The following is a 281,857-nucleotide window of genomic DNA, read 5'->3' on the forward strand; positions in this document are numbered from 1 at the left end:
CTAGAATCAGCAGTTTAGTTGCCTGCCCGCTCCACTCCCCATGAGCTAGAAATCTCTGGAGGGCAGGAGCCACGGGACCCATGTTGTGGATTATTTGTATGTCTGCTACCTATCCTGGGACCTGGCATGTAACAGCCCATGGTGAGCAAGTGTCCAATAAATTGAAGGGAGTAGTGGGAAATGGAGCTGGAAAAGTGGGCTGAGGTCAGCTTGAAATGATCTCTGCCAGACCAAGGTCTTCCCATGCTGTGAGATGGGTGACGGACACTCCTGGATTTAGTTTTTGCACTTTCTTTTGGTTTAGTTTGTTTGTTTCAGAGGAAGGATGGTGGCGTTTGTGTGTTTAATGAATAGAAGGGGATATAGTGGAAACAAGAGGGAATTCAACGCAATTAAGAGGCCACTGTAATAGTTCAGATTGAAAAATAGAGAAGGGAAGAGACTGAAGACACACTTCCATATCCAAATCAACAGGACTTATCAACCCCTTCTCCTGCTCCCAAAAGCGATCCCTTCCTGGGCTCTGTTCCCCGGACAGTACCTGGAGCTTGAGTAGAACAGTGCGATCACTTTGGATCTCCTGCGGGCTGCTGGCTTGAGTCTGCCTCCCAGCCAAGTGGACAGGAGTCCTGGCTCACGAGTCACAGGCTGGGTCCCCATCCTGGCTCTGTGGCTGATTAATTGTGTGATTTTGCCCAAGGGACTCACTCTCCTGAACTCCACTCTTCCAGTCTGTTATGTGCTGGAAATGACAATATTCAGTTCACTAGCTAGACATCATTTATTCAGCCAAACAAATAGTTACTATAAACCTTTGCATGAGGATTGTAAATAAAATGGTGCAGCCACTTTGGAAAGACAATTTGGCCATTCCTCAAATAGTTACAGCGTCACCACTCTGACCCAGCAATTCCACTCCTAGGTACGCACCCAAGAGAACTGAAACATGTGTCCACATAAAAACTTGGACACAAATGTTCATAGCATTGTTATTCATAAGAGCCAAAAAGTGCAAACAACCCGATTGTCTGTTAACAAATGGATCAACAAAATGTGATAACCTGACATACATACAAATGTATTATTATTTGGTCATAAAAAGGAGGGAAGTACTGGTACATGCTACAACATGGGTAGACCTTGAAAACATAAAGAAGCCAGACACAGAAGTCCACATACGATAGGACTGCACTTACAGAATAGGCAGAGACAAGAGACAGCAGTGGATTGGGGGGGGGGTGCCAAAAACTGGGGAAGGGAGAAATGGGAAGTGATTGCTAATGAGTACGGGGTTTCTTCTTGGGGTGATGAAATGTTGTGCAACTAGGTAATGATGATGGTTATACAACTTTGTGAATATACTAGAATCCACGGACTTGTACACTGTGAAAGAGTGAATTTTATGATATGTGAATGATATCTCAGTTTTTGAAAAAATTTAAAAACACCTTCATCTGCATCGGGCACTAAGGATTGGATGATGAATAAGACACAGACTCTATCCTCGGAGAACATAAAGTCTGGAGGGAGAGAGGCAGAGATGAATCAAATTATCACGTAGTAAGTGTCATTGCATCTAAAGGAAGTGCCACAGAAGAGAGAGGTATTGTGTTATAATGATCACTGGGGAGGGGGGTTTGATCTAGACAGGTGGTCAAGGAGGAGTCCTTAAAGCTGCTGTTCGTGTCAAGAGCTGAAGATAGCTTTCCATATCTGAATCGGTAGAATTCACCCACCTGCAAGAGGAGGACACGCTACATGCAGACGTCCTACTGTTAGATAGTTGGATAAGTTGGGGCACCGGGAAGAGATGGAGGATGGTCTGGAAGATGGCATTATGCCCGCCTCCAGCATAAGGGGACTTTACTTCTTCTAAATGCATGCCAGCAAGAAACCAGTTGCAACCTAACAGCCGCAAGTCTGCGGTAGCAGAAAGGACTTAAGCAGACATGTCTCAATGCTCATTGTAATGTAATTAACATTGTGGTTTAGGCCCCCCTCCATGGGGACTTCTGTGTGCACCATGGGTAAGGACATGTGCAAAGGGGGTCAAACATGACCAAGCACTCCAGGGGCAGGAGCTGTCAATCAATCAAGAGACCACCTCTGAGCGAGGGGATAAGACAAAAACTGCTGCTTTTCCTCCCTTGGGTCAGCCCCCCCCCACCTCCTGTTCTTGGGGTGTACTTTGCCTTTTCTAAATAAATCTTTTAAAATCTTTCGCTACACAATGCACCATCTCCTGACTGTAAACTTATCTTCCGGCTATGACAAGAACTGGGGTCTTTACGTTTTGGGGTGACACTACAGCAGGAGGATGCCTGCACCATTCAGGTGGACGAGCACATAGAACCAGGGGGACTGTGGCGTGAGGTTGCAGCTGGCAAAGCAGATGCTGGCCAATTGCTCTGGATCTTTAAGAAAATAAGAAGTGCTCAGTAAGGACAGGGAATCCCCTTCCTGCTCTGTAACTTGCTCTTTCTCCCTTGCTGCCTGTGTCGGTAAAAGTCTCACCTTCTACACAGTTGCTTGAGGCAAAACTGAAATTATCCAGGCTCCGCCTCCAGCCTGAATATCCACATCTGACCCAGCAGAGAGCTGTGGGTCCTACCTTTAAAGGCTTTCCTCTCTGTCCACTGCTGTCTCCCAAGCCTAGGTCTCTTCAGCTCCAACCTGGACTCCTGAGACCCTCTCGGCCTTCCTGATTCCACTCGGGCACCTAAGCCCACCTTCCAGACAGAATGAGCCATGGGAAACACAGCTTTGATCAGGCCACTCCCCTTGGGAATTTCCTGTGACAGCTGGGCAAAGGTACAACCCCTAATGCCCATCGGAGTCCCTCTGGGCTTCCCCCACCACTATCCCCGCCTCCCTCTGGCCTATTCTCTCTGTGCTTCCACCATGGTGACCTGTTCTCACCCATTAATGCCTATGTTCTCCCACTTGGGCCTGGAACATTCCCTGCCCTGGCCTATCTTACTAATCCGTCAGATTTTGATTTACCAGTCACTTTCTAGGGGAAGGCTCCTTGCCTGACTCTTTGCTGTAGGACTTACAGCACATGTGAATTACCCTTTGACAAAGCTCATCACAACATGTCTGTTTCCTCCGATGGACTGTGTGGGCCAGAGGGCAGGGACTGTGCTCATCTTCCTCACCGCGGTCCCCCCACCGCTTAACACAGGCGCCAACACCCACCACGTCCCCTGCCTGGCAATTCCTACCCATTTTTAAATCTCACTCACCTAGGGGACAGCCTTCTCTGAGCACTTGGACCTGGGGACACATTCTCTCCTTGTATAGAACCCCACAGCCCTCCGGACATCTCTTGCAGGACTACCACAACTGTAAAAGTGCCTGATTTTAGTATGTCTCCCTTCTTTGACTTTCTGACTTGTTTCTCTTAACCTCAGCATTTTTTTTCTTTTTTTGTTTTGTTTTGTTTTTTGGAGGGGAGGTAATTAGGTTTATTTATTTATTCATGTTTAAGGAGGGTACTGGGGATTGAACCCAGGACCTCCATGCACTCTAGCACTTGAGCTATACCCTCCCCCAATCTCAGCATTTAAAACAATGCTTTTCACAAGACTCCTCTCAGGTCAGCCCACAAGAATTCTTATGAAAATCCCTGAAGTTGAGTGCAGACTTCTCTGTGCATGTACGATTTTTCTGAAGAGTCAGTCTGCGGCTTTTGTTGGTGTTTCAAAGGGGTCCGAGACCTGAAATGTTAAGAACCTTTTCCCAGAACCTGAAGTAGTCTTTCCTTTAAAACAGCACTGCCAACCCAGGTGTGTATGCAAAACCATTACCTTAGAATTTAAGTTCCAAGAGAGCAAGGATTTTCATTAGTGTGCCCCAGATGCCTGGAATGCTGCCTGGCCCTTTCTAGGGGTAGGTGCAGAATGACCAAACACAGTCTCTGACAATTGTAAGAGTCATGAGGACTGTCTGTATAGTGGTTATCTATTGCTGCTCAACAAAGTACCCTAAAACGTAAGGGCTGAAGACAGCATTTATTATCTCAGTTTCTCTAGGCTGGGAGTCAGGATGCAGTTTACTTTGGTCATCTGCTTCAGGGTCTCTCACAAGACTACAAGGTGTTGGCCAGGGGGCTGCAGTCATCTGAAAGCTCCACTGGAGAAGGATCTGCTTCCCAGCTCACTCATGCGGTCACCAAGAGGATTCAGTTCCCTGACTGTGGGCTGGAAGCTACACTCAGTTCCCCACCACGTGGCCTCTTCATAGGGCGGCTCACAACATGGAAGCCTGCATCGTCAGAGTTTGCAAGCAAGAGGAGAGGGGAAGAAAGAGAGAGAGAACACACTAACACGATGTCCATTACAATCTTTCGTACTTGACCTTGGAAGTGGCATCCCGTCATTTTTGCCGTGCTCCACTTGTTGAAGCAAGTCTCTCTCTAGATGGAGCGCACACTTAGGGGAAGGAGATTACACTAGGAATGAATAGGGATGGACAGCAGCAGGCAGGGTCCTTAGGGGCCATCTTAGAGGCTGCCCACTCCAGGACATTGACAACAGGTTTTCTCATACAGCATCCAGCTCATCTGAAAACCCAGAGCAGAATGCGTGGACCAAACCTGTAGCTCAGTGGTAGAGCGCATGCTTAGCAAATGCCTGAGGTCCTGGGTTCAATCCCCAGTACCTCCATAAATGAATAAATAAACCTAATGACCCCCTACCCCCCAAACAAAAGCAAAAACAAATGCCTACAGGTCAAGACGATGCCCTGGGAGGAAACCGTGGTGGGAGGTTTGGCGCACAGCTGAGCCTCTGCCCACTGTCCAGCAGAGTGCTGCCACGCGGGAATGTAGATTGACTTGTCGGGTCTTCTAACTTTTCAGAAGAAGCCAGATTTCTACGAGGCATTTCCTGGTTTTTCAAACTGTGATAATCTAGCTAGCACACATTTGAGGATTAAGTTTTTGACTCTTCTCTTTGGAAGGAAAGGCCTAACCTATTCCACTACCCTTTTACATGTTGTGCTCTCTCTCCTGTTCCCACCCTCCCGCTCCCCCCACCGCCCCTCCTGGTTCACTGAGGGCAGGGACCTAGCTAACTCACCCCGCACACTTTCTCTAACTGTCTGCATGTAGCAGGCCAGTAATATGTTGATGTCAGATTTCACTGACTTTGCTCCTATATATCTCATTAGGGAGCATTCCCCACCTCCAATCCTAGGGGAGTGGGTAAAAGTGGGCTCTGGTGTCAGAATAAGTTGGAATCCTAGCTCTGCCACTTGCTTGTTGTAAGATTATCAGCAAGTTACTAACTTTCCAGAGCCTCAGCTTCTTCGTCTATAAAATGAGAGTAATCCTACCTGCCTCAGAGTTGTTATAAGATTTAACTGAAACAAAATACTTATTAGTGCAATATAGCAACTCAATGGCTATTCTTACTCACATCATCCCCCTTGTTTCCTCACTGGCTCCCTGGTGTGTCTCCCCTGAATCCATTAAATCATCATTTACCACTGTGCACCTTGCTGGCAGCTAGAGGGAGCCCTGAAGATGCAGATCTGTCATTTTCACTGCCAGGGTTGACACCCTTCAGCAGTTTGCTGATGCCCTTAGGAGAAAATTCAAAACTTTTTAACGCAGTCCGTCAGGTTCATGGCAGCTGCACCTGCCCAGCCCTCGAGTCTCATTTCTCACCACGACCTTCCCTCGGCTCCAGGCACACTGAAGATTTGTTTCTTGAATGCTCCACACTTTCTGCTGCTTCAAATATTTTGCGAGTGCTCTCTCCAGCTGGAACCTCTTCTCTCCACTCCTGCCACCCCTTCTAGACATTCCGTCAATGCGCTATCAGAGAACTTTCGATGTTCCTTGCGAAACCTGAGGGCAGGTACAATATCTATTTTCCTCATCACTCTCCTCTTCTAGCATAACGGCCACAAATAGGCAAAGAATACCCATTTGTAAAACCGCTCACAGCAGTGCTGATCCCGTGAGCAGACAGCGCCATCTGTTGACCCAAAATGGCACTTCAACACCTAGAAAGGAGCAGGCTCTCTGGCCACTCCTCAGGCAACGGTTTTGAAGTTTTCTTGGGGTCTACCTGGTGTCTCCTTACATCAGTTAGCAATTTTTTTTTAAAGAGCTAACATTATTAAGTATTTAACATGGATGAGCTAGGCAGTTTCCTAAGTGTCTTAGTTATTAATACATGTAATTTTCACAACCACTCAATGAAGTAGGTACATTTATTACCACTTTGTAGATGGGGTAACTGAGACACAGAGTAGTTGAACGCCTCACTCAGGATCACACAGCAAGAAAATTTGACCCCAGGTAGTCTGACTTGAACCAGTACTTCTAAGCCTGAAAATCAATGTGTCTACTGTCTCCTGTATTTGTGAAGGCACTGCTACTGTGGTGGCACTGGTGTCACACAAAATTCTACCGAGAGTGACCCACACATTTCAATAGCTGCGAAGTTCTCCAAGAGCACCCCTCAGGATGGGAATTAGATGCAACCTCTCCTCCGTGAACAGCATGTGCAGCAGTCAGTCCTGGCCTCCATTCCTGCGACCTCCAGCAGGCAAGCACCTCTCTGAGCCCATATCCTAACGGGATCTTTAGCCAGCTGGGTGCATCAGATCAGAAACCCTATGAAGAGTGAGGCACACAGTCCCCGAACCAGGTGAACTCTGAATGGCAGTGGTTATCACCTAGTCCCATCCCTGGATCACACACATCACATGTGAAGCTGGGTCACTTCGTACGGTTTGACATTGCTATTTAGAACCAAGTGGTTGTGGCATTATTCTAAATGACTTACTCACACTAACTCATTTGATCTTCTCAACTGCCCTATGATTTCTCCTGATTTTACAGGTGAGGAATCCATGCACTGAAGTGTCTAACGTGTCCTGTCCTGGGTCCCACAGCAAGTGGCGGACCTGAGGTGTAACTTAGGCCATTGTACCAGTCTAAGCTTTTAAACACTACCTCAAGACTCCCTCTGCTGGAAGAGGCTGTGTCTACTCCCGAGTGCCAGGCATGCTGCTTTGTACACTGTAGGTGTCAACAAGCTGGTTTTAATATATATATGTATATACACACACACAGAGTCACATTCTCGTGTGACAGCTACCCCTTCTCCGACCTGAAAAGAGCTCTGTCATACTCCAGGCTCCCAGAGACTCTCCAGAAAGAGCCTAGGCCCGGCAGTCTTCACAGTAATGACACCCAGTGGGGGCAATTTTATTAGACAAGTGGGAGGGGACAGGGTGCGCCTCGGGGGGTGCCCTGTCTGGGGCCTCACGCAGGCCCAGAGCCCTGCTGCACCCTCTTCATCAGCTCTTCATCCTGCATGGACAGCTCTGTCAACTTTTTGCCCATTCGCTCATGAATGTCCAGGTACTTAGAGACACAGCGGTCCAAGCACACAGACTCGCCCTTGGACAGTTCTGCTTCCTTGTAGTGGGGAGGCACACACTTCCGGTGGCAGGCACTGGTCATTCTAGGAAGAAGGAAGGGCAAGGTTGGGTCAGCAGCATCCTGTGGCCGAGGAACTCTTAACCATTCCCGCCCTGCTATAATGATTTCACTTTTCAAGAAGGCTGTGTAAATCCTCAGTTTGCACCTCCACCGTCTTGGAAAGTCCTTGAGAGTAAGAACCTTGTCTAAGCCCATGTTTATGACTAATCAAACAGGAACCATTAGTTGAATGCTGGCTATGTTCCAGACATCACGGATTCTATCATGCAGTCATTATGATAACCCCTATGAGGTTTAGCATTATTCCCTCTTTTACAGATAAGGACATTAAGGCACAGACACCCTCAGGATCACATAAAGCTGGGCTATGAACCTGGCTAGTCTGACTTCACAGCCGACATTTAAAAACTATTCTAATACATGGCCTCCAAGATAAGCCAACTGATCAAGGGAGGATACCACAGAGCTTAAGCCAATAAAAATAGCAAATATTTGCTGGCTGTTTATTCCTAGATGCTGGGCTTGATGCTAAGAGCTTGTCATATATTTTTACCTTTAATATTTATAATGGCTCAATGAGGAAGGTACTATTATCAACTCCATTTTATAGATGAGGAACATACCAGTCAAACAGTCCAAGTAACTCGCCCAAGGCCATAGTAGTGGTGATTGGTACAGCTACGAATTGTTCCTAAATTTGTCCAATGGTTATGGGCACTAGTTAGGAATTAGACCGAGGTACTGGTCCCGACATTGTTACTGACCAGCTGTGGACTCTGAGTAAGTTATTTAACTGCTAGAAGCCTTAATGTCCTCACCTTAACATGGGACAAATTAAATTAACCCAGTGGAGATTAAAAAAAAAAAAGAATGCATGTAGTGATCAACATGTGTCTGAGATAGACTAAGAGCTTACGAAATGTTAACTACTATGTGTGCTATGTGCTATTTGTCAAGAGACAAATGCTCAACTATTCCTGGAAACTAACTAGAGCCACCAGAGCGTGGACTAGACCTTCTCTTCCAGCTGGGCTCTTTCATCACCAATTCCATCCCAATCTAAATGCCCAATTCCTTTTAGTGACTCCTTACTGCATCTGCATTAGCTCTTAATAATGGGGGAGAGGGGCAAGGGTGAGGTGGGTGCGGGAAGGGTAAGCATAGACGTCAGGTTCCTCTAGATTGAGGAAAAAAATTTTCCAAAGTCATCCACCTGGGTACAAGGTAGTGCAGGGTCAGCTCTTACCTGTTGTACATATCAGCCATCATCTCTACCTCCAGCTCTGCCGCCAGCTGCTGGGCCCTGAGTGGGTCCATCTCAGCCCTGCACCGTGTAAGAGATCTCCTTCTGCCTCCTAATCCTGGGGGCAGATATCACGGTCAGCACCCACTTCTCCCGTTCACTTTTCCATCCCAGGGGCGGAAGGATGCAAAGGAATCAGAGGGCAGCAGATCAGCAGGTGCTACTGACCTCAATGAGTTCAACCGCCCCATTTCACAGCTCTGGAAACCGAGGCCCCGAAAGGGGATATTGCCTAGCCCAAGGTCACAGAGCATATCATTGGCGGGGCTGGAAATCCTGGAAATCAAGCCCCAGAACCCTGACGCCCAATCCCTAGAAGTCACCTCTATCCAGGAGAAGATGGGGAGACCGGACGTTAACACTCTAAACCGCCGGTATGAGCCTGCTGGGCCCTAAGAATGCGATCATACGCGGAATTAAGGCGCCCGGCCCCCCACCCAGGACTACACCTGAAATGGCAGCTCCATCATCAGGGTCACCTTGAGGTCAGAGGTCACTCACCACGGCCTCGGGCCTGTCACAATGCCCCCGCTGTCCCCAGCTTCAGGCAAACATTACAAACTTACCGGGTACCCAGGTAGGATAAGGCGGAAGCACGTGGGTCACTTCCGGGAGGGAAGTCCCGCCTCTTCTCTGACCCGTACTCGCTTCCGGAATGAAGCACCAACGAGGCGGCGCTGGGAACTCCGCTACCATAGAGAGGGAGCTGCCGGCCCTGGCTGAAGGCTAAGGCGTTTCTCAAGTGCTAGAGAGGATGCCAAAGTATCATAGAGTCTTGGGCGAGGCGCAGAGCGCCTGCAGCCTGGTTCGCCTCCAAATCCCCAGGGGTGTCACGGAGCGGTTTGACTTTTTTGGTTCTGTAGGAGGGGCAGGACCTCGGAGCTCCGTGAGGCTCGCTCCCGCCCCGGACAGCTGAGGCTTGAGCTCGAACCAGGCGCGGAGAATGAAGAACGCCCCCAAACAGCAGTTCTCACTCAGTCTGTGCTGCACTTAAGATCACTTAAGACGCTTAAAAAAAAATTTTGATGCCCAGGCCTCACTTCATACCAATTAAATCAGAATTCCTGGGAGTATGACCCAGGCATCAGTAAATTTGAAAATTCCCCGGGTGATTCCTATGTGCAGCCAAGTTTGAGAACCAGCGCTCCGAGGGCCTCTGTGTGAATACAGCTGTGTGTCGGTCACTAAGCTTTCTCTGAGGTTTCATAAACAAGGGAGGCACGTTTCCTGCCTGCAGAAAGATGCGTCAAGTGTACAGTAGGTTTCATTCAACTTCTGTTAGATGCCCTGGGCCACAAGGAGAGGCATAGGAACAGTTGTGGCTGCCACCAGAGCTAACCTAGCACGTTTCGGTGAGAGAGGAGAGAGTGCTTGTGAACTCATCTTTCAAGACAGTGTATTCCTCTGTCTCCCCACCTGCCACCAATGAAAAGAACCCACCTCAACTACTGGATTTTTCAAGGGATTTCCCAGTAAATGAAATTTAGAAGATGCAAATTAATCAAGCAAGGGTACGCTGCCCATTGGAGAAGGTGGGCTGGATGCTTTATATGGTTGGTCACCGTATACTTCCCTACGAAAATCCCGATTTTAAACACTGGGCCTCATTACTGCTCTAAGGACTCAAATATTTTGTCAAACCCTGGCCCAGATATTTTTAAATTGAGGTATGACATTCAGACAATAAAGTAAAATACACAATATTAAGCTTAGCTTTTAAATAAATATTTTATGACCATCACTCAGATTAAGATACAAAATACTTCCAGCACCCTAAAAAGGTATCTCATGTCCCTTCCCAGTTAATACCCCTTCTCCTGCAGTTAACCACTATTCTTGACTTCCGTCAGCACCAGTTAGTTCTGCCTACTCTTGAACTTGAGCTAAATGTAATTACACAGTATTTTCTGTTTTGTGAATGACTTTGTGTGTGTTCTTTAGCTCAATGCAGTGTCTTTAAGATTTAGTCCATATTGTCATGCATTTCTGTTATTCCTTCTTTTTTATTGCTGTCTAGTGCTTTTATAAATAAGCCAGAAGTCATTTATCTGTTCTCCTGTTGATGGACTTTTGGGTTGTTTCTAGGTTTGGGCTATTATAATAATGCTGCTATGAATATTATTGTACGTATGTTTTTGCTTTTGAAAATATAGTCAGCATATTGTGGAATATTACGAAATTGCATGAAAGAAGGAGATGGGTTCTTAACAAGAGGAATTGGCTTCCTAGATGGGATTTTTATTCGGTATTTTGGAAGGTTACATACTGTGTGTCTCCATTTAAATAATGTTCTCAAAATGACAAAATTATAGAGATGGGAAAAGGGATTAATGGTTGCCTAGGGTCAGAGTTGGTGGGGGGAGGTAGGGAGGTGTGCCTAAGGGAGTAGCACAAGGGAGATCTTTGTGTTGATGAAATGGTTCTGTGTCCTGATTGTGCATGGAGGTGTTTATACAAATCTGAGCTGTCATAGAACTATTCACACCATTGTACCAATGCCAACTTCCTGGCTTTGGTATTGCATATAGTTATGTTAGATTTAGCTTTCGGTGGATAAATCTTAAATAAAACTTAACCTTCAGTACCCTCTCTGTACTATTTATGTAACTTCCTGTAAACTTATCATTATTTCAAAATTAAAAGTTTAATCAAATCATTACCGAAAAAAACCCCACAAAAAACCCAAACAAAAAAGATAATGTACTTAAAGCACCTAGTCCATGGCAGATGTGCAATAAAAAGAAATCATTGTTCTCTTTTTTTTAGACTTTTATTTATTTGGGGAAATTTCAAACATACAGAAAAGTGGAGAGCACGGTATATTGAACGTCCACATACTACTAAACACCCATCACCAGGATTTAACAACTGTCAGCATTTAGCCATATTTTCTTCATCTAATTGTATCTCTAACAGATAAAACCTTTTTTCAACGATGCCACTTTTGTGCCATCAAAATTATAGACGTCTTAACACTAGGGACAGCGGGCAACCAACAGTATTGCACTGTTCAACCACTGGTACCCAAACCTGGTCTTCGATCATCCCAGGCATAAGCCCCCAAGTTCTCATTCCATATTTCTGTTAACTAATTAAATTATTTATTCGATATCTATTTATCAAGCATTCAGCATGACCCAGGCAATTTGCTAGGCCTAGGCGTACAGCACAAGCATGAGAAAGTCCCTGCCCTCATGGAGCTTAGTGTCTAGAGAGAAAGTCAGATAATGAGGAAGTAAATAAGGTAATTCTGGATTCCAATGCATATTATGTAAGAAGAAAATGCAATAGGCTGAAGCAGTGGAGAGGAACTGAAGGTCCTAGGAGACCTCTCCAAGGAAATGAAATTTGAGCTGAGAGCAGAAGAATGAGAAAGAAGCATCTTGCAAGGAGCAGAAGCAAAGAATGACAGTCCTGAGTATGAAAAAGAATCGATTTACTGAAGGAACAGGAAGGAGGCCAGCGTGACTGAGGTGGTGGTGGGGGAGGAGTCACATGCTTTGTAAGCGATGAGGTACCCCCCTGCACACATTCTGCAAAAGCAGTGCCTTTCTTAGATCACAGGGTACCTAAGAGAAGGTAAAGATGTTTTGCTTTTCTAAGCAAAATCTCAATTCAGTACAAAAATGTGTTCATAGCCTACCATGGACCAGTCCCTTCTGCTCAAAATAGAGCTCAATTTTGCACTTTCTAGACTCTAAGCCCAGGGATCCAGCAGCTTGGGCCATCACTCTTCTCCCCTCTGCCCCTCCCGCTCCAAATCTCTGCCCTCCGGGAGCCCTGAGACACACCCCCACCTCGGCAGCTGTCCCGTTCACCCCTTCCTTAGCCCACCCTTCTGCAGCTGTGTTAGTCTGAGGAAGAATAAAACGGGCTATTTAGAGGAAGATGGTGTGTGGAGGGGTCGGGGGCGTGCAGAGGAGTCCTAGCCTGGGCTCTGGATGGACAGGGGAGACCAGACAGCTGGTGACCATGCTCCACATGGGCCTGCGGATGGTTCTCCGGGTGGCCAGGGCCAGGCGAGTACATCGGAAAGGAAGATGAGCACAGGGTGGATACTGCCAGGGTCAGGGGGGAGGGACTGGCTGTGATTGAAAGGTGCCACCTGTCAGGGCTCCACAGGAAATCTGAGCCTTCCAGTCCAGGGGAAAGTGTTGTACCAACAGGGCAGTAAACAATGCTCGTCTGCAGCCCAAGGCTCTTCAAGTGGGGGTGGGGTAGGGTAGAAGGTGGGGGAAGGTGAAGGTGGGGGCGGGGACTGAAGAGCTGGGGGCTAGAAGCCACTGGGGCTTAAAGACAGCCTGGGAGTGAGGCCACTCAGCCAGAGGAAGGAGACAGCTCCCAAGCCCCCAGGCAGAGACTCTACAGGTAGGAGAAGCCTCGGGCCCCTTTCTAAGCGCCCCTCTCCGTCTTCCAACCCCTCTCCCATCTTCCAAGGGCTGGAGCCTCTAAGCTGGGCCCCACAGTTGGAGAAATCCAGGCTCTTTTCTAACTCTCGCCACCACTATGTCAACTTTTTTTGAAGCTAGAGGTTGGGGACTCAGCCCTGGGGTGCTGGAAATCTTGAGATCATCCATGGAGTAGCCTGCAGGTGGCCAGCCATGAGGCCCTGACAGTGGTAGAGAGGGCCTCGTGCAGTTGGGGTGGGAGGCAGGGTCTCCAAGCAGCGGAGAGTGGTGTCTCCAAGGGAGGGTTCCTGGCTGGGGTGGGGGATGGCGGAAGCCTCAGGACCTTCAGAAGACAGATGGGGTGGCAGAGGGTTGTGGAGGTATGAGCAGAACCACCAAGTGTCGTCTATTCTATGTGGAGCTTGGAGCTCAAGCTCCTGGGTACTTTTCCTTCTGGTCTGCCAAGAAAAACAGGAAGAGGGAGAGGGGAGCTCTCTGAGGTGGACACAAAACAGGGATGGAACGGAGGCTTCCTGGGGAAGGGGCGGGCCTACTGTGCACTTAGAAGAGAGAGCCACGCTCCTCAGCCATGTCCAGTGCCCTCCCCACCTGTGGGCTGCCCCTCCCCCTGGCCTGGAGCCTTTGAAGGGACACTGGCTGAGGGGCTGGTGGGGGCAACGTCTCTGGCACTGGCCCTGGACCAGTTATCAGGAGACCTGGCTTCTAAGTACGGTTTGGCCATTTCATTGTCCTGTGATTTTAAGTCAAAGGACTTCAACTCCTGGAGCCTCAAATTCCTAATCTGTAAAATGGGGGCAATAAGACTTCTTCTGAAGGGTTAGAACAAGGAACTAGGGGAGGAAAGTAGGGCACTGCGGTGCAGGCTGTAAAGGGCTACTACAGCGCTGTTCGTGCCGGCGTGGCTGGTGTTATCCTGGTGTCTCAGCGTCCTGAGCTTCTTCACTCCTCATCTATTTATGACGAGCCTGGAGGGTGGAAAGCTGAGGTGAGGAACGCAGGACGGCTGAGGTGTCCCTGTGCGTCTGTCTGCCTTTCCCCTCCACCCTGAGAGTGTAGCATGTGGCTGAACACTCAGCTATGTCTCAGCCAATGACTTCCATGCCTTGAGGCATAAAAAGGGCTTGTTATGGGTGGGAAGGCTACAGCTCAATTGGTAGACTGCATGTTTAGCATGTATGAGGTCCTGGGTTCAATCCCCAGTACCTCCGTTAAGTAAATAAATAAATCTAATTACCCCTCCCCCAAAAAATGTAAAAAATTAAGAAATAAAAATAAAAAATTAAAAGGGCTGGTTATCATCTTTCTGGTGTTCAGTTCTCTTTGCCTCATCTTACCAACTAAATGCCCTCCTGGCTAGGTCAGGACCTTAATCTGGCACAGGGCTGGACAGAGGCCAACATCCACCGGACCAGCTGATGTACACTGAGCAAGCCCTCTGTGCCAGGCACATCTCAAAGTACTTCCTATGCATTGGCTTCCTTAACCCTCTACCATCCTTATGAGGTGAGACCTATTTTTATCTCCATAAATCAAAACACAGAGAGGGTAAGCAGCTCGCTCAAGGTCACAGTGGGAGTAATGAACAGTGGGAGCTGGGAGCCCCTCGTGGGAAGCTGCAGAATCAAGGATTTTCACCGCTGCTCCAGACCACCTGCCAAACTGGAGCGCAGGGCAGGAACGGGTTGTGCGGCTCACGTAGACCAGCATTTGCCACACTTCCTGCTGCTAAAGGTGGCATTGCTCAAGAGGGTGGTATGTGCATCTCAGGGAAAAGAAAACAAAGCAAGAAAAAAAATCCATGACCAAATAGGTTTGGAGGAAAGTGAGATAAATAAAGCTGACAGAAGTTAAGGTTTATGTCCTGTGGGGTGTCTGGAATCGATTTAAGCGCTAATGATGGTATACGTCTCTAAAAGGGTTAACAGTAGGCTGTTTCTGGAACCTCAGCCAGAGAATACTTCTCCCCTGACCCCCACCCCCAGCCCATGTTAGTATCTTAGGAGACCCTTGTTTTCTACTGAACACAGTTTGAAAACCTGATGGAGATCAATTCTGTCACTGCATTGGAAACTGAGGCTCTCTCCAGAGAGGCAGAGAGACATGCTCAGGTCTCAGAGTGGGTGACAGGAGATGGGGGTCAAGGCCGGCGCCTGGCTCCCTGTTGATGTGTATTCTATCTCCCAGGCTCATTTGTTTCCAACTTCAATTCATTGCTGGAGCTGCTGAACCATGAAGGGGTTCTGGCGGGAGGGGTGAAATGGGAGGGCAGCGTGAGCATCTTTGAAAATCCCAGCCTGCTTCCTAGGAAATGGTGGGGGACCGAATCCAGGGACCCCAGCAGTCCAGTCTGGGGGCAGTAAGACCTGAATGGGTGGCAGGAACAGGGCCCTGTCCCTCGTACACCTGTGTTCCCTCCTCTGTCCCAGTTACCCAGGTGCTCTGGGTACTGTACCCAGAACGATGGCACTGCAGAGAGCAGGAGGTATTTTTAGCCAGTGACAGGAGTGTCTACTTCTTTTACTGCCTGAGTCATACCCTGAACACTATTTGGGGATTATTTTCTCTGTAAACAGGACCCCCCACACACACCCAAGAAGGGCAGAAGGATGAAGGAGCTGGCCCTGTCCCCCTACCCACCTGTTTTTATAGGTCATGCAGTATAATCGTCCCTCAGTGCCTGTCAGGGAATAATTCTGGGATCCCTTGCAGATTCCAAAACCTGCGGATTCTCAGATCCCTTATATAAATTGGGGTAATATTTGCATATAACCTACACAATCTTCCTTTACACTTTAAATCATTTCTAGATTACTTCTAACACCCAATAAAATGAAAATGCTATGTAAACAGTTGTTAGTAACAATGTAAGCGCTATGTAAACAGTTGAAGTGGCAGCCAATTCAAGTTTTGCTTTTTCAAACTTTCTGGAATTTTTTTTCCCAAATATTTTCCATCTGTGGTTGAATCCACAGCTGCAGAAGCCGCGGATACAGAGAGCTAACTGTATATACAGTACTTGAATAGGAAACCTCACGTTAAAGTGTTGTAGTCTCTCTCTCCTCCCCACCCCCACCCCCCGCAGTTGGAGGGTCAGATTTCCCTGCAGAGGTTAGTTAAGGAGAGGATGTTTCTGTTCTTGACCAAAAGAAACTCTTCCAGGCCCAGGTCCAGCTCTTCAGAGAACCACACACAGGCTGGCGGAACTGGCAGAGACCCAGAGACCAAGCTGGCCTGGGGTTTCCCAAATTCCAGGCATTTTTATACCACCTCCGTGATTTAGGTATTTTGTATCCTGCTTTCCTGAATGTCTGCCTTTGAATGAACTTATTTTAAATTCAATAAATGTATTTTTAAAAGAAACTTTATATCACTATTGGACATGGAAACTCACTATCACTGGCCAGAAATAGAAAGTAACTATAAAAATAAATACAATGAAATCAAAACAGTATTATTAAATTCTATCTAGAGAATTTGGACTTGTAGCCTGAGGTTAATTATCTCCATTAAAAAGGGGAGAGAGGAGCAACTGCTCCACAGGAGTCCAGGATGCTAGTATCAAGTTGTAAACACCTCACAGGCTTCGTCAAAAAGAGGCAAAATCACTGAAGAGGCATTATGTGATCCAGTGTTTTTTAAAGCCCAAGTCACAACCTGCTGAGGGCTGTTAGGTGAACATCATTCAACATCAAGTAAATGTGGCTGGTCCAACACCCTACTTTGGAGGAAGCAACGCTGTACCCCTTCATTTCGCCAGAGGGAAAGTGGAGGCTTGTGTGACATGTCCGAGCAGTGGGAGACCCAGGACTGAACTGCAGGCCCCCAGACTTCAGGGCCTTCACCTGCTGCAGGGAGGGGCATGACCAGGACTGCTTGTCTTCTCTTTCCAGAGATGGAGCAGAAGGAAGGGAAGCCTGAGGATGGTACCGCAGTTGCCCCGGAGATGGTGGGAGGTGGAGCTTCTGCAGAGAAAGAGGCCACAAGCCCAGATGAGAAGATCATCAAAGAGGGGCCTCCAGATGGGGCAGGAAAGCAGGCACCAGCCGAGGACAGTACTTCAGCTGAATTCCATGGGGAAGCAAATGGGTTGGATGAGGTCAAGGTTGAATCCAAAGAAGAGGTTGAACTTCAAAAGGAGGATGATGGGAAGAAAGAGACCACCGTGGCTCCTCAGGAGATGACTGACAAGAAAGGAGAGACCAACTTGGAATTCAAGGAGGCTGAGGGCAAAGAGGAGGCCATGTTGGCCTCTGAGAAGCAGAAGGCTGATGAGAAAGAGACCAAGCCTGAATCTAGGGAGAAAGGCGATATGAATGATGAAGCCAAGGCTGAGCCAAAGCAGGCTGCTGGGGAGCAGGAGGCCAAGGCCAGAGGCAGGGAGGTCGAAGGGAAGGAGGAGGCCAAAGCTGGAGGCAAGGATGCTGAAGGGAAAGAGGAGGCCAAGGCTGAAGCCCAGGAGAAAGCCAGTGCTCCAGAGGCCAAGTCAGACTCTCAGAAGAAGGCTGCAGTGGAAGATGAGGCCACAGCTGAACTGCAGGAGGTTGATGTGAAGGAGGAGATGGTGAGTGAGAAAGAAGAGGGAGGAGGCCCCCACAACATTCAGGAGTCCCCTGCCCCCCAGGGGTAAGCCCTGTCCCTGCTTTATGCCCTTGAGAAAGTCCAGTCTTCCTCCCACTGACGCCAAGAGCCTGGGGTGGGGGATGCAGCACTGTGGCCCTAGGCTGCCTTCCAGATCTTTCTGAAGCCCTCACAAAACCTTGCACAGGTGCTTGTGTGACTGCGAGTCCACACAGAGTATGTTTGTTCCAGGAGCCAGGTGGTCCCGATGAAGAGCAGGACCAGGGCATGGAGGGAGAGTCGGAGGAAGGGGCAGAAGTGCTTCCCAGCTCCCCCGACGAATGGCCTGAGAGCCCCACGGAGGAGGGCAGCGGCCTCAGCCCAGGTGAGTGACAGCCCAGGGGCCCACGGATGCTGCAGGGGCCACCAGAGAAGGCGTGCGGGGAGCGCGGTGTGGGTCGCCCCAGCTCCCCTCCCTCCTGTTCCTTTCCCATAGAAGGGCTGAGTCCAGACGCTGCAGCTTCCGGGGAGACCAGTCCTTCAGCCAGGTAATGTCAAACCACAGCTCCCCAGATCAAATGCCCCCTACTGCCTGCTCCCTTCAAAGTCTACCACCCCCTGGGCCTGGGTCTCCCCAGCCTCTGCTCTGGAGATGTGCCAGGAATCATGGTTTTCAGCCCCCTACCCCAGCGCAGGGCCCAGAAAGCCGAAGGAGCCAGAGTGTGGGAGCAAAGAGGAGGGGGGCACAGCTGGCCCGCCCCCTACCCACCACCTAAGCCTCCTCCTCAGGTCCCCTGCCGGCTCCTCATGGGTGCTCTCAGCTCGCTTCCGTCGTGGCAGCATCACCCATATGGGCCTGAGCAGAAAGCCTGAGTGTGGATGATGACTCTGCCACTTAGCCACCGTGTGACCTGGGCTGCATCCCTTCACCCCCATCCCCTGTGAAGTGGCCACAGCCACTGCACCACCTCATGGGATTCTCTTGCGGCTCAAGTGCTGTACGTGTATAAAGCAGGCGGCCCAGTGCCTGGTGCCTGGTGGGGGCTGGACAAAATAAGAGCCTTTCCTTTGCACAGCTTGAGTTTTTAGAAGAGTCTTCCTTTACATGGAAATTCACCTCCATGTCAGCTTCTTAGGCAAAGGTAGCTGGTGAACGTTCCCTGAGCACTCAGGCAGTCCCGTGGCCAGCACAGCTGGGGGCTCTCACGTCCCCTTCTCACACAGGCCTTACAACGGCCTTGTCAGGTAGCTATTCTTGTCCCCATTTTACAGATGAGGAAGCCGAGGCTCAGAGGAGTGACATGACAGTCCCAAGATTACCCAGCAAACAAGAGGCAAAGGCAGGATCCAAACTTAGGTCAGACCACAGCAGTGCCTAGTTCTGCCCACACACCCCACCAGACCACATGCTCCCCAGAGTTAGACTGAGCCTCACTGCTTCTTCCGAAGCCCGCCCCATGCTGGGCACAGAGGAAATGTGGGCGAGAGTGGGGGCCACAGCATCGTCTGCCTCTTGAGACTATAGGAAACCCCCCCACCTCAGCCAGCCCCCTGCCTCCTCCCTGTACCCCGGAGGGGCTGGTCCCAACCGCTCTCACACATCTCTGAACCTTCCCACACAGTGAATCTTCGCCCAGCGATGTGCCCCAGAGTCCCGTGGAGCCCCCTCCCTCCCAGGAGAAGAAGAAAGAGAAGGCAGCAGAGCGCAGGGTGTCAGCCCCTACCCGGCCCCGGATGCCCCGTGCGCAGAACCGCAAAGCCATCGTGGACAAGTTTGGGGGGTAGGATGCGGGCGAGGAGCTGGCTGGGCTGGGTTGTTTGGAGGGTAGGGGTGGGGGAGGCCTGAAAGGCAGTAGGAACAGACCCAGCCCGGGTAGGAGGACTGACATCTGGGGCTGGGTCTCCTCCCTGATGGGATCCTCTCACCTCTCGGCCTGGCTGTCTCCATCCCTCATGCACAGGGCAGCCTCGGGCCCCACGGCCCTGTTCCGGAACACCAAGGCCGCCGGGGCCGCCATCGGTGGTGTTAAGAACATGCTTCTGGAGTGGTGCCGGGCCATGACGAGGAAGTATGAGGTGCACAAGGGAGCAGGGGACCCATCCCTGGGGCAGCAGTGCGGGGCTGTCTGAGTGGTGCAAAGCCCAGAGGGAGGGAGGCCCAGAGGGGGCCAAGTCCAGGCCTTCTGGCCAGGCTCACAAAGGCTTCTGGGCCCCACTCACCTGCAGCACGTGGACATCCAGAACTTCTCGTCCAGTTGGAGCAGTGGCATGGCCTTCTGTGCCCTCATCCACAAGTTCTTCCCTGACGCTTTTGACTATGCTGAGCTGGACCCCGCAAACCGCCGGCACAACTTCACCCTGGCCTTCTCCACAGCAGAGTGAGCCACGCCGGGGGTGAAGGTGGGGGGCGGTGGGTGCAGAGGTAGTGGGAGCTCGAGGGATGCTGACGGCAAGTGTCGGATTCACGGGGATCAGGTATGGGGTGCTCAGGTAGAGGCTCTGGCCACACACTCGTGCATCCAACAAATGTGTTTTCATTGCCAGGAACTGTTCTGGGACATAGATAGCAGTGGGTGAAACTGGCAAAACCCCTGCTTGCCTGTGACTCACATTCTAAACGGAGAGACAGATTGTAAACACACGTACACGTGAAATATTATGTCGAGGGAGAAGTGCCATAAAGAAGATGCAGGCAGGGTAAGGGGTAAGGGGGGGCAGGCCCACTGTCTCAGACAGGGTGCTTGCAGTGACTTGAGGTCAGATTCTGACTCTGCCATTGTTCACGGTGTGACCCTCGACAGGTTACTTGACCTTTCTGAGCCTCCATGTTCTGATCTTCAAAATGGGCATAAAGTGGGGAGGGTGTAGCTCAGTGGTAGAGCACATGTTTAGCATGCACAAGGTCCTGGGTTCAATCCTGGGTGCCTCCATTAAATAAAAAATTTCATAATTAAACCTAATTACTCCCCAAAAGAAATCTCAAACAAACAAATGAAATGGGCATGACATTTCCTCTTTGGCAGGGTTACGGTGAGAATTAAGTAAATAATTACGTAAAGTCCTTCTAACAGTGCCTAGCTATGTCAACACTTCAAAAAAGTCTTAGCTGCTGTTTATCTATTATAATGAATGATACCACAGTTGTTAGGATAATTGTTACTCACTGCGGGACCTCGAGGGGGATTTCTTCCTGAGGCTCACACAGCTGGGTGCTGAGGGGTGGGGTGGGATGGGGAAAGGGATGGACTGGACAGGCAGGAGGGATGTGAGGAACAGTGTGGTCCAAGGGGGAACCTGAGAGGCAAAGACATGGCTGCTGGGTGGTGGGGGAGGGGGAGGCACTCCTACCACAGCCAGCCTCAGCCAAAGGCCTCCAACTCTATCTACTGGTAAGACCTGAACCCACCCTCACGGGCCCCTTAGGGCTCCCAAGGAGCTCAGGCCTGGGAGACCCATCCTTTCTAGCCTGGGAGTAGCTTCTGAGCCTCCTGGTAGAGACGGACTATGCAGATGCTGTGGCCAATGAGGGCATCTCTGAGGCCCCAGAATGGATGGCTGAGTGCATTTCTAAAGCCCCAGAACAGGAAAGAAGTCGCTGGAGATGTTAGCAGCACCTTGGTCTGGGAGGCTGAGCTCTCTGGTCTAGTCCTGGCCTGGCCACCATCCTGCAGGGAAGCCTGGGGCTGCAATCTTCCCCTGTCTGGGCCTGCGTGTCCCCACTGGCAAAACAAAAAATTTTTTTCCAAAATATTAAGTGAATGCCCAGCACATTAAACAGATTTAAGGGAGAACTTTTTAGGTTGGGAGGGGTTTCTGGAGCACACCAGCTCAGAGCCCAGACTCCCTTGCCAAGATGGTCCCTGAAGTATGTCTACAGGGCCCTAGGGCATCAAGGATGCCATTTGGAAACCACCAGATGGTCCAGAAGATCCCTTCCAGTTTCACATTATCCTGCCAAGGGATGGGGTGCGTGCCCTGCAGTGGGGGTGCTGGCGGGTCCAGAACACCATTAACAGTGATGACAAGTCACGTGAATTGGGAGTGATTAGGTACCAGGTGTTCTAAGTACTTTCCTTGGATCATCTCATTGACTCTCACGACAATCCTAGCCTGGATATAAGTAGAGAGGTTTTGTGAGGTTTGAACCAGATGGCCGTGGCAGAACTGGGATTTGAAAGTGAAATTCCTAGTCAGGCTGAGAGCTCTAAGGGCATCAGAAGGGCACGTGGCTCGGCCCTGACAAAGTGTCCCTGGCCTGTGGGCACACGGGTCATTGTCCTCCTACAGCTGCCTTGCCTTGGTTCCAAGCCAGCAGAGCCACAGGAAGGCAGAGGGAATAATCGGGTGATGACGATGGGCCGACAAGAGGCATCAAGCAGACGTGAAAAGGGCAGGATGTGTCGGGGCTGCGTGGGGATGGAGGAGCTGAGTGTGAAATCTGCCTCCTTCCTAGCTCTCTGACCCTCAGCAGGGGACTGAACATCCCTTAGGGTTTGGTGTGACGATTCAGAGTGCAAAGGAAGGGGGGGGGGCCCTGCTGCAGCCATCACACTTCACTGGCTCCCTTCTAGGGCTCTCCTCTGGTTCCCATGGAACAGCCAGCACTGGGGGCCCAGGGGGCTCCACCAGCTTTGCTGCTGGAGGAGCCCAGCCCCCACCCAGGAGCCGAAAGCACTGTGTTGGTTGCAGGGAGCTCATCCCATTCTTCGAAATCCTCCAGTCTGTGCTCCTCCCCCGGCTCCCAGGCCAGTTGGGCTTGGGTTTCGGCCCAGCTGTCTCAGCTTCAACAGAGGATTTCCACTAGGACCCTGGTTTCTCCTACTGCTACACCCGTGCGGTTTAGCAAGCGGGACAGCTGAGACCAGAGGCATGAGGCAGGACTGGCGTTGAGTCCCAGCTGTGTCGCTCACTTTGACCTTGGGCAGGTCACTAAAATGCTCGAGCTCCTCCTCTGCCTGTTGAGGATAAAGGGGTGGAGTCAATGAGACCATTCAAGGGCAAGCACTTGATAAAGCACCTGGCATATAGCGGCTCTCTGCTCTTCACCCCACCCCCCACCCCATCCTGCCCCTCAGGAAGCTGGCTGACTGCGCCCAGCTGCTAGAGGTCGATGACATGGTGCGGCTGGCAGTGCCTGACTCCAAGTGTGTCTACACCTACATCCAGGAGCTGTACCGCAGCCTCGTGCAGAAGGGGCTGGTGAAGACCAAGAAGAAATGAGGGGCTGGCCGACCATGTGGGCAGAGGTGGGTAGGGTGCCCAGCTGCCCAGCTGCGGCCCCGAGGCTCACCTCTGCTTCATGAAGGCAGCAGTGCTGGGGCTCGGGAAGGGGCAGGTGGCACCAGTCTTAACTACATTAAAAGTACTTTTGTAAAATCCTATCCAGCCTGTCAGTGCTCCCTCCCTACCCCTCCCAGGAACCTCTCTCACTCTGGGAAAATAAGCCCCTGCTGCCAGGGTTCCCTGACATGACTTTCTCAAAAACCATGAAAGTCACCACTAACCAGCTGTGTGTCCTTGGGCCAGTGAGTTAAGCTCTCTGAGTCTCCATTTACCATCTGAACAGGAATAACAGGAGTTCAAACTCATAGGCGCTGTGAGGGTTAAACGAAATAATGAAGAGGAAAAGCCTTGTTGGGGCCTGTCACCAAAGTTCTGTAAGTGACGGCCCAAGGTAACCACACATCTCACACTTCCAGTCACGCGTGGGACTTTCTCACACTTCTCTCAGATGAGGGAATTCCAGGGCAGGGGCTAGAGTCGAAATTCTCTAGAGATCTCATCCAAACTAGGCTGGTGGGGGCCTGGGGTGATTCCCTTGACTCAAAGATGCCCCACATTTCTGATTCTTAAAAGCCAGTGGTTTTCTAGGAGCTGAGAAATGCTGCACCCAGAAAGTTCTTTCTTTGGGTTCAGTTAATCCCTCCAACTCTGGCTGAAGTTTTGGCTTGTTTTTGTTTTTCCACTGCTCCTTCAAGATGAACCCCGGGGCTGAGTACAACGTCCTGCTAACAAACCTGTCTGGCTTCATCAGGCATTTGGAGCATGTGTGCTGATGAAAAACAGCTCATGACAAACACAAAATCCAAAACCGGCCAGCTTGGCACTGCAGCTGGAGGTATGGACTCTGCCCTGATGGGTAGAGAGGACCTGGCAACCCACTGAAGCACTCTGTGCCTTGGTTGCCCCATCTATAAAATGGGGGCGTAACCCTTGTGGGCATGTTGACCACCCCTCTGGCCAAGGATGGTCCAGTCCCTCGTGGTCAGCTTTCCCCACGCCCAGTGAGCCATCAGTTCATGGGAAGCAGGGTCACAGCTTTTACTAGATGGCGGTTAAATCCCCAGACTCTTCTCCCGATGAACCACCCCATCCCCTCAACGAACAATCTGGACTCCACAGTTCACCTGTGACTTTAATGGCTGGGCAAGCACGTGGTCTCCGTGGCTCCCCCTGGACTGGAAGCTGGAAAGGGCGTGGGAATAGCACGCCTGTGGCCAGTGGGTCCACACACCACATACCACCCCCAGTCCCCTGCTCCCCGCCACACACACACACACACACACAAGTGAATGACTAACAACCAAAAGGAAAACACGGAAGAAATGAGCAGGAACGGACCACAAAGGGACTCTGGCCCCCAGTCCGTGAGGTGTGTCCATCCATCACACAGACAGGATCCAGTGCAGAGACGGGTCAGAGCCAGAGTTAGGAAGGCCGGTCCACTCCAAACTGGAGGGTGAACTCTTCAGCCTTCCTGTTGAACAGCTCCGGGTCCTGTGCCAGCAGGTCAGCAAGCTCCAACCGAACAGGCTGCTCCGGCTGTGGTTTGTTCACCAACACATTGAGGGCCTCCAAGACTGGGGAGAGAGGTTCGGATCAGGACATCAGGATGGAAAGAGAAAATCATGCGAAGGAGGTGATGGCTGCCCACACCCAGATGGCCCCAAAACGCCATATTCACTCCTTGGGGGGACCTTCCCCAAGGAGGTTCCATGTCTCAGGACGACTTTACAACCAAATCAGATGCCCCTCATGGACTTTGCTGATGATACCCAAAGCCCCGGCTGGTTGCATCTGTGGATTTCAAACTTTGCTCCGTGGTGTCACAGAAATTTCCCATCATGGGGGTCAGTGAGATCAGAGGTGTTTCTGGGTTCAATTCCCTTTCAACAAGGACCACTCTGCTTTTCTCTGTTTTGTCATTAGGATTCCAAATAAACTTTTTTTCCTTGTGGGGGAGGTAATTAGGTTTATTTATTTTTAGGGGAGGCCCCAGGGAATTGAACCCAGGTCCTTGTGCATGCTAAGCATGCACGCTACCATTTGAGCTACACCTTCCCCTGAGGATTCCTAATAAACTTTTGAGGCTGAAGACTGGAAACCACTACTGCGCTGTGGCTCTTAATCTTTCATGGATGCCTTTGGGAACCTGGTGAAGACAGTGGCCCATCATCCCCGAGGCACAAGCACACACGCACATGCACAGACACGCAGTTCTGCCTTCAGAGCATTCTGCAGATCCTGGAGCTCTTCCAAGGACCACTCCTCCCCTTCCCCCCAGGATAGGAACTCCCGAGCTGGTCCAGAGGCAGGATTGATGGTACCTTGATTATGTCTACATGCTCTGGAGCCAGTGTCCAACATGGTAGCCGCTAGCCATGTGTGGTTATCTCCACTTACGTCAACTGAAATTCACTGCCATTAGGAATTCAACTCACAGTCACATCAGCCACATTTTCAGTGCTCAAAAGCCACACATGGCTAGTGACTACGGCCTTGGAAAGGGCAGTGAGAAAATGATTCCCTCACTGTTCTGCCAGGCAGCACTATTCCAGAGTCAGCCAAGCAGACTTCGAACCCCAGCTCTGCTGCCTGCCAGCTCGGGCACGTGCTTTGCCTCTCACACGCCTCAGTGTCCTCATCCATCAAATGGGGCTAATGAGAGCGCTATTTCAGGGGGCTGTGGGGTGGGGCATTAAATGAGGTTAGTATGTTAAAAATGGCTGGTGTCCTTGGGTTCAGTGTAGTTCACAGAAAGTTCAAGTTCTCAGTGGCGCAGGGATGTATCTGACACCAGGTCCCCAGTGACCGCCCGACTCCATTTTTGTATGCCTGAATGTTGTTGGCTCCATGGATAGATATGGATAGATACCGAAAATATAAAATGGAGTAAAAAAGTGAATTAAAAAAATAGCATGTGACACTCTTAGCACAGTGCCAAAAGTGCTTAATTATGTGATGTGTGTTATCTGGCATCACTGGCATTATTAGGCCAGTCCCCTCAACTGCCATGTAGGGCCCTGAGCCCTGGAAAGAGACAGAGACTTCACTGAGGTCCACAGACGGAGCAGCTGGCTTTCTATCTCAAGCCCTTCCCTCTGCAGCCCTGCCGCTCCTCTCTCCCCTGACCCAGAGTGACGCTGCTCTGTCACGCCTGCCCAGGTATGAGCATAGAGGCAGGAGGAGGTCCGCCAGCCCAGGATCTCTCTGACAACAGGCTCAGCCAAGACCCACAATTTTTACCTCCTCTCTTTTGGGCTTTTCTAACTTGAAATCGGTCCCATAACCCCGCTCCGGGGTGAGTTCCTCCCTCTAGGCAGGACCTGGCCTCACCTTGGCAGGTCTTGGTATAAGGCTTCCAGTACTCGTTGCTAATGATGGGCAGGCACACCCGGCCGTCGCTGTCCACGCTGGGGTGGTAGATCCTGGTTGTGAACGTCACCGTCGGGGGCTTGAATGGATACTCCTCGGGGAAGCAGATGCGCAGGTGGAAGGCCTTGAGGTTGTAGGGAGGCGTCTCCTGTGCAAGAGAAGGGCGCAAGCTCTGCTTCGAGGCACGGCTGCTCTGAATGCTCATTTTCCTCCCAGGGCCTCGGTCTGGTTTCCCCCCTCCCCGCCCCCACCCCAGGGCCCAGGCACCCTCTGCTCCACTCCCAGGAAGAAACATGAAAGAGGCCACCCATGGCATGTGCGTTCGTTTGGCAACGGAGCCGTGGATAAGAGGAATAGTGAAGTCTTAAAAGGACACCAGCCTGGGAGTCACAGAAGCTGGGCCCTTGCTTTTGCTGTGCGACCGTGGGGTTTGCCGCCTCCCATCCCAGAGCCCCAGTTCCCTCCTTTGAAAAATGGGTCAAGTTGACTAGATGAGCCCTAAGGACCATCTCAGCTGCTCCTTTTTATTATATTGATAATTAACATTTTTCTCTCCTACTTTATCGAAGAACAACTGACATACATCACTAAGTTTAAGGTGTACACCATGATGGTTTGATTTACATATATTGTGAAATGATGACCACAGTAGGTTCAGCTAAGCTCCATCTTCTCCCATAGGTACAATAAAAAGAAAAGAAAAAAAGGGGAAAAAAATTTCTCCTTGTGATGAGAACTCTTCGCATTTACTCTCTTAACAATTTTCCAGTACATCACACAGCAGTGCTAGCTACAGTCGTCATGCTGTTCTTAACCTCCCCAGTACTTACTTATCTTACAACTGCAAGTTTGTACCTTTTAACCGCTTTCATCCCTAATTCCCCCTCCCTACACCCTAGGCCTCTGGTAACCACAGATCTGATCTCTTACTCTATGAGTTTTCTTTTGTTTTTAGATTCCACATATAAGTGAGATCATACAGTAGCTATCTTTCTCTGTTATTTCACTTAGCATAAAGTCTTCGAGGTCCATCCATATTGTTGCAAATGGTCATCGCAGCTTTAATGTCTTTCTGAGAATTATGGAAGAAAAGGACAGACGTTTCTCTTTGGGAGCTGTTAGCAAGTACAGGAGAATTGTTATCATTGGGGGCTTGGAAAGGGAGAAAATGAGGAAATCATAAGGAGTCTGAAATGACACAAATGAACTTATTTATAAAACAGAGACAGATTCACAGACACAGAAAACAAACTTATGGTTACCAGGGGGAAAGGTGGGGGGGTAGAGGGGTAAACAGGGGGTTCAGGGTTTGCAGATACTAACTACTATATATAAAATGAATAAACAGCAAGGTCCCACTGTAGAGCACAGGGAACTATATTCAATACCTTGCAATAGCCCATAATGAAAAAGAATATGGAAAGGAACATATGTATGTATAACTGAATCACTATGCTGCACACCAGAAATTAACACAACATTGTAAACTGACTATACTTGAATTAAAAAAAAAAAGTCAGGGGTTTGGAAATATAAAATAGTGCAGCCACTGTGCAAAACCATATGGCGGTCCCTCAAAAAGGTAAACAGAATTACCATGTGATCCAGCAATTCCACTTCTGAGAATCTATTCAGAACTGAAAGCAGGGACCATGTTCATAGAAGTGTGGTTCACAACCCAAACCTCCATCGACAAATGAGCAGATAAACCAAACATGGCGTATCCATCCAATGGGATATCACCGAACCTTGAAAAGGAAGGACACCGTGATACATGCCACAACGCGAATCAACTCTGAAGTCATTATGCTAAGGAAAATAAGCTTGACAAAAAAAAAATTGTATGATTCCACTCATGTGAGGTACCTAGAATAGTCAAACTCATAGGCATAAAATAGAAAATTAATTACCAGATGGTGGAGGGGAGGAGGAATAGGGAGTTAGTGTTTAATGGACACAGTTTCAGTTCTGGAAGATGAAGAAGTTCTGGAGATAGATGGTGATGATGGCTGCACAAGAATGAGAATGTCCTTCGTGTCACTGAACTCAAAATGTAAGTGGTTCCGATGGCACATACTGTTATGTGGAGATTACCGTGTTGAAACCAAAAAACAAACAAACAAAAACTCGGAGCAGGAGTGACCAAGGGTTGCCAAGAGCCAGCAGAAGATGCTCTAAACCTCCGGCAACCTAAAGACTTTCCTGGCCACCTACTCTGTGCATTAGCCCAGGCAGCACAGTGTGGAATTATGTGGACTTTGGAGCCACCCAACCTGTGTGTGAATCTTGGCTCTGCCACTCATTAGCTGTTTGACCTCAGGCAAGTAACTTAACCTCTCTGTGCTTTTCCATAGGGAAATAATAATAGACTTCTTTATAGGGCTTGGGCAAGGATTAAATGAGCACCTCCATTTTCAGACGAGGAAACCAGTTCAGCGTATGTAAGTAACTCGCCCAGGGCCACAGTGACAGTGCCAAGATGTCAGTACACAGTACACACGAGCAGTACTTTCCAGCCCTTGTGGGGAAGAACCTTGGAACTTGGGAAACCCCAGCACAGAGCACAGGGACCCTCAGGCTGGTTCCAGAGCTCCAAATCCCTTCAGAACCTTCGTTACAGAGAGGACAGGACAGAGGAGTCTGAATGATGTATGATGTAAGCGCAGAGTCAAGGTGTTGAGAGAGCTGCCCGCTCTTAGCAGAAGGCCGAAAAGAAACCACAGGGTGTGTGTGAGATGGGGCAACTGCTGGGCAGATAAAGAAAATGTCTTGGCTTTTACGTACTCGATAACAAGAAGAAGCTGGGACCCAGGACGTAGACACAACGCCAAGGGGGAGGCCTCAGAAAAGGTCAGGAGAGTGTCTGTGTATCCTTCTGCAGGGGTTGCAGGCGGGGCTGCTGGGGTCTTAGAGGAAGGAGGCGGCAGAGCCCTGGGGCTCAGAGCCCTGGGAACCCACCCCAGCTCCGCCTTGAGCTTGCATTGCGGCTTTGAGCAGTTCTGGGACTGTTTCCTCATGTGTAAAACGAGGAAGTTGGACCAGACAGAGGGCTTCGCTAAGAAAATCCTACTTCCTCTGAAGTTCTGGGTTCAATAACGTATTTTGCTATTCTTCCAGCCCAGAGCAGGTGAGGTGGATTGTTTCAACCCAGCTGCCCAAGGGACACAACAGAGGTTCAAATGTTGGCCTGAGTCAAGTCTTTCTCCATTGTTCTGGACGACAGCTCAGTGGAAAGAGAAGACGGCACAGCCCAGGCCACCACACTGTCAGTAAGAAGTCCAGATCCTAAAGAATCCAATGAATGGTTCCCATTAAATTCCAAAGAGCTAATAAAAAGCTCAACTGTTTTCATTTTTATTTCTAAGTACCCAAAGGTCTATAGATGAATTTTTCAAAGAAAATATCTGGGGGAAAAAAAAAAAGAAAAAATCTGTGGGAGGGGAGGGTGTAGCTCAGCGGTAGAGCGCATGCTTCACGTGCATGAGGTCATGGGTTCATTCCCCAGTACCTCCATTAAATAATAAACAAACAAACAAACCTAATTACCTCCCCCCAGAACAAAACAGGACAAAAACAAAACCAAAATTTTTTAAAGAAAATATCTGTGGTCACTAATAATTAGATGACAAAATGGACATCCTGCACTTTGATAGGTCCTCTGTTTATATTACCTTCAAAGAGAGATTCTATCAAGATGATCTCTAATAATAGAGAAAAATTAGAACAGTAGAGATGAGTTATCTGCGTTGTCATATGTAACAACAAATTTCTGAAATATGAATTTTAAAAGAAAATAAAAGTCATTTTAGGTCTAAGGGAGCAAATTCTAACAACTGTGGAAAACAGGAACTTTATCCCTACCCCTGACAAAGGTCCAAGAGATCTTTTTCTTTTTCTTTCTTTCTTTCTTTTTTTAATTTTGATGCCCTTTGTCTGCTGAAGCCTCCATGGTGGGCTTGGTAGCTACTGGTTTGAGGAAGGGGTCTCCTACGAAGTCCAAAAGCTTTTTCGCCTCTTCATCAGTCGGCCTTGACCTCAGAAGCAATCAATTCAGAAAGAGATCCCTTCTGCCAAAGATAATGTCCACTGAAAACAAAGATTCTAATGCAGGGAAATTTGTGTACGGTCCTAACCCTCCTGCCCAGGCCCCTGGCCTCAGTGGTCCCAGCCCAAGGCCACAATCCCGGGGCTACTCACAGGCAGGAGGAGCGCGTGCCACACGAGCACATTGGCATCATCGCTAAACAGGTTCCGCAGGTACCTGGGAAGCTTCTTCTGCAGGTCCTCCAGCTCCTGCAGGGGTGCAGTGAGTGGGCAGGTGGCCTGGTCTCCCCACTTCAACCCCCTCCCCCGCCCCACAGCAAGCTGTCCCAAGTCCCAAACAGGCCACCCTAGAGGACAGAGGCTGGCAGAGTCAGAGCCCCCAAGCCCTGAGCACTTGGGGTGTGTCAGATATGGAGCTCAGGGCTTTAAGTGAATCCCCTGGTTGCAGCCTCACCGCAGCTCTGTGGGTACCGGGGGAGGGAAGATGCACATGGCTGCTTCCAGTTGTGACAACTTAGGAGTAAACTCTCTTAGGAGCCTTTTCTCCTGAAACCAAGGTACTTAATGCCTGTCCTCTTGTCCTCTTCCTAGAGTCACGAGGTCCTCCCTCCCTTCCATAGCACCCACTGAGTGTCCCGCAGGAACAGGTGCCTTTACAGTGCGCAGGACAGAGCAGGCAGCCAAAGACAACAACCTGGCCCAGTCAAACTCCTCCAGACCAGGCCTGGGGAAGGGAAAAGACTCCGCGGACCAGAGCAGGGGAGAACTCTACACACCAAGCACAGAAACAAGGGGACAAGCAGTGACTCACCTTCCCAGATATGTGGCCCAGTCACCTGGACATCACTGAGTTCTCCCAACAGCCCCTCTCCTGAGCATCCTCTATCGACACTGGACTAAGACAAGGCCCAGCCCTCAAGAACTTCATTGGAGTAATGAGAGAAACACGAATGTGATTATGTAAAGAATGTGTGAAAAAAAAATAAAATAAAAAAAAAAAAAAAAAAAAAAAAAAAAAAAAAAGAATGTGTGGACACAAAATAAGGAAGGGGAGGAGAGGGGAGCAGGATAGCTTCGCAGAGGGTGACTCTGTGAGCTAGGTCATGCAGGATGAATAGGAGTCCGCCACGCAGAGAAGGGGAAAGGTACGAAGGCAGAGTGCCCAGTTAGAGCAAATGTGTACAGCGTGTCCCGTGCAAAGTTCACAGTTATTACAGGAAAAGGGTTCCACGGTCAAGTACATTGGGGAACACTAGGCTAAACAAATGTCTTTCCCCCAGGACTCCCCACAGCCTTTAAAATGCTATTATGTATCATGATTCTTCAAAATGTGAGCCCAAGCACTCAGTACTTCTCAAATGTATTAGACCAAGGAACCCCTCTCTCCATTTTGGGGTCCATCCCAAAGTGGGACAATAGACAATTTTTAAAATATATGTATATATATTTTTAACAGAGGTACTGGTGATTGAAACCAGGACCTTGTGCATGCTAAGCATGCATTCTACCACTGAGCTATACCATCCCCCAAATAAATGTTTTTAATTGAAGTATAGTTATGGTGCAATATTATATGTTACAGGTGTACGATATTACAGTGGTTCACAACTTTTAAAGATTATACTCCATTTATATACTTATAATAAAACACTGGCCATATTCCATGTGTTGTACAATACATCCTTATAGCTTATTTTATACCTAATAGTTTGTACCTCTTACTCCCCTACCCCTATATTGCCCCTTCCTCTTTCCCTCTCCTCACTGCAATAAACCTTTTTAAGAAACAACAATAGATAAAAAGACATTCAAGGGCAAGTCTCACTCTCCTGGAACACTAAATGGGTGTAAACTAGTGGTTCTCAACGGGGGGGGGGCTACTTTACCCCCCACTCCCGGACATTTGACAATGTCTAGAACCATTTTTGGCTGTTACAAATGGAGGAATGCTACTACATCTAGGGGACAGAGGCCAGGGATGCTGACAAACATCCTACAAAACATCCTACAAAAAAGTATCTGACCCAAGATGCCAACAGCGACAAGGTTGCAAAACCCTGGTATAAACAAAGGCAGATAGAACGGTGCCCAGAGCCAGTCCACAGCTGGGGAAGGGTCCTTTAACACTGGGCACCAGCTAAACTTTCTCTGCCCCCCAATATATAAACACACCCTGGCCCCTGTTTCTTATCTTTCAGCCCATACCCCATCTCTGTTCACACCAAGAAACCATTTCTTGCACCTTCCGCCCAGAACCTACAACCCCTCATTTAGCTTTTACGGTAGACTGGAGCATCTTCTACTGTAAGTCCCAATTCCAGTATCATCTGTGACTCTTTAGCAAGGATGAAACCACAGGTTGGACAGAGAAGCTCTGGAATGAACATTTTCCCAACTTTATATTGTAACTAGGGGGAGGGTATAGCTAAGTGGTAGGGTGCATGCTTAGCATGCAAAGTTACTGGGTTCAAGCCCCAGTACCTCCATTAAAAAAAAGTAAATAAATAAATAATTACCTCCCCCTTCAAAAAACAAAATAAAATAAAGTAAAATCTATTAAATTAAAAATATACACATACACTATAACTGGAAGCACTTGGGCTTTATCTCTTATATAGGAGTTCTGTCAAGATTTTCCCAAAGCCTGGGGCTGCTGAAACCCAAGCAAGGACACCCAGCTCTTTCCAGAGGCCTGTTAGTAAATCATCTGACTCAGAGGAACAGAAAATGAAAGTAGAGAAGCCACTAAAAGGGCCTGTGGGTTGGAGCCCCACCAACCTGGGCTCAAAGCCCAGCCCCACCACTCCCTACCTGACTCAGGACAACTGAGTTATTCTCTTGAAGCCTCAGCTTTCTCATCTGTAAAATGGGGGTATATGACTTATCTCACAGGGTTGCTTTCAGAATGGGATAACTCATGTAAACTGCCGGGAATTTAATGGTGCCACTGCAGGAAATGCTGGCTCCTAGCTCTTTCCCACTTGGCTGGAGAGACACTGTCCCATTTTGCTGCCAAGCTCCAGATTTCAGTCTTTCTGGGCTGAGCCTGCTCTGTGTGCCCCGGTCTGCGATCGTCTTCTCAGAGACTGACGGTAGTGCGCCAACCCTGCTCCCTTGAAGCCTGCCTCCTACTATGCACATACGAAGGGCACTTCTGAGAGACTCAGAGCTTGAAGGGTATCACACACGCTTTACCAGGATTGCTTTACCTTCCCCATTCATCTCCAATCCCGGCCACATCACAGTCCTCCAAACACCCTGGGTTTTCGCACCTCCTGGGGGAAATCGTCCCCTCCCCATCCTTCCCGACTTCACTTCAATTGTGCCCCTGGTTGGAATGAAAGATCAAAGAGGGCAGGATTTTTGTGCACCTCTGCCTCCCTACCTCCTAGAACAGGAGCCAGAACATAGGAGGCAATCAACGACGTTCGTAGAACAAATGCATGCACGCCACCTACTCCAGCACATCTTCTAGGTTCGCCCGGGGAATCTTTTCTTTCCGAGCACATCCTGAGAACTTAGCTCCCGACTCCTACTCAGCATCCCATACCTCTCGGGACTCTAATCTCTAATGTGGGTACCAAATTATGGGGCCGGCCATCGGCTATTCCAAGGCAAGGACCTTGTCCTGGTGTTTAAAACACACCTGCCACTCCCCCCAGCAGAGCGCCTGGCCCCAAGGAGACGGCAAGGAACCCTTCCTGCACCTGAGACGCACGTAATTGTTACCACAAGTTTCTGGTAGGAGAAATGAAACTGAAACCAGCGGGGCAGAGGAGGCGGGGGAGGTGGCTCTTCCCCATCTCCAGCACAGCTCAGGGAGCCAGCGACACCCCCGCTCGATATGCCCTCAGCCCCCCAAACTCCAGCTCTGGCCCTTCTCGCAGACCCACTCTTCCTCTGGGAGGGGGCGAGGATGGCAGGGATTCAGCCAGTCCTTGTAGCCAGACAAACAAATGCGCTCGGAGAGCTGGGGGACGGAGGGTGGGAGGAGAGAAGAGGAAGGCGCGAGGAAGCCTTGAGAAAGGGGTCATCCTACACGCGGTTACCTTCGCCACCCGCTTGTTCGCCGTCATCTCGGGACCGAGGGCTGGGCTCCGGCGGACTCCAGCCGGACTGTGCATCCGCCGGCGGACTCTGCGCACCCCGCCCCGGGAACCCCACCAACGGGAGCCCCGCCCACGCGCTGCTCCACCCGCGGGGACCCGGGGCGGGTCGACCTGCTCCCCACCACCTCCGCTGAGACTGGGAGGCCACCGAAGGGAGGACCCGCCCGGATCCCGGCGCGGTGGGCTCGGATCCCAGGAACTGAGCTCTTTTGTCGTGAGACGGGGCGGGCATGGGAGAGCGCGGCGTTGCCGGACCCCTGCGTCCCGCTGGGGGGCGCCGTGCACCAGGCAGCGAGCGCTCGGGGGCGCGGGGCCGGGGTCCGCCCATCCGGGTTCTAGCTGTAGCTCCGCCGCCGGAGGCCGAGCCCGCGGCTCCACCACCTCCGTCAGCCCCGTCGCCGCCGCCCCGAACACACACTCGCCCTAAGTAAATCCAGGATGCTCTCTGCGAACGCGGCTCCGCCACAGGTCGCTCGGTGGCCTCCACCGTCACACCGCCGCCCTAAGCCCCTCTAGCGAATTCCCAGAGCCCCCAGGGCAGGTCATTTCCCCGCTCTGGGCCCAGCGCCCCATCTCTAAAAATGAGTGGGAGACTATATCCCCTCCAAAGACCCCCTCCCCTGGCAACTTGGGATCCTTTGTGCTGTCCAGCATCCGGGGGTGGAACTGCAAAGACGCTTCTCCCGGGTGATGGCCTGGTGCGGAGTACCGCAAGGGGGCGCGGTTGGACCCATTCTCTCTTGCTTCGGGGGTTTGGTAGACCGTTCCGCCCGTTATTACACTTAATATTAGTAAGTGCCTACTATATAGAGATTTGGAGACTGCTGGGTGGTGGGAGACCCAGAATGGACTTCAAGAGCCTCCCTTATTTTACCATCGGTCCATTACAAACTGCGGGCCTCCTGTGTGCCCCGACACACAGCCAGGAACCTCCACCCTTCTGTGCAAGGGATGAGACCCCCTCCCCTGGTATAAAGCTGGGGCCACCGTGCAATAGCAGCCCCTGAGCACGGAGCAGCATCTGGGGTAGAATCTCCTAGTAATAATGAGACTCCATGGGAGGACTGAGCGCATCTTCCACACTGTCATCCCTTTCAGTCCAGAGGAGGAAGGAAATCAGGAAGTATTTTGAGCACATAGTTTGAGTTCTGACCTCACTACCTCACGTAGTTTTTGGTTTTTGATTTTTTTTTTAATCCAAATGCTTGGACCCAAAAGACTTCTCTGCTCAGATGTGGGATGTATTTGCAGAATGATTAACTGTTTGATTCAATTCAGTAAACTTTAACTGGGTATATTCTGTATGTCAGAAATGAATAGGACATGGACCACAATCCCTTCACATAGGTGGAGATTAGGGAACTAAACCGGCCTCTGGCCATTCATCTCCGTTAACAACCATTTACTCCCAAGTGCCAGGCAGGCACTGACTTTAGGGAACGCCACAACAAGAAAGTTGGGTCCCCCTGCTTGAGGAGCTCTCCCACTATTGGGACGGAGAAAAAGACTGCAGCCCCTGCATTTTTAATGCAAAGTGGTAAGCAATAGGCTAGGTGAAAGAGTCAAAAGGTACCAATTTACACTAAGTCCTGGGGGTGTAATGTACAGCCTGATGACTATAGTTAATAACACTGTAGTTTGTATTTGAAAGTTGCTTAGAGAGTAGATCTTAAAAGTTCTCATCACAAGAAAAAAAATTATAAACATGTGCGGTGATGGATGTTAACTAGGCTGATTGTGAAGATCATTTCACAGTATATACAAACAGCAAATCATTATGCTGTACACCTAAAACTAATATAATGTTATATGTCAGTTATATGTCAATAAAATTTTTTTTAATAAAAAGAAAATATACCAGCCCAAGCTGACTAGTAGAACCTGGCACATTCAGTGCATAGTATTTATTACTGGCATCATTGTCATTAGCGCTACCTCTCTTGTCCAGAGAATCCCAAGGAGCAAGTGAACAAGTGGCTGAGCAGGCTGAGGAAGTAGGTTCCTCGTCTCACCAGGCCATTTGCCTGCTCTTGGGGCAAGAATCCCCCCAGCTCCTCTCCTGGGGCTCCTTGTCTCCAGGGCTGCCTCTGCTCCACGCCCTCCACCTCACCCACCAGGGCAGGGCTCAACTTCATGGGGTGCAGCCCTTGAAGAAATGGTTGCACATGCCTGGGTGTGTGCCTGTGATTCGCCCAGAAGAAGGAGGTGTGTGAGGTGGACAGGAAGAGGGAGTCCTTCCCTCAGTCAAAAGAATCAGGAAACTCTCTTCTGCCTTTGGCTCCCTGAGAACGTCTGCAGACTGTGCAGAGACAGGGAGGGCTAGAGTGATTCTGCAATTAACCTTCCCTGCCCCAGACAGGAACAAGCCCAGGGAGAGGGCCTGGAGGACAACTGCTCCTTTCTAACCCAATCCTCCCCTCAGAGATGCTCTGAAGGGTACTGGTGCCTTCTGAATAACTCGAACCTCTAGCCCAGAGCTCTGCATTATAAACAGGTAAAGAACTTTGGTACCTACAAGGTGCCCTTCTTGTATTCAATCTCATTTTTCCCCCACAATAACCGGACAATAAGCCAAACCTAGAGATCTTTTTTTTTTTTTTGGTATATCTCATTTTTATTAAAAGAATTTTATTGAGATATAACTGACATATAACATTATATTAGTTTTAGGTGTACAACATGATGATTCACTGTTTGTATATACTGTGAAATGATCTTCACAGTCAGCCTTTGAGATCATCTAGGGTTTTCTAGCCACTCTACTCTGCAACATCCCACAGTGTGGGTGAGAAAACAGGGGCCCAGACAGGGGAAACGGCTTACCAGGGTCACAGATCAGAACCTAGATATCCCTATGCCTGGTCTAGTGGGTGCTTGCAGGCTTCCTCCAATTGTCTCAGCCTCAGCCTCAGCCTCAGTCCATGATTCTTTCTGAACTGAGCCTTTTGATAGGAGCAAAGAGGTCACACTTTCTGTTGGTTTGCCATTAGAGACAGCTGACAAAGCATTCCCTGATCCAGAACCAGACTATGGTGAATTCCATACTTACAGCTGCCTGACTCTGGTCAATGCAATTTACAGCCTCCCTACCTTGGTTTTCCCAAGGTGGGGAGGGTTTTCTTCAGATTAGCAAGTGGAGGTGGCAAATGGGTGGCTCAGAAATAGGATCAATTTTGCAGGTATGGTTTGTGTGGCTTGTGCCTGTTTTTAACTATGATGCAACATTTTGAAAGTGAGATATAAGCACCAAACTGGGAAATTTACTTTCAACTTATTCCAAACAAAGTGTTAATTCTCCTAATATATAAAGAGCACCTACACATAAATAAAAATATAAACTACTCTAGCAGAAAACAGATGAAAGTTATGATAAGGTAATCCAATGAAAATCATGGAGAAATTATTCTTAAACATGTGAAAAGACCAGCCACTATGCTCATAGTAGGATAAATACATATGAAAACAATACCAAGGTACCATTTTTCACCTATGAGATTGATGAAAAATAAAAGAGCTAGATAATACACATCTTTGAGATAGCCTGGAAAAACAGGTACTCTTATGTATTGCTAGCTGAAATGGAAATGTGTGCAATCTCTATGATGAGAAAATTGTTAGTATCTATCAAAATCATAAGTATGTATTTCTTTGATCAATCCACTCTGCTTCTCGGATTTTTGCCTGTAGATACATTTATCAATGTGTGAAATAATATAAATATAGGTTTTATTTATTAGAGCAAAACTATGTCTGTTGCGAGGGGTCTGATCAAGTAAATTATTGTACATGCATACAAAGAAATATTAGGCAGCTGTAAGCAGAATGAGGAAGCTGTTTGTGTATTGATGGAGAAGACTTTTAAAGATACACTTTAAGGGAAAAAAGCCAAATACAGTACAGAGTGAAAAGTGTATTATAATCCGTATAAGTAAAGGAGAAATATTTGCCTCTGCATGCCTGCAGCATCTCAGGAAGGACACAAGGTTCCGTAACGGTGTCTGGGGAGGGTAACTAGGAGGCTGGGTATGGGGGGGAGGACCTCTTTTCACTAGAAACCCTACTTCCTTTTACATTTTTGTTTGTTTTGGTTTTTTGGCTGGGAGGTAGAAGTAATTAGGTTCATTTATTTTAATGAAGGTCCTGGGGATTGAACCCAGGACCTCGTGCATGCTAGGCATGCGCTCTACCACTGAGCTATATCCTCCCCCATATTTATGAACAATGTGAATGCACTATCTTTTCGAAAACGAACAACATTGAAATTAAAAAATATTCTCTCTTTAAAATTGAAGTCTTTTAAAAAATTATTTATTTAAAAAATGTTTATTAAAACATAGTTTACAATGTTGTGGCAATTTCTGGTGCACAGCATGTTTCAGTCATACATAGACATACATATATTCCTTTTCGTATTCTTTTTCATTATAGTCTACTACAAGATACTGAATATAGTTCCCAGTGCTATACAGCAGAAATTTGTTGTTTATCTAAAACCAAAATTGTTTTACATTAAAATTTTTATTTCTGGCTCCTCTTGAAAAATGAGGCTCTTGGCAATACTTAGGCTCCCACCTGCTCATGGCAATGACTGGCTGGAGCTGAGTGGGGACTACCTCTTTAAAGCAGGAAAGCGTGCCCCTATTCACCGCAGTCCTCACCACTCCCTGTTTCTCCCCACCTGGCTAACACCGTCTGCTTTTTTAGCTGCCTGGCCCCATAAGGGACCCCTGCCCTGGAATCTCTTTACACTTGCTACCTTCCTATCCCGCACACCCTCTCCTTCCCTTTCTTTCCCAGGGTCAGGGTTTTTCATGCCTGTGATGCTGTGGTCTTTGCAGATGCAGACTTGTACCTGTCTGGGAGGTGTGACAGTGCCTGCTCCCTGCTCAAGACCCTTCCAGGCATTTCTCAGGGGAGAACTGTTATTTTCCACCCTTGGAAGAGCCAGGACCTTCCTTCTTGACAGCTCTGCTATTGACGGGGGTCTCAGAGACCATCTGAAAAAAGAGTCAGGAAATATATTAAGACACACACACACACACACACACAAAATTTTCAGACACCGTATACAGTATGGCATCTTAGCTGTGTGTTTAAAGACTACAGTGTATACATTTATGTTTGCATGTTAGAGCCTCACCTGGAAGGATATTTAAGAACTTGATAAAGAAGTTATCAGTTCAGGAGGAAAAAAAATGTCTACATATAGCACACCCTTTTCAGACTGTATGCCTTTTATTGTGTTTTGAAATTCTGTAATTTATAGTAACAGATGCAAAATAATTCTTAGGGACATGCAAATATTTTCTGTCCAAATCAAAAGGTTTAACTGACTTTCCTCCCCCCACCCCATGAAAAAACCAGTTGTGCCTTTATTTACATATTCATTTCAATGCTCTTGATGTATAAATGTGTCTGTTTTCAGATTCTCTTTGATTCTAACATCTGCCTATTTTTCTTGCTGATTAATGAGTAGAGTGAAATATTTAACCTGTGTCCATTTTATATCCAAATGATAGTCATGATTTTACCTTTTTCTGGAAATTATCTTTAAACAGTTGTAGACTAAACTGCAAGGATGCTTAAGAAACTAATGGATGGTTTATCAGTTTATGAAGGGAAACTGAGTGTCTTAGGGTAGAGTGGGGAGACTTACTTTCAACTATCTTTGTATTTTTTTTTAATTTCCTTAAAAAAAATTTCCTACTATGTCGATAACTATACATTCAAAACTGTAAATAAATGCAATATTTTTTAAGAAAATTAATTGAAAAGAGAGAAACAAAAATAGAAAGTATAACCTAAGGTTAAGTATATGGGATTCAAGGTCAGTGAGATCTGGATTTAAAGCTCTGACATTTTCTAAATGACTGCAGGTAAGTTACTTAACCTCTCTAAGCTTTAGTTTATCTATAAAATGGAGGTATTAATACCGTGTTCCCAGTGTCTCTGTGAATTAAGTGAGATTTGAATATGAAAAATTTCAGCCGAGGCCTGACATATGGTAAGCACTCCTAACAAACCCGGCCCACAATAATCTAAGGGTCAACATTATCACCATCATCACCATCATCATCAAATCCAGTGTCTCCCAAGCACAAGGTGAACCCACTGAAGGGATGTCAAGCAATTTTAGGTGGTACTAAATAACAATGTCACAGATTGAGAAAGCTTTTATTTATTTTTTTTTAATTTCTTTTGATCCTTCTTGATTTCTTGAGGACAAAATATCATTTTGGTGCTAATCCGTGTTTAATACTTAATACATGCTAATTTCCATGTTTAACAAAGAATGAGGAGATACAGAGACTTCAGCAGGCAGAAGCTACTGGAATTTAGGAACATAATTTCATTTTCATTGCATTTTTTTTAATAGGTGCATTCATTCCAGGGCCACACTCTGATCTTCATGGGCCCTAGGCATTTTTGCCTTGGTGGGTCCCTTGCTGCATTAAAAAAAAAATTAAAAATTACATTTTAAAACTTCATTGAATAGCAAGGTCTCACTGAATAGCACAGGGAACTATACTCAATATCTTGTAACCTGTAATGAAAAAGAACATGAAAAAGAATATATGTATGTGTGTGTATAACTGAGTCACCATTCTGTACACTAAAGACTCAAAAAAAAAAAGACTTCATTGAAATAAATAAGAATATAATCCAGGCTGGATTTTTGTTACTGTATTTATTTTTTTCTTCTGATTTTAAAAGAAATTAAAATGAAAGCATTTTCACTGGCCCCTAAAAGTATTCTGGGCTCAGGGCCCTGTGTCTGGTTGGCCCTGATTCATTCTATTTATAATGATGGCTATCGATTTCCCATTTACAGAGGCGATGTCAAATTTCCTTTTTATGTAAGTGTATTCAAGTAAACAAAATGAGTCCATTAAAAAATGTTGTCTTAGTCAGCTTGGGCTGCCATAAAAAGATACCATAGACGAGGAGGCTTAAACTGTAGAAATTTATTTTCTCACAGTTCTGGAGGCTGGAAGTTCACGATCAGAGTGATGGCATAGAAGAGCACTCAGGGAGGTCCCTCTTCTGGACCCGCAGGTGACCTCTTCTCTCTGCGTCCTCAGGTGGAGGGGGCCTTTGTGTGTGTGTCTCTCTTTCTCTTCTTAGAAGGCCCCCATCGTATTGAATTAGGGCCCCACCCTTATGACCTCACTGAACTGTATTTTTTATTTTTTTAATTGAGTATAGTCAATTTATAATGTTGTGTTAGTTTCTGGTATACAGCATAGTGATTCACTTGTACATAAAATATATTCCTTTTCATATTCTTTTTCATTATAGGCTATTACATGATATTGAATATAGTTCCCTGTGCTCTACAGTAGGACCTTGTTGTTTGTCTATTTTATATATAGCAGTGCCTGAGAACCCAGAACTCCCATTTTGTCCTTCCATCCCCTTTCCCCCTGATAACCATAAGTTTGTTTTCTATGTCTGTAAGTCCGTTTCTGTTTTATAAATAAGTTCATTTGTATCATTTTTTTAGGTTCCACATGTAAGTGATATCACATGGTATTTTTCATTGTCTGACTTACTTCATTTAGTATGGCAATCTCTAGCTCCATCCATATTGCTGCAAATAGAATTATTTCATTCTTTTTCATGGCTGAGTAGTATTCCATTGCATGTATATTTTATATATATATATGTACATATATAAAATATACATATGCCACCTCTTCTTTATCCAACAATCTGTCACTCATTAAACTTTAATTACCTCCTAAAGACTTACCTGCAGATACAATCACATTGGGGGTTACGGCTTCAAAATATGAATTTGGGGGGGAGGGGTGGGCATAATTCAGTCCGCAACAAATATGTAAGTATATGATATTACAGTGGTGAGAGAATATAGCAAAAATAAAAGTCCACTGTTTTACAGATGGGACTGAGGTCTGGGAATATAGAGCCTCATGGAGTTAGGACTGGAATTCCTAAGCTTTCTCGAAACGTCAGGACAATTGTGACAAGTCACCTCCCCGGAATAGGATGATCCCTTCCCCACCTGCCTGGAAGGTGCACACAGGGATGCGACACTTACCCTGGAGCCAAGCCCTGGGGCCTGGGGAGTCTGCTGCCCAGAGGACCCTGTGAGGAAATTACTTCAGAAATGGGTTTTATTTCCATCAGAACATTGCTTTAAAAACCATTCAGAAAGGCCAACAAAGGATAAAGCCCCTTTAAATCCAGGCGGCAGCACCTTGTTAAAAAAAATAATAATAATAAAGAAATGAGGGAGCTTTGAAGAAGAGGAAATTAGCATTCTGACTAGGGGGCCTCTTCAAAGGCCTGAGGCCTGACTCCTGTCACCCAGGTAACCACATCCTGATCAGAGGACACACCTGAGGTGGAAAGAAGGGCCCTGGCTACCCCACTCCCCCCTCTCCCCAGGGTTTTGTTCTCTCCTACTTTTCCATTTTAGCCTAAAGGAGAAGAGGCTGAGGAGAAATTCCAGAGGCTAGCAGGAGAGCCAGAATCCACCAGTGGGTCAGCTTTCCGGGTCAGCTATCCGGATGGCAAATTAGAACAGTGGTGGGACATGAAAGCGTAGTCTTTGAAAATTTGGGCAGGAGACCAGCCCTTTGAGCTGGGAACTGTTGCCACTAGTCTGAGCTGCCCCGGGGCCTGAAGCATGGCCCAGAAAGGCCCTAGGGAGCTTCCGACTAAATGAAAAGGTTCAGCCGTGTTTGATCCCCAGTGACTCCTAAATTGAGCAAATAAATGCAGGGATGAGGTTAAGCAATGATAGAAAAGACTTGGGTTGGGTGGAAAACATCAATCTAGCCCTATTTGTCATATTTTATAATTTTTACCAAAAGATCATTTTCTTGGAGCACACATGTAAATGGAGGTAATGAATGTCAATGTTTAAATTTCTAACTATTTAATAAAGTAGGAAAATGAGAGGAACTCAGGGCTAGCAGTCAGTGTCACATTGGGGTGGGGGTGGGGTACAGATCATGCCTTAGCCTTGAACTGTTAATGTGCTCCTGAGGCAGCTGTTTCTCTGAAATCTGGGGAAGGGCTTGCTCTAAACCCTCTCTGCCGCTCCACCCCCACCTCTGTGTAATACCTTTGTGTCTCTCCTCTCTTAGCCTTATCAGTCCTTTAGAGGCAATAACAATGGACATCACCAGCCTCCTGGTAGCAGCTGCTTCAAGTGACTGTAGGGATGGGTGGTGGGAGGAAATCACCGCTAGAAGGCACAGCAGGACCATTGCATCTGTGTCCTTGATGGTCAGTATCAAAGGACCTTGCTCATCCGATCAGTCAACAAATGTCTATTGAGTTTCTCCCACAAGCCCAGTAATGGGCTGAAAGGACATTGCATGGACCAGAAATGGAATCTGAGCCTCTCACAAGGCAGGCAAGAATTCTGATTCTGAACCATGAGGATGGTCCACATCAGCCCCTAGCCACAGCAGGAGTGAGCAGTTGACACTTGGGTGCAGTTGGTGTGCTTCTTTTAACACTCACCCTTCCCTGTTTATGGGTAGCCTTCTTCCTTTGACTTACTCAGATGAAGGATGGAGAGGGACCACAAAGTTGGAATTGTCAGGGACTAACAGTGGGAATCCCCTCTAACTGGCTCTGCTCCACAAGGTCACTCAGGTACCCAGGCTGACAGACACTCCAAAGACATCTTGGACATCAAAATCCAGCCAGCAGATCGGGGAGAAAAGAGAGTTTCAGGGGTGGGGCATTTTTCAAGGCCAGGCCTAGAAATGTCTCATGTCACTGCCCCCAGTATTTCCTTAGCTAGGTCTCAGCCATGTAGCTCACACAGATGCAAGGGAAGCAGAGAAATGCTGTCAAGCTGTACAGCCAGGAGAAAAAGGAAATAACTCTCATGAACAGCCAGTTGCTTTCTGCCACAAGGCATCTCACTAAAGAAAAAAATGCTAATGGACAATGAGCATAAAAAGTGCTCAGTCTCATTAGCGATCAAGGAAATAGAAATTAAGACCATAATGAGATATTACTGACTGACTACAAGTTTAAATTACAGCAACACCAGGTGTTACTGAGAATTTCATGGCTTAGTTGCTTTTTGTTTTAAACACCTCTCATTCATTTCACTGGCTAGGAGGGGTTCCTGCCCGATAGGGCGATGGCCAAACATGTTACAACCCTTGACACTTGGACGGGTGAGATCAACAGCAGCTTACTGGTCACATACACTTACATCCCAAGGGGGAGGACACCTTATACCGTACAGGGCCACACAGAGATTGCACTTAGGAGCAGAGCAAACAACCAGGGGCCGTGGGAAGCAGGCTTCATCATATCAAGAGGAAGATGTGATTGATTTGTTTGAGCAATTCTACAGGCTGGCAGGAAACATCCAAACATCCATTATATATGTGTATATGAATATATATATATATATATAGAGAGAGAGAGAGAGAGAAAGATTTATTTTAAGGAATTGACTCAATTGTGGAGGCTCGTTGAGTCCAAAATCTAATGGATAGGCTGGCAGGCTGGAGACTCAGGGAAGAATTGCAGTTAGAGTCCACAGGCCATCTGCTGGCAGAATTTCTTCTTGTTCAGGGTGGTCAGTCTTTGTTCAGTTAAGGCCTTCAACTGATTGGAGGAGGCCCATCCACGTTACACAGGATGATCTGCTTTACTCAAAGTCCACTGATTTACATATTAATCTTTTCTGTAAAAAACACTCTCAACAGAAACATCCAAACATCGAGAATAATGTTTGACCAAATACCTGGGCATTATGGCCCAGACAATTTGATACATAAAATTAACCATCACAAGGTTTTATACCACAGTTCTCTCAACTGCTGTGGGGAGATTTAATTGGTAAAAACCACTTTGGAAATGATAGAAGAATTGAAGATGCTCACATCTTTTAACTTGGCAGTGACACTCCTAGGTATGCATGTACCCTAGAGAAAAAGGCTAAATGCACAGGTGTGTTCACAGCAGCATTGTACACAAGAGCCTGAAACTGGAAACAAGTGTCCGTCAATAGTAGAATAGATAAAACTGTGGTATGTTAACATAATGGAATCCTACAGAGCCATGAAAATGAACAAACCACAGCTACCTGCAATGATATGGACAAATCTTAAAAGTAGAATGTTGAGGGAGAGAAGTCAGATGCTTAAGAATACACACTGTACGGTTTCATTGATATAAACTTCCCAAATGGGCAAAACTAACGATATTGCCTAGGAGTGATAACACAGGTGGCAAACGAGTACAGAAAAGTAAGGAAGCGATTACTATAACATTCAGACTGTGGTTTCCTGTAGGGAAATGGAGTTGTGATTGAGATGAGGACAGGGTGGGGGTGGTTAGCTCAGTGGTAGAGCACATGCTTAGCACGCATGAGGTCATGAGGTCATGAGGTCCTGGGTTCAATCCCCAGTGCCTCCATTAAGGAGAAAAAAAGAGAGAGGGGAACAGAGGACCCTTCTGGCGTGATAATAATATTCTATTTCTTGTGGAAAGGTAATAGCTCAGCGGTAGAGTGCATGCTTAGCATGCACGAGGTACTGGGTTCAATCCTCAATATCTTTATTTTAAAAACATTCTATTTTTTGAACTGGGCAGTGGTTCCATGGATGTGAACTTTATAATATTTTGTTAAGATGTATGTTTATTTTATGTAATTTTTTTCTGAATTACTCTCTATAGTTTTTTTGTTTGTTTGTTTTTTGGGTTTTTTTTGTAATGCTACAAACACAAAGAGGCTGGGCAGCCATTGCATTCCTTTTGCATTATGTTTCTCACCAGAAAATGAAACTAAAAGTTTAGGCCTACGAGGAGGATGCTTTGTTCAAGAATAAACCCCCCTTCAGGCAAAATTCCATTCATGAGCCCCCAGTTTATGACCACTCTATTGGGGAACAAAAATGGCAGACTTTTCTGGAATTTATGGGAAATTAGCCATCACCACTCAAAAACTGCTATCTTTTCAAGCACCTTTTAAGTACTTTTCACCTGGTTTTCTTAATCCTCAAAATGACTCTGTAGGGGAGACAACACAACCCCCATTATCAGATTCTGAAACCATGACCCCTCAGAGAGGTTAAGTTCCCTTGGACAGTTAATAAGTAGAAAAGCAGGTGTCGAGTCCAAGTCAGTGTGACTCAAAGGCACTGCATCTAATCACACATGACCCTGGGGGTGGAAAATGTGTAGCCATTCTTCTATCTGAAAAAAGAAATTGCCATTCGTGGCAGATAACTATTTGGATGAAGAGATACTTACGTGGTTTGTAGGGATGGGTGATTATACAGGAGAGGCTGGAGCACAGGAGAGTCCTTAATTGGGAAGGTGACCGTGTGGTCCAGACTGGGCAGTGAGCATGAGGACATTGGCTCCCTGTCCCCCGCCAGGCATGGATGAATGAGGGGTGGGGCCGGCGGGGCGGCTTTCCTGGGGTTGAGGCGGGCACTTTTATCCTCAGGAGCAGTGTAGCAGATCAAAACAAGAAATCACAATCTGAAGGGAACCAAATTGACAGCTGAGTTAATAGCCCAAATCTGGGTTTTCTATCCACGGAGGTGGCAGCAGAGAGCTGGAGTCAAAGGTTAGAGGCAGAAATGTGGCCGAGAAACCAGGTAAGCTGATAAGGGGAGTAAAAGCGGGCTGGCGGGGGTGGGGAATAGCTATTCTCAGTGGTAGAGCAAATGCGTAGCATGCAGGAGGTCCTGGGTTCTATCCCCGCTACCTCTATTAAAAAAAAAAAAAAAAAGCAGGCCGGCAAGAGGAAGCCTTCTGGAACCAGATGCAGTTAGGGGGTTTGGGAATCAAGCCACGTGTCTCCCAGTATGAGATCTAAGGAAGAGTTTGTGATCCACCCACACCATGGAATAGCAGGCACACCATCCACACAGCAGAACACTAGGCAGCTGGAAGGAAGAGTGAAGCAGAGCTGCCTGCAACAACGTGGAGCAATGTCCAAGACGCTCAAGTGAGAAAAAAACTTACGGAAGGGCAATCACCATGCACGCAGGAGGGGTAAGGATAACCTGACAGAGAGGAGGTCTCAAGGAATGCATTTGGAACTGTTACCAGCAGTCGTATCCAGAATAACTTTACATTTGATCAATGTCTGGATTGTTTGAAAATGTTTACGAAGTACGCATGTGACATGGCAGTGATCACTTTGAAAGCATCACATAAAATTTCGTTAGGAAGAAATAAACAAGCTCATTTAGAACACCCAGAAGGACTGATCGTATGTTTCTGTTCCACCCAGAAAACCTTTGTATTCTTTGGCCTTCCAGAGCATTCAGATAGGTGGTGAGTCTAGGGTTTGGGATATTTCTCAACAATTACTTGGATCTAATCCCAGTCTTTGTCTCTTTTGTCCATCTGTCTCTTACCGATAGACTGACAGGAAGGTGAAAAGAGAGAGTGTTGGATTTTATTTTACTTTGATAAGAACACTTAACGCGAGGTCTATCCTCTTAACAAATTCTAAGTGTAGCTTATTGTGGACCGTAGATGCGATGCTGTTCAGCAGGTTTCCAGAGCTTGTTCATCTTCTTTAACACAAACTTTATGCCTGTTAATTAATAATTCCCTGTCCCCCTCCCCCACCCACCCCTGGTAACTAATATCCCAATCTCTGATGTTATGAATTTGTCTTTTCGGTCTCTCACATAAGTGGAATCATGCAGTACTTGTCTATGTCTGGCTTATTTCACTTAGCATAACGTCCTTAAGGCACATCCATGTTGTCTCTTATCACAGAATATCCTTTTTTTTTTTTAAGGCTGACTAGGACTCCAGTGTATATACATATCAGATTTGCGTGATGGTTTTCACATTTTAGCTACTGCAATGAACACGGGGATGCTAATGTCTGAGAAGAGGGTCTTCAGCAGGAAGGTCCTGTGAATTAAGGCTCTCTAGTGGGTTCCCAGGAAGGCGTGGTCCCTGGAAAGTTGAGCAGGAAAGAGCCCATGGGGCACCAGACCGGTGAGAAGAGGTCAGGGGAGCCTTGGCAGCAGGAACCCCCACTGCCTCCTCACCCATGGCTGCCAAAGCTGGGCCTTTCCCCCAGAGAAGAGCACTGTTTGTAGGAAATAAGAAACAAAGTTCAGTCAGACTTTACTTACAAAGCATCAATCACCCCGCACAAGGAAAAGCCAAAATACAGTCCTCAGAATGGCAGAAGCATCATTCTCACACAAATACACAGTGAGAGCATTAATGAACATTAATGAAATTGACAACGCTCGTTCAGAGAACCATGCAAGAAAGCGGTGTGTGTGTGTATGTGTGTACGTGCACGCACGCATGTGCATAACAAATGAAAAGAGAATTCTGAGATAACATGGCTAAGTTACCTACAAAACTGGCCACTGCCCTACAGGGCAGTGAGACCATAACCTTTGGGGTTAATCACTATCTTCTCTTCTAAATATTTCCATTTCACTCTCATCTCTCCCAGACAAAGAAAAAAAAAAAGATTGTATGTTATTCTTTTTTTTAAAAAACTTTCTGGAAGGGGGAGGTAGTTAGGTTTATTTATTTATTTCATTGGAGGATTGAACCCAGGACCTTGCACATGGTAGGCAGGCACTCTACCACTGAGCTATACCCTCCCACTTGAATCTTACTCTTTTTGGCAGGTCAATATCTGACATTACAGACTCTGGGCCCTGATCCATAGTAAATAAGAAATCACAGAAAATTTAATTCTCCTCGAATGGTATCTCTCAGCCAGGGTTCTGAAGAGATGGTTGAGCCCTAACGCCCAAGACATTCTTTGTGTGTGATCGATCAAGCTCTCTCTGCATCTGTGGTGGTACTCACTGTGGGCTGTCTGTGGGAGAGCTGAGGAAATAGTCTCTCAAATGATTCTCTGTGTTCTGAGAACCAGGTGACCCTGATTCTTCCGCCCTATTTCCAAGTTTTGAGTAGTTTTCCTTTGGAGGGGAAACTACAGGTGTACAGATTGCAAGAAATTTGTACCTTCAGTATACGAGGACGGACCCAAGAGGGAAAATCTGATAAAACGCTCTGAGTACACAAAGAGCTTCAGCAAGAATTTGAACCTCATCCAACATCAGGAAACCCGCAGGGAGGGGAGGCCATGATCACATACGACGTGACACAGGGAAGGAGCTTCCTGTGGGCTCATCCCTCCTCACCCACTGAAAGGGAAGCTTCTCATGGCAGAGAAACCCTGGACCTGCACCCAGGGGTGCAGAACCCAAAGCTGATTGACTATCCAAAGGCCCACACTAAGAAGACATTCTGCAAATGGCTTGATTAAGTCAACATCGGGCCATTCACAGATGGGGGAAAGAGTAGTGTCTTAGTCAGGGAACGGCTTCAGCTTGGCACCAGCCTCGCCAGACAGGACAGTCTCCACAGAGCAGAGACACACTCTCAACGTCCAGACGGAAGGAGTGTCAGCCAGAGAGCCAAGACATCTGCAGGAAATGTACTTACTCACTGCGAAGACCTCTCTGCTGGTCCTCGTCCACCCTGAGGCTTCAGTCCATAGAGCACCACACTCCGCAGCTGGACACAGAATGTGCCCTCTGCTGCCAGCTTCAGGCTGGCTCCTGGCATGTGCCAGTAATTCATGGGGGTTAATACAGGATGTCGGGCTCAGAGAGATGTGGTCCCCAGGGAGCCACACAAATATTCTCTCTTGTTTCTGTCCTTGGTCGATCCCTTAGAGCAGCAGTTCTGGTACAAGCAGCCAGCTTTCCTGAATGTGCCAAACAAGGCAGGCCCCGCAGTGAGGTGATCATAAAACCTTAGAACTGTACTAGGTCATCAGAGACCAGCTGCTTTTGCAGAGCACGTAGAGTTGCCAGATTTAGCAAATAAGATACAAAAAAATGTCAGTTAAATCTGAATTTCAGATAAATGACCAAAAAAAATATGTGTGTGTGTGTGTGTGTGTGTGTGTGTGTGTTTGAAGTATAGTCAGTTACAATGTGTCAATTTCTGGTGTACAGCATAATGTTTCAGTTATACATATACATACATATATATTCCTTTCATATTCTTTTTCATTATAGGTTACTACAAGATATTGAATATAGTTCCCTGTGCTACACAGAAGAAATTTGTTTTTTTAATCAATTTTTATATATAGTAGTTAATACTTGCAAATTTCAAACTCCCAGTTTATCCCTTCCCACCCCTTTACCCCCACCCCCATAACCATAAGTTTGTTTACTATGTTCGTGAGTCTGTTTCTGTTTTGTAAATAAATTCATTAGTGTCTTCTTTTCTCTTTTCTTTTTTAAGATTCCACGTGAGTGATATCATGGTATTTTTCTTTCTCTTTCTGGCTTACTTAGAATGACGATCTCCAGATCCATCCATGTGCTGCAAATGACATTATTTTATTCTTTTTTATGGCTGAGTAGTATATTTTTAGTATAACTATGCCCCAATATTGCATGAGACGTATTTCCAAATAAAGGGTTTTTTTGTTTGTTTATCTGAGATTCAAATTTAACTGGGCTTCCTGTATTTTATTGGGCAACCCTGAGAGGAGAGCTAGGTGCTGAGAGGGAAAACCACTGGCCAGGGTCTCACAGCCAAGTCTACTGCCTCACACCCCTCAACACATATACCCCAACTTTCTGGTTTTTATCTATGATGAATGCTTGCTAGGCTGGGTGCCTCAGATTCCTTGTCTACTATACAAGGGAAGTATCACCGATTCTGGGTCTTCCAGAGGAGAAACAGAACACCCACAGAGGAGAACAGGGGCAAGGTTAGGACCTCAGGAGGTCCAGTCCTGGCTAATCTCCAAGTGAGGGCAATCGTGAGCCAGACATTTAAGGGCCATAAGGCTCAGTTTGTTAACTATCAACTGGGCACAACGGGGCCTATATCCAAAGGGTTATTTTGAGGATTAATGGAGGAGCGATTCCTGGAAAGCCGGTTCTTGTAAACTATTGAGCACACTTGGTGTCTGTGCTGTTTTCATCATGACCCAGGATGATGGAGGAGGAGGAAGCTTGGTTGTGTAGAGCTGATAGCAGCACCCAAGCTCCCCCAGCCCTGGCTCCCAAGGGGTTTTGGGCTAAATTCCTGGCCTGGCTTACAAAGCTGGACCAAGTGGTCCGTCCCATCCTGATTTACGGGAACTCACACCAGCGATCAATCATCCTTAATTTGTAACTGGGCAGTGTCCTGGGCCAGCCAATAGCTAAGACGGAACACCGCCACCCCACCCTCCCTGACCCCGTGGGGCTCTCCACTCAGTCTGCACTGAAGCTGCCTAGTGACCAGGAGTTTGAGCAGGTTTGGTGCTGGGGCCGGGGCGGGGGGGGGGGGGGGGAGGAGGTCTCCTCGTTCTCATATCTTCCTTCCCTCCCCCAGGGCCCCCCACCCCTTATCTGGGCAGTCTCCGTGGGCTTTCCGTGGGCTTGCTCCCACTTAAGACTTCTGCCGCCCCCTCCTCTCCCTTCATCTCCTCCTCAAGGGCTGTGGTGCCCAGCCCCCTCTGGACCTCCCCTCCTCCCCCTGCCCCTGGCCTCATTGTTTGGCTAAAGCAGGACCCTCTGGATGGAACAGATGGACGGAGACCCGGGACTGGGGGGAAAGGAAGGGCCAGCCGGTGCCGGGAAAGGGAAGCGGTTTGGGGAAAACAAAACAGGGGGAGGAGCCAGGGAGAGGGTGGCCGCGGGAGGGAGGGAGGGGCGGTGGACTCGCTGAGAGGGGCTAGCGCCTGGAACGGCACGGGGGCGGGCCCCGGGGTGGAGAGGGGTGGACGCTCGCTGGGCCCGAGGCTTGGAGCTGGCACCGACGCTGGCCGGCTTTGCAGGTCCGGGCTGACGTCGCCGCCCAGATGGCCTCCAGGCTGACCCCGCTGACCCTCCTGCTGCTGCTGCTTCTGAGTCGGGTGAGTGGCCCCTTCCCGGGGTGGGGTTGGGGCGGGCAGGGCTAAGGATTAACCCTTCAGGCTCCGGAGAATGAGGAGAGCTTCTGCTGGGATCAGCAAATGTGATCCCCGCACTGGAGTTCGTGGAGAGAGTGGGAGACTCAGACCCACGCAGGGTCTAATCCGGGCTTGCAGCTGTGGTGACCTCGAGCCAGTCACTTCTCCGAACCTCCCTGCTCCGATTTACCAAGTGGAGAATAAAGCAAAAGGATCAGTAGAGGAGATGGACAGCATCTTGTGATATAAAAGCAAGGGGTTGTGGAAAACTGAGTTGCAGGGTTGGGGCTGGGCTGCTGAGAACTCGGCTCTCGCCAGGCAGGGGCTGTGAATACGGGAGCGAAGTGGCTACCCACACACTGGGCCTGGGTGGGGTTGAATCCCAGAGAAAGGTCCCTTGGTGTGGAAGGTCAGGGGTCCGGGATGAGCCCGGGAGAAAGGTGAGTGTTTGCTTTGGCTTTGCCTTCCGTGCATGTGTGCAGAAGTTGGCATTGGCAATGCCCTTCGAGATTCAGCAGATAATCAGGGGATCTGCAATCAGAGACCCAAGTTTGACTCCTAGTTTTCCCTCTGGCTTCTGTGAGACCCTGGTCCAGTCATTTGATTTGTCTCAGCACCCCTTTCTTTTATCTGTGAAATGAGATAAGACATGCTTTCTCCCAAGGAACTAGTAGTGGTAGCTCCAGGGCATCCCCCTCTCCCACCAGGCTTTCCCGGGAAGAATTTTCTGATATGGGACATTTTCTACGTCCCCACCCTCTCTTCCTGCTTTGAGCATTTGAGGGGACTGTGCCTCATAACTTAAAAAAAAAAATGAAACTCAGTTTCTTGAACCACAGGATGGCGCATCCTGGCTAAATGACACCCGCAACAACCCTGTGCATCCAGAGAGCGTGCAAGGAGGGGAAAGTGAAGGAGGCATCTCAGAGGGAGATGTTCTCAAGGACGTACCCAGTAAAGGAGATATCTCAGAGGGAGATGTTCTCAAGGACGTACCCAGTAAAGGAGATATCTCAGAGGGAGATGTTCTCAAGGATGTACCCAGTAAAGGAGGTATCTCAGAGGGAGATGTTCTCAAGGACGTACCCAGTAAAGGAGATATCTCAGAGGGAGATGTTCTCAAGGACGTACCCAGTAAAGGAGATATCTCAGAGGGAAGTATTCTGAACGATGTACCGATTCAACGCACCGAGGGCTCTTCCATCTTGCCTAAAACCAACAGGACCATCATTCTAGCCAATACTGCTCTCACCACCCAACCCTTCAACCAGACAAACACTCAGCCCACCCAGCCCACTACTGAGCCCATCTGCCCGGCACCTGACACCTCCTGCTCTGGCTCGGAAAGCCATTCAGCAGAGGCCGTGCTGGGGGAGGCTTTGACCGATTTCTCCGTGAAGCTCTACCACGCTTTCTCAGCAATGAAGAAGCCTGAGACCAACATGGTCTTCTCCCCGTTCAGCATCGCCAGCCTCCTCACTCAAGTCCTGCTTGGTAAGAACCTGACTGAGTTCCCTCTGGGTTATATGTTAGGTGTTCCCAGGAGAGGGGTACCTGTCTGGATCCCTACAATGTTATGCCTCAGGGAGGAAGCTGTAAAAATGGGCTACACTGGCAGTGGGAGGTGGGGAGGGGAATCTTTCTATTCTCAAACATTCATTTATTCCTTCATTTAACAATGATGTAATAGGCACTATTGCTTATAGAATCCTATTGATTATATACAAGAACACATAAAATAAAGTCCCAGCGACCAAGATAAGGCAGTAAGGAAGATGAACTATAAGAGAGAAACGTAGAATAGAATTGTGATAATGCTACTTTTTAGCTGTGTGACCTTGGGCAGATCACTTAACCTCTCTGAGTCCTTATGTGTGAAATGGAAATGGTTATATTTACCTAAAAAAATTAAGCCCAGTGCCTGACTTGGTAGAAGGTCAAAAAATGTTAATCCTTCTGCCTTCCTGAGAGCACTGTCAAGTCCCATGGAATAATTACCCTAGGAATGGCAAAAACCAAGTGCTACAAGCAGAGGGGACAGAACTATCACTCCAAGGGGGAATTCTGGGAAGGCTATTAGAGACAATACAGTGAACATATAAGAACTTTTCTTCTGGAGTCCCAGAATCCTAACGTCCCTAGCCTGTACCCACTAGAGGCCAGTAGCACCCCACCCTCCAGTTATGATAACCAAAATGTCTCCAGACATGGCCGAATATCTCCTGGGAAGCACATTTCGATTGACTGGTCCCAGTTCATTTCTTTATAGCCCCCAAAGATATGGCTTGAGTCCTTTCTCCATCCTCCACTTATTAACTCTGTGATCTTAAAATGAGTAGATTACTTCCTCTCCTAAACCTCAGTTTCCTCATCTGTATAATGGGGAGAGTAACTGTCCCTACAGAAAAGGGTTATTGTGAAGATTCAGTGAAATAAGACGGGAGAAGCACTTACGATACCTGAAACCAAATAAGTGCTCTATAAATTTTATCTATTATTGCACAGAAAATGTGTACAATAAATGTTCAATAATGAATAACGGAAAGGGTATCGACCATCCATCCTCTTTGATGATTCTCCAGTGTCTCCTCTTGATAGTGATCTAGTATCTCTGCTTAAGAACCAACTAAGCACGAACCAACTAAATAATAGTTAACGTGGAACACGCAGTGATCAGACCAGGCTTTGGAAGGCGAGTGGTATTAAAATGAGAAAAAGGGAAGAAAAGAGCACTCAAAGCCCTAGAAAAGCCTAACTTTGTTTATTCCTAATTCCCCCACCCCCTCTCTCTTCCAAATGCTTCTTGCTCTGATGATATGTGATCCCCCCCGTTCCAGCCTGGTCCCTCCACTCCAGTCCCCAGGGGTAGTTCCCCAGCCCTCCTGCTCTTGCCCCTCATCTCTGCCGTTTGTTGTAGGGGCTGGAGGAGAAACCAAGAAAAACCTGGAAAGCCTCCTCGCTTACCCCAAAGACTTCACCTGTGTCCATGAGGCCCTGAAAGCCTTCACATCCGAAGGCTTCACTTCAGTCTCTCAAATCTTCCACAGCCCAGGTGAGTGCTCGGGGAAGGATGGCAGCTGCTGGGCAGGGTCCTCAGGATTCTGATGGGGACCCAGCACTGGAGAAAGACAGGACAGAGGGCATGTCCAAGCTAGAACATGAGGAGGGAGTGCAGAGCAGGTCAGGGCCTCAGAAGTACCAGGTGGCAGCTGGACAGCTCCGGGGGAGACCCTGGGCAAGTCATTTGCATTCATCAACTCCGTTTAGAGTAATAGACAGGGCTGGAGGGCTAGGGAGCTCGAGGCGGAAAATAGGCAAAAATGTTTGCTAATCTGGGTCAGGGGAATCTTGGGATTCCTCTTCTTTGTACCTTTGTGTTACATGAATTTGTTGTCTTTTTCATACCTTACCTTATTACGTAGGTAGTAAGGGCAATAAGCTGCCCAAAAGATCTAACGCAGCTGTTTCAGATTTTGCTCCCCAGGACCCTAGGGGTCTGCAGAGCTGACGCTGGAGTCCTGGTGCAAGTCGGGGGATTAGGGAGGCCGAGTGGGGAGTGAGGTACCGCTTCTTGTGACAAGGAGCCAGGTGGGCTCTGAACTGCCACCCAGCCTCAACCAGAGCCCTTTTGTATTTATTGTGGGCTTCAGACATGACTTTACTTGAAACTCAGTTCTGCTCAGTTTGAAAACTACAGAGCTAGTGTGTCATCCTTTCTTTAGATAAGGAAACAATTTTTTTCTGTCTTCTTTTTTTTTAACTAAAAAAGCAAACTTGTTCATTGTAGAAAGCTGAGAAAACACAGAAAAGAAAAAAGAAAGAAAGAAAGGAAACTCACCTGTCACACCATTACCTTTAAACAAAAAAAGCACAGCCTCTTCTTAGGGATGGAAAAAAAATCTGGCTCAGAGGTATTCAAGAAACGTTGCATTTACTTACTTGTTATAAATCGACGTTGTCCTCTGTCTTGCTAGGTTGGTGGAAAACACAACTGCGTTCAATATTGTCTAATTAGTCCAGGAAAAATGTCTCTTTCAAACCCTTATTTTCTTTAGTGGAACTAGGCTTGAGAGAGCAAAACCTGGGAGGTCTTCTTACGACCTTCCACTAAGGCTGCAAAGCAGAGTCTGTTCCCTGCTGAATTAAGGGAAGAAAACGATAAAATATAGGCAAATGGAAGTTAAGATCTTGAAGAGTTACCTTGCCAAGCCATGGTCACATGGCAAGTGGAGGCAGCATGGGCCTCGAGCTTGGATGAGTTCTCTTGCTCTTCAGTGAGGATTTGCCTTCTCTGGGCCTCATGTAGCACATCTATGAGGGGATGGGCTGGACCCCTGCTCTGACATCCTGTGTTCATAGGAGCAAGCAGACAGAGTGATGGGAAACAAGCTCCCTCTCCGAGCCTGCTCTTGGAAGGGGAGTGCGTGTTCAGGGGACTCAGGTCTCTCTCTCTCCACCTGCCCCCACTGCCAGACCTGACCATCAGGGACACCTTTATAAACGCCTCTGGGAACCTGTATGGCAGCAGGCCCACAGCCCTAGGAAATGACAGTAGTGTCAACTTGGAGCTCATCAACAACTGGGTGGCCAAGAAGACCAACCACAAGATCAGCCACCTGCTAAACAGCCTGCCTGCCGACACCCGCCTTGTCCTCCTCAACGCCATCTACCTGAGTGGTAAGGGGGCCCTGGACCAGGGCATCTTCCCATCCTGAGTCCTCCTTCCCTTGCTGGCTTCAAAATCCGCCCAGCTGAGAGCTCCACCACTGGATCCTGTGATACCTGTCCCACTCCTGGCTCAGCAAGCTTTTAGCATCTCTCCCCACCTGCATTAGAGTAACCCTTGCTCCACTCTTCCCTCCAGCAAAGTGGAAGATAGCATTTGATCCCGTCCAAAAAAACAAGGAGGCCTTTTACCTCAAATCCTCTGTGATAAAAGTGCACATGTTGACTAGCAAGAAGTACCCTGTGGCCCATTTCGTGGACAGAACGTTGAAGGCCAGGGTAAGTTCTTGGCCCTTCCCACTCCTGTTTCAGAGCCTCACGCGTGTCCTGATTTCTTTTCTGCTGTGACCCCACCGGTGTGGGGCACACCCTTACTAATTCAGCATTTCCGTATCTCCACCCTGTCTTTCCTCCTTCTCCCCTCTTCAGCCTTGGTCGAGGCAGGCATTATATATTTTAGGTTGGAGAGCAGGACTCTAAAGTTTCTTCATGCATCTCTACTGCATCAAATGGCAAAAAGTGAGTCATGTTCCTTTTCTGTGCCTCTGTGTCTCTTTCCAGTCAACCCACCAGTAGACCCTGGTGGCTTAGTGTGTGTCTACCTGGGTACTGCATGCATCTATATGTGTGCACGGGTCTAGGTATCTCCATGTGTCAGTGTACACGGTCAGTGCATGTGTGCGCATGTGTTAAATGGCTTTACGTTCCTTAGCAGAAATTGAACAGCATGAAGGATTACAGTGGGTGAGGAGGGAAGAGAGAATATGGAGCCCAGAAGATTCTAGTTAGTAAACTTTCTCATGCCCAATGACCAGAGATTTCTGCCTTGTTAGAGCAGCAAGAAACAGACCTATGGGATGGAAAACAACAGGAGGTCCCCAGTGACGTGGTCCCAGGCTGAGAAGCACAGGATCTGTTCTGGAACATGCCAGGCTTGTGTCCACCTTAGGAGCTTTCCTCAGCTTTTCCCTTTGCCTGGAGCCTCTTCACTCAGATGTTGGCATAACTTGTTCCTTCTGCTCCCCCAGGTGTCAGCTAAAAGGTCACCTTGGTGGGGAAGGCTTCGCCCTCCTTAAAGTAGCCTCCACCTCACCCTGTTTTATTATATTCGTGGTACTTATCACTATCTGAAATTATGTTGTTTATTTGCTGATTTGATTGCTGTATTGTCTCTCTCTCTCTCAGATAGTGTCTCTTTCCTTGGGAACACAAACTTTACCTGTCTTTTTTCCTACTACACCCCCAGAGCCCAGAACAATGTCACATATAATAAGTGTTCATCATGTTTGCTGAATAAAGGAATGAATTCAGGGGCAGATGCTAAAGGGAGCAACTCACTTAGTATGAGTGGCTAGGAAGACTTCGTGGAGGAGGAACTTTTGACCATTCTTAACCACTCATGCACTTTTCCACCCTTCCATCCATCCATTCCTATCCAATGAATTTGAACATTCCTGACTCTTTAACAGAACTGAAATAACATGCAGAAGACAGAGAAGAGTGAATATATATGGCATGTCCTGGGCTTTACTCTAACTCAGAGGATATGGGAAGAGGGTATCAACGTAAGATTTTTTAATATTAAAGAAGGAGAAGTTTTATGCACGGAAACCACTATTTATAGTTCAATATGGGTTTTAAACAAATGCCTGATTTAATATATTAATGCTGTAAATTCAAAATCAAAATTTTACTTAAGCTTTTAAATTTTAAGCTGAATTTGCTATATTATTTATAATAATTTTATTTAAAAAACTAACTTTCATTTGTTCTTTAATTAATTAAGCCATCTTGAGCAGATAAAACTCCTTTAAACCATTTGTTTCACTTATAAATATGGTTAATTAATATTCCCATAAACATTTTGAGCTTATGTATATACTTTATAAATATACTTTATACATTTAATATACTTGATTTTCTTTTTTAGCATGTCAGGTACGTGACAGGACAGAATTACAACCCTTCCTGGCCGTATCTTCCTAGTACCTAAAGCCTGCCTGTGAATTGAAAATTAAATTTGAAAAGTAAATCAACCTTCAACAAACATCTCAACGTCATTCTCAAACTTAATGAAATTATCCTATACCTTTTTGCTCAAAAGCATAAAACTGGCATGTCTGAGTCTCCAAAACTTAGAAACTCTATTTAAAAAAACAGACAAAACAGGGAGCAGGTTATAGCTCAGTGGTAGATATGTGCTTTGCATGCATGAAGTTCTGGGTTCAATCCCCAGTACCTCCATTAAAATAAATAAATGAATAAATAAGTAAATAAACCTAATTACTTCCCTTTTGCCAAAAAAAAAAAAATAACAAACATGGATTACCCTGAACTGATAAGTCTTAATACCTGGTCTTAATACTACAGAGTCATTCCTATACTTAATTCTAAGTTTTCATTCCCGTACTTAATTCTAAATTTTCCTGAGACTTAAAGAGTATTTACCCAACTAAGAGGGTTAGGATTACCAAGTCGGGTATGCCGAAGTTATGGGCTTGAAAATTCAAGACCACAATGTGAGAATTTACTGCCAAATGTGTACCCTATTTAGAGCCTCTGTCAACAGGGACCCCATGTCCATGCTCGTCAGTTGATCAGTCAATTTACGACCTGCTGATTCTGGGCCATTTTTTTCAAATTCAACAATTGATTGGTTCCAGTTAATCTCCTCTTTGCCCAGTTGAGTTCTGTATTGTAGCTTATTCCTGTCCATCTCTCAGCCTCACCATGATGCCATTTCAATGATAGTCTATTATATCTTATGAGTCTCAGGTTTCTCAGTCTTGGCACTATTGATGTTTCAGATTGGATAAGTCTTTGTTTATAAAGGGCTGTCCTGGGCATTGTAGGATTTAGCATTATTCCTGATTTCTACCTACTGGATGCCAGTAACACGGTGAACCTCTGTTTCTGCTGGCTCCAGACATTGCCAGATGTCCACTGGGGGCAAATTCGCCATGAGTTGAGAACTCCTCTGTACTGAACCCATGAGTCCTGAACTTCTCTCATACTTTTGTCTGGCCACTAGTTGTAAGTCCTTCTACTGGCAAACTGGAATGGTAGGCTAGGATCAGTTTGTACATAGTCTTGAATGCCACACCAAGAGATTTATACTTAACTTCATAGACAGTGAAAAGCCATCAAAAGCCTTTAAAAGGACTTTAAGGGGTACATTATGCACAAAATACTTGAGAAGAAGGGAACAGGGCTCAGAGAGCTCAACCTGCTTGCCTTCTACCACTAATCAGTAGTAAAGTCAGAATGTGATTCTCAGAAACTCATGCTCATTCCTCTGCATCTCACCAGTGCAGAGCTAGACCAGCACTGTTGCTCCAGTGGGCATCCCATCTCATGGCAAAGCCTGGGAGCCTAATTCTGGTTGCTGCTTGTTGAAACAATACAGACCATAGCCGCGGACGGAAGATCAGCCTGGGGATACGGTGGGTAAGAGCCAGGAGAGAATTCAGGCGGGAAGACTGATAAGGTGCACCTCTTGTTCTCCAGGTGGGCCGTCTGCAACTGTCCCACAACCTGAGCTTGGTGATCCTGGTGCCCCTCACGATGAAACACTATCTCCAAGAAATAGAGAATGCTCTCAGCGTCCCTGTCTTCAAGGCCGTCATGGAGAAGCTGGAGTCCCTCAAGTTCCACCCCACTCATCTGATGATGCCTCGCATCAAAGTAAAGAGCAACCAGGACATGCTGTCAATCATGGAGAAGCTCGGTGAGCCCTAGCAGCCTAGATTGCCCCTAGGCCATCAGAAGAGAAGAGACTGGGGGAGGGGGGGAGGGCGGGGCAGGGGCAGGCCTTAAAATGCAGTTAAGGGAGCCGGGGTAGGGGTGGGTATAGCTCAGAGGTAGAGAGCGTGTGCTTAGCATGCACAAAGTCCTAAATTCAATCCCCAGTACCTCCACTAAAAAAAGAAATACTCTTGAGTATTTTTTTACATCCATAATCTCAGGTTGTCCCTCAATCCTCTGAGTTAGCAAGGCAGGTGCTTCTATCCCGTTGGATCATTGAGGAAGCTGAGACTCAGAAAGTTGGCTTGACTTACTCAAGGTTCCTTGAGCCAGTTGGAAGTGAATGAGAACCCCAATCCAGGTCTTTAGCCCTCCTGACTGTTTCCACTATGGTTCCTTGTAACATAGACACGGGAAACAGGTGACCATGGTGGGGGTGGACGCTCCTCCCTCAGAGACATTTCACAGAACTCAACTACCCCATGGAATATGCAAGAAGCTATCTAGATAAAAGGGTCTAGAGGCATCTGAGTGGGAGAGGCAACAGATACTCCATTTCTTAAATAACAGCCTCACTTCCTGATCTTTGACCTCATGTCCAAATGCATCACTGCATTTTCTGTTATCGAATTTGACTTACTCAGAGATGATCTTGTTTCCTAGTATATGACATCACACCCTTGCATATAACCTCATTTGAGGACATATGTCCTTTTTCTGATGAATTAGCTCACTTCCAAGGTCCTGATTGACAAGGAAGTGGTGGCATCACTTTTCAGGTTTGGAGGTTACAGGCATGGCCTATCATCACTTGAGAGAAAGTGGTGATTGGAGTAAAGATAGGCCACTTGATAGAAGATCCCATGAGCTGGACTAGAAAGCATGATATATAATTGGATAAACAAAGAGGAAGAAGAGGAAGAGAGTCTTGGAATTTGGGACCAATCCAGAAAATTCAGGACAAATTGTCTCCAGCAGCTAAGGGGTTTGTGCCGGCCTTTGCCTCATTGTTTTTCTCTGGTTGTGCCCTAGAATTCTTTGACTTTTCCTACGACCTTAACCTGTGTGGGCTGACCGAGGACCCGGATCTTCAGGTTTCTGGGATGCAGCATCAGTCCATGCTGGAGCTGACAGAGACCGGGGTGGAGGCAGCTGCAGCCTCGGTTATCTCTGTGGCCCGCAATTTGATGACCTTTGACGTGCAGCAGCCTTTCCTCTTTCTGCTCTGGGACCAGCAGCACAAGTTCCCTGTCTTCATGGGGCGGGTATATGACCCCAGGACCTGAGACCTACAGGGGGCAGACTAGGGCAAGCCCTACCCCTCAAGCCTCAGCATTCCTAGTTGCAGCCCTGCTGCTGCCAGCCTGGATTTACCCCTAGCCACTTCCCATCTCAGGTCTGCCCTCCCTGTGAAGGGCTCCTTAGGGTCTGGTGAGGGAGACCTGCTTCTATCATCCCTTCCCTGTGACTCTCCAAGGCACCTTTGCAGCTTTCTCTGGTCCAAATACACCAGACTACAAATAAAACCTAGCAGATCATAACTTCCTCTCTCATTTGCTTTTCAATTTTAGAGGACAAGGGTTTTCACAGCTTCTGTATCAGCTTGCTATTGCTGTGTAACAAGTCATTCCAGACTTGATGGCTTAAAATAGCCACCACTCATTTTGTCACATATAAGTCTTGGGGTTGGTGGTCTTGCTGATCTGGCCTGGCCCGGGCTGACCTTCCCTGGGCTCGCTCATGTATCTATAATAGTTGGTGGGTTGGTTGGGGGATGACTGCTCTACAATGGCCTTAGCTAGAACACCTTGGCTCTCCTCTGCTTGTCTCCTACATCCTTCCAGCAGTGCTGGCCCACAGTAGCAGAATTCCAGGAGAGGAGTCAGAATGGGCAGCCTTTTTCACAGCCTGTATCTCTGCTGGCATCAAGTTTCCATTGTCCCACCAGCCAAAGCAAGTCACATGGCCAGAACTTGAGTTAGAGTGGAAACACAGGACCAAGCGACAGGGTAAAGTCATTAATTAGGGGCTCCTTATGCAATCCATTTATCACAACCTCTGTCTTGCTTATTTGTTTGTGAAGCTGTGACAACAGTAGTAACAGTAGCTAACGTTATTGGGACCTTACACAGGTGGTCTCCTAAGAGCTTTGCAGACATTTAATCTCACAGCAACTTTATATGGTAAACTCTAAACTCAGAGAGGCTAAGTCTTGCTCAAAGGGATGCAGTCAGACAGCAGCAGAGGGGTTTGAAAGCACAACCCTCTGACTCTTAACGCTGAGCTTGTAGCCAGTATTGTCTGTGTCTCTGCCCTTCTGTCTTAAAGTCCTGCCTTTTCTTCTTATTTTATTTGCTCAGCGAACTTACTGAGCGCCTAGCATGTGTTGGGCACTGTGCTAATAAGTACAGAGGCTATAAAGACGACTTAAACTGGAGTGCCTTCCTTCAAAACCTGTAGCTTGCTGGGGGAGACGGATAGGAAGACTGATTTTAACACAGAGCATTTTTATAGTCTCTGAGGATGTCTCTTAATATGTTTTCCTCATTTCCAGTTCAGAGTCCGCTGTCTCTGTCTCTGTCTTTTTCTCTACCCCTCACTGCATCCGTCTCCCCCGTCCCTTCCTTCCTCTCTCCCTGTTACCGTGTTGTCAGCCCAACCATGCCGACTGATTTCTGCCTTGAGCCCTTCAGCTGCAGGTCTGGTCATCCTTGTTTCCTCGCAGTGGCCCCCTCACCAGCTCTCTCACACACGCAGATACTCAGGTTCCCAGCCACAAACAGCCCTGAGGTATGTCTTCCCCCAGGACTGCACGTGGGGATTCAGCCATCAGTCCACAGACATTCGTCAAGCATCTGCACTACATGGAGATTTGATTTTCTAACAGGATCTCAACTTAAGGTCGCACTAGTCCTACCTGAAATGTTTCTTGTAGGGCCGTCCAAGCCACCAGGATATATGCTTACATCACTGCTGCTCTCACCCTTGGGACTTCGGCCACCTGCAGGTTCTGGCTTCCCCGTCCCCCATCACAGAATACCCTGGTGATGGGAGAAACAGGCGTGGGAGGGCAGTGTGGGACCGACCTGGCTGGAGACTGCAGCTGGCCTTGCAGCGCTCTGCCCCTTGGACTCATCCCCTTCTCTGTGTCTTGGACTGGGGTGCCAAGCTCAGAGCTGAAATGCAGGATGGGAGGTGACCCAAACTTCCAGTGAGCTCTCTCGTTGATGCATGTTCTGGTTGAGGTCCGGGGTTTCGGAGAGGGGAGGAAAGAAGACATGGTGGGTGCTGGTGGCTGACCCCCTGCCCTGTTGTTCATCTCCGGCTGCTCGCTTCCCGCTCTTGGGCTGTGCTTTAGGTCCTGCTTCCTGTGTGGACTATTTCTGGGGCAAAACCTCAGGAAGCCAGGTCCCTGGTCAGAGGCTTTCCTGCAGCACAGTCTCCCAGCCAAGGCTGAGAGCCAAACAAGTCACCCAGGCCTGACGTGAGGCTCCCGGGCACAGGGAGATCACCTCACAGCAGGCTTAGTCTGCACAGCCATCTCCCCGTGCCCTTCCCTTCTTCTCGGTCAGTCTCTCAAGATGTTGAGAAGACACCAAATTCCTTTCTAGGGGCGCTGGTCCCACACTGATTCTTACGTGAGGAACTAGTGAAAGCAGTCACCTCCCAAATTTAGGAGGACCCCCCCAAGGATGGGGGGATTCTGATGTGATCAAAATGGTGCTGAGCGCCAACCCGAAGTCTGAAGAAGAAAGTGAGCCAGACCCTCTATGGGCTTAGAGCTTTGCAAATTTTTTGACTTCCCCTGCTCCATGCTGAGAGCCAGGTATTATTTCTGTCTGTGATGAAGGAAACAGAAACTCAGAAAGATTAAGTAACTATCCAAAGGTCACGCAGCTGTAAATTGATCCCACGTTGTCCGAATACAAATGTACGAGGTGGCTTATTTGGCTAGGTTTGTTTCCTTTCTGCCCCAACTAGAATATCAATCAGACCTGTGTTGTTTTATGCCCTGCACCATGTGCCTCGCCAAGCCTACTGGAGTGCCTTATACTTAAGAAAAATAAAAAATTAGGGTACAGCTGAGCGGTAGAGTGAATGCTTGGCATGCACGAGGTCCTGGGTTCAATCCCCAGTACCTCCACTGGGGGAAAAAAGAATCTATTGAGTAAAAGGGTGATTGAATGAATGAATGAATCACCACATCCTGGTAGGCGAAAAAGGGGGATTCTTATTTATCTGCAAAGAGCAGAAAATCCGAGAGTGAAGAGAATTTAAATATTTTCTGTTCTGAAGCTTTTTTGCTAAGGGGGGATGTGAAACTCTTTCGGGGGGTTGTTCTGTTTAAAATGATAAACATTTATGTCACTTGTGAGTCACTGAGTCCGTGAGGGCTCAGCAGGTTCAAAGTGGCCCTGGCTGCATGCCTGCTGCAGTCAGCTGAGGAGTGAGCTGGAAGGGCTGATGGGGTTTGGCTTTGCTGGCCTCCTGTAGGTCTTCCACGTGGCAGGGGCCTCGGCTGAGATGAATCGGCTGACCATCTCTGCTCCATTTGGCCTCTCATCTTCCTGGAGGCTGATCTAGTGTAATTCACATGGACGTTGCAGTGAGCAGAGCTGTGCCAGGTTTCTTGAGTCTGAAACCAGGAATTAAGGTAACATCATTCCTGCCTCATTCTATTGGCCAAAGCAAGTCACCAAAGTAAGGAAAACGTGCCCCCTTTTAAAGAAACGATCCGCAGGGTCATTCTGCAAAGGGCGTGCATTTGAGGCACCGTGAGTAATTGTGGCCACTTCCCCCATCTATCAGAGTGGCCTTACATCTATGTAGACATACTATTAGCAACTTTCCCCAGCAATTTGCTACTCTGAGATTTTCCTTAAAGCATCAAGAACTTTTGGGGGGAGGGTATAGCTCAGTGGTAGAGCGTGTACTTAGTATACATGAGGTCCCGGGTTTAATCCCCAATGCCTCCATTAAAAAAAAAAGTCACCAGACTGGGTAGCTTAAACAACAGAAATTTCTTCCCTTATCTCCCCATCACCTGCACCATACCCCACTTACAAAAAAAAAAAGTCAAGAATTCTTTTCTATGTCGTATAGTATTAGAGACAATTTATTACATGAAGTTTCATGCTACTTGCCTACAATTTTACTCTTTCCTTTCTGCTATTTGTGTGGCTGGCACACTTCACCCCCAGCTCCTCCACCTGCACATGTGACTTTTGAGAAAGACAGAGAGCCAACCCCCTGTAAACACATGTATCTAAGACCCCTGCCCTCTGGCTCTGCCCTGCAGCCCTACCCTGGGGTAGGCAAAGTTCCAGTGATCCACCACCGATCCCCAGTTGATGCAGGAAAAATGGATGTGGGGCGTGAGGAGGGTCGTGTCTCAGGTCTCGACTGAGCCCGTGGAACGTGCCCCGCCAAGTATGGGTCCTTGGCTTCACGCAGAAAAGCATTCAAGTGCGAGCCACAGTTGAGTAAGGGTAGATTTATTTAGAGAGATACATACCGCATAGAGTGTAAGGCAAGAGAAAGACAAGGGAAGAGGTGTGGGAATTGGGTGCTCAGGTTAAAGCAAAAGTAGGTGCACACTCCATAGAGACAGTGCGGGCCGTCCCCCTGAAGAGGAGGGAGCAGAAAAGGCCAATAGGCGTGGTGGTGTTAGTTTTTATGGCCTCAGTAGCTTCTCAGGCCTATAAGTGGGACCATTCCAACTGCCCTGGGGGAGGGACTGGAATTACCAGGAATTGAGCCATTGCCCCTTCTTTGGCCTTTTGCGGTTAGCCTTAGGGCTGTCATGGCGCCTGTGGGCATGTTATTTATCATACTGTTACAATCAGCATATAATGAAGCTCAAGGTCTACTAGAAGTTAAACCTCTCAATCCTTATGGCCAACTGGGAGTTGAATCTTCCACCATTTTGGTGTTAAATTGCTGTCATTCTTTGGGTGGCTGTGCCCTGCCCCCTTCCCTCCTGTCTCATAGTGACAGAATCCTTCACTCATGGGTTTGGTTTGAGGGTGTTCTGAGAAAGAATCCTGACGTGTGATTAGAGTTCCATTGCAGTTAGTCCCTGTGGCCACATGGTGTCACTGTTGAAACCTTGTCCTGTGTAGCCTTTTGGACACAAAACTCCCTGTAAGGTTTCAGATTCTTAGACAGCCAACATAGGAATTCAACCTCTGATTCCAAAGTTAACAGTTTACAACCATTCAGCCACTGTTTCCAAAAGATCAATACCTTTAGGTTCTGACTGGATTCCAGAAGACTTCCGACCTGAGCCACGTGCTGCGGTCGGAATCAGCCTGGTCCCTTCAAACCCTTAGGGCTGAGGTTGGGAACCACAACTGGGGCAAAAACTACGGAACGTGCATTGAGGCATCCGGCGTTTACCAAGCTAAGAAATGTTCACGGCTTACATCATTTCATTTAGGAGGAGATCACACCTTATGAAAGGGGTATGTTACTGAAGATCTCGGATAATTCAAGACTTACATAATTTGACACTATCTTTCCAGAAGAATAACTGTGAAAAGTAGAGAGAGGAATCTTGAACCACTGTAGAATAGTTTTGTCTTTGTGCTGTTTTTCAAATTTACTGAACACTAGAAATCTCATGTTTCACACAGTAGGAAATCCTCAGTTAAGGTCTTGGTATGTCATGACAGTTACTCGAGCTTTTTCATGGTGTTTTGTCATATCTAACTTACATTACAAAGTTATTGACTTCGGAGAGTGTTTTTTGGCACTAACCCTACCACTTAATGAACTCTAAGGTAGTCTCTTTCTAGGATACAGAAAATATTTTGAATGATAACATTGAATATTAGCATAACGGCACAGTAGTCATTAATGTTGCTACCAAAAGTTACGGTGCACAGAAACAAGTCTGATTCACGGCAGAAATGTTGATGGAGGTTTTTCACTTTTGCAGGCTCACATGATGCAGATTTGTGGCAACAGTTTGTAAACAGCCTGCAGAGCACTGGGCACACCAATTTTTAAATCATGCAAACTTGATGACTCAAACTTGATGACTTTTTTTTAAATTTAGGAATACTTACAGTTTTCCAAATTTGCATAACTCAAAGTTACATAATATATGATAACACTGGGCCATTATTATCCCCTTTTTTGTTGATGGAAAACGAAGCTTTAGAGAGCAATCAATCTACCCCTTCAAAGTCTTATAGCTGATGAACAGTGGAGATGGGATTAGACCCCAGTGCTTAGGAACCTAGATTCCATTCTTCTCAAGGTAGTTTTATTTCAGAGAACTTCCTGTTGTTCTTTGTCCTTAGCCTTGATTGAAATTATACTCTCCCATTTCCAGAATTTCACCACAATTTTGAATCTTCAGAAGAAACGTTGGGGAAATAGGAATTCTCCTCGTCCCAGAAAAACCCTTATGCAAATTGGGACACTTCTTTCACGCTGACCTTCGGCTACCAGGGGTCTCAGGGAGGGGCGTGGGCGTGTATGTTATTTCCCTCCTCAGGACAGGGGCTGCCCGCCACTTGGATGACTGAGAGCAACGTGTCAACTGACTTCTTCAAACTGATGCTTCAAATGACCCCAACAAAAATCTAGACTTTTATGTATTTCTCTCGTTGCATATTTAACCTTGTCTTGGCTAGCAACTTAGCACACACACACACACACACACACTCATATAGGTAGATATAAGTGTATACAAACACACATATGTGCACATGTGTACATACATACACTGTCATAAGAGTCACAGATATACACATATACCCGCATTGACACACTTGTACAAAAACACACGCACACCAGCCTCTGGAAGTCTGTGCCAGAGTCAGGGCAAGTTTTACATCCAGCCTCTGCTCCCAGCCCTGAGGAGGGCCTCCCAGGCACGGAGGAGCAGGGAACACTCTCCCAAGGGAAGACTCTCAGAGCCAGTCAGCACTAATTATAAGCCGAGGACTAGGTTCATCCATCATCCTGGAGTGACAGGCTGGCTGGGCAGCCCGCCTCCAGGCCATTCCAGCCCCCCGCCCCCATTCCACTCCATTTCTCCTTGAGTGACCGCACAGATTGGCTCCACAGCACAAGGGATTCGCGCTGGCTCAGTGGTCAGCCTTCTGCTCGTCTCTCTGCAGTCTGAGAGCACACGCAAAGCCTCCTATGCCCTCCCTTGCATAAGCCATGTTCAGTCGGGCTTTTACCATGTGCCCCACACTGGGCTTCATTTGCAATATTTCACTGGAACTTTGCAAAAAGCCTGTGACTCGGTATATTTTGCCAGATTTGCAAATGAAGCAAAGCAGCCTCTAAGGAATGATTTGCTCAGGGTCACCCCGCTGGAAAGGTGAGAGATGCTATTCACACCAGATTCTGCAATATGCATATCCCAGGACCCCAGTGCTTCTCCCACCCGCCCCGCCCCACCTCCACGTGGCTGACTCCCCAGCTCACCAGCTCAGGTTTGAAGCGCCTGCGCACTGCTGAGTATTTCCTCCTGGGAAACCCCACTGGCACTTCCACGTCTTCTCTCAGTTTAAGAGCCAAAGTCTGAAAGAGTCCCACAGTGGGAGACCAAAGACTAGCCCCAGGGGCCAAAGGTCAGGGGCTGAGCAGAAAACGCACAGCGACAGCCAGGGTGAGAGGAGTGGGGAGTCGAAGGATGGCCTCACTGTGGCAATGAGACAGGAGGGAGGGGGGCAGGGCACAGCCACTCAAGGAATAACAGTGATTTAACACCAAAATGGTGGAAGATTCAACTCCCAGTTGGCCTTAAAGATTAAGAGGTTTGACTTCGAGTAGACGTTGAGCTTCATTATATGCTGATTGTAACAGCGTGATAAACAACATGCCCACAGGTGCCATGACAGTCCCAAGGTGGCCCAGTTCCTGGGAATCCCAGCCCCTTCCCCAGGGCAGTTGGAATGGTCCCACCTGTAGGCCTGTGAAGCTACTGAGACCATAAAAACTCGCAACACCACACCTAGCGGTGCTTTTTTAATCCCTCTTCTGGGACAGCCCGCACTATGTCTATGGAGTGTGTACCTACTTTTACTTTAACCTGAGCACCCAATTGCCACACCTCTTCCCTTGCCTTTCTCTTGCCTTACACTCTATGCGGTATGTATCTCTCTAAATAAATCTACCTTTACTCAACTGTGGCTCGCACTTGAATGCTTTCCTGTGTGAAGCCAAGGACCCACACTTGGCGGTGCAAGTTCCAGGGCCTCAACCAAAGACTGGGACATGGCCCTCCTCACGCCCCACATCCGTTTTCCTGCATCAGACACGGGGTGCCTGACTGGTGGCTGCTCCAGGGTACAGCATCAGAGCCAGCTCCCGCTCTGCGTTCAGTCAGACTGTCAGCCCTGGATCCCCAACCCCTGCTCATCTGTGCTATGTGGGGACCGGGTACCCTGGAGGTATCCCTGGGCCCTTTCAGAGGGAGAAGCCGGGGCAGTGTGGGGCTCAGAAAAAATCTGTCTCCCGGCCAAAATAATTTTGAAAACCTCCTGGAAGGCAGGTCAGGGACCATGTCTTTATGTCATTACCCTCAGCTTCAGCCTGGCACCTACTGAGTTTGCGCTCTGTACATATTGGCTAAAACAAAACAAAGAGAAGCAAAACAAAAAAAAGGCTTTCTGAATCCCGTCCACTTATTTAAATGTTGTTATTCTTCTGAGTCCAGTGTAAACTCTCACCCCCTGAGTAGTGTCCTCTGCTCTTCCCAGCCAGTAGCCCCCCCATCCCCTGGACACCATGCTGAGCAGACACTGCCTTGTATGATCCATACCACGTTCATGAGTTGTATCTTTTCACTCCGGCCACTAGGAAGCTCCTTGGGAAGCTGATTCAGTCTGTGCTTCTTTGACACCATCTATGCCTAGAAACGCACAGCAAAGGCTTTTGATTGAAAGTGTGCAACCTCCCAATTCAGGTTAAGATTGTGTTTTATAATGGTGACCCTGATGTTGTTCTTATTTTCCTTGTCTCCTCAGGAAATCACTGGAGGAAGGAACACCAAAGCCTAGCTTCTCGCAGTTACTGTCAGCTAGGGTTTTGCCTCATTAGAGAGCCCCCTCTCAACAAGGGAACGACATACACATTTGTGTTGGTGGTCTTTCCTCCTCACAGCTGCCCCAGGCCTCTGACCCTCGGGGTCAGGACTTAAGACTCATGGATGGATGGCCTCAGTCAGGACTGCGGGATGGTTCTGCCCCCTTCCCGTAAGTAAACATCTGGAGTCTGGAATTTTAGCGGCTCTAGGACTCAGCAATGTGCTGGCTCTACAGATTGTCTTTCCTTATCTATTCAAATGGGCCACCTAAAAAGAATCTATATGCTGTTGCTGTCCTGGAGCATCTTTTCTCTTTCCCTCTAATTCACATGTAGTATCTATGGAACTCCCAGACTCAGCTGCCTTGTTTGTTTCCACCTAAAATGTTTAACCTAACAGTTATTTGCATACAGGGAACGAAAAACAAACCAGTCAACCATGAAGCTCCCCACCAAAGGGTATTGAAAGAAAGGAGAGAACTAGACTGATACTAACTAGGCTGATACTAACTAGTCTGGTGGGAAGCACCATTCTTGCAGCCTCATTCACAGAGCCAAGAGGTGGAAGCAATCTAAACAGCCATTGGATGAAGGATCAAGAAAATGTGGCAGATCCGTATCATGGAATATTATTCAGCTTTTAAAAAGATCAGGAAATTCTGCCGTATGCTACAACGTGGATGAAGCTCGAGGACATTATGCTAAGTGAGATAAGCCAGTCACAAGAAGACAATACTGTGTGGGTCCATTGATATGAGGTATCTGAAGTAGTCAAACCCTTAGAGAGTAGCGTGGGGGTTGCCAGGGGTCGGAAGGAAAAGGAGCGGGGGATTTGCTGTTCAATAGGCACAGGGTTTCAGTTTTGCAGGCTGCATAAGTTCCAGAAATCTGTTGCACAACAGTGTGTGTAGAGCTAACACTACTGTGCTATACACTAAAAATGGTGCAAAGGGTAATTGTATGTTGTATTTTTTTATTATTAGGAAAAAAAAGAGAAAACCTACCATTCACAGGCACCAACTCTGTCCCTGGGGTTTCCCAGGAGTAAGATACTCACCGTAACTTTGTACGATGGGTATTGTTTTCCTCGCTTCCTTAAAGGAAGAAGGGAGACATCCAGAGACATATTTGAACCTGCAGCCATGCTTTCTAACCACTGATCAGACTCGTCCACTTTCAAGCGGGATTGGGCTGGAGACCATCACTCCACAGATGAGAGCAGTAAGTGGAAGGCATGAGTTAAGAGAAGTTTTTCTGATTTTGCAAGGCTGGACTTTCCATGTCAAACCACCTCCCCACCCATCTCAACAGTCTCCCCCACTTCTTCCTTTGTAATAGAAGGCCTGATTTTCAGCTGGTTACTTGGCCACCTGAAATAAAGACTTCCTTCCTTGAAGTTAGCTGTGGCCATGGGACTCAATTCTGGCTAACGGGATGTGAGGAGGCATATTATAGGTAACTTCTGGAAAGTATCATTAAAAAAAGGGGCACACCCTTCTTCAGGCCTTCTTCCGCCCTTCTACTGGCTGGAATAGAATATGATGGCTGGAGCTTGAGTGACCATCTTGGGTCATGAGGTAGAAACTAATATTAACTGATAACCCAAACCATAGCATATCATCATGTGAGGCCCTTGCACACAATGGGTGCATCTGATTTATTGATGCTGCATTTGTTGCTTATGAGAGAACTCTGAAGTCATCCCTTTGTCATGATATGTCTAGTAGGACACAGATCCTTCAGTGTTTATGGTTGGATAGAATTATAAGATACCAAGCAACTATAAAGAAGGTATAGAGGTTCTGAAGACAAACATTTACAAATGAGAAGCCAAGATCATTGACTGCTCCTGTTTTCCCATTCATTCATTCATTCATTCAACAGACATAAACTGAGTGCTTACTTTGTGTTAAACACTGCTTTAGCACTGGAAATAAAGTGTTAAACCAGACAGAGTCCTTGTCCACTGAGATCACGCACTTTTATGGACTGGCAATGTCTTCTACCACCCAGCATGTGAGAAGAAATACCCCAGTATATGTGGGAGGTGGGGCGGGGGGAACAACTGAAATGTGGGTGGAATTTTGAAATGTGGCCAAAGAGAAGTAATTTTCTCTTGCCCCAGATTCCCTCAGAATGTCCGTTTTGGAACAACATAGGAGGCATTCCTATGTCTTGTTCTGGCTTGTCCTGAGGGTGGGGGCTGAGTCAGTGCTACAATATGAAATCAATAAACTCACTTACAAATCCACCAAGTGAGCCAGTTCTTTAACTTTCTCCAGGGTCCCAAAGGGCCCCAGCTACCAAAAAGGATTCCTGGCATTAGTACTGGCAAATGTGGTAAATTCACCAGTGGGGACCCATATTTTCTAAATCAAAATCATGGCATAAGGTCTGAGAAATCCCTATCCCTATGGGGGTCCACTGAAACTGAAAAGTTTTGAAATCAGAACTCTCCCCAGATATAACTTGGAACATATGACATTGTATTATACTAGGTAGGCCATCACCCTAAAATGCTTTTGCAGCTAGAAGTTTATAAGTCTGGCAGCTCATTACAACACTACCCACCATAGTCAAGATGTGGAAGCAACCTAAATGTCCATTGACAATGAATGGATAAAGAAAATGTGGTCAATACATACAAGGGAATATTACTCAGCCTTAAAAAAGAAGGAAATTCTGCAATATGTGAAAACATGGGAGAATCTTGAGGATATTTTACTAAATGAAATTAGCCTGACACAGAAAGACAAGTATTATGTGATTTCCATTTATTTGAGGTATTGAAAATAGTAAAGCTCTTAGAATCAAAGAGTGGAATGGTGGCTGCCAAGGGCTAGAGGGAAAGAGAAATGGAAAATTACTAGTCAACCAGCATAAAGTTTCAGCTAATCAAGATGAGTAAATTCTGGTGGTCCATTGCACAACATTGTACTTATTGTCAAAGAGGCTGTATTGCACACTTGAAACACTTGAAAAATCTGGGAAGAGGTTAGATCTCATGTTGTTTGTTAAGTATTCTCACCACAATAAAGTAAATTTAAAAAATAATAAATCTAGTAATGAACTAACAATATATTACGCACAAATCTAGGCATTCTGATTGTTGCTCCGGAGAAACTTTCATTCTGTCCGGGGACATATAACAAGGAAAAATAAAAAGGCACCATCTCTGCCCTCAGGGAGGCTCTTGGCCTTGGGAAGTCAGACGTAAACTAACCATAGCTGCACAAGGCAGAAGGTGTGAAAAGAAAGGCAGGAAGGGTTAAGTTTGGAAGGCATTGAATGCCGAGCTAAGACGTTAGGAACGTAGTTTCTCTAAGAAGGTCTAACCTGGGGGAGATGAGAAGATATGTTGTCAAGTGGGCATGATCGTTAGAAAACAGACTCTAGAGGGTTCACAATCTTGAAATGTAACCCAAACACAACCTGTAGATTTTTCTAGAAAGAGTTACCTTACCCATAGATTTCATCTTTTTTTTTTTAAATGTCCGTAACCCAGTGGAGGTTAGAAAGCATTGTCTAGGCACTAGGGAGCTATCACACTTTGGGGCGGATGAATAATCTGAGGTTTGTGTTGTGGGCTCACATTCTGACACAGTGGAGGTTAGATGGAAAGTTTTTCAGAGGATGATACGAAACCCCACAGTGGATATTAAACTGGCAGGGAACGGAGAAAACAGGACACGGCTGAGATGCAGAATGCACAGGATTTAGGGTGGTATAGGGAAAGAAAGATAAAGACTAGAATTATGATTGGAACTCTAAATAAAAAGATGTAAAGGAGATTATGCCTGACTTTCAAATGACACGATTTCTTTTAATCTGCCTTAGAGACAGAAGGAATATTTTCTCAAATCCAGCCCAAGGTGCCTTCCAAAAGACATTGTCACCAGGCAGTTTGCTAGAATTTCATTTTGTCCATGGATGTTTTGATATGAGAGATATATTATTCTTATCCTCTAAATCATGTGATTCACGTCCAGAAATTCTGTAAGATTCTAATGACTTGGAGAAAAACCTAGTTACTTGTTTAGCTATGGTTAAGATTATGTTTCCTTCAGTCACCTTAGAGCCTCCCTCATCTTTGCAAAGCAAAAGTTCTCTCCTGTGTTGATAGAATCAACCCATGTTGCATGGGCTATTCCAACTTCCACAGCAGATAAGGAAGGGCAAAGAGGATGTCCAGGTTTTCACCCTAAGCTGCTGGGTTATGCTTTTGACTGCAAAACAGAACCTAGGAAGAGAGGCAGGTTTGTGGGGAAGGTGAAGGTAAGATGATTAAACTGGGTTGCGGCCAACTGAATGCAAGGTATCCCTGAAACATTTTATCCATTAGGAACCTTTCGGTTGTGGGTGGCAGAATCCATCTGAAATCAGTGTAAATAGAAGGACTGTCTAGGCTTACATGACTAGAAACTCAAGAGGTCCTGCTTTAGGCATGGCTGTATCAGGCTCTCAAATGATGCTATCAGGCATCTGTCTCTCCCCTTCTCTTGCCTTCTCTTTGCTATGTTTTCATTCTAGGCAGATTCTCCTCCATGTGGCAGTGGTTATGACCACCGGTAGCTTCAAGCTTACCCTCTTCTGACAGCATAACAATCCCAGCAACGCCACTCTCTCAAAGGTTCCAGCAAACATCTCAGGTCTAATTCTGACTGATTCTGATTAGATACCCATCCTTGACACCATTATTGTGGTTTAATTAGCTAAATGTGCCGTGCTTGACCATCTCAAAGTTCACCCCCTGTGACCCTGCTTCCTAGATTCATACCCTTGTGTCATCCCCTCCTCTTGGGTAACTTACTTCTGACCAAGAGAATATGGCCATGTTGAGGAGTTGTTAACCTGTGATCAGGTTACCAAAGACTGTGACTTCCATCTTTCTAGCAGACTTTCCCTTGCCTGCTTTGCTGATGCAAGCTGCCAGATTGGAGACACCCACATTGCAAGGAACTGAGGGTGGCCAACAGCCACCAAGGAACCGAGACCCTCAGTCCAACAGCCCTTGAGGAAATGAATCCTGCCAACCACTGTGAAAGTGAGCTTGGAAGCCACTCAACTCCTTCCCCCATTGAGCCTTCAGATGAGATCCCAGCCCTGAGTGACACTTTGATTGCAGCCTCATGACAGACCAGAATCAGGGGACTCAACCAAGCTCTGCCCAGATTCCTGACTGACAGAAACTGTGAGAAAATAAATGTGTGTTGTCTCAAGCCACTAAGTTTTGGACTAATCTTTTCCACAGCCATAGACAAATAATACATGTGGGGTGGATGAGGTCAGCCTCATATGAACCATGAGGAATGAAAATAGAGAAGAGTTGTCTCCCCAAAGGAGAGCTAAGGTCTAGTTGCTAGAAGCAGGTGGAATCAGGGCAGGCAAAACCACCTGTTACCTACCTCAGGTATCTACTTGGGGATGTAAGGAGGCAGTATGAACATACCTGGAGAGAGAGATTTGGCAGTGACTCATGTACAGGTGATTGCTGAAACTGTAAGAATGGATGAAATTACCCCCAAAGAGAGAAGGGTCAAGGGCAGGTCTCTTAGGAAGAGCAACCATTAAGGGGGAGATGGAAGAGGCACAGGTGATTAGGTGAGGGGCAGAGGGCTAGGATGATGTGTTTGATATTGAACAAATTCAGCTTGTCTGGTCAGTAAGACCAGCATCTGAGGAGTCACAGCATTGGCTTAGAAATCTGGGTCTTCAGTTCAGAAGTTGTGCCTTGGGAAACCATCAGCAGACACGTGACCGTTAAAATCAGGCATGTGGATGATTTTGCCCAGTGAGAGGGCTTGAAAGGAGAAGAAAGCCTGGGCAAATCCTTGCAGAATGTGTATTTAGGCAGCAGGGAAGGACAAAGACCCACAGGAAGGACACTGAAAAGAAATAGTTGGAGAGGCAGGAGGCAAATCAAGAGAGACAAGTCTCCCAGAGGCCAGGAGCATTTCAAGACTGAAAGAGTCAGGAGAGGCAGATGCCAGAGGTTGTGTGTGATGAGGACTGAGAACAATGAGCCAAGGATGGGGAGGTCGTGGTGGTCCCAGTGAGAACCATTTCAGTAGAAAGTAGGGGCAGAAGCCAGACTGCATGGGTTTAAGAACGGGTGGGACATGGAGGAGCGATGTAGAAAGCTGAACAGCATCGAGCAAAGGTTCCTGGTAGGTTGTGGGAAGATCTGAGCATACGTGTAGGCTGAGGGGGAAAGTCTGGGCTGTGTCCCTCCACTCCCATCTTGGGGTAATTTTGGTTGCCTTCCTTGAGTTCTATTACATCTTTCTGAGATGACAGGGGCTGAAACTGTCCATAAACTTTTGTTGTAAAGAGCCAACTAGTAAGTTTACTAGGTGTGGCCGGCTGCAGGGTATCTGTGATGACCACCTGACTCTGCCACCGCAGCAGGAAAGCAGCCACAGACAATGCCTAACCAAGTGAGCTGTGTTCCAATGAAGTTTATTTACCAAAAAACCCAAAACTAAACCAAAAAAAAAAAAAAACCCATGCAGTGGGCAGGATTTGGTCTGTGGGCTGTAGTTTGCTGACCCTTGTTCTGGGCTCATGGAAAGGAATGGGAGATGCAATAAACGGAGCTATTGACGAAGCCAGAGCAGCACCGGGACCTCGGGGAAGCAGATTTGTCCCAGAAAGCAGGTTCTTGCATCTATTTGGACACCTGTTGCTCTCTGACTTCTTCTTTGTGTGTGTCTGCCTCGTAACCTCAACAATCAGCACCTCACGGCTAGGAATGTTTCCCAGCAACGATTCCAGAGCCTTCCACACGGGAAGTGCTCAGACATGTAAGTGGTTGAGAGAAGCGCGATAGTCAAGTTACAAAAGCGCCTTATTGGAGGAGGAGGGGAAACGGAGGAAGCACACGTGGAAAAGCATGTGTCACCTTAATGAATTGGGAGCCGCGTTCCCTCCATTGATGTTTAAGCAGGGAGGTAACATTTCTCTGATGTTTCAGATTCAGTCCTTCCAAGAGGCAGAGGATTTGGGCAGACAGTCTTGCCGTCTCACAATTACAGAATTCTCAGTGATATACCCAAATTGAGATCTGGGGAAGACTCCAGAGACTAGGGAGGAAGGCAGCAAGGCACCTCCAGCATGATCCTGGACACCTGTTGCTCTCTGACTTCTTCTTTGTGTGTGTCTGCCTCGTAACCTCAACAATCAGCACCTCACGGCTAGGAATGTTTCTGGTCATGGGGATGGCGGGGGATGGAGGCTACTGCAAAGTCCAGGAGCATTCTGGAACTCCCAGAGGGGGACAGAAAAATGTGGAGGTAGGGTGGGGGGTGGGGGAGCTGGAGCCAGATAGCTCCTGGGTACATTTTTTAAAAAACTTCTATAATAGGTTAGACCTTGTCTAGATGTTCCTGGCCTCCACTTTTAGTTCTTTCCTGAGACAGGATGGGGCCATGTGGGGGTTTAAAAGGTGGTAAGTGAGCAATCCCACTCCTGTGCAGATATCTGGAGAAAACTCTAATTCGAAAAGATACATGCACCCCAATGTTCATAGCAGCACTATTTACAATAGCTGAGACATGGGAGCAACCTAAATGTCCATCAACAGATGATTGAATATATATAATGGAATATTACTCAACCATAAAAAGAATGAAATCATGCCATTTGTAGCAAACATAGATGAACTTAGAGATTATCATATTAAGTGAAGTAAGTCAGGCAGAGAAAGACAAATATCACATGGTATCACTTGTATGTGGCATCTAAAAAAATGATACAAATGAACTTATTTACAAAACAGGAACAGATTCACAGACAGAAAACAAACTTATGGTTACCAAAGGAAAAGGGAGAGGAGGGATAAATTAGGAGTTTTGGATTTGCAGATACTAACTACTATACCTAAAATAGATAAACAAGATCCTACTGTAGAGCACAGAGAACTATATTCAATGTCTTGTAATAACCTATACTGGAAAAGAATCTGAAAAAGGAATATATATGTATAACTGAATCACTATGCTGTACACCAGAAACTAACACAATATGTAGATTAAGTATGCTTAAATTTTTTTTAAAAAGTGGTACGTGAAAAAGGAAGCCTTCTCCATGCAGCTCATACCTGGACACGGGGATCCAGAGACTGGAGACTGAGCTGAGAGGGACCATGGAGAGTCTATCCCTTTGTGGAACATAGATGGGGCCTGCAGACTAAGGTGGAAGCAGCAGAAAGCTGAGGGTGGAGGCACTGGGGTAGCGTGATGAATAGGTGGAAAATATCTCTTGATGGGGAAAAGGGGAAGGGCATCTTCAAGAGAAATGAGGTCACTGGAGCTGAGCTGAGGCTGGAGGGAAGTGTTCAGGACCTCCACAACCTATCTCAGCCTGACTTTCCATCCTTGGTACTCCCCTTCTTATGTCCTAGGTTCCCACTCTTCCAACCCATTGTAAACACATACCACCATTTCCGCACCTTTCAGCCTTTGTGTTGTTTCCTCTCCTTAGCATTTCCTGGTCTTCCTTTTTCCCATCTTCTTATTTCTAAATCCTTTCTATTCTTCCAGTCTTAGATGCTACTTCCTCCAAGAAGCCTTCATAGATTCCATTCCCCATTGGGAGCAATCTTTCCCTCCTCTGAACTCCTTATCTGTCTGTCACCAGGGAGGTCATTTAGCAATTTTCTCCTGTAGTAAAGAAATATTGAGGACAGGGGCCATCCCCCACGGAGCACTGTGTCTTCCCCTCACCCATAGCACATTACTCAGGCAGATGTCCTCCGGAAGCGGGGACTGGACAAATACGGTACAAGCTCAGACTGCCCTGGTCCCCTTTACTAGCTCCTGGGGCCATTCTCTGCTGGGTTAGGGTCCTGTATGCACCAGTCCTAGCCTGCAAGTACTAGAATCCTGGACATCCTGCACCCTTCTCCTCTAGAAGCCCCGTGCTGTTTCTGCTTCCTGGCCAGTCCAAGGATGAACCCACTCTTCTACCTCACAGCTGCCTCCTCCCCTCATGGTCGGGGATGCCCGATGGGGTCTCTTAATCACATTGATTTAGGAAACGGACTCTGAGCTACCCATGTCCTTGTAGCCCTGGCGCACCCAAGAGCCCCGGGTTTTCACGTGCTGGTAGGACGGGCTGTCTGCCTCTCCCCTGGAGTTGGCTATCCCTTGGTATCAGTCATGTCGGCTGGTTTCAACCTCAGTTCACTTTTGTCCTGGGTCAGAGAAATACATATTTAATGAATGAACTTAATGATGTATGCGTGTGGGGGTGCACAAGAACCCCAAGTTTATGGGTATGTGTTAAATTACTGTGTGCCATTGGGCAACTGACATCCCCCACCCTGACTCCTGTCAACATTTTGGTTTCTATCCTTGAAAACACAAGAAGTTTGGGCAAACTTGCAAATTCTCCGCTCACCCTAATCTCCCACTGTGTCATGGGTGTGTGTATCTCAGCTCCCGCGGAACAAAGATTGACACTTAGGAGGAAAATGTTCCTGACAAAAGTGGCAGGGATTCAAACCTCATTTCCTGGGAATGGACGCCCTTGGGGATTTGCGATTTGGCTTTAGAAGATTTTGCACCTGAGGATGAAGAGAAAGAATTTTTTTCCCCAAGCGAGATTCTTAGAATGTTACTCACCAGCAGAATCACAGGGATTCTGGATTTGCACTGTCCAATATGGTAGCCACTGGCTACATGTGGCTATTTAAAAGTAATTAAAATTAAATAAAATTAGAAAGCCATTTCCTCAGTTGCAGCAGCCACATTTCAAGGGCTCAATAACCGCATGTGGCTAGTGGCTACCACATTGGATGGTGCAGTACAGAACACTTCTACCTTCACATGGGAAATCCTGTGGGACAGTTCTCTTCTAGATCAAACTTTTGCAAAGGAGGAAACTGAGGCCCAGACAGGAGACAAGACTAGCCAAGCTTGTTATGGCAGACCTGGGCCTAAAACAAAGGTAGGCCATTCCCAAGTCTGACTCATTGCCCTACTCCCCGCTGCCTCCTTTCTCTGTGCCTCTTTGGGCTCCCAGCTCAGAGCCCCTAGTGGGCCCAGTGCAGGCCGGGGCGGCTGGGCTGGTTGGTCCCTGGGGATGTTTGTGACGGAGCAGAGCTCCAGATGCTGCACATTCCTGGTAGGGTCAGACCTGCCCCGCGGCGGCATTCGGGGAATTAGCCTCTCTGAAGAACCCCAGATCTTCTTTCCGGAGCTGCCCTCTTCCTGCCCAGCCCAGGGGGCCAATTGGTTTAGGAGCACTGTCTGACCGCTTTGGGTGAGGCTGAATGGCTGCGTGGATTCCCTGTTGGAGCGGTACTTCTGCTCAAGGAGGATTTGGAGATAGGCAGGAAATTGCACCTCTTGCATCTTCTAAGGTCTCCAAGTCCAGCACAAGGGGCATCTGGGAACAGGGTTTCTGCCAGCCTAACCTTGGGACCGCATTTGGCGGGAACCGTATCTATCCTCACCTGCAGCCCTGTTGGGGTAGGGGGTGTGATGGAAAGAGCAGGGAGACGTGCGTCCTGGGGTGGGGGTGAGGGGGGGTGAGAGGCCAGGGGAGGGGGCGCCCGGGAGCGCCCTGACCTCGCCGGCTGTTGGGAGGCGGAGGGGATGGGGGTTGGGGGAGAAGAGGGGAGCCTGGCAGCCAATGAGAGGGAGGATCTCGTTTCAAAAGGGTTAACCCACAGCCAATGGGAGCCTGGGGGAGCGGATCCTGCTCACTCCATTCAAGAATCCCAAGTATTCAAGATGGACGGCAGGGAGTGTGGAAGGAGAAAGGGGGCGAGGGGGGAAGAGCGAGATCGGCAGAGGACAGGGCGCGGCGGCCGGCCGGCCCCGGGACCTCGGTCCAGGCCGGCGGGCGGAGGGGCGGCCGCCGGGGATCGGAGCCTGGCCTGGGAGAGGGGCTGGCGGTGTGCGAGAGGGCGTGAGAGAGGGGGAGCGAGGCCAGGGAGGGAAGCCAAGAGGGAGGGAAGGGCAGAGAAAGAGCCCGGGAAGAAGGAGGTGGCAGGCAGAGGAACGTAACGAGGAGCAATGTGTAGGTATCGAGAGCGCCCTGAAGGGTAACGCCACCGATTTTCGGTTTTATTCTCTCGGTGAGGGGAGGGGGGTGGTCTGGGCTCTGCCTCTCATCTTCTTTCCCCCTCTTCTTTCTCCCCCACTCGTGGGCATCGCTTCTATTTTTTCCTTTCGAAACAACTGTAACTGGGAAGCACCAGGCATGTCTTGCTGGGGAGGCTTCACTGTCAATTTCCAGTTGGGGGTGTGGTGGTGAAGGGGTGGTGGGCTCCGCTGGGCAGGGCTGAGGCTGGGCCATCTGTCCGTGCCCGGGCGTGTGTGCGGGGGTGTGGGGCACGGGGGAGCGGGCATGGGGGGACTTGGCGGGTGTGTACAGAGGGAAACGCAGTGGCTGAAGGGCTGGAGCCGGCCAGAGTTCTGCATCTTGAGGAAGTTGTGGGATGAGCCAAGGGGCTGTGTGTGGGTGTGAGGCCCGCTCTTGGGCTGAGAGTTGTAGGGTATTAAGGGGTGTGTTCTGTGGGGGAGCCGTGAGCTCACACTCCAGTGCTTGCTGTTTGGGTAAGTGTGTAGTAAGAGCTGAGTTGTGCAGCAAGTATGGCTGGGAGTTTGTGTGCGCGCGCGCGCGCGCGCGTGTGTGGTCCAGCCTCAAGGTGTGTGTGTGGGGAGGGGGCACAGTTGGGTGTTGAGGGAGAGCGCACCCCCAGCCCCCCCCCCTCACTTTTCCTTGCCCCTTTCATCCCATTCACAGAACAGGGCTTTCAGGACCCTCCTGGCCTCCTCCTCCTGTCGCCATGGCTGCGGGGAGGGGGTGGGAGGAGACAGTTGGGGCCAGCCCCTGCCCCTGCTGCTCCAGCTAACCCTCCACCTGCCCTTTCTCTCCCTTCCACAGGCTGGGCCCCATCCCCTGCTGCTCTGGGGGGCAGGGGCCGGAAGATGGTGGCCAATGAGGAGGGGGAGTGGAGAGAACTTGAGCCGGGGCCTCCCCTCCCCCATTTCCTCCTCGGTCTCTACACCCGCCTCTGGAAGGAGCTGGGGGATGGCTCCTGGGCCCAAGGTGGGGGAGGGGCCCTGCCGGCTGGTGAATCGCAGGGCCCGCTCTGGAGTGAGTTGGGTGTGAGCGCTGAGGGGATCTTGGTCCCAGCCCCCTCTCCCTTCTCTCCCCAAGGAGATATCCGGAAACTCCTTGGTCAAGAATCTTCCCTTGACCTCCATGAAGCTTGCTGGGCAGTTCTGCCTTTTCCCCTCTGCCCCCTGTTGGCATGATCCTGTTCCCAAGTGGGCCTACTTCGTTCAGCCCAAGAGCAGAGGCCTGGCGACTGACCCTAGTGGGGCTTTGGTCTCCGTCCATTAGCACTGTGGGAACTGTGGGACAGGGCCCCCGGTTTCCAGATTACAGGAACAAACTGCCTGGGAAGGAGGGCGGGAGGCTCTCCTGCTTCCTGAGAGGGTGGGAGGGGGCTGGAGGGGAAGCCCAGAGGAAGAGCTCCCAACTGGAATTCCGTCCTCCCTTCCTCACTGTGGAGCGCGGAGAAGGGCTTCTCCCAGAAGCCTTCGCTGATGAGTGCACAGAGAAATTACCCCTCAGCCTCTCCCCTCTGGGCTGCACACAGGTCACCAGGTCAGGACTGGAGCTGAGTGAGCCTCGGGGCCACAGCTCTACTCAGGAATGTGCCATCCTGGGGCTCTGCCTGGCTCTGGACCTTGGGTGGCTAGTCTCAGGGTTGTTTATCCAAGGTTTAAGCCCCTTACACCAGGGTAGGACGTGGAAGTTCTGGGTGAGCTTGAAGACTCCCTAACTGGAGATCCTGGATAAAACCGGAAACAACTCCGATTCTGACCCCACTGCCAGTGAAGCCTATCCCTCGTGGTGAGGGAGTCGCCCTCGCCATTTTGTTTGATGCTGAATCTATAAAGTGGATTTTGAAGACCTCCAAGAGGGATGCAGAGGTGGGACTTTAGCTGCATCTTCTACCTCCAGACCTGGAAGTTTCTCTGTGTGGCCTGGGGACCTGTGACTGTTCTCCACCCCTCTGGTCTTGAAGGTTCATCTGAAACGGTCCCCTTTTAAGGCCTAGAATGCCCCTTTATCTAAGCTAAAAAGGAAAGCGAGCTTTAGAGTAGGGAGGAATAGAGGGTCCTGTGGTCCAGGTCAGGCAGCTCCTCTCTGGAAGGCGGCTGGCAGAGATACAAATCCAGATAAACAGCTTCATGCGAGTCACCCCCTCCCCCCCAAATGGAGGATTTCTATCAGTCATTCCTGTGAAGGTGGGGTCACAAGCTCAAGGTATCCCTTCAGCTGCGTCCTTGGACCCTGTCCCCCCAGCCCTGAAACCTCAAGAAAAAGGTGGTTTTGGTGCCAAGAAGGGCGCGAGGAGAAAGGTTAACGAAAAGAGGGGGTGGGGCGTGGAGGGAAAATAGGGGATTAACACTGAGAACAGTCAGAAAGGAGAAAAGCTGTAGTGGGGATGAGAAGGGGCGCGGAGGCAGGGCCGGCGTGCCTCTGCTGCGGGCCGGAGCTCTTTTCACATTGTGCTACTGTCTGCACCTATCACTAGCAGTGCAATGTTAAAAGGGCATTGGCTGCGTGGTGCTACCCAGCGCTGGCTGCCTCCTGAGCGTCGAGACTTCCTCTCCCCTCTGGGCATCGATCAGCTACCCTGGCAGGAATTTGGGAAGCCTCCCTATCAGTAGTCAGACTAATAGCTCCCATTTACGGAAGCACTTCCACGTGCAGTGCATGTGCCAGACACTAAACACATCACAGTGGATCCTAGTGACTTCGGCAACTAACACCCCCATTTTACAGATGAAAAAAACTGAAAGAAAGGTTTGAGTAGCATGGCCAAAGTTTTACAGCGCCTAAATTGCAGACGCTAGATCTAATCCTGTCCTAAATCTGACAGCTCACCAGTCTGGTAGAGCTCTTTGGAGAAGGCTGAATAGATTCGTCTGAGAGATTGCGAGATCTGAGGGGTAGAGGGCTGTGACACCACCTGCTGGTTGTGTGAGGGTATCTTCCAAAGGCTCAAGCCTTTAAGGATAAAAGTGCTGACTTGGTGGCCTAAGAATGAGTTCCCAGACTTAGCTTGCGATTTGGAAGGTGGGTGGAGAAGATGGGGAGAGTCACTGTCAGGACCAGAGTAGACCTCCATGAGAAAAAGGGGGTGCGCAGAGAAGGAGAAGGGGCTATAGCTGAAAGCACTGCTCCCCAGGGACAGGGACCTGTGTGCCTCTGGCTTGGGCATAAAAAGGAGACCTCGTCTGCACCTGCAGTTCCCAGCAGGACCCCTCTTAGTCACAGGGCATTTGACATTATGCTGCCCCGGAATACCCCTGCCTGGGCATCCAGGATTTGGACAGCACTGCCTATGGCCTGATCCTAGAGATTAAATAGGATTCCTTGAGCCCAACACACAGAATGATTCTTCCAGGAGAGGTTACAAAGAACTTGAGGGCAGTGACTGCCATTTACTTCCCTGTTTCCCACAGTGTCTAGTCAGCTTAATAAGTAAATTGAGAGACAGGCAGATCTGAGAAGCTTTAAGAAGGCAGCTAGTCTGTGCCTGATTTTGAAGTCAGAGCCTGGGGCTTGACGAGTCTAGGTGAATTTTGGTGCAAGAAGTGAGACCAAGAGGGACAGTGCTGCTGGGTCCCTTGCTGGAGCCTGAGAGAAGGCCCTCTAGGTGTCACCAGGCACGTGGGAACTGAAGGATCAGACAGACCCCTGAGGCCTGGGGATGTTGGGCATCATTTCTTCATGGCCTGAGTTGCCTTCTAGCACCTGTGTCTTCCAGTTTTCTGCCCAGACAGCTTCTCCATTCTGCGGTTGACAACAGTATTTGAGATGGTACAGTTAGCATCGTGTCTCATTCATTTTTAAATTTTATATATATATATATGTATATATATATATTTACTAAGCAACTTTTTTTGTTGTTTTTTTGGGGGGAGATGGGTAACTAGGTCTATTTTTTTAATGGAGGTACTGGGGACTGAACCCATGACCGCTGCGTGCTAAGCACTCTATCACTGAACTACTACATCCTCCCCTCTTCATTCTTAACATTTCTATTTGAGCCTCTTCTCTGGACACAAAACAGCCATTTGGTGATGCCACCCACCTGTTAAGAAATTCAGTATTTCCTCAGTGCCTTTGGGCTGAAATCTCTAAGCGTTCTATGGCCGCTGCCTCTCTTTCCTGTGTTCTCTCTCACCCACTTGCACCTATATTGAAGCTATTGAAAACTGATTTCTGCCTCAAATTAACTCAGCTTGAGCCTCTTGACACCCAGTTCCCTGCCTGAAATATCCCCCTCCCCCCATTCTTCCTCTTTGCCCACCGAACTTCTCATCCTTCAAATGCCATCAGAGCCATCACTTCTGCAAAACCTTCCTTGACTCCCTAAATGGAGGCTAAGCTTCTGTGAGCTCAGGTGCTTACTCCCCCATCCCTGCGCAGAGTCCTGGTCACCTCCTGGAATTGCCTGGTTACTGTTTGTCCTCCCACTAGACGAAAAGCTCCATGAAGCCAGGCCAGGGCTGCTGTGTTCTCCACTGCATCCCCAGTGCTGAACACTGCCTGGTAAGTAAGAGGTGCTGTACAAATATTTGCAGTATCAAGGAATGAATCTGGAAATGACAAACTAGCTTACAAACAATGACTTATGATGCATACAATCCTCCCCGCAGTTGTTGGTGACCCCACAACAATAGGAATTTCACATCACTGCCGAAAATAGCACTTGGGTCACGTGGTTGCACTGATGCTGCAATTTTGAGCTATTTTGTTCCACTTTGTATCAACTGCCAGGCCAGCACCTTGGCTGATCGATTTTCCTTAAAGCCTTAAGTGTAACCATGAGCTGACCAAAACATTCCGGAACCAGGCTGAAAGGCAAGGGGACCCAGGAAAATCCTTGTTCTTGGATGAACCTCTTCCAGATGCCCAATCCAGGAAAAAACAGACTCACTGTAAGGGCTCCAAAAGACATGAGCTGTTCGGGATGCTTCAGCTGGAATAGCACTCAAAGAAGCCAGCTGTTATTAAGCAAAACCTCACCTTAATCTCCATCCCCTGGTATCTTGCCATAGGCAAAGCCATTGCTGCCCCCTAGTGGTATGAAGGGACAGGCTTGGGGTGGGGGAGTGTGACTGGATAGCATATGGCACCTGCAGGAGGAAGAAAAGTCAGAGGACAGTGCCTCACGGTTGCTTTTCCCCTTTTTATTAAAAATAGACCCAAACACTTTATGTATCATACAAAAGTTTCGTTCGCTGGTGGCAGCCGTGAGGAAGCCTGGCCCCGTAGTACTAATTTCCCACCTTCCCTCCCAGGGACTGGGTACCAGGGAGCAGTGGCTGGGCCTCGGAGAATGCCCACAAAGACTGCTTGCTCTGGAAACTGCCAGCTGGGGGTGGGGTCTGTACCAGGGGCAGCTCTCCCCACCCCACCCAATGGCAAAGGTCAGTTACTCGAAAGTGCCTCTTCAGTGCCAAGATAAACTAACAAGTGGAGTGAAATGGAAACCCCTGTGATTCTTTTATTTCCCAGGGCCTGGGATTTGGGATTTTTTTCTTCCACCCACCCCGACCCAAAACCTTTCTCCTACAAATGGGGGTGGGAAACTTCACCCTCAGGGACTCTGGTATCTCCTGGTGTCTGAGGCCAAAATTTCACTCCAACTTGAGCCTTTTCTCATCTGCTTTTCTGTGGCCTGGGATCTACCAGCCCCATAACTCAAGGTTTCTCCTCTGTTCACTCACAGAGGTGGTTCAAACACTGATTCCTCCCATGGTCCTCTCTGCCTGAGTCTGTGCCCCGCCATCCCTGCAATTTTCAGGAACTTAGGGCTAGAAGGACCCACAACCATCCCTTTCCCCCAGTCTGTCTCTCCCTGACTGCTGCCCACTCCTGAGCCTTCAACACCCCTGGGGTACCCCAGACCCCTGTTTCAAAGGGGCCTGGGAGTGATGAGGTGGAGGCGGGGGAGGGGTTGGTGGGAGCCAGGTTCCCCCCAGGGGCGGGGCAGTACTCATGCTGGTATGGACTGCTTGGCAGGGCCAGGGGACAGGTGTGGGGAGGGTGGGGCATGCGGAGGAACGGCACAGCCTGCCTGAGCCCCTCAGTCCCAGCCGTTGTCCTTCACCATGTGTGACATTTCAATGATGTACTTCCCTTCCTTGTACTTCTGGCTCGTCTCAAAAGCTTGTTCCTGGTGGAGGGAGAGCAGTGAATGTAGGACAAAGCCATTTCCTTCCAAGTCCTACTGCCACATGTGTTACCTCTGCCCCCAGCACTCATCATCCCCCCCCCCCTGCCCCCAGCACTGCCCCCCGCCCTCCGCCGCCACTCAGTCCAACCCAACTACCAGCTCCCTCTGCCCTCTGGACAAAGCAAAGACCTGACAGGTGGCCGCTGGGGCGTGGAGGTCCACGGAGACCGTCCACCTGAGAGGGTGGCCCTCCCCCCAGGTACTTACATATTTCCAGCCCAGTGTGGTTTTGCAGCTCTCACAGAAAATATCAGCTACCGAGTGGAGCCCCGTGAGCAGGAGGCGCTGTTCCGCTGGCCCACAACCCACGTTGACCCTGTCTCGGGAAACAGGAAGGACCCAGCACCCAGTGGGGTCACCCTGTCAGTCCAGCCCTCAAACAACCCAAAGGAACTTCCATCCGGAGAGAGCTTAACCCGCCCAACTGGAGGCCCCTGCCTTCAGCAATCCACCCCCTTAAGTCTAGCTCCTGGGCCTTCCTTCTCCAGTGCAGTGATTCCAGAAAAGACTGAGTTTCTGAACCCCTTTGCAAAAGGAGAGGTAAAAGCAGAAGGTGCAGGGCCACCTCTGACAGCTCACTCCCTTTCTCCACAGAGGAAAATTATTCACACATGCACAGGAGAGAGGTAGACTTACACGGAGTTAAACAGGTAGGCTCGGCCATGGCTCCCTTGGAAGGACTGTGGAGACATAGGACAGACGGTGACTATGGGCAGCCCTTGGCCCCAGGGTCGCCCTGGGCTGGAATCCCCCCGGGACTTGGAGGCGGGAGGATGGGCTTCGCTGCCGTACCCCTGGGTGATGTTTGGACAAACCTGGTGGGAGAGGAAGGGAGTGGCAGCCCCCCCCCCACCGCGTACCTTGGAAATAAGCTCATCGTGTTTGGCCAGGTGTGCGCGGCAGTGGACGCAGCTGTAGGTGCGGTGGCAGCGGGGCAGGTAGCTGCGGAACGTCTTGGCGGGGAGGCAGGCAGGGCTCGGGCCCGGGTCGCAGCTGGGCATGACCGGCTGGAGGACGATGCCCTGGCGGGCAGGAGGGGCTGGCGCCGTGCAGCCCCCACACAGACGGTCGCAGGTGAAGCAGCGGAGCAGGTTGGCTAGAGCCGTGTTTCAGGGCAGGAGAAATGTGGGGGGGCTGCCCGGCCAGGGCCCCCCCAGACGTGAACCAGATAGAAATGGAAGTCACCTGGGAAGAGGGGAAGGTGCATCAGGAGAGCCCTGTCCTTGTGAGGAGCCCCTACCTGGGGGGAACGGAAGAGATGGGGCCCCGCCCACCTGTACCCCTATTTCCCCCATCACCATCGACCCTCCTCAGTGTCCGGTTGCATTGGGTCTCCCTGTCCTCTGGGTTGCCATCTGCTCTAGAGGTCCCAGGCCTCTAGCCCTGGAGGTGATGTCTCTCCCTCCTGGGGCGGGAGCAGTCTCTACCATTTTCCACTGAGAGCAGCCCGCTGGCACAAGCGCTGCCATGGGAGCAACGTCCTTTGCAAGTGCTCTTAACTGGATTTTCAGTTCTTTTGTGAGGATCTGCGTCCCACATGCACGGGTAGGCTCTGGGGCTCAGCACTTTGGAAAAGTTGGGGATGTCTGGAGGGTTTTCTTCCTTGCAGCCTCCATTTGCAATGTAATTGGTCCACCAGACTGTGTGGGAGGGAGGGGCGTGGTGAGAAAGGGGAGGGGAGCGGGCAGGTGCACACCCTCTGCTTCAGCGCTCTCCTGGGGCTGAGTCCTGCACTCTGGGAGCTAGAACTTGACGGATGTCTCCTCTGGTACCAAGACTTCAGACATGGCTGCTGTTCAGTCCTGCTCCTTGGGCCACTCATTCTGTCTCAGATGCGGCACCTGGCCGTCCTCTCAGCCCCTGAGCCCATGGACTCTCTCTGCTGCCCTCTGTAATTGTTGCCTTGGCCCTCAGTTAAAGACTCGGGCCTCCAGCCTAAGAGAGAAACTATCTTCCCTCCAGTTGAGTCTGACAGCAGGAACCAGTGGGAACCTGGGACTGTGTCAGGAAGGCCAGCGCTCCTGGGCTGAGTTGTGTGTGTGGGAACAACATCTAAGAAGGGCAGCAGAAGAGGGGACTCTTGTTTTCAAATCCTGTGCTTCAGGGCACAAGGCAGAGGATGTGTCTTCCCGCCTTCTCCCAGGGGCAGGGATGGACAGCAGTGACTCTGTGGGTGACCCAAGATAAAATAACTGCTGGGACCTGCTTAAGAATCTTGAGGCAGTTGCCCAGACTCCAACCCCAAAGTGGCTGGGGATGCTGGTGGCAGATGATAAGGAGGGAGGTGTCCTCTGTTGGCTCTGATAAGCAAGTGAGGTCCTGCCTTCTTCGTGGGGCCTTCAGGCCCATCATGGGTGGTTTAGCCCAAGTCTGGTTCAGAGATGCCAGCTGGGTGCTCTGGCAACGCTAGGCCACTAGGCAGAGCAGAGTCAGCGTGGCCCTGAGCAGCCAGGGCAAAAAGGATCACTCGTCCTGTCCTCTGCGGTGGCCGCCAGCACCCCAGCTGTTTCAGTGTTCCTTGGGGCCGCCAGGCAGTCTCTACAAAAACCCCTCGACAGAGACCATCTTCAGTTTCAGGTCCTCTCCCCCTGCTGGGGCCCAGGAAGACACCTTGGGCTGAGTTCAGGGTGACATTGGGCTCTGGCCGCAGGAAACAGCCCTTCTCACCAGCAGAACACTGTTCAGTCTCCACTTCTCAGGTCTGCCTTCAACTTTGCCTGCGAGTTCCCCTCTGACGCGCTCCACCTAGCACACCTTCGAGGGGCCCCGGGAAGGGGCCAGGTCCTTGCTCTCAGACTCCTTCCCAGCCTCCGGCACGCCTCCCTCCCTCTCTCTCCCCTGCTTCCCCATCAGGCCAAGGAACGGCTGCACAGAAGGCCAGAGGATCACTCACAAGAGGGGGAGTAGGGGTCACTTCTTCCCCCATCTCAGATTACCGGGAGAAGCCAGTTGGGCAAACGACTGGGGAAAAAAACAAAGGCAAGCTGAGTGCTGGGGAGAGGATGTTCCCCCAAGTGCGACGGGGCTGGACTGTGGGAGGTGGGGGAGAGGGAGGGCTGGGGGAGGGGGATGCTGAGCAACCAAACCAGCGCTGACAGCAGAGGCTCCGAGGCGGAGGCTCCAAGAACCAGGTGCGAATCCCGTGCCTCTCGGGGTGGGTGGGAAAGGGAGGGGGACACCTGCTCACAATGGATTTTCTCATCTGCTCTGAGGCTTTGGCACCCCCCGGGCTGGCATGCTTGGTATGGTATGGTCCAAATAATTAGCAGCGCAGCCAGCTCCCAGGGCGGGCTCAGGGGGTCTGTACCAGTAGCAAAACAATAAACAGTGATGCCTGATGCTGCAGCCAAAGTTGCCGGGAAATAAGTGCGGGAACCGTCAGAGATCGGAGAAGGATGGAGGAGCTGAGAGAGGAGCGGAGGCAGCGGGGAGGGGGAAGGGAGGACAAAGGGTGGATGAATAATGCTTTTGCAAAGGGGAGAAAGCAACACGCAGCAGGAGGAGGGAATTTGCAAAGGGAAAAAGATTCATTTGGAGAAGGGCTGCCCCCTCACCTTGAGGTCTGCTCCAGAGATCTCCGTCTATCTCTCTCTCTCTCTCAATCTCTCTGCTCACTCTTCTCTCTTCTCCTTCCGCTCCTTCAATTGGGAAGGGGATGGGGGCGGGGGAGGGTAGTTAGGGGCTCAAGACTGGGGCTGCAAAGCTGGCCAGCTGCTGGGGGGCCAGAGGTTGTCTCTCGTCTGTACCTCGGTCTGTGGGTGAATGTAGCTGTGTGTTGTGGAACTGCATCATAACACTGTGAGTCATCCATCCCCCCACCCCCCTCACCTCCCACGTCAGAGCAGGGCTGGGAGACACAGGAGGCGGGTCGGGAGGAAGGGAGGGGGCAGGCATTGAGGGATGGGGCTAAGGGAGGAGTGCAGAGGGGGTCGCGGAGCAGAGGGTCCGGCGGGAGGGATGGAGGCGAGAGGCGAGTTTGGTTGCTGAGGAGGAAGGCAGTGTGGCCAAGGAGACAGCAAGAACCTGCGGAAAGGACAGGGCTGGGCAAGGATGGAGTACAAATGGCAGGGCTGGAGGAAAGGCGGTGGCAAGACAGGCGGCTGATGGTGAGAGATGGGTGCAGAGTCAGGCGCGTGCACACACATTCAGGACGATACGGTTCCCATTTCAGCCCTGATACCGGCCCTGACGCAGGGAAAGGAAAGACATGCTGATTGTCACATATGACATAGAGTGCCCCCAAGCTTGTACAAGGCACCTGCAAGCCTCAAAACCTCAGCTTATTACCTCCAAAGGAGTCATAGACCAAATATGACATGTCACAGGCAGGTACCTCTTATCAGCTACCTCCACATTACTTGTGCTTCATCAATGGAGACATCCACATTACATAAGGTTCTCCACTGGGCTATAAACTTTCTGAGGCAGGTCCTCTGAGAAACTCCTCTCTGCATCCCACGACTGCAATGCCTAGCGCAGAGCTTTGCATACAGAAGATGCTCAACAAAACAGCAGTTGAGTTGCATCTTCAGATGTGGTCCAAGTGTCTGGTTTTGCTCTCAGAGCAAACCTGAGTTGAAACCCCAGCTCTGCCAATACACTTACCAGAAACCACTGGTGAGCTACTGATCATCTTTGTGGCTCAGTTTTCCTCTTCTGCTAAACGAAGCTGATAATATTTAGCTCATGGGGATATGAAGGTAAAATACCACCGAAAAAACTAAAAAATGGCTGGCACATGTTAGGCACTTAGTACTTACTGTCATTTCAAAACAGTGTCCTCAACTTAATACTCCTAAACACAGAGAGATAAAAACCTCAATTGCTAGTTAAGGCTAACATTCAGAAATTAAAGTGGCACAAAGAGAGGGGCTTTTGGAAAGAAGTGCCTGTGGCTGGTTTGTTTTTCTTTTCACAGGAAAAGTTAAGATAGGGAAATGAGGTGAATGGGAGGCAGTGCTTGCTGGGTACGAAATAGTGAAAGAAATTATGAATATTTAAAGGGAAGATTCTGGGGTTTAAGGTAAACACAATGTGGGTATCTTGAGTGATGTTACCAGAGGTTTGGGATTGAGAAGGAGAACAGAGTAAAGAAAGAAAAGGGAAATGTTCTTATCTGGGCAGCAGATGAGAAAGAAAATGTTAAGCGGAGGAGGAATTTGTTGAGGGAAAGAGTGGGAAGTGGGAAAAAGGACTGTGAGTAGTTTTTTAGGGCGTGGATTGGAAGTTTAGATGCAAAAAGGGATACCAGTTAATTTAAATTCACTCAGGAAGAAAATGATCAAGAATTTAGCTGGAGAGAAGAATGAAAAAGACATGTGAGGACAGTATTATTTGGGAGTGGGGTGGAGATGATAGGAGGACTTGGTGAAAGATTGAAAGTGAGAAAAGAGAGTGTAGGCAAGCACAGATGCTCTAAACGTGCCCTGACTCTGTGTTTAAGAAGCAAAATGGAGAGCAGTAAAGGAGGGGAGGGGTTTCTTCTCCCTAAATTCAGCTTGAGATGGCTCCACAATATCCAAATAAAGATGACCTTCAGATAATTGGGAGAAATTGCCTCAAGGGAGAGAATGTGGAGGCGAAGACACAGATCTGGCAGATAGACTGCATGGAAACAGGAAAGGATGAGCTCACTCAGGGAGGGAATTTTGCAAATGGAAGCCTAGACCTGAATTTTTGAAGAATGGTGGAAGATTAGGGTATACCTAATAATTAATTGGAGAACGAATACTTGCATGGTGAATGAATTAAATAAGTAAAGCAAACCATCAAAAAGAGAACTGTGACAAGTGAGAAATGAGGCTGGTACTCTTAGAAAGTGAATGCTAAGGTAGGACCAACGGGAAAAAGGCAACCCAGAAAATCTTCTCAGGCTTTTCAACCCGGATTAGCCATGTAAGCTGGACTGAAAAAAAAGTACCCATCTGCAAAGTGAAGACGACATTTATAGTGTGTACTTCACAGGATTCTTGTGAGGATTAAATGAATTTACACCTGTAAAGCCCACAGAACACTATGTGGCATCTAGCACTATGTAAATGTTTGCTGTTATTATAACCGAAATCATACTCCAAAATCCTGGGTTTGAATCCCAGCTTGGGCAAGCCCCTTCACCTATCTTTGTCTCCTTCCTCATCTGAAATTGAAAATAATAAAGCTGACTTTACAGGGTGGCTTTGCAAGAAGATGCCTGAAAGGGCTTTGCAAAATGTCAACTACTCTACAAGTGGATGGCATTGTTATAGCTCCCCCTCCTCGACCTATAATAAAAACTTAAGAACTAACATCACTTTCTCTGCTACAGGCATTGTGCTTAGGACTTTACATGCATCAGTCTTCAAAGCAACTTTAAGAGGTTAAGTACCGTTGTAATCCCTATTTTATAGTCAAGAAACTGGGTCTCAAAGAGTTTAAGCCTGTGATTTGCCCGAACTCACACAGCAAGTAAGTAGCATAGCAAAGAATACAAGACTCCAAAGTCCAAGCTAATCAGGATAGTATAGACCTGGCCCAACCTGTTGCTCGTTGGGGTAAACGATTGACGTTGTATAACTGTCAGGGCTTTAGAGAGGGAAATGAGTCCCCAACAATAGTCCCCGCTCAACAGAGAGAGGATGTGGGGTAATGACTGACTTACAAAGAAACTGGAAGAAATTCTTGGGCTTTTATTCTTTCATTAAAAAAAAATTCTTTTTGAATGCTCTATAGGGGCCAAGAACTGTGGCAGGTAGGGGATGACAGTCCAGGGTAGTCTCTGATTGGCTGTTTTCCTCCACTTTCCCCTAGATTTCCTCGTATTTCCTGCTAATTTCCCCGCTTCTAGGCGATCGTGGGACCAAGGTAGAGAGCTCCCTTTCCTTCCCGCCGCCCTGCCCTTTCCAGGGCGGCAGGTGAGCTGGAGCAGAGGTCCGAGAGTTCTCAACCGCCGCGCTTCAGCGACCGTTGGCCCCTCCGCGCGTCCCCGCCCCGCGCGGGGGCGTAACCGCCACTCCTCCAGCTTCGCTCTTGCCGGCTTGGCAAACAATGACGGCCGCCGCCACGCCTACCTTTGACGTCACGATAAAAACAATCCTTTAACTACAAGTCCCAGAAGGCCGAGCGGCTGCGCGAGCTCGACCGCTCGCGGCTGTTCAAGTACAACTACATATCCCAGGGGGCATCGCGCGGCCGCGTCTCCTCCAATGCGCAAGTGCGGAGGCGCCGACGTTTCCGGTGTGGGTCCTGGTGAGCAAGGCTGCGGTTGCGCTTAGGTGCTACCTAGGAGGGTTCTTTGGTTTACGGGTTTGGGCTCGTGGCTGTACAGGTAAGATCATAAGCTCAGGAACCGTCGCCTCCTTGGAGGAGCCTGGACAGATTTCGGTGTCGGGGGAGGCTGGGACAAATGCTGGACCCAGAGCTGCGGTCCGGGATCGGAGATAATTCTTCGCTGTTCCTCGGCGTTTTCTAGTTCACGAAGTAATTTTTTTTTTCCTCCCCGGCAATCCCGTTAATCCCCAGAGCACCACTTTGGGTGTGGAAGTTTAAGTGCCTCCAGTTGACAGCTGAGGAAAAGATTCAGAGAAGTTAATTGGTTCATTTGTCTAAAGACACTACTGGTAGTTGTTGAGCGGGATCTTAATGTTGTTTTCTGAGTCCGAACTCGGTATTCTCTGCTTTGCATCCGATTGCTGACGCCCTTTTTTGTTGACTAAGATGGTTAGGGAGGGGGCATCTGTTGCCTTTTTAAGTCTGGAGTATCCCAATAGAATGATGAAGGGAGCGATGAAGGTGACGTAATCAAGTCTTCTGTCAACCTGTAGACATCGTTTTCTTTTTATGTCTGAATCATTTATTCACTCGGTGTGTTTATAGAGGTGCCTTTGGGTTGTCAACTCCTATTCTAGGTAGAAGAGTTACAGCAGCAAACAAAAATGCCCAATCCTTACATTCTAGGGTAGACAGACAATAAACAAACATAGATGGTGATCAGAGATAAGGCGAAAAGTAAAGCAAGGTTAGGAGAAACAACCACTGGAGGATTTTAAACTGAGTCCTAACTTAGGTTTAGCTCTGTTATTTGTGTTCTAGGCACAGCAGCTACACAGAAAAGATGGGAGAGGAGGCCAATGATGACAAGAAGCCAACAACTAAATTTGAACTTGAGCGAGAAACAGAACTTCGCTTTGAGGTGGAGGCCTCTCAGTCAGTTCAGCTGGAGCTGCTGGCTGGCATGGCGGAAATCTTTGGCACAGAGCTGACCCGAAACAAGAAATTCACCTTTGATGCTGGTGCCAAGGTGGCTGTTTTCACTTGGCATGGCTGTTCTCTACAGCTCAGTGGCCGCACTGAGGTTGCTTATGTCTCCAAGGACACCCCTATGTTGCTTTATCTCAACACTCATACAGCCTTGGAACAGATGCGGAGGCAGGCAGAGAAGGAAGAAGAGCGAGGCCCCCGGGTGATGGTTGTGGGCCCCACTGATGTGGGCAAGTCCACAGTGTGCCGTCTGCTGCTCAACTACGCAGTGCGTTTGGGCCGCCGGCCCACTTACGTGGAACTGGATGTGGGTCAGGGCTCTGTGTCCATCCCTGGTACCATGGGAGCCCTCTACATTGAGCGGCCAGCAGATGTTGAAGAGGGATTCTCTATCCAGGCCCCTCTGGTATATCATTTTGGCTCCACCACTCCTGGCACCAACATCAAGCTTTATAATAAGGTCAGAGCTGGGACCATGGTGGGGTGGAGGGAAAGGCTGCTATCAGGGTTGGAAGCTGTGCAGAACTTTGCTCCCTCTCAGCTGGTGTCATTGCCAGATGATTTCTTTTGGAAAAGATGGTTACAAAAATAAGTCAGCCTCAGATTGTTAAACATAAAATAAAAATTACGGGGAGGATATAGCTCAAGTGGTAGAGCACATACCTAGCATGCATGAGGTCCGGTCCCCAGTACCTCCAATAAAGAAAAATGAAATAAACCAAATTACCCTCCCCCCAAAATTCATGAGGACAAAACCACAGCCATTAAGAATGCCCTTTTTCTTATACTTAATAGTGTTTATTCTTAAGAGAGATTAAATAGCTGTGAGTTTGTTTTTGTGTTTTTTTCCTCTCACCTTGATCTTTTCTTTTGCAGATTACGTCTCGTTTAGCAGATGTGTTCAACCAAAGGTGCGAAGTGAACCGAAGGGCCTCTGTGAGTGGCTGTGTCATTAACACCTGTGGCTGGGTCAAGGGCTCTGGTTACCAGGCCTTGGTGCATGCAGCCTCAGCCTTTGAGGTGGATGTAGTTGTGGTTCTGGATCAGGAGCGACTGTACAATGAACTGAAACGGGACCTGCCACACTTTGTACGCACTGTGCTACTCCCTAAATCTGGGGGTGTGGTTGAGCGCTCCAAGGACTTCCGGCGGGAATGTAGGGATGAGCGGATCCGTGAGTATTTCTATGGCTTCCGGGGCTGTTTCTATCCCCATGCCTTCAATGTCAAATTTTCAGATGTGAAAATCTACAAAGTTGGGGCACCCACCATCCCAGACTCCTGTTTGCCTTTGGGCATGTCTCAGGAGGACAATCAGCTCAAGCTAGTCCCTGTCACCCCTGGCCGAGATATGGTACACCACCTCCTGAGCGTGAGCACTGCTGAGGGCACAGAGGAGAACCTTTCTGAGACAAGTGTCGCTGGCTTCATCGTGGTGACCAGTGTGGACCTGGAGCATCAGGTGTTTACTGTTCTCTCTCCAGCCCCCCGCCCACTGCCTAAGAATTTCCTTCTCATCATGGATATCCGCTTCATGGATCTAAAGTAGAGATCAGCAGAAAGCCTTGCTGCCTGGGGCATGGGGATCTTCCAGCCATCACCGAAGGCAGATGGGCTGAGTTATGAGAATGTCTAGGGGCCAGGCCGACCAGTAAATGGACTAGTAGAAAGCGTATGTTCTACCTCTTAAAACAGATGGTGGTAAACTGAGTCTTATACTCTTGAACCAAAAGGAAAACCATAAGAATATAATTGGTTTCTTAAATCACCTAAGGTGCCACTTTGAATTCTCTGGGTTCTGGAAAAATCCCATTTCTTTCACTGTGTGACTATGTGGACTGATTTTTAGAAGGGATTTTTTTTTATTACTGCTTTATATTCTGTACATAGTACTTGTTACCTTGTTTGTCCAGGATGAAACAGTGATTTCGAAGGACTCCTTCCAATAAAGTTTGTATTTGGCTAACTATTTTAATAAATCTGTTTTGCTATATCATAGAAGTTGGTATAATTTTTTAAAATTTTGTACCCCTCCCAAGCATTATAGAAACATTATTGGAATGATTTAGTGCTGAATACCTAGAGCCCACCTGTGAGCTCAGCAGGTGAATTCTTATTATGATATTTCCCCTTTCCTCTGCATTTAGATAAATAGATGCTAAATCTGTTGTCAGGGACGCTTTTACTGTGAGGAACTGAAGAGGTGGTAATGAACTTGGGGTGAGATTTCAGGTCTGATATTTTCCAGAGATAGCTCATGTTCTCTCTGCTACAGCTATCTTTCCTATTGTCTGTTTGACTGGAACCAGACCCTAAGTCAAAATGTAAATGGAGCTTTCAGGTGATAAACTGGGAGAGCCCAATCTCTTGCAAATGATTGGTGTTCCTAGTTTGGACTTGTGTCATTGAATAAGTATCTGATGCCCTTCATCCATTCATTCTTCCCACAAATTTTTATCACACCCACACTGTTTGACAGGAACCATTCTAGATGGGGAACAAGACAAAGTCTTACATTATAGAGTAACCAAAGGTAAGTGCTATACAGAGAGACTTAAATGAGGCAGGGTGACTGGAAGGCTGCTTAGATTCTGAGCACACACTTGGATTAAGACCTGAATGGTGTTAAATTAGGGCAAAATCTTCCTGGTGGAGAAAACAGTGCAAAGGAAAGGGAAAAGCTAAATGTATTGGGTGAAGGGAAAGGCCAGCATGATTGGAATGTGGTGAATCAAGGGGAGAGTGGTACAAATTGAGGCTGGAGCGGGCAGCAAAGGCCAGATAACATAGGACTTTTGTAATCTAAGAGCAGTGGGCAATGATGGGAGAGGAGTAATGTCTTAGTCCCTTTGGGCTGCTATTAAAAAAATAGCACAGGCTACATAGCTTATAAACATCAGAAATTGTTCATAGTTCTGGAGGCTGCAGAGTCCCGAATCAAGGCCCAGTGTGGCTGTGTTCTGAGAAGGGCTCTCTTCCCAGTTGCAGATTGCCTGCTTTGACTGTGTCCTCACATAGTGAAAGGGGCAAGGGAGCTTGGCCCCTTTTATAAAGGCAGTAATCCCATCCATGAAGGCTCTACATTCATAACCTCAGCATCTTTCAAAGGCCCACCTCCTAATACCGTCACCTTTGGGGGTTAGGATTTCAACGTAAGAATTGGGAAGGAGGACGGACACAAAAACTCAGACCAGATGGTTAAATAGAGGAATGACATCAAATTTACACCTGGAAAAGGTGTATACTGCTGTGTATAAAATAGATTATAGAGGCAAGAGGAGAAGCAAGGACATCGGAGACTTGTGGTAGCTTCAATGTGAGGATGATGGATAAGAAGAGGGCAGCAGAGACAGAGCTGATGAGTAGACTGCCTTGGTATATTTTGGAGGTAAAATTGGAAAGACTTGCCGATGGGAGTGGTGAGGAAAAGAAAGTAGAATTGAAGGTAATGCCTACATTTTTTACTGAGCAGCTAGATTGGATATGAGATTGGGGAAACTCAGGGAGAGGGATAAAGGAACAGGAGTTCTACTTTGGCAGTGTTAGGTTTCAGCTGCCTAATAGTCATCCATACGGGAATGCCACAGTTGGAAACATGAATCTGGAAAGTTAGGGCTGGAGGTTCATGGGAGCTTTTGGGTTACAGAGGGCATTTAAAGTAATAGTAGTGGATGAAGTCACTTAGGGACTGTGTAAATGGAAATAAAAGGAGGCAGAAGATGAACCTCCAGGGCACTCTAAACATAAGAGGTAATATATAATGGGAGCTAGGGAAGGAAACTTGGCTACTGATCTGGAGGTGTGTTATCTTGGAATGGTGGGATAAAAGTCTTATTGAAATAATATAAACTGAGAAGTAGCGATAACTGTACGTAACTCTCAAGCTTTGCTAAGGAAGTGGGGGTGTAGGGTCAAGGGAGGGTTTGTTGTTAGGGTGTTAGACAGGATACCTCTCAGCGTATCAACAGACCCTAGAGGGAGAGAATTTATGATGGGTGTGTTGTTGACACTTTTATTTTTCCTTGTGTTTTTCATTTTTCAAGTAAACTGTCAAAGAAAAGATTCAGAAGAGAATGCAGCAGTGAAGAGTAGGAGACCCAGAGCGCAAGGGGAGATACTGTCCTTTAACACAAGCAAAGATGTTGCACAAGGACAGGAGGGAAGGCAGCAGTATTTAAATAGAAAAAGGTCATTGGTGGTTTTAGTGCTGAAAGGGCACTCTTCTGTGTGTCTAAATCCAAGGGTGGCATTTTGTTCTTGTCTGCCTGTTTATTTACTGTGGCCTGAACTAAATAAAAATAGCCCTGTGTTCTGCCATCTATAAACATGGGGAAATGCAAGTGAAGATGATTTGAAAAAGTATAAACTACACTAGAAAAAAACTGTTAAGGTATTACTTGATACACATAGCAAAGTAATTTATTTGAAGTTTAGTGGTCTGGATATCCCATTGTTTTTGTCTAGATTTTACCTTATGTTTTAAATTTTATTTAATTATTTTTGGGGAGGTAATTAGGTATTTATCTATATGGTTTTACTGGGAATTGAACCCAGGACCTTGTGCATGCTAAACACACACTCTGCCACTGAGCTATACCCTCCCCACCAAACCTCATGTTTTATTAAACGTCCTTTCCAGGAAATATTTTGCCTGATCCCAAGGAAAACTGGACAAGAAAATGGAATCTCTCTCTAAACCTTGGGATAGTGATTATGCCACCGTTAGTGCTCATCCAGCTAAGAGCCTGGCTTCTAGTAATCCAGTGTCCCAGGGAAGTTTAGTATGTAGATGGTTGGTGGAAGGTTGAATCCTCATTCCCATTTAACACTGTCTAGCCAAGAGACAAAACAATTTATAGGTTCTTAAACTGTTGAAAATGGAAAAAGAAAGAAGCCTAATTTGTAAAGTTGGTGAAATGAAGTCTTAAAATCCAAGCAAAATATACAATAGAAAAATGAAATTTGATTTCTTCCTAAGGAAACAAATTAACCTGATACACGGATGAAAAGCCTCTACAAGTACAACAAATACTGTATCTCCAGTAATACCTTACTTTTTATAAGGTCTAAAGTTTTTAAATTTTTCATTTTTTTAATATACACTGTCATTAAAAGAGAATTCACCAGTGTGCTGCAATAAATGGTATACTGAAGCCCTTAGCAAGAATGAGCTAGAACCTTATATATGCCATGTCAGAGGAACTAGACTAGACCTCAGGAGACAGAAGGTAGACCTTCTCCTTTATTTTGGTGCCTAGTACTAATGTATCAGAACACTATTAGACCAGCAACATTTGACACTAAACCGGAGGACGGGCCACAGGATTTAGAAGCGCACTTTACAGGTGAGGAACCTTGGCTTCAGGCAAGTGTTTGGTGGAACAGTTTTCTTAAAGACTGTTACGTAATAGCCAGAGCTGCTTTCAAAAGAGAAATGGCCTTGAGCTAAATGAGAGAACACCGGGCCTTGCTCTTGGGTTCACAGCCATGTAGGGCTAATTAGGGCAAAATGTGGCGCTGTGATCTGCATAGAGTTGGCCAGCAGCTCACCATGAACAGGAGCTTCTAGACAACCTTTTCCTTCCTGCCTGTATTCCCGGATTGGGCGAGGTTAGGCATGTGAACGCCCAGCCCTGGTTGTTGCGCTGAAACACTAAGGGAACTAAGCGGGGCCAAGGGCCGGCTCCCACGCTGGGGGACTGCCACCACCTCAGCGCGCACTCCCTGCGCCTCCTTCCACGGTCGGCACTACGGCTCCAAGGCTCGCGCCCGCTCCGTTTCCTCTTCCTCCCCGGCCTTTGGCAGGAGCTTCGCCCCGCAAAGACTTCCAGTCCCGGCCGCCCCACAGTGCGCAAGCCGCGGCCTAGACCATCCCATTACCCTGGCATTCTGCTGGTCCTGGGGAACTTGTCAGACCGAGGACTGCTCCAACAAGATTGTTTTAAATAAAGTTTTCGCCACCAAAAAAAAAAAAAAAAGGAGGGGGGTGGGTAGGGGAGGACTATTTAGTGGCCAAACGGTTGGCCAATGCATGAAGCGGCTGAAGCAGGAAGACTGCGGGGCCTATGGGTGATTGGTTACACCAGAAGCCTGTCTGGACTGTACCATACTTACTTGGAGGGGGTTTGGCGGATTCGGGAGGGTAACTACTCGTTTCTGAGTACTTTAAGTCAACACACATAATTATTTTTTACTTCTGAGGATTTCTGCTTCGACACAATTGAGGTAGAAAGCAGGACGCAGGAACAGGGAAGACTCGCCCGGCCATTTCCCCATTTCCAACTCCTGCGCAGTACGCCTACCCTTCTCGCCCAGTCGTCAGCGGTGCCCGACGGCCCTGCGCGCGCGTTCTCGTCTTCTCGCGTGGTACGGCGCTGTGCTCCTGCGGCCAATCAGGCGGCGAGGTCGCCGCGGTCGCCGGGGTTCGCGCGCACGCCCTAGAGCGGAGTGGGGGTGGGGGCTACGGGTGAATGGGAGAGTGAGCGGGGGCGGGCGCGGCGACGCGAGCCGCATGAATGAGAGAAACGTGCCCCGCGCGAGACGTCGCGCGCGCTCGGGACAGGGAACCAATGGGAACGCTGGGAGGGCTCGAGACCCGGCTCTGAGGGCGACGGCCGCGCGCCGGCTCGAAGACGAGCGTCGCAGGGCGGGAGCGCGCAGAGCGGGGCGGGCGTGGAGCGTGCGGGGGCCGCGCGCTGCCTCTCAGAGGCCGGACGGCACTGCCGGGAGGCGGCGGCGACAACGACGGCGGCTGTGACGGGAGGCGCGCCGGGGGGTGAGTACCGGGGACACGGGCCCCTGCGGAACCGGAAGTGCTGGGCCAGGGAGGTGGGAGGGGAGAGTGACCTCTAGGGAAGGGGGACCCAGGAGGGGGAGGCGGTTTGAGGCCCCATTCCTCCTCCAGGCCGGGTCATCCATCTGCGGTGGGACCCGTGGGCCCTGGAAACGGACGACGGGTGGAGGCCGGGGATCCAGGGCTGCCGGGGCTCAGAACAGGTTAGTGCCGGGCCTCCGGGTCCTAGCTCGGGACCCCGGACCTTCCGCGCCAGGCGCTCAGCCGCCGCCCCTTCCGCCCCCGGCCCTGCGCCCGGGGGCTGTGCCACCTCCCGCATCCCGCTCCCGCAGCCCCAGTGGGCCCTGCCGCCGCGGAACCCGTCTTCTGTGTCTCGGCCAGCCCTCCCCATGCGGTGATTCTCAGTGCCCCAGCTCCCGGGTGGGTACTGGGTGCTGTTCTCTCCCTACGTTTCAGGTCCGTCGCCCCACTCTGCTGATACTTATTTTGGCTCAAGCCTCATCCTGTTACCTGTTCCCTTGCATCCGTCCGCTTCCTCCCCTACCCCCACCAGCCCGGTGCTCCAGGCTCTTAGTACTTTGTACTTTTTACAAGTGGAACTCGAATGTGTTTGCCTCTATTTTACCTATAGGAATGTCTGTTGGGACAGGGAGGTAGCAAATGTTTTACCCACTTGGCCGAATGAAAACACTGAAATGAGAAGTAAGAAAGTGACTTAGTTATTATGGAAGAAGCTGTAGGATTAGATATGTTATGCTCTGGACCATTTTTCTGCCTTGAATTTTTCACTTCCTGGTTAATTCCATCTTGTCTAGGTTAACCTTACATTCGCATCTCTATCCTTTTATCCCAGTATCCTTTTGTACTGTATTAAGTCTCTTCAGAATGTTCATTATCATCCGTACCTAATGCTTCCGAGATTTATATTGCCTTGTACTTTGCTGCCTTGGTATATAATCATAACATCCACATTAAATTTGTTTGACTCTTCAGCCAGTATCTTGAAATGTGGATTATTCCTTGATACCTTGACTTTATATTCAGGTTTTCTGTATTATACTATTTTACCGCTTGCTTCAACAGTTGTGCTATCAGCTGTGCTGCCACAATTATTCACCCCTGTAAGGAGGCACTTGTATTAAACCTTTATTAAAGCCTTCAAACCACATAGTCTTTAGTTTGTTTTATGTATACATTATTCCATTCCGTAAGTTACTCTGTGCCTGAATGTGTCATACACATTCTTGTACACCTCTCTCCTATACTGGTGTGGATCCAGACAGCTGGCTCTGATGAGCCCCACTTCCCCTCATCCCTACTACCCACAGTACAGCCTTCTGCTAAGACTTGATGCATCTTTACTATACCCAGTAAGTTCTTAGGTATTGTTTTGTCCCTTTTATTGTAGATCCCCTAAACATCTCAGATGTTGATCTCTTGTTCCCCAGTATGGTACTCCCCAAATTGCATGGTCTCTTATGACTCTGAATTACTCTGGCAGTATTAGCCAAAGTGACTTTTTTTCCTGTCATAAAATATAATCTGAAATAATATGTGGTGTCTGAATGATATATTACTCTAGATAAAATATAAGCAGTGCAGTTTTCCATCTTCTCTAATCTTGGGGGTTTTGAGGGGAAAGTTTACTTTAATAGTACTGTCTGCAAACCAGGAATTTACTTCTCATTGTTAACAAACTTACTTAGGCCTAAATTCAGTTGGGCTTTGATTCCTGTAGGAATCATTCTATTCTAATAATATTTTTTGGCCCTCTAAAACCCCATTTTTGAGAGAGAGAGAGAAAGATGATGCATCTTGAAGGAAGGCGCTTTTGCCTTCCATGCCACAAGAGAGAGGAGGTCATAAATTCCAGGGTACATTCATATTTCATTATTCAAATTTTCTGATGTTTTAATTTCTGCCTTTGGTAGTAAGGGAAATACTGTACCACTTGCACTTGGGCGGGAAAAAAAAACCTTAAGTAAAATTTTTGGTCTGCAGATTCAAGTTGTCATCCCTGGGCTGGTAATGTAGTGGATTAGAAAGAGCTAGAAAGGCTTTGTGTTGGCAAAGGGGACTGTGAACTCTTGGGTTCTGAATCTGACTGTTCAAGTTATTAAGTGGAGTGGCCTCAGGCATTCTGTAGCCTTCAATTTTACAGAGTGGGATAAGGAACTATGTCACCAGATAATATGAGTTAAGTGCTTTGAGATCACTGGATGAAAAGCATCCTGTAAAATCCCAAGTGCTAGTGTTATTTTGCCACTACCATCAACAGAAATAATTGTTATTCTTAATCATATTGGGGAAGGTGGGGCTCAGTCGACATCCTAATAGGCCAATGTAGGAGTTAAAAATTGTTGAATTGGGAAGAAAAGGACCAGTTGACTCAGTTTCTCATAGAGGGCATCTCGGCTTTCAGTGCAAGAACATTTCTCATCCAGATCCTTTCATGAGTTGTTCCAGAAGACCAAAAATTCAGCTTTTGCCTCTTTAAGGTTATAACTAAAAAGCGTAGAGAGATGAGAGAGACATACACAGAAAGGAAATGAGACTTACTGTCCTAATTTTGTCCTACTTTTTTCTTTCTTCTTTGTAGCAATAAATATTCTCTTCGTTCAGAGAGAAATCTCTTTTCTAGGACTGCCCTTCACTGCTGTGCCCTTGTTTGTTTTTAGATTTTGATATTCCTGATGTTTGTTACCGCCCATCTGTGTCAGGGGAGATGGGCCCCTTACAAGAGCTAGTTCTTTGATGACCTTAGCCAGGTGAAGCCATGTTTTTCTTTTTTCAGTATGAACATGCTTTAGAAGAGTGAAGAATTCTGAACCTATTGTCCTCCCAGTTCAGAGTCCTCTGCCACATACACAGAGTGAGGTGGAAAATCATCTTTCTTTCAAAAGGCACTTTTTTAACAGTAGCTTGCGGGGTTTTTGCCTTGATGTTCTTAAGAAATACTCCGAAAGAATTTCTCTGATGAGTATATTTGTTTTTCTCCAGGTGAGGCACTGTAACCCGGTTGAACGCTGCATCCGGAAAGCCCAAGATTGAAGATTAGAAACGTTGACTAACCTGGAAACAGGGACCTCTTTGGAACTTTGCTTCCATCTACAGTAACCTTTTAAAAGTATCATCGAGTGGAATTGACTTCATCTTATTCTGCTTGTTGGGAAGAACATGGCTTCAGGGATTTTATGTTTCCCTTTAGTTTTGTACAAACTATAGGAAACGGAGCTCGTAAACAGTTGGGGAATAACAAGAGATTGAAGACAGACAAGCTTGCGCTTTCTCTTTCTGTCTCTCTCTTCCCTCCCCCTTCGAAGAAAGGGATTTACAACTCAACCTTGTAACAGCTGCTGCCCAGCTTTAGCCATCAAGAGAAAGTAAATAAAATTAAACCACCATTGCCAGACTGCAAGCCCTGAAGTCAAGGTGCGGGAGTGGTGGCACTGAGAAAACTGCCTAAAAGGGACAAGCACTGCAGTAAAAACAGCTTCTCTTTAAAGCTGGAAGGGACCCCCGGTTCCTGCTGGACTGAAATAGAAGCACAGGGCACACGTCTTTGAGGTGCCACTCACATTCTGTGGACGTGTGGTAGTCGTGGGGGTACTACAGTATCTCCTCCGAAGAATTTTTCCTTGCTCGAACTGTTCTGTCCTAGCCTGATATCCCCCCTTTTCCTTTTGAAGACTCGCCTCTGTCCATGAGCTGTTCCTTGATCTGTCTGACTGCCCGTGTTCTCTACCTGCAGCCATTTGCATGTGTGCAGCCTACAGCACGTCTCCAGTTTTTAAGCTGTACAAGTTGTGTTTCTTAATCTCTCCTTCTGCCTTGCTCTGGGGAGGTGGTTATTCATCGTTTGGAATCACCTTTCCCCCTCCCATATGCTTTCCTGCATTTGAGATCTTTTGACCTTTGGTTTTCTTTGGGAGGGGGAAGGGTGATAATTCTGAATTTTCTGTTTCCCTGGTTTCCTTCTGGACTCTTCTCTCTGTTGTCTCCCTCATCCCATTTTCTTGTCTGTTCTGCCGCTGTGTGGGCCTGGGCTATGCGGCAGGGCAGATCTCCCATCAGAGCTCCAACATGCCCTCAGAGTCTGGAAAGAGATTCAAACCCAGCAAGTATGTTCCGGTCTCAGCAGCCGCCATCTTCTTAGTGGGAGCTACGACCCTCTTCTTTGCCTTTACGTGAGTCTTTCCCCAGCTGTGGTGTGTGTCGGGGGAGGGTGGGCTCCATGGGAGGTGAGGGGGAATTTTTCTCCTGAGGTTGGCTACCTATTTGCCAAGCCAAGTGACTGGGAGAGTTTGAGGTCTGATACAGGTTAATCCAGATCCCAGAGACACGGTAGGAAAAACAAGAACAGGCCTACCCTTTGGCCTTGTTTTGAATTTTGCTCTGCTGAATCCTCTACCTTCGCCTGCTTCTCTTCCTTTGGAGTCACAGATGTCTTCATATTTTCCTACCCAGCTTCATTATTAGATGGTTCTGAACTAGGAAGGAAGTGGGAGGGAATCACCAGAGAGGTTTGAAGCAGCTTAAGCATTCAGTTCTGTGAGAGAACTAGACTAGACGGAAGGTTTTTTAAATAGTAGTGGATTTTCCCCCAGGATATCTGAAGCTCAGGTTTGAGATTGTGGAAACTGAGAGGAAACTGGAGAATTTCAGAATTAATTTAGAAGGTACACCAAGGAGACAGTTTTGGCTTTTAGTTACTTGGATGATTTTCTCTGTACTCTAAGAGCCAAAGCCCAGAGATGTGAAGGCCACTGAGAAAGGGCAAGTTTTATTTAGGAAGAGAGTCCTAGAAACCTTCCTTTATGTTAGTTCCTGCTGAAGGGAGTGGCAGTAATTTCTCCCATTCCTTGGTCCTATTAGGAAAAGCAGTTGGTGTTGAAAGATTTCCTGCTTAGGATATTCAGCCTCTGTTCATCTGCTTGTTGCTGGAGGAGCCCTGAGTGATTTATCCTCCTTTCCCCCAGTGTTTTAGCTGCCGACTACCTGGCAAGCGTCTTTGCTGTTACCTGTTAATAAATTAACACGTGCTAGGCTTCTGAGCCTTAAACTGTTGAGTCACTGAGTCAGTGTTCTAGTTGTAGCTCCTGGGACAATCAGAGCATGCTAGGTTTTCTGGGGAGTTTACTTTGCTGTCATTCAGGCTCAAACCTAATTGTGAGGTGCTGTTTCAAGAGATGTAAGGTTGCTGGCAAGAGGAAGAAAATGAACTGAAGTGCCAGGGAATAAAAGCAACTCGAATTCATTGAAGGATGAATGAAGCAGGAATTGCTGGAGTAGGGCCAATAACTATTATGGGGAGAAGATAGGACAGAAATTAAATCTGAGATAGAAAGGAAGGAAGGACCACCCCCCAATTTGAGTTTCTGATGCCAAAAGGAATTCTAAAAAGAACGTGGGGCGTTTGGCCCAAAGAGTTAGCAAAGTTATGATATTTTTCTAGTTAGTTTTTAAACAAGGGAAGAATGAATCTGCTGAATAAGATACGAGCAGATCCTCCTTGTCACCTCTTCCTCTGAAGAGCAGAAGGCATAGATTATCTGGCCCCCCGCCCTGCAGCCTGAGCGCACCTGCTGAATCCTTCAGGGATCAGAAGCGGCCCTACTCTTCTCTGACTTCTCTTTTCTTCACAGGCTTTTTCTCTTGCTTATGCTCAGCATGTTCAGTGTTCTGTCCTTAACACACTGACTACCAGTAAGGAGTGAGTCTTCAGTGTCAGTCTTGTTTTGGTTTCTGCTATTATGACCACTAAATAGAATCAACATTTCAACCAAGGGACATTTATGTGGGATCTCAGCATCTTTGTAGCAGTCGTGGTGCTGTCAGGAGGGACATGTACAAGACCAGTTTGACACCCTTAGCCCTGCTTAACTGGGGAGAGTCTCTTTTCCTTTTAGAGGCAAAGCTTTTGGGAAGTTAGGAGATTTAAGGGACTGGCTAAGAGGTCTCTTTCAACCCATCTAATCTTGAGTCTGGGCAAGCAGAGTCCTTGTTCTTACTTTGCTAATCTGGAACCACTGGAGTGCTTGGCTGGTTACACCAGTTTTGCCACAAAGAGTTGTCCTGACGTAGGCATTTTCTCAACTGATAGTTGAAGCTATTTAACCTACTTTCCCGTTGCCTGGTGCCAGTAAAGTAGGGGGCCCTCCTTATTCTGTGGTGTCTCAGCCCCAGGAAAAAGAATGTTGGAGGGCAGTACTGACCCTGGAGTTACTGCCTCTAATCCAGAGGGAGACGAGCCCTAAGTCTTAGCTTGAGTGCCCCCAGCAGTTTCCTCAGGACAGGTTTTTGGGCTGTCCTGCCCGCCTCGTGGAGACATAAACACCCCGTTTATCGCACTCACTTAGCTCTTGGTCCCTTGGAAATTCTCACCTCTTCGTCTACACATGACCTTAGTGGTTCCTCTGCCAGCGTATACCTGGGCTGAGGTACACTGTTCTCCATAGCTGTTCCCCTGTGGATTCTAGCCCTTTTGAGGTTCAGTTCTTTGAAGAACCCCCTGTTTAGAACCATAGACAACCTACAAAAGAATGCTTGGTTTTTGAATAGAGACAAGAGGAAAGCTCTTTTGGAACCAGGACCTTTTTGGGGCCTTAAATCTGTAGCTACTGCGTCATCCTCCTGTTCTAGGCTACAGCTGTCTGTTCTTAAATCAGTATGAGCCCCAGGTGAGAATTACTTTGGGCCCTAGAGGACTGGGAGTAGGAGGAAGAGCCCTTTCAATTGGCGGACATAGTTAGTGGAGGCACGTAGGCTTCAGCTAGTTAGGAACAATTTACCCTCCATGTTTCTTTGTCAGGTAGGGAGAGATATGAGCAGAAATTATCAGTTGGGTTTGGTCATCAAAATAAGGTGATCTTCTGCCGCAGAGAAGTTGAGGTCTCCCCCTCAGTCCCTCTCATTCACAGAATTTGTCCAGTACTAAAACTGAGCAGGAGAGTTATTGGGGAGCCTGTTTTAAGTCTTCTCCCTTTTCACCATTTGGGAAGGAGAGCTAAAGTAACCCTTGCTGTCCCAGTTAGGTGCTGGACACTGCATTTAAGATAACAAGCCTGGATCCTCATCTGGTTTAGTTTAGTGTCCTTTTGTGATTGGCAAGGAGGCAGTGCCCTGTGAGAGCAATAAGCACTGTTTGGAGGCCAGGAGACATTGTGGTGCAGTCTCTTGACCTTTGTGGACCCCTTTCTTCTCTGTATAATGAGGAAGTTAACCTAGAGCAGTTTATTTAAGCAATATGACCATTTTTTTCAAGTGAGATCATACGTGAGACCCCAGTATTTAAATAATAAGAGTAGGGCTGCTCTGGTTCAAGTGAGGCTGGCGCAAGGAGGCCCAGCCACTCACTGGGTGTCTCCTTTTTTGCCTTCCTGGGGACCCTTGAGACCTTCTTAGGGCTGCTGGCAGTACCATTAGAAATAAATCACTGAATTGTACCCACTAAAGTCTCCTAGAGCAGTGAGTTAAGTCAGCTAGTGTCTTATGTTGTCTGTTTCTACAGTTGGTGGGGAGGGCGTGGGGGTAAAGTCCTCTGCGGGAAGAATCAAAGTCAGGGTTGTCCAGAAAATCTGTGACGGTCTTTCCAGTGTCCCATCCATGAGAGAGCTTTCTCCTTTTCAGTTTCTGCCTCTAGCCCCTCCCAACCCTTGTATCCACAGAGTTGGGCAACCTCAGTGACTCTCCCTTGGGTCCTTTTTTTTTTTTCGTGACTGCAGAGGTGCTAGCACCTGATTTGAGTGGGAGCAGCCTCGTGATTTGAGGCACTAATTGAGCAGTGGTTGTTCCTTCCCTTCCCACGTTGTTTTCTCATCCAGAAATAAGTGCCCAAGTCCTACATCTTGCACTCAGCTGCTTGAAAGTCTAGGTAAGACACGACAAATCAAGTGTTTTACGAGAAACTTACCCACCAGGAAGGGGAGAGATTGTTTTCCCGTGGAATCTTGAGGCTCCCCAGGGGCACGAAGTGGGATATTCATTGCAGCCTTACCTCATCAACAAGGAACACTAGTCGTACACTCAGAGTACGTGCTCGGCCTGGGAGGAATGCATAGACCTATTCTTTAAGAGCGCCTCTGTTTTAAATGTTCTTGAATCTAGTACTTGAGATAGAGGAAGTAGAGTTGGGGATGAAGGTGGAGCTGGAATGATAATTGATGATAATGAAGACAGTTAATAATGGTTTTGTTGTGTATCCCTCGAATGCTCAGTATTAAGCCAGCTGGTTTAAAAAGAATTCCAGGCTCTTTTCAAACATCGTCTCCTTCATTCTCATACCTTCATTCTCATGTAGCTGAAGTAACAAGCTTGGAGCTTTTCCTGTGGATTACCTAAGGCTACATAGCAAAGTGCTGATCAAGACAGGATTAAAATCCAGAGGTTCTTGACTCCTACTTTGTTTTTCTGACCGGGAACTCAACCATTTTTTAATCACAGAGGTAGGATTAGGAAACAAGATTTTCAGGAGTGTGGGTATTGAAACCCACTCTCCCAATTTTATTTGGCCTTGAAAACAGGAGTGCTAAATGGGTGGGCAGAAGAACCTGTTCTCCCGGGATGGTGCAGGGCTGGGAGTCTCATCAGTGAGTCAGCCAGCCTTCTGGGCTGCGGCCACTCCCTGTGCTTTGGAGCGCTGTCATTACTGCCATAGGCTGAGGACGAGCCCCAACAACTCCTCCTCAGCTCAGGCCTCATCTCCTAACATCAAAGGCAACAGATTCAGACAGGCCACTTGGGGTGGTCATCTAGAAATCTGGCAAAGTGCTGTAGCATCAGCAAGCCTCTCCCGGAGCGCGTGGAATGGGGGATATGGCAGAAGCAGGCTCTGCTCACACGGGCCTCTCCTTGGTGGGGCGTTCCCTCCGCTAGAGTGCTAAGGTTGGAAGCCGTGGTCTTCAGTTTGAATCTAGGAGCAGCTGCCGCCTGTGAACTTGAGTTATTTGCATCATTTCTTGATACTGCCACTGTGGGGGTAGGCTTTATTTTGGCAACAGATATTGGAACTTGATTCTGGAGTTACACACTTCAGCTGGGATAGGTTGATACCGAGAAGGCTGTAGAGGTAAAGTTGGTTATCCAGGGACAGGTGGTTGGCAGGATATCCAAGAAATGGAGTGACTTGCTTTGTTTGGAAACGCAGAGACTGAAGGAAGAATGGGGTCAGAAAGATTGACATCCGGGCCTGCGAGGGGGCTGATGTGTCATTCTCATTCACCTTAGTTTCCCTCGGAGATGGACGTACCCTTAGTTTTCAGAAGCTCAAGAGGCCACAGTAGCCAGTTCTAGGAGTGAGATTTCTAAATCATGGACACCTCAGTGTTCTAAGGATTTAATTTCTTTTTCCCTTCTAATTATCTTCCCAGGCCGTAGGAGTCAAGTGAGTGACTCACCCTTTCTCCTCTTCCCTGGGCGGAAATTGAAGTGACAGCTAAGTACTAGGGAGGGGCTCTGACCTGGATGACTGGTTTTCAGTTTCTCTCCCTCCCTCCCTCCTAAGGAGCCTAGGAGGTCAGGCTTTAGGTGGGGCTGTGTAAAGACTACCTTCTTGCTGTATTCCACCCCAAACCCTGCTGAAGTATGGGGACAGCTTTTCTGAATCAAAGAACCCCCCCAGAGGCAGCAGCTTCCGTAGGAGACTTTAATAGAATAAAACTGGAGCCGTGACTGAAGGTCTGTTTTCTCCTTGAAATCATTGCCTTCATTTTAGCTTCATTATTTTGTCCCTCAATTATGTACTGACCCATCAAGAGAAGCAAAGAGTTAATTGATATTTACTATCTAAAAAGCCTGGTGCATTATAAATATTTACTTAAGTTTTTTTTTTCCTTAATGAATGGCTAAATGGAATTTGAAATAAATGTTGGTGGTAAAGATTTGTGAGATGCTTTGTGACAGTCAGTTTTGCCTCTTACCATTTGTTTACTTATTTCTCATTAAGGAGCTCAGTTCTTTCGAAATGTCCTGAATCACTGTACAGGGCTGTGCTTTTTATCTTGATGGAGGCATATCACGTCTCAGCAGAATCCAGGATTGCTGTGGATGAATTCTCCAGACTCATTGGCTGTCTTGTTCTCCTGGCCCCTCTTCTTTTCTTTCACTGAACTCTTCCTTTCCTTCCAGTTGGTCTAGATAAAGGGGACAAGGATAGATGCTGGCCTAATTCTGGAGATTAAGTTCTCAGCCACAAAGCAGATTAGGATATTTAGCCACTGTCTTGTAATGGGAAGTTCTTCCTGAGTGAGACAGGAGAGAGGGGTTTGAGACTACTGACCAAGCAAAGCAGCATATCAGATGCTCTTCTGAAACTTCCAGCTCCCAGGAAATCATCAGAGAAAGGATTCTCTGCATTCCTATTTAGACTCACATCCTGAGAGCAACTGAGCTTAATTGTGGGCTAGGTCACTCTTTTTGCCAAAGAAAAGTTACCTAAAGTATATCTGTTGATTTGGGCCCTGTGGAATATTGGGTATGTTTGGCTGGTTTCTTTTTCCTACAGAATTTAGGGCTGCTCTGGTCTAATATCTTCTCCTTTCTTCTCCTCCACTCTCCTGCTTCATTTACTGACCTCAAGGGGTCTGGTCCTGTGTCTTGGTGTCCTTCCTTAACTGTGTGTAGTTTCCTTTTCATTACCTTGAGAACTAGCCTCTAGTTGAATAAAAAATGTCAGGAATATTTGATGCAGAGAAGAAACTGTAGGCAGTTGAGAGTGGTTCAGAGCCAGCTGGGAAGAGGGAAGAGGAGCCAGAGAGGCAGGTGGTGTCCCATGCTTTGGGCCAGTGTGCAGGTCAGTGGGGCATGGCTGGGATCCAGTAGCCTCAGGCTGTTCCAGAGAAGGGAATGTAGCTGGTGTCAGTTACATGCTTCATTCCTAGCTCCTGTGCCTGGTTAAAAAGGGGGTAAAGACAGAGTCCAAAACATGTGGAAAGACCCACAGGGTAAAAGTGTGTCTGAAGAACATAGACTTTAGTGCAAGCGGTTATGGTAGGAGAGACGCTGAGTCTTGTACCTTGATCTAAAATGAACGTTTCTTTGGGAAACTAGACCCACTTACTGGGAAGGAGGAAGATAATTTGAGACAGTGAAGGTGAACCCCACAAGATTTATATATAGATATGGAGACTGCATCTTCATGGGTGTTTATCTGGCTGATGTCCAGAGTTAGAGGCAGCCCCTCATTTTCTTTGTTGTCTGTGCAGCTGTCCAGGACTAAGCCTCTATGTGTCACCTGCAGTGCCCATCTACAATGCGGTTGTTTTTCTCTTTGTGCTGGCCAACTTCAGCATGGCCACCTTCATGGACCCGGGGATTTTCCCTCGAGGTAAGACTCCCTCTTCTCTCTTGGAAATTCCTTACTGCTTTTGAAAAATAATGATTTTTGGACAAACACATTTGGTCTTTTATAGTCTAACGATGAAAAGCAGGTCACGGCCCTAGGAATATATGTCATACTTCTAGCCATATGATCCACTTTGGTTACTTATTCAGTAGAAATTTATTTCGAGCATGTGAGTTGGGCATTATTGCTAGCTTTGATAATAATCTAAGATGCATTAGAGAGTTAACAGGGTGATACAAACTATAATGGAAGCATGAACAAGGTTCTGTGAGACCTTATATCTGCATGGATAAATTGGGGAAATGCTGTTGAAGGTGGGTAGGAAAGACTTCACCAAGTAGAGCATGGAGGGGAAGGGCATTCTAGGCAGAGGGAGCAGCAGGTACAGAAGCTTGTAGCCATGAAATGCTGAACTCAGTGAGGTGGAAGATAGAACACGTGGTGGGACCAGAAGGGGCAAGAGATAAACCCAGAGCCAAGTGTGAGAAGACTTTATATGCTAAATTAAATAGATGATAGTTCTTCCTTTGGACAGCAAGACCTCTTTCATTGGAGGAATCACAGCATCAGATATCCCTTTACAAAAATAAGTTTTGTTAGAATGTACAGATACCTTTTGGGAGACTATTGCAATAATGCAAACCAGATGAAGGCTTGTATTCAAGGCTGGATTTACAGATTTTCAGAAGTAGACTCAGCAGAATTTTTCATGACTAATTGCTTTTATTGGGTTAGGGTGAGACGGCGAAGAAATTGTCTAGGGTAGTCCAGGTTTCCTAACTTGGGAGATAGGTTGGATGCTGATTTTTATTAACCAAGACTCAGGTTATAGGAACGTTGAGCAGGTTTGGAGGGGAGACGGAATATCTTAGAAATGTTGAATTTGAGACAGTTAATGGATCATTCAAATAGAGTTACCCAGTGGGCAGTTGAGTAGTCAAACTGGAAGACTTTAGTCTCAAAATCTTTAGCCATATGGTATTTGAAGCAACAGGAGTAAAATTACCTAGAGAAAGTAGAATGAGATTAGGAAAGAACCAAGGTCAGACCTGACCAGCATTGACATTTTAATAATGAGCGGAGGAGAAGGAGGAGCTATTGAAGAGGGACAGAGCAAAAAAAGTTAGTACTTGGAGAAACTGGACAGTGTGGGAACTAAGGAAAGTTCATGAAGTAGCTGATGGTTGGCAGTATCAGAAAGTAGACCCAACAGTATGGAAACTCAAAATGGCCCATTGTTTTAGTAACTAAGAAATTAGTGATCTTAACAAGAATAATTTTAATAGTGTGTTTATGTGTGTATGTGGGAGGGGTACTGGTAAATTAACAAAATTGTAATGGTTTGGAAGGCAGTGAATGGGAAATGAGATAATGAGTGTTAAGATTATTCTTTCAAGAAGTTAAGCAAAGAGGCAGAAGGTGGACTGTGTTAGGGGAGAGGAAGGGGTTTGTTTGTTTGTTTTTTTAACGATACAGAATACTTTAGCATGTTGGTAGCATGAGGAGATGGGATCAGAGAAGAGAAAAGTTGAAATTGAAGAAAGAGGATAATTGAAGAGTGACCTCCTGGAGGAAGGAGATGCTTTTCTGTGCATGTTGGAAGGGTTGTGCTTACAGAAGTAGGCTGTTTCTGGACTAGGAGGTGAGAGTGAGGACCCTCATTAGTGGGATAAGAGGTAAAATGAGAGAAATTGATGATACCTAATTCTCTCAAGTGTGAAGTTACCTTGTAAGAGTGAGGCAGGTGGAATTGAGATAGCAACTTTGCTGAGATGAGGTTTTTCTGAAATTCACTGCTTACAAAGCCTGTGTCACTGCTTCGTGACTTTGGTTTCAAAGATTGGTTAATTGAAGGAACTTGAAGGCCCTAAAGCCAAGGAAGGCTATTTTAATGAGCATTTAATGTTCACGCTCAAGTATTTACTATGATGATGGTCATTTGGGATTTTTTTTTTTTAAAAAAAGTCCGCATTGCTTTCAAATAGCTCAGTCTAGGAGGAAAGATAGGGAAGGCATTTACATAAATTAATATACTGTGGTAAGTTGTAAGAGTAATCAAAGAACTGCAGTACTTTAAAAAGAGAAAGGGCTCACTTCTGGTAGATGATAATGCGGAAGAATCAGATATTTCAAAATAAGTAGCATTTAAATTTCTTTCCTTTAAAAAAAACCTTTTTAGAAAAAAAGATTTTAATAAGTAGTAGATGTTCATTATGTAGAAAGTATAAAAAAGGTAAATATCACTTATAATTTTACAGCCCAGAGACAACTCCTGTTACATTGTGGTGTATTGTCTTCCAATCAATATTTTGAAGACTTGTACATATAATGCTTATTTATATATACCGTGTATCTGTAGCATATATGTTTGTGTGTATTTTTATTTCTGTCTTGAAAATGGGATCTTTTTGTTTGTACGGTTCTTTACCTTGTACTGTTCTCACTTATTTACAGTGTAAGCATTTCTCTAAGTCAGTGAATTTGAAAATCTAGTTTTTACTAATTACTACACCATTGCTTATTTAATTTTTCCTTCCCACGGATATCTTATTTTAGGTTAATAATAAAAAATAAAAAATGCACACTATAGATGAGAAGGCCCATAATGTCCCTTAAATTTTGAAGTGGGGTGGATTATCTGTTTCTTTTGAAATATATTCATAATGTGTAAACCACGAATATCAGCATATCCATAGCAGAGCCACCTCTGAGTCATGTTCTTGAACGTCATTTTCAGTGTAGAATAAATTGCTTCCTCATCTGCGTTTCCATAGTGTTGTAAATAGAGCGGATCTCACAGTATTAGAATTACTAGTTCCTAGTCTCTCTCCATTAGACTGTGAACTCCTCGAAGACAGAGGCCATACTTTAAATACCATTGCATCCCTAGTGCCTAGTACAGTTCTGGTGTAGTTATTTTTTAATTAACTTTTCCTCTCTCCAGCTGAAGAGGATGAAGACAAGGAAGATGACTTCCGAGCTCCCCTTTACAAAACAGTGGAGATCAAGGGCATCCAGGTGCGCATGAAGTGGTGTGCCACCTGCCGCTTCTACCGTCCTCCTCGGTGTTCCCACTGCAGTGTCTGTGACAATTGTGTGGAGGTAAGGCCCCTGAGTGGGGTGAATGAGAGTTGAATCCTGTGGATTCTTGGCTTGGATGAAATCTCCTCCCAGCTAACTACCTGGGCTGTGTTCTAGCTCTGTCAGAAAGTGTTAGCAACGATACACACATGAGAGGTAGAGCATAAATGTCCTTCTGTTACAGGAGGGACCCGAGGTGGGTGGGCATGGGCTTTCCCAAGACCAGGAGTCACAGCTCTAGCCTTCCATCCCTTGACTCATCTTCTTGGTCATTTGTCTTGACTTTGTGTTCTCTCTGCTTCCACTACATCATGCTGCTGCATCCAGGTGTCACAGTTATACTTCTCTTCCTGCCTGTCCTTCTGCATTCTGTGTCTTTGATTTTTAACTCTTTTTTCCAATCCATTTTTACTTAGCTGTAAGCAGTTGCCTGCCAGATTTTTCTTCCAAACCTCTTTTCTCCTGAATCTTAAGTGTTTTTGCAAAGCCGCTGACTCTTGTATGTCTCAGAGTTCCTTGATCACATAGGATAAGCTTTGAGAGGCGGCCTTGGCTTTTGAATTACCTCTGGAGAAGTTCTTCTTTACAGATTGAGCAAGATAAACTGCATGAGCTATTTTTGTAACTAAACAAAATTTAATTTTGTAACTACATAGTGAACATGATCACAAATTATTAAAGGCAATACTTAAGTTCTGCTGTTTGTTCTTGACAGAAATGATCTAGTGCTGTGGTTCAAGGATGCCTCTCAGTCTGTCTCTTTTTGCTCCTAGGAATTTGATCATCACTGCCCCTGGGTGAACAACTGTATTGGTCGCCGGAACTACCGTTACTTCTTCCTCTTCCTCCTTTCCCTGACTGCCCACATTATGGGTGTTTTTGGCTTCGGCCTCCTTTATGTCCTCTACCACATGGAGGAACTCTCAGGGGTCCGCACGGCTGTCACGTATCCTTCAAGGCCTGTGGGTTGCAGGACTGGGAGGGGGAAGAGTGAGGAACGTTGAGTCATGTGGCAGTGAGGGTCAAAGGGAAGACGCTACAGCACGGGTTGGGGAAGGTGAGATCACACTGCTCTGCTCTCCTTGACTGTTTGGCTTCAGAATGGCAGTGATGTGTGTGGCTGGCTTATTCTTCATCCCGGTAGCTGGCCTCACGGGATTTCACGTGGTGCTGGTGGCTAGGGGACGCACAACCAATGAACAGGTATGAGAGGTGATGGGGGAGGTCCCTGAAGAGCAGGGCATGTGTCTCAGCCTCTGGTTAGTGTAGAGCTCGCACTTACACATGATGATGCTTAGTGAGTGCTTTGTGTAATGAGGTGTCCAAGTTCTTCATGTAAGCAGGAGAATGGGCCATTTCTTAGTTAACATTTATAGAATGTCTGCTGTATACTGGACAGTTTAGGCTCTGAGCTTATAGAAATAATAAAAGACCTGGGCCAGCCTGCAAGAAGCTTATAGTGCTGCTTCAAGAAAAACAACGAATTCTGTGCACACAGTGATAGCTAACCTTACTTGCTTACTCTTATGTATGTTATCTTAGTTTTCAGTATTCAGAGAGCTATTTATCCCCATTTTACGTCAGGAGACTGGTGTTTAGGGTCAGATGGCTACTATGAAGTAGACCTAGAATTTGAACTAAGGACCCTGACTCTAGGGTTCCCAGTCTTAACCATCTCAAGCAGAAACTTCTTTATGGTAGGATTGTCTTTTACTGACTTTTGTACCTCCCAAATAGTAGGTGCACAATAATTTGTCATTAACTAATGTTTTGGCTTTTGGTGGTCATGGTCCTGTTGTCTGACTGACCTGGTCCTTTCTCCCTCCCTCTAGGTTACGGGTAAATTCCGGGGAGGTGTGAACCCCTTCACCAATGGCTGCTGTAACAATGTCAGCCGTGTACTCTGCAGTTCCCCGGCACCCAGGTACACCTACCACTTTGGTCTAGTGTTCACCCTTGGTCAAAACGTTTGTCTTCTCGGGTTTGTTCTGGTATGGGGAGGGTCTGCTGGGAGACTGCCTCTTAGGAACGGTTCTCTTAGAATGGGAGGTGCCTGCGCGGGAGGGTCATTCCATCCTTTAACGGACCCGGTGAGTTTACTTGCATTCTTTAGATAGTACGTTACTCTCTGGAGTGGTGAGGACTCTGGAGTGCTTGAGCTAGGTGTATCCGCCCCTAGACCTGGTCTTGCTGTTTTTGCTCTTCATGAAATCAGAGAAATCAGTTCACTGCTGATCTTGTCACTGGCCTGGTAGGACTGTTTCCTGTATTTGCTTTATACAAGGTAGGCAACCAATAGGTATTTTTGAGTGAATGAATAAAAGCCCTCTCACTCTTGACACTCAGGTATTTGGGGAGACCAAAGAAAGAGAAGACAATTGTAATCAGACCGCCCTTCCTTCGGCCAGAAGTGTCAGATGGGCAGATAACTGTGAAGATCATGGACAACGGTATCCAGGGAGAGCTGAGGAGAACTAAGGTGAGGAACTTCGGGAAGTAAAACTAGGTAACTTGGGGAACCTCCCCCGTGGCAGAGAGATGGAAGCTTGATTTGTTAACATCTCTTGTGGAGCATTTATCACTTTCTGATTTGTGTTAAAGTTACTTAAATACGTATTTTTTTTCCATTAGATTGTAAGGTCATTGACAGAAGACATTGAGTCCATTCATTTGCATGTCTTTATAGGACTTAACATAGCAGCTTCCAGATGGTAGGAGTTCAACAAGTAGTTGTTGGTGGAAAGAAACAAGTGACAGAATGAAATCTATGTTGAAAACTTTTCTTTATCCAGTACCATCCCCAAAGTGACTCTCATTTCTTGTCTTCCAGTTCCAGTGTAGAAGTAGGTGATGACTCTGCAATACCTGTTACCCTAGTTTAATACTCTGAGTCGCCCTAATGCTCAGCTCTCCAAATCTGATTTTCCCTCATGTACCCAGTCTAAGGGAAGCTTGGAGATAACAGAAAGCCAGTCTGCAGATGCTGAACCTCCACCTCCTCCCAAGCCGGACCTGAGCCGTTACACGGGGCTACGAACACACCTCAGCCTGGCTCCTAATGAGGGTAAGGGCTGCAGCAGGTGGGAGAACGTTACTTGTAAGCTGTAGAGAAGACACAGGCAAGGGCTGGGAGATAATACTTATGACCGAGAACACCAAGTGGTACTTGAACCACTTCTTTGGACATCTGGGAGAAAGGGGATGCCATTTGGCTACTGGCAGTGAATTGGACTCAGCATCTGGATAGAAAACATCCTGGGACCTTTTTGTATGTTCACTCACTCTGAGTTCTGGGCCAGTATGAGTCTATAGTTTTGATTTCAGCAAAATCATGTTCCTGGGACTTTGCTTCCACTGGGTGTATCTGTTCCTACCTTGTTCTCTCCCTGTACTTGAAGGAACTCTAGCCAGGGTAAGAGAACAGCTTGTAAAGTGGTGCCCCCTGGGCCTTTCTTCCTGCAGATAGCAGCCTCCTGGGCAAAGAGAGCCCCCCCACACCGACCATGTACAAGTATCGGCCGGGCTACAGCAGCAGCAGCACCTCAGCTGCCATGCCTCATTCGTCCAGCGCCAAGGTACTGAGTACTCGAACAAGCAGGGTCGTAATGCATGCCAGCGTTCTGGGGAAAAGAAGATTGGGAGAATGGAAGGAAGGAGCAGAGGGAAGAGAAGAAAACCAAAGGCACTTTACTAATTGTTGGCATTAGAGGGATTGAAACTCCTTGATAGTGTGTCCTTCATCCAAGAGGGGGTCACTGTAGCACATTAGATAGAAGCACTGATTACAGCGTCAGATCTGAGTTCAAAACCCAGTTCTGCCATCACAGGGAAGTTCTTTCACCTAAGCCTCACTTCCTGCATCTCAAAATGAGATACAGTTTGTTCCCACTCATAGATGTGCTTTAGGGGTTGAACAAGATAATGTGCCTCAAAGTTCTAAGCACATTGCTGGTACATAATAGATACCGCTTTGACTGCCTCCTTGGGCTCAGGCCTGGAAGCCGTCTCAGGACGGGGAGCACTGAGAATCTGCTTTACTTTCCTCCCTCAGCTGAGTCGTGGGGACAGCTTGAAGGAGCCAACCTCAATTGCAGAGAGCAGCCGCCATCCCAGCTACCGCTCAGAGCCCAGCTTGGAGCCAGAGAGCTTCCGTTCTCCCACCTTTGGCAAAAGTTTTCACTTCGATCCACTGTCCAGTGGCTCCCGCTCCTCCAGCCTCAAGTCGGCCCAGGGCACGGGCTTTGAGCTGGGCCAGCTGCAGTCCATTCGTTCAGAGGGCACAACCTCCACCTCCTATAAGAGCTTGGCCAACCAGACACGCAACGGAAGCCTGTCTTATGACAGCCTGCTCACGCCTTCAGACAGCCCTGATTTTGAGTCCGTGCAGGCAGGGCCTGAGCCAGACCCGCCTTTAGGCTACACCTCTCCCTTCCTGTCAGCCCGGCTGGCCCAGCAACGGGAAGCCGAGAGGCACCCACGATTGGCGCCAACCGGCCCAACGCACCGAGAGCCCTCACCAGTCCGGTACGACAATCTGTCGCGCCATATTGTGGCCTCCCTCCAGGAACGAGAGAAGCTGCTACGCCAGTCACCCCCACTCTCAGGCCGTGAGGAAGAACCAGGCCTGGGGGACTCAGGCATTCAGTCAACACCGGGCTCAGGCCATGCCCCTCGTACTAGTTCCTCCTCAGATGATTCGAAGAGATCGCCCTTGGGCAAGACTCCACTGGGACGCCCTGCTGCCCCCCGTTTTGGCAAGCCAGATGGGCTGAGAGGCCGGGGACTAGGGTCCCCTGAACCAGGCCCAACTGCCCCCTACCTGGGCCGGTCCGTGTCTTACAGCAGCCAAAAAGCCCCACCTGGTGTCCCTGAAACGGAGGAAGTGGCCTTGCAGCCATTACTGACACCCAGGTAAGTATTAGTCCATCCTCCCCCGTGTTGGACTTAAAAGTAGCAGAGTGCTCTGTAGAAAGTGTCAGGGCTTCCCCTGTGCACTCTAGTGTGTGTGGACCCAGGGTTATCCTGCGTGTAGACAGCCCCTCATTTTCACTCTTACTCCAGCTGCCTTCCTGGGCCATTGCTGTTAAAGACACTGAAGATTAATACTTTTTCTTAGTCCTGTCTTCCTAAAAAGTAATGTATTTGCCTGAGGATAAGTATGATAAGACAGCTGCTTTTAGAGAAAAGGGATAAATAGTGGAGAGAGGGAGTCAGGCTTATTTTAAGCAGGGTAATGAAATAAGAGGGAATGTCTGCATAAGAAAGTATATATGTAGAGGGTACATTTTCTCAACTTTTTAAACTGCCTCACTTTTCTGTGTTGTGTGCACCACTTCTGACACCTCTCTTCTTTCCTTCCCAGAGATGAAGTACAGCTCAAGACGGCCTACAGCAAATCCAACGGGCAGCCCAAGAGCATAGGCTCAGCCTCCCCTGGCCCAGGCCAGCCACCTCTCAGTAGCCCCACAAGGGGGGGAGTCAAGAAGGTGTCAGGGGTTGGTGGCACCACCTATGAGATTTCGGTGTGAGCCTTTGGCACCTCCCCTCCCCCATGCCTCTGCACCTACACCAAAGGGCCCCAGGTGGCCACCTTTCCTTTCCTCAAGGGGCTCCCCTCCCCTGCATGGACATTTTTTAAACCACCGATTCCAAGAGGATGAGGAGCGTTTTATAAAATGCAATGGGGTTGGGGAGTCGGAGAGTTGGGGCCCTGAGACTGGGGTAGCAAACCCCTTCACCTTTAAGACCTTCCCTTCCTTAACCCCTGGACCAGACTCAGTGGACATTTGTGCAATTGCTCGCCCTGGAGGGAACCAGATCATTTTTAAACCAGAAATAATTTTTTTTATTATTGTTACGGATTCTATTTTTTTCCTCTTCTGCGTTACCAGGTGTGTGTGTACATATATATATATATATATATATATATTATAAATATCAAAGAAATTATATATCTATCCTGGGATGGGAAAATGAGGGAGGGATATGTCTAAGGAGGATGATCTTACTCTTCTCGTTCCTCAGACCAGCAGGAAAAGAGGGGAGACATCCATCAAAGTCTTCCTTTTCCCCATGGTTCCCTCTCTTCTGTCCCAGTTACCATCTAAGGAATAGCACCCCCTGTCGTTGGTGCTAAGTGATCAGGAAAGAAAGCCAGGGAGGGGAGTCTGGGTGGGGTCTTGGTCAGAGGAGGGAACGACTTGGAGAGGAGAGTTAGTTTTTTAGGCTCACTGGCACTTAGTTTCCCCAGGAAAGGGGTCACAGCCCCATGACTTTGGTGGTGGTGGTGGGGAGATCAGGAAAAGAGCTTGGCTGAGCTCCAGAAACAATACTGGATAATTTGCCCTTCTTAGGGGTGAGGGATTAGGGTGGGCTGCTTCAACTAGCCCCTCAAAGCCTTCCCCCAGCTCACATGGTTGACATTTTAAAATCCAAGGCCGGGAGATAAGAATCCAAAAAGCAATATTTCTCATTACATGCCAAAAACTGAGGATAGAGAGAAGGAGTGGCAGGCCTAGGCCCCTCCGATTGTCCCTTGGGGGTTACCCCTCGGCCCACCTCAGTATGGTGCTGGGTAGAGGGCGTACCTGGGTTCTATCCTCTAAGTAGGGGAGACCCCAGCCTCTAGACAGAGGCCCTTTTATTTTTTATTCTGATTAGCCATTTTAAACCAACAAGGAATAAAAAGAAATCCTGATCTAACCAGCTCCCCCTGACTTGTGTTATTTTGTATGGTCAAGGCAGGGCGAATCATCTCTGGTGGGAAGTTACAAAGAAAACCTTGTAAGATTCTCTGATCTTGGCCCATCTTTAGGCAGGACTGTAGTGAAAATAACCACTTAAAACAAGAGGCCCTGTTTTTATTTTGGTGATTTAATTAAAAAATTCTGAAAAAAAGTCTTTTGTAACCACCAAAACTTGTCATTTCAAAGCTTAAAGAGCTCCTGACTTTTGACACAATTGTTCCTTAATACGGAATTTTGTCTCTGGAAAATGAAGCTCATTTTGGATGTAGCCAAAGGGGAGCCGGTGGCTGGTCACAGTATGAAAGCCTGTTAAAGCAGACAGACTGGAGGGATATATGGGCAGCAGTTAATTTGACATCTCACAATGTCTCTCCCATCTGTTGAAAGCAAAAGTCTGTGCCCTAATTTTAAACAGGCATCTTCAGACACCAAATCTCACAAAACTGGACAAAATCTTCTACTTTCACTGTCTACAACTTAAGTATATAAGCCCTTGCTCTGAGGTCCTAGGTTAAAACGAGCTGAATGTATGGTTTTCCACTGCTGATCTAGGAATAACCTTGGCTCATTGCAACAGATTTTAACTGTTCTCTGTCAAACTGAGCTTAAATACAGATTACATCAGCTTGGGTTTTCTCATGGATGCTGCCAGTTAGCTGGCCTGCTGCAAAGACTACAGGGATTTATTTTACATTTTGCTTGTTTAGGCTGCCTTTTTGTTGCTGTTTTAGAAGCTTAGAAATGTTTTCGTGTCAGTCAAATAATTTCATTGTCTTAAGGAATGAGGCAGGGCAAAAGATTTTATTATGAAGAGAAGCATTTACCTTTGCCAGAGGTTTATTTAAAAAATTCGTAGGCTTGACCAAGAAGCTACCTTGTTGAAATACCTTGGTGACGGTGGGTGCCTTTTCAGCTGGCTATTCTGTTTCAACACAGAATTCACACAGAAAACAGTTGAGCCCTAACTGGATCAGCTCCTTCAGATGAAGCCTGAAGATCACCCAGGTACTTGGTTAACATGAGCAGTGTTCTGCGTCTGCTGTGGAGAGGCATCAGCAAACCCTGCCTCATGTTTAGACCATGCTGCCCAGTCTCATTTTGGCTGTTTCCCTGCCTGCTGATGAGATAAATGTAATACAAGACCCAAATCCCCTCAGATCTTAGCATGCCTTGGCTTAAATCCTGACTCTCATAGAAAGGCACTTACCTCTTAACAGGCAGCCACGTTTCAGCCAGTTTGATAAATGCAATTTTAAGAAAATAAAAATCCTAACATATCAGATAAAGTCCTAAATCAGATGAACTGCACAAAAGAGATGAAAAGAAAGCTTCCTGGGAGAGGAGGAGATGTCCATGAGAAAGCAAACGGCTGAGCCTTACAAAAGCAGGGCCCTTCTCTCTTACAATGTGTTCATCTTAACCAAGGACAGCAGGAGCTGGCTTCTGTCCCAGCAGCAGTGGACGCTCCGGAGGCAGTGACCAAGAGCCTCGAGGGCAGCTTTTGTCAGCAGGTTCAGTACAGCAGGAAGGTCATTCTGGCAGAGTCACTGGTTCTGTTAGCGGAGGCTGCTGCTGCTGCTGGCCTGAGAGCTGCCCATGCCCGGGTGGTCTGGACTGTGTCGGTTCTGGGGAAGACAAAGGAAGAGTAAGAGGACAAGACTCCACCAAGGCCAGGGGTGAGATAGGGAAAAGTCACTGGGGTACAGCCACGGGCCCCTTCCCTACCTTCTTTTTCTTCTTCTCTTTCTTCTTCCTTTTCCGTTCAGGATCCTCTTCTTTTTTCTTCTTCTTCTTTTTGTGATCTGAGTCAGACGGTGTTTCTGCAGGAGACACGAGGTGCCTATCACCTGTAGAGCTCAAATTCCCCACTGATGGAACTCTGAAGACTAGAGGAGAACCCCTAGACCAGGGCAACTGCTTTTCTTCAACTGACCAGAGATTCTGAGGCACTGCTCAAGCCCCTGTCCCAAGTTCCTACTTGCCCTGTAGACCCCATTATGTCAGTTCTCTCAGGAGAATTTGGGAGTCCAGGGCTCGTAGGGAACTTAATTGGGTTTTTAACTGAGGAAGGTCAAACCAGATTCAGGATGTCCGGTTTCCTGGCTTTGAATAGAAGCACTTCTTACCTGGGGGGACAGGATCCTGGGTTCGGCTCTGTTTGTGCTTGTGCTTATTCTTCTTCTTGGGAGGCTGAATATGCATCAGACGACACTGCTCCGGCAACTGAAGGAACCAAAGGAAGGTCCAGGTGAGAAGAGGGAGGAAGTCCCCGGCTCCCATCATCTGTTCTGCTCAGTACGTCTGTTCTGAACAGACGTGGACAGAAAAACCACCTCCATGCCTTTCAGGTCTCCCCATTTGTCTCCTTCCTCCCAAAGAGGGGACTCACCGGACCAGTATGGAGGCGGAAGCCAGCCAGCATGGTCCCTGTGATAGGATTAAAAGAGCCACCGAGAATAGGGGGCTTCTCGATGAGGGAGCGGAGGCTGCTGTTGTCATGGGAACCAGGCAGATCAATCATCCCTGGCAGGTCAGGCAGGAAGTTACTTAGCTTCTCCTTCACTTTCTTCCCACAGAATTTATTATAGGCCTGTTCCAGGTTGTAGTGTGTGATCAGATTAGTGCTGCCTGTCAGCTCTGTGCTGCCTAGAGGATACAGGGAGAAAATAATAAAATTAGTCCCAAGAGTTGAGCATTTTTTTTAAGTCATTGACCCAGAAGGGAAAGTAAAGGACTATATTTTAACTTAAATAAGGAATCTTTCAAGTGATAAATTAAAAAAATATATTTAAAAAAATGGGAAATAGCAAAAGTAAATAACAGAAACACTAGAAGTATAATACTGTAGAATGGTAGGTTGGAAGGAGGAGAAGGAAAAATAGGCAAAAATTCAAATAAGGCAGAGGTGGGAACTGCTCTAACCCAATGAAGGAGACACTCCCCTCCAACTAACCAGAGTAGTAACTTACACGATGCTTATACTCCATGCTAAACACTGTTCTGTGTTCCATAAATGTACTAGTGAGAAACTACACTCTTGGCCATGACATGACCAGCATAACATAACCTCACAGCTCAGCTACAACCAAGCTTAGGGCCAAATATGACCCACTGGCCTGGGTGTCTTGCTTCTCCCCACCACTTTTTTTAAACTAGCAAGAAACACTAATCACCTCTACAGAGAAAAACAAGAGATTTTTCTAGCTACTGCTGCCTAACTTTTGTTACCACCATCTTTATTCTTCCTAATAATACGAATATGATGCTTTGCCAAGAAGAGATGTTTGATTAGTTGGGCAACTAGAATTCTAACCCTACCTGTCCTCTATGCCTCAGTTTCCTCTTATCTATAGAACAGGGTAAAAGCTATCTGAAGTACACTTAATTTTTTTCAGGGTTCAAATGAAAACATATTGAAAAATATAAAGTATTCTATAAATGGAAGGTATTATTAGCATAAATATTTCATGGCTGACTTTTTTCCAAAGAATACGAACTTATTAGTAATCTAACTAGGATCCAGTGGCAAGGGTAGAAATATCTAGCCTACAATTTCATGTATAGTTATGATGAACACTCTGGGTACAAATGACAAAAGTGACTTGTTTATAACCATTCACTTGAGAAAAACTCAGATTCCGAACTATGAGCCCACTGAGGGCAGAGAAAATGTCTTGCTCATTTGTGTATCACTGGTCCTCAACAGAGTACACACACTGCACACGCAACATTCAATGAACAGGTGTTTTTTTCTCCATACCTACAGACCTTACCCCTGTTCTTTCCCTTGTCTTCCAATGCCAGATGTCTCAGAAGAGAGGTCCACTTGAATGACAGGAGACCCAGTGCCACGGTACTTCTCCTCATAACATGGCACTGCCTCCTGCCATTTTGGTATCCTGATTTTTCCCCCTCTGTCAGTTCCCTTTCTAGATGATTATACTCAAGGCTCAGGTGAGAGGGCACTCTGTGCTTTTTCTAAATTCTTTAACTTAAGAGTCCATCCAACTTTCTGTATTGACCATCAGTACTATTAAGATAATTTATAAATTTCTCTCCTCAGGCCTCACTCCTCTCCTGAAAACTAATCTTCCACTGCCAGCATCCTCTTAGTTCATTCATTGCAGATTCAGTTTTTCTTTTAACTTCAAATCTTCCCCACCTCATTCATCATTCCTCTATTTTAACACGTGGCACACACATTCTCCAGATATCTTTAGAAGCAGTATTCAGTTCAGATATCTCAATGGTTTGCTATTCCCTCAGGAAAAAGCTTAAATTCCTTTGACTGGCACTTGTGGTTAAACACGTCTTACTGTAATTTACCTCTGGGGCCTAACCAAGCCCTATTCCCCTCTACAAAATTTCTGATCCATCCAAATGGGAATCCATCATCTGAAAAAAATACCCCTCACACTGTTTCCTTAAAAAAATTTCTTTTAGGAAAACTGACCTAATTATCGGAAAAGTCTTCCTAATTTTCTTCACCATGTAAGTACTGCGTGCTAACAAATTGCACTACTGGGCTCCCTAATTTTCTTCACCAATATGAATTTTGGCGCTTAAATTTTAGCTTTAAAGTTACCTACTCAGAGAGGGCTTCTCTAATCACTCTAGCTAAAGGAGTTCTGCTGCCTCAATTCTTTATCACGTTTTCTCTTTGCAGACATAACCACTCTCTGACATTATCTTGTTTGTTACTCTTTGCCTCCTCCATCAGGCATGTAAACTCCCTAAAGGCAAGGATCTTGTCAGTCTTATTCACAGTTGCATCTTCAGCATTTAGAACAGTGCTTGGTACATAGCAGGTGCTCAAAAAAAAAAAAAAGATTTTTGAACGAAAGAATCTGGTTCAATTCTAATCACCTCTTTAAATTGATGAGGAAATGCCGAGGCCCAGAGAAGGGAGGAAGAAAACAAGCTCCAAACCAAGAAATTTGAGGCAGATTTGGAAGTAAAATCTTAGGTCTGCAGGGATGTTGAATCAAGGCTCTCAAGTTCCATACTCAAACCCTGGATAATTTTTTGGAAGCCATAAACCAATGTCAGGGACAGGGACATGATACGGAGTGAAAGGTAGTCACGGAGATCCATTCTCTTCCCATCCCCAATCCATCTCAAGAATTTCTATCATCCCTTTGGTTGTGAATTTCAGAGCCCCTTGGACTGAGAGCTCGGAAATCCCGGCAAGCGTTGCCTGGGTTACTCCTCACCTAAGCCAGCGAGCTAAGAGCCACGCCCATCCCCTTCTCGCTATGATCTGATTGGCTGGCTTTGGCCAGGCCTCGTACTCACCTGGTAGTTCCCGCATTAGGTAGAAGGGGCCACAACCTGCCGCTGACTTGTCAGCGCCGGGAGCGGCCGTGGCCGCGGTGGGGGGCGGGGCCGTGCCTGGACCCCCGCCCGGAGGAGGAGGCGGCGGGGGTGGAGGCTTTCCAGGTCCGAAGCCGAGTGCGGTTGGGGGCGGTGGTGGGTCAGCCTGAGCTCCGAAAAGCGCCGTGAAATTCTCCATCGTCCCCTCCGCCCCGGCGCTGTCCCGGTGTCTGGCGTTGGTGATTTTCATTGGTCAATCTTTTCACGGGGTACCGCCCTCTTCTTCCAGGAGCCGCTTACCATTGGATTGCCTCGGGCTCTGCCTACCTTCTTCCGGCAACTACTTCCGTCGCTTTATGAGAACGTTCCGGAAGTGCTATCTAACTGTATTAAATTCTCATATCTCTGCTCGCCACAGTGCATATCCAATAAAATGACTTAGGTGGAAAAAGCGACAGCTAGATTAACCAATAAAGTATCAAAGCCTCTTTTTTCAGTTCTGACCTGCCAGGGAGGCCAATAAGAGATCTACTTCCGGGTCTAGAGGCGGTGCATCTGAGACTAGGCCCAATGGAAGCCTCTGTGTTGGAAGAGGCGGGGCCAGACCTACGACGCTGACGAGCGGCCGGCGCCGCAGGGGCCGAAAAGATGGCGGTCCTGGCACCTTTAATTGCTCTTGTGTATTCGGTGCCGCGACTTTCACGATGGCTGGCCCGACCTTACTACCTTCTGTCAGCCTTGCTCTCTGTTGCCTTCCTACTCGTGAGGAAGCTGCCCCCTGTCTGCGACAGTCTCCCCACGCAGCGCGAAGACGGTAACCCGTGTGACTTCGACTGGGTGAGCGACCCCCGCCTTGGGACCCCGCGACCTTGACTGTCCCTTCCCCTGCGTTTGCTTCCGGAGCCCCAAGTTTCGCCTTTTTGAGAACATCTGAGGTTCCGAGCCTGTAGCGGACCTAACAGACTAAGGAGTGTAGGGCCTGGACTGTCATCGGCCTAAACTTCGTGTTTAAGGTGGGGAAACAGCCGGTTAGCCTGCGCGACAGCCCGGGTCTTCTGACTCTTGAGTGCAGGGTCCTTTCCATCTCGCCATTCATACTCGTCAACAGTCCTACCCAAATGAGACATGTACAGTGTTTTACGGAGCTGCTCGTTATGTAAAGCCTCTTGAGGAACCAGTGAAAAAAAACAAGACAAGTAGTCTTATTCCCGTTTTATTGATGAAGAAATTGATCTCGTCGTGGTTAGGTGACTTGCCCCAGATCACACAACTAGTGACTGGCTAGGACTTGAAACCACTCTCCTGGCCATGGTACCAGCACTTTCTAATCAGCCATTTCTTAATTCAGTTAATATTCCAGAGTGAGCACTGTATGCTAGGCACTATGCTGCATCGTGAGAATGTAAAAATGGATAAAATTGTGAGGCCTACTGAAATGGAATATAAAAAACACGTTGTAAAGAAATATATCTCACGCCTCTTGCGGTACTTCCTGAGTAGAAGTGGGGGGACCACCCGGAAAAATAGGCTGAAGCTCTCCGCCCTCTGCTGTATAGTCGCATCTGTGTTCTAAGGAAGGAGGGTCATCCTGAGTTTTTGTCTTTTTTCCCAAGCCCCAACATGAGCCTTGGCCTTTAACAGAATCCATTCCCTTGCTTTTATTCTCCATCCCTGTTCACTCTTTCAAACTTCCTCTGTCCTTTCCCAGACAGCGTTATTTATTCGCTCAAATGTAGCTATGCTACTTCAAAAGATCCTACTTCTATCTGATATTCTATACCACTTTAAAATGGGACTCAAACATAAGTGGATAGTAACACAGATTTTAATAAAAGTGGGAACCGTTTATACAATTAATTTCTCTTTCATGCTCTTCTAATACTGTAAGGAAAATATTGTAAGACTTTATATTATTATGCTGTTAGAAAAAAATTTTTTTTAATTACTTAGGGTTCGTAGCCAATGTTCGTTTTCTTGGAGTATCTGTGTTTTGCTGATTTACCTTGGTGATTGGGAAGTTAAGATATTAAGATAAATAGTGTTTGCAATAACAAGTAAACTTCAAAATTTCAGTGGCTTAACAGAATAAGTTTATTTCTACTTTATTAGGTAATAGGAAAGAATCAAGCATTTTGCTTTTCCTGTATATATTGTCAGAGTAACCGAATAATTGATACGGGAATGTTGATTTCCTGCTAAAAGATTTTGAGCTAATATATGCAGAAGGAATAGCATTTAAAAATCATGTAGCATCCCTAATGAAATAATACATCTATGCAATGATCATCTAAAACCATCAGTTGAAAGGTTGATATGTCCTCTGGAGTGATTCAGTGGGGAGTACCTCGCACCTCCTATAATGTATTCTTGGCAGGAGGTTTGGATCTCATTGTATTCAAACCTCTAGATTTCATTACCACTTTACAAGAAATATGAGAAATAGAGGATCATCATTGTCAGAACATGTTCCATGAGTATGCAGGCAGCATACTCCTGAATCCAAGAAAGCCAGAAAGTTGACAGTACAAATGGTCCAATGTTTTCAACAGATGAATGGTGTGGGGTTAAAAGGAAGAGCAGGTATCCTTTAGAGAATAAGGAAGACCAAAGAAACATATCAGCCACACGCAGTTTGTGGATCTTGCTTGCTCGTTCCTAATTTGAACAAACAACTGTACAAAGTTGTACAAAATCTAATACTTGTTCTTACCCTCTGAATTTGAGTAAGGACCAGGTATTGGATAACAGTAAGGAGTTATTGTTAATTTTGTTTGGTATGATAATATGTTTGTTTTTAAAAAGTAATGCTTATATGTAAGAAATACACACGAAAGTATTTAGAAGTGAAATGGTATAGTTGGAATTTGCTCTAAGTTTCTCCAGCAAAAGAAATGGGTAACTTAGATGAAATGGAACCATACTGGCAAAATATTACTATTGAAGCTGAGTAACAGGGGTCCGTTAAGGTATTGTAGGGGACAGGAAAATATTTTTCCCTTGACCTTTCTGAGGTCTTGCTTGAGACCCCTGTAATAAAAGACAGATTAAAGGCAATTAAAAGACAACCAAGTTTATTAACATGTATACCTTATATACATGGGAGATAACCCAGGGAACAGTAACTCAAAGGGTGGCTTAGAACTCCCACTTATGTAGTATCTTCAACAAAGAACAATACATTTGTGGAGCAATGACAGAACAAAGGAAAGCAGTTTTAGGCTTCCAAGAGCAGAATACTGTGGAAAGGTAAACTAATGGCAGATAAAGACTAGTTTGTTATGTAGATTCCTCTGGTGCTGTCTCCAGGCTGATAATGGTCTAAAGTTATCTCCTTGATTAATTTTGTCCTTGGTAGAGAAGGTTGGAGGAACCAGTTTGAAATTTTATGTCCTACTTTTAGACAAATAGTGGGAGGGCAGGGTGCTTTTCTTTATCTACTTCTCATTTGCCTTCAGGCTTAAAATAATCCTTATGCCAGAGTGGCATATTTTGGGGGTGACATATTCTGCTATTCTTCAGTATCCTCTCTACTTTTGTGTATGTCTGAAAATTTCCTTAATAAAAGGTTTAAAAACAATAAATAAACAAGCAGAACCACCAAAGGGGTTCTGATTTATATAGTTATTCTGGAACCCAGTCTTATTTCTGTCTTCAGCCAATGGCTTTAAGGTCATCCTAGCATCATCCAGCAAGCAGATGAAGAAAAAGCTGGATTACGAGGGCATACCCTTTCTCAACTGCCTGGGCACAGAAATGGCACGTTACTTTCAGTCACATTCCACTTAGCAGTACTGATCACACAGTTCTGCCTAGCTGCGGGGAGACTGAGGAAGTCTAGCTGCAGTATGCCCAGGAGGAAAAGGAAATACGGTTTGGAGTATACATGGCCAGTCTTTGTCACAGACCCATTCTCTAGAGTATATTCCTTTTAGTCCTACCTTTGATCTCCCGAATGGCCACGTTTGAAAAATTTATCTTTCCGCAATTACAAGTGTCAATTCTAATCCAGTTTCATTCTTGGAAGCTCTTCCTAATTTCTGTTCAGATGTAATATTTAGTAAGGTCTGTTACATTCCCAACCCCCTATTTTACATGTCCATATCTAACTCCAGTCAGGCTTTTTATTGGCGATTGAGGCTGAGAACCTAGGTGCCTGACTGTTAACTGTAAATCGAAGTTGATTAGTTCTGTCTGAAATAATGATTTGGGTCCTTGTAGTATAAACAGAAAGATACGGAAGGCCTTAGACCATCCAGTCTGTAGTTGGCCCTCCTCCCATGCTTTCTCTCACCAGGTGCTTATTCTTCATTGCAGTCTTTACTCTTTGAAATTATCTTGTTTGTTTTCTTTGTCATGTTTATTTTGTGTCTCACTTGTTCACATGGAGCTTACATTCTAGAAGATGAGAAAGAACTATAAGCCAAGGGTACTGAAAAGGACCTGTGAGAGCTTTGAAAGGGCTCCTTCAGCTCTCAAATTATATTAAAGGTGCATGGATTAACACTATGAATATTAGGTAGAGAAGAATGATTTAACTTAAAACCAAACAAATGAAATATGTTGTATTAATGGAGTATTACTAAGAAAGTTTCCCTGGAAAAGTTTTATTTTACCAAGGTCATACTGAGTTGCTTGTAATATCTTACAGTTTTACACCATATACTTTATACAGCTTTGTCATACCCATTGTCTTGTTTAATCCCCACAACAGCATTTTGAAATAGATATTGTTCGGTCAAGTAAACCAAAGCTCAGAGGTTAAGTGATTTGCTGAAAGGCACCAGCCAGCCTGTGCAGGAGGAGAACCTGAAGCTCTCTGACTGCTGTTTTCCCCACGACACCTTAGCTGACTCCACTTATTTCTCTATTGTTACTGTTCCCCATTTGGATCTCTGCTGGTTTTTATTACCAGCCTGGGTCCTTTGCTCACACAAGTCATTTCTGTTGATGGCATTCCTGTCACTTTCTGTTCCAGAGAGAAGTGGAGATCCTGATGTTTCTCAGTGCCATTGTGATGATGAAGAACCGCAGGTCCAGTAAGTGTAGCCTGCTTCTCAGTCTCTCAGGGTTAGGCCTAATGACCTCCATGGTGCTTTCGTTCATGTTACGAGAGGGGTATTGTTTGTGAACTTGTCCCTCATTTCATGCCAAGGCTGAATTTGATCTTGGACTTTTAGCCCCTTCCCCCCTGCCATTTCAAAGTACTCCAGGAAGAGGGGCAAATAATAGGACACAGGACCCTGCAGCCCAGCCTGACCTGTGACATCTTTGTGTTTCAGTCACTGTGGAGCAACATATAGGCAACATCTTCATGTTTAGTAAAGTGGCCAATGCAATTCTTTTCTTCCGCCTGGATATTCGCATGGGCCTGCTTTACATCACACTCTGCATAGGTAAGGAGACTGTAAGACTTTTTTGTGGGAACGGAATTCTAACCCCAAACCACATTCTCCATACCCTTCTTCCACATCTTGTACCTGATTAATCATGTGTGTGGCTCAGCTGGTAAGAATCTATGGAGATTTTATTTTAAGAGGAAGGGGGTGTGTCAGTGGTCTACGTATGCCCACAAAATGCACTCTTTGGTGCTTGAACTCTTTGAGTTGGTTTGAAAGTAAATCCCTTTCCCAAGGCCTTATATGTTTCCTCTGACACCTTTTTTCTGTGTTTAGTGTTCCTGATGACATGCAAACCCCCCCTGTACATGGGCCCTGAGTACATCAAGTACTTCAATGATAAAACCATTGATGTGAGTGCTCTTCCTCCCTTCTGTTTCTTGGGTCCCTTGTGGGTTGATTTTGTAGTTGTGCTCTCTTCTCAGCAGGAGGAACAACAGTGCTTCAGAACTGTGGTTCATTTTGGGATCTAGGGGAGAGGGTGTGGGGAAGCCAGGATGAGGAATTAGATGCTAAGGTCTGAATCTTTCCAGGAGCCTGTGTGATCCAGTTCACTGTTTCTTCTCTGTGTGTGGCAGGAAGAGCTGGAGCGGGACAAGAGGGTCACTTGGATTGTGGAGTTCTTTGCCAATTGGTCTAATGACTGCCAATCATTTGCCCCTATCTACGCTGACCTCTCCCTCAAGTGAGTAGTACAAAGGGAGGGATAATGGAAATTGTACCTTCCCCTCTCATAGTTTTTGGCCTTGAGTTTTTGCACATTGCAGCCAAAGACACTCCTATCCCCAACCCCCAACATCTGTACTTCTACTTTTGTTGACTCATTCCCTCTTCTTTCACTATGTTAAGTCATATATTCTTCTCAGGTACAACTGTACAGGGCTAAATTTTGGGAAGGTGGACGTTGGACGCTACACTGATGTTAGTACACGGTAGGTAAAGGCCTGGGCAGGGAATCACTTTGAGTGATGGATACAGGTGCATTTACTGAGTACCTTCTGGGCCCTGTAGGTACAAAGTGAGCACGTCACCCCTCACCAAGCAGCTCCCTACCCTGATCCTGTTCCAAGGTGGCAAGGAGGTCATGCGGCGGCCACAGATTGACAAGAAAGGACGAGCTGTCTCTTGGACTTTCTCTGAGGTATAAAAGAGTAGTTTGGAGAAGGGTGTAGAACAGTGGATGAGTTTTGGAGCCCAACCTGTGTTTGATTCCTAGTTTGGCTACTTGCGCACAGGCTTTGAGAGTGTGGACTAGTTATTAGACCTCATTCGTGAATTCATTTAGCAAATTTGTATTACATTTCTACCACCTACCAGACTTGTTAGTATGGGGGAACAATTATTAGTGAAGATTCAGTCCCAGTGACTCTTGTATCTGCAGTCTACAGGCCTTAGGTTCCTTAGCAGTAAGTTGGAGACAGGAGCACTTGGCTCACAGGCTGTTTTGCAGATTACATTAAATAATGTAGCTATAATTTTTGGCACAGTGTTTGGCACGTAATAGGTACTTAAACATTGGTTGACTTTTCCATGTACCCAAAAAAGGAGAGCTAGGTCAGAGTAGATTCCTGACCTTTGCTTCCTCCTTTCCTAGACTGTGTCTAAATACAGTCGGCCCTTGAACAGATGGGTTTGAACTATGCAAGTCTGCTTATGTGGATTTTCTTCAATGGTAAATACAGTGCTATACGATCCATGTGGTTGGCTGAATCCACACATGCAGAACCACGGATTTGAAGGAACTGGGATACAGAAGGCTGACTATTAAGTTATTGGTGGATTTTTGACGGCGAGAGTTGGTGCCCCTAACCACAGCATTGTTCAAGGGTCAGCTGTGCTTCCCAGACTCTGAACTCTCTCTTCCAATCTGAACCCTGATGTGTGCATCTCTTTGGCACAGGAGAATGTGATCCGAGAATTCAACTTGAATGAGCTGTATCAACGGGCCAAGAAGCTATCAAAGGCTGGAGATAATATCCCCGAGGAGCAGCCTGTGGCCCCAGTGCCCACTGCAGTGCCAGATGAGGAGAGCAAGAAGGACAAATAGGATCCCTGCCTTCAGTGCTTCCTCTCCTGTGGATCCCAGGCGCCTCTGAGGCCCTGCCCTTTCTGTAACCACAAGCCTTGCCTGAGGCCTTGGCCTTTTATTTATATTTTCGTTGTTTGGCTATGCCTAGGTAGGGCAGGGTATTGCTTCTGATTTTTAAGAGGCATTCAGGGAGATGACAGGTACCCTCCAGGAAGGCCTCCACTTCTCTGGCCTGCTCCTTTACTGGAGGGAGAGCAAGATCTTACATGGTAGGGGGGAAATGCTTTCCCTCCAAGCTTGGGCCAGTGTTTCAGCTGCTGTGTGCCACTCACAGATCTCCACCACACTCTGGTTTCATTATTCCTTAGTGGCCCTACACAGCCTACTTAGATTAGGTTAAACCCTATATAAAATGCCGAGATGCAGAGTTAGTGCTGAGATTTTTTTTCCCTCAAGGAGCCTTGTTTCTCCAGGCCCTTCTGGCTTGGTCTGTGCCCTGCATTAAAAAGTATAAGCCTAACTGTTATTGGTCCCAAGGAGAAACCTCTAACCAGAGTTTTCTCATTGAACATGGTCTTGAATAACCTCTCTACTTTATGGAGACTGGGAGGAAGGGAAGTAGACCTTTCAGACTTACTTTGTGTGGTGGGACCTACAGGGTTGGAGTTCTCTTACCCTCCTTGCTACTCCCTATACCCAGTTGATCGTTTTCCATAATAAAGGGACTGGCATTTACTTTTGATTGTGCCTTTGTGTGTTATTCTTGTATGAGAAATGCCTGGCAAGTGCAGAGGAATCACCGTCGTCTCCTTAATTCGAAAGGCCATCATGAGTAGTTTCACCAGATGCCACGCATTGGTCCCCAGGATGGGGGAGAGTTGAAGTTTTCGTTTCCCTAACCGCAGAGTTAAATTGGAGTATAACGTGGAGTTAGTTTGGGATTGGCCCGCGGGTTCCAGGCAGGAGGTTTGGGTAGGCGCGAGGTCATGGTGCACACCATTTAGCTGGCCGCGCGGTTGCAGAAAAGCCTGTGAAGCTTGGCTCGTTTTCTGAGCTACCCCGTCGCCCCTGCCGCCAGCGCTGGTGGTTCGGTCTGGCGCGCCCCCGCCTCTGCGTGCAGAGTGCCTGTGCCCGAAGGTCCCGCCTCCAGACCACGTGTGCGCCCTGCGCCACGCTTTCTGCGGCTTTGGGGAGGTTTTGTTCCGGGAGCCGGATTTCTGGCCCGCGGTTTGGCGCTCAGAGCGGGCCCGGCCTCTGCCCGGTGACCGCATCTCCACCCTATTCCCGCCCTAGGTCGGCTCGGTTCCCAGCCGGGCCCCAGGCGCCATGGCTCCCCGCGGGAAGAAACGAAAGGCCGAGGCGGCGCCGGTCCCGGCGGCCGAGAAGCGGGAGAAGCCGGCGAGCGGCCAGAAGGGAGTGGAGGAGACGAGTGTCGTTATCGAGCATTGGTGAGGGGTCTGGGGAGTACCGGGGGCGGGCAGGGGCGCCGCAGATCGACGGCCCCAGCCTCTGACCTTCCCCATCTCTAGCACGAGCTGACGCGTCTACGGGCGCAACGCCGCGGCCCTGAGCGAGGCGCTGCGCCTGGAGGCCCCGGAACTTCCTGTGAAGGTGAACCCGACCAAGCCTCGGAGGGGCAGCTTCGAGGTGACGCTGCTGCGCCCCGACGGCAGCAGTGAGTGGGGCCCTGGTCTGGAGCGCGGGGCGGGGAGTTGCTTAGGTCCCAGGCGAGGAAGGTCGGTCTCAAACCGCCGCCACCTGATGATTTCGGGGAGATGTTGGTGGATTCTAAAGTGACTTCGCTTTCCGCGGTCTCTCCCCAGGTGCGGAGCTCTGGACTGGGATTAAGAAGGGGCCCCCGCGCAAACTTAAGTTCCCTGAGCCTCAAAAGGTGGTGGAGGAGCTGAAGAAGTGCCTTTCGTAGGGAGGTTTGGGCGGAAGTCCTCACTCTTGAGGTTTGAAATGGGGAATGAGGGGGAATGAGTTGATTTTGTGCCTATTTGTGAAGCAGCCCTTAGTGTTACCCCTCATTTCACACAGGACATACATTTTCATAACTCGTTTCTACTCTCAGGATTTCCTCTAGTGGGAATACCTCTTCCCCTTTTTCTTGGTGGGAAAAACTGAAGTCTGCAACAACAACAAAACTTACTCCTATCCAGGGAGCCCTATGCTAACTACCCTGTTTCATTGCACCGTCTTTGAGCCTAAGACGTGGAATACCGGTGGTAATGTAAATAACTCTTCATAGAAATGCAATTTGTGTCCTTAGGGGATGCAGTTAATTGTTGCCCTCGGGGTATGGACCAGTTTATATTTGTTAAAAAAACGAATCTTCTACATCCCTGATGGCAGGTTTTGATTCCTTGAACCGGTTACCTCATTTATGAGTGAAACAAAATCATTCACACCTGTTTTATTTGTATGAGTCGTGACTTCCCCCTTCTACCAGCCAAATCTGTATTAACTTCAGGAATACTCCTGTCCTCTTGTGTTGTTACCAGTGTGTTTTTTCTGTTATAACCCCGTGAGATAACCCTGCAGTATGGTACCCTCACTCCTGGTCACGGGATCTGACCTTGTCTTTATCCCTAGTGTTTCATACAGTGCTGTGGCGTGTTGTCAGGACTTGATACATTGAGTGAGATTTGGGGGGAGGGCGCAATCCTTGAGCTCTCCTGGGTTTGTGGGTTTAAAGGTGGGGGACATGTCGTCTTCCTTGGACTGACTATATATGATTGCCTGGATCCCTTCTCTAACTTATCTTCCCCTCTCCTTTTCACAGCCTCGGTCCCTGGTGATGTTGGAGCATTTATGATGGGACATGGCCAAACTTCAGTCATGTACCTGAAGCCATGGTTTCTTCCCCTCCAGAAATGATGGTTCAGTAGTGAGGCAACCCTCCAGTAAGGCATTGAAAAGTTCCTGGATTTTGTTTAATAAAAATTAAAGTATCTGCGTTGATATGAAAATATGGGTCATAAAGTAAAACTTAATGTTACGTCAAGGGACGCGGCAAACCAGCCTTATTGGATTGGTCCCCCTTGTGTTTTTCATAGCCTAAGGTTACCAATTAACCTGGAACTCCTATGGTCCTGTTGAGTATCTGAAATACTTGTAAAAACTATGGGGGAAAAGTAATTAATTTATTTTTTAAAAAGCAACTGTCTTTCAACTCACTTCTTGGAAGTGATGATGGAAGTACGTTTTCCTGGCCCCTGCGGAGGTTTTGGCTTACCATACTGGCAATGAATAAGCCACACATGTAGGTACTGGACAACATCCCGTCATGCCCACCCCACTTAGTGTTTCACCTCAGCACTGCTTCATACCTTCTGGAACATTTTCTCTATACAGAATGCCCACCACAGAGAGTGGTCTTTCTCAACTTTTCCTAAATAAGTGGTGATTAGATGCCTCATGACTTGGGAGACCTGGCTTTGGCTATTACCTATGACCCACTAGAGTTGGCAACCACACGGTTTCTTGTTTTGCTTGTTTGTTACTAACTGGAAAATAGATTATAAAGAAGTAAGGCAGTTCAAGTTCATAATTTTCTAACCATGGTATTACTTCTGCCTGGCTCCAAAAGCCTGGGGAAGGAAGGAGAGGCCCTATAGAGAGAGCTAGGGACACAACTGCCCCTTGTGCTAAGAGGACAGGGCATGTGCTTGCCTGTCAGTGTACCTTTTGCTAGTCAACATTTGGCCCACCCTCCCAGTGCCTCCAACCTGCCTCCCCACTCCACTACGTTAGTATGTCTACCTCTGTTTCTGACTCTGAGGAAGGGTCGGGCCATACGGAGGGAATATCCGTGGGCGCAGTCCCCTCTGACGACCAGTCCACCACGTCAATCTCTTCCTCTTCAGGGCTAGCAGGAAGTGGACCCAGCAACTCAGAGTTGCCAGATACCTCCTTGCCTGCTTCTGGAGCAGGGTGTAATACCTCATCCATAGGTAGGGACACTTCCAGCCCAGTCTCCACCCAGTTTGAACAGGGAGGTGAGAGGTCCCCATAGGACCTTTGGGGAGGGTCAAGGGAGTCAGTGTGGAGAAGCTTGTCTCTCTGACCATCCAGTGACTGGGAGCTGGTAATTTCCAGGTCTGGAGACCAAGAGCTTTCCACTGAAAGCACCTCCCCTTCACTCGTCTCTGAGGGCATGACAAGGGGGCTCAAGGGTTCAATTGGCTCTTTGTTCTCAGAGGGCAAGACAAGGGGGCTAAAGGGCTCAATTGGCCCTTTGTTCTCACCAACAGGTTCCTTTTCCAGTCCTGCAAGCTCCCTGGGCCATAGTTCCATGTCTGGCAAACACCATTCTTCCCCTTCTATCCAGTTCTTTCCTGTTTCTGTCAGGTGGTAACTAGGGGTTCTGCAGCCCTCAGGCCGGGGACTCTCCAGAGACCCCATGGGTGGCTCAATGTCTGAACCACAGAGCATGAAGTCCAGGATCTCCTCCAGCTCACTGGCGGCGGCAGCACTGGTGATTCGGTACTCCTCGGCTTCACAGGGCTGCCCGAGCAGGGCTGTGTCAAACGCACAGGGCTCTCTGCAGTCAACAGCCAGTCCAGGTTCCTTCCCTGCCATCTCTGGGCTGGACCTGAACTCAGACTTCACCACTGGGCGGTGTGGGGAGCGGCTAGAAGAGAGCAGGATGTCTTGCAGCCTAGAGCACCCTGGGGAGGCCTCACACAGGTCTGTTCTGGCAGGTGACGTTTCCTGCTTGTTAACTGAGGGTGGTTGCGTCCCTGGAGGCTCTTCCCAGTCTTCAAGTTCTGGGATCTGAGGGTTATCTTGAGGGTTTCTGAGGGGAGGCTCCTGCACCACCTCCCAGCAGGTGCCATTGACAGTCTTGCGCAGTTTCACTCTTCCAACCTGCCCCTCTTCTGCAGAGTCCGAGTTAGGTGCCCTGACTTCAGGGCTCCGCTTCTTGCTCCCGCTCGTCTTTCCGAGGCCAGATGGGCTTGAGGTGCTCTGCAGAGGACTAGCTCGCTCTGTTTTCAGCTTGTCCTCTGGCGCTCCTTTCTTTATACTCTTCTGCCGCCAAAGACGCCGGCCAGGGGCTGTGGGCACTGACCTGGGTCCACTTAAAAGGCTGGCAGGCTTGGATATACAGACATCAGGAGAGGGCTTTGAGCGACTCAGCCTGATCTTTCTGGGCAACAGCTGCTCATCCACAGAGGGGTACAAGCTGGGTGGGGAAAGTGCTGTAGGACCAAGGGCAGGGTCACTCTTGTTCTCCTTATGTCCCTGGCTGTGGCTTGATGGTGAAGAGCTTTTTTCCTGTGGAGCTGGGCAGGCTCTGGCCTTCCTCTTGAGCAGAAGAGTGCCAGACAAGTTCTCCGCGTTCTGTCGGTTGCTCTTCTCCTGGGACCTGTCTTCCTTCCCCGAGATCTTCAATCTCACTGTCTCAAAAGAACAGGGAGTCGGGGTAACAGGCAGTGGAGTTCGCAGGCAGGGGCTGGACGCCACCACCCTGGCAGAGATAGGTGTAGCACTGGGAGGCTGTAAGCACTCCCGGTTCAGTCTTCGGCCCTCAGGGGCCTTCACCAATTTCCCACCCTCTAGTTGAAGGGATTCGAGCTCAGATACCCGGAGCTGACGAGCAGCAGAAAGCACATCCTGGGCTTCTTCTCGAGATACTTCCATCTCTGAGGTGTACAGGAAGTCCACGAGTTTCCTAAGTGTCCTGATCTTTAGGCCTCCCAGCTCCAACACCACCTTCCGACCCTGAGCTGGCCTCTCCCGCTCCAGGCGCTCTGTGAAGAAAGGGCTGCAGGCCGACAGGATGCAGCAATGGGCTGGGACTGCCTCACCTGGAGGGAAACCCAAACACTTTGTTATCTCATGCAGACTGGCATGTTCATGGGTTAAGCAGAGATGTGTCTACCTAAATGTGCTACCCCTCCTCTCAGTTTCCCTCCATGGAACTATAAATAGAAAGAGAAATGTGTTTCTTCTGCCTGGAACATTCTGCCATTACCTAGTTAATTCAATTTTTTTAATCCTTCAAAATCTATTTAGACATCACTTCTTTCAGAAACCCTTCCCCAACCCCATCCCCTGTCCAGGTTAGGTGCTCCCAGGTACAGAGAGGTACTCTGTAGCTGTCATAGCGTTCAGCTCTCGGTACTGTAACTGTCCATCTCCTTCACTAAACCAAGCTCTGTGGGGACAGAGACCATGTTTGTCTTGCTCACTGAAATATACCCAGTGCTTGACACAATGTAGGGGATCAAATACTTGCTGAATAAATGTGTTTGACTCACACAAGAGTTTAAAAATTTGCACAGAAGCTGCGTGTGGTCTAACAGAAAGAGCATGGGCTTTGGATATGGACAATCAGGATCCAGTTCTCTCCTGAGCTCCATCCTCTGCCTGGTATCTCTCCTGAGCCACCTTCTCGTTTCATGGGCACTTCCTGGGCAATTTCAGTCTCCCCCATGGCTTCAGTTACCAGAGGCTTGCTGATGATTTCCAGATTCTACTTCTGCCCAGATATCTTTTCTGAGATAGTGACATGCCACAGCCTGCAAGACTACATGGATGTTCCACAAGTACCTCCAGTGCAACCTTTCTGGAAAGCGAATGCATCATCCCCCACACTCCAGAACTTCCCAACTCTTACTTCAAAATAAGCTATCACATTCGCCCAGTTGCCCAAGACTGAAAACTAGAAGTCATCTTTGATTCTTCCTTCTCTCCTACCTACTCCATCTAATCAAACATTAACTTAAAAATAAAAGCTAATATTTCTTGAGTACTATGTGCCAAGCACCTGGGGATTTTAGCAATATTAATCCATTTAATCTTCCCTGCAGCCCTCTGAGGTAGCTCTTGTTACCACAGAGGAGACTGGTGTGGTGAGGTCACACGCCCACGGTCACAGGGACAAGATCGCAGCCCAGCTACAGTCTGTACTGCTCTTAACTGCACCAGACTTTGTAAATTCTCTTTAACAGCTCATAAGCCATTCATTTCTGTCTACTCTCAATGCCTTGTTCAATCTAAACTCTCTTCTGGATTCCAACACAGCCTCCTATCTGGTTCAGTAATAATCTAGTAACTCTCACTACAGCCCAACTGCTGTTTCTAAAGCAGTTATCGTGACTTTCTTCTTAAAACCTTTAAATACATGTCTCAGTGTTCTGAGGACAAGACCAACTTCAGACCTTACACTGCTGCTAATTTCTTCAGCCATATCCCCAATCAATACACTTATAGTCTGTGCTCTAGCCATAATGAACCACTCATGAATCCCTGGTCACATCTCTACGTTTCTGTACATAGTGTTTTCTCTGTCTGGGAATACCTTTCCCCACTTCTTCCTACTTCTGTTTGTCCTTCAGAATTTACCTAAGGGGTTAGTTCCTCCAAGAAATTCTCCCTAATCCCCATCCCCCAACCTCCTCAATTCTGTGAAAGATGCTCCTCTTTTGTGCTCCTTTATCAGCCTATACTTACCCCAATGTGTTACTTATTATACTGCCCAGTTATCTGAATGCACTGGTTATTTGTCTCTCCCTTACATGGTTTCCTTATAAGGAAGGACTATCTTCGTATCTATGTACAGTATACTAGCATATACCAGGCAACTAATACTTTTTTAAAATTTATTTTGAATTAAGGATTGAATTCCAACTCTGCACTTACTAAGAGAACCAACAGGCAAGTCACTTAACTCTGTGGGCCTCAGTTCACTTGTGTAGAACTGGAACTATATGACATTACGTCTCTCATAAGGCTGTTACAAGAATCAAAGGAGATACTATACTAATTATATTCTGCAAACTGTAGAGTGCTGCACAATGTTGGTTGTCATACTCCTTTTTGATAAATGAAGAAAGTGAGCTGAAGAGGGATGAGGTTACTTGCCCATTTGTGACTTTGTTACTAATAAAACTAGGACTTAAACTCTGACTCCTAGTCTTGGGCCTTTTACACTATACCAAGCTGTACCCTAAGCTGATTTAACATTTCAAGTGTAAAGGAAGGGGTGGAAACAAGCTATATATTTGTAGGTTTAACAACAACAAAAGCCATCAATTTGAAGGCATGGAAAAAACTTAAACAGCTTGGCAAGAAAATATGTAACAGTATCATCTAATACTGACATTGTGCTTAGAACATTAAAAGTACTGTTTTAAGTGCTTTGCACACATTAACACAATCTTCACTACGGTATTATCCACATTTTATAGAATTCCTATGCTTACAAAACCTTACAATTGATTTCATTTTTTTAAGAGAAAGAGCATAGTGTCACTTTCACTCTTGAAAAATCTAATTGTCCCAGAAATAGCTCTTTACCAATTAGTTTACAGCACTCAAAAGCGATAATTACACATTTTACTGGCTTTGTCCTTCACTGCCTAGACCCCTAAAATCATTTTATCTTAATCCATGGTGAGTTTTCAGTTGAGTCCCCAATAGTGTCTTACCTTCTGCCTGCAGAAGGACATCACAGAACACACCACTCTGTTGCTGATGATGAAGCTGCAGAAAAGCTAACTGGAGGAACCGGGGATTCCTGTATAGGATTTTGGTACTGGCAGGCGAGCACATGTTGATCTCTTAACAAACTTCTAGGTTTTCATGGATCAGATTCCTGTGGGTGAGATAATACATTTCAGATATATGGTTATATCTAGTTTGATTTTTGTCTTTAAAATGGCAGGGAAATTTTGAAAGTGGGAGCCAACAGCATGAACTGAGGAACCATAAACCCAGAAATTGTGCCAAGGGTGTCTTATGGAAGACTATCCTAGTGGTTACATATGGGGGCTCAGAGATAGACTAGATTTCAATCTCAGCGGTGTTGTTTATTGGCCTACCCGTATAATTTCAGGCAAATGACCTAACATCTCTGGGCCTTACTTTTCTCATCTAGGATATGGGAATTATAACAGTCCTTACCTTGTAAGACTGTTTTAAAGATTTAATGAGTCAACAGAGGTAAAATTACTTACCACTGTGAGTGCCTGGCACAAAACTAGCCCTCCAAAAATGGAGCTGTTATCCTTAAACCTTCCTCATTCACATTACCACTAAGACTCAACTCCTACAGTGCTGACTACTCATACTCTTCCTGAGCACCACATTTCAGAGTTTGATGGGTATACTCCCCAATTTAACACATTTTAATCAAACTATTGAGTATAAAATGATCTCTAGGACGTCGTACACACCTTTTCTCTGAGCTCACTCTATCACACTAACCAGCAGAGGGTGCACAGTAAAGAAAAGAAGCTGCTGAACTTGGTACGAAGGTCTCTCACAGAAATAATATTGCCACCCTTGGTTCAGATTTCTTGACCAAAGTGAGCCTGATTCTGCCTGAAAACTGGCAAAGAATTTGACTTTTAGGTTTGTCAATCTGGTTAATTACCTGGCTAACAATGAAGCGAGGTTAATTAAGGTGGGTATTCTGACTTCAGGCTTACTACGTTTCCAGCTTCCTGCACTGAGATGCCCACACTCCCTGCACAGCTGGTGTTTCTTTCCTGGCATGCAGTTTTCTGTCAGGTGGCACTGAGGATCCAAATAGTGCACATCAAAGTATCAGGAAAGAACAGAATGGAAAGGTAAATTCAGAAACTGTAAGCTCAATTCCATCCCAGCCAGAGCGATGGGATGGAGGACGGCAGCTGTTGCAAGGGCCCAAACTGAGGCCCGGGGCTGGGGGTGGGGAGAAGCTTCCCAATCCACCAGCAGTGTGCCTTGCCCCCAGATCCAACCTGGAATAGCTCTGCGGGAGGGGATGCTCCTGCTGGCCTCTCTGTGCTTCGGTCCTCTGTCCAGCCTGCCTTGCTTCCTCCCAAAGTCCAGCCTTGGGCAGGGAGGCTGAACAAAGCAGCACGACATTCTGAGGGTTCCTCTCCCCGTCCAGAACCAAGGGAATGGGGTTTGGCAGGGAAAGCAGGACTTCAGGGAAGGTCCTGCAAAGCTGGGCGCCCGGCACGCTCCGGCAGACGGGGGCCCAACTCCTTAGAAGAGAGACCTCTCGGCGCAAGGGTTTCTGGGAATGGAGTGTGGGGATCCCCGAAGCCCGATTTCAAGGCTCACCCTCACCGTCACCTCCGGCCGCACGGGCTTTATAGCCACTCTCTGGTGCCCTCGTCCCACCGCGGGCCCCAGCCCCCTCATGCACTGGGAGGTGGTGACAGCGAGGGCCTGAGGCCACGCGACCCGCGCCACACACCTCGCGCCGCCGTCCTCGCGCACGGTGCGTCGCGGGGGCCAGACGTCCCTCCTCCCCACTCCAGCCCTCGGGCTTACGTCAGACAGAATACGTCATCCCCATTGGCCGAGGCTCCTCGGAGAGCCAATCACAGGAGGAGGAGCGTTTTAGCGGGAGGCTGTCTCGAGGGACTTGAGGGCGGAGGGAAGGCCGTCGAGATGCCTGAGGAAGGCGGAAAGGGCCCACTTGGGAGGAATTCTTCTGGAAGCCGTCTTCACCTTCGGCACCTGATGAAAACACACCCCAGAGAGGCCCAGGACTACCAGTAGCGCAGGCTCCTCGGTGGCGGAAGGACACCTCTGGCTGCCCTTTGACGAGGCCGCGGATGGCTGGGCACTGCCAAGAGCGCCACAGGTTGAGTGGAGGAGTAGGCCTCTGGATGGCTCTATCGCACCTTGTCCGCCATGTTTCTAGTCTAGATGTCTGCTAACGCCAGGAATGTTCTGGAGCAAGGTCTTTGGGCTAGTCTCTAAATTCAAGTTTTTCTCAGATTCCACTCCAGCCCCAAATCTCCGAGACTTGGTGACCAAGGAGGTCACCAGAACTTTACGTCTGGAGCGGTCTCCGGTGTTGGTTCCTTTAGCACAATTCCTGACGGGAAACAGCTGTTTTCAGTGATGATATCAAAACTTAAATGATCTCAAGTTTAAACATTAGAGAGAATGCCGAGTCCCCGTTAAAAAATGCGGACAGCAGTTCTTTTCCTTGTGCACATTGGGACCCAGGTCCCAGCTTCAGGTGGATGTCCCGTGATGTCCAGCTCTGGACCGCGACGGCCGAATCCACCACCACTGGGGACAGAGTGTGGTGAATTAACACTGAGCAGCCCCCGCTGAGGCCAGCTAGAGGCGGAAAGGACGATGCCTAAGAGAAGGGAAACCTGCAAAGGGACAAAACACAGAGAGGTGAGTAGTAGAGAGCGTGCAATTCTACCTTTATTGAGCTCTTACACCTTTTCAGAAAGGATTTGATGTGATTGAAATATGTGGGTGGGGTGGATTTTCAAGTCAGCTGATAGTTTCCCTGGTTTGAGGCCTCTGCTCTTAAGATGGAAAAGGAACAAGAAACAGAGGACGTTTTTTGGTTGCCGTTCTCATATTTTGAAGAGGAAACAATTCGTGAAAGGACATACAACTTAGCAGAAGGAGGACAGATTTTAGATGTTGTCAGCAGCCGCGCGCGCGCGGACACACACACACACACACACACACACACGAAAGCCAGCACGCAAGGAAAAAAAAAAGGCACATTACTTGTTGGTGTCATCTATGACTGGAATCAAGACTTGATTAGGCAGATCCAGTAACACTTTACGTGATTCTGTGGAGTTGTGAAGAAATATATCCCATCTTGAATATATTGTTATCAAGATTAGATTAATTTTCAAGAAGTAGTGAGGATTCATTTTTTAAAAAAAATCCATTTTAGTTAAATCTTGTGTTTAGTTAAATCCCTTTTCTAAAGGGGAATGATAAAGGGCCATCCTACCCAGGGCTTCAAAAATGACAAACTTTGGATGGTAATGTGTAGCCACCAGAAGGTAGAAAGGAATAAAAATACTTTGTTTTTCTTTGTATAGATAGCCAGGAGTTTTTTGTTTTTTCTTTTGATTTTAAGAATTTATTCTTGGCATTCATAGTTTTAGATTCTCTTAGAAGTAGAGTCATTGCAGCACAGTGCGCTGCCCTGTATAGTCATTTTAACGTTTCTTTTTAAAATACAGTTTTATTTCACAACTCTTTCTTAATCTTTCACCATTTTATGGTACTTTGTTTTTCTCTGTATGTAAGTGGTGATGGTTGTGGGTGGAGAAGTTAAACTTTAAGAGTTGTAAAATTGAGCACTTAATGTAATATTCCATGCGTTAAAAACAAACAAGCCAGAAACAACAAAAAGAGAAAAAAAAAAACCCAAATAGAAAACAACTCTGTATCTCTGAACACATCCTCAATTCATTGACTTCTCTCCATTTTTACTGCTACCACCATAGTCAACTCTATATCACTGCAACTTGACCTTCAAACTAATTTCCTTGCTTTCAGCGTTGCCCCCGCTTTAATCCCTTTGTCACATAAGTAGCCAGATCTCTTCAAAATGTGGGTTGGATTATGTCATCCTGCTGTTCAAAATCCCCACAGGCTTTCTTCTACCTAAGAATAAAGTTAAAAACTCCTTTCTATAATCTATAGAACCCTTCATATTCTGATTCTTGCCTATCCCTTCCTCCTCATTTCCAACATGCTCTGCTGGGTCCAGTATGTTTCAGCCCCTACACTTCAGTGCTTTGACATCGGTAGTTACCATTACTTGTATATTCTCATGGTTGGCTGCTTCTTACCATTCAGATTTCAGTTTAAATGTCACCTCTCCAGAGAGTTTGTTTCTGACAGCCAATCTAGAACAAGCTACAAATCATTCTCATCAGTCTGTTTTAACCTCTGCATAGTCCTCCACCTCACATCATATTTGTTAATCTTCTTCCCTCAGCCCCTGCCCCACCCCATCTAGAATGTAAACTTCTTGAGAGCAGGAAACTTGTCTATCTCATTATCCTTGATATCTAGACAAGTACATGGCTCACAGTAAGTGCTCAAAATAACCCAAGAGTAACTAGTCTTTTTATTTTCTATTCACTGAGTATAAACAGCTTTTCCCTTAGTGAATATTAATCCTTGTGATGCTCTATTTGGAGGTAGCTATTTCAGATAAATTTAAAATTTAACAACTTTTCCACCACTGAGTTAACTTTTTTGATTTGTGTATAATTTTATTCTAAATGTTACCTACAAATGCATTAATGTTAAGTAACTTGTCCAGGATTACATAACTAGTAAGTCAACAGACTTCATTCATTCATTCATCTGTGGCTAAATATGAGATACAAGGGTGAGCTCTGGGGATACACCATGAACTGGAAAGACATTTAATGCCTTCATAGAGCTTATCTTTTGGTGGGGAGACAGGGAAACACACACACACACGAAAAACGAAGGCAAAATCAGGATTTTCTGGAGTATGGCTCTGATCTAGGGACCAGTGAATCAACAAACATTTCTTGTGCTGATTGTTTTCCTTTGAAAATCATCTTTGGCTTTTAAATGTACTGTGTAGGACTAGGAGTAAATGGAAAGTAGAGGTAGAAGATGTGATAAGGTAGTAGGAAAATATTCTTAGATAATGAGCGTTGAAGGCTGTTTGTTTCTCTGTTAAATGTACTCATTTCCCATTCTAGTTTGTTTAAAGCCCATCAGACAAGTGCTGTGATGTCTGTTTGGTCTTCCAGGGCTTCTGAGAGAAGTCCTTTTCAGCCGCATTAGACCAAATATGAGGAGGGTCAATGAGACTGCAGACCAAATAGGAGAGGGTGGATGTTGCTCAGATAACCTGATTAGAAGGGTACTTTCTTGCTGAAGACGAGTGGAATTCCAGTTTAGATAGATAAGGAAAGGTCAGGTTATGGTGACTAAGTGTTACTTTAATGTATTTCATGAATAAATAAGGTACCTTGAACACAACCAAAGGAACTTGGCCTTTATCCTGACTGCAGTGTAAGGTAATGGAAAGGGCATGGGCTTTGGAGTCAGACTGATGACGGGTTCACTTCTTAGCCAGATGAGCTCAGGCAAGTTTCTTAACCTTGAGGAGCCTTGATTTTCTCACCTGTAAAATGGTGGTAATACTATCTCCATGGTGGTGTTTTAGAAGTTAGAGATAATGAGTGAAGGTCCCTCACATCATAAATGCTTCATCATTGATTGCTGTTATTGGGCAATGGTAAGCCACTGAAAGTTTTTTGTCAGGGCAGGTATTGATAATAATACTCATTCTTACTGAGTTTATTACTATATGTCATGAATTGTTTAAAGAACTTTATGTGTATTTTAATTCTTACAACAGTCCTGTGAGAGAGAGAGTTATTATCTCCATTTTATAGTTAAGAAACCGAGTCAGAGAGATTATGTAACTTCCAAGGCCACACAGTGTATAGTACATTCACTTGAGTAAGTACAGAGGAGGAAGGTTTGAGCCAGTCTGACTGCAGAACCTATGCTCTTTACCACTATTTTAGATTATAAAAACTTTATGAAGATTCATTTGGCAGCAGTCTGCAGGATAGATTTTAGATTTTTCAGTAAAAAATAAAAAGGAAATTTTCAGGTCATCATTATCATTTTCATATAATCATTGAATGACCATAAAATAATAGTCTCTGTCAAGCATGTTTAAAAAAAAAATCCAGTCTCTGTCCTTTATGGCCAAACAGTCTAAGCACATACTGAAGATAAGGCAGAAAAAGAATACCTGTTATAATTCTTTATTTAGGTCAAGCGTGAAAGGAGAATGTATGGACTAGATTGTCTTAACCTTGAAGTTCACAAAGAAGTTGAATTTTCTAGGTAAGACTTTCTTTTCCTTATATGTACTGTTTATCTCCTCTAAAACTATTGCTTGTTTATTGGATATCATTTATTCTCCCCCTCAAACCCACATTATTTTGATTTGGGGACAAATGGGAAGACAGTGATTTTCCTCATCAGCCAAGTGGATACAGCTTCCTTCTAGGTGAAAGTACAGATGCCAAAAACTGTTAATCAGCCCAAGCATTAATTTTTTCTAGTTAGCTCTAATGCATTTAAACCAAAATAATGAAATTGAGAGTTCACCTCAGATATACCCTACCATTCTAGCAACACCTTGTAGTTCTGTTTCTAGCATTCCTCTCTGCTTCCCTTCCTGTCTTTGGGAAAATGCTTTGGGGTGGAAAGCAACAAACCAAATAGCAGCAGGCAAATAAAACCAGCTCTTTTCTGTTTCCCCACCCTGAAAGAAGGAGGGTGCAAGAACCCCATCGTCAAAGAGAACCAAGGCACTTAGGCGTGCCATTCTAAAAAGCCCCTGTTCCTTCAGCGTCCCCCTTCCCCCCGAGCTCTGCAGTAATTCCTCAGAGATTGTATATTCTCCACTTTAAATATATATATAAAACATCCCCTTCTCTCTTTTACTCCTCCTCTCACTGTTTCTTTTTTTTTTTAATTTCCTATAATGAAGCTTCCTATTGGATAAAATCAGCTCCCTGATTTATGCCTGGCTCCTATTGGAAGTTCTCAGGGGCTGACATCACTTAGGAAAGCGAGGGGGTAGGGCTGCCAGATCAGTTTGTCACCACCCAGGCTCCCTAGCCTTTGGCTGGGTGCAACTTCCATTTTAGGTGTTGGATCTGAGAGAAAAAAAAAGAGAGAGGGAGAGAGAGAAAGAAGAGCAGGAAAGATCCTGAAAGGAGGAAGAGGTGGCGAAAAATCATCTACCTTGCTGGATTTGTCTTTCTCAGCACATTGACGAAGCCTTGGGTTTCTTTCTTAAAGGACTGGTTTTCAGAAGTCCACATTTAAGGTGTGTGCCTTTTAAAAAAATATGTGTACAGACGGGTGAAGGAGGATAAGCCAAGTCGAATTATTATCTTACGGTAACCAGAGGGAATTTAAAAACGAGAGAGTCTGTTATGCTGATGGGTGACTTTTAAGCAATTATTAATTTTTCTTTCTACTTATTTGGGGGAATTTTGGCATTTTATTACATTTTAAAAAAGGTAAAGTATTCAAGATCCAGAAACAAACTTCTAGGTCTCTCTAATACAGAGAGATGAGTAGATTCAGAGGGGTGAGAGCAATTCCGTAAGTTTATGTTTTGGTGTGTTCTTTGATTTTATATATATTTTTTCTGGAGTAGACTAACAAACTTTTGTTTTCAGAGCCCAAACCAAAAGTTAAATTTTTTTTTGGCATGTTGCGTGTGGGTTGGGAAAGGAATTTGTCCGGGTCGGAAGCTAGTTATACAGATGGTTCTTCATCTGTTTCAAAAGTTTTCCTCCCGCTTTTATCATTAAATCTGTGGAAGTGGAAAGTTGCAGGGGAGCTTTGCAGCTTATATGGTGGTATTTTTACCCCCAGAGAGTTTGAACGGCCTAGATCCGCTTCAGCCCTGCTGTTCCTGGGTGGATCCCTCTTTTACTTTTCCAGGTGCGGTGGGTGGGAGCCTCATTCTGCTAGACGTAGCTGCCCTGCTTTGCCTTATAAAAGAAAACAAATGGATCCATGTTAACTGAATTGCCATTTCCTTGCTTCTAAAACTACCTTTGATGGCAAAGATTTGTGGAGGTGTTGTATGTTCAGTCTGCATATACGGTAACATTTGGTTTATATGCTTAAAGGGATAAGGAAATTCTAATCATGCTTTTTAGTTCACCTGAGTAAAGTGGCAACACACTTGAAGATATTTTCAGCTCTGCTCTCTGAAAGGGCCTTAGATTAAAACAAGGTTAGGCTAAGAGTATAACACCCATACAAACTTTAGTGTTTAGAGTGCATCCGAGAAAGCACAGAGGAATTCTTAAAACCATACTGAAAGTTGTTTTTTGGAGGTGAGTTTTTTGTTTGGTTAATTTGCCGTGAAATCAGAAATCTGTAAGAGCTGAAGGCCCATGACTGTGCTTTCATATCTTACATTTAATCTTAAGATTTGTTTTTTTGTTTGTTTTGCAAATACATTCTTGCAAAAATACTGATTCTAGATAATTATATAGCCAACTCATCAGTAGCTGAAAACTGGGTGTTCTCTTCCTTCTCCCTTTGAAAATGCGAATCATTCTGAAAATTATAACTAGAATAGATACTACTATAATTGTAAAAAGATGCGCTTTAATATGTAAGCTGCTCATTAGATTTAAGCTGGTATGTAACTATAATAATCCTCTGATTTTTGTGCCCACCCCCCAGCCCCTCAATTCCTTTTAGACTAGAACACTTCCTTAAATTTCTTTTCCAGAACAAGAGTATTTCTTGAATGTTGATTTCATTCTTGTGAGGTTGTGGCTTCAGAGGAAACAGAACTTTGTTCTACATTTTAATGTAATTTATACAAGGGCTATAGTAAGATTTTAATGTCTGGATCTCCTAATTAGAGCAAATGCAGTTGAAAAGAAAGAAAAAGGACAACGTGTACAGTCTGTTGAGCTGTAGTTCTTATTTCATTTCCAATTTTTTTTTTTTCTTCAAATGCCCTCTCTGTCTTGACTTCAGTCGGTGGGTGGGGGTTTGTTGGTGGATCTTTGGGAGGGTTGGTCTTGTTGCTGCCAGAGTGTGGGTTTCCCCACTCAACCTTTAGGGGGAGGGATGAGGGAATCTGAAGAAGGAGTACAAAGGCAGTTTGAAAATAGGTTCTGGATGACTGAGTGGTGGTGATTTGGGTCTAGCTTTAAATACTGGGCTTTGTGTAGCTGCCGTGAGCATCCTCATTAACTAGCATCCAGGACTATTTTCACGAACTGAGGCATTGTTTTGACCGGTGTGTACTGTTGGAGCCTTTTGGTTGATAAGATGGAAGATTTGTCTTTTATCTTACCTGTACTAGTTCTTCCAGGAAATACAAGGGGTGTGAATAAGTACATTTTTATTTTTTGTTTTGCTCCTCATTTTGGTTTGGGAGTAAAAGATGTCAAGTAAGTGTGAGTTGTGCGGATTTTTCTTTCCTTGTTTGACTCCTATATACTGTTGGGTTTCTTTGTTATATGACTAAGGTATGGTCTATGTTCCAGGTGGGGGTCTCTTGGGTGATTATAGAGTTCTAGTGCCTTTCATAGGACTCCAGTTATAGAGAATCAAAGGGACTAGAATATGTTCTTTCAGCTAGGATGAAAACTGGGATGATTGGAAATCTTAAAAGAAAGAAAGAAAGAAAAAAAGGCTCTGAGTAATTGAAATTCAGCCTTAGGTTTATGAGGTAGTTGCTCTCTAGGGATGGGTGAGACAGGATGGATGCAAATAAATTAAGCATAGATCACTATTCAGTTACAATAACAAAATGGTTAGCTCTGTATAATTTATTGCTTTCAATTTTGGTACCTGGTGGTCCCCTGTTACTGACTGCCAGCCCTGCCTCCTCCAACCCCCTCCTTGTTTTTTTTACTGAGTGCTAAGCATTTTGCATAAACTATGTTTTTAAATTGAAGTATATAGTTGATTTACATGCATAAACTATTAACTTAATTTTCCACAAAAACTTTTTTGTTTTTGTTTATTTTTTGTTTTTTTAAGGAATTTGAGCCTCAGAGAAGCTGAGGTTTGCTGAAAATTTCACTGCTTCTCAGTGGTCATGGGCAGGATTAAACCCTGATCTGACTATCTAGAAAGTTCATGGACTTAACCATTAAAACATTGCCATTCTCCAGACAGAACAGAAACAAGAGCCAGAACTACAATGAGCTCTTGCTTGAGCAGGAGTGTTTCCTCTTGCTGAGGGTCAGTGCTCAGATTTCTAACCCTCTCCGTGTTAGGGTAATGTATGTAAAAAAAAAAAAATCCATTTTCCATAAAGCCTATGGGGAGCTAGATATTCTAGAATGGATATTATCTCAATCTTTAGAGTAGGGATCTTTCCATATGCACACTATTGCTGTCATAATTTCATAAACTTACTGGAAATACCTCAAACTTCATTTGATTATCAGTGAAAGTTTTTCTTTTTAACAGAATTTTCAGGCATGTGGTTTGGAATAATATTGCCAGCTTGCAGGGAGAGGTTTGTAATAGGTAGTTCAAATAATGTTTATAACATTGTATTAAAAATTGTCTACTTGTTTTTATTTTTGTCTTTCCGTCTAGACTGAGTTGTTTGAGGGTAGGTACTGTTTTATCTCTATCCTCTTAGCACCTATCTTAGTGTCTGGTATTCCCTGAGGTGCTCAGTAAGCCTTGGTTAAATAAGGTACTTGATGGGAATCAGTGAGGGACTTTTGTGGGGAAGGCTGAAAGGAAGTTGAGATAGGAAGCAATACAACATAGGTTAATAAAATTGTGGTGTAATTTTGAAACTTTAATCTGTAGTTTAACCTCTTATGTATCTCCTACCTTCCATTTTTAAGTAAAGTTTCTGGAAGTAATTGAAGAATTAAATTTAAGATTTTTATTTAATCCTACTTCCTTTCTGGGCAAGCAGTACAAAAAATAGTGTGACAAGTAAGGGTCCTAGTAAGTTCATTTCATAATATAGGCTGCTGTTGACTTAAGACAGTGAAACCTTAAATGTAGCCATTTTCTAGAGGAGAGGAACTGGTTACCCAGAACATATTAGGACCCCAGCAGGGAAGTATTGCTTTCAGCCATGTTGGAAGTGAATGATTTTTATACTTGTTAATAAAAACATAAAACCTTGGGATGATAATTTTGGACATTGGTATTTCAAAGAAAGTATGGTTGGATATCATTGTATTTTTTGTCACTGCTTTCGCCATGAAACTTGAGGAGATTTTGTTCACAGAGTGTGTTGGGAAGTTTATGAGTTTAAGAACCCAAATTAATTTTCATAGGAAATTGAAGTAATAGTAACAAGAAATTTGCTTAAATGAATGAGCTATAGGTTATCAGTATGTGATTTCACGGTCTCTTCCTTCAAAACAGGGGTTAAATGCTATGAGAGGCTGAAATAGGAATTGCTTTGCCTAAATGCAGCTGCCTCTGAGGTTTCCAATAGAGTGCATTGATATAGCCTGGCAGGGAGATTGTAAAGTAGGGGAAGAACAACTGTTCTGGTTAGAACTAACAAGGGGGAAATAAGGATATGAATTGATTTGTATTTAGTTACATTGTATAATGTATTTTTGGATGTAACTTTTTTCCCCCTTAATTCTACTTGGAGTTACATGTCATTGATCCTTAAATATTAAGTGTTGAGAACTGGGCGCACAGTTACTATTCTGGTTCAGGGACGGTGTTCCTCATTTTTAAGGCCATTTCCTCTTCAGGGAGTCCTTAAGTCTGACTGAAATGGTGTGGGCAATTTAGAGCAGGGATATAGTGGGGACATTCTGAGGATCCAGAGTATTTTTAAAGTCTTCTTGGATGGCCAACAGGTAGTTTGGTCATGACTTTTGCAAAACATGTCCCATTTTGTGATGATAAAAGCAACTTTAACTTTTTATTTTGAAAACGTTTCAAACTTCCAGGAAAGTTGGAAGAGTAGCACAGTAACTCCTGTATACCCTTCCCTTCTCTTGAGAACAGTTGTTAACAATTTTGCTGCAAATGTTTTATTTACTATTTACTATTTTTGGATCAATATGGTGACCAAACAGAACTTCCAATCTGAGTGTTCCATAAATATGGAAAGGCAAAACAGCTTTGCATGGGTAAGAACATGGATGCTGGAGCCAGACTGCCTGGGCTCAAATTCTTATTCTGTCACTTAACTACTAAGTAACCTTGGGCAAATTGTTTAATTGCTCTCTGTCTTGGTCTCTTTGTCTGTAAAATGAGGACAGTAATACTAACCATTTTATAGGATCGTTGTGATGATGAAGTGACTTAATGCATACAAACTCATAGGACCATGCCCAGCTCATAGTTATACATTGTGTTTGCTATTAGAATGAATACTTCAAATGAATTCAAACATTGTTTGTTGGACTAAGTGCCCTTTAATGTATCTTAAAACCTGAAACCCTGTGGTAGATATAGATGCTTATATTACAGAATAAATGGGCTTCCTGGAAGGATATGCTAATTTTTTTATGGGGAAAAAAGTGTCTTTAACAATAGGCAGGTCTGGGGAGTTGTGCGGACAAGGTTGTTCAAAATAATAAGGGTGCTATGGGAATGGATAACATTTTTTTGGTTGGGGGGAGGTAATTAGGTTTGTTTGTTTGTTTATTTATTTATCAATCTAATGTTATTGGTTTTTTTAATAGAGGTACTGGGGATTGAACCCAGAACCTCATGCATGCTAAGCATGCACTCTACCACTGAGCTACAATCTTCCCCCTCTGGGAATGGATAACTCTTAATAAAGGAAAGTGAGGTGTGAGTAGGGGGAGAGCAGCTTATGTCAAAGCTTGTATGTCTTGCAGTAATTTACAAGACTTGGATACTATAGGGGAAAGAATAGCTATACAGTTTTTCTTACCTTTTTGTATCTACAAGAGACAGACAAAACTCTAGCATCCAAGGGTAAACTTCCTTTAATTTCTGCAGAGAATGGATTGAAAAAGCTTTGGTTGGGTTTATTATTCTTGACTTTGAACCAGATTCTTTTCCTTGACGTCTCACTTGTCCAACCAGGATTTTGTGGGATAATACTCAGTTTTGAATATAGAGGGAACAATTACATAGAAATGAAGGCAGTCTTTTATTATCTCTTTTCTTGAAGTAAACCTCCCTCTTTTATGTTCAAGAAACATCATTCTCTATTTTCAACCCTTATTTATGAACATTTGCAAAACTGGGACTTGTAGAAATTTTGAGTTCATCAATGCTTCCTGTGAGAAGTGTGCTTCTGAGAAAGAGGCCTGCTCTTGTATGTGGAAAAGCTGAACTCTAGTCTGTGGGAAATATCTGTTAGATGCAGCCTTGCCTATAAACTTTTGGCTTCTTGTAGCCTAAGATTTGCCTTCTTTTTTCCTTACCTTCATACTAAATAACCCATGAAACTAGCTTTCTGAATAGTATTTAAACTAATTTCTATTGGCACTCCATAGCTTCTTATCATAACTGTCACCCAGCTCTCCATTTTTTTTTTTTAAACCCAAATTTTCCTCTACTGATTCTCCTACATTTCTTTTTGTTTTCTTTCCTCTTTGGTGTCTCCCTTTGCTTCCCCTATTTTTCTTTCCCCTTAGATTGGTAGTCTTCAGGGCATCGCTTTGTCTCATTAACACTTAATATGGAAGAAATTTCTAATTCTTAATAGAATAAATTGTACATGTGTTGAAGCTACAAATATTAGGATACTGCTTCTGTTTTATTTCAGTTAGATCTAGATTAGGATTAATTGTTGTAATTCAAGAAGATTCATCTCTTCTTGTAGTTCAAATAGTTTTTATCCTTCTGGTTTTCAAATCTCTCCATATTTACTAATTAATTACTCATTTTGGCTCTGTTGACAGTAGAGCAAAAAGAGCTTTTCCCAAAGTAAATTGTCACTTTTGTGTATGCTTCCCATATCTATATTGCAGTGTGGTAGCCCACTGAGAGAGAGATCTCTTTGTGGAGTAAAAAGATTTTTGTTTTAGGAAGCTTATATTTTAAGAAGCCAAGATATATATTCTGATGGCTGCTGACCTAAGACATTGTTATAGAAACTAGGTCAACTTCTCAGTACTTTTATAAAGCACTTACAGTTCCCATTTCATTGCAAGTGAAGTAAATCTCATTGAAATAAAGTAGCTGGTGTATATTCAGTACACTTTTAAAACAGAGTAGTCTATTTTAAAGGAGACATTGGTGCCAATCTGATTTCTTTCCACTGTTTCTTTGTTGGAATGGGGGAAGTTTTGTTACTTCTCTGCTATTCTGCTCTTTTGTTGACTGCTTTGTAAACCAGGCAGAATTGGCAATTTGAATGTCTATCTTGCTAAAGTCAGCCAAACCTGCAGGCAAGGCTATCCGAGAACCTAGCTGATCGGCCTAAGGTCATAATTAGAAAAAAATGTATAGAAAGAAAATGAAACAATGTTGATTTATTTTTCTAAAATTTAACTTTTTGTTTTCATTGAAAAAGTAAAACTTCATTCATTCAAAAGAAATTTGAGAGCCTGTGGTACCCTAGATAGACTTCACAGAGCTTACATTCTAGTTGGGAGAGATAGATGTTAAGTAAGTAAATATATAGTATGTCAGAGTGTGATAATACTATTGAGAAAAAATAAAGGAGAATTTGTATGGTGGTAAATAAGAAGCACAAGGGTAGGAGTGAGGTGGTTTAATATAGAGTGGTCAGGGAACACCTCATTTATCAGGTGTGTTTGAGAGAGACCTAAAGAAATTCGAGTGAAGTCTTGTTGATATGAGTACAAAGTGCTAAGGCCCTGAAATGATTGTTACCAGCAAGCCAGAGAGATGGGGGCAGAAGTAGACCTGTTCAGACAGGTCCAGTGAGTTTATTTGGGGGAAGGAGGAACAATATAGGACCTCATCCTGCACTACACAGTACAAGGAAAAGTCTCCTCACTTCAGAGCCCAGAGACAACAGCTGTTAACAATTTTTAATGTATTTATAAGGAGTTGAGGCAACACCTGGCCCAGCCTCCATCTTTGTCTCATTGCAGAGGTTCCATGTGAGTATAATCACATAATTTACAGAGTAGCAGAATGTTTGTATGTGTTTGGAAAGTGAGATCAAAATTTTCTTCCCTAGAGAAATCTATTTCTCTACCTTATCTACAGAGTCAGATTTCTATGAACAGAAGATGTGACAGCCTAGATCTGGTACAGTTTCCTTTTGAGTACCTTTGTTGGTTTGGTTTATGACCAAATACTATGCCTACCCCACTTACCTACTGCTTTTCTTTTTACTCATTAGACCAAAAAGCTCCTGCTTCCCCACAAGCTGTAATCATTGGGATTTAATGGCTTCAGGAGCCAGTTATAGGTCACCATATCCATATTTATGTCTTGCATGTCAGGGAAGACAATCACCCCTGATAACTAACTGTATGTCTGTTTTCCCTTTTCATATATGTATTTAAGCAGTAATGGTTGTTAAAGTATATGCTGAACCACTTGGCCTTGTTGACTTTGGGACTGAGGAAGAAGCACCAACTATTCAGTGATTGATGTTTTATGTTAACCCCATATTTGAAAGTAAAAGGATATTTGATTACCAGAGTAGGTAGTTGTGTCTTGAGTTACCCATTCTTACTTTCCCTCTCAAGATTTCTAGTTTAGCTAGTCTGAATTTCAGTGAGAGTTTCTCTGTCTCTGTCTCTTTTGGTTTGGAGTTTAGCCCTAGAACTTGACCTGGTTACCCTCTGCTCTTCCCTTTAATTATACCTATCTAGTTGTCATCCTATCTAGTAGTCAGTCATCCTGTTACTTAATATCATCCTTGGGAGATGACCTCAGTCAGGAAACATTTTTTTCCCCCTTCCATCCCTTTCTCCTTTGGTCAGGTAACTATCATCTTGCATGGGAGATATTCTAGGCAATCAGATTCCCCCAGATTTCGAAGTTTTTTAAATAACTGCTTGATATGTATTATTTCAACATTTATGGATGCTTGTAGTTGTTTTGAGTTTGTCTTTCAGTGCCATTCTTTTTTCCTAAGTCTTTAGTGACATACTTCCTTGTGGAAATGTTTCTCTTTATGCTTCTTCCTCTTTTTTTTGATGAAGGTACTGGGAATTAAACCCAGGACCTCGTGCATGCTAAGCATGCACTCTGCCACTGAGCTGTACCCATTCCTCTATGCTTCTTCTGAAAACATCTTGCTACTCACTTGCTCTCACTTAACGCAGAAGTTAAAGTGACTTGCGTGGATAAATGTCAGAGGTAACACTTGAATCCAGAGTTTCTGTTTATTTCTGTTGTCAGCTGGGCTAAAGTTATCTAGGGTCTTGAATGCTAGAGTTAGGGCTTTGGACTTCTTTTGGGGTGAAATGTGGAACCAATCTTTGAAAATGTGGCACAGCTCTTTGTTCCTTGTAGAAAACTTAAACTAAGTCATTTGAAAAATAATTGGATTGTTCAGTCTGCAGTGTAAATAGGGATATCCTCAGTGTAGCAACTCAGGATTCCAAAGAAGTGAGACCATTCTTCCTTTTAGATTCTGAGTCTAGAAAATAGGATTTAGATTTATGTCATTCCAGCCATCTTTATATTTAAATCCATGTTTTCAGAGAGCCTCTAATCCAGACTGAATAATGATCTGAGTTGTCTGGTGAAAACAGTAAAGCAGGTCCAAATAATGTATTATAACGAGAACGAGTGCCCTTTGGGGAGAGGAATGTGGTAGTCAGAGAGTTGTCAGGGATAGGCCAGTACAGTGGTTCTCACCAGCTGACTAACAGAATCACTTTGAGGGCTTTTCAGAAACATAAATTCTGAGGCATTCCCTGCAGAACTTGAGGTATGGCGGATGGAGAGGTAGATTTGGGAGGTTGTATTAAAAAAAAAAACACACAAAACAAACTTCCAGGTGATTTGATCACAGGTTTGAGGACCACAAAACCTAGACATTTAAGCTACATACCTATGTCATTTCTCAGATGGGTGATTATTTAACTAGTATGAGAAGTAGAGAAGAATAGTTCATGGTAGTAGACATGGTAAGTTTGAAATTTTCTACCTCTGTATCCTGTATTGTTTTGGAATTACACATGTCATTGCCTGATTAGGGGACTATGCCAGCACTTAGTATGGAATGTAGGACTTGCTTCTTAGGGGAAGGGAAACTTTTAGACCCTATCTCCATTTCCCCTCTCCATTTTGAAATTGTGGAACAAATTCAAGAGAGGATGTTAGCATTGAAACTCAGCTGGACAATTTGTTTAAAACTCAACAGGAAGGGCCAATGTTACTTCCCGTCTGAAAAGGAAGTGCTGGCTTCCTTCCCTTACTCCTTGGCTAAGGCTGGTCAACTTAGAATATGGGTGGGGGAGGGCTGATCATGTTAATACTTTAACTGGCTACCCAGGCCTTGGGAAATTGGATTACTGTCAATATTCAAAGTGCATAATTTTTGCTCCCTTCTCAGCTGTGTGGGCTCATGTCTCCTTGACCTTAAGTGATAGCCCTGTACTAGGTTTGTTGCAGTCCAGGAAGCCTTCCAATCTCTTAGACATTATTTGACATTTAACTCTATACTGAAAATAGATTGAGGAGTTGTAGAAAAGAAACTGAAATCCATTTGACACTGAGGAGTAGGTTGTGGAAAGGAGAATATAATCAGGCAGAAAGGAGTAGATGACAAAAGTTTCTTATTTTTAAATTGAGCCAAGAAAGCATTCCTTCTGAGAGGGGCCAGTTGGCATTCTTCCTGCTATTTTAGTCCTGGCTTCTCCTTCCTACTGGCCAGTCAATTGTATTAAGTGTTTGATGTGAGTTTGAACTGTGGTCTCTGGGGGTGGGGGAAGGGAGAGTGGTGGAAACAGCTGGTGCCTTCATCAAGCTATCTCAATTATGCTTCTTTTCAGGGTGTTTAGTGGTGGGGGGTGGTAGAGGAATTGGATGTGTGTTAGCAGAGTCCCAGCAACTCTCAGTAGTGGGATTGAATTCTTGGGCACTCTTAATGCTATGTGGGATGTTGGCTAGTTGGAATGTAGCAAAACCTTTCCCAATCACATTCTTTTCTCAGCCTCCCCTCCCTTCAATCGTTCAGCTTTGGACCTGATTTGGAAAGAAAGGGATATGTGGGAAGTTAGATAGTAAAACAGATTCATACTTTTACAATCGTTGAATGTTCAGCTTAAGTCTTGGGCTCTTCCATTGATTTTCTCCTTATCCATTTTTTATTCCTTTGGTTGGGTTTTCTAAATATGTCTGCAAACAGCCAGAGATACAATTAGAACCAGGACGTCTGGTGAAATCATGCTGAATTGAGATCAGTTGGCTCTACTGGTCTCCTTTCCTCCCTCACACCATGGGCTGACTGTATTTCGGAATCAGCACGCATATGAAATAGACACAGATGATTGATTCCTTCTTGCAAGCAGCACACATTCAACGATCTGCTCAATTTGAGACAGAGAGCCTGTCAAGCTTCCATTTGGAGCAGCAGCATTGATATGGGTGTGTCTAGTTCTCTGTCTGGGGTGTGTCTTTTATAACCCTCTTTTTTTTTTTTTTTAAAGAAGTATCTCAGAAAACTGTCCTATTAGACTCTTCTATTTTTTTATCTGCTTTTGGTATAACCATCTCACACAGTAGTACTTAGTTGACTGATTTATTTGGTCTAGGCTATGAATGACGGAGAATTGGATAAGAATACTAACAACTGTAACTAATTTTTAAAGTTATTCTTGAGTGAAAAAAGGAGTCAGTGATAGGTAAGAGATCTTAAACTTTTGTGTGTGTGTGTATGCTTCAGTGATAGAGGTTACAGTGGCTAGGCCCTGCTGTTAAATTCTGTTCTAAAACATAGTGTTGCTAAATATTCTTTTTCTTCTATCCTGCCCTAGAACGGCTGACTATTGTGTATATATCTGCCCCAACTGCTTTCACCTGGTCATATCATATCCAGATACTGACTAATTCCTTCTAAGTGTGCTGTTTTAGACTTAGCTCCTTTTGCCCCAACATGTGTGGTCTAAATCAGGCTTCTGCCCAGAGTACTTCTAGCAGATCCAAGAAGGGGAAAGAAGTCGAGGAGAAAAGATAAGAAGTGATAGCATATTAGTAGTTAGTTGTCTGGAATGTCCCTCTGGTTGGAGAACTCTGTGTTGGGCCTTGTGCTTTGCTTTATGCAAAGGGAATTAAGCTCTGGGGGCAAAGGGTGTTACTTTTTTGGATTTCAAGAATTTCTGGCTAATGGAGCTTGACTTCTATTTGCATCTTTGCTTCTGGGGTTTAGGGCTAACATCCACTGAGCTTGTACAAGATAATAGAAAAATGTATCATTTATCCCATTCTTGGTATCAGCTGAAGACACTTATTAGGAAGGGGGGCTTGCTTTTCTGATGAAGTTCCGAATCTATAGCCCCTGACCCACTCCATGGAGAATAGTGAGCAGGAAAAGCTGAGTTTGCTGTCTTGCCCTTTTCGCTGCAAGGGTTACTGTTCAGTTCCTAGTGAGGCTCCTTTCATTCCCTAGGGAAGTCGAGAACTTTGCTCCCAGCACCTGCTAATGCCTATCCTGCCTCTTTGTAGGGTGGAGTCTGCTGCCTTTGGTCTCTGCCGGGCCTCTTAGGAATCAACTTTTTGCTTGTGGGGAAAATAGTTCGAAAGGCTTAGAAAACAGTAGAAGTTGGTGATAGAGAACTTGAGGGAGGATGTGCCCTAAAGTAGTTCTCCTGGTGGGAATATTCCATTGACTGAATTCAGGTTGGGGATCAGATTGCTATGATGAAGCTTTCTATGGGATGTATCACATGTAGCTGAGTATAATAGCAGTAGCTTTAAAATCCCCAGTGTAAAGTGAAGAAACTAGTCAAATAGGAATCTTTAAAATCCTCTCTTCCACTCTGAACCCTTAGATCCTTACACAGTATCTTTCTGCTGATTCTTAAAGGCCTGAGCTTTGTCCCATGTAGTGTTGGCTTGGGGCAGGGAGGAGGGTTGTTTTCCCTGAACATGATAAGGAACTGAGCAGGGCAGAGTGGGAGCTCTGGCTGGTGATTGGTAGACAGGATGCCCTGGAATGCGGTTGGCTTGCAGCCCAGAATCCAGCACTTTGTATTTGTTTGTTTCTGGGAGACTGTGGTCTGGTGCTACTGTGACAGGAAGTGAGAAAGCTGGGAGTGGGGGAACGGAGAGGGGCAATGTCTTTGTGGTTCTCCTGTGAAATCTCTTTGTCTTTGGGGAGCAGCCCTGCTTTAGGGCTCTACTGAGAAGAGAGCAACCTTTGTGTGTCTAATGGTTCTCAGAGCATCTAGCTACTCGGAGGGATTAGGGAGTGTGAATTCTGGTCTTTTGCGTCTTAGCACTTGAGTTATATAAATGGCCTCGATCTTCTAGCACTGGGGATCTCACTGACTTTTATGTGTGCTACTATTATTTATAGATCTCTAGGATTTAATTAAGAAAGGAATGTTAAAAGGAGATAGATGATTATTTATATAATATTTATTCACTGTATATATTGCAGATGCCCTGCTGGGTCTGAAAGGGACAGAGAAACAGGTAATGCTGAGGCCCTACATTTTAGATCTCATCCTTCCAATTGACACTTAACTACGAACAGAGCTGGAGAAACCTACCCATTTTTAATTTCAGTATTGAGAGGTACTGGTAATTCTGTTTGCACTTAACTAGGAATTGGTAGTTTCCTAGGATTTTTTCCCTCTCTGTCTAGACTGAAATAGCACCTAGCACTTTGTTTTCCTCCTCCTCCCTTTTCCCTTTTGTTTTGTGTTTTCCTTGTCCTCCATTCCAGCTGTGAAACAGGCATCTCTTCTCACTTGTGGATTGGGTGGCTGAGTCCTCAACTTTTGCCAAGCTGGCTAGTCCCTGAGCACACACACAGACCGGCCATTGATTGCCCAGGAGGACAGCTGCCCTAGAGGCAGATTGCTAACATACCGCCAGAACAATCCCTCCTCTCTGTTCTGGTGCTGGCCTGCACTGTCTTCCCTGCTTCCAGTTCCTTCTCTTTCCCACCCCACCTCTGATCTCTGCTTTTGGTTTAGTGAGATGTCACATTGAAAATGAAAGTAGGGATATTTGTGATTAGATTTTCTTTCTTGAGGTGTGATTAGAGAATGTAGCAAGTAGCCAGATTTCTAGAGGGGGCCTTTCAGTGGGAAAGTAGGCGATTTTGTACAAAGTAGTACCACTTTTTTCCTTGCACCTTCCCTCCTGAGTTCTTGTTCTTTTTAAAATGGGAAATCTAAGGTAGATTGCAAGTTATTTTTCCCTTTCCCCAAAACTGAGTGAGTAAGGTCTTGTCTTTAAAATGAAGGTGAGACCCAACAGTCTGCATGTTTCCACCTCATCCTTTCTCACCTCCTTTCCCTCCTCACCTCAAAGTTTACTTTTGGTCACCTTCTCTGTTGGAGTTAGATTGACTTTTAACCACAAGAAGCATAGAAAGTTCATACTTACTTAACTGTGTCAAGGAGAAGGAACATGGACTTGGAGTAGAACAGATGTGCTTCCATCACTTACTAGTTATATGATGACCTTGGGCAGGATACTGAATACTTCTGAACAGTTTACTCAATAAAAGGGGCCAATCTTACCTCAGAAGTTATTGGGAAGATTATGTGTGATAATTTATAGGAGGAGGTCAGTAATTAATAACTCACAACTTTTCTTCCCCTGTAAAGTCAGATTTTCTTCTTTCTTTTAGATAGGGAGAAACGTTTCCTTCAGCTATCTGCTCTGTAGCTGAAATAGGACCTTCATACTTCCTCTGATTTCTTTATACTCATACCTTTGCTCTCTCTGTTGCTTGACTTGAAAGGGAGGTGTACTCTAAACCTAATGTCTTGCTGCTCTTGTCAGGGCTCTGAGGAAGACGGACTGTAAATGTGACTCAATTACGTACTTTCACCTTTTCCAAGTCATCTTCAAATGATGGGCAAAGAGATGGTGGGAATGCCAGAGGCAGGTTAGGGGGTTTGTTGAGAAGCTGCCACTTTAAACAAGGAATGTGAGCTCAAACAGTGGATGACCTCTAGTAAACCTTAAGGTTAAGCTTTTTTTCCATGAATTTTGTTTTTTTTCCAAGCTTGGGTTAAGGAAGGGTGTAAAGTGTGTCTTTTATGACAAAAGAGTTAAACAATACCTTTCCATTTTGATTAGAGTTTTTCTCATTTCCCTTTATATACCTGACCTCCCTCTCTTTTTCCCTCCTTTTGTAGGAAGGAGAAAGGCATCTGGCCTCTCCCTTTCCTCCAGTCTGACACCTCCCTCTGTTTTTTGCCCCTCCCTCTTATCTTTGTTTCCTTATCGGCCTCGCCCTAAAGCTCTCCTATCTCCTTATAAGGCTGGGTGAGGTGCCTTTGGCAGGGTTGCAACAGGGATTCAGGTAAGTAACACGGTGTGTCTCAGACTCTCAGGATTGGGAGAAAATTCCGTGTTATCTGTCCAGTGGAGGGCCTTGGAGAGGCACGTGGTTAGTGGGGGAGGAGAAGGAGGCGGCCTGGCCTGAGAGATCAGAAGGACTTGTTAGACCAGTCTTGTGTGTGTGTGTGTCATACGCGCTCCAGAGAGAAGCAGGTTTTGTTTCTTTCCATACCCTTTCAGTCCTGGGCCCCTCACTACCTGAAAGCCACACCCTTCCTTTGCTTCAAAGCCCGTCCAGCATTTAGCCATTTTAGTATACTATGGATTGAGGGGTTCTCAGAATATTTGGGAGGGAAAAAGAAAGCAAGAAAAATGTTCCTTCTAGTTTCTGAATTCAGGGTAAAGATGGTGGAGGTTTTTTTTCTTTCTTTCTTTCTTTTAAAGTCACAGTAAAAACTTTAAATCCTGGGGAATGGGGGTATAGCTCAGTGGTAGGGCTCTTGCTTAGCACGCATGAGGTCCTGAGATCAATCCCCAGTACTTCCATTAATCAAATAAATAAATAAATAAATAAATAAATCTATCTCCCCAAAACTTTAACTCCTGACAGGTAACTAGGACATTTAAGGTGTCCTGTTGAGATTGCCAGCTCAACCTCCTTTTAACAAGGAGTATTAAAAAACAAAAAATCTTATATGTATTTGTTTTCCTTTTATTTCTGAAACTCCGGTCAGGTAGAATGTATCACTTTTTCCTAAGAGGAGAGTGATTTGCCAGAGACTCCCTAAATGCAGCAGAGAGATTCATGGTGGACACAAATCCAATCTTTCCTTGTCAAAGTGAAACTCTTCAGTCAGCCTTTTGGGTTCTCTGAAGTGGAGAAGCTGGGTGTAGATTAAAGCAGATCCACAGAGAGGCTCAGAAACTGCTAAACACCTAAGACAAGGCCATTTCCAGAATATCAGTTTTGTAATTCCTGAGAAGTGCTCAGTTGACATGAGATTGTGAAGTGAGCAGAGTCCTTGTCCTCTTTCTCTCTTTTTACAAATCATATCCAAAATGGGATGATTTGGGGTTAGTATGGGATGAACCTTTCCAGTGAGGCAGATATACTAGAATTGTTCTGACTGAGCTTTGAATTGGTCTAAGCTTTGGATGGGAGAACATCAAGTAGTGGGTGGGGTACTTAGACTTTGGACTTAAGTACAAGCACTCTGTGATAAGAAGCCATAGAAAAACTACTGGCAAAATATATTCCTTTTGATTTAAAAATAAAATGGCAATTGTGTGGTTGAACAGGACTGATTGCTTTGAATTTGGGGGTAAATGCCAGTTAAGGCAAATAAATGTCTTTTAGGTGTCTGGAAGAGCTACCTTTCTTGGTTTGAATGTTATGTAATACAGTTCTGTAGTGTTGTAGGTGCTATATTTTATGGATTAGTATTCTTCAGTAGAAGGCTCAGCGTGCTTTTTAAAAAAGCTGTTTGAAATCCCTAGGATGGTATAGAAGAGGGGTTTTGCTCATCATTGTTTTTAGAGAGAGGGCATAACTTTATGACATTGGATTTGATTTCATATGAATAAATAGGAAGAAAGGAGGAGAGCTGCCTTTGGGGCTGGCTACAGAAAATAAAATTTCTTTCTTAAGAATCCAAAGACCATTTTTGGGGGCTTAGAGTTCTCTACCTCAAGACAAATAATTTTTTCTCTTTCTGCAGAGGCTTACATGCTTAATTCTGGTCATCTCTTTGAGTATACTTTATGTGAATTGCATGGAGGTAGGAGAGAGGTTCAGAGTCACCCAGCCTATAGTTTTACATATATTAGCCCATTAAAGCTAAACTTTGAAAAGTAATAAAAAGTAAAGCTTACAGAGGTTATAACTTCTCCAAGATCTCACTGCTATTTTTTTGGCAGAGCCAGGACTTGAACTCCAGGTCTGGAGTTTTGTTTGGTTTTTCCCTTTAAGAAAGTATAGGATTCCTATAGTTTACAGGATTACTGTGAGTGGGAGAGGGGAACACGTGGAGACATGTGGTATATTCAACAGCCCTACCAACACCAGAAACTCTAGTCCCTTGTGTTAACAGCTATTTGTAGTAGTATTTGTATTAGTAACAATATTAATAGCTTTCTGTGTGTCAAGGCATTTTCTAAGTGCTTTATGTGGATTGTTTCATTTCGTCTCCATAACCACCCTATGTGTTTTATTTCCACCATTTTACAGAAACCTGAGGTTTCTAGGGATTAAGTGGTATTTTGTCCAAAGTCTTATAGCTAAGAAGCAATGGACCTGCGATGTGAATGCAGTCAGTCTTTCTGAAGCCTGTATTCTTAACCTCTAAGGATCATAATTCCAAGTTATATTTCTACAGCCAGTTTACAGTATGATGAATCATTCTGGGGACTGTGCTATTGGGAAGTGTTTTTTTGGTCCTGTTACCTGGTTGGCATTGTCCAACTATTTGGTTTTTCTGGGTATTTGATTTCATTTAAGTTCTTTTGGTTTGGAATTCTTGCAAAATAGACTGAGTATTTGCTGTTTTCATTGCTTGAATGTGGGAGCCTTACTGCAGACTCATAGGTCTTGCTTGCTAAGAGTAAAATCAGTTTTTCTCAGAATGTCTGGTCTCAGGGGAATAGCAAGATTCACTTGTTCACTTTGCCTCCCCTCCTCCCCTTCAGAATTCCTTAATGATCTTTTTATAGTGAGAGCATGTGTAATCCATTGAAAATATTGCGGCAACCTGGAAAGATGTTGGCCTGAAGTCTTAAGGCTTTCCTGACTCTAACTACTAAAATCAGTTAATAGTTTGCATATTCTGGTCTATAGCATAATTTTTCAATGATGTGTATGTATGCCATGGAGAAGGCTCTCAAGTCTCTGAGTTGTGAGGTGGTGTACCATCGTTTGCCTAACCGCTTCATTCATATGTGCCTAACTGCCACATATGCTTTCTTTTTCCTCCCATTTATTTCTTTTCTTCCACTTGTATCATATATATAGACATAATGGATAACCTTTTAACCTAAAGATAAATAGAAACCCTTTCCCATTTTCCTGTGATGTTTGGGAAGAAAGCTCTTAAGAGTTGTAGGAGAGGGGGGCTGGACCATCCATCTTAAAATGTACTTGTTTTTTTGGACTTAACAGCATGCAGTAGAAAGAGAATACAGACTCTGGAAAGGCAAAGATCTAGGTTTAAGTTCAAAATTTGCTATTAACTGAAGACCTTGGGTAATTTCTTCACCTACAAACTGTTTTCTCATTTGCAGTAAAACTTCCTTAGAGTTGTTGTAAAGATTGCCAGGATAATAAATGTAAAACATTCAGTAATTGTTAATTCTTTTCACCTTCCCTTTCTCCTTGGTAATAAACTGCTAAGGCCTCAAATAGTGAATTGAGAGCTCATTATAGCAGATGTGTAATTCTGTGATGACTGCCAGGCATTAGAGAAGCACCCTGTGTCCCTGAAACACTAGTCTAAGTGGGACCTCCTAGTAAATAGTATTGGAGTAGGGAAACCAGCTCATCCACTTCTTAGAACTCAGTTATGCTCTTGATCCGGTTAATTTCATTTGCTAGTTCACAAAATAGTTTTGGGCTGAGGCATTATCATTAAGTAATATAATTGGAAGATAGAAACTAACTCCTGAAACAACTTAATACCTCACATTTGTATAACCTACCTTATCTTACCTGATCCTCACAGCAACTCTGAGTTAGACTGGGCTGGTGGTATTGGCATCTTACAGATGAGAACGTGATGGTGACTTACTGTCATTGGCTAGTGACAGAGCCAGGACTAGGACTGGCCTTCTGAGTCCTAGTCTATCCTACACAGCTCTGCTTCTGTCCTCTTTGAGGCAGGAAATCTCCCCCCCCCATGCTTTTAGGCCTAGGAATCTGATCTTCTCTTCTTAACTGTTCTGCTTTCTCCAAATTAGAGTCAGGTGGTTAGCTTTTAAAGCCATGAAGATGGGGGAAACTAAGGACTTTCCAGATATTGCTTCCTGACATAGAGTCCTGGGTAGAGTCCCTATTACCCCTCCTAACTTGTTGTATTGTACTAAAGTTGTGGGGACAAAAAGTGGCTATTTATGGCAGGGTGACAATTTCTCTGTGCAGCAGGGAGTGTTGTCAGTGTATGCCCCATAGTAGTGGTAGTTTGGGCTTTTAGTAGCAAAGAAGATTATAGGGTGGAGACTGCCGGAGTGGTAACTGCAGTTCAGCCTTGTTGAAACGCAGAACTGGAAGAATCTCTTGAGCAGAGTCCTCTTGGTATAGGAGGTTCTTAGGTCATTGTACATAGTGGATAAGGGCAAGTGCTAAAATGAAGCAAAGGAGATGAAAAGGGAGCAACATTAAAAAAAAAAAAGGCTTCTTACTAAGACCTTTGAGTGGCCTGTGGAATGTAGAGTGGGAATATGAGAAAGCAACAGTGGGCTTTGGACTTAAAGGAAGAACAGGAGTTGAAAAATGATTGTGGGAGCCCAGCTCTGGATAGGAGGAATTTAGAGAAAGGCTACCACAGTCATGGATTTAGGGACTGGATCCACTGGAAGGAGTCTTAGTGATGCAGAATTAATCAAGGAGTTTATTGGTCACCTGTTAATCAGTTCCTCTGGGTACTCTTGAATGCTGTGTACACTCTAAAGCAAACAGGTCCAAGCATTTGTGCTTGGTGGGACTCTGGGGAGCGTGGGAAAGAACTGAAGCAAAAGGCTCAGCCTAGGCTAGTCCCCACATGTCTTCCCCACTGCGACTATTGCGTTGGTTTCTCAATGTCTTTGTGGGCATGTTGGTACTGGGCCTTGAGGTTTCTGCCTTAGGGGTGGGAAGGAGGGGGAAGGGCATTCCAAAAGTGATCCCCCTCCCACCCACCCACTTTGGTTGCTGAGAACAGGGGGTAAATGACTTTTTATCCATATTATAACCTGCTCCTGGTTCTGTACAGAAGTAAAGTAGAGGATCTCTGGTATGATAGTAGAATCCAGGTTTTAGTGAAAACTATATCCAAGGTCCAGGTATTTGAAAACAGCAAAGTCCAAAGGGTATTTGTCACATTAAGCAATTCTAAGTCATATTTTAAATTGCTCCCTTCCATTCCCAGATTGTTTTTTTTCCCCAATACCTGCCCTTAGTCCTCTTATTTTCTTTTTTAATGTATTAGGTATATTTTATTTTCCTCTCATTCCTATTTTTCCTCTAAATATTTCTACAGCTCTCTCCTTCCTGCTTCCTCCTTGCTGTGGTGGCTGGGATGCTTCTCCCATGATTTTTTGAATCTAGACTGGGCTGTTCTCTGTGTTAAACCAATCAATTACGACCTCTTAACAGGTGTGTATGTAAATATGTTTATTAAGAATAAAATTTTTTAAGTGCCTTTTTTTTTTCTGAGGGGTTGATAAGAGGGTGGGGAGTAAGAGGGGATTTATTCTAAAACCTGCTTTTCAATACGGTGTATCTTGAACTGCCCACAAAGTCTCTCGTAGCCAACTTGTAAGAGAAAAACTTCAAGTCTAATGGTTACTAGCCAACTTGCAGTTTATATAATAGGGCATGGGGAACTCTTCATTTCTGTATAACTATCATTTATTGTGTAAACGTATAAACCCTCCATAAATACTTGGATATTTACCCTGAGTTGGAATAAGTAAAGACGTAAAAATACAGTCTGTTTAGAGCTTTCTGCAGGGTGACAGAGATGTTGGAAGTTCCAGCCATTGACTGTCTGGAGGTTAGAATATGAACTACTTTAAGAGATAACTTCATAGTTTGAGCCTAATGCTCCTTTTCCGACTCTGCAAAGGGGTGTGAAGATCAATGATAATGGTGCCTTTTTACACACAGACTTTTTTGCTTTCTTGTCTCCATTAGCCAAGGCACACGTTTTGCCCTCAATATTGTAGAATAGTTTTGAAAAGTAGAAAGGCTTTTTTATAAATGTATCAAATATGAGGGTCTTAGTTTTGTTTTCTGCCTTTGATGGTGGAAAGCTTTTTTTTTTTTTACTACTTCCATTGCTTATTGGCATTTTAATTTAGCATATTCATTTAGTATATTTTGCCACCACTGCAGCATTTTCAGTGTTCAGATTTGGGAGAGGTTGAGTAAGATTTGTACTGCCCCCTATCTCTAGAGGTGGCTTGTCGCTGCAGGACAGTAAGTGCTTATCTATACTGTGGAGTTAACAGTTTTCACTGAGTTGATGCCAGCAAATATTTCCAGGGAAAAATAATCTAATTTTAATCTAATGTCATGACTGCAGGCTTTAGCCACATTCTCCCTCTCCTACCAACAGTGTAGAGACTTGAATCTAGTTGTACCTTTCTTTTCAATAGTTATTTATGGTTGGGTATTAAAGAGGGTGGTGGGCAAAGGATCGTGCTTGAGCAGACACTGGTGATGGGCTCCCAGGCTTGGTGGTGGCTCTCTTTCTGCACTGCAGTAAAACCACAAGAGGGTATCTTTGGCTTTGGGGTTAATAATTCATCTGTCTTCTCTGACCTGTGACCTTTTCTCTCCTCTCTCTTACCTTTTCCCGGTAGTGTGAAGTGAGGGGGGCCTTTTCCCTCCTTCCTCCTCCCTCTGTGATCCACCTTCCTTTTTACCCTGCCCTGCGGCGGCTCTGCCCCTTACCTTCATGGACGACTCAGAGGTGGAGTCGACCGCCAGCATCTTGGCCTCTGTGAAGGAACAAGAGGCCCAGTTTGAGAAGCTGACCCGGGCGCTGGAGGAGGAACGGCGCCACGTCTCGGCGCAGCTGGAACGCGTCCGGGTCTCACCACAAGATGCCAACCCACTCATGGCCAACGGCACCCTCACCCGCCGGCATCAGGTAACCCCTCTCTCCATCAGACCTGCAGGTAGGACTTTGGCATGGTCGTAGAGAGGCAGCCATCCTTGGGAAACTACTGTTCTTGTGGTGATGGACTGTCTAGTACCCATGCTTCATGATAGCCTTTGCAGGGGTGATAAATACTGATTAAGAGATAGGGAATGTTGGCTGCTGTGCGGAGTTGGGAGGACTTATCTCTGGAATCCATTTGACTTCCTGTTTGCTGGAGTGGGGTTTCTGGGTTGGGATGCAATTCTAGTAATGGTAGATCATATAATTTGGAGCTGTACTTAAGTTACTTCTGTTTTTTTCTGTCTTCCCGTACCCATTTTGGTATCAAAAATTCAGGAAATTAAATGCCTACTGCTTAGTGATTGGGGATGTTGGGCATCTTGTATTCTCAATCTCCCTCAGGGAACAGTCTGCTCAGAAGATGTGGCAGTGTCCATAAATTGTATATTCCTGCTCCGTACTCTTTTTGTTGGCTGTGTATATTATGTCTTGGAGGAAGGGGTCATTGTTGACTCTGTTGGTTAGAGTTGGAGAGGGAGCATCATGCTGCTGTTTTACTCAGATAACCACAGGAGCCAGTGGTCTCTGGGTTGGCTGACTCTATGATGTGACTTGGGAGAGTTGGTGTTAGAAATGAGAAGTATCTTGTGTTTCCTATGGTTTCTCTAGTCTGACTTTGCTGTGATGTAATCTGTCTGAGGTTTGTGTGTGTGTGTGTGTATGTGTATGTGTGTGTGTGGTAGGCATTGCCTGATACAGATCTCTTGTGGGAACTTAGAACAGTGTTCATGCTCTAGTAGTGCTTTTCATTGATTACTTATTTATTTTTTAAGACAGAGAAGGTCCTTTATGCTGAGGAACATGTTGAGTGAGAGGACATAATTCCAATTGGGGATGATCAGGAATTTGGAAGCAGTGTGTTTGCAATGTTCCTAGAATTTTTTTAGGAACAAGAATAGAGAGTTAAGGTTGAGAGGTTATGTATTGAAAAGGAGAGCAGGACTGCTCAGCCTTGGAGGTGGTGGGGAATTCCAGGATTTAGTGCACGGATTCTCTGCCTCTTTCTCTTCTATTTTTAACTTTTGCTCAGCAATGAAACCACACCCTTCCTTCTTCCTGAGAGTAATGTTTAACTTCCTCTCCCTACAGCATTACACTCCCTATGTAATGGGAGTAGGGTGGGGGAAGAGTCTCCCAAGGTGGCTGGATCTTACTGTCTTCTATTTGAAGGGGAACAGTCAAATGTATTTTTATGTAGTATTATGTCATTAGATTATTTCCTGATGTTTAAGACAGAACAACTTAAGAGTGACATTTTCGAATGTGTTCTGTGGCTCTGGTAATTAGTGATGAAGACACTGAGATGTCTGTTTGCTTAAGGGGAGCTGAGATACTTTTCTTCCTACTTGGAAAGAGACTCATATATCTTGCTTCTTTCTTTAGAACGCTTCCTTGTATGGGAGTTTCCAGTGGGTGTAGATTGTGAAGATGCATGAAACAATAAAGAAGGCTTTTGGAAACCCCCCAACCTAGCCTTTCCGACCTTCCGTATGTTCTTATGGCTTTCCAAAAAGATTGTGTGTTGGAGAACTTACCTGAGTCTCTGCTGTTTATTCAGCAAATAGGTTTTGAGTACCTATTATGTGCCAGGCACTGTTCAAGGCACTAGGGATACATCATTGAGCAAAACTAACCAAACACAAAAACCAAAAAAACCTCTGCCCCTCATAGCATTTACGTTCTTATGTTCCAGAGACCCAATCTGCCAGAGTTCGAGACCCAGTTCCAATTTTGAGGAAAGTGCTAAGTCTAAGGAGTGATGTGGTTCTTTTATGTGTACTGACAGAAGGACTCCAGGCCACAGATATCTTCTTGAAAGCCCTTTTCCTGTTTGGAAAAAAAGATCATTTGTGTTTCATAGAGCAAAAGAAGGCCACAAAATGAATTGTCTTCTTGTGGGCTGTGTTTCAGAACGGCCGGTTTGTGGGCGATGCTGACCTTGAGCGACAGAAATTTTCAGATCTAAAGCTCAACGGACCCCAGGTAATTGTTTTGGCCCAAGGTCTAGGTTGTTTATTCATATCTTTCTTACTTCCTCAGCCTATAAGTGAATATTGATGTCTTGCAAAGTGCCTGGCACATTGTAATCTCCCATTAATTAATTTCATTGAGGAAAATTTTTAATGGGGAACTTCAAAGTATATATGTAGTTTTATTTTGGAATTAATTATAATGACCATTGACCCGGTATTTGATCCCTAATTACTGCATCCTTATTCTAGAATGGGTGTGGTTCTACTTCATAGAAAACCTTACCTATAATCTGGCTGGTCTTGAGCCTTTGACATATCTGGAGAATAGCACAGAGCTAGGCAGAAGATGGCTCTTACTGAGACTTTTCTGGTTCATCTTATAATTTCTTACTAGGTGAAATTTATTTTGAAGGATCACTGAGATGTAGATGCAGCTGCAGTTAATATAGTTCATATTCACTTAGATGACTAGTAGTACTGGGAAGTTAAATCTGCTGTCTCTGTCACTTGGTTATTGATGCAGCTATAGTTAACTCAGTTCATGTTTGTTAAATGACTAGAGCTAGGAAATTATATCTTCTGCCCATTTGTACAAGTCTGGAAGTGGGGGCGGCCACCACTTTAAAAATCTTGGGGCCCAAAGAAGATGCATGAGGAATCTGTCTTCAGGGAGGCAGTGCCTCTCATTGGGATGGATTGTTAATATATATGGCTTAATAGTAGCTCTTTCTTTTTTCTCTTTTCCACACAGGATCACAGTCACCTCTTGTATAGCACCATTCCCAGGATGCAAGAGCCAGGGCAAATTGTGGAGACCTACACAGAGGAGGACCCTGAAGGAGCCATGTCTGTAGTCTCTGTGGAAACCTCGGATGATGGAACCACTCGGCGCACAGAGACTACAGTAAGATTAAGACTTGCATAAAGTCTGGGATGATGGAGCAGGTCTTCCTGTGGTCTCTGTTAAGGGGAGGGGTTAAGCACTTAATTAGGATGGATGAAGAGCCACTGATCTGTAGTGAAGGCATAAAGAAAGTGATCTCTAGCTATACAGAGAAAGTACAAGAGATAAGGGAAAATCTAGTGGAATGAGGAAGAGAGTCTGCAGTAGCTTCCCATAGAGGCATAGTTACTACCAGCACAATTTTCCTGCCTGACAACTTCCTATAAGATGGAGAGAGGGGTAGATTGCATGGCATTTCTAGGTAAAGTGAACTTAATTTGTTCACTAATTTTTCTTTTCTCTTTCCTTACTTCAAGGTCAAGAAAGTAGTGAAGACTGTGACAACGCGGACAGTTCAGCCAGTCCCTGTGGGACCAGATGGGCTGCCTGTGGATGCCTCATCAGTTTCTAATAACTATATCCAGACTCTGGGTCGTGACTTCCGCAAGAATGGCAACGGGGGGCCCGGTCCCTATGTGGGGCAAGCAGGCACTGCTACCCTTCCCAGGAACTTCCACTACCCTCCTGATGGATATAGCCGCCACTATGAAGATGGTTATCCAAGTGGCAGTGACAATTATGGCAGTCTGTCCCGGGTGACCCGCATTGAGGAACGGTATAGGCCCAGCATGGAAGGTTACCGGGCACCTAGTAGACAGGATGTCTATGGGCCCCAGCCCCAGGTTCGGGTAGGTGGGAGCAGCGTGGATCTGCACCGCTTTCATCCAGAGCCTTACGGGCTTGAGGATGACCAGCGTAGCATGGGCTACGATGACCTGGATTACGGCATGATGTCTGATTATGGCACTGCCCGTCGGACCGGGACACCCTCTGACCCTCGGCGACGCCTCAGGTAGGCAAGGAAAGGGTCTTTCCTAGATAGCATAAAGGGGTAGCTCTTCTTTCTCATTCTGAGTGCTTTTTGGTATTAGAGATACTTTGGTCCCCTCCCCCTCTGCCTTTTTTTTATGGAAGCCCATGCTGTTCTTCCCTTTTCTGATTTTACAAAGTATTGGCTTGCTCTTTTGTCTCCTTTTCATTATAAAAATCATATATTCTAATTATAGAAAACAACGTGTGATGGTTATTGGTCTGTGTCCTGAAGAGTGGCCTTTGCTCCTATGCCAAGAGTTTCTTTCATTTCTGCCTAAGATCTGACGCCCTTTTGGTGATACGGGAGTACCACAGGGGAGCCTGGTGTCTGAGGCTATGGAATACTTGTGAATTTCTTCACCTTCTGGTTTGGTATTAAGAATGGGGTTGAGAGTTTTAGGCTTTCAGGGCCAGAATAGACAGTTAAGGGTACATATAAGAACCCTCCCTGTGGTGGTTTTAATCTCAAGTTCAAAATAAACCTTAATCTCACAAAACCCCTGACGCTTGGTGCTTATTTAGGTTCTTACATTTGATTGTAAAAGTGATGGAGGTGGGGTGGCATCCTCATAGGTTGGTACATTGTTGACACACTGAAAGGTCAGTAAGCAGCTGCCTCTTCCGACTTTATTGCTAATCCTTGGGGATTCTTTGGTCATGTGAAAAAGAGAGTAATGATATTTGGACTGGTAGATGGTTTGCCTTGAGAACATGCCTTAGAATGAGAGTTGGTAAACCTGTTCTGTAAAGGACCAGGTAGAACTGTTTTAGGCTTTGCAGACAATGTATCATTTTTGTTGTATGTGGTTATTCTTTTTACAACCTTTTAAAAATATAAAAGCCATTCTTAGTTCTGTACAGAAACAGGTTTGGCCTATGGGCTGCCAACATTAGAATAAATTAGAGACAGTGTTTTCCAGGCAAAGAGAAATAATAAGAATTAAGGGAGAAGATTTATGGATGTCTTAATGGTAAGGATATCCTGGCAGCTGTTGTTGAATTTCTGCATGAGGTCATGACTTTCTAAAGCAAATGCCTTAGTGCTCATTTTCCTCATATTAGGTGGCTTTGGTTAGTGAACTGGGCTGGGCCCAGGAGTAGAAGCCTCGTTGTCTAAGCCTGAGTCACTTACCTTTCAGGTATCTTTTGGACAGCAGATCCAACTCCCATGTGACTCACCTTTTATTCCTCGGGTGAGGGTAAGGGGGTGCACCGGACCTCAGCTGGTGCAGCTTGGAGCAGTGGTAGATAATAGCTTTCACCAAAGGAGTCTGTCCAGGGTGTTGGCTCCTGCTTGTTGACAAGTCTGCTTTTCCCGACTTCCTCATTAGTATAGTGATTGGATTTAGGTGAGTGCAGGTGGCCAGGTCATTCTGTTGTCCCTAGCTGTGGCAACTGACATAAAGAGAGGATTTGGGCTTGGTTCTTGGGTTTGTTCCAGGGTGGTTCTGGACTTGGAAACCTGCTTGACTAGCAAGAACATTTGCTGCTTCCTGTTCCAGGCCGAGGAGAGCAATACAAGGTCAAACGAAAATAGTAAGGCAGAATGATTAGTAGAAAAACCACTGAACCAGAAGACCTTGGTTCTAGTCGTGCCTTTGCCACTAGCTGCGTAGCCTCAAGCAAGTCATTTAATCTTTCTGGGCACAGCTTTGTTTGTAAAACAAGGGAAAGAATGTCATGATCCCCCTCTTGTAAAAATATCTCAAGTGACCAAAATCTTGGTTCTAGTAATTATTTTTGTACTTGCTTATATTGAAATAACAATAAAGGTGAGAACATGCTCACTACAAAACTGAAAAGGAACTACTGTTAACATTTTGGTACATTTCCTTTGTGTTCTTTTTTGCTATACATGTAAATATACTCTGACTTTATTTTTCCCATACTAAAATGGAATCTTATGTAACACACAGTTTAGTAGCCCACTTAAAAAACTTAGCTATATATCCTGTTTGTTTTGTTTAAATAATATTAAAAAATAGTGATATTTTTACTAAATGCATTGTCTACCTGAATCACTGTTGACAGCTATGAGACAGGCCCTTTGCTCAGGTTAATAACCTTGAGGGTTTGGTGACAGTGGGAGTGGTTTTGTGGAACAAACAACGGGCTTATTTGGAGAGTTCCACACAATGGATTCTCCTCTCCTGTGGGAGCCACAGAGTGAGATGAGCTCACAGATAATGGGTCTCTTCCTTCCTGGTGGTTATGAATAAATAATAGTGTGACAGACTCACCCTCTAGTGGTTGTTGGTAGTATTGAAATAGGGAGAAATGTCTCCGGTTAGACTTTATTCTTTACCTTCAATTGCTTCGTTTCTATTCCTTTTCTGAGTGCCTGGGTATCCCAAATGTGATGGTGGCCAGTAATGTCTATTTTGACAGAATTGGAAGTATTGTCTTTAGAAATGGGAGGCTAGAAATCTTACCTCCTATACATTTGTTGAGTAGCAGAGATGATCTTGGGATGAACTGTGCAGATTAATGTTCAAGCTCATCAATACCAAAAGCTAGGTCCTCATGAGGTAGCAAGAAATCCTATACTGCTTATACTATTATTACTTCCTTTTTTATAATTTCCAAAATAGGGTTAGGAGAGGCTTAAATATGAAGTGTTTCAAGGGTCTTATCCCATCAGCTGTTTCCTGTGTGTGTAAATGCCTCATTTCCCCTTTAGCAAAAGCCTTATGAGAGCTGTTCTCAGACATTGTGTGCTGATTTCTGTGCTGTTGAGTCGGTTGCTTTCATTAACTCTGCTGTCTGAAGGTTATTTCCATCTCTGTCTATCTGGAGAAGTTAATAGCTGTAAGGCATCATTCAAATGCTAAGCAGTCAGGATTTGGTTCTTTTTTGTGATTAACTATCTAAATAGCTTGTTACCCCTCTAAGCTAGTAAACTTCACAGAAAAAAATGGTTTTAATCTAATTGCAGATGCCTTTAAAATTACAACCTTATATCATTAAGAAAAATTGATCAGTATATCCTTTATGCAAAAGAGAAATAAGATCTAGTGTACTAGAGCTGGGATTACTCCCTCCTTGACGATTAGGGGCAGTGGGAGCTCTCCAGGAAACCAGACTTTGACAACTTAATGTATTCCTTTTTGTCTTGGTTCTTCCACATTGCAGGAGCTATGAAGACATGATTGGTGAGGAGGTGCCATCAGACCAGTACTATTGGGCTCCTTTGGCCCAGCATGAACGGGGAAGTTTAGCAAGCTTGGATAGCTTGCGCAAGGGAGGACCTCCACCCCCTAATTGGAGACAGCCAGAGCTGCCGGAGGTTATAGCCATGCTAGGATTCCGCTTGGATGCTGTCAAGTCCAATGCAGCTGCATACCTGCAACACTTGTGCTACCGCAATGACAAGGTGAAGACTGATGTCCGGAAGCTCAAGGGCATCCCAGTACTGGTGGGACTATTAGACCACCCCAAAAAGGAAGTGCACCTTGGAGCCTGTGGAGCTCTCAAGAATATCTCTTTTGGGCGTGACCAGGATAACAAGATTGCTATAAAAAACTGTGATGGTGTTCCTGCCCTTGTGCGATTACTCCGAAAGGCTCGAGATATGGACCTCACTGAAGTTATTACTGGTGAGTTCTGGGCCCAAGGGAAACTGCCAGGTTAGGGTCAGGGTGTTATCCCTAGAGATACTGAGAGCTAGAAGGATTGCTAGTCCTTTGACTTTTGATTAAAGGCTGTAAACTGGTGGCTTTTGGGTCAAGTCCACCTCACAGATTTGGATCATGAAAGATTTTCAAAAATTTAAAGCGTTATTTGCTAATGTTTTAAATGCTGATTTCACCCAAAATTCCGGATTTTTGCCTTCTGTTTAAAATGTGCAAGAACAGGTTACAATGGATCTGTTTTACTACCTGGCTGTAGTTGGTCTGAGTTGATTGGGGCATGTGCTTTGCAGTTTGCAATAATCTCCAATATGTTGTCTCTGACTAACTACTGCCATATAGGAAATTGTCTCCCAAACATTGAAGCTGAGTGTCAGTTGCTGCTTATTCACATTCTTGTAATTTCTTTTAAACACCTGCTTGTCCTCACTCACGTGCTTAGAACATGCTGACATTTTAGCTTGTGGTCCTTGCTTTAGAAGAGTGTTTTTCAGATTGTGGGTTGTGATCCATCAGTGTGTATTGAACACAACTTTGTGGAACACAAGGGAAAGAAAGAAAGAAAAAGAAGTAGTGTAGACCATTAGTTCTCAAGTAGGGGTGATGTTTCCCGCAGAGGACCTTCAGAGGTCTGAAGATATTTTTTGTTGTCATAACTCAGGGAGGTCGGGAGGGAGTGCTGTTGGCATCTAATGAGTAAAGGCTAGAGATATGCTAAACATTTAACAATGGAAAGGACAGCTCGCCCAAAATGTCAGTGGTGCTGAGATTGAGAAGCTCTTGTGTAGGTAAGCCCAGAGAGTATTGCTTACCTAGAGTATACTCTTGTTTTATGAAACCTTATTTTTATGATTATATATGTTTGTATTGAGCCATAATGTAAAATATATTTCTTATTGTGAGTCACAAACAAAAGCCTGAATGTCTTTACAGGTATTTGATCATTGGGGAAGACTGAGAAATGATGGAATAGGAGATTTTCTTTCGCATTCTTCATATGTATTGTCTTGGGTTCTGGAGAGCTATCTGATGAGTTGTCTCTTTCAGGAACCTTGTGGAATCTCTCATCCCATGACTCAATCAAAATGGAGATTGTGGACCATGCACTGCATGCCTTGACAGATGAAGTGATCATTCCACATTCTGGTTGGGAGCGGGAACCTAATGAGGATTGTAAGCCACGCCATATTGAGTGGGAATCTGTACTTACCAACACAGCTGGCTGCCTCAGGTAACAGAAGGACTTTGAGAGTATGAAGATGGAATTAAAAAAATTTTTTTAATTGAAATGTAGTTACAATCTTAGTTTCAGGTGAAGATGGAATTTTTGAGGACAAACTTAAATTTCTTTTAAAAAAAAGTTTAAATTTCTTAGCTTGTCATTCAGCCTCCATTCCTATCTGTATCACATATCATGACTCCAACCTGTCTTGTTACCTTTGTCACTGCTCCCTTGCATGCTATATATGTCTGCGATGTCGGTTTACTTGCTGTTCCCCACATGTCTGAACTCACTTGTGTGCAGCTTTGACTTTGTTCATATGATTTGGTAAACCGTTGTTCAGTACCTACCACGTATAAGGCAGTTGTTTAGTCCTGGGCTTGCATGTGTCTGTGTCCTGCCTTCAGTTATTTGTATTTCAAGTCAGGCTACAATAAATGCAACAAAGGGAGTATAGAATACTAGAAGGATAGAATGAGGAAGAGCTCTTCTGTCTGCAGTACCTTTCTTGCTTATTTATCTTCTGAGGCTAAACTCAAGTGCTTTTATTTCATGAAAGTTTTCCTGATTTCTTTTTCTTATCTCCTATAAATGTGCAGTGTATTCTTTCTCTCTTTGGAATATACCCCTGTGTACTGTGCCCCGTTCTTCATTTGTGCTTCCATACAAGAAGTATTTTTTCCTACCTTAAATTATTGTTTTTGGTATACTTTATTTATACTCCCTTCTGCCCCCAGACTAGTTATAAATGTCCTGAAAGTAGGAATTGTTTTACTCAACTTTATCTCAGCTCCAGTACCTTCCTTATAACAAGTACTCATTATTTGTCATAGTGAAGATAAAAAGTATTAAGGTGGCTTTTAGATGTTAAGGATATTAAGAGAGGACTTCTGGATTTTAGTCATCTTGAAGCCTCTCCTTTTCCTCTCAGGAATGTCAGCTCAGAGAGGAGTGAAGCTCGCCGGAAACTTCGGGAATGTGATGGTTTGGTGGATGCTCTCATTTTCATTGTTCAGGCTGTGATTGGACAGAAAGATTCAGACAGCAAGGTAAGTTAATGGGTGAGTGAATTCCATTCACAGTAACCATGAGGTACCCATAGTGCAGACCTATCATCTCAGGCTTTCAAATAACATTATATACCCCACCTACTTCTTAAAGTGGGTGTTTACCGTAAAAGAAAACTGTTTCCTTTAGAATTTCCTTCACCTGTGTAATATATTTTAAAGCTGTTTAGCCATACTTCCAAGAGAGTACATTTTTTTCTAATTAGGAAAAAGAGTGACCCGGAGTTTTGTGTTATACGTCAGATGATAGCAGAAACCTTCCATTAGCCTGAAGCTACAAGAATTTTTGGACACTTGGGGTACTTAAGAGGCATTGTGAGAGATGATGGATTAGGCTATGCTTTTGAGGATCAGTGTTTTAAAACTTGAATTATGGAAACCTGTACTTACTCGGAAATCACTATAGTCATTCTCCTCTCTTACTGAGACTTTTTTATCTTGTGATCCCAAGCTTGTGGAGAACTGTGTTTGCCTCCTTCGGAACTTGTCATATCAAGTTCACCGGGAAATCCCACAGGCAGAACGTTACCAAGAGGCACCTCCCAGTGTTGCCAATAATACTGGGCCACATGCTGCCAGTTGCTTTGGGGCCAAGAAGGGCAAAGGTGAGTCTTGGTTCCTTGTTCTTTACTCCTTAACGTAGGATGAGAAGAGGAAGGAACATTTAGCTTTGGGTACAAAATACTTGGTGAGCAGCAGGAATCTGCCTAGTCAAGGATGTCTTTTTGCTCTGCTGCTGCTTCCCCTGTGTCTTGTGCTTCATTCGTGGTGGTGGTGGTGGTGGTGATGGTGATGTTGATGATGATAGTGATGGTGGTGGTGGTGGTGGTATTGGTATTGGTACCAGTGATTGGACAGTGAAGGCTGAGAACTCAACTAATCTGGAGCCTTCTCCCCCATTCCTCCTTTGTGTTTCCTGTGTTTTTCTTTTCCTCTCTGCTTTCCTGCTTATTTGCTCATGATCCTGTTGACATCTTTCTCTCGCATTTTTCTTTCTTCATTTCTCTTCTCTGCTTTCAACCTTGGGTGATGCACTGGAAGATGAGTGGTTCTCCAGAGGTGAGTGGAATCTTTTAAGGCGCTTATCGACTTCTAATTTGCATGTTTCGGTTTTAGCTTCCATGGTATTTCCTTGCCTAACCCTTCCCTGTGGATGCATGTAGGAAAATTCAGTTGAGGAAGACCATTGAAACAAGTTTAGCTCTTCTGAGCTAATGGCTCATGGCATGCTATTTCTGGGCAGCAGCCCTAGTTATCAAAACTCAAGATAATAGCAGTGATAGTGGTTATACTCACCTTACCCATCTGCTGCCTGTTTTCTGTTCTTGTTTCTGCATAGCCTCCAGCTGAGACAAGCTGGGGACCTTGGTTTTGTTGTTTGTTTTTTTTTTTTTTTATGTTTTGTGTTTTTGTCCTTCTTAATGCATTTCTGATCCAAAGATTTTGACTGAAGAATAAAAGAAATATACCAGGTGGACTCTTCCCTTTCTTAAACTTTTTACTCCTTTCCCCTTTTTTAATTTCCAAAGGGAAAAAACCCACAGAGGATCCAGCAAATGATACAGTGGATTTCCCTAAAAGAAGTAGTCCTGCTCGAGGTAAGTTATCTTTTTCTTCTTAGACTCCATGGGTCTCAAACATAGTCCACAGACTGAGTACTTGGCAGCCTAACAGGGTATACAGTATGTTCACTGTTTTGTCTTTTCTGACTTATGGATTTGATGTGATGGTGAAAGTATTTGGAAACTGTAATTTTATAGCAGTAACTTGTAAAGGACTGCTTGTTTTGGCAGCTATTCAGATTACTTGAGGATACGGTAAGGTCTTGATGGTAATCTAGACCAGGAGCTTAGGGACTACCCTAAGTAGCCACTAAGTAGTAGTCATGGGACTTAAACTTGACTTGTTATAGGAAGTCTCCTTATCACAGTCTGGATCTTTATATTCATCAATACGGTAAGACCAAAGTTCACAGCTCTCCGTGGATATAAATGGTTAGATGTTACTAAATCTTTGAGAGGCCCTTTTACTTAATCATGGTTAAGGTGGGCAGAATGACTCAGTTACGCTAGAAGTAATTCATTTGAGATGAAGAATCTTTAACTCTTGAGTGCCTTCATTGAGTAAATGAATCCCTTGGGAAACAAGCAAGGCTAAAGCAAACTGGGAGAGAAGAGTCAAGGAGGAAGAAGGGAGAGGAGTTGGATAAATGATACTCAAGGAAGCCTTGTAGTTTTGCTTTTGGGTGGGCGGAGGGCTTAGGGAGTCTAATGGTGTGGGAGCATAGACCCGTCACTCCAGCCAGCCGGAGCCTGTCATCGTTACTGAGAAGCATCCTCTGCTTTCTTGCCCTTTCTTGTGCAGGCTATGAACTTCTGTTTCAGCCAGAGGTGGTGCGGATATACATCTCACTCCTCAAGGAGAGCAAGAATCCTGCCATCCTAGAAGCCTCAGCCGGGGCCATCCAGAACTTGTGTGCTGGGCGCTGGACGGTGAGTACCTTTACCAGGAGGTGAGAGGACTTACTAACAAACTAACTAGTTTGGTGCCATCTGTAATCTGTTTTACTTCTTTCCATGTGCTGCTTGCAGTATGGTCGATACATCCGCTCTGCTCTGCGTCAAGAGAAGGCTCTTTCTGCCATTGCTGACCTCCTGACCAATGACCAGGAGCGGGTTGTGAAAGCTGCATCTGGAGCACTGAGAAATCTGGCTGTGGATGCTCGCAACAAAGAGTTAATTGGTAAGGAGTTGGATGTTAACTGTTACCTCAGCGTCTGGTACAGTACCTTTAATCCAGCAGGTACTAAATTTATTTATTGAAATGACTGAGAGGAAGGATCCTAGGCCCCCCCACAGTTTGTGAATCTAAGAGTTGGAGAGGGTTATAGTTTAATGGTTCTTTGAAAGACAGGAAGTGATGCATTAAAAAAAATAGAATAATAATAGCTATTATTTATTTAGCATGTACTTTGTTAGTAGGGATTATTAAGCATTTCTGTATGTTCTCATTTAGTTGTCACCACTTCACAAAGATCCTTTTTTTTTTTTTTTAATAGAATAAGGAAACTGAGGGTCAAGGAAGTTACGTAGTTTGGCCAGAGTTAATATAGTTCATAAGTTTGGTAGAGCCCAGTTTTTGGCGTTTTTTTTTTTTCCTTCAAATTCACAATGACTCTTCTATTGAACTATGATAATATTCAATATGCTGTTTTCATTAGAATATCTGAATGGACTGTGTACCATGTTACATTGTGACTGAAGGAGAAAACAAATAAAAGAATAGGAAGGATAATTCATTCATGGCTGTCCAGGTCCTTTGCCCTTTTGAAATGATAATCCTATAGGAGAATGAAGTTGATTTGTATGAACAGTACCTATACTTGATAGGATCAGTGCAATTCAGTATAGGGTTAGTCTCCTCAGAACCTGACTCAGCTTGTTCTCCCTGCACTTACTCCTCCTGTCTTGCTGCTGTAGGTAAACATGCTATTCCTAACTTGGTAAAGAATCTGCCAGGAGGGCAGCAGAGCTCTTCCCAGAATTTCTCTGAGGACACTGTGGTCTCTATTTTGAACACCATCAATGAAGTTATTGCTGAGAACTTGGAGGCTGCCAAAAAGCTTCGAGAGACACAGGGTATTGAGAAGCTGGTTTTGATCAACAAATCAGGGTGAGCTTAACACTTTAAGTTATAGCTGGAAAAATTTGAATATGAAGGGGAAGTTGCTAGGAAAGGAGCTTTTCCCTTTTGCTCTTTAATTTTTTTTCCCCTTGTTAACATATAAAGTGTGAAGAAGTATGGCTCTTTTCTCTGTCTTAATGTTGATCCAAACATTGATAAGACTTCCAGCAAACATTTTTTTTTGTGTCACTCTTTGAGTTAAAATACCAGACTTTGTGAGTATTTGCTCTTGCTCATTTTGGAATTTATATTCTTATGTTACATTGTATTAGAGAGTACAAGTTCTCAGCTTCTTCCCTGGTCTTACATCCAAATTCCATATGTTACTTTCTTTAAAAGGAACCGCTCAGAAAAAGAAGTTCGAGCAGCAGCACTTGTATTACAGACAATCTGGGGATATAAGGAACTACGGAAGCCACTGGAAAAAGAAGGATGGAAAAAATCAGACTTTCAGGTAGAATAAATAACTGTTTGGACTGAGACTTTGATCTTTATTTTCCCCCTTGGTTTCCAGTAATGCTTTTTGTGTTTGGTTTCTTCTATCTCCCTATCACACTGAGTCTACTTTTGATGCAAGTCTGTTAGTGAGGAAATCATTTGGTTTACTCTTCCCAAAAAAGAAGGTGCCTATAGTGCATTTGCTGCTCAGATAGCTCTGGTCTTCCTGTCTGTCATAGCGTAGTATGAACACTGGTGCAGGGAAGTATGGTGGCCTTCTTGACTTTTCTCCAAATCTGCCATAGCCCTTTGAAGTTTATCATTTTCTGAGACTTTATCTCCTTCTGATAGTGTTTGGTACCTTTGTAATCTGTTCAGGAACATAAATAGAAGCCATTATATCCTAGTTTGTTTTACTAAATAGGTATTTACATAACCCTTATGAGTTACCTTTTGGTAAGAGTTGTATTTGGAAATAGGGACCTAAAAAGTCCCTGCCTATTAAGGAATAAGATGTTTGTGAATTCAGTACCCTGTGACATTATTGCATTTTATATTTGACTCCAGGTGAATCTAAACAGTGCTTCTCGAAGCCAGAGTAGTCATTCCTATGATGATAGCACTCTCCCTCTCATTGACCGGAACCAGAAGTCAGGTACATTGTCCAGGGGGCGTACCCCTCTGCTTTTATTCCGCCTCTGCTCTTCTTTAGTGGTTTACTATCTATAGGATGTATATTTATTTCTGAAGGAACTAGTCGTTTGGTAGAGGAGAGTAATACTTCACTTCAGGATTATAACATAGAAGCTGGTAGGCCTGAGCATTAGAAAATAAACAGGCAGCCTGGCTGTGGTCCCCTATCTCTGCTTGTGGACTTAAAATGAGTGGAAAGTGAACCCTACTCACCTTGTTTTCTCTATTGAAGATATAATTGGCATATAACATTGTATAAATTTAAGATGTACAACATAATGATTTGATATATGTATACAGACAGTCCCTTATCATGGTTTGGCTTATGATTTTTCAACTTTATAATATGGTGTAAAAGTGATACGCGTTACATAGAAGTCGTACATCACATTTTGAGTTTTGATCTTTCCCTGGGCTAGGGAAATGCAGTGGGATACTCTCTTATGCTGGGTAGCAGCAGAGAGCCACAGCTCCCAGTCAGCCACACCATCACGAGGGTAAATAACTGGTACACTTAAAACTGTTCTGTACCCAGACAGCCATCCTGTTTTTTACTTTTACTCTAGTATTCAATAAATCACATGAGATATTTTTATTTTAAGTAGTTTTGTGTTAGGTGATTTTGCTGAGCTGTAGGCTGATTGTAATTATTCTGAGTATGTATAAGGTAGGCTGGGCTAAGCTACGATGTTCGGTAGGTTAGGTGTACTAAATGCATTTTTGACTTACATTTTCAACTTAAGATAGGATTATTGGGAAATAACCCAATTGTAAGTCCAGGGAAGATCTACATATTTTTCCCTTTTAAATTTCCATATAATACTAAGTAATAAGTGTTTACTGTGGAAAAATTAGAAAATGCAGACAAACCGGAAAAATGGCAAGAAGAAGATCACTTATTTCTGCTACCCAGAGATAGCCACTGCTATTTTGTAGTATCTTTTAAACATCACTATGTGAGCAAGCACACCCAAAAGATGTCATATGTTTTGTTTTGTAAAATATTTTCTTTTTCACGTAAATGTATATTATAGCCCTTATCTTAATGCCACTTGGGTTTTGCCTCATTCAGGGTTCTTTCTTTCTTTTCTTTTTAAATAGAGGTACTGGGGATTGAATCCAGAACCTCATGCATGCTAACCATGCACTCTACCACTGAGCTATTTCCCTTTCCTCCTCATTCAGGGTACTTGAAATGTGGTCTGAGGATCACCAAGTCTCTTGATGTTTGTGCCGATGGTGCAGAAGCAGTGGTGGCACTTAACTGCTGGGGGCCTGAGCTTAAACCGGGACAGTGACACCAAACTAGACTAGTCATTGTGGTCTTCGTTGCCATGTACTTGCAGTTTGTAAAGATCCAGTTTCACTTAAGAATGTACTCGATTGTGCTGTAAAAATTATAGCTTTATTGTTTTCTGCCCTTGAGTACACATCTGTTTAACATCCTCTGCTGATGAAATAGGCAGTACTCATAAAGCACCCTGCTGCATTCCCCAGAGCGTGGTGGTTATCTTGAGGAAAAGCACTCATGTTATTGTTTGAGTTACTAGGTAGACTAGCCACTTAAAAAAAAAACAAAACTTTTTTTTTTAATGGAATACTATTTTTTACTTAAAATGACTAAAAAGACAAATTATGCTTATTCAGACTCGGGTATTTGACAGATATTTTCTCAAAATGATTGCAGTGAACTTGTCACTTTGAGGAAAAATAACTGACAGTACATGATGCCTGAATTGTCAAGTGAAAATTTTAATTTTGGAAAACTTATCTGCCACTGTGAGTCTGGTAACATCCCAATACTGAAAACACTTTTAAATGAAATCAGTGGTGATATTAATGAATGTGAGTTTTTAATATTATATCATGAAATGGGTTAACATTTAGAAGATCTGCATAACTCTGTGAACCAGTATGTTCCAAGTGAATTTCAAAATTATGTATGAGTAATTGATCAATTCAGAGTGCAAGACAGACTGGTGGGTTTTAATTTAACAGAGTATGAAGAGAGCATTAGTTTGGATTCAGATTCTACATCGCTGCTAACCTTAAAGACGCTCTAATGTCTAGTATTAGTATACTATCAAAGAATATCCACAGTTATCTGAAAAGACCATTAAAATTCTCCTCCAGTTTCCAACTTCTTACCTGTTGTGAGGCTGGATTTTCTTTGTACCCTTCATCCAAAATAACATCACAACAGATTGAATACAGAGGCAGGTATAAGAATCTATCTCATCTTAAGGCAAACTTTAAAGAGGTGCAGAAATGAAAAACAATGCTTTTTTAAAAATTTAAAGTGTTATTTATGTTAACATGGAATGTTTATTATTTTTTAATGAAATAAATCAACATTAAAAATGTTTAGAACAATAGATATTAATATTTGTAACCTACACCAATGAATACTCTTTGGACCTACATAATTTCCAAGACTATAAAGGGGCCTTGAGACCAAATAATTTGAAACCTTCTGGCTTAGTGAATGATTTCTTGTGTTAGAAGTCTGTAGGAAAGGGATCTTTTTAAGTCCCATGAAGGCTTTGTCTAGAGCCTTGCACTTAGTGGGTGTGTGCTCAGTAAAAATTTGATGGGTGGGAGACGGAAGGGAGGTCAGACTAGGAAACAATTTTTTTATGATTAGTATAGATTTGAAAAGTTGGTTTTTGACTTGGATAACTTTCTAACTTCCTACAGATAAGAAATCTGATCGGGAAGAAATTCAGATGAGCAATATGGGATCAAACACAAAATCATTAGGTAGGTGATTAATTCCTGCCTGAGGATATGGAGTAATGGTTCATTGGGAGGAGGAGAACTGTCTGGCTCTGCAGTTCTTTCCAGTACCCTCATCATTTACCGTCCTGAAAGAGCACTGGCTGGACTTTTCCATTTGGAAGCATGTGAGGAAATTCAGTAAAACCTGATCCATCTACTTTTCCCCACATTCCCACATGCTTATAGGTTTAAAAAAAATCTTCATATGCCTCCCCCCATTACTACAGAATCAAATTTGTGTCCTTAAACTGTTACAGCCTTTCACAGTCTGACCCCAGTCTTCCTCTGTCCTCTCTCCTTGTGCTCTGTTTCAGCCCACCTAGTCTACTTGCTGTTCTGTCTCTCCACTCTATACTTCTAAAATTTTGTTTATTTAATACCTCCTATTGGAATGTCCTTCCTAATTGCTTTCTAAATTGTCTTCATCCTCAAAGGCTTGGCTGAAGTCCTGCCTCCTTTGTTAGGTCCTTCCTAACAGTTGCAGCATACCTCACTCTCTTCTAATTTCAGTCCCCTTCATAGACAGATCTTTTCAGTTTAGTTTTATTATCATATGTCACACCCTGCATATTTCATATATATTGCCTTCCCAAATAGATTTAAGTTTTTTTAAGTCAAGGACAATGAGACCTTAATACCTTTCTGGAGCATTTGACTAAAGCTTAGTGCCCAGTAGAGGTGCCAATTCACACTTACCTGCTTAAAATATATTGTATAGCGGAAGGGACTGTCATGTTTCTGTGTACTTTTTCTTTTTTTTTTTTTTTTCACTAGATAACAACTATTCCACACTGAATGAGAGAGGGGACCACAATAGAACACTGGATCGATCTGGAGATCTAGGCGATATGGAGCCATTGAAGGGAACACCCCTGATGGTAAATCCTCTTTATATACTGTTGTCCTTCTAAGGGTAGTTCTGTTTTGAAGCCTGAGTGTTTTGTGAAATAGGGAAAATGTACCTAGTGAAAGACAGCATCCTTTCCTTGTAGGGATTTTTCAGGGAAAAAGTAGGAGTTTTGATTCATGTTGGGATTTCTTGGGCCATTCTGCCATGGTTGACATGGGGGAAGGAAGGCTATAGATGTGTTACTTGTGACTAACGCCAGCTGATCTATTCTCACATAACTCTTTTTCTGTTCCTGCCTTTCTCGAATGTCTTGCCCTTCACTTACTATTACCTTGTTTTGTTTGGGTTTATACATGTGGGGATTTTCCCTAGGTCTGGCACACATTCATGAAGTTCCTGTTTTCTTACTCTCATACTAACAAATTGCATGTATTCACAGCAGGACGAGGGGCAGGAATCTCTGGAGGAAGAGTTGGATGAGTTGGTTTTGGATGATGAGGGGGACCAAGTGTCTTACCCCTCCATGGTATGTCCTCCAGCCAACCCCAAGTTCATCCTTGAGGAAGGAGGTCCCTGTGTCCCAGCAGTTTACCAATCATACTAATCTGATCAGTCTCCGCCACGTGGGGCTTGAGGGTCCTGCTTCTGTGATTATTATCTCTTAAGAGGCTGGAATATGCTGCTGGTGATCTGATTCTCCATTATGTGCTACTTTCTTCCCTCCAGATTTGCTTAACTACCTTTTGGTTCTCCTTATTCCCCAACCCTATTAACATCTCTTTCTCTTTTTTTCCCACAGCAGAAGATTTAGCGCCACTCTCTCCGCTACATCTGGGCTTATAATATATGTATTTTTATTTTTTGGTGGTGAAATGGACTGATGATTTTTCCCTTTCTTTGCTGGACTATTGTGCCAACTGCCAGGCTGCCTCCTGCCCTTACAGCCCTAAGTGGCTGCCTTCTTCCCATCAATTCCTAACTTCTTCCAGTAAAGCTTAATTGTCCCTCCTCCCCCTCCAGGACCCCTGCAGTTATTTCCTGGAAGCCTGACTCAGTTATAAGCATATCTTGAGAAACTGCTGCAGATTAGCTCTTTTTGCCAGCTCTCCCTGGAACTCCTAGCCTTGTGTGGAAGGAGGGAGAGAGTGGGGCTCTTCACTGGAAGCCATGGGAAGAATTGGAAGTTACATGCTATATATGCAGTGTCCAGCAATGTGATAAACCGATGATTCTTAATCAAGATTTTTTTTTCCTGGTGGGAAAGGGGCTGCTTTTTTTTTTTTTTTTTTTTTTTTTTGAGAATGGAAAGTTTGAGCTCCTCCCTCACTCCTAGTGACTATTTTTGAAGCAAAGAAGGATGGCAACATTGGCACGTACCACCTGGCAAGGGCCCTTGACTAAGTGAAAGTCACCTAGAGCTGAGATTAAGAAACCTTGCTCTCCTCATCTCCAGGGCAGGGAGCATCAAGGACCTACAGACTCCATGTCTTCTCCAAGCCTCATGCCAACCCTGGGCTGCTGCTGCTGCCCCTTACTGAGGCTGTCCTTAACCCTTCTCTCCCATCCTGTGATAATGTCTGCTGACTTGGCCTGGCCATTTGCAAGAGGCTTTAGAAAGAGGAGAATATGTCAAGGAAGACTTTTTGGGTGAGAAGGAGCAGAAAGATGTCTTCCGGGGAGGAGAAGAACCCCTAGGAGGAGCTAGTAGGAATGTACATGAATCGTTTAGTCTGAAACTGGCAGGAAGTTTCAAAGCTGGCTTCCCCCTGCCCTTATTTCTCCTTTTCTCATCCTTATAAACCCATCTTCCCCTGCCTCCTCCCTGGATTGGTTACCGACTGACTAAAGGACTTGATGTACATAGTCCTGCCCCCTTTACCGTTAAAAGGTGGGGATCACCCTTGGCTTTGCCTCTTCTTTGTGCCTTTGACCTGGGGTGCATCTCCTCCCTCCCTTCCATGTGCCTTTCTTTGCCTCTGCAGTCTCACTTCTCATGATTTTGCAAATTATATTTTGTTGCTATCTTACCCACTGTTGGCCCTGAACAGCAGAAAGAAGAGGAGAGGTGACCTAGAGAACCTCAATCTCTCCACTGGGAATTGGAATAGTCTCTGATTTCAGACATAGCAAGCTTTTGCTCAACAGTATATGTTGGGATTTTGCAGAAATCCTGTTTTGATGAATCTCAAAATGAGGTTGGTGGGAGGAGTGAGTAGTATGGCTCTTACTCCTTAGTTGCCCAGAATTGTCATCTCTGAAGGGGTTATAGGGAAGTCGTGTCAGTCCCCTGCCCTACCTCCTCCTTTTAGTTTCGTGTATTAGTGGGTTGGGCTAGAGGAATCAGCTGCTATGCGGTTGATTATTTTTTTTAACCCCTTCCCTTATTTGCCTTTTACTCCTCCCCTTAATCTAAAAGCTCTGTTCAGTGCAACTGGAAATCTTTATCCTACTCTCTCCCCTTTCCTTTATGTATTGAGGCTATGGGGTAGGAGACAAGTGCACAACCCACTACCCTCCTCCCCCTTCCCCTAAGCATTAAAATTCCTTATTCACCCCTTTCCCCCCTTCACATTTCTTCCCTCTCCTTTTCTGGCAAAAAAGGAGCCTTTTCCTCTCTGTGACCCTAAGAGCATACTGCACAGGGGAAGTCACCCCCATCTGGACCTGGCTCCACTCTTGGTTTCTCTTGTCTTCTTCTGCTCTTTTCCTGGTGCTCTTTTTCTCGGTGGGGTGTGGGTATTAGAACAGCCATGGGCTTTTGGGGACCTTTAACTGTCTTTTTTTTCATTTATAAAAACACTAAACATTCATTTCCAGAGAACCAAAAATCCCACCTTCCCACCGAACACTACTAAGGGGCATGTCTTCTGCTCCATATCTTTTCTGTTTTTCTTTCTCTCTTGTTAATGCTTTTAAAAACAAATGAGTTTTTTTTATATAAATAAAGTTTTTAAAGTGTGTATGTGGGGGGTCTGTGTCATTTCTTCACTTCAAGCTGTATTTCTTCCTCCTTTTCATCTTGGTTACTTCCTTATGTATCAGTGTCTTTTTTTCTCTCCAGAGCAACCAGAAAGGGGTTGTACCAGGATGGATTTATTTTGAGCTCAATCCCAACTCTTAACAAGGAACATTTTTAAAAATTATATGTGAAAATTTTCCCCCTGAAGATTCTTAAAAATTAAATGTGGCTAAGTAGAGCACAGTAATCTTATTGCTAACTTAGAGATAGGAAATTGAAGTATAAAGAATTAATAACTTCCTTAGTCACTGGGATTTTTTTGCAACATTTGACAAAACTAACATTGAATAAAGCTCATTGCAGTACATGACCCTCTTGAACATTTATGGGCGGAAGATTAGAAGCTGCCAGCTCCAACCGTCATCCTAACAAATAGGAAAATGTAGAATTAAAAGGCTCCCTGGCCATAATGTTTCTTCTCAGGCTATCTGCAGTCCTTTAGTGAGAAGACAAGGGGCAGGTCTATAGCTTCCTTTGTGTCCTACCAAGTAGTAATGTGGGTGGGAGGCAAATATTTGTTGGATTACCAGAGGTGTCTTTATTGCAGATATCAAGGATTAAGACCTATGGAAAGATGCTTATTTCTTTGGGATTCATATTTCCTGTTACATACTAAGACTTGAGAATTTATGTAAAATGCTTTCTGTATGCCCAATCTTTAGATTAAAAATATATAGCTGCTTCTGGTGATGCTCATGTCTCAATTTTGTTGAACTAGGTCTTGGGTATTAAAACTTTCTTGGGTAGTGAGATCAGGAGATCTAAGTAGTATTGCTGATATCCTTTAAAGCTTGATTCATGTCTGACAGTCTTAGATGAAGCACAGAACCAAAAAGCTATTAGAGTTTGCTTTCCAAAGAAGTTTGGTAGCCCTAGTTGGGATGATTTTTTATTATCTGTGTAGAAAAACCTGGCTACTGGTGAATAGCCAGTATATTCTTTATTATCCTCTGGCATTGATCTATATACAAACCTTACTCTTCTCCCCTCTCCCTGGATCAGTCCATTTATTTTATCTCATTCAATATTTACTCAGCATCTTCAATATGCCAGGCATTGTTGTGGATGTCAGGTTTAGATTAGAGAATGAAACATCCTTTCTCATATAGACTACAATCCATGAAAATTCTATGCAGCTGAGATCGGTATTTTTTCAAAACATTTCTCTGTCCTTAACTAAAGGTATTAAGAATGATCTGTGAAGTCCCTGTGTCTCTTGTTTCTTGACATTTAGTAATGCTTTTGAAGTCTATCTCTTACACCAGCTTTAGGAATCCTGTGGGTTTTGCCCACTTATTCCTAGATCCTTTAGAGCCTGAGGCCCGCCCCCCCCCCGCCCACCTCCCTCCCCTCCTTAGGTTGTAGGTTATGTTCATCCACTCTTCTGCTTCAGTGAGGCTTTTTTGTGAACATGTTTGGAATAGCTGTAATGAGTCTTGCTGTGACATTCTGACAAAGCTCTGACCTCACTTGGCCATTTGTTCTTTCTTGCTGAACTAATGCAATTTGTTACAAATTAGAAGTCTCACCTAGAAAGAACTAAGGACCATCATTCTAGATCATTTCTCATTTTGTGTATCTTTATATCTGAAGTATAGGATAGTAAAGGTTCATCTTGTTATTTTCATAGATGGAGTTATAGACCAACTAGATCTAGCCTTATAGATCTGAGCAAGTACACAAGAACTACCTGGGAAGCTTGTTAAAAAGACATTTCCTACACTCCATTTCCAAAAACTTTTTCAATAGGTGGGACTCAGGAGTCTGAAATCTTGTTAAGTAACCTAGGTCATTCCAATATCTCTGGTCAGTTAATTGCAACTTGAGAGACTGATCTAGAGACTTGCTTAAGATTTCAGCCTCAAACTAGAAGCCAGGATGACTGGCTTAACACCACTGGCAGTAATACTGATTTCGTGGGGGTGGTGGTAAGCACAGTAAAGGAGAGTTCATAGAGGAAACAATGTTCTCTCAAGGAATGAATTGCTTACTTTGAAATTTGATAATAGTGACAGGCTATGTAGCATGTGGCTAGGAGAGATTTCTTTTGCAATTAATGTCATGTAGATGATACCCTGAGAGGTGGCCTTAGCCCTTGATATAGGGGCCTCTAGGGCATAGAGAAACTCCTGAAGTTGACGGCTATAACAAAATCTCACCTCTGGCTACAATGGGTATCACAACAGGGGAGCAAGTGACCTCACTGGCCAAAGCCAAGGAAGTATGTCTGGAAACTTAAATCACTCCTGAGAGACAACCTTTCTTAAGAAAGCTCATGTACACAAACTGCACACTGTAGGAGCGAATTTATTTTTCATACAACCTTAAGACCTCTTGACTTTCGTGTTGTCTGTGTTAGTTAAAGCATTAGTTCATCAGCCGATCCATCGAGAATTTAGGGGCAGACATGGATGGAGAGGAAGCTGGAGGAAGTGAGGTAGGGAAAGCATCAGTGAAAGTAATTATCTTGTTCTGTCTGCATTATTATATCCTGACTTACATTTTTCCCCCTTTTATGTAGTACGAAATAACCAGAGTCAGCTAACCACGAATAAATTGAGCTTTACACCTGTTCATGTAATTTAGGAGCATGTGGCAACTAGCTTTTTTTTTTTCTAGTTGAGGAAAAAGTGCTATACTTCTTACCATATACATTTCTATCTTTTTTGTTGAACAGGACAGATTCTTCCATTTATTGAGGATACAGAGGGGATTGCTATCTTGCTGTCTTTCCCTAGATATCTAGCGCTTATGGACAAATAGTTTGAATGCACATCTGTGGTAATGTGCAGGCCCTTACTCTGCTCTTCACCTCAGTCTTTTTGTTCCATCTCTAGGGCAAAGTTTATCATTGGTCTTTTGTAAACTTTGAACTCTGGCCCTTTTTACAGCCCACTCTTGTTACGAGAATCAAGGGTCAGGGGAGTGTAGTGTATAGTTGGAACTAATTCAGGCTTCTGTTTTCAGCACTGTGGTGGATTAGATACTCTGAAAAATACTTTCAACAGAAACAAGATGCTCGGTAAAATGTATTTATAAAAAAAAATCCGTATAAACACATTGCTGAACAAGCACAAAAGTAATGAATCCATAGATCTTCAAAATGAAGTGAAAACTGGAATCCTAGGAAGTAAACAACTGCTAAAGCTAGCTTTACTGTTTTTGCCAAACTCAGCAGGCTTTAAACATCTATTTTAGTGACTACACAGGGTATGGGAAACGAAATGAATCTATAGTAATTGCAAGTAAAGCTGGGATCCCCTCAGTGTGAAGGTGCACAAGAAATAATATAGAGTATAATGGGGGCAGCAAAGAACTTACTTGTTTCAGCCTTCTTGCTGTTACCCCAAGACTGGGTTTGCCTCTTGGGTGTTGAGCCAGAAGAACCAAGCCAAAGTTGGGGAGAAGGAAGGATTTAGTGCAGCAAGTAAGGAGAACACCAAGGATCTCTCCCAAAGCAGTGGCTCTATGAACAGCAAAGTTGGGTAATTTTTAAGCTCAGGGTATATGCATATTCATAAAGTGGCTTGAGCAGAGGAGAATTCAGCATCGAATTGGGGCTAAGGTTGACAGAGCCCAACTTTCAGCTGACTGAAGGCAAGAGGGTCAGAAAAGGTTATTGTCATCTTCCCTTAGGTTCCAGTGGTTGACTGATCTTTACCATTGAAACAGAACTGGGAGTCTTTACAACTGACTTAATATTATCTTTGTTGTTGTTACTTCTCTTGCCTGATAACAGTTCTTTTGTTCCCTTAAGATCATTATCACTGAGACCTGTTCTAGGGCAAATATTGTGGCCAGGTAGATCAGAAAGTGGCTTGGGGCTAAAATGGCTTCTCTTGTAAAAAGCTACATTTGGTTCTTTTCCTCAGGGGAACCCCTGCTCTATCTGCTTACAGTTGGTCATACCTCCAGGTGTTTTCAGAAGCAAATGTAATCCCTCTAAGGCTTCAGTTCTCATATATAATAACTTCCAGGGCAAATGAACAGCCTTGCTCAAAAATTATAAGATGCACAAAGAAATGACACAAGTGATGGGGGGGAGGGTATAGCTCAGTGGTAGTGTGTGCTTAGCATGCACAAGGTCCTGGGTTCATTCCCCAGTACCTTCATTAAAATAAATACTAAAACCTAATTACCCACCCCCCAAATAAATTAATTTGTATGCCACTGAGGTTAAAAAAAAAAAAAGACCACAAGTGGTAAAGGGTAAAAGAGACTCAGAAGCTGATCCTTAAATGGTTCAGGTGATGCCACTGTTACACAGACTAATGAAATAACTGTTGATTAATGAACTAAAACAAGCTTGAAAATAAGGACAATAACCAACCCAGCAGATTTGGGAGGGCAGGGGGGAAGCCTTTCTGCATTAGAAATGAAAAATACAAACTTGAAATAAAAACTCAGATTAAATTGGAGAAATTGAAGGGGTGCTAATGACTTAGAAAATCTCAAGAAATCATACAGAATACAGTCCAAAGAAGAAGGAAGAATGGAAAACAGCAAAAAAGTTGAGAGACAACAGAGGACGTGAGAATGAGAAGACCTAATTGCTATCTGGAGCTCCAGGAGGAGATCATAGGAAGAGGCAATATTCAAGGAGGTAATCCTTGATAGTTTAGATAAATTTTCAGATTTGGTGAAAGGCACCAAATCTCAGATTTGGGAATCCAAATGAATTCCAAGCAAGATAAAAGAACTCATGCCTAGAGACTTCAAGGTAAGCGCTATCTTGAGCAGCTAGAGATAAGATACAGACTACCAACAGAAAACAGCCCCGATGGGGGACTTCTCAGCTTCAACAGTGAAAGCCAGGAAACTGCGGGATGCTTACCCTTCATCCTGTTAACAAAAGAACTGTTCTGATAGTAATTGACTCTGAAACTTAAATTTTTTAAATTGAAGTTTAGTTGATTTACAATATTAGTTTCAGGTGTACCAGCATAGTGATTCAGTTATACATATACATATGTTTTTTCAGATTCTTTCCCATTATATAATAATTAACATGTTATTACAAGAAATTGAATATAGTTACCTGTGCTATACAGTAGTAAAACTTTAAAGAAAGCTAATTCAAAACATTTTCAGACAAAAGCAGTATTTGCCACTCCAAACAGGTAATACAGGATGTCCTGAGGCAGAAGGAAAATGATCTGAAATGGAAATGCAAGAAGGAACACTGACCAAAGATAGTGGTCAACGATGTTGGTGAAAGTAAGTAAGCAATAACTGTGAAAGCAATATGTAGTTTCTGGGAGGGAAATACGGACTAAAATTAAAATACTGGACAACGATAGCATGTAACTTGGGGTGATGAGAGCACTAATTTTCATGTTATATTCAGGAGGAAAGTAAAGATATTGATTAACTTAAGACGTATGAAACCATACATATTAGCTAGATTAACCACTAAAGAACAGAGCATGTCACCTTCAAACGTAGAGATGGAAGAAGGCAAGAGGAGGGTAGGGGATTAGATCTGGTTCTACCTCTGACAGAACAATCTAAGCTTGCAGGGTACCAGTTACAGGAGGTGGTGAGGGGCCTACTTCAATATTACGGTACTGGGACATCACATAGTATGTGCAGATGAAATAGGTGTGTGCAGAAAAAGGACAGCGAGTGACGTGTGAGAAGGGGTGAAGAGAACAGTTCCAAGACAATTTCCATTAGAGCAAAGTTTAAATAAAAATTGTTTGCTGGCTGGTTGTGTGAGTTGGTCAATCTGACTTAAAGACAGAATATTTTCATATCTTGTTGAGTGAATTGTTCACTTCTCCGGCCCCTCAGGATATGGAAACTTAGTTTTATGCCAGAGGAAGAAGAGTTAAAAGGTTGAATCTATGCCCTCCAGGTTTCCAGGCCCCAGACCCCTGAACAAGATCCAAACACTATATATAGGAAGATCAGAAGAGAAGCACATCATCCAAAAATGAAACAGATCAAAGCAAACCCTAGTCTCTTTGTTGCTATTTAACTTTTCTTTGTACTGGGAAGTCATGCAATCTTTAAAAAGAAAAATTTTTCCTAAGCCAGAGAGTTCTCTAATCTCCTGCCCCTTGTGACATCATCAGCATTCTAGGAAACAAACTCTAGTCCTTTTAGTCCTCTTTCAGGACCTCCTTTCCCTTCTTAAGTACTGATGTGCTACCAGGGTTCAAATCTAACCTGCTTCTGACTTGTTCCTGGTGGAATTCCTACGGAGGATCCTGGCTCAGCCTGATCTCACCATGCCTCTTCTGTCTTTTTGAAGTCAGGCCCCAAGCTCTCCTCTCAGTCTGGTTAATGTCTGACTGGACACTTGGTAGCTCAGCTATACTCCATCTTTACTTGTAAAGTGTCTTAAATTCTGGTAACTCTTATTCTGGTTACCTCGTTGCCAGTTGCTTTGTAACTTGTATTTTACATAATGTCACTTAAGTGATAACTGACTTCTGAAGTAAAATCCTAGCTCCATTAATATTTCATTCATCCTGCAAATATCTGTTCAATTACTACTATATACAGAGGCGAGGGCCAAAGGCTGTTCCTGTTTTTGAGGTGCTCCAGCCCCAGGGATAGAGACGCTGAATTTATGTCAGGCATTACATTTATATGTTTATAAGCATTATTATAATGACACATTTCTACATTAGAAGAGGGGTGAGCTCTCCTGGGAGGGAGGGTAAGGCTTCACTGAGAGGTGATGTTCAGGTTGGTTTGAAAGGATAACTAGCATTCCACCAGCTGGAGATGTGAAGTCATGCGGAACAGACAGGGTAATGTGCAAAAGTATTGAGGTGTTGGTATTGTAGGTGAGGGGAAGTTTATATAAAAACATTTTATCTAATAAATAGTGATTGAAATAGAATATCACTATTTTCTAATCTTTAATAAAAAGACCTTAGGCATTGAGCAACAACAGCTGCTAACATCACAAAAGGAAACAATCAGATACCACCTACAAAGTAGTTTTTCAAAAAAAAAAAAATTCAAGCCTGAGTCTGATCAAACCTCTATATCCAGTTACTATTTTATAGGAAATACAGAGGATTGGGGGAGATGTTAATCTGGTCCATGAGGATGCAATTAGCAAAATGGGGAAAGAATTACAAAATAAATAACCTAATTCTTAAAATAACTGCAAAAATGATGGAAGGATATCTACAGATTAAAAGAATCAGTTTCCATAGATTAAGAGACATCAGCAATCTCAATGCACCAACCTTATTTGGATCCTGATATAAAAGTGACAGGAGAAAACTGGAAATTTGAACACTGGATTCTTGATTTTATTAAGGGATTATTACTTTTTAGGTGTGACACTGGTATTGTGGATTATAATTAATTCCTTGTCAATGTAAGCAATGTAATGAAATTCTAATGGATGAAATGTTATGAGGAAGTTTGCTTCTAAGTAGTATGGGGCAAGAGTGAACAGGGAAGTATAAATGAAACAAGATTGGCTGTGAGCTGATATTAAAGCTGGGTTATGGGTATATGGAGGTTTATTATAATATTTGATTTGATATTTATGAATTTTTAATAATAATTTTTTTAATGGCGAAAACAATTTGGGAGCTAATTGTTCCAGGTAGATGAGGCACAGAGGCACTTAGATAGTGGCAGGAAATGGGACTAGAAGGAAGGATGGTGGTGGCAGTTGTAGTGCTTGGGTTATGAAGTTCTTTTCCTGCCATATGCAGGCCAATGGGTTTCAAACCGCCATGGACACCTAGAGTTCTGTGGTGTTGCCACCAGGGCGGCCACAAGGATGGGAGGGTGGGGCTGAGCAGAGGGGACACCAGGTCACTCACACATTTTAATAAGAACAGCTTTGCTTCTGACTATTTTATTAAATTGGGCTTCTCAGTAATTCATATTTCATTTAAAAACAGGATTCTGAGGCTTTGAAAATTGTCTCTAACCATTGGAGGAACAGTTGAATATTTGAAGACTCTCACTTGGGCTGTAGGCAGAAGATTGGAGGTAGGGAAAGCAGCTAAGAGACTGTTGTGATATCACACATGAATGAGAAGTTTGTTTTGAGGGGAATTCAGCTAATGAAGATTCGGTCCAGGAGGTGAACCTTTTATGATAGTATTTGTAATACTTGTTTCCCAGTTTGCAAAGGACAATCAAGAGGGTGTGGAAATATGCTCATTCCTTTAATAAAGTCAGTCTCACTGAGCACCTCCTAGAGTTGGGGCTGGAACCCCGCTCCCTCCTCTGTCCCATTCTTGGCAGAGCACTAGAACTTGTCCTCCTTGCTGCAGTCTCAGCGTCTTCGACCAGTCTCTAGTCTGGTCCTCCTGTGCAACCATGACTGATAGTGTGGGGAGGAAGGGAATGCTGCCGGTTACCTGGGCTCATGGTGACCACTTCTATCATTGCTGCCCCCTCTCAACTACAGCTGCCTCAGATCGAGCCCACCAGGACTACTTGACAGTCTCCAGCTTCTTATATGAGGTGAACTCCAAACTGTAAAACCCACCAATTAAGCACCTTTTCTTCCCTTATCTCCACAACGTTGCCTAGGAAAGTCCACCCACCTTCCCCCCATTACTCTCCCTTGGAGATGATGTCACCCTAAGCCACACACCCACACACCAAGCTCCTGGGGCTAATAACAGCCATTAACATTCCAGACTTACAGGTGAAAACAGTTCAGTTACCTCCTCATGGTTCTGCACCTCCTTGGCTTTCGCATCACTCCATCCTGTGTCTGCTTGGTTTCTAATAGTTTGGCTTTGTAACTTTCTGTTCTTTTTTCAAAACCCTGCCCTTGCCCCTCTGACCCAATGCCCAAGTGAGCTTCCCTAGTTCTTTTTGTGCTCATCAAGACAGTTCTTAGCCTTGCTGAGTTATGGGACTCCTGAGAATCTGGTGATAATTATGGACCTTCTCCAGAGAAGTGCGCACACACAGTATTTTGCCTACAATTTCAGACTTCCTAGATTTTTTTTGGTTATTGTTTATAATACTTCTCTATTATCCTTTTAATGTCCATGGGACCAGCAGTGATAGCCCGCCCCTCTTTCATTCCTGATATCAGTAGTTGGTGTCTTTCTTTCTTGGTTAGCCTGGCTAGAAGTTTATTAATTGTAGTGCTCTTTCCAAGAAACAGCTTTTGGTTTTGTTGATTTCCTGTTTTCAGTGACATTGATTTCTGCTCTTATCTTTATCATTTCATTTCTTCTGGCGTCTCCAGGTGATTAAAGCTGTGCTCAATGCATCAGGAAGCCTTTTGGTGGTGGTGGTGGGAATTGTTTGATACAAATGCATCATTCTTGGTTCTACCCCAGACACATTAAATCAGAATTTCTGGCGGTAGAGCCTAGGAGTCAGCGATTTAAACAGTCTCCCTGTTACTTCTTTTATTTATTTATTTTTATTTTAAAAACTTACTGCTGTAGTTGATTTACAATGTTATGTTAGTTTCAGGTGTACAGCAAAGTGATTCAGTAATACACACACACATATATATTCTCTTTCAGATTATTTTCCACTATAGGTTATTATAAGAGTTTGAATACAGTTCTCTGTGCTCTACAGTAGGTCCTTGTTGTTTATTTATTTTATGTATAGTAGTGTGTATATGTTAATCCCAAACTCCTAATTTATCCCTTCCCCCCCACCCCCCTGTTAACCCTTAAGTCCACTAAAATTTGAGAAAATCTTCTCTAAAGACTCAGTTTATTGTCACAGTCTTTTCATCTTCCCCTCCCAGCCACTTTACTGTTGCTACAGGAGTTCAAACTCTAGAGTCCTGTTCCTCATCCAAAGAAAGCAACTACTTTCCTCTAGGGCTATAGTGAAGCCTCTTGGTGGAGGAGCTCTAGAGTCTGACACCGGGGCTGGGTTGCTTTCATTCCCAGGCATAGTTCTAAAGTTAGAGAGCCAAGCCATGTCTGAGAGACCCATGTTTCCCCCTTCCTTTGATCCATCTTCCGTTAGTTCTTTCTATATTCACTTTCTCCAGTCCTGCGTGGAAACTCCCTTGGTGTGGAGGTGCAGATTTCTGCCCAAAGCAAGATGTCTTGTGCTTCTGCATGTTTTCCTCATCTTTGGCATATTATTCCTTTGGATCGCAAGTGGTTCAGGTTAGAGGGCTTTGTAAGTGAGGTAGAGGAATACAGAAAACAGAAACCTTAACCTCCAGAATCTAACTGGACCTGCTGGCATTTAGGAGTTAAGGTTCTTTTTGGAAGGGGGTAATTAGGTTTATTTACTTACTTAATTTTAAATAGAGATACTGGGGATTGAACCCAGGACCTTGTGCATGCTAAGCACACACTCTACCACTGAGCCATACCCTCCCCTCACTTTTTTTTTTAAGCAGAAGATAAGTCAGTTATTATAATTCTGGGTCCTGCCATCCAGAGGCAACCACTGGTAACATTTTGGCATCCTTCCACCTAGTGTTTTCCTATTAAAAAAGCATAATAGAGTTTATACAGTACGAACAACAGTTACCTGCTTTTCTTGTCTAACGTTGTTTTATAACATTTCCCAGTTAATTCTTCAAGACTATCATTTTTTTTTCATGGCTGCATGATATTTGATCAAATGAACATAACGTTATTTATTTAACTCCGTTGTTGAATACTTAGGTGTAATACTTTTGTATAGTATTAAAAATATGCTATAATAAACATCTTTGTGCGTAAATCTTTGTCAATGGGGTTATTTCCTTAGAAGAGGAATTTCTGGGTCAAAAATTAAGAACATTTTTAAGGCTTTTGATATACTGTACCAAACTGTTTTCAGGAAAGGTTAGCTGAATGGCAATGTCTTTCCACACGTAGAAGTTGCACTACGTAACAAAAATACTTCAAAGGGTTTGCACATAAGCAAGATGTTACAATGAAGTGTGGGTACATGGGGGGAGAGGATCAATGGGAACAGCACTTTTTCTCCCCTGAGGTGGAGGGGGGGTCCTTTTTGTTCACACTAGAAGTGTAACTTTTCAGTTCTGCACCACATCCTCTCAGAGACTTCAGGCTTGAGTAAATATTATGACAGAGTTTTAGATTATGAACCCAACCTAGTTTGCCATTGGTATTCGCAACTCTCAGGAGACTTGCCTCCTTTGTTCTTGTTCTTTCTCCTGTGGCTAAAGTTATTTCCCCTTTGGCGCCTCTGCTAAGACTCCTGCTATCTTTTCCCCAGGCAGTTCCTGCCTTAAAATTGGAATTCAGTTTTCTTCCTTTGGTAGGTAGACGTCCTTGCTGGCTGACTCTGGATCCTTACCTCCGACCCATGCTCAAGAGTGGTTTCACTTTTTCAGTTTCTTACAGTTCCCTCCATCCTAGAACTTGGAGCATGTTCCCCAGAGACTGGGCTGGGGAAGAGCTCCAGGGTTCTGTCTTATCCTTGATTTCCTGAGGTTCATATGCACATGAGGTGCCCCGTTTTGCCCACTACACCTCAATTAATACGTGAACACATCTCTGAAATTTTCTGAGGTTAAACTGCTTGAAAAATTGGAAGATTAAATTTAGATTATCTTCTGACATAGATGAAAAACTCTTGGGTACTAGTCCTATTTCTTCCTTTAACCAGTTGCATGACCAGTTTATTCTATGTACTATCTGGGCCCCAATTCCTCATCTGTAAAATGAGTCATTTGGGTATTGTCATATTTAGGTTCTGATGGTCTGTTAGCTCTAATAGGCTATGATTTGAAAGGAAATAGAGTTATTAGGTCCTACTCTACGTAAGGCTGCGTAAAGGATCACAGATCCGAGGGAAGAAATGTCTGTAAATGGTGTTGGGATGATGGCATTAACAGGAGAAAAAAAAATTTTTCCCCTCCCATACCACATACTCTACTAATTTAAATTGTAAAAGTTATATTTAGAAAAGGTAAGAGAAACAAGTGAATATTAAATCTTGGGGAGAAGAGCTTGCGAACTTTAAAAAAGATTACAATAGACTATTTTTTGGAGCAGTTACAAAAAAATTGAGTGCAAACTACAGAGAGTTTCCATATAGTCTCACTTAGTCTCTGCCTGACCTGAAGCAGTTTCCCCTATTAACATCTTGTATTTGTGAGCCAGTGTTGATTGGTACATTGTTATTAACTAAAGTTCACAGTTTACATTAGGCATCACTCTTTGTGTGAGTTTCTCTTTCTATGTGTCCTTGACAGATGTATAGTGATGTGTATCCACCATTACCGTATCATATAGAGTGGTTTCACTGCTTTAAAATTCTCTGTGCTCCTATTCATCCCCTCCTCCTCCCTAATCCCTGCAACAGCTGATCTTTTTACTGTCTCCATAGTTTTGTGTCTTCCAGAATGTCTATAGTTGGAATCATACTTTATGTCGCTTTTTCAGATTGTCTGATTTCATTTAGCAATATGCATTTAAGGTTCCTTCATGTCTTTTCATGGCTAGATAGCTCTTATTTTAAAAAAATACTGAGTAATATTTCATTGTACGGATGTACCATGGTATGTTTATCCATTCACCTACTGAAGAACATCTTGGTTGCTTCAAAGTTGGTTTTTTGTTTTTTTTTTTAATTTTTAACCGACACTAACTTTCTGTCTGGAACCTTCTCTGAAAGGTCCAATCCAATCCATGCCTGCCCAGCCCTCAGTTCCTGTAATATTTATTTCAACCAAGCAGTTTAGGCTTTAACTAAATACAGCTGATCCTTAAACAGTGTGGGAGTTCGGGGCTCAGACCCTCCACACAGTGGATGACTTTACAGTTATCATCTCTGTGTAACTTTACAGTTGGCCCTGCGTGTCTGCAGGTTCAGTCAATGTCAGATTGTATAGAACTGTAGTATGTATTCACTGGAAAAAAAATCCCCATAGAAATAGACCCTTGTAGTTCAAACTAGTGCTGTTCAAAGGTCAACTGTACCTTCACATTAGTCCCTAATTTTACACTTTTTTAAAAAGTAAAAATAGATGTAATTAAAAAAAATTGAAATATAGTTGTACAATATTATGTTAGTTTCAGGTGTACTACATAGTGATTTGACATTTGCATACATTATGGAATGGTCAACATGGGAAATTGAGTAGCCATCTGTCTGCATACAGAATTATTGCAGTATTATTAACCATGTACCTTATTCTGTATATCACATCCTCATGACTTATTTTATAACTGGAGGTTTATATCTCTTAATCCCCTTCACCTGTTTTGCCCTACCCCTATTCTCTTCCCCTCTGGCAACTACCCATTTGTTCTTTGTATCTATAAGTCTGTTTTTTTTTTATTTATTTGTTTTTGTTTTTTTTTTTTTAGATTCTACACATAGTGAGATCATATGATAATTGACTTTGCCTGACTTATTTCACTTAGCATAAAGCCCTCTAGATCCATCCATTGTTGTTGCAAATAGCAAGATTTCTTTCCTGTGTGTGTTTGTGTGGCTGAATTATATTCCATTGTGTGTGCATGTGTGTATGTATATATATATATGTGTGTGTGTATATATATATATATATATATATATATACACACCACATCTTCTTTATCCATCCATCTATTCATGGACCCTTAGGTTGCTTCCGTATCTTGGCTATTGTAATTAATGCTGCAATAAATATTGGCATGCATATATATTTATTTATTTGTTTAATTTTATTGAGGTACAGTCAGTTACAATGTGTCGATTTCTGGTGTACCACACAATGTCCCAGTTGGGCATGCATATATCTTTTTGTTGCCGAGTCCAAACTCATCCTGCTCACTGCACGACAGGCCAATAAATTGGGAGATGAGGTGTTGGGGCAAGGAATAATGACCAAGAGGATGGCAGACTAAAGTCTTGGAGAACCGTCTTGCTCTAGTCAGAATACAGGGTCCTTTTATAAGAAAAATAAGGGAAGGGGTGTGGTTGATAGTTGCAATCTTCTTGCTGTAGGCATTTTTGTTCTTGCAGCCATCCACATGGGCTAGGTCATGGTGTCCCTGTAAACCTCCAACAAAACAAAGGCTGTTCTCTACTACAGTTCCTCACAATGTCAATGTCCATTCCACAACCTTGTGGGAAAAGAGGCAACGACCACTCTGGCTACTTCCTGCTGGAGAGGGGCGATGAAGGGGTGATCATGGAATGGAATTGATCAGCCGTGGCCTGGGAACATTCCTGGGCATTTTTAGTCAGTAGTATAATCTCTCTTTCTTTTTATTTATAACTATTTGATCCTGATAAAACTCCTTGGTACTTTGTTGAACTTTGAGTTTTGGTTCCAGTTCCTCAAACATATCTGTTAATGTTAATTTTTCCCACTGTACCATAATTACACTAGATTCTTGTGCTATTTAGTTCATAAGAAGACTTAGGATGGCATCGTGATGCCTCTAGGCAACCAGTTCTATAGAGGCTAGCGGTTGTCACTCTTTCCATCTCTTTATCTTATAGGCACCCAAGGTGTGGTCTTCTTGGTAATTCAGGCTATTTTGTAAGGTTACAGTCCTGTGACCTTCTCCCTGGAGATCAACTCAGAGACCAAGCATGATTATAGCTGTTGATTACTAGAATAAAGTAGAAACAGTAAGATCAATAGCTTTAGTTTCAACAATGGGCCTGGAACTGTGAGTAGCAACAGGTCAGTCAGATCAGTTGACCGTTTCAAGGGCAAGCAAAAGAATAAGCAATCTGTTAGCCTAAGTGCAGCCATTTTATTAATCCTCCTTCAAAATCCCCACTGTCAGTTTCTCTCATTCCATTTCTATGGAAATAGGGAGATGGGTGTCGTGTTCCTGCTGAAAGGGGGCGTTGTCTGGGGCCCTTGAAATGAAATGAGTGAACCTGATCTTGCCACGTGGCTGGGGGTTCAGAAAGAGCCTTAGCTGCATGTTCCCTGCAGCTGGAAAACAGTCTGAATATTAGCTATATGCCAACTCCTATTAACAGAAGTGATAACAGAAACTGTAAAATTCCCATAAGAATGAATTTGAGACCTTGGGATATCCATGAAAAGAGACCAGAAAACCAGGTGTTAACTTGGGTTATAACTTTTTGCACATGCGTATCTGAATCCTCTACATTATGTATTTGTTGTTTGATGTCCTCCAAGGCAGTTATGATGTTCCTGGATGTATCCTGGATGTTTCCTGGTATGAAAATACAGCAGGCAGTATGAATCCAGAAACTCAATAACTACAAGAGGAGAACTTAAACCCGTAAGGTTGTAGTTACAAGTTGCTAGCAGACACTGCTTTGAGAATGGCTGGTGGCATTCTAATTTTGACACCGCTCAGAAAACTCAAGTTCTCAGCAATACAGAAACTTGTCTGAAATCACATCTACACTGGTTACCTAATTGTACCTTGGATGTCTGAACTACAGTTATTCCATTTTGACTTTAAATGCATTTTTCTCCTTAATGGCCAAAACAGATGTTACCATTAATGATTTTAGTACTTTTCTAGATATGAGGAGATGCAAGAATTTGGGCTCATAAAATCTTTTCCTGAAAATATCTAATTATCTGAAGGCCTGTTCAGCCAGTTTTCCCAGAGCGCAGAGCGCCTCATTCCTGACCTCCATCCTGAACTCCTTTCAGGGTGTGTTGGAGGTCAGTGGCTGCAGGGGCTCATGATTTAGTCCAAGCAGAGGTAGATGGCAAGTGCCAACGTGATCCAGTCCTTGTAGAGGCAGATAGCGAGTGCCCTTATGATCAGAAATTTGACCACAGTGTGGCATGCCCATTTCATCCCATGGTGCTAGGAATGCGTATTCCTAAGTCAGGCGAGGATTTTTATTGATAGGCCACTCAATGTGCTATTATGGGACTAGACCTGTTAACAGTAATAAAAAGTTTTGGACCACCTGTCTTACGAGTCTGTTATGGTCAGGAGACTATTCCCTCTTGTTGCTTTTTCCCATATTTAGGGTTGCACTATTACGATCATTGGTCTCATACAGAAGTGTATATCTGATCTGCTGTTTTAAGTTACCTAGTCATTATTTTATCAGAGGCTCAGTCACACAATTGGTAACACAAGAAACAACAATTTTGTAAAACAGGCAAAATACAAGTAATACAGTTAGCAGTATTAGTAAGCTCATAAGTGAGAACTTAAGCCAAGAACTTTCATTAAGTGCTTACAAAGGTATAGTTTACCAAACAGCTATAAGTCATAAATTAGCTTGAGAAGGACTTCTTTATAATTAGAGAACACAGATTAAAAGCCAGTAATATTTGAGACCAAACCAAAAATTATAACTATATTCATCGGTTTACTCAGTCCCATGTAACTAATCCTTTTTTTTATGAAGTTTTGTAAAATCGGAGTTTCCATCAGACTTTTAAAATTTCTCCTCAGTTTAGTTCAGTGCTATAGTTTGAAATTAGAAACCAGTAAATCTCCTTGAAGAGAGAGCAAAAGCATCAGAATAAAACAATAACTGTCTATAAATGACAAAAGACTTAAAAGCATGGTTGAGCACCCACTTACACTGTACATCGATAAAGAGACCTGGTCACAATAACCAGAATTATGACTGGTAACATTTCAGACATACCAGATTTTTAGGGACTCCATGTAGTTTCTAGAACATCTATATTAATCATATTTTTCATACAGTATAACCTAGGAAGATTTATTATTCATTTGACAATACTTCCCATGTTGTTTAACACACCAAATGAAACTTACTAGTTTGAAATCTCTCTTTGGGATGTTTCAGAGGCCCTCTGAAGCATCCCAGATTTAGCTGGAGGTCAAAAGAATTCTAATTAAAATTAGATATTTGGGAAGCTTGTTAAAAAGTTTCAAAATACTTGGTTAGATAAAAGTTTAGGTCACTGTGAAACAGTACTTATTCATTAACAATAAAAATATTTCAAGGGTAAATACAGAACAAGTTACTTCAAGGGTAAAAGAAACTTTACAATCTGTTACTAAAAGCAGATTAACATTTTAAGATAACTTTGTTCTCTCAATAGAGAGAAAGAAAACCAAATCTAGTCATCTTGTACCAGCTTACTTTTAAGGTTTATTTAATCAGCTAAGTTTATTTTAAACTTAGCCAATCCAGACCATGTACAAAACTCTTCTCTCAGGGTTTCTCTTTCACAAACCTTCCACAATTTTCTCTGTCTATATTACTTTGTCCCTTATTTTCTTTTCCATTCAGAAGCAACCAGCTTTAGGAAAAACTCACTCTTTTTCCATTAACAAAATATGATTCCTTTTCTTATACCTTCTTTCACTGAAAACATTCATCTTATTTTCCTAGCACACTGAGATGTTTCCCTTAGTAGCAGAGAATATTTTAGGGGGCACCAAACATTTGTTAATATTTATTTCTAAATATCTTTAGTTTCTCTATAAGAAGAAGTCAGTATTCAGCAATTAATGTTTTGATATCTTATTTTATCTGAAAATGACCTAGCTATTTAATAAACTTTGATCATTTAACTTGACTTAGCAAAACTCTGAAATTTTAAGTTACTAAATATCTGGGGAGATCATTTGAGTGGACATTCCTGAAATAATCATTCCTCAAAATTTTACCCAAAAGTTCTTTCTCATTTACATTTGTTACTTACAAGAATATTATTCCAAGTTGTTTTTCTTGCTTACAAATTTGTTAACAGATATGACAGTGTCTTATTGGACTTCTGTTAAACCTAAGTACAATAGAAGTTTTATGCTTAAAACATTAATGAATCTTGAGACATGTCTATGTTAGACCAATAAGCTTAAGCTAGCTTCAAATACTGGGTATCGATTCAGTACTGAATACTTATTTTAGGTCACATGAACCCGATTTTCATTCTGGCCAGTTTCTTTTATATTTCTGAGTATATAAGCATTTAATTTTCTTTAAGCCAATCAAATAGAGCTCTTTTACAAATTAACTTTGGCAATGCCACATATCTACAACACACATCTAGGTATGTACAAACACACAAACACAGAGACCTCATAGTTCCCATTTTAAACTTCTAGATATGAATCAGATGCAACAATGTAAGACTCATCAGTTATAAGAGGTTGGATTCAAATTGGGTTTTTGGCAGATGGAACAAATGAAAGTTGCCTGACTAGATAGCTAAACATTTTTAGTAACTTCTGTGGAAGACATTTAAGATTTCTATTTGTTTCCAGATTACTCCCTTTTTCAAAATTTGCATTCCAGAGGTCATAACAGCTGTTGAGTCACTGGTACTAGGATAGAAGTTTAGAAGTTACAAAGTGCACTAGTTGAGACCCCACTGTCAGCTGTACCTAAGGCTCTTGGGTGGCAGTTGTTATAGGGTCTTTATTTATTTTTTAAACATTTTTTTATTGATTTATAATCATTTTACAATGTTGTGTCAAATTCCAGTGTAGAGCACAATTTTTCAGTTATACAATGAACATATATATATTCATTGTTACATTTTTCTCTCTGTGAGCTACCATAAGATCTTGTGTATATTTCCCTGTGCTATACAGTATAATCTTGTTTATTTATTGTACAGTTTTGAAATCCCGTCTATTCCTTCCCACACTCTGCCCTCTTGGCAACCATAAGTTTGTATTCTATGTCTATAAGTCTATTTCTATTTTGTATTTATGCTTTGTTTTTTTGTTTTTGTTTTTGTCTTTTAGATTCCACATATAAGCAATCTCATATGGTATTTTTCTTTCTCTTTCTGGCTTACTTCACTTAGAATGACATTCTCCAGGAGCATCCATGTTGCTGCAAATGGTGTTATGTTGTCAGTTTTTATGGCTGAATAGTATTCCATTGTATAAATATACCACATCTTCTTTATCCAGTCATCTGTTGATGGACATTTAGGCTGTTTCCATGTCTTGGCTGTTGTAAATAGTGCTGCTATGAACATTGGGGTGCAGGTGTCATCCTTAAGTAGGGTTCCTTCTGGATATAAGCCCAGGAGCGGGATTCCTGGGTCATATGGTAAGTCTATTCCTAGTCTTTTGAGGTATCTCCATACTGTTTTCCACAGTGGCTGCACCAAATTGCATTCCCACCAGCAGTGTAGGAGGGTTCCCTATAGGGTCTTTAAAATGGCTAAGAGCCCTGGGCCCTGTGAGTCATTACCTTCCTCATTATGGGATTTCGTAAAGGCTTATATATATGGTATTTCTTCCTATGTACCTTTTCTCTGGCAAAACAGTTCCAGCTGGAGAATGGTTTAGTAATTTCCAGCCCAGTGTTCCCCAGAGCCTAAAGGGTATACCGCTCAAGCAGTGTTACAGTAAAATGCCATCTTTTTCTTAGTCACAGGCTCACAGCTATATTTTCCCACTTATTTAAGACACGCCCCAAAGGGCTTTCCTTAGGGACAGGTGGAGTATTTCCCATATCTATAAGTTTAAGAACAATAAGACAGAAAAGGCACAGACAAACCCCAATACCAAAAACGCAAAGTATGACATGACTAAACACCAAACTGAAGTCGTCTTTCCCTTAGGCATGGATTCATAGCTGTATGGAATCAGACCACTTACTCAAAATGTGCCTCAAAGAACCTTCTTTAGGGACAGTTGAAACGTTCCTTTAAGACAAGAATACAAGACAAACAAAACACAAACAACACACACAAATGCTAGCATCCAAAGAAACAAATGAACCGGTTCCAAATCGAGTAAAAGTCCAACAACTATTTCCTCTCACCAGCAGGGCACCCCACTAAAACCCACTGGCTTATTCCAGAGGAAGAGCCCACATGGAGAGGAAAGAAGTTCTTGGCTGTACGCACCAGAGTGACTTACCCGACTATATGGGGCCCATTGGCCTCCAAATTTCGACTCCTTGCTCCAACTGCCAAGCACTGGGGCAGCTGGTGCTGCTTCAGGGAATTTTGAAGGGAAGATCCTCAGGACAAGGAGTCCTGGCAGCTGCTAGGCTCTCACCTAAAAATTCCCCAAATGGGGCCGGCTGGCCACGAGCAGCAAGGCTCCTGGCTGGCTTCGCCAAAATTGTTGCCACGTCCAAAACTCATTCTGCTTGCTGCACGATAGAACAATAAATCGGGAGACGAGATGTTGGAGCAAGGAGTAGCGACTTTATTCGGAAAGCCAGCAGACCGAGAGGATGGCAGACTAATGTCTTGGAGAACCATCCTGCTCTAGTCAGAATACAGGGTCCTTTTATACAAAAAATAAAGGAGGGGGTGTGGTTGATTGTTGTAATCTTGCTGCAGGCGCTCTTTGTTCTTGCAGCCATCCCCGTGGGCCAGGTCATGGTGTCCCTGTAAACCTCCAACAAAACAAGTTATTCTCTACTACATTTTGAATTTAGTGTTTTTGCTTTCTTTAGGTAACTACCCAGAAGTGAAATTGCTGGATCATATGGCAGTTCTAGTTTTTATTTCTTGAGGAAACTCCATACTGCTTTCCATAGCGGTGCCACCAATTTACAATCCCACTCACAGTACATGAGGGTTCCCTTTTCTCTACATCCTCACCAATCCTTGTGAGTTATTGTCTTTTTGATGATAGCCATTCTGACAGGTGTGAGGTGATATCTCACTGTGGTTTTGATTCGTATTTCCCTGACGATTAGTGATGTTGAGCATCTTTTCTCATGCCTGTTGGCCATCTGCTTGTCTTCTTTGGAAAAAATGTCTATTCAGGTCCCCTGGCCATTTTAATATTGAGTTTTTTTTGGGGGGGGAAGGGATGTTACATTGTATGAGTTCTTTCTATATTTTGGATATTAACCCCTTACTGAGTGTATTGTTTGCAAATATCTTCTCCCATTGAGTAGACTGCCTTTTCATTTTGATAATTTCCTTTGCTGTGAAAAAGCTTTTTAGTTTGATGTAGTCTCATTTATTTATTTTTACTTGTGTTTCTCTTCCTGAGGAGACAGATTCAAAAAAAAAATATTGTTAAGACCAATGTCAAAGAGCATACTGCCAATGTTTTCTTCTAAAAGTTTTATGGTTTCAGGTCTTACACTTAATCCATTTTGAGTTTATTTTTCTATGTGATATGAGAAAGTAGTCCAGTTTGATTCTCTTGCATGTAGCTGCTCAGTTTTCCCAACACCATTTATTGAAGAGGCTGTCTTTTCCCCATCGCATATTCTTGGTTCCTTTGTTGCAGATTAATTGGCCATATGTGTGTGAGTTTATTTCTGGGCTCTCTATTCTGATCCGTTGATCTATGTGTCTGTTTCTGTGCCAGTACCATACTGTTTTGATTACTGTAGCTTTGTTGTATAGTTTGAAGTTAGGGAGCATACCTCCAGCTTTGTTGTTTCTCAAAGTTGCTTTGGCTATTTGGGGTATTTTGTGTTTCCATACAAATTTTAAAGTTATTGTTTCTAGTTTCTTCCGAATTTTAACAATTCTGAGCAGAACTGCTATAAACATTCATGCAAGTTTTGTGGGGACACAAGTTTTCAAGTTATTTGGATAAATAACCAAGAATGTTTTTATTGAATCATACAGTAAGAATATGTTTAGTTCCAAAGTGTCTGTACCGCTTTGTATTCCCATCAGCAGTGACTGAGAGTTCCTGTTGCTCCACATCCTCACTAGCATTTGATGTTATCAGAGTTTTGAATTCTACTCATACTAATAGCTGTGTAGTGGTATCTCATTGTTGTTTTAAGTTGCAATTCCTTGGCAAATAAAGATAAGAAAAGGTGCCCATCTTTTCATATCCTCATTTGCCACCTGTATATCTTCTTTAGTGAGGCATTCGATCAGATATTTTTAAATTGGGTTGTTTGTTTTCTTATTGTTGAGGTTTAAGGGTTCTTCGTATATTTTGGATAACAATCTTTCTTCAGATAAGTATTTTGCCAATGTTTTCTTTCAGTCTGTGGACTGTCTTAATTTTTTTTAACTTACAAACTTTTAAGTGATAGAATAAATAAAAAAAGAAAAGGTATATTAGACTACACAGACATTTAAAAGTTCTCTACATAAATAACCAAAATAAAATGAGACACAAAAAATGGCAAAAATGCAGCAAAGACAGCAAATGGTAAATGTGTTCATTATATAAAAATTTCATACAATATCTGGTCAGGAGACTTGGACAAATAAATCATAAAAAGGGTTAAAGAACTAATAAATATGTGGAAAACTGTTTACTTTTGCCAGTAATAAAACAAATGCAAATGCAAATGATAACAAGGTACTTCCACTTCGGGGGCTTATCAAAGTAGCCAAAAAATTTCCAATGCTAGTACCTAATAATGTTGAAAAGTGTTCACACATTGCTGAGAGGTATCTAAATTAGTAAAACAATTTGCTAGTAAGTGAAGGTCTTAAAATGTCAGTGAGTGGAGCATAGTTGTTAAGGATGCAAACTTTGGAGTCTTAAAAACATGGTCATAAATTCTGACTCTGCTCTTATCCTTAATACCGGGATAATAATGCTGTCTATCTCATAGTGTTGTGAGGTCTAAATAAGAGGATGCCTGTAAAGCATTGGAAGAGCAACTGACACATGGTGGGAGCTCAATAAATACTATATATATATATTTTTATTAGTAGTCGTAGCATTTGTGATGTAGTGTCAGGGATGTGAGAAAGTTTTCCCAGTGCTCTGAAAAACCTCAGTACAGGGGGAAGGGTACAGCTCAGTGGTAGACTGTGCGCTTAGCATGCATGAAGTCCTGGGTTTAATCCCCAGTGCCTTTGTTGTTTAAAAAAAATCCCAAAACCTAATTCCCTGCCCCTCCCCCAGAGAAAAATCCGCAGTACACAGACAGTGATCTACTTAGAAGGGAGGAGAAATTTCACTAAGATTTACTGAGTGCCAGCTGTTTGCTAGAGAATGTGATAGAAGCCTTTTCATAGCTTATCTGTTCCATGGCAGAGCAGGAGGACTGCTTTCACGAATTGGGGAGCAGTAGGAAGGTGTTACTCCTTGGTCATCTCCTTTAGCCTCTTAGAATGAACGTCATTCAGAGTGGCTCTCTTAAGCTTCTCACATACATCCTGTCGATGAAATGGTAGGGAGCTGTGATGAGCTCGGTGGGGTCATACTTGGGCTTTTATCCCCTATGACTCACATGGATTATTGGCACCCACTGGAGGATGCAGAGCGAGTCTGGAGGGTTTAGCCTGGAGTCTTGAAGAAGAATGATTCAATATGCACTGGTAAGTCTCAGACACTTGCTATATTTTTATTCACTTGACACCATTGTGCTGCTGACTCAACCACTAGTAAGGATTGAGCTGCATGCCTGTGCCTCTTGTAGCTGACAGACTACATGCTGAGCACAGAGGTAAGAGACCTGTGGGGAAATGATAGAGATAATAGCAGTAGGTGTGTGCAGTTTGGGAGACTTTATAATCACAGGCCTTTGTGAGAGGTGGGCATGAGGAATGGAGGTTTGGAAGAAAACAGAATTCTGTGTACTACTTCAATGTATTAGTAATATATGTGATACTCTAGTAACACATTTGGCAATTTCTAACTCCTTTATTCCATGATTTGTGGACTTAGACTTTGCATATGACTTGGTGTGTTTAAAAATTGTTATGCAGGGCTTCACTTCTGGGATGTCAATGTAAGGAGTGTCCAAGAGAAACAGATGGATGCCAGCTAAAAGTGGTAAAGACAGATTTCTTTCAGTACTATTGCTATAGGGGAAAGAGATTTCAGTATAGAACTGAATTTGATTCCAAATACAATAATGCAAGCAGGAATATATAGCCAAGATGCAGAGCCAGTGGATGGAATATTACTAACAAAAGACATCAAGAACAGGGGGAGTCTTGGTAAACTAACTTCACAGAATACTTAACAGGCCAACGTGATAAAATATCAAGGGTTAGAGATGAAGAACTTGATCAGACATCAAGGGTGAGCAGGTCTCAAAGCTAGGGGGATTGACTTGGCAGGATTTTTTGCTAAGACTGTCTTCAGCAGGCCAAGGACAGACTAGTATAAGACCTAGCCAAAAAGAGGGCTCAAAAGATTTGCCTAAAATTTGGTCAAGAAGAGAGTCTTTGTTAAGAATTCCAAGGAACTTCTTCCCAGAGAAATAGGCATAACTGGTCAATATTATAAATGACAACAACCATTTAAGATATCGTGATGGTTCTTAGGGCATACAACAAATTAAGAAACATGTATTGAAGAAAATCTACTTGTAAGAACATCAAGAGTCTAAGCCTTTCAACCATGACCTGCTGCCTCCCTTTTGTGTCCCAGCTCAGCCTGAAGGAAACTCCACCCTGGGTGGGTGCGGCTGAGAACACAACACTCCTTCTTCCCCAAGTTCCCTGTTCAGGGCAATGCTATCTTCCCAGCATACCACCACCAGCATTTCTCTCCACACCGGCTATTTGTTGCAGAGGCTAAATTCCAGGCAAGTGCAGCTCAGAGGTTGGGGCAGAGGCTCTATCTTAGGTCCTGCATGCTGAGGACACAGGCCTCAACCCCAGATTGTTTACAGGTTAGAGACAACATGCTGGGAAAGGCAAGCTGAGAAGGTGAGAGGCTACTGTCCCATCCAGCACCTTCCCCCTAAAGCAAGGGTGTCCCTCAGAGAGAAGTATACCAGTGTCCCTGCCCCAGGTTGGGAACCCAGCTCCAGGATTTTTCTCAGGGGAGGAGACAGGCTCTAATATGGAGAACTCTAAAGTTTTCCACCAAGGAACAGAGTATTTGAAATAGAATGTAGGGAAGTTCAAGTCTAAGGGTGTTATCAAAAAACAATGGAGGTTTTGTTGGAAAGCAATTAAGCAGGGGCTGGTGGCTTCATGAAAGATGCAAGCTAAGCATGGACAAGCTGGTTTACCAGAGAGAACCAGGTAAAGAGACATCTAAGAAGAGCCCTGCTGGGGACAGAACAAACCTCAAACACTGCCCCTGCAAAGGTGTATACATTTAATTGGGTTAGACTGTGTAGCAATTCATGTTCGGGCATTATCAGAAACAATAGCATAGTAAGCTGGCAATTAGTGGAGCCTACGAGCTGGGAGTGATCTAGAACAGAGACAGCAGAAGCAAGCCCTGCTAAAACCAGCTGTCGTCCTAGGGCAACTGTGCACAGGCCCAGTACTGCACCCTCTGAGAAGTAACATCACAGCCTTCACACTGTGGAGGAAATTGAATTCACTAAAATACTCCAGCCAGTCAATAAGCAAACAAACGGACAAAAACAATATCAAGTCCTGGTAGCAGAGGGAGGAGACTGCAGTCCAGAATTACTGCTGCGTACTATCTGGAGTGTCCACTTTCAACAATTATGTAACATTCAGAGAAACAGGAAAGTGTGACTCATGCACAAGATAAAAATCAGGTAACAGAAACTGCCTGTGAGAGGGGCAGATGTCAGACTTAATAAAGACTTCAAAGTAGCCAGTATAAATATATTTAAAGAACTAAAGGAAATTATGCTTAAAGAAGTAAAAGAGGATGTGATGACAATGTCTTATTATGTAGAGAATATCAATAGACAGAAATGATAAGAAGAATCTAATGGAATTTGTGGAGTTAAAAAGTGTAATAACTAAATTTAAAAAGCTCACTGAGGAGTCTCAAGAGTAGATTTGAACTAGTAGAAGAAAAAATTAGTGAATTTGAAAATAGGTCAATAGAGATTATGAAATCCAAAGAACAGGAAAAAAAAAAAGGAAAAATAAACATCACCTCAAGAGAAATCTTGAGTGGCTATAATGATATCAGACAATAGATTTAAAGTAAAAAAATGTAACAAGATAAAGAGGGGCACTTTATAATGAAGAAAGGGCCAATCCATCAGGAAGACATAACACTTATAAACACATACCTAACAACAGAGCCCCAAAATACATGAAGCAAAAACTGTCAGAAGTAAAGGGAGAGGTAGACAGCTTGCCAATAAATTTTGGAGACTTCAATACTTCACTTTTAACACTAGAACAACTAGGCAGAATATTAACAGGATAGATTTAAACACCATAAACCAACAAATCCTATAGAACACTCTGCACAACAAGAGCAGAATATAAATTCTTCTCCAGTCCATGTGGAACATTCCCCAGAGGAGACAATGAAATTAGAAATTAACAACTGAATGAAATTTTGGAAAATAAGAGATATGTGGAGTTAACACAGTCCTTAATTGCCAACGGGTCAAAGAACATCAGTAAAGAATTAGAAAATACAAGATGAAGGAAAATAAAGACACTATGACAAAATTTAGGATACAGCTAAAGTAGTACTTTGAGGGAAATTTATACCTATCAACACTTATATTATAAAAGAAGAATGATCTCAAATCCATAACCTAACCTTCTACCTTAAGCCATGTAAGGAAAAAGAAGAGAAAACCAAAACTAAAGCAAGCAAAAGAAAGGAAATAATAAAGATTGGAGTGGAAATTAAACAGAGAAAAGAAAAACTACAGAGAGAAGTCAACCCAAAAGTTGGTTCCTTGAAAAGATCAACAGAATTGACAAAACTTTTAGCTAGACTGACCAAGAAAAAAAGAAAGACTCAAATTACTAAAATCAAGCATAAGAGAGGGGACATTGTTACTGACATAATATAAATAAATAGATGCAGAAAGAAAGATCTTGCCTTATGCATCTTTTCCTTTGGCTGTTCATCTGTATCCTTTATCATGTCTCTTATTTGATAATAAACTGGTAAACGTAGATATTTCCCTAAGTTCTGTGAGCTATTCTAGCAAATAACTGAATCCAGGGTTTGGATGGTGGTGGTCATGGGAACCTCCGATTTGTAGCCAAGTCAAGCAGAAGTTCGGGGTAACCTGGGGACCCACTGCTTGGCTTGGTGTCTGAAGTGGGGAGCAGTGTTGTGGGCGGGGTCTGTGCAAACTTTGGTCAGTGTTGGATTGAACTGACACCTAGCTGGTGTCACAGAGAACTTCTTGGTGTGGGGGGAAAGCCCCAACCATCTGGTACCAGAAGTTTTGTCAGTGTGAGGGACACAGGAACAGGAGAAGTGTGGATTTTTTTTGTACTTGCGTGAATTGTAGGGTATAGGAACGCTATCTTGATAGATGTGTTACAAGTAAAATGGTTACAATTGCTTCTACTTAGAAATGTGAAGATAGGTAAGGGTGAGCAAAAACTTAATGAATGAAAATTCAGATAATCAATAATGTTTGTACAACTTGCTCTTTCATATATTATATATCCACACTTCTGAGCTTCCTTCTTATACCCAGTTTGGTTTTTCTCTTTCAGTAGGCAAATAACCACTTTCTGTTACCTAGGGTCCTGCTGCCTCTCAGCCAATGGTTTCATTTTAGCAGTGTTGCCATCTTAATACGGCAATGTCTGTGTAATTACGTGAACATTTTATCGCGTATTTGCCCTATTTATAAAAGTATAGTGGAAAATGGAAAATTAAAGTGCTGATGTTAATGATTTTACAACTGAGACAAAGGAAGATATCATTTGGTATGCCAAAAATAGTAAATTTGATGCTTATTGAATTTAAGCGAGTCTGACAACTGTGTTCAATTATAATGGAAAAGAACAAGATTTAAAACACATGTGTAAAATGCTGTACATATGTTCCCAAAGTCTGTGGCTCAAAGGTAAGATGTAGTTGTGGAACAAATGTGTGGATCTGTACAATTAGGTGTAGTAAAATCTTATTTGGATATGCTGATTTTTTTTCTAATATATATTTTTAAAACCCCACAATCCTCCCGTCAAATTAGAAGTCTTGGCAGCCACACCTTGGGGCAGGGTTGTTGCAGCATAGTGCAGATACCAAAAAAGTCAGTCCCTGGCCTTTGAATTTCAAAATTTGTTTTGGAAACTCAAGGCAGAGATAAAACTTTTGTGATAAAGAGCTTTTGAACTTCGAAAGCTAGAATCATCAATAACCCAGGGCATAAACTCATGCTTTAACCACAGGCATATAAGAATATGTGATCAGTTAGAGCCAGTTTTTTTTTTTCCAGTGCCTTTCTTTTTCTCAAAGACCAAATAAAAATTCCCTAGGCTTGTAAGATGAAGAAACAGCAGAAGTGAATCTGGAAGGAATCCTATGGCCCAATCTTGAGAGCTTCTTTCCCTCTTAAGGTGTAGGGGCAATGGAAAGAAACGGGTGTGTGGCAGGGCTAGGCAGAGACCCAGAGTGGTGTGGGAGAGGAGGTGAATGTGTCCAGTGCTCTCTGAGAGGGTACAAGGAGTAACTGAGTCTAGAGCAGCTTTCCTTTTGGGACATGGAGTCATGACCATGATTTCATGGTCTGGCAGTTGTAAACCAGATGGGAATAGGATGTCACAGTAAATGCCAGCATGGACCGACCATGATGGAGGACCAGGCAATATCCCTATCTGTCCCATCCTTTTTCCCTTGTACTCTAAGCCCTGAGAAAGGGAAGGAGTGTGTATATGGGTGGGTGTTGAGGAAGGGTAGAAGGGAGACTATTAAACTGACTGTGATTGGCTGGAATTGACAGAGTGAATGCTTTTGCCATCTGGCAGAAGAGGAGCTCAAGAGAGACTTGCCAAGAAGAAATAGAGTCACACTTTTCATACAGGTGAGTTTGGAGCATTAGACATGCACCTATTCCAAGCGGGCTGAGAATCAGCATCAGCTAACACTTCACAGAGGGATGTTCACAGTCCACCAAGCTGCGGACCATGATTTAGCTTGTTGCAGTCTCCTTTACGAAGGGAGAAGGATGATCAGTGTTTAAATTTCCCTTTACAAATTTGAAAGGAGTGTAGAAAAGTCATTTTCATAGTTACACAGTCAACTGCTCTATCATTTGCATAATTTCTATTAGCAGACCTTTATATCCAACATTAAAATTAAATTTTCCCTTTTCCAAATATCATTTCAAGTAAACCTAATGAATAAAGATTTTTGAGTTGCAAAGTTAAAGCAGAAAATTAATTTTGATTGTCAGTATTTAAAGTACAATTTATTGTTAATTTAAATTTAAGTATTCATGTATACAGTGTATAATATTCAGATATGAAATCAAATTAAGCATTTATAATGTATTTACGACTTTCTGATTCTTTCTTAGCCCTTCCTCCTTTCGTTCCAAACAAATAAAATATATTTTAAGTATAAAGTTCAAATTTCAGGCATTCCACTTTCCAGAACATTTTCCAGGGAAGCATTTTCAAGAGAGTTAAGGATTATCTGAATAGGAAAATAATTTTCTTACCCCATCCCAGCATATTTAAATAAAAATGATCAAGTCACTAAAGCTTTCAATAGCTTTCTATTTTTATCATGGCCTTTGGCCCACCCAGTTGCAGCATGAATTGGAAATTCATAAATTCCTTGGAATCAGTTCATTTACTGCCCTGGGGCAAAGGCATCGAAGAGTAGAAATAATAGCATTGGATTTTGAGTCTGAATATCTGGGTTTGGTTTTAATACTTTGTGGTCTTCATTTTTATCTTTGTTTTTGTATTTATACTTAAAATATTTTAAAACTTTATTCAAACTATGTATTCTAAAGTTTATTAAATGCAACATACACCTGAAAAAGTGTATAAAATCTACACCATTTAGAGACTGTTGCTAAAATGAACACCTATGTATGCACTATCTACCTTAAAAATAAGACTTTACAAGTATCTTTAATGTGCTCATGAATCATCTGGGGATCATGTTAAAATGCAGATTATGATTCAGGAGATTTGGGGGAGAGCCTGAGATTCTGCGTTTCTAACCAGCTCCCCGGTGACGCAGACACTGGTGGCCCACGGGGCACACACTGACTGGTGTGATCTAAGAAGGCGCCGGGATGCCTTTCTCAAATTTCACCCCCTTTTCTCCTCCAACAAGTGGTAAGCACTAGTCCAAATTTTGTGTCAGTCACTTCTTGCTTTATTTTAAATAGTTCTTACCACCTGTGAGTGCATTTCTAAATATTATAATTGTTCAGTTTTGTCTGTTTTTTTTTAAATTAAAAATTAAGAACATTTTAATACAATTTCTAAAGGTTACTTTCCATTTACAGCCATTACAAAATATTGGTTCTATTCCCTATGCTGTACAATACATCCTTGAGGCTATCTTACACCCAGCAGATTGTACCTCCCACCCCTCAAGCCTTATAATGCCTCTTGCACCCCCTTGCCCCTCTCACTGGTAACTGCTAGTTTGTTCTTTATATCTGCGAGTGAGTCTGCTGCTTTTTGTTATATTCACTGGCTTGTTGTATTTGTGATTCCACGTATAAGTGATATCATACAGTATTTGTCTTTGTCTGACTTATTCCACTTAGCATAATGACCTCCAAGTCCATTCATGGTACTGCAAATGGCAACATTTTGTTCTTTTTAATGGCTGAGTAGTATTCCATTGTATAGACATACCACATCTTCTTTATTCATTCATCTGCTGATGAGCACTTGGGTTGCTTTCATACCTTGGCAATTGTAAATAATGCTCTGTGAACGCTGGGGTGCCTGCATCTTTTCAAATTAGTGTTTTTGTTTCTTTCGAATATTTATCTAGGAGTGGAATTGCTGAATCATTGCCTGCTTTTAAACTTTATATAAATGGAATAAAACTGTGTGCATTCTTCTGTTACTTCCTTATTTCACTCAATCTTATGTTTTAGAGACACATTGATTTTGATGCATAGACCTGTAGTTTATTTATTTTTCCCTCTGTTTAGTTTCTATTGTATGAATATGCTCTATTTTATTCATCTGTTTCTACTGTTGACAGATGTCTGTGTTGCTTCCACTTTTTTTTGTGACCAGTGCTGCTCTAAGCATTTCTGGTACATGTTTCATAATGCTTAGCTTAGATCCTCTTTTCTTCATCAGTAAAAGGAAGATAACAACATACACCTCATAAGATATTGCCCATTCAGAGAGAAGGACCTGCCACTGTCCAAATGACATTGACTTAGCTTACTTCAGATGTCACTTTAACCAGTATTGTTCTTGGATGTAGGTCAGTGGAGGATGCATCTCCAAATGATGCAGTAAACAATGGAGAGATGATGGGAGCCCTCAGAGAGGCAGCCTGGGAGATAGGAGAGGGCTGTATCATCTAGTGAAAAATACCCCAAAGCCCCAAATTCCTAAGGCTTATTGTTCTGGTTGAGGTAACTCGAACACCTTTCATAAACAACCCCCAAATTCCAGTGGCTTAACAAGATAGAGTTTATGTGTTATTCCTTTGTTCCCAGTTAGAAGGCAGCTTTTGTCCACTGATTTAGGAAACCGGGCTCCTTCCACTTGGCTCTTCTATGCCCTTGGGCCCTGCAGTCCCCTGCTTGCGTCTGTTAGCAGAGGAAATGGACAGTCAAGAGGTCCTAACACTCACACACTTCTTAAAAGTCCATGCCTTGAAGTGAAATCTCTCTTGCAATCACATTTCTTTGGTTAGACTTGCGCATTTGGCCACATCTGTGTGCAAGGGGGCCTCCGAAATGTAGTTCTGGGTTGGGCTCCCACCTGCCAGCTGGTCATTATGGAAGGGAAGCCACAGTCATACACGGTGTTAACCCATGAAGGCAACCTTTCCCACCTTCGTTAAGACAAAGCTGGTGGCACTGCCATCTTATGATCCCATCCCCACTTAGGTGACACGGTGCTCCTGTTCATGTGAATTCTCTTCTTCATGCTCACTTTAACTGTGGATCACACACAATAGTGAAGGGACGAGGCAAGAGGACATAGTTTTCTCACTTCTTGGCTTTTGTCATGCTTTTCCCTCCATTAGGAACAGGCTTCCAGACTAAACTGTGAGCTCTGGGAGGAGAATTGAATACCTTGTTCGTTCTTGAATTTAGAGCTAGATTGAGGCATGTGGATCAGTGCTTCTCAGAATTTAATGTGCACACCAATCACCTGGGGGTCTTGATAAAATGCACATTCTGATTTGGTAGGTCAGGGGTGGGGTCCCAGATTCTACATTTCTCAAAATTCTCAGGTGATTACGGTGCCACTGATCTGAGGAAAACAGGCATGTAGTTGCCCATCATTTATTTATTCAACATATTTTTCAGGTGCCTATAAAGTGCTAGGCACTGTCTTAGACGTTGAGGATGCAACAGTTAATGGGACAGGACACTAATTTGGCACTCCTCAGATTGAAAGGACAAATATTTGTTCAACATTTATATAGCTGGGGTGGACAGCAACTGATATCTATTCATTTAAAATTGTGCAGTAGAGCTGTGTCATATGCACACTTAACTTGTATTTTTTTGTTTTCTGACTTTCATGTTTTCAAAATGCTTTCCTTTTTGTGGCTTCTTATTCTCTCTTCAGGAATGTATGTGTTTGTGGGTACCAACTCTCGGGGGTTTAAACTTAGATAAGACTGCTCCTGGTAAATACTACTGTGTTGTGCATTATTTATTTTTGGAATTCAAGGGAACTATGACCTCCAACTTCAGGCAACTGTCAACTAGCTGGTCTCAGAGTTAGTTATACTGTTCACAGTGGCACCATGAACGTAGGTGTGTGATTCAAAACATACTTGACAGAGGTAGTTCAGCACAGACAAAGGATGTTTAAAGTTTTCTACCCAAAGAAATAGCCCTCCTCAATTATGCAGAAACAGGAGTTAACCAGCACCTTATTTCGGATTTAATCTATTGGTCTCATCAAATGTCCAGTTAGTCAGTGACAGATGTAAAGCTATCTATTTACTAAATCTTGTTTAGTTTTCCTATCTTTGAATAAAAAGATGGCCAGTCTCCTTTGCAATTATGTTTAAGCCTAGACTGATATCAGGCTAATGGTGTGTATGTTGAAGTGATGTGAGCCATCCCATCCTCAGGTCAGGTAATTAGAAGCAGTCTATGTGACCTCCTTGATCATTTTCCCTACCATTGAAGTCTTGCAGGGCACTGCAGGTTGAGGTGGTGACACTGTAAGATGAAAAGGGTCCAGACAGATGGATGAAAGTTGCCCTGGAGAGTCACTGATCTGTCTCAAGTTTAGCATAGGTGAAAGCCTTTGTGGTGTTGACTTACGGACATTGTGGGGTTTATTTGTTACTGTAGCATAAGCTATCTGACTAACACATGTTCTGACTATTAATCTGGGTAGGGCCTGCCACACTGTGTTGTGCCTAATTGCCTCATAAATGTTTTTACAGATTAGTCAATTAGATTAATTTTTACCAGATTTCTTCACGATAATGTTCCCATCCTGACCTCACTGCGGACGTGTACTGAAATCAGTCTGGGTTTATTAGTTACAGGAATGTGGAACATAGGAGGAATTTAGTAAATATTTACTTAATGAAACAAGACAAAAGTAAGAAAATTTCACACCTAGTTTGCTGGGAAGGAATTTTTTAATTATTCATTTTTAGGATAAAATATCAAACGTACATGCTCATTAAGGAAAGTTTTGTAAAATTTTTGAGAAAAATAGAGAAACATTTTCCCATTGTGCTACCACTCTGTAACAACCACCATTTACATTTTCAGTGTGTTCTTCCCAGGCCTTTCCCACTTATGTTTATCACATTATTGCAATCACACTCTGGATGTTCTGGCTTGCTGTTTTCCGAGTTATTATGTAGTCTTCATAAGCATAACACTTATTGGTTACAGTATAATCCTTCTAGGGGATGAACCTTTTAATCTTTCCCATCTTTGAATGTTTAGATTTCTTCTAAATTTTTATTTTCATAAATGACACTGTGATAAACCTGCTTGTCTAGTAATATTTTCTATATTTAGAATCACATCCTTAACATTGATCTGCAAACAGAATTTTTAATAATCCAAAAATCTCAGGGTGAAGCCAGCTCAATTCAGATAAACACTTTGCATTACCTTAAGAGCATGCCCTCCAGTCCAGTGTTCAGCCCTGAATTAGGTGAATTCAGCTTCTTCATTTGTGTGATTCTTTAAAACATGTCTAATCATCATGTTATATGTATATGTAAAGATGTTTAGGCCAAATATAATTTTTTGAGTCAGTCTCCTAAAGCACAGTATCTTATTTAATGCTGTAACTGACTTAATATCACACACACGCACGTGCATGCACACACACACACTTGAGAATTACGCAACATGTGCACATGTCTGTCTAGAAAACAGATGTATGAGAAAAGTTCTCTCTTGATCCTGAGGTTTTATTTAGTGGGACAGCCCAGCAAAATGCAACAGCAGTAATACATGAGGGCATTTATATCCTGGACATCTTTCTTTTTGAGACAGGAAGGAAGAACTGAGCCACTGGGGCCTCTCCTGGCAATTCACTAAATCAATGGCAAAGCAGAGATGATTGTCAGATATTTCCTGGGAGTTATGATGAGCTGCCAATAAAAGACTTAACTTGTGACCATGGTGTAACTGAAGCATCTCTGGTTTTGGTGCGGAAGTCCTAATGCTGAATAGGAACTCTCTTACCAACTGTATGACTTTAGGTAGTTAACTAATATTTACCAAGTCATATATCCTTATTTTGTAACATAAGATCATCATTACAGTGGCTTCCTCACACTGTGGTGGCAAAGATTCAACATGATAATAGATACTAAGCTGCTTTACAGTTGCAATGCTCTGTATAAAGTATGGTATTTGCTGTTTCTTATTCTCCCATTCTGTTAAAACCAGAGATGCTCTCAGTTAAGTCAGTTCACAGTGTGATTTAGACGATGCTATGCCCTCCTCATGCCGACCAACAGCCTTGCAGGCTCAGCAGGGAGAGATGCTGCCCTGCAGCGTCCTCTGCAGGGCGTCCTTCACCTCCTTGTTCCGGAGGCTGTAGATGAGGGGGTTGCGCATGGGAATTATGACGGTGTAGAAGACAGACACTATCTGGCCACTGGTATCATCAGTGGGTCCATGAGGTTGGACATAGGTGAGGATCACAGTGCTGCAGAAGATGGCAATGGCCAGGAAGTGGGAGGCACACGTGGAGAGGGCTTTCTCCTTCCCAGCTGCCGAGCGCAGCCTGCCGACGGCCACCAGGACCAAGCTGTAGGAGGTGAGGATGAGGGCAGCAGGCAGAAGGGTAGCCAGAGCAGATGAAATATAGAGGACCAGTCCTGCTGTAGCTGTGTTGGCACAAGCCAGGCGGAGAAGGGGTTTGATGTCACAGAAGTAGCGTGTTACGTGGTTGGGCCCACAGAAGGGCAGGGCGAAGACATTCCCGGTCTCAATAGCGGAGTTAGCTCCACCAAATGTGTAGGAAGCAGCCACCAGCTGGAGACAGGTTCCCTTGGTCATGACAGAGCTGTAATGGAGGGGTCGGCGGATGGCCACGAAGCGGCCATAGGCCATGGAGGCCAGCAGGAAGCTCTCAGCTGTTGCGTGCATCACAAAGAAGGTCATCTGGACCACACAGCCCTCAAAAGAAATGGACTTGTCAGAGGCTAGAAGGTCGACCAACAGCTTGGGTGTGACGATGGAAGAGTAACAAATATCAAGAAAAGAGAGGACACTGAGAAAGAAGTACATGGGGCTGTGGAGACGGGAGTCTGTGAAGATGAGCGCCATCATTCCCAGGTTGCCCACCACTGTCACGGCATAGACGAGCAGGAAGCCTCCGAAAAGAAGCACCTGGAGGTCTGGATAGCTGGAGAATCCCAGCAAGATGAACTGGGTAACTGGGCTGTGGTTGCCACTGGCAAGAGCTAGTTCTCCAGGTGCCATCTGCGGAGGTGACAACTGTTAGTCTCTCAGGCAGTATTCCTTGGGCATGCTCCCCTGTGCAAGGCACGATGAGGAGCACACCAAGCACCTATACGGCTTCTTCTACAAGAAGGTAGCGGGAAGTGTCGTGCCATAGTGGACAGGACCTGGGCTGTGAAGCCAGACAGACCCAGGTCTTAATTCTGACTATGGCACTAACTAGCTGAGTATTCCCGGATAAGCTGTATCTATGAGCCTTAGTTTTTGCATCTGTGAAATGGGGAAAATACACCTACTTCTCAGGGTTGCTGTGTGGCCTATATCAAAGAATGAATGTAAACCATCAGAATGTCTGGGACACAGCAGGTGATCAGTAAATGTGAGGCCACTCCTCCAGTCTCTTGTGCCTGTATCTATAAACATGCTCGTGACTGTGTTTAAGAATTATTTCATTCTGTCCTTTAAAAAATCAAGGTAAAATTCACATATCGTAAAACTGATCATTTTAGAGTGTACAATTCCGTCATTGTTTGCAGACTCACAATGTTGCACAACATCCCCACTGTTTAATCACAGAACATTTTCATCACCCAAAAAAGAAATCTCCACACCCATTAGTAGTCACTCCCCATTCTCCCCTTCCCCCAGCCTCTGGCAACCATGAATCTACTTTCTGTCTTTGAATTTGCCTGTTCTGGACATTTCATATAAATTGATTTGTACAATATATGGTCTTGGGTGCCTGGCTTCTTTTGTTTAGTGTTTCCAAGGCTCATCCATGTTGTAGGATGCACCACTATTCATTTTGTCGTGTACTTGGACATCGTCAGGGCATCCACTGCTCTATATTATAACCATTTTGTGCTCTGACAGGCTGTTGAGTTAAGTGTCACCTGGGAGATCATCAGCTTGGACGTGGTGTTTTCCAGTTTCCTCCCTTGACTGTCCTCCAAGATGTTTTTCCACACGAGGAACTGAAATGCCCAGAGGCCTTACTTTCTTCCCCACACTGCCCTCTCTCTTCGGCTCCTCGTATCTCTCTTCATTGAGAGTTTGGGCTACAGCCTATAATCAGTCCTGGGAAAACCCCTTCATCCATGCCAAGCAGGCAGTATAGACGACAAGGAGGAAATGTGTCGTCACATCGCAGAAGAACACAGGACAGCCTCACCTGTGTCCCCACCTGTTGTAACAGGTGCGGCGTATGGCAGAAGAGCACCGGACTGACAGCATGGGGACCCGCTCTCTAGTCCTGCGTTGTTGCCTGTTGGCTCTCTTACCCTGGGCAGTCTTCCTCTCCGGGCTTCTGATCCCTCACTGGCAAAGTCAAGGTTTGGCGTGGAAGGTATCTGAAGTCACGCCTGGTCCTGACAACCTGGCAGTGAGTGAGTGCATCTGCCCTGAACTTCCTGCCCGGGTGTGGATCCTTGTGCCTGTGTAGCCCCACACAGCACACAAAGCATCCGTGGGAGTGTGCCTAGAAGAAGGGCACGCCATACCTGCTTGTAACAGGCAATTTTAAGAGTCTGTCCAGCTCACAGGGGTCTATTTAAGTACCTTGGCCAGTCATAGCAGTAATCTGGCAAATATTTTGTGCATGAAGTAGGAAGTATTGAGAAACCCAGTTAACCTAAACGAATAGGTGACAAAATAAGGAGTTTTGTTACTGACAGTAATGTAATTTAATTCAATGAACTCCTTCTTAGTGAATGCCAAGAGTCCCATAGTGGTGTATGATCAAAAGTTATTTTTAATCTTCCATCGTCTGCCAATTTGAAAATATCCTCCCTTCATTTTGTTTAAAGATTTCCATCTGACTTCAAAATGTTTTTTATATATATGTAGTCATTAAAGTCATTTGCCTTTTCAACTGCTATTTTTGAAATTATCTCTTTGTATCCTGGAAGTTTGTATGCTGGTGAAATGCCTTATCCTAAGATACAGGATGGGTTAGAAGCACGCATTTCTTTTCCAAAGTGGGAGGAGGGAAGTTGTGATAGGGAAGATGGGAAAGGAGTGCAGCGCTCCCCATGGTAACTTTGCAAGGGTACTGGTTTTATGGAAGAGCAGATATGGTTCTGGAAATTGGTTCCCTTAAGCATATGAACTCTTTGAAATGTCTTCACTTGTCCTCACAGATACACAACCCCAGTTGGAAGACTGTGGCCTTAGAAGAACTAGTCAGTTAGGATACTGCCTTCTGCCTGCTGCCTCTCCTTCCTCCCAGAGCTGGTCTTGTGATTACGTGATTGTGGGAGAATTCAATGGACCACCCCATGCCCTTTACAGACCGACCTCTGTTTATTGTAAAGGTCAAAACATGCAACACTGGAAGTCAGGGTCCTGGTGGGTGTGGTGGAATTCTATCACATGATTCAGCCTTGAAGCCTTTAAGCTAGCAAAGTCAACTTCCTGCTCTGTAGCCCAGTTTCTCCACCCAGGTGCCCCAGATATTTTTCGTATTTACTCTAAGAAAGTTAGAACAGGAAGAGTTCCTTTTGCTGTTCTAACCTTCTTAGTTTAGGGTTTTACTTTTGTCCCAATCCGAATGTCCACAAGCCTCTGATACACCATGAATATTAATATTTTCATTTTTCTCTCATAGGATGATCGCCCATTTCCCTAGACACACAACCACACACACACACGGTCACATCCAGCATTGTATGTAGGCTGAGCGCCTTGATCCTGCTTTCCAGTAAATGAGGTTTCTTGTGTTCCTCCCCAACTTCCCCTCTATCTTTCATGGTCTCGACAGACAGTGTTCCCTCCTAATCTTCTTCTCCTCCCGTCCCCGTTCTCAGAAGACCGAGTCTTTCAGAGGCACATCCACCAATAATTCTCAACTGTGGTGACCTTGACCAACAGCCTTGCAGAAGTACTCTGAGGTTCTCAGATAGTGAAGTACCTCCAGATTTTCCCCATAAATCCTGCAGAGCCATCCCTCAGCCCTTCTAGCCAGTCTTCCCTTAGGCAACTTAATTCCCTTTTGTTTGCTGTTGTAATCTGGCAGTTGAATTTTCCTCACACAGATGTATTTAGAATTGTTTAACAGGGCTTTGTCAATATTTCCAAGTCTTTCCCCCACTGGGTTGTTTGGTTTCCCTATCACACTGTAACTTCTGAAAGCAGAGGCCATTCCAAGTTTTGTATCAACAGAATAGCAAATATTTGAACAACTGCTGTTACCCAAAAGTGTTTGAACAATTGTGGTTGTTCAAAAGTATTGAAACAATTACAGTTGTTCAAAATATTTAGGTGACTACTATTCAAAGTAGCATAAAGCATGGCTTCAGCCATGTAGGATCTTGAAACTGTGCTGAGAGACAAACTCACTCCCGTAACACAGGAGTGAAGTTGGGTGGTGCCACTCTGCAGTGGTCCCCACTGGAGGGAACTTGAGAGGGCTTCAGAAGAGGAGGAATGGGGCTGAGCCTTGAAAAATGAGGAAGGTGGGGTTCTGCACAGGAGATGGGGAAGTGCAACAGCCAGGAAGTGGGAATTAATCTCCTCCGTAAAGATTTACTGGGCAAAAAGTGCATTGCAAAGAGTCGGGAAACCTGGTAGAGTTACTCAACATCTTTGAGCTTCAGTTTCCTTGGTTTCTGTGAGGAGGGAAGACAGTGTGTGTCCATGTACTTAGCACGCATGTGGAAACAGGGTAGACAGTTGATGTACATTACAAGTTAGATTATGAATATATAGTGGATGGGAAGCTGGAAAAAATTGCTCAGGACCCCTGAATGCAGCGGCATCTCAGGAAATGCTTAAAGGCTGACAGAGAAGGGATGGGGTGGGTGCAGATTTGGGGGGAGAGGAAGGAGAAAAGAACAGGTGACCTCAGGTTTCTGCTCTAGCGCAATTTGGTAGAATTTCTGATAGACAAATACCAACCTTAGCAGATGGTGCTTCCCCGCCTGACACACCTCCAGTGGCGTCTCAAGATCCTGTCCACCAGGCACCTGGGGCGATTCTGAGACCCACTCTCACTTCAGCTTGTATGTTTCTGTTCTCCTCCCTCGGGCTGTTTCTAGGGTGGCCACACATCTAGATCTGACGACAAGGCATACAGCTCAGACAAACAGAATGTGGCACTGAGGACTGAAGATACGGATGTATCCTGGTCTTGCCAGAGTTTATAAGGCTAGCTCCATGCCCTCATGATCCCAGGGGGCTTTGGAGGCTCAGAACTCTGGGCAGGTCCTTGAAACACTCCTTCTACCCCATTTCCTCTTCTGGGATCCTGGAAGGTTGAGGTCTCAGAGAAGAAGATATTATCCCCTACAGATTTTAGTCACTTGCTTTGGTCTCGAGGCAGAGGGAGGTTAGGGTCTCCTTGAGGAATTGGAGCTTATGGTTCCATTCTTGCCAGCAGGGAGACAACAGGAGCAGGTAGGAGCCCTCCTCTCTCCTCCCTGGAATCTGAAGTCTGGTTGAAGAGAAGTCATCTTGCCCCCTTGAGAGCTTGCAGGACCCTGGAGGACAGTTTACCCAGCTTTTCTGACTAAAGGACCCAGGGGGCCTTTTCTGGACATTGATGACCTGTCGTGGCCTCTAAGACTGGTACGACAAGTCGGTGACACTAAGCTGCGTGGAGCATGGGTCTAGGGCTAGGTCAGGCTAGGGCTGGTTTCCTTGTCTTGTTGTTTGTGGGTCCCAGCTGTGGTGGAGCACTGAGAGGAGGCGGGGGCACATGGGGCAGGCATTCTGGAGCCTGACCCTCTCTGGGAAGCTCTCCTGGCTTCAGCCACCAGGGAATCATCTAAGGAGGTGCTGGGGGCCTTGTTAGTGGAATGGGTAGTTTATTTATGTTAGCAATTAAAAAATGTATTTTTAGAAATGAAGCTAACTTCTAAGCATAGGAAACACAGATGGGCTTAAGTTGGAAACAAGGGAATTTTTAACCAAGAGCCAAAACAGACAATGATCATCTCCCAGTTGTGGCCTTTTCCCTCCTTTTCACCCTTCTGACTGTCCTTTGTGGGTGGGGGGAAGGCTTCTTCCCTACCCATTTGACAGCTGACTCTGCTCTCCTGAGACTGCGTCACGCTGGGCTCAGCTGAGGCTGCTGGAGCGGGGGTGGTTGTGGTTCTGTGAAGCAGGATTGTTTGAGCTGGAGACAACTACAGAGCGTCTAGCCCAGTGGGCTCTCAGCTGAGAAGAGATGGTACAGCGGTGCTCTGAGTCAGGACTGGATTACCCAATGGGAAGACCAGGAGCATGCTTAGGGCACCAGCAAAGCAGAGGAATCAACGTTAAAAACAAGACATATCTGGACATTAAAAAAAGTAGCAGGAAATGATAGGATGTTGGGATTTTCTTTAAAATTATCTGGATGGGGAAAATATAAAAGACATTCTGGGGAGAACTGACAAGATGTGAATATAAATTGTCAGTTGGATAACACAACTATATCACTGTAAAATGTCCCAGTTTTTTTTTTAACATTTTTAAAAATTGAGTTATAGTCAATTTACAATGTTACATCAATTTCCAATGCAGAGCACAATTTTTCAATTATACATGAACATATATATATTCATTGTCACATTCTTTTTCTCTGTGAGCTACCACAAGATCTTGTATATATTTCCCTGTGCTATACAGTATAATCTTGTTTATCTATTCTACATATGCCTGTCAGTATCTACAAATTTCGAACTCCCAGTCTGTCCCTAAATGTCCCAGTTTTGATAAAAGAGAGTGATCTATTTTTAGTTCTGCTCATTGAAGTATTTACTGCTAAATGGTTTGGAAACATTTATATACATGAATATTTTATGTTTATATTATGTTCATATATATAAAATGGGTCAAAAATATAAAGAATTGGTGATTCTAAAGGGAATTTAGAATTCCTGTATTATTCTTGCAATTTAAAAAATTATATTAAAATACATTATAAAATATGTTAACTTACATTAAAAATAGTAAAAAAAAAATCTGCATGGGAGGAGAGGTTGAAGTTGGTTGCTAGGCACATAGGAATTAATTTATCATCCTGTCTGCTTTGTACATGTTTGAACCTGTTAATAATAATTTTATTTTAAAATTGAAGTATATTTGTCATGTAACATTGTGTCAATTTAAGGTGTACAACATACTAATTTGAATCTTTTATATTATTGTAATATGATTGCCAGTGTAGTAATAATTATCAGCTCTACCTTGTCACATAACTATCATTTCAATTCAGTGGCTGGAATAATTAAGATCTAGTCTCTTAGCAAGTTTGATGACAATAATACAATATTGTTGTCTGTAGTCACTATATTGTGTGTTATTAGATCTCTAGGACTTACTATTTGATGCAAGTTTGTACCCTTAACCTTTCACCTATCCCCCCATCCCTAATCTCTGGTAACCACCATTTTACTCTCTGTTTTTATGAGTTTGGTTCTATTAGATTCCACATGTAAGTGAGATCACACAGTGTTTGTCTCTCTCTGTGTTACTTCTCTCATTTCACATAATGATCTCAAGGTCCATCCTTGTTGTTGCAAATGGCAGGATGTCCTTCTTTCTCATGGCTGAAGAATATATATAACATCTTCTTTATTCATTCATCGGTGACGGGCATTCAGGTTGTTTCTGTATCTTGGCTATTGTGATGCTGCTGCAATAAACATAGGAGTGCATATTAACATTACTATTTAAAGAGCACTGAATCATCAGAGAAAAATCACAACTTTCTTGCAATTCTTTTCACTTAGTTTATAGTTTAAAGTTCATAAGTAGAGTTGTATGCATCATACTTTTTCAGTATTTGTCTTAGAGGAAACAAAACTGATATTCATAGATAGGAATTTACGTACCCAGTGTCATGCAGCTAATTAGTTTTGGACTCAAAGCTTTAACCCATGTCTCCTGGGTTCCAGTCTCCCAATCTTTAGGCAATGCCTTTATCTTCTTGAACAGTGTGTCATCATTAATTTGGGATTAATGAGGGCATAGAACTTTCTATCTTGCCCTAAAAAGATGCTTCGGTACTTTAACCACCCACTTTTTGGGAAAATTTTTTTTTTAGTTGAAAATAGAGACTAATATAATACCACATGTCCACCACTTTGATTTAATAAGTGTTAATGTTTTTGCTATGTATCCTTCAGATCTTTTTTTTTTAATCAGAGAAATAACATATTATAGGTCATTGAAATTCTCATGCATTCTACCCCAGTCCCATGCCTCTCCCTTCTCAGAGACAACCATTATCATAAATGTGGCTTGTATTCTTTAATCTATGAAAACATAATTTTCAAAAAAAAATTAAACTGTGACTCTCATACAAATACAAAAGAAACACATATCAAACAGTTTATCCAGCTTATCAGTGAGGAAAACAGTATGATGTTAAGGCTAGTTCAAAGTGCATTTGAGGGGATGAGTATCTTTAGGCAATAAACTTGATAAAATTAATAAAATAAACTTCATTAACTTAATAAAGGAAAGTTAGAGAAAGATTGGTTAGATACCCAAGTGTCTTGTGGTATATGGCAATAAACTGTATACTTTGGGGCTATTTTTTTCTATAAGATAGATATTATCTGCATTTCTACTGGACCAAAAATCTATAAGTTAACACATAACTTCACTAAGTCTGGAACTTTTGATCAATAGTAAACAGTGAGTCAAACCAGGTTTATTTTCCCAAATAAATCTTGGGTCAGCCTGTTGGACAATGCCTCAGTATTTCACTGAAAGGACATGCCACTCATCTTTTCCTGTTATTTCCAAGTTTTGCATAGTTTTTCTTAGCAAGTCTATATTTCTATATTTTATTACAGGTATAAATCCATAAATAATAATAGTAACTACTATTTATTGAGTGTTTATGTGTGCCAAGCACTGTTTTAAGGGTTTAACATGTAGTAGGTCTATTTAGTTCCTCAATACCAATATTAAGTACTATTAGTATTCTCATTTTATAGATGAAAAAACTGAGGCCAGCTCCTACAGCTAGAAAGTGACAGAACTATCATTCAATCTCAGGTTGTCTGGTGTGATACTCCACACGTTATTTTGCAATTTGCTGTTTTGCCCTCAGTATCATACTTTAAGGAATTCCCCAGGACAAAAATGTAGTTATAGTTCATTCACTTTGACTACAATTTTACTGTATAGTGTTCCAGTGTACTAACATACAACAGTTAATTGTTCCTGCATATATTTATATTCATTTATAATTTACCTGTTGGTGAACATGTAAGTAGTTTGCAGAGTTTCATTATCAGAATGCGCCATGAATATGCTTGCAAATGCGTCCTTGTGCATGTGTGGGAGGGTCTCTCTAGGTTCATTACCACAAAATGATATGGCTCTCCTTTACTTTGGAAGGAGCAGATGGGTCTTTAATAAGGGATCTTTCCATAGCCTCTAACAGACTCCAGAGGGGCCCAGATGTGGCTCACAGTAGGCAGGTGCCTCTTCCCCTTTCCCAAAGAGAGAAGAGTGACAGAGGCTACAAATGTAGACAGGAGCAGAGACTTGTGTCTGACAGACCTGAGTCCAACTAAGAAATAACAACTTATTTGACCCTTTAAAAGGAGAGGACTCTCATATCCGTTTGGATGACTACTGTACAAAGACTCTAGAGAATAACAAGTGTTGTTAAGGGCATGGAGGACTTGGAACCCTGGAGCATTGCTGTTGGGAATGTGAAATGCTGCAGCAGCTGTGGCAAACAGCATGCTGGTTCCTCAGAAAGTTAAATATAGAATCACATGATTAATTAGATCATATGGTAATTCCACTTCTAGCTCTATACCTAAAATAATTGGAAGTAGGGTGTACTCATTTGCTAAGCTGCCAGAGCAAATTACTGCAGACTGTGACTCTTAAACAACAGGCATTTGCTAGTTCTGGGGACTAGACGTCCAAGATCAGGGGTTGGTGATTTTGGTTTCTTCTGAGGTCTCTCCTTGGCTTGCCTTCTCTCTGGGTCCTCACATGGTTTTTTCTCTCTGTGTGTATCTGTATCTTAATGTCCTCCTCTTATAAGGATCAGTCATGTTGGATTAGGGCCCATCCACATGAATTTCTTTTATCTTAACCACCTCCTTAAAGTCCTTATCTCAAAATACAGTAATATTTTGAAGTACTGGAAGTCAGAATTTTAACATATGAATTTTGAGGAGGACATAATTCAACCCATAACACAGGGACTCAACTAGGTACTTGCTCACCAATGTCCTTAGCATTCATTTTTATTTTTTAGGTTTTTATTTATTTATTTATTAAAAAAAATTTTTAGAGCAGGTATTGGGGATTGAACCCAGGACCTCATGCATGCTAAGCACACATTCTACCATTTTAGCTATACCCTCCCCCCCAGCAGTCTTATTCATGATAACTAAATGGTTAAAAACACCTGAAATATCCACAGATGAATGGGTAAGCAAAATGCAGTATCTAGATACAGTGGAATATTATTCAGTCAGAAAAAGAGAAATTCTGATATACAATACAGCATGAATGAAACTTGAGAGGTTTATATTAAGTGAAATAAGCCAGACACAAAAGGACAAATATTATACAACCCTACTTATATGAGGTATCTAGACTGGACAAATTTATAGATATAGAATGTAGAATAGAAGTTAATATGAACTTGGAAAAGGGAGAATGGGCATTATTGTTTGATAAATACAGAGTTTCTGCTTGGGATGATGAAAAAGTTCTGGAAATGGACAGTGGTGGTGGTTATACACTTATAATGATTAAAATGGTAAATTTTGTTATGTATATATTTTACCATAATAATAAAAAAAGGAGATAGAAAGGCAAGGGTATGTGACTTCTGCACTTACTCTGACAATTAAATAACATATTACTTGTGAAAGTGTGTCCTAGGGCACATGGCAGATGCTCAGGAAAATGTAGCTGCTACTTGTTTCTTCATCATTTGACTTGTGTTAATTTCCAAGTCCAGGGTCTGTACAGACTGAATTGTGTGCCCTCCAAAATTATATATTGATGCCTTAACCCTCAGTGTGACTGTATTTGGAGACAGTGTCATTCAGGAGGTACATAAGGTTAAATGAAATCATAAGAGCAGGGTCCTAATCCAACAAGAATGATGCTTTATAAGAAGAGGAAGAGACACCAGATCTCTTTCTCTCTCCTTCTCTCTGTGTAGCAGACACAGAAGAGGCCATGTGAGGACACAGCAAGAAGGCAGCTGTCTACAGTCCAGGAAGGCTTCACCAGAAACCAACTCTGATGGCGCCTGGATTTTAGACATCTAGCTTCCAAAACTGTTGAGAAAATAAATCTCTGTTGTTTAAGCCACTCAGTTTATGGCATTTTGTTATGGCAGCCCTGGTTCACTAACGCAGAGTCTGAGGACATGGTGGAGTAGCCAACTTCCCACTGTGCACATGGGCATTACTTTTCAACCTACTTTCATTTCTAATCCTCCCAGGTGGTCGCTTTTCTCAGCTTGAGCTTTTTTACCCTGCCATCACCAGCTGAGTATTTAGGAAGTTCAAATTTCTCTTAGTGTTAGCTTGAGGAAAATATGATTCGAAGGAAAATCTGCTTTAAAAACAAGTTACCTTGTGAGTTTCTGAGCCAAACATGCATTATGTTTGGAATGTCAGTATAATTGCTCTCTCCCCACAGATGCTGATAAACAAGTGCTGAATGTAAATTATACAAACACAGGTAGAGAAATGGAGGTGCATGTGTGGGTTGTGTAGATTGTTCAAATAGCATAAGCCCGAAGGAACCAATTTACATGTAAGTGAGGGTAGGTGGGAGAGAATGAGGTAGAAAGAGCATGGCTTTTGCAATTAACCAGGTTAAGGCAACCTGGTTTCATCACTTATACAAATTATATACCCTTTAGTCAATTACCCCTAGTTTTTAACTTTGCAAAATAGGGTTAAAGTAGGTACCCAGAAGTGTGATTGTAAAGATTCACATGAGACAATGTTTGCAAAGCATGGAAGAACTCTAATCACCTTCCTTCTCTATTTTGAAATAGAATCAATCAAGATGTACAGAATGTAAAATAGAGGAAAGACCAACAATTTCCCAAGGGGTAAAGACAGAGGAAAGAGTAAGAACATGTGAAAGGGTGGCAAATTTAATGGAAGGTTTGAAGGGAGCAGGGCTTAGTTCTAGAAGGGGCTTAAAAACACAATCTACTGAATTAATTGGAATTATTAGATGACATACAGTTTATTTTTGAACAATGCGGGGGTTGAGGTGCCTACCGTCCACACAGCTGAAAATTCAAGTATAACTTTATAGTCAGCCCTCCGTACCTGTGGTTCTGTATCTATGGATTCAACCAAGCACAGATCATGTAGTACTGTAGTACATGTTTATTGGGGAAAAAAATTCATGTGTAAGTGGACCTGCACAATTTAAACCAATGTTGTTCAAGGGTCAACTGTATTACATTTGCCCAGTTATAAGTAACAGAAAACTCTGGCAAGGTACCTTAAGTGATAAGGATATTTATTCTTTTTTTAAATAATAAATTGGGTGGTACAGTTCTTTTAATCTGTGAACAAATATCTTTCCCAGAAGCCAGGTAGCTAACTTCTCCTGGAAGCTCGTTGGCCAGAAGTAGGTCACATGGTCACCTCTAACCACAAGGTGACTGGGAAAGAGAGTGTCTGGCTTATCAAGCCTCTGTAGTTTGAAGCAGGCAAGAGTGCGGGATTAGGAATAGTTATTGGGTCTGTGACACTGGGCTTAGATTGATAGGAGAGCCAGGAGTGACTATTTAATCTGCTGTATTAGTGGAAGGTCAAAAAGTAGGACCCGGATGGATTTGGTATCTATGTTTGAACTGTTTTCTCTGTGAAGGGAAAATAGAAACTTTATCTTATCCCACTTTGAATATCTTCTCTCTTTATTACACTTTCAAATCTTACTTATTTATAAATGTCTACTGTTAACTCATTCATGCATGTGTGTAGGCATTCATTTATTAATTCATTTACTAGAATACCTACCATGTGCAAGAAACTGCATATGGTCTTTTTGTCATAGATAAGCCGTTGTCTTTGATATCCAAAGGAAGCAGGAAGAGGTACCTCGTAGGAGCTGAATACAGAGGACTCCAGGAACTCACCAAATTAACATGTGCAAATTGAAAGAAAAATATAACTATTGAGATTAATTTTAAAAATTATGTTTTGCCTAAAATTCTGTGGTCCACACTAACATGGCCTTGGAAATCACTTGAACCAGGTTAAAATCCTGGTTCTGATTCGTAGTAGTGGTGTAGCCTTGGATAAATTACATAGTGTCTATAACCTCCAGGTTCCTCTTTGTAAAGTGGGGTTGAAAATCCACGCTCACAAGGAATGTTGAGAGAACCAAATGAAATACAGCACATGCAGTGTGTAAATTGGTATAGTGCCTGGCACAAAGAATGCTTCCAGTTAATGAGAATTTATGTTGACTATGGATAGCAATTTAGATTCACTAACTTCCAAATATAGTTTTATCTGCCTGGAAACAAAGATAAGATGGGTAACCTATTTGATTCCATCCTGGTGGACAGATTTTCCCTGGGGTAGTAAATGCTGGCATCTCCAAGGAGGTGTCAGAAATCCGTGAAGTAGCCCACTGAAGGTTGGTAAATGGCTGTGATTGGTAAAATGGTGACGGGAATGAAGAAGGAAAAGGTGAATCCTAGGCAGAATTGGAACAAGATACCACATACAGACTCCGAGTGGCCAATAGGAAGAGCATGCTTGGAGGAAGTGCTGTCCAGTCCCGAGAGTGCTGAAATGACTCAGTGCCGCAGATAGCGAGTTGCAAGGAATTTTGAGCTTGTCTCTGCTTCCTAACGCTTGTATCTCAGGTACACCTCCTCTTTTCCACCTTTCTCACAGTCTGTCACCTCAACCTTCCACCTACATCTGTCTTTCTCACTCAAGCCTCCACCTCCCACCCCATCTTCTCTGCTGACCTTCTTGCAAATAATGCTCAGTGCTGCCAGCACATGCTTCATTCCTGGGATGGTGCAAAGTGTGTGAAATAGCTGGAATGAGCCTTCAAGGGCTGATGACTACAAAACATTTCCTTCCTGTCGTAAATAACCCCCAGTGTTATTGTGGCTGGATTACAGCGTCAAGGACTGAAGATGCTGTAGACGACAGCTTTCAGCAACGCGGTTATTCTGTGCTAAATCCTTCAGCTTTATCGTCCATGTCTCTCAGCATGGACTGCCTCTGTGCTCCATCCCACTCAGGCCTTTGCGTGTAATGTCCTGCTCTAATTCCTGTTTTCTTCTTATTCTTCAAGCTCAGGATAGACTTCTTTCTTCCCCAGTTAATATTTGTCTTTCCCATGTTTAAATGTCCAATTTAAAATTCCCTTCCTCCATGGGAAATATAGCTAATATTTTATAACAACTGTAAATGGAAAGTAACCTTTAAAATTATATAAAAAATAAAAAATAAATAAAAATTAAAAATCCTCCCCCCCATCCAGGCTGTCCTAACTGAAAGCTATATTTCTTCCTTCTGAAATCTTACAGCATTTTCACCCTGGACATGCAATTAGTCCTTGGTTATCAACTGCCTTGAGCTCATTTTGAGAATTACTAGGGGAGAGGGTACAGCTCAGTGGTACAGTGCATTCCCAGCATGCATGAGGTCCTGGGTTTAATTCCCAGTCCCTCTGTTCAAAAAAATAAAATAAATAAACCTAAATTATCTGCCCCTATAAAAACATTAAAAAAAAAAGAAAATTACTAAACATGTGGCAGTTTTGCCTCTTCAGCTAAACTTTAGGTACCTTGGAGGGCATATTCTGTATTCTATATAGTTTCAAAGACATAGGCAGGATAAACAGTAGTTTTCAATAAATAATTATTGGTTGAGTAAAAGAAGGAAATGCATTTGAGGGAAATGAAAGGAACTGAAAATTGGCTAATAGCATCTCAGGAAAGGCACAAGACCAGAGAATCTGATGGGTTGCTGCTTCCCCCCACTGTTAAGCCCAAAAGAATGATTGGGGATTGAACGTGGGAGTAATTGATTAGATCTGGGGCAGAGCAAGCTACAATAGGATTTGCAAATGCAGACTCAGGTTATTTCTGAGCCTAAAATTTGAGAGCTTGAGGGAATTAAGTTCGATCAAATCTGATTAAATTGTCATAGAAACACAGACTCACAGAGATGTAAGTGACATCAGGGGTCATTCCAAAAGGCATTGGCTGATGTATGACTCACCTTTTCAACATCCTCATCAGACAGGCATCAAACCTCTACCGAGAATGTTCTTGTCCGGGAGACTTTGCTAGCCACAGAGACGATCAATTCAATGAAATGGAATTCAGTTTGGCTCAGTTCAACAATTTCAAAAATTTGAGAACTTAATATATACCTAGCATTGTGGCAGGCGCTCTTGCTGGGAAGGAACAGATGAACTGTGGCTCTGCATTTCTGTAGCTACTAGGGAGCTGTGGGGGAATTTTTTGCAAACTTTTGTCAGGTTCCTCTCTATTTTTCTACCTTCTGTTATACTTCCCTTTATGATTAACTCTTTCTCACAATTTTATTTTCCTATTTTCTCCTTTCCTCCCCATCTATTCACATGATTTAGCTTTTCTAGAAATGTTCAACTCCTGGGGTAGTTTCCTTGGAAATAACGAGGGCAAAGAAAATGCTCACTCTCTGTTCTAAGGACATATGTAAATAAGGAAGAAACCTGGAAGATTACGTATCTAACTCTATCATGTAAAAGGAGATGCTAAGGGCCAGATTGAAAAAATGTTTCACCCTAATCAACTGATTAAATACATAGTGAGAAAAAAAATACATAGTGAGGATGAGTGAGATTAGCAGTCAATAATTTTACACAGTAGGTCCCAGGAGAATATTTCCAGTGACCAGCACTCAACTATGTAAAATAAAAGGACTGTGATCATTTGAGCTGGGATGGATGTCACATTTACATATCATTTGCATACACCCACATCCACCCCCTGCAACCTCGTCTCAGTTATTTCTCAAGTGAGAATGTATTATTGCTTCCCTTGTTTGTCATTTTTAGTTTTTCATTTCTCTATTCCTCTTCACCCACTCACAGTCTTTGGCCCAGATCCCCTGCAGCATTCAAGGGGAAAAAGTATTCACAGAACACTAAAATTAAACTTCAGGCAACTGTGTTTCTCTGACCATCTGGTCCCTGGTAAAACAGCCACTTCTCAAAAACAGGGGATCTTGGCCTCAATGTTCCATCCAGTGCCCAGGAAAGGGGGACGCTCAGTAAGTGAGACCCAGGTTGGAGAGGCTGATGGTTACCTGGGAGAAGAGACACCCAAGGGTAGTTGGGACACGTAGTCTGACAAGGATTTTAATGGAAGACTAAACATTCCTTGTGGGCAGTGGCTTTCTTATTCATCACACTATCTCCAGGACTTAGTCCAGCATAAGGTACAGAGTAGACCATATCCATTTGTTGAATTGGATGAATGTATGAAGTTATATAAAAAGTTTTCTATGCTTATGTAAGGGCATAAAAACCAAATACCAGTTATCTATTGCATACTTCTCACCTAGAGAAAATCATAACATTTCATGCTTTTGGAAACTTCACAGCCATTCTCTCACTTGGTATCTACCTCAGGTTTCCGAAGTAGGTATCTACAGCAAAAGTGCCATGTGATGTCTTAAGTGCTATACAAGTGTGGTGTGTTGTTACTTTTGACATAGCTAATGGAATAATCAATTTTTGGAACAAATATTCCCAGCCTTAGATTAGGTCCCTGGGAGGCAGTTACAAAATATATCCTTACGAACTTATTAGAGAGGAGTGATGCATAAATATATTCTTTTTTTTTAATTATTATTTTTATTTTTTATTTTTTTTATTGAGCTATAAATACATTCTCAATACAGGCGTTTCAGTGCAGAACTGAGGAATCCAATTTGAGCCAGCTTAAGCAAAAGAGGAGAATTTATCCTAAGTTTACAGAGGTGTCTCATGGAACTGGTGGTGTTTTCGAAAGACATCCACAAATTCCCTGATTGTTCATCTTTCAAGATGTGCAGCTTAATTCCCCTCCCCTGGAGCATGAGTTTGACTTAGTGACTCACTTCTACTGCATGGAGTGTGGAAGGGGTGATGGCGGGTGACTTCTGAGACTTGGTCATTGTGTTAGTTTCCCAGGCTGCTGTAACAAGTTACCAGGAACTGGATGACTTAACAGAAACTATTGTCTCATAGTTTTGGAGGCTGGAAGTCTGGGATCAAGGTGACAGCAGGATTTTTTCCTTCTGAGGACCATGAGCAAGACTCTGTTCCAGATTTGCTGGCAATCTTTTGGTGTTCTCCCCACCTCTGCCTTCATGGTCACACAGCATTTTCTCTTTATGCTTGTTTGTCATTGCGTACAAAGCTCCCCCCTTTATAAGGACATCACTCACTCACTCACCTTGGATTAAGGCCCCCCTTAATGACCTCATTTTAATGTGATTACCTCTGAAAAGACCTTATCTCCAGATAAGGTCGCATTCGGAGGTACTGAGGGTTAGGACTTCAAACTATGAATTTTGGGTTGGACACCATTCTACCCAAAGCAATCATAAAAGGCTTTGTGGCTTCTTCCCTGCTTTCTCTCTTGGGTCACTGTCTCTGAAGGAATCCAGTTGCCATGTTATGAGAACACTCAAGAGGACGTATGGCAAGATCTACTTGGCAGGGAACCAAGGCTCCTGACATTGAGCAGGTGAATGAGCCCACTGAAGGCAGCTCCTCCAGCCCCAGCCGAGCCTTGAGATGACTGAAGCTCTCATTGACATCTTTTCCCTCCAGCTTTACTGAGGTATAATTGACAATCAAAAATTGTGTACATTTAAGATGTATAACTTGATGACTTGATGTACACTGTGATATAATCACTGTGATCAAGCTAATTAACATAATCATCACCTCAGTGATGAGAACATTTAAGATTACTTTCTTAGCAAATTTCAAGTATACAATACAGTTTGTTAACTACAGTCACAGTGTTGGGCATTAGAGCTGCAGAACCTACTCATTTTGGATAACTGAATCTTTGTGCTTCTCCTTGACCAACAGCTCCCATTTCCTGCTTCCCCTGGCCCTTGGTAACCAGCATTCTACTCTCTGCTTCTATGGGTTTGACTTTTTTAGATCCCACATGTAAGTGAGACCATGCAGCAGTTATCTTTCTATGTCTGGCTTATCTCACTCAGTATAATGTCCTTCAGGTTCATCCATGTAATTGCAAATGGCAAGATTTCCTTCTTTTTTAAGGCTGAATAATATTCCATTGTGTTTATTTGCATGTATGTGTGTACACACATACACACACATATGCAGGTATATAGCATTTTCCTTATCCATTCAGTTGTTGACATTTAGATTATTTCCATATCTTGGCTATTGTGGATAATGCAGCAGTAGACATGGGAGTGCAGATACCTCTTTGAGATCCTGATATTTTTTTCTTTGGATATATATCCAGAAAAGGGATTGCTGGGTAAGAAGATATTTCTATTTTTAATTATTTGAGGAACCACCATATGCTTTCCATAATGGCTGCACCAATTTACACTCCCACCAAGGAGGCACAAGGGTTCCAGCTGACATCTTGACTGCAGCCTCATGAGAAACCCTGAGCAGAACCACTTGGCTCAACTGCTCTGAATTCCATATTCCTTTTCATTAAAGGTTATTACAAGATAATGAATATAGTTCCCTGTGCTATACAGAAGAAATTTTTTTAATCTATTTTTATATATAGTGGTTAACCTTTGCAAATCTCAAACTCCTTAATTTATCTCTTTCCACCCGCTTTCCCCTGGTAAACTATAAAATTGTTTACTATGTCTGTGAGTCTGTTTCTGTTTTGTAGATGAGTTCATTAATGTCCTCTTTTTTCTTCTTTCTTTTTTCTTTCTTTCTTTCTTCTTCTTCTTCTTTTTTAGATTCCACAGATGAGTGATGTCATATGGTATTTTTCTTTTTCTTTCTGGCTTACTTCACTTAGAATGACAATCTCCATGTCCATCCATGTTGCTGCAAATGGCATTATTTTATTCTTTTTATGGCTGAGTAGTATTTCATTGTATAAATATACCACAACTTCTTTATCGTTATTTGTCAATGGACATTTAGGTTGCTTCCATGTCTTGGCTATTGTAAATAGTGCTGCTATGAACATTTGGGAGCATGTATCTTTTTGAATTAGAGTTCCCTCCAGATATATGCTCAGGAGTGGGATTGCTGGATCATATGGTAAGTCCATTTTTGGTTTTTTGAGGACCAATTCCAAATTTCTGAGTGAGAGAATGTGGGGTCCATCTTGGGTCAGCTGTAGCAAGAGAATAGGTGTAGGGACAAATCCAAGTTTCATGGGGCTTAGAGATTTTATTTTGGTGGGGGCACTTACTGAGAAAAAGAACACAAGATTACATATAAAAAATGATTCTTTGGATTAGGTGAGAAAATAGATCACAACAAATTAAAAATGTTCTATAGCTGACAAATACCAAAACATTACAAAATAAAAAAATTGCATGGTATTTGTATTCGTTAACTCTGAAGGTTGAGAGAGGTTTCCATTGGCTATCTCCTAGCTCTGTCCATGTCAAACCCACCTGCACCTGAGTGCTGTCGGCCACATGAGTGCAATGATCTGAGTTCTGGCTCTGCACTTCCATGCGTGATACTGGGGTGGGTTGGTACAGTGGGTGATACTAGTGCTTCCGCAGCCATTCTCCACTGTGATGACTACCAATAACTGAACTGAATGCCTAGCTATTTACAAATCATATAAATATATGCAATAAACCCAAGCATTGTGTATTCCCACCTCAACTACCCCTTAGCTGGACTGCAGGAGTAGGGGGATGGAGGGGAAATCAAGGTGGAAAGATGCAGTGGTTTTAACCAATTGTGATTAAAATACCTTCTTTCTAAAATTTTACAAAAAAAAAAAATCTGACCATGTGAACACATAGCTCTGGCCTTTCCAGGGTCTTGGAAAAGTCCTGGCCAGGAAGGAGCCCTGAAGCCTTGGTTTGTCACCTTTGCTGGAAAATTTGCCTCTGAGCAGAGTCTTGTAGAACAGAATGGTTGCTGGAGACTTAACCTGGTGGATGAGGTGGGTGTTTCCTGAGGAAATGAAAAAAATTCTCTGAGGATAGAGAATTGCAATATACTGTGGGAAGAGATTTGGGCAGACTAAGAGTGCACGAATGTGGAAGTGGGGGATTGACTCAAGCTTGCAGAGTAGCTGTGAGGGAACGCTTGCTGTGGAAAATGACATTTGGGTGAGTGGGAGTGAGGTGGGTAGAAAGTTCCAGGCAGATAGGTAGCATGTGTAAAGGGAGGAGGTGTAAAAGACCATGGCTGACTTGGGGGGCACAGCAAATATTTCAGTGATGTTGGTGTGAAGGGTGTGAGGATGGGATTGCCTGGGAAGCAACCCAGGGATTCAACCTGGGTCAGATCCTGAGGGACCTTGCAAGCCATGCTATGGTCTCTGGACCCTACCCCGAAGGAAATGGGGACTCAGTGAGGGGTCTGTAGCAGGGAATTTAGACGATCAGATCAGGTTTGCATCAGTACATCAGCCTGACACTTTCAGTCAGTATGGGAGACATAGCTATGTGAAAAGAAAAATTTCCACAGGCGATTTAGTGACCTACTAGGCTTTTATTCAGTGATTCATGATTCAGACAGCATTCAATCTAGCAGATAGAAAGGAGGTGTGAAGAGCTGTACAAGGTGAGAGGTTCTTACAAACCAATGTGAGCAAGAACAAGGGACTTAAGCTGGGCATTTGCTGATTGGGTAAAGTAGGGTTGCTTTCCTTATATGGCATAAAGGGAAGTCTTGGATTCTGGTCAGGTACTTGCGCTGAGCAGGCAAGTGCTGATTGGTTGGCCTAGGTCTTCCTTTTCGGGGAGAGCAAAGAAACTTAGTTAGGTTTTGGTTTGCTGACACGGGGCTCAGCATGATTTCATCTTGGCTTAACATGGTTACTTTAACAGAGGAAACTGGAACTCCCTTCCATCTGAAACATACACGTGCAGAAGAAAAAAACCATTAATAACAAAATAATTTGAAAGATACGGTTGGGCTCAACTCTAAGGAAAGGAAATCCCTAAGAGGAAAGGAAACTCCTAGAAGCCAGAAAAGTGAGTGGAACTTGAACAGTGGCCCCAAGGGCAAGAAGACTGGATAAGGGTCTTCACAGTTGGGGCTGGGGCTTGACTGGCCACACAGGGAGGGGAGTCTGGGCTGCAGGCTTGGCACAGGCAGAATGCAGGCGTCATAAATCCAGTCATCTACCCAGGCCTCTGTGGATAAAGGGTCAGGACACTGGAAAACTGTGCAGAAGGGTCATTCCTTCCTGAGCTTCAAACACGGAGACCACTTAGAGAATCCTTTTTCTCCCAAGGTGCGGGCTGCAGTTGCTGTCTACAAATTCGTACGCATATTTATTGAGATCCCACTGTATGCACGGCCTCGTGTACTAGGGGTATAAAGATTTTTCTTTTTAAACTTTAAAGCTGCTGAATGATTATCTGGGAACATATCCAATGAGAAAAAATTTAGAAAATTTTGTAATTTCTTCCCTCAGCTGGTCTCAGCCTCAGCATTTTTCTATCTTTTTCTATCTGAGCCCCTGCAGGATCTTTGTTTGAACCAGGATAAGTTGATCTCAGGATGCACGTCCTGGCAGAACAAGGACAGGGGAGGATCCCGTCCATAATGAGAGGTTATAAATCTCCATCAGGGGCCCCAATCCCAGGTCTGGTGCCTTAACTAGGAATTTGTCTGAAAGGCTTGAGAATTTATCAAACATAGGTGCTCAGCAGAGCATGATCTCTGTCTTCCAGGAAGCAGATTGGGATGAAGCGTTGGTGAATTAATAATGGCACACGGGGAAAGGTCCGCAGGGCTCATGGATCGGCACTCTTGTATTAGGCAAGCAGTGAGCTCACTGAGTTCCAGGGGAGGAAGCAGGGTGTGTAAAGTACCTGACTCTTGGGAGAAAGTCTAACGTGTTAGGTGGGGTTAGGCTAATTTACATCCTGAGGGTTTATAACTTTCTTCCTGACATGGGGTGTGGTGTGGAATGTTTAAGGTCCAAGTCTCTGAAAAGGACCCAATAAACAACACACAGCTGCTTTGTTTATGTGTCCAGGAGTAGGCATTGTTCTGTGTGGGGCAGGGGCCACTTGAAATGAGTATCTTGTCCTCTGAGTTGCAAATTGTCTACTTGGAGATTAGACTGCCTCACTGTGTAGCTAAGACTGTGGCATCTGGAAGCCACTTGGTGCCAGGAGAAGGGCAGGGGTGAACCCCCTCCTCTGTAAGAAAACTCAGTCCTTCCATGTTCAACATGGTAGCCACGAGGCACATGTGGCTCTTGAGCTCTTGAAATGCGGCAGGTCCAACTTGAGGTATGTTGTAAGTGAAAGATACACTTTGGATGCCGAAGACTTAGAATGAAAAAAAAAAGAATGGAATATATCTCATTACTAATTTTAAAATATTGATTCCATGTTGAAGTGACTATATTTTTGACATATTGGGTTAAAGAAAGTACATTTAAAAATTAATTTTATCAGTTTCTTTTAATTTTTAAAAAAATGTAACTAACTATTAGAAAATTTAAATTACATGTTCGGCTTGTATCTGTGGTTTCTGCATTATGATTCTGTTGGTTGGTGCTGGCTCAGTCCATCGGGACTTTTAGTCACCATAGGATGGGGACTCCTGGGTCCCTTCCTGGTTCTTTCTTCCCTCTCTAGGCTCTGGAACTTGATTACTTCTCCACAATCATTACTTACTCCTTCTCATCCACAGCCCTGAGAGAAGCAGCCTAAGGCCCTTGATATAATAAGGGGATAACCTGCAGGAGTGGCTGGGAAGAGGCAGCTACAGGAGAGGAGATCAGGGGGATTGAGACTTCAGCCCAGCCTTCTGCAGGAGGAAGGGAAGGAGGGCAAGCAGGCCCACGAAGGCTGGTCGTCTCCACCAGGCTCATTCCTTCCTGCCCCCAGGGGGCATTTGGAAACACTGAAGACGTCTTTGGTTATCCCACTGGGTGCAGCAGGGCTGCTGCTGGCATCTTAGGGCCAGGGATGCTGTGGAACATTCTACAGTGCACAGGACAGCCCCCCACAAAAAAGAATTATCCAGCCCCCAACGTTAATAGTGTCAAGGTTAAGAGACCCTGACTTGCCTGGGAAAGGCTTTGGATATCCCTGGGCAAAGGTCAGGAGGGGAGATGTGCACACTGACACAGCAGAGGAGCCTGCCCCACCCTCCCCCGTTCCCCGGCTCTTTCTTGATCATCAGTGACGCATGGCCCTTCCCCCAAACTCCAAGCCTGCCTGAACTCATCCTGATAGAGAGGCTCTCCTTCCCAAGTGTGACGCACATGCCCCAAGCCTCAGGTGGAGACCTCTCCCTGCAGGAGATAAGCCTACTGGGAGAGAGGGCTAGAGGGGAGGTGGGTCCAGAGGGGATGTGGTTAGTTGCCCACTCTCTTCCCCTTACCTTGCTGGTCTACTTTCTTCTCCCCCCACCCCCCCATTCCCAACTCCCTCTGCAGCTACCCTGAGTGCACCAGAAGCTTCTGGTCAGACCTGACTCTACCAGAATTGTTGGGCTGAGAAGGAAGCTGGTGGAAGCTGATAGCATTTTATCAGAGAGAATAAAAACTTACTTTGCCTGCGGATTTCTTGCAGAAATCCAGGTCTCCAGTGTCTGCGGCTGGGAGGAGCATTGCTGGTGCTTGGACAGGTCTGTCCTGTAACTTTTCCACCAGATTTCTTTTTTGTTTGTTTGTTGGGGGTAATTAGGTTTACCTATTTATTTTTTAATGGAGGTACTGGGGATTGAACCCAGGACCTTGATGAATGCTAAGCAAGCACTCTACCACTGAGCCATACCCTCCCCCTTTACCACCAGATTTCTTGGCGCCCTAATTCCAAACCCCAGCTCTGTAAGGCACACGCCCTGCCCTCAGGGATTTTACAGTCTGGCTGGGAACACAAAGTCTGCAAGCTTAAAACGATTATAAATGTTTTCAAAGGGGACTCGGGGATTCCAGAGGCTTTAAAGGCACAGAGAGCCAGAATTCAGAGTGATGACAGGGCTGTCCAGAGCTGTGGAGAGAGCCTGAGCTCTGGACCCCGCCGGTTTCGGCTGCATCCTGAGGCTACAATTTCCCAGCTACGTGACCTTCTCCACGAAATGAAGGCTGCAATAAAGTCTCGGAGATAAACGAGACTCTGTTCTCTGCTCCACGAACAGACTCATGGACATAGAAAACACACTTATGGTGTGGGAAGGAGGGAGAGGAATAAGTTAGGAGTTTGGGATTAGCTGATACAAACTACTATATATATAAAATAGATAAACAAGGTCCCACAATATAGCACAGGGAACTATCTTCAATATCTTGTGATAACTTATAATGAAAAAGAATTTGAAAAAGAATATGTTTACATGTGTATGACTGAACCACTATACTGTACACTGGAAACTCACACAGCATTATAAATCAACTATACTTCAATAAAAACAAAACAAAACAAAAAAACCCAGGTGTTAGCAGCTGTCAGGAACACTCAGGGACCTTGCTTTCCTAACCTGAGGAAGGGACAGTTCATGGCCTTCTGGCTTTATAAAACAACGCTGTTTCTCCTCCCACATCCTCAGGTCTGAGGTGTTCCTAGGCTGGGCTGGGCTGGGCTGGGCTTCCTTAAAGCAAATTTTTCTTCCTTCCTTCCTCCCTCCCTCCAGCCTGCCCTCGCATGCTCTCTCTCTCTCTCTTACTTTCTTTTTTTCACTTTCAGCACTCAGTCTTTGGTTTCTGGTAGTTTAGCATTTTTTTCTTTAACAAAGACAAACCAGAGCACAGAGGAAGCAATGGGGAATTCTCTCTGAAGGAGTCAGAGAAGTTCCCCAGAGGAGGCTGCATTTAGGCTGGGACTAGAATGATAACGAAAGATGTGTCCGGCTGACAAAGGCCTGGGGAAGCACATTCCAGGCTCCAGCGGGGGGAGGGGGGGGACATGAGCAAAGGAAGAAGTATGTGCAGATGCATGACGTGTTCAGGCCAGGCCAGCTGACTGGTCGTGGCCCCGGGGTAGGTGCTTGGTGGGAACAGTAGGGGTGCTCCCTAGAAATTAGATTGGGACAGGCTTGTAAAGATAATACTAAGAAGTTGAGAATTTTCTCCATGGGCCAAGGGTTGCAAACTCACATGCCTACAAGGACCACTCAGACACCTTATGTGAGTGAAAAATGTATTCTTTCTCCATGGACACACTTTTTTTGGGGAGGGAGGGGTTAACAGTACCCCTGTAGGGACATTCTTCCCATTCAGAAGACAGATGTTATTGTCATTCATTCAAAGAGTGCCCACTGAGTGTCTTCCCGGCACTGCCTACTTGTCTTGACACGTGTGGACCTAGGCCTTTGTTTTCTTTTCTCAGTTTTGCTAGACATATGAATATTACATTTTCTTTACTATTATGAGAAACTCAGGGCATGACAAACAGGCAACAGATACTCTAAGAAGAGTGTTGGGGAAAAATGGGAGTGGGGAGAATTGGAGAAACTGGGGCCTACTTAAAAGGGCATCTCTGACTCGGCGCCAGACGATCGTGGCTATGCTGGGAACAGGACTGGTGGAATGCGCTCATTCAGTTTTTCTTCCCAGGGAAACTGGGAACATGGGTTTTAAAAATGTGATCTCATCAAAATTTTTTTGTGTGGGCTGGAAAATTGAAACTTGCTAGATGCTGTCCACACACAACCTGTGGGCAGGGTGCATCCGCGTGGTGGATGAGTCATCAGCCCTCTGCCAGGCTCTGCTCCAGGCCGTAGGCAGCAGGAGAGGGGTGGCCTGGACTGCTAGACGCCTATCCAGTAGTCATTCTCCTCTTCCTTTTTAAAAACAGAGGTGGCATGTGCCCTGCTAATAATCCTATTTCCCAGCTTGGCCAAGTCATATGGCTCCCATGTGACTAAGTTCTGGCCAATGAGAGGCCAATGGCTGTGCTTGGCTCTTATTGAAAAGGCTACAAACAGGGGATAGACAGCTGGCACTTTCCCCCATTCCTCCAGGTTTCTTCTTCAAACATTAAAGTGATGGATAGGAAAAACTGCTCATTGTCTGTGAGATGCATTCATCAGAAAAAAGCAATATAGTGTATAGTTTGAGAACATGGTTTCTGGAACCGGACTGCTTGGATTCAAATTCTGGCTCTGTTTCTTATTAGCTGTGTGACCTTGGGCCATTTACTCAGCCTCTCTGTGCTTCAGATTTCTAAGGGATAATAATATTGTCCATTTCAAGTGCTCATTGTGAAGATTAAATGAGTTGATAAGTGTAAGACTTTTATTTATTTAAAAAAATTGAAGTATAGTTGATTTACAATGTTGTGTTAGTTTCTCGTGTACAGCAAAGTGATTCAGTTACATATATGTGTGTGTGTGTGTGTGTATATTCTTTTTCATATTCTTTTCCATTATGGTTTATTACCAGATACTGGATATAATTCCCTGTGCCATACTGTAGGACCTTGTTGTTTATCTATTATATATATAGTAATTTGTATCTGCTAATTCCAAACTCCTAATTGATCCCTCCCCTACCCCCTTTCCTCTTTGGAAACCATAAGTTTATTTTCTATGTCTGTGAGTCAGTTTCTGTTTTGCAAATAAGTTCATTTGTATCATATTTTAGATTCCACGTGTAAATGACATCATACAGTATTTGTCTTTCTCTTTCTGATTTACTTCACTTAGGATGATAATCTCTAGGTTCATCCATGTTGCTGCAAATAACATTATCTCATTCTCTTTATGGCTGAGTAGTATTCCATTGTACACACACATATATATACACATACATACATAAATATATGTATGTGTATATATATACACCACAACTTCTCTATGATATGTGTAAAGCACTTAAAATAATGCTGGCATGTATTTCCCTCTATCCAAGTGTTAATCTTATCCATGCTTCATGTTGTGTCCACCACGTTATGGCTTGGGATAGAATGTCCCACCCTCAGTTAGGAAGGCAGCATGCCAAAGCATCTCCCCTTTAATGCAGCCTTCACATCTTTATTCCTCAGGCTGTAGATCAGAGGGTTCAGCATGGGGATGACCACAGTGTAGAAGACAGACACAACCTTGTTCTGTTCCATGGAACTGGGAGAGCGTGGCTGAGTATACATGAAGGTGATGGTGCCATAGAAGAGACAGATGACGGTGAGGTGGGAAGCACAGGTGGAGAGCGCTTTGCTCTGAGCCTTAAGGGAACGCATCCTGCAGATAGTCACCAGCACGTAGGCATAGGAGACCAGGATAATGGTGATGGTAAAGAGGATAATCATGGCAGAAGATGAGAAGATGATGAATTCAACCTCAGCAGTGTCTGCACAGGCAAGCTGAAGCACAGCGGGGAGGTCACAGAAGTAGTGGTTAACGATGTTGGGACCACAGTAGGGCAGCTTGAAGATGTACCCAGTCAGCAAAGCTGAAATGGCCGCAGAAGCCGTATAGGTGGCTGCCACCAGCTGGACACACAGACTTTGGGACATGATGGTGTGGTAGAGGAGAGGGTGGCAGATGGCAGCGAATCGGTCATACGCCATGGTGGCCAGGAGCAGACACTCGGCCGTACCGTGGAGAGTCATGAGGGCCATCTGGACCACACAGCCTGCAAAGGAGATGGACTGGCCTGAGGTGAGGAAGCTCTCCAGCAGCCTGGGGGTGTTCACCGTGGAGAAGGAGGAGTCTATGAAGGAGAGGGCACTCAGGAAGAAGTACATGGGCGTGTGGAGCTGTGGGTCTGCGTGGATCAGGGTGATCATGGCCAGGTTGCCCGTGAGGGTGACCAAGTAGACGAACAGGAAGGGCACAAATAGGATGCCCTTGAGCCTTGCCTGCTCCGTGAGCCCCAGCAGGAGGAACCGGGCGACTGGGGTGCAGTTCTCCACTGTGGGGCACATGTCACTGCAGAGACACCAAATAAGATCTACTTGTACCCTGGAGGCAGACCTGGGGTCAGTGCCTGAAGCTCTTTTAACGCCCTCAGAGCGGGCAGTCCCACGGGAACTGGGAAGGGGATACTGGCGTGAACTGAACACCTACTACAAATCACGTGTTCACTCATTTCCTAAACAGCTGTTGAAACTTCATACATGCTTTCACATTTAAATATTAATGCCCTTTATATTTAGTGAGATTACCCGTTTGCCCAAGGTAAGAGAGCTAGTTCATAAAGAAAGTGGGATTAGAACTCAGTCAGTTCATAATCATACGCTTGTTATATAGTTGTAATTATTTTCTGCCTCCAAGTTCCCTGTTCCATGGGGAACTGGCATCCTTAGCGGGTTTTGGGGGCTGCTGTGCTGGCCCAGAGAGGGAATATATGAAAAGGTGAATTTGGAATTTATTTGGGGGCTGAGGCTTCAACAGTGCCAGTCCCCAAGGCCAGGGACATAGAAAATAGGCCAAAAGTCATCAGAATACAAGGTGACTCAGTAGAGCAGTCATTCCTTCAGTGAAGTGGGTTGAATTGTTTCTCCCAAAAAGACTGGCTGAAGTGCTAACGCCTGGGACCGTTGAACGTGACCTTATTGGAAACGGTCTTTGCAGAAGCCATCAAGTCAAGTCGCACTCCATTAGGGTCGGTCCTTAATCCAGTGGGACTTGTGTCCTTATAAGAGGAGAAAATGGAGATACAGAGGGAACAATGCCGTGAGAAGACACAGGCAGAGGGGGAAGGTGGGGCCACGTGAGGACAGAGGCGGAGATTGGAGCGACGCTGCCACGAGCCAGGGAGGGCCTTGTGCCCCTGGAAGCTGGAAGAGGCGAGGAAGGAAGGAACTGCTCCCTTGAGTCTTCTATGGGAGCACGGCTCTGCCAATATCTTCATTTTGGACTTCCGGCAGCCAGAACTACAAGGGAGTATATTTTTCATGTTTTTTGTTTTTAAATTGAAGTATAATTGATTTTCTTTTCTTTTCTTTTTTTTGCAGTGGGGGTGGGGGAGGTAATTAGGTTTGTTTATTTAATGGATTATTTATTTAATGGGGACTGAGCCCAGGACCTTGTGCATGCTAAGCATGGCTCTATCCCCGAGCTGCGTCCTCCCTCTTCTTGCTTTAAGCCCTACAGTTTGTGGTACTTCGTTACAGCCTCCCCACGACACTAATGCACCCAGCAGGGGACATGCCTGGCTATTGATGGAGATCTTCTGAGTTGTCAGGAGATGGAGCTTTCTGGTCTCTCTATAGTGACAGAGCTAATCATCCAAGGAGAGAAAATGAAATGAAATAAATGAAAACAAAGTCTGTTTTATTATTTACTACTAAGAAAAATATTTACTTGGGAGAATAGGCAGCTACACTAAATATGACAACTCTAGTCTGACAAAACCACGACAAACGTCTTGTGTTTTGGCTACAAACAGCTGAATGAAGGCAGTAGGACACGCCAGACTTGTGGCACTGGAGTCCAGGGCAGGGCGCAGTTCTCAAGACAGAGCTGGAGGTGAGCTTTCTAACCAGAGAGCACAGGTCGGCGAGTTCACGCCTACCTCCTTAACCTCCCCAGAAGGGATCTCATGTTTATGTAGGTACTCTCGGCTCCTGTCATGCCCCCAAGAATTTGCCTTCAGGGATCCTCAGTGTCCGGGCTTTCAAATAACCGAGGCTGCTATCGTGAGGGGAAGCCCTTGCATGGGATACGGGCCAGGATCTGCTCTATTTGGTTGGACGTCAGTTCTGATTGGTTGAGTGTAGGTTCTGGTTGTTGGAGCATCTGTCCTGATTGATTGGTGCCCAAGGCATGCTGGTTGTTAATGCTTGGAATTCTGTATTGTCTGAATGAGGCTGGGAACAAAGGAGGCATAAGGCAGGGCCCCTTTGAGAGTATCTCAGGACAGCCAGAGATAGGTGGCCTCTGATCAGAGCCGGTAATGTGGCTTTGTGCTATCGGCATCTATTGACAACACTTGGCCTCTTGAAATGTAAAAAATACGTACAGACTTTACCTGTAGGGAGCACTACTGGGGATGCCTCACCTCTGCTCCACGTGTTTCCTTCCCCAAAGACGGATATCCACGGTGTAACACTCCTGACCTCTATTGTCCTGCAGGAGGGAGGCCTTTTGCAATCAGTGAGTTTGGGTTAAGGAACTGGATGTGTGTAGTTCTGTTTTGCTCTCTTCTTTGCTCATCGGAAGCACAGTAGTGCTCTGCTCCTCTATAATGTAGGTCTTAAAACTAGGTCATGAAGCCCGTCTAATTTTTAAGAGGACCACTTACAGGCATGGATCATGTCCTGCAGCACCAGGTGGTGTCAGTGACGCAGGGGGAGCTTTGCTCTCTGTCTGCCTCGCTTCTACCTGTTCTCTCTTAACTGGTTCAGAATTTGCATAGAGAGGAGGGATGCTGGTCACTGTGGTCCTTAAAGACCTCAGCACAGAGAAAGCACGAAGGAAGCTGGCAGGGGAGCTTTCCTTGGCCTGTCTCTTCAGTGATCCCATGAACCTGGCTCACAGGTCTCTGGCACCCTGATGGAGTTGAGTGGAAGTGTGCGTTGGCCAAAACACTGGGTGTCAGTGAACTTTGGAGGACCCTGGATTCACAGGAAAAATTCCTGGATGAGAGAGAGGAGGACAGCCTCCTCCAGTTCCTCTGCTGGGAAGTTGATGAGGAGCTGCTACGGCAATGAGAACGCATGAGTAAGAATGTTCAAGTGTCCTGACAGGAAAGAAAAGAGGAGGCTTAATCAAAGTCAGAAGAGGGGCTGCTTATGAAGGTGGAGGCCATCTCAAGACGGGGGAGTCCCTAAGAGTGTCTGAAGATCTCCCCTTCCCGTGGACATCGTACAGAGCCGTGGATGGGTACCAGTTCCCTCTCTGACAGCTCTGCTCTTTCCTTGGGCACAGGATGGGAACTTGCCACTTTTGGCTATAACTTTAATTGCTTGATATTTGTGTGTAAAGTACAGTGATTAGCAGTTTGTAGTCTCAGCTAATTTCATAAATACATTTTCTTTTGATAGAATGAGCTGCGGTGAAAGGGCGAAGAAACTGGAGTTTTCAGACCCTCAGGTTAGCCCAGGCACTATTCATTCCTTGCTTTTTAAAAATAAACACTTACTAACCGATACTGGTCATTGTTAACTATGAGGAAATACTGTCCAGCTTCTGGAGGACTGGCGCTGAAAGCAGAGTCCTATAAGTGGGGAACTGTTGAAGGATTTCAAGCAGGATGGTGACATGGTCAGACTAAGCTGCTAAAATGAATTCAGGGGAAGTTAGAGGGGAGGCAGGGAGCTACATTAAGCAGCTGATCATAGTGGCCTTGGCTGGGGCAGTGTTATTTACTGATTGACAAATAATCGAGTCCTATGTTCGTACTGGAGACACAGTGGTGGTCAAGGTAGGTGAGTTCCTTGCTCTCAGAGAGACTGGAAAGATCAGGGAAATACTCAGGAGATGGGTTTATTTATTTATGTGCTCACGAATTGGATACATGGGCTGAAGGAGAGTCTGGGACGACAACCAGTTTCCTGGTTTGGGTAATGGACTGAAAAATGTCATGTCACTCATTGTGACAGGTAAACAGGTTGGAGGGAGGGATGTGGTGAGTTCCATTTGTGATTGTGATGGAGTTTGGGAGAACCAAGGACACAGGTCCAGGAGACAGGTGGGTATTCCATTTTGAAGCTTAGGAGGGAGTTCTGTGTAGGAGATGGAGGTTTGAGAGTCAAGGGATGTGTTCAGTCATTCAGAATATAGTCATTGTGCATCACTGTGTGCCCGGCACTGTGTGGGAAGTGAGGATCCAGTGGTAAGGAAAGAACAGATGTGGTGCCCATTCTTGTGGAATTTACAGAGTTTAGAGGGGAAGACAAACATTTATGATATAATCACACAAATTACTGGAAAATTGCAATGGGTACAATAACTCCAATGTAGAGGTACTTAATGCTATAGGCCTGGAACTTAGACTCAAGGTGACTAAAGAGGATTTTCCCCCGGAGGAGTTTTTCATAGGAAAGAAGAGTGAGGACAACCTATGCAAAGGCCCTGAGGTCTGAGAGAGCCCAGAGAGGAAGAGGAGCTGAATAAAGGGCCAGTGCTGGTAGAGGGCAAGGAGGGAGAGTGTGCAAGCTGAGGCCAGCAGGCAGGCAGTGTTTTGTAACATTCATTGGGTGCTTCCTGTGTGTCAAGCACTGTTCCAAACACTATTAGTTTATTTAATCTTCTCACCAACCTTATGAGATATACTATTGAAATCTCTATTTTACGCAGGAGGAAACCCAGGCATGAAGAAGTTAAGGGACTTGCGCAAAGGCTCAGCTGGAAGGTGGCAGTGCTGGGGTCTGAGTTCATGTGGTCAGGTTCTAGAACCTACATTATTATTATTATTGTCTAGCAGCCTAGACCATGTTAAGGATTTTTTTTAGGGGATGCCATTAAAGAATGTTCACCAGGGAGATGACATGGCCACATTCGCATTTTGACAAGATCATTCTACATGCACTTGTGGGGAAATGATGGGAGGAGGCTCAGCAGAGCGGGAGACTGTTGGGGAGGACACTGAAGTCGTCCAGGAGGGATCGACAGCTTAAACCAGAGTGGGGGTGGGTGGTGGAGACAGAGGTAAATGGATCTGACAGATGTCTGCCTATAAACATGTCAGGATTTGGTCATGGACTGAAGGTGCCAGTGTGAGGAGGAGAGCAGTGTCAGGTGAACTCCCAGGTCTCTGGTGTGCAAAGTAAAGCTGGTACTTGAAGCTAAGAGGGGACAGAATGTGCCAAGGAGAGTGTGAGCTGTAAAAGCCAAGAGGCCCCATGGTAGAACTCTAAGGAAATTAATCGCAAATTTCCTGCACACTGCTTCTGAGCTCTGATTTTTCCCCGCTCACTTAGGTGCTGGGGCTGTTGATCAGATCTGAATAGTGTGAGCACGGTTTATGGGGAAGGGAGGATAAAGGAGTGTAAGCCTTTACTGGTATTAGCGTTCCACCTCTCAGCCCACTTACCTGTGGTTGAGCAGAGACCATCCATCCATGAGCCTTGTTTTTTGAAGACCTCTTGGGGGTGTTCCTCTCCCCTTTTCATTGATTGCCTCTGTCCAGCTTTCTCAAGAGAGCTTCTCAGACAGTGGTAACAAAGCTTTGAGATTTTTTATTGCTGGGAAGGCTCCTGCCTTTCATTTGGCTTCTTAAAATCCTGAACCCTAGAGTTCAGAAATATGCCAGTGGGAATCTGTGAGTAGCTCTCCCAGGAGCAGCCTTGGAACTGGAGGTGTTCTCTAAGGAGGGCTAGAGAGATCTTGGGGAGGGTTGTCTGGGAGCCCCTGAGGACAGAACCTCTTCACTTACACAGTCCACCCCCGGTGGGCCACTCCTTTCAGGTTATTGAGACTCAAAAAGCCGAGATGTACACGGGAACACATGTCAACATAATCCCCAGGTCTCACAGGCAGTGACTGAAGGTGCTCATGACATCAGCATACGTGGGCTCTTTCAAGGTCACGATGTGACTTTCCCAATTGTTATTTCCTTCGATCTTCAGAATAACCTTGGGAAACATGCTTGATGATATATGTGTGTGTGTGTGTGTGTGTGTGTGTGTATTTTTTTTTGCTATAAATATACAGTCATGGGATTATATCATAATTGTTATATTCACCCAACAATACTGAAAATACGTCTCTCCACCTCAAAAAACCACCCAAACCATCATAATTCTTTCCCCCTACAAAATAGCCCTGCTGTCTTTGTAAAAATAGCACGTGCTAGGTTGTAAAAAATTTGAGCAACACAGAAAAGAACCAAGAAAGGAGAACATCGTCTGAATTCCTGCCACCACAGAAAAAGGGCATTGGTGAACGCTCACGTTATAAATCTCTTAATGCACCCATGACTAAAATTTTCCATAAGCGGGGTCAAACAGAATCATGCCACACAAGCTGTTCTGTCATTTACTTTCTCACTCATGCCATGGACATTTCCCCGTGTCAATCAAAAAGTAACAGCGTACATACTCATATTTAATGGCGGCAGATTTTTCTGTTGTGTATGTGTGCCATCATTTACTTAACTGGTCCCTCTTGGTTGAAAGTAAGCTACTTCCAACTTCTCACTGTTGTAAGCAACTCTGATGGACACCCCCAGGTACAGGCCCTGGAGGAGCAAGTCCTTGAGAAGAGGCCGCAGAGGGACTGCTTCTCCCAGCCCAGGAAGGAAGATACTGGCTCACTCCCTGGGGAGCCTGCATCTTGGGTTTCCACAATCCCAGGCGAAATCACCAGGGGCCTTGTTAGGCAAATGACTTGTTGAGGTAAAAGAAATTCAGTCCCTAGACTACTGATCTGGGAGAGTGTCTCAGCAGATGAGAGACTGGATTGCCCATGGTTCCTGCAGGTAAGAGGGACTGTCTTCACTGGGGAGAGATCTACTGAATCTCACCTGTAGGACTGAAACAGCGCCGAGTCCTCCGACCTTCTCGCTGTATCCCAACTTGCACAAGGTGTCTGATGCATCTTCCCTGAAAATGCCCTCTTCATGCGGTTGGTCCTCTACCCAGGAACATGAATTAGCCTCCTTCATTGTGGTAGATTTTATTACGATGCCTGAGAGTCAGCGCTCCTCCCTGCAGCTCTCAGGAAAGAATTCTTACCCATTCTCTTTCCTTGCTTAAATTAAGCCTGGCCACGTGACTGGGTTTGGCCCCATCCAAGATCTAGGGTCTCCCCTTGGGTTAGCCTGAGTCTTGGGGTGAAAAGGAGACTCACCACTGACTCATGATGGACATGAATTATGAGTGAGAAATGAGCTTTCTGCCCTTGTAAGCCAATGAGATTTGGATGCTGTCTGTTAACACAGCAGCCCCAGCTGTATGATGTATTCTTCAAGGGCAGGTCTTCTCTGGCTCTGACCCCTGTTCTATTTCATCTCTCCTAACTCAGATCTTTCAGGCTTCTGCGGCCAGGCTCCTTCCTGTCTCCTCTGAGAAGCCCTTTCTTCTCATTTGCTGAGCTTGCATCTAGGTAATTGATCTAAGGCAATTCTTTTTTTAAAAAATGTTTTGAATTTTATTTTAAAATATTTTTAATTGAGATATAATTGATATATAACATATTAGTTTCAGTTGTACAACATAATGATTTGATATTTGTGTATACTGAGAAATGATCGCTATCGTAAGTCTGCTTAACATCCTTTCCCATACATAGTTACAATTTTTTTTCTTGCGATGAGAACTTTTAAGATCTACTCTCTTAGCAGCTTTCAAATATGCAATACAGTATTTTTAACTATAGTCACCATACTGTACCATACTGTATATTACATCCCCATGAGTAATTTATGGCAATTCAGTTTTTAAAATATATCTGTATTTTTGGCGGGGAAGGTAATTCAGTTTATTTGTTTATTTCTTTTTCTTTTCTTTCCTTTTCTTTTTTTTTAACAGAGGTACTGGGGATTGAACCCAGGACCTCGTGCATGGTAAGCATGTGCTCTGCCACTGAGCTACACCATCCCCCTGCCCAGTTTTTTAGTATAAGAAGTTTCTGGTTGTTAGTGGTAGGTTCTATATGACCCCATTCCTTCAAGCCTGACTGACAGGTGATATGTTGCAATGAAAGAAAGACTTTAGGGGAGAATATAGCTCAGTGGTAGAGCACATGCTTAGCATGCACGAGGTCCTGGAGATTGAACCCAGGACCTCTACTAAAAATAAATAAATAAACCTAATTACCTCCCCCCTCAAAAAAAAAAAAAGAATTTGGAAAAAAAAAAAAGCCTTGGACCAAATTTTACCAAATGTACAAATACTGCCAAACTAACTTGTTACTAAGCAAGCACACGCAGCCAAAAAATGAGTCTGTAATTTGGGAGAGTCCTTCTCTCTCTCTCCTCAGGTACACTGACTAGAAAATTCTTCATAAAAATCTCATTCGGAAGTGAAATACTGATGTTCTTATACCAGTTATATCAGCTGGCAGGATCCTCCTGGAAGCTGAGATGCAGAACCAAAGCGCTATGCATTCTTACTGCTGGGTGGTAAATGGGAAAGACAGTAACCTGCTACGAGCTTTTAGTGCGTGCTTGCGTAAGGCACGCTGGTAGGTTCTTTTCTAAGCAGTCTAGGTCCATGGTCTTAGACATGCTTTTGAAGGCTGGCCCGACAGGGAAACCTATATGAAGACTATGTACACAGCCACATGGATGTCCTTTATTGTCTTTGCATTTTTTTTTTGATCAAGAGTGGATATACGTTAGGGCCAAGTCAAAGATCTCCAGAAAACCGGAGTTGAAAGAACCCTTGGGGAACATCTAGCTCAAATTTTTGGGAATGGGAAGAGGTCCAGAGAGGGGAAGGTGCTTGCCAGAAGTTATACACAGCCGGTGAAGTCTGGGGCTGCAGACCTAGGCTTTCTGAATAAAAAATATTTCCTAAAATGACTCAACACTACCGTAGTGATGTACTCCTGTTCCCAGTTAGACCCTTTTGGATAAATGCTGATGTTCATTAACCATCAAAGGGCACAGGTAGACTCTCTGCACGTGGCAATGAGCTCTTCTCCAGCTGAAACTATTTCTCCATCTCTGCTCACTTTGAGGGGTGGGATGGGAATATGGTAGCCCAGGCTTAATGTCATTGATGGGACGAAGTGAGGTGAAGTTCTCGTTCCATGGCAACAGAATAGCCTCTCACAGTGGTTAAAAAAAAATAAGCTGAACTTGAGCTTGGGGATCATCTACACCCACATAGCCTAACTATTAAGACTGAGAGCTGAGATTTCCTATGGCGACATGACTTGGCTAATTGTTCCCCCAAATTCAGACCTAGGAAGGTACAACTATAAACCAATAAATAACTTCACTGTTGGCTTCGTGGAATTCCTGCAAGCCAATTTATCTGAACACACAGTTTGATCCTCTAGGCAAACATCTCTCCTATTAAGACAATAGATCACTCACCTGGGTAAACAATTTTCTCAACAAACAATACTTTGAGTATCAAGATTTGCTTTCAGGCTCTTCCCTCCCTGTATCTGTCAATCCTAAACTATATTGTCACAAACTTTGTCCAATCCTGATCCACTCCCTGATTTGGAAAATCTACCTTAAACCACTTGGATGCAGACCCCCAAATCCTATAAATATCTTCTCTTGATTTCTTCCTTTTAAGAACTACTAAGATTCTTTATTCTCTCTTACTACAGTAGGTCTAACAAAATTAGCTTTGGTTGAGGAACGGGTTTCCTGGTGATGTTTCAAAGAGTCATCAGTTGACAAACCAACTCTTCACCCAGGGCTACTTGGGAGCATTTTGCTTCCTTTTTAGGGGGTGGGAGTTGCTTCCTGTTTCAGCCACCTGATAATTGGGAATCAAAGCAGAGTTACATTGTCTCTAAGGGAGGTTTCCTCATCAGTAAATGTTTTGTCAGTACCTGGGTTCACTGGCACTGCCAAGAGGGTTCAGATTTCATGTGAATGTCATTACTGGAAGTGAAAATATTTTCCAAATACCTCCTTTTGCACAAGGAAAGATTGAGTCTCTGTGACAACAGACCCTTCTCTGATTTTGGGGAGAGAAGCTAAAGTTGGCTGTTTTAAGCAATGTCATTCCTTCTGCAAGTCCAGGATTTTTGATTCAATCGATGAATCACTGTTCTCTCTTGAAACCAGTCTGAACCTGCTTTGGGACGATGGTGCCACGGAAGAGGGAGATGACAGTAAGACACGAGGTAAAGGTAGGAGAGCTTTGCTCTGGCTTTCAGGGATTGTGTCCTTCCGTGTGTGACTAGGATGACAGCGACAATAAAAAGAGTAGGCAGGACAAAGGAAGAGGATGGCCTTCGCCCTGGCAATGTCAGCACAGGTAAGTTGGAGGTTGGGCAGAGAGGCAGAGGTCACAGAAGTAATGATCGATGATGCCGGGGCAGAGAAAGGCAAAATGAAGATGCCTTTCTGCATGACCACGTCACCAATACCAGCAGCCAATGCCCTTTTAGTGCCCAGACTGGATAATCCTAGCAGAAGTGGGGAAACTGGTTTCAAATGATCGTCTACTATAAACCATGCTGTACGCTAAGCATTTTGCCATATAAGTATTTAATCTTCACACAACTTTCTTGTTTACAAATTATGCTAGATTGTATGTTGCAAAACCAGATTTAGACACCAGTCCTGTCTGATTCTGTAACCTGTGTAACTTCTGTTTCATCTTATGCTCTCATGAATCTACATTTTTCTGTCTCAGCATTTCTGGTTCATGGGGGAAGAGAAATAAGGGAATCTGGGAGAATGACCAGGTGGCCTAGGAGGTGGTAATTACCCAATAGGTCTGGGCTGTATTTAGGGGCATGTGATTTCTCAGTGACAGCCGAGCCTGGGAAAAAGGGAAGTGAGGGACTAGCATGGTAGAATGAGGGCTTAGAGCAGCTGGACACTGCACTGTATTTCTCCAGGCCTGGGAGATTCTCCTCGTGGAAAACTATGGTTCTTTGGTGGTAGACCCTGCCACCCTCATTGTTATGTGATTTGTGGCTTCATTAATCTTTCTCCACTGGATAGAAATAATAAGGAAGATAAAATAACAGGAAGACACAGGTTAGAGAAATTATTCAGTGTAAGGATAGCTGATATGTGCTGAATGCTAATTAAGAATCTGGCACTGTTCTAAGCACCTTATAGATGTTACATCTCCTTTAATCCTCACAGACCACCTTATGAGGTAATTAATACCGACACACTCATTTTTCAGACAAAGAGCCCAAGGTCATAGAGCTTTGGATGATGGAGCTGGGATCCAGCCCCAGCACTGGCTGGCTCCGAATCCCATCCTCCGAACCTCAAGGGTGCACTGCCTCCCTAGGGAAAACTAATGGTGAGGCTGGACAAGACTGCACTGCCTAGGAACCAAGCTTGGTGGAGCCACCGCAGGGGACCCCACAAGGTCTGGGGACTCAGTGCGACACAAATCAAAGGTGATCTATTAGGGCTTGTTTTGGTTATCTCTTGCTGTATTAAAAAAACTTCCTAAGGTGCAGTATCTTAAAAAATACAACAATTCAGTATTTCTCAGCATTCTGTGGGTTAGAAGTCTGGGTAGAGCTTGGAGGACATGACTGTTCTCCGTCACATGGTGTAGACTGAGGTCACTTGCTCAGCGGAATGCAGCTGGCAGCCCGGCTGTCCTGGAAGGCTCAGGCCTTACTCTGTGTCGGATGCTTCGTGCTTCCCCATGTGGCCTTTTCACACGGCTCGCTGGGCTTCCTCAGAGCATGGTGGTCTTACGGTGGGCTTCCAAGATGGAGGAAGTGGAAACCAACTGTCCTCTTTAACATGAGGCTTGGAACTGGCACATCGTCACTTCTGCTGTATGCGGTTGGTCAGAGCGAGTCACAAGTGGAGTTGGCAGGTAAAACACGTGGTGCCCAGGTAAATCTGAATTTCAGGTAAACAATAAATAATTTTTGGTACAAGTGTGTCCTGTACAATATTAAGGCAAACTTATGCTAAAAAGCTTTTCATTCTTTATCTGATGTTTAGTTTTCACTAGGCATCTGTATTTTGATCTGCTAAATCTGGCAATCCTAGTCACAAGACTAGTCCAGATTCAAGGGAAGGGGGAAGAGACGTCCCTCCATCCCAGTCTTGATGGGAGGAGCGGCATGTGCATTCACAGAAGGAAGGAATCAACGGTGACCATCACTGAGGACACTCTACCTCAAAGTCCATGGAATACATCCTAGATAGTGGAGACAGTAGAGCTTAGTTGGTTGGGCACTCCAGAATCTGAGTCTCAATCTTGGTTCTGCCACTTGTTAATTGTGTAATCTTAGGTGAGTTACTTTACCCTCCTGGGACTCAGTTTCTTTATCTAAAAAATAAGGCTATTAGACTATTTACAATAGCCAAGACATGGAAACAACCTAAATGTCCATGGACAGATGATTGGATAAAGAAGTTGTGGTATATTTATACAGTGGAATACTACTCAGCCATAAAGAAGAATAAAATAATGCCATTTGCTGCAACATAGGTGGTCCTGGAGATTGTCATACTAAGTGAAGTAAGTCAGACAGAAAGAAAAAAACCACATGATATCATTTATATGTGGAGTCCTCCCCCCCAAAGACATAAATGAACTTATTCACAAAACAGACCAGACATAGAAACAAAGTTATGGTTACCAGTGGAGAAAGGGGGGAGGAGGGATAAATTGAGAGTTTGAGATTTGCAGATACTAACTACTATATATAAAATAGATAAACAAAAAAGATCTACTGTATAGCACAGGGAACTGTATTTAATATCTTATACTGAAATGAAAAAGAATATGAAAACAAATATATGTATGAATGAAACATTATGCTGTACACTAGAAATTGATACAACGTTGTAAACTGACTATACTTCAAAACAAAAAATAAAATTCCCTCATGGACCAAAAGAAAAAAAAGAACATAATGGGGCTATTAGTAGTCTGAGCCTCCTGGGGGTCGTTGGCAGCATTTTATAAGATGGAAACAACGTGCTCCAAGTACGGTAGGTATTTGATGAATGTTAGCTGTTCAAGTGCAGATCTGGGTGATGTTCTTGAACTACCTAGTCAGAGAGCAAAGGGCAGAGAGCCCCTGCTTTGACCCTTCTCCGTCCCTCGGGGGATCACACCCAAGGTGAGCACCCTTTCCATTACTGTCCTAGCATCGGCCAATTGGTCAGCGTTCCTCGCTACTTGCCCCAGAAACAAGCCACCACACGTGTGTGATGTGCACACACTAGAAAGTCCCCCCACGTGATGGAATATTTGCACAGCTTTATTACTTCCCAAGGTTTCGCTGCACTGGGACCCCATAATCTGAGATTCGTGTCGCACAGAGGATGGGCCCCCAGGAAGAAACATAAAGGAAAAGCTGCAGCGTGTACCATGAAGCAGATACTGGGTTGAAGAAGTGATGGGGGCTTCTAGGAAAAATGCTAGCAGGAGTCTTCTAACTTGTGCTTCCTGCAGCGGGAAGATTCTTCCTTGAAATGCAGAACCACCTTGAGCAACGGGAAGGAATGAGGAAGCAGCTCGACTGCAGCCCTGAGGTGGGTTCTTTCGCCTTTATCATATGTGTGAGCAGCTGGCAGCCCCGTGGCAGAAGGGCGGCCCGTGAGCCGGAACCACTGGTCCCCGGTGGATTGGGAGCCTTTAGCTAATATGTGAGTGAGAGCCCCGCTGAGTGAGAACTCTGGCTTCCCTGAGGAGCTCCGCTGCGGGGACTCGGTGCCGGGGCAGCCAGGGCAGTGACCCACATTTGGGCCAGATGTCTGAGCGCAACTCTTGTGACTGCGGAAGTCAGAAGAGGGGGAGGCACGAAGGCAGAGGCGTCAGATGGGAACCTCTAAGAAAATTCCGAAGGATCCCATCCTGCTCATAGGTCCTCAAGTCTTTCTCTGGTCTTCCTAGGGCACAATTTCAGAGCCTGCCAGCCCTGTTCATATCTCTTGTTTACTGGCAATTTTGTAAATTGAGCGATTGGTTCATTTTTATAAAGAACTGCAGTTTTGAGTGTAAAAGCGCGTGTGAGCTGAACACATATTCTGTTGGATGCAGCAGTCACATCCAGGGGAAGCCGCCCTGTTCAGACCCTGAAGTTCTGCTTCAGACACACTGTATTGGTTAGCACTTCACAGATCTGTGGGTGTGGAGTTTTCTGGATGATAACGACTGCAGCGCTGGCCTTGAAACCTCAGTCTCTCACATGATCAAACATCAGACTGTATCAATGTCTTAGACTAGAGGAATGGGGTCTGAGATTGACTGGTACCCTTCTATTGAGCAAATCCATCTTTACAGAGCTTATCCATACACTGCCTGTGAGCCAGGCTTGCTTCCTGTCTAACTCGGCTTCTTGGGACTGGTGGCCCAGGTTCTTTGAGGTCCCAGAGAAGGTAGGGATGAAACTGGGTCTGTGACAACTGGTGGGGGGTGCGGACGGGGTTCAGTATCCTATGGAGAAGGCAGGGTGACCACTCCCTGGCTGGAACCGTGAATCTTATGAAAATTATCTGCCCATCGCCTTTCCTTGTGATACTAGTTGCCTCTGATCAGCTCCAGCAGGAGACGCCCTCGACTGTCTTGGATTCTTTCTCCAAGGGCAGGCCCCTTTCTTACCTAATTCTGACTCCTTCCATCATGCCCCAAGTTGTCCCTGGAAGTGATGTCTGGAGAGACAGTGCACCTGGTGAGTGAAGCTGTCAGCCGCTGGAGAGCTTGAGTTTTCCACTGAAGATCCCAATGTCAGGTCCCCACTTCATTACAATGTCTCCACCCTCAAGGACCTTCAGGGTTAGTTTAAGACCCTGGAGAACAAGATTGCCATCTAGGAGATTCAAAATGATTCACCCCCTTTCCATCTGCACACAGGAGACTTTCGGGGTCATTACTATTCCAAATGGGACAGACCGAAGCCCAGCAAGGCTGACCAGCTTCTCTCAGGTGATGGAGCCTGCACTGGCAACAGTAACCACGCATCCAACCTCGACTGCTTGCTGCGACTGCGAGCCCTTGTTGCCCAGTGCTTTCCTGCCTGGCTGGGACCACAGGCTGGTCTCTCTCTTAGCACCTGTGGCTGGAGCTGCCCCTACCTTTGGCTTCATTTCCACCCAATGGAAAGTTCTAGATCTTCAGGTACTGGGTGGGCTCTGGGTGCTCTTGAGACATGCATAAATAAAAATTTAAATGCATTTAATTCAAATGCTCTTGAGAGAGGTAACACATTGATTTACCTTCCAATCAACACTCTGATGATTCTTACTGGGTTCTGTGCCAGATGGTTTTAGGTGAAGGGATGGGCAGGAGAGGGCAGTGTGTGTGGGGCTGAACAGGTTGGATGCCTTGTCTCTCGGGGCAGACTTTGCCCTGTCACCTGCTGCTCCTGCATCCACCCCTCTGCCCTGCCTTCCCTCCATTCCTCTGAGGCTACTCACCCATCATTTCTGGGAACCTGTTTACTTCTTAGTCTGTGACTAGGTTGCCCAGGGCTGCAGGGCACAACATGTGCTCAGGAACTGGTGAAGCTGGGAAGCAGAGTCTGAGTTACCAGGGCGATGAAGGAGGAATGAGCACGCTCTTCTCTGTTTCCTGGTTCTCTCTGTCTCCTTGGCCCTAAGGGAAATTATTACTCAAAGAAAATGTTCTCATTAAGCAAATGGCTTATTTTTATGAAAAGACTGCGGTCCCTAGCCTCCTGGGTCTGAGATGGAGAGTTTGGGTGGGGATAGGGGACCGGCTGCAGACTTCCAGATTCTTAGAATGTGTGATAGTTAATTTTTGTGTCAGTTTGTCTGAGCAGAGGATGCTCAGATAGCTGGTGAAACACTTTTGGGTGTGTGTGCGTGCGTGAGGGGTTTCCAGAAGAGATTAACGTTTGAATCAGTAGACTGAGTGGAGAAGTTCACCCCCACCAACGTGGGTGGGCGTCACCCAGGCAGTTGAGGGCCTGAAGAGAACAGAAAGGCCGAGAAGGGGTGGCTTTGGTCTTTTGGCTTGAGCTGGGACCTTGAACTTCTCCTGCTCTTAGACATTGGTGTTTTTCATTCTCAGATCTTCAGACCCCTGGTTTTCAGGCTTTTAGATTCAGACTGAATTGCAGCACTGTCTTTCCTGGTGCTCCAGCTTGCAGACGGCAGACTGTGGGACTGCTCAGCCTCCATAACTGTGTGAGCCAATTCCTATAATAAATCTCCTTTTATATCTATCCGTCTATATATATCCCGCTGGTTCTGCCTCTCTGGAGAAGCCTGACTAATACAGTACGGTGAGAAAAATGACCTCAAACCTGTACATCAAGCCGGGAGATGGTTCCAATATAATCACTGAGCATTGATCAACAGGTTCACCCATGGATCAGTTAGTTTTCTAAGAAAACGTTTCACTTTGACATCTGTGAAGTTGCAGGTGAATGTGGAGGTTTTGTCCAGCAGAGATGCACTTGCTTCTTTTTTTAAAATTGAAGTATAGTCAGTTTACAATATTGTGTTAATTTCTGGTATACAGCATGGTAATTTGGTTATACATATATTTATTCCTTTTCATAATAGGCCATTGCAAGGTATTGAATATAGTTCCCTGTTATATACAGTAGAAATCTGCTTGTCTATTTTATATATAGTAGTATTAGTAAACCTTGAACTCCTAATTTCTCCCCCTTGGTAACCACAAGTTTGTTTTCTATGTCTGTGAATCTGTTTCTGTTTTGTAAATAAGTTCATTTGTGTCATTTTTTTTTAGGTTCCACATATAAGTGATATGATACAGTATTTTTCTTTCTCTTTCTGGCTTACTTCAGTTAATATGACAATCTCCAGGTCCATCCATTTTGCTGCAAATGATATTATTTTATTCTTTTTTATGGCTCAGTAGTATTCCACTGTGTATATATACCACAGCTTCTTTATCCAGTCATCTGTTGATGGACATTTAGTTTGCTTCTATGTCTTGGCTATTGTAAGTAGTGCTGCTATGCATGTGTTTTTTCAAATTAGAATTTTATCCAGATATATGCCCAAGAGTGGGATTGCTGGATCATAGGGTAAGTCAATTTTTAGTTTTGCATGATGGCTGTACCAAACTACATTCACACCAGCACTGTAGAGGGTTCTCTTTTCTCCACACCCTCCCCAACATTTATTGTTTGTGGACTTTTTAATGATGGCCATGCAATTGCTTCTTTGTCTTCTCCACAGGGCTCAAACCCAGCTGTGTTACCTCAACCCAACCTGCCTAAATCTCCCCGTTTTCCTTCCCCATCAGGACCTACAATGATCAAGATTTGTTTTCTCCTCTTCCTCATTTATATCATCTTTATTCCTAACCCCATGCTTATCCCCTGCCCAGGTGATTCATAAACTGAATTAACTCATTAACTCAGTGGGTTAAAGAACTCGGAGTTAGACGTAACCAGGTAAAGCACAAGCCATGTACAGCCCGTCTCCTGCTACCTCAGATTCCCCAGGCAGCTTGTCAGGGATGCGGGGCGTCTACCACACATGGAGGGGGGTTTAAGCCAATTTTATTTGAATCTCAAAAAGATACTGAACCTCAGCTGATGTCTGGATTTCACAGTAAATTCCACCCCCTTTTCCCTTCTCTTAAATTATTAAGGCTGATTTCTGTTACAGTAAAAAGGTTTTGTCTAAAAACACAAAGGTAATTTGATTTTGATTGAAAAAAAGTTATATGGGCTTTCAGCTTTTAATTTTGTTTAAATTAGCCGTTTGTATGGAAATGATAGCTCATTATTGCTTTAAAGCCCAACTCTGGTCCCTGGCTAATTATAGTGGAGATTTCTGTACAGGGGGCTCTGTTCTTTCCCACAAAGTCAAGTGGCTACTATCTCCTTCCTACACTCAAACACCACCCGGATTCTTTCTCCAGTACCTCGTATTCAGAAGGGCGACGTTCCCTGTAGACCCTCGTATGGAAGTTTGCTCTGGTTGAACTATGTCATTTTCCCGGTTTGGCATTCAATGATCCTTTCTATTTTGGGGAACTCTCAAGACAAGAGGAAGGTAGAATCTAGCTCTCATTTCTGAGTGAAAGGAGGTCTTTTAAAAAAAAAACTTCTGTGTCCAAATTTTAGCAGCTTTATTAAGGTGTAATTGACATACAGTAAACTGCACATTTAAAATCTATGATTAGGTGAATTTGACGTATTTACCCATGAAATCATCACCAAAACTAATAAAATGACCATATCCATCCCACTTTGTAGTCCCTCCCTCTCAGCCTTCTCCCCAGAAATTTATTTCCCAAAGTAAACCATGGGTCTACTTTCTGGGTTTGCAAATTTTCAAGAATCTTATACTTACAGAACCATATAGCATGGACTCTTTGCTTAGCTTCTTTTATTCAGCCTATTTGAAGATTCACTCATGGTTTGTTTGGTGTGTATCTGTAGCTTTTTCTTTCTTTCTCTCTATTTACATTTGTTTTGTTTGTTTCGGCATAGGATGGCCAATTTTTCTAGCACCATCAGATGGCCTGGTCACGTAAACTTATTGAGAACAACTGACTTTCTGTGTGTGGGTCTCCTTGTGAACTCTCCGTCCTTCGTGATCTGTTTGTCTGTCTTGATGTCTGTATCACGCTGTCTTGTTAGTTGTAGTTTCTTTTTTTTTCATTGAAGTGTATTCAGTTACAATGTGTCTGTTTCTGGCGTACAGCACCATGTCCCAGTCATGCATATACATACATATATTCGTTTTCATATTCTTTTTCATTAAAGGTTATTGCAAGATATTGAATATAGTTCCCTGTGCTAAACAGAAGAAATTTGTTTTTTTTCTTAAATCTATTTTTATATATAGTGGCTAACATTTGCAAATCTCAAACTCCCAAGTTTATCCAAGAGGAGGTCTTATTTCTGCTTATCTCTGTAAGATAGAAGTGTGGATGCAGGAGATCAGTGAATGTGGGATGTCCACGCTGGATGTGGTGAGTGTATCAAGAGATGTAGAACAGCTGTGCTGCTGGTTCCTGTCCTGGCGGGGCCCTCTAGGCTTCTCTTTTATCTTACAGGCTACTGGATACCTTTCTAACAAATCCCTTTCCTGCTTATGTTAAGAGCCCTAACTTGCACAGCGGCTTTAACATCTTTATTCCTCAGGCTGTAGACCAGAGGGTTCAGCATGGGAATCACGATGGTGTAGAACACAGACAGGATCTTGTTATAGGCTGAAGCTCTTTCAGGGTTGGGTTGGACATATACAAGGAACACAGACCCATAGAAAAGGGAGAGGGCTGTCAGGTGGGAGGCACAGGTGGAGAAGGCCTTACGCTGGGCATCCAGGGACCTCATCCTGCAGATTGTGACCAGGATGTAGGCATAAGAGACCAAGATGACTGAGATTGTGGGGACAGTGATCAAGGCAGAAAAGAAGAGCAAGATGACATTGGCCACAGTGGTGTCTGAGCAGGCCAGCTGGAGTATGGGGGGGATGTCACAGAAGTAGTGATCAATGATGTTGGGGCCACAGAAGGGCAAGATGAAGGCATTCCCCGTCTGCAGTGCTGAAATGAACACCCCCACAGCATAGGTAACCACCACCAGCCGGACACACAAGCGCTTGGACATGATGGTGTGGTAGAGGAGAGGGTGGCAGATGGCCACGAATCGGTCATAGGCCATGATGGCCAGGAGCAGACACTCCTCTGTGCCGTGGAGGACCATGAGGGCCATCTGGACCACACAGCCCACAAAGGAGATGGACTGGTCAGCAGAGAGGAAGCTGACCAGCAGCCTGGGGGTGAACACAGAGGAATTGCAGATGTCAAGGAAGGAGAGCGCGCTCAGGAGGAAGTACATGGGGGTGTGGAGGGTGGAGCAGGCGCGGATCACATCTATCAGGCCCAGGTTCCCCACCAGGGTCACCGCGTAGATCAGCAGGAAGACGACAAAGAGGAGTTGTTTTTGGTCTGCCTGGTCTGTGAGGCCCAGCAGGATGAACCTCGTCACTGTGGTGTGATTCTGTCCCAAGGCCATTCTGCTGCTGTGTTTTCATGACAATGAGGAAGAGGAGGAGAAACAAGAAAGTTAACATTCTCATCAGAGAGGTAGCCTTTAATGGCCCCTGCAACTGAAAAGTCACATCCATCTCTGAGTGGCAGATGGCTCCCCAAATCCCACATCAGTCCCAGCAGGTCACAATCATGCTTACGTGCTAAGTGTCCCTCTGTCCCCCTCGAGATAATGCCTAAACCCTTTAACCTGCCAGATGTCCACTATGCATCCCTTCAATGTACCCCACTCTCAGTTTACCCACTAGCAATTCTGAACAACTTACTTCTACAAACATATCATGTTATTGCAAATGTCTTTGTCTTTACAAATTCTATGTTTTCCTCTTGGAACGTCCTTAGGTCTCTCCAAACCAAGTTTAGTGGTCTATCTCTGTCCTCTCTCCCTCAAATTTCACAGATACTTTTAGTTGAATTAATGACACCATATTTTAACATTGAAAAATGTCCACCCATCTTTCCTATTGAATTTTCTTACTCCTAGGAGGAGGAGAGTCACTTAATATCTCAATAATTTGTGCCCTGATATCTATCACAGTGCCTCATGTCACTGAATGAATACAGAGTAATTATCAGTTAAATAAAAGAAAGTCTTCCTCACTCGCAATGGTAACTGCAACCCAATCCTTTCAATCCGTCTAGCCATTTTTCACCCCTTTCGCTCCTCCATGACCCCTCACTGAATCCCTCAGCAAATCGTATTGGCTCTGCCTTCAGAACGCACACTGACTTCCCACCCTTTCTTTGCGAGGCACCATCCTATCTTGCTTGGGTTGTTGGCAACTGCTCTTAGCTGCTTTCTGTTTCCTTCTTATGAGGAGCGGCCAGGGTGATTCTGTTCACCCCTGAAAGTAACTCTCTTTACCTCTCTGCCCTCTTCGTCCGCTTCTCACCCTCGCTTACTCTGCTCCAGCTACACGTGTCTCCCTGCTCCTCTGAGGACCCCCCAGGCGTGATCCGGGACCCCCGCGCTCACTGGCCCCTGCCCTCAGAACACGCTTTGCTTCAGTTAGTCATCTGCCTCCTTCCCTCGGCTCTTTTAAGCTTTGGCTCAAACGTCACCTGCTTGCGCAGCCCTCCCTAAGCATCCTATTTAAATGAAACCCTCTCCTCCCCCAGCGCTCACTATCCCTCCTCTCAGTTTAATTTTTTTCCTCATGGGACTGATTCTCTTCTAACTTGCTGTAGACACATGACTTATTAAGTTAGTTTATTGTCTCTTTCCTGACATTAGGATGCATGAACCATGAAGTCAGGCATTGCTGTCAATTTTGTCCATTGCTGTATCTCCAGTGACAGGTACATAGTTGGCCCTCAAGAAATACTTGTTGAATGGGTGAATGAAAGTTATAAAGAAGATGCCAAGTGTCATAGAGGCAAACAGGCTGCAAAGAGGACAGTTAGGAGGCGGGAGAGTTTAGAATTCCACTTGCCCAAATCAGGTGGTAAACACTGGAGAACGTTATGGTAAGAACTGGGTAAAAAATCCATAACTTCAACTCAATCATGAGAAAACATCAGACAAACCCAAATTGGGAGACATTCTACAAAATACTTGACCAGTATGTCTCAAAAGTGTCAACAGTGAAAAAGACAAGGAATGACTGAGAAAGTGCCACAGACTGGAGGAGACTAAGAAAATCTAACAACTAGAGACAATATGGTTTCCTGGATTAGAGGCTGAAACAACTATAAAAAGGGACATTAGCGGAAAAAACTGATGAGATCTTAAAAAAGCCTGTAGTTTAGCTCACAGTATCATGCTGATTTTAATTTCTTCTTTTCTCTTTCTTCTTTCCTTCCTTCCCTTCCCTTCCCCTTCCTTCCTTCCTTCTTTTCTTTTCTTTTCTTCCTTCCTTCCTTCCTTCCTTCCTTCCTTCCTTCCTTCCTTCCTTCCTTCCTTCCTTCCTCCCTCCCTCCCTCCCTCCCTCTCTCTCTCTCTCTCTCTCTCTCTCTCTCTTTCTTTCTTTCTTTCTTTCTTTCTTTCTTTCTTTCTTTCTTTCTTTCTTTCTTTCATTATGTTCATTTATTTATTTATTTTTAATGGAGGTCCTTAATCCCCAGGACCTTGTGCATGCTAAGCATGTGCTCTACCACTGACATGTACCCTCCCCCTAATTTCTAATTTTCAATAATTGTACCATGGTCATTTAGAGAAAGGTAGACAGGAACTCTCACTGTACTATGTTCGTAACTCCTAAGTCTAAAATTTTAAAACTAAAATAAAAATTTTAAAAAAGGAGATAATCGGACAAGAGCGGCCTTAAAAGACGATGCACTGGGTTGTGGAGCTCAGTGCTGGCTGGAGGCCAAGACCTGGAGTGTCTTGTTACAGCAGCAGGACTTGACTGTCGGAGGGGGTCCATCTGGTTTACATGCACGGTGGGCTGAGTCCTCTGGGGAGGGACACCCATGTCCCCTCTTCCAGTCCTGAAGTTTTTGGCTCGAATCACTGAATCCACAAGCCTCATCTTGAATCTTAGACAATCATTAACCTGTAATTTCAGTTGCCGTGGAGGCCTCAGAATGAGTCTTTGAAGATGGGTGTACACTTTGTATCCTACACTGATAATTTTGAGAGATCTATTTATAAAATGACAAATTTTTGCAACAATTATACCATTTTAATATGAACTTGAATACAAATTTGAATATATGCATGTTGCATACGCATAACTATTTGAGGTGCGCGGAGCAATTAAGAGTAACTGCTTAATTGGACTTGAAATATGGAGGGTGATTAGCTAAATTGAATTAACTAAATCTGTGTTTCATTTGACTCTCCTAAAATGCAGAAAACCATTTGATTTATCAGAAATGAACCTTTTGTGAATCACCATGCTGTGCACCAGAAATTAACACATTATAAATTGACTACATTTCAATAAAAATTGTTTGATTCAGTAATTTTCAGGAGATGTTTAAATGCTTATGAAGGTAATTGGAGAGTTTGGGAAATCAGGTACATTAAATTTGTGATTGTAGTTTAAAAAGTTTAAGAGCATTTAATTAATCATGTTGATAAATAGTGTTTAAATGTTCAGGAGAACTTACTTCTAATAGCTTTTGTGTGCTTGCGACTTTACTTTGAATCGTTTAAGAGAATTTGATTGTAAACAGCACAAATTATTTGGGGGAATTTAATCTGCTAGATTTTGGGGCAAAGGGGACATTAACCAAAGATCAAATGTGATTGCTTTCAATTTTCACAAACATTATTAGATATATAATTACATTTCTTATATTTGGAAATTGCATTTAGCAGCTTAAGAAAAACTAAGTTCTAAATTTACAACTGAAGATATTATAATCAATTAACAAACAGCTTTAGACAATCCTTTTCATGCACAAAAGATCTGGACGTTAAAAAAAGTCACGTGTAACGTGGCACATGGTGGGAGCTCAAACACCTGAGGATCTGAGTGTATTGAGAGGAAGAAACAGGAAGGAGCCTCAGGACCGGGGACCTTAATTCTCTGAGGAGTGGGATTCAGGGAGTTCTCTTGGGAGCTACGGGATGTGGTTCCAGTTCATCCACGCCGGCCGGGTGCCGTGACACTGACAAGTCATTTGGAGAAAGCCAACTCCTCTGTACTCATTTGCAAAGTGCAGAGGACAACTCCTGGCTGGGCTTTTGGGATTCGGGAGAGGACAGAGACGGTAAAAACAGAGGTACTTTGAAAAGAGTGAGGTGCTTATAATAAGCCTGGGTGGTCGTGGAGGGAGGAAGAAATGCTATGATGGAGGAGACAGATCTTTGTTGAACCTCTGCTCTGTGCTGTTCTCCAGGCTGCGTGCTCCCCTCCATCCTGACCTCATTTGAGAGGTGAGGAACCTGCCTGAAGTCCCAAATGGATGAACTGACGTTGGATC

The 281,857-nt window shown here is 44.5% G+C and overlaps 15 protein-coding genes, 1 long non-coding RNA gene and 2 other non-coding genes across 50 annotated transcripts; 9 read left to right on the forward strand and 9 right to left on the reverse strand.

The window, feature by feature from the left end:
- Positions 1–7,194: 7,194 nt before the first annotated feature.
- Positions 7,195–9,456, reverse strand: TIMM10 (translocase of inner mitochondrial membrane 10). 5 transcript variants are annotated; one of them, XM_006214060.4, is made up of 3 exons: positions 9,332–9,456; positions 8,709–8,823; positions 7,195–7,484 (listed from the first exon to the last, which is right to left on the reverse strand). In XM_006214060.4, exons 2-3 carry the CDS (start codon positions 8,777–8,779, stop codon positions 7,283–7,285), a joined length of 273 nt encoding a protein of 90 aa, XP_006214122.1. In that variant the 5' UTR covers positions 8,780–8,823; positions 9,332–9,456; the 3' UTR covers positions 7,195–7,282. The 5 variants fall into 5 exon arrangements, with proteins under 5 accessions (XP_006214122.1, XP_015103293.1, XP_015103294.1 ...); XM_015247807.3 differs by having other exon boundaries at positions 9,267–9,383; XM_015247808.3 differs by having other exon boundaries at positions 9,215–9,341.
- Positions 9,457–16,915: 7,459 nt separating this feature from the next.
- On the forward strand, positions 16,916–22,951 carry SMTNL1 (smoothelin like 1). Its single transcript, XM_072970833.1, has 7 exons — positions 16,916–17,735; positions 17,984–18,116; positions 18,228–18,279; positions 19,354–19,512; positions 19,693–19,807; positions 19,958–20,109; positions 22,807–22,951. Exons 1-7 carry the CDS (start codon positions 17,034–17,036, stop codon positions 22,949–22,951), a joined length of 1,458 nt encoding a protein of 485 aa, XP_072826934.1. The 5' UTR covers positions 16,916–17,033.
- Positions 22,952–24,128: 1,177 nt separating this feature from the next.
- On the reverse strand, positions 24,129–35,019 carry UBE2L6 (ubiquitin conjugating enzyme E2 L6). Of its 2 annotated transcripts, XM_006214061.4 has the most exons (4): positions 34,480–34,940; positions 30,584–30,679; positions 26,348–26,534; positions 24,129–24,591 (listed from the first exon to the last, which is right to left on the reverse strand). In XM_006214061.4, exons 1-4 carry the CDS (start codon positions 34,552–34,554, stop codon positions 24,440–24,442), a joined length of 510 nt encoding a protein of 169 aa, XP_006214123.2. In that variant the 5' UTR covers positions 34,555–34,940; the 3' UTR covers positions 24,129–24,439. The 2 variants fall into 2 exon arrangements, with proteins under 2 accessions (XP_006214123.2, XP_015103322.1); XM_015247836.3 differs by lacking the exon at positions 30,584–30,679 and having other exon boundaries at positions 34,480–35,019.
- On the forward strand, positions 29,827–29,899 carry TRNAV-CAC (transfer RNA valine (anticodon CAC)). Its single transcript has one exon. It is a non-coding gene; the product is annotated as a tRNA-Val (tRNA).
- Positions 35,020–51,741: 16,722 nt separating the features above from the next.
- On the forward strand, positions 51,742–62,466 carry SERPING1 (serpin family G member 1). Its single transcript, XM_072969978.1, has 8 exons — positions 51,742–51,819; positions 52,343–52,420; positions 53,296–53,950; positions 55,374–55,508; positions 56,930–57,133; positions 57,321–57,460; positions 60,689–60,908; positions 61,958–62,466. The coding sequence occupies exons 2-8, from the start codon at positions 52,367–52,369 to the stop codon at positions 62,209–62,211; spliced, it is 1,662 nt and encodes a 553-aa protein (XP_072826079.1). The 5' UTR covers positions 51,742–51,819; positions 52,343–52,366; the 3' UTR covers positions 62,212–62,466.
- A 24,717-nt stretch (positions 62,467–87,183) lies between these two features.
- Positions 87,184–95,379, reverse strand: YPEL4 (yippee like 4). 8 transcript variants are annotated; one of them, XM_072969984.1, is made up of 7 exons: positions 94,891–95,379; positions 92,859–92,922; positions 91,808–91,891; positions 89,114–89,438; positions 88,890–88,933; positions 88,461–88,569; positions 87,184–88,193 (listed from the first exon to the last, which is right to left on the reverse strand). In XM_072969984.1, exons 4-7 carry the CDS (start codon positions 89,252–89,254, stop codon positions 88,104–88,106), a joined length of 384 nt encoding a protein of 127 aa, XP_072826085.1. In that variant the 5' UTR covers positions 89,255–89,438; positions 91,808–91,891; positions 92,859–92,922; positions 94,891–95,379; the 3' UTR covers positions 87,184–88,103. The 8 variants fall into 8 exon arrangements, with proteins under 8 accessions (XP_072826085.1, XP_072826084.1, XP_072826087.1 ...); XM_072969983.1 differs by lacking the exon at positions 94,891–95,379 and adding an exon at positions 93,014–94,372; XM_072969986.1 differs by lacking the exon at positions 92,859–92,922.
- Positions 95,346–98,480, forward strand: CLP1 (cleavage factor polyribonucleotide kinase subunit 1). Of its 5 annotated transcripts, none has more exons than XM_072969979.1 (3): positions 95,346–95,556; positions 96,301–96,948; positions 97,365–98,480. In XM_072969979.1, the coding sequence occupies exons 2-3, from the start codon at positions 96,343–96,345 to the stop codon at positions 98,034–98,036; spliced, it is 1,278 nt and encodes a 425-aa protein (XP_072826080.1). In that variant the 5' UTR covers positions 95,346–95,556; positions 96,301–96,342; the 3' UTR covers positions 98,037–98,480. The 5 variants fall into 5 exon arrangements, with proteins under 5 accessions (XP_072826080.1, XP_072826082.1, XP_015103292.1 ...); XM_072969981.1 differs by having other exon boundaries at positions 95,346–95,477; XM_015247806.3 differs by having other exon boundaries at positions 95,346–95,477; positions 96,321–96,948.
- A 4,496-nt stretch (positions 98,481–102,976) lies between these two features.
- On the forward strand, positions 102,977–124,404 carry ZDHHC5 (zDHHC palmitoyltransferase 5). Of its 2 annotated transcripts, none has more exons than XM_072969990.1 (12): positions 102,977–103,262; positions 106,281–107,467; positions 114,482–114,603; positions 117,566–117,723; positions 118,476–118,648; positions 118,803–118,905; positions 119,535–119,626; positions 120,049–120,181; positions 120,643–120,766; positions 121,165–121,277; positions 121,754–122,613; positions 123,065–124,404. In XM_072969990.1, exons 2-12 carry the CDS (start codon positions 107,364–107,366, stop codon positions 123,228–123,230), a joined length of 2,148 nt encoding a protein of 715 aa, XP_072826091.1. In that variant the 5' UTR covers positions 102,977–103,262; positions 106,281–107,363; the 3' UTR covers positions 123,231–124,404. The 2 variants fall into 2 exon arrangements, with proteins under 2 accessions (XP_072826091.1, XP_072826092.1); XM_072969991.1 differs by lacking the exon at positions 102,977–103,262 and adding an exon at positions 103,335–103,483.
- An 826-nt stretch (positions 124,405–125,230) lies between these two features.
- Positions 125,231–130,071, reverse strand: MED19 (mediator complex subunit 19). Its single transcript, XM_031690699.2, has 5 exons — positions 129,744–130,071; positions 126,838–127,094; positions 126,575–126,671; positions 126,174–126,268; positions 125,231–126,073 (listed from the first exon to the last, which is right to left on the reverse strand). Exons 1-5 carry the CDS (start codon positions 130,009–130,011, stop codon positions 126,005–126,007), a joined length of 786 nt encoding a protein of 261 aa, XP_031546559.2. The 5' UTR covers positions 130,012–130,071; the 3' UTR covers positions 125,231–126,004.
- Positions 130,072–130,289: 218 nt separating this feature from the next.
- Positions 130,290–137,928, forward strand: TMX2 (thioredoxin related transmembrane protein 2). 3 transcript variants are annotated; one of them, XM_006214067.4, is made up of 8 exons: positions 130,290–130,598; positions 134,737–134,797; positions 135,041–135,154; positions 135,434–135,510; positions 135,736–135,842; positions 136,024–136,089; positions 136,169–136,298; positions 137,058–137,928. In XM_006214067.4, the coding sequence occupies exons 1-8, from the start codon at positions 130,410–130,412 to the stop codon at positions 137,202–137,204; spliced, it is 891 nt and encodes a 296-aa protein (XP_006214129.1). In that variant the 5' UTR covers positions 130,290–130,409; the 3' UTR covers positions 137,205–137,928. The 3 variants fall into 3 exon arrangements, with proteins under 3 accessions (XP_006214129.1, XP_031546561.1, XP_015103305.1); XM_015247819.3 differs by lacking the exon at positions 130,290–130,598 and adding an exon at positions 130,626–130,774; XM_031690701.2 differs by lacking the exon at positions 137,058–137,928 and having other exon boundaries at positions 130,332–130,598; positions 136,024–136,078.
- Positions 137,929–138,065: 137 nt separating this feature from the next.
- On the forward strand, positions 138,066–140,158 carry SELENOH (selenoprotein H). Of its 3 annotated transcripts, none has more exons than XR_012076740.1 (5): positions 138,066–138,634; positions 138,716–138,861; positions 139,010–139,141; positions 139,261–139,419; positions 139,972–140,158. XR_012076740.1 is itself a non-coding variant. In XM_006214070.4 (4 exons), the coding sequence occupies exons 1-3, from the start codon at positions 138,513–138,515 to the stop codon at positions 139,108–139,110; spliced, it is 369 nt and encodes a 122-aa protein (XP_006214132.2). In that variant the 5' UTR covers positions 138,066–138,512; the 3' UTR covers positions 139,111–139,141; positions 139,972–140,158. The 3 variants fall into 3 exon arrangements, 1 of the variants encoding a protein (XP_006214132.2); XR_012076741.1 differs by having other exon boundaries at positions 139,261–139,414; XM_006214070.4 differs by lacking the exon at positions 139,261–139,419.
- Positions 139,587–146,657, reverse strand: BTBD18 (BTB domain containing 18). The gene is made up of 3 exons (XM_006214161.4): positions 146,572–146,657; positions 145,625–145,791; positions 139,587–142,999 (listed from the first exon to the last, which is right to left on the reverse strand). The coding sequence occupies exons 2-3, from the start codon at positions 145,746–145,748 to the stop codon at positions 140,934–140,936; spliced, it is 2,190 nt and encodes a 729-aa protein (XP_006214223.1). The 5' UTR covers positions 145,749–145,791; positions 146,572–146,657; the 3' UTR covers positions 139,587–140,933.
- A 927-nt stretch (positions 146,658–147,584) lies between these two features.
- CTNND1 (catenin delta 1) lies at positions 147,585–196,618 on the forward strand. 12 transcript variants are annotated; one of them, XM_072969995.1, is made up of 19 exons: positions 147,585–148,328; positions 173,078–173,193; positions 174,405–174,694; positions 176,678–176,749; positions 177,491–177,643; positions 178,000–178,535; positions 181,688–182,151; positions 183,232–183,415; positions 184,338–184,455; positions 184,925–185,078; positions 186,003–186,071; positions 186,838–186,965; positions 187,065–187,215; positions 187,953–188,145; positions 188,497–188,611; positions 189,163–189,250; positions 191,986–192,048; positions 192,841–192,944; positions 193,356–193,789. In XM_072969995.1, the coding sequence occupies exons 3-19, from the start codon at positions 174,500–174,502 to the stop codon at positions 193,518–193,520; spliced, it is 2,952 nt and encodes a 983-aa protein (XP_072826096.1). In that variant the 5' UTR covers positions 147,585–148,328; positions 173,078–173,193; positions 174,405–174,499; the 3' UTR covers positions 193,521–193,789. The 12 variants fall into 12 exon arrangements, with proteins under 12 accessions (XP_072826096.1, XP_072826095.1, XP_006214137.1 ...); XM_072969994.1 differs by lacking the exon at positions 147,585–148,328 and adding an exon at positions 151,755–151,820; XM_006214075.3 differs by lacking the exon at positions 147,585–148,328 and adding an exon at positions 152,573–152,814 and having other exon boundaries at positions 193,716–196,618.
- A 728-nt stretch (positions 196,619–197,346) lies between these two features.
- Positions 197,347–206,588, forward strand: LOC116285467 (uncharacterized). The gene is made up of 2 exons (XR_004195162.2): positions 197,347–201,152; positions 203,816–206,588. It is a non-coding gene; the product is annotated as an uncharacterized lncRNA (long non-coding RNA).
- A 22,263-nt stretch (positions 206,589–228,851) lies between these two features.
- LOC102533625 (olfactory receptor 5AP2-like) lies at positions 228,852–231,608 on the reverse strand. The gene has a single exon (XM_006214162.4). It carries the CDS (start codon positions 231,405–231,407, stop codon positions 230,448–230,450), a length of 960 nt encoding a protein of 319 aa, XP_006214224.2. The 5' UTR covers positions 231,408–231,608; the 3' UTR covers positions 228,852–230,447.
- Positions 231,609–257,440: 25,832 nt separating this feature from the next.
- On the reverse strand, positions 257,441–258,382 carry LOC102533876 (olfactory receptor 5P55-like). The gene has a single exon (XM_015247792.3). The coding sequence runs from the start codon at positions 258,380–258,382 to the stop codon at positions 257,441–257,443; it is 942 nt and encodes a 313-aa protein (XP_015103278.2).
- Positions 258,383–265,870: 7,488 nt separating this feature from the next.
- Positions 265,871–265,943, reverse strand: TRNAG-ACC (transfer RNA glycine (anticodon ACC)). Its single transcript has one exon. It is a non-coding gene; the product is annotated as a tRNA-Gly (tRNA).
- An 11,058-nt stretch (positions 265,944–277,001) lies between these two features.
- Positions 277,002–277,949, reverse strand: LOC102534138 (olfactory receptor 5P55-like). Its single transcript, XM_031691091.2, has one exon. It carries the CDS (start codon positions 277,947–277,949, stop codon positions 277,002–277,004), a length of 948 nt encoding a protein of 315 aa, XP_031546951.2.
- Between the last annotated feature and the right edge of the window lie 3,908 nt (positions 277,950–281,857).

Source organism: Vicugna pacos, chromosome 10, assembly GCF_048564905.1.
Source record: "Vicugna pacos chromosome 10, VicPac4, whole genome shotgun sequence".
Lineage (NCBI taxonomy): Eukaryota > Metazoa > Chordata > Mammalia > Artiodactyla > Camelidae > Vicugna > Vicugna pacos.

Excerpts from the sequence above, each read along its gene's own strand:
- TIMM10 (XM_006214060.4), bottom strand. The coding sequence starts at position 8,779 with ATGGACCCACTCAGGGCCCAGCAGCTGGCGGCAGAGCTGGAGGTAGAG. Across the intron at positions 7,485-8,708 it reads ATGGCTGATATGTACAACAG|AATGACCAGTGCCTGCCACC; the intron begins GTAAGAGCTGAC and ends CCTTCTTCCTAG.
- SMTNL1 (XM_072970833.1), top strand. The coding sequence starts at position 17,034 with ATGACCAGGACTGCTTGTCTTCTCTTTCCAGAGATGGAGCAGAAGGAA. Across the intron at positions 17,736-17,983 it reads TTGATGTGAAGGAGGAGATG|GAGCCAGGTGGTCCCGATGA; the intron begins GTGAGTGAGAAA and ends TGTTTGTTCCAG. Across the intron at positions 19,808-19,957 it reads CCATGACGAGGAAGTATGAG|CACGTGGACATCCAGAACTT; the intron begins GTGCACAAGGGA and ends ACTCACCTGCAG.
- UBE2L6 (XM_006214061.4), bottom strand. The coding sequence starts at position 34,554 with ATGCACAGTCCGGCTGGAGTCCGCCGGAGCCCAGCCCTCGGTCCCGAG. Across the intron at positions 30,680-34,479 it reads CGAACAAGCGGGTGGCGAAG|GAGCTGGAGGACCTGCAGAA; the intron begins GTAACCGCGTGT and ends GCACCCCTGCAG. Across the intron at positions 24,592-26,347 it reads TTATACCAAGACCTGCCAAG|TCTTGGAGGCCCTCAATGTG; the intron begins GTGAGGCCAGGT and ends CTCTCTCCCCAG.
- SERPING1 (XM_072969978.1), top strand. The coding sequence starts at position 52,367 with ATGGCCTCCAGGCTGACCCCGCTGACCCTCCTGCTGCTGCTGCTTCTG. Across the intron at positions 55,509-56,929 it reads TCAAATCTTCCACAGCCCAG|ACCTGACCATCAGGGACACC; the intron begins GTGAGTGCTCGG and ends CCCCACTGCCAG. Across the intron at positions 60,909-61,957 it reads GTCAATCATGGAGAAGCTCG|AATTCTTTGACTTTTCCTAC; the intron begins GTGAGCCCTAGC and ends GTTGTGCCCTAG.
- YPEL4 (XM_072969986.1), bottom strand. The coding sequence starts at position 89,254 with ATGCCCAGCTGCGACCCGGGCCCGAGCCCTGCCTGCCTCCCCGCCAAG. Across the intron at positions 88,570-88,889 it reads GCCTACCTGTTTAACTCCGT|GGTCAACGTGGGTTGTGGGC; the intron begins GTAAGTCTACCT and ends TTCCCGAGACAG. Across the intron at positions 88,194-88,460 it reads CCACACTGGGCTGGAAATAT|GAACAAGCTTTTGAGACGAG; the intron begins GTAAGTACCTGG and ends TCCCTCCACCAG.
- CLP1 (XM_072969979.1), top strand. The coding sequence starts at position 96,343 with ATGGGAGAGGAGGCCAATGATGACAAGAAGCCAACAACTAAATTTGAA. Across the intron at positions 96,949-97,364 it reads ACATCAAGCTTTATAATAAG|ATTACGTCTCGTTTAGCAGA; the intron begins GTCAGAGCTGGG and ends TTTCTTTTGCAG.
- ZDHHC5 (XM_072969990.1), top strand. The coding sequence starts at position 107,364 with ATGCCCTCAGAGTCTGGAAAGAGATTCAAACCCAGCAAGTATGTTCCG. Across the intron at positions 119,627-120,048 it reads TGCAGTTCCCCGGCACCCAG|GTATTTGGGGAGACCAAAGA; the intron begins GTACACCTACCA and ends CTTGACACTCAG. Across the intron at positions 120,182-120,642 it reads GAGAGCTGAGGAGAACTAAG|TCTAAGGGAAGCTTGGAGAT; the intron begins GTGAGGAACTTC and ends TCATGTACCCAG.
- MED19 (XM_031690699.2), bottom strand. The coding sequence starts at position 130,011 with ATGAAAATCACCAACGCCAGACACCGGGACAGCGCCGGGGCGGAGGGG. Across the intron at positions 127,095-129,743 it reads CCTAATGCGGGAACTACCAG|GCAGCACAGAGCTGACAGGC; the intron begins GTGAGTACGAGG and ends TGTATCCTCTAG. Across the intron at positions 126,269-126,574 it reads CCAGGATCCTGTCCCCCCAG|AAACACCGTCTGACTCAGAT; the intron begins GTAAGAAGTGCT and ends TGTCTCCTGCAG.
- TMX2 (XM_006214067.4), top strand. The coding sequence starts at position 130,410 with ATGGCGGTCCTGGCACCTTTAATTGCTCTTGTGTATTCGGTGCCGCGA. Across the intron at positions 135,155-135,433 it reads TTACATCACACTCTGCATAG|TGTTCCTGATGACATGCAAA; the intron begins GTAAGGAGACTG and ends TTCTGTGTTTAG. Across the intron at positions 136,299-137,057 it reads TCTCTTGGACTTTCTCTGAG|GAGAATGTGATCCGAGAATT; the intron begins GTATAAAAGAGT and ends TCTTTGGCACAG.
- BTBD18 (XM_006214161.4), bottom strand. The coding sequence starts at position 145,748 with ATGTGCTCGCCTGCCAGTACCAAAATCCTATACAGGAATCCCCGGTTC. Across the intron at positions 143,000-145,624 it reads TGTCCTTCTGCAGGCAGAAG|GTGAGGCAGTCCCAGCCCAT; the intron begins GTAAGACACTAT and ends GTTTCCCTCCAG.
- CTNND1 (XM_072969995.1), top strand. The coding sequence starts at position 174,500 with ATGGACGACTCAGAGGTGGAGTCGACCGCCAGCATCTTGGCCTCTGTG. Across the intron at positions 183,416-184,337 it reads AACACAGCTGGCTGCCTCAG|GAATGTCAGCTCAGAGAGGA; the intron begins GTAACAGAAGGA and ends TTTTCCTCTCAG. Across the intron at positions 185,079-186,002 it reads TGGGGCCAAGAAGGGCAAAG|GGAAAAAACCCACAGAGGAT; the intron begins GTGAGTCTTGGT and ends TAATTTCCAAAG.
- LOC102533625 (XM_006214162.4), bottom strand. The coding sequence starts at position 231,407 with ATGGCACCTGGAGAACTAGCTCTTGCCAGTGGCAACCACAGCCCAGTT.
- LOC102533876 (XM_015247792.3), bottom strand. The coding sequence starts at position 258,382 with ATGTGCCCCACAGTGGAGAACTGCACCCCAGTCGCCCGGTTCCTCCTG.
- LOC102534138 (XM_031691091.2), bottom strand. The coding sequence starts at position 277,949 with ATGGCCTTGGGACAGAATCACACCACAGTGACGAGGTTCATCCTGCTG.